The 233,301-nt window shown below is 38.1% G+C and overlaps 2 protein-coding genes and 1 non-coding gene across 4 annotated transcripts; 1 reads left to right on the forward strand and 2 right to left on the reverse strand.

Moving 5' to 3' along the window:
• Nucleotides 1-25,335: 25,335 nt before the first annotated feature.
• Nucleotides 25,336-25,471, reverse strand: LOC115030765 (small nucleolar RNA SNORA17). The gene has a single exon (XR_003836359.1). It is a non-coding gene; the product is annotated as a small nucleolar RNA SNORA17 (small nucleolar RNA).
• Nucleotides 25,472-102,907: 77,436 nt separating this feature from the next.
• Nucleotides 102,908-188,052, reverse strand: Serpini1 (serpin family I member 1). Of its 2 annotated transcripts, none has more exons than XM_029475432.2 (9): nt 187,893-188,052; nt 131,088-131,352; nt 129,754-129,984; nt 127,667-127,861; nt 125,080-125,284; nt 120,504-120,601; nt 107,540-107,626; nt 105,130-105,219; nt 102,908-104,773 (listed from the first exon to the last, which is right to left on the reverse strand). In XM_029475432.2, the coding sequence occupies exons 2-9, from the start codon at nt 131,332-131,334 to the stop codon at nt 104,697-104,699; spliced, it is 1,230 nt and encodes a 409-aa protein (XP_029331292.1). In that variant the 5' UTR covers nt 131,335-131,352; nt 187,893-188,052; the 3' UTR covers nt 102,908-104,696. The 2 variants fall into 2 exon arrangements, with proteins under 2 accessions (XP_029331292.1, XP_021014169.1); XM_021158510.3 differs by having other exon boundaries at nt 131,085-131,352.
• A 600-nt stretch (nt 188,053-188,652) lies between these two features.
• Pdcd10 (programmed cell death 10) lies at nt 188,653-232,052 on the forward strand. Its single transcript, XM_021157692.3, has 8 exons — nt 188,653-188,813; nt 205,820-206,038; nt 215,335-215,388; nt 220,416-220,533; nt 221,632-221,758; nt 227,888-227,966; nt 228,210-228,292; nt 231,393-232,052. Exons 2-8 carry the CDS (start codon nt 205,943-205,945, stop codon nt 231,472-231,474), a joined length of 639 nt encoding a protein of 212 aa, XP_021013351.1. The 5' UTR covers nt 188,653-188,813; nt 205,820-205,942; the 3' UTR covers nt 231,475-232,052.
• Nucleotides 232,053-233,301: the final 1,249 nt, after the last annotated feature.

The following is a 233,301-nucleotide window of genomic DNA, read 5'->3' on the forward strand; positions in this document are numbered from 1 at the left end:
CCATGTTTATGTGGGTGGCCTCTGCTGTCACCTGAGACCATGGTGACATCTGTGGTCTGGTCAGCTTCCAAAGGCCTTGTCTGTGTTGTGGTTCTACTGCAGCAAGGGGGGGGGGGCGTGTTTGTGGTCTGTGCTGTCACCATAAACTGTGTAGAAGCCCATTCTCCCACTGTAGATTATATGCATGAAAATAGTCTTAATATATGTTATCATCTGAACCAGAAGGACCATTTGGAAATGCATTTGATTTAAGAAAAGAGCAAGGAGGCCACTTTTGCTATAATATTCATGACTGCAGACACAGTCAGTTGAGAGGGAAGGACATGGCAATCTTCTGTGACAAACCCTAGTGCCTCCATCCACCATCTCTCCAAAAGTAACAGACTAGACAGGAAGCCACTGAAGAGAATGCTTCAAAAATATGACAGGCACTGAAAAGTAGGTCTCGGCAATTGATGGCTTCTGGTGGAGTTGTGGGAGGGGAAAGACTCAGTTCTATTTAAGGGGCAGGCCACAGAGTGTTTGACCATGCACCAGTAAGTGTAGAGATAACACAAAGGGGACTTTTCTTCTTTTTTTCTTTGCATCTTATAGTTCACTTCTTCTAGAGAGTGTTGTAGAGCAAAGGCAGATGAGAAAGGATTGGGAAGGGAGTTGTGGGGTACATGATATGAAGCTCCTAGAGAATCAGTAAAAGTGTTACGTGTATATACACGTAGCACTCAGAGGACTCAGTGGGTTTGATTTAAAGAAAAAAGCACATGAAGTTGGTGGAAAGGATTGGGAAGTGTAATACAAAAGAAACAGTGGATTTGATTGAAACACATTATATATATGCATGAAATTTCTGAAAAATAAAACTTTTAATTGGTTTTTCCCTTGGTAATATTAAGCATATAATAAATAAGCTAAAATCTGTGAACGAAATATTTTAATGAATGATAGCGTTGATACCTAGACACAAATATTCACATTGTTGTGTTTTGGGAGTTTTATTTGGTTTTATTGTTTTTTAGGGGTTTTTTGTTTGTTTGCTTTTCTTTTTTGTTTTTGTTTTTGGTTTGTTGGTTTTGGTTTGTTTTAGCTTTTAAAAGTTTATATTACCAATTGCAAATTTTCAGCATCGTTGTGAAAAGCATTAAAATTATAGCTTTGTATACAAGATGGGGAAAAAGAGTTTATATTAAAGTCCTATTCAGAAATGCTATTTTTATTTTTCCCTTTGGTGTTTTTCTCATTTTATTCAATCCCTTTCCTCTCAATTTCCATGATTTTCTCTGATATTTTCTACCTCTTCATGTATTGCTGTTTTAAAGAGCCATAAAATATAATTAAAGGATATAACATCTTAGGGACAATTTAATGACCTAATTTATTTTTTTAATATTTTTTATTACGTATTTTCCTCAATTACATTTCCAATGCTATCCCAAAAGTCCCCCATACCCTCCCCCCCCCACTCCCCTACCCACCCATTCCCACCTTTTGGCCCTGGCGTTCCCCTGTACTGGGGCAGATAAAGTTTGCATGTCCAATGGGCCTCTCTTTCCAGTGATGGCCTACTAGGCCATCTTTTGATACATATGCAGCTAGAGCAAGAGCTCCGGGGTACTGGTTAGTTCATAATGTTGTTGCACCTACAGGGTTGCAGATCTCTATAGCTCCTTGGATACTTTCTCTAGCTCCTCCATTGGGGGCCCTGTGATCCATCCAATAGCTGACTGTGAGCATCCACTTCTGTGTTTGCTAGGCCCCGGCATAGTCTCACAAGAGACAGCTATATCAGGGTCCTTTCAGCAAAATCTTGCTAGTGTATGCAATGGTGTCATCGTTTGGAGGCTAATTATGGGATGGATCCCTGGATATGGCAGTCTCTAGATGGTCCATCCTTTTGTCTTCCATGGGTGATTGTTTCCAATTCTAAGAAGGGGCAAAGTGTCCACACTTTGGTCTTCGTTCTTCTTCAGTTTCATGTGTTTTACAAATTGTCTCTTGTATCTCGGATATACTAAGTTTCTGGGCTAATATCTACTTATTAGTGAGTACATATCATTTGAGTTCTTTTGTGATTGTGTTACCTCACTCAGGATGATGCCCTCTCAAGTTCCATGAATTTCTCTGATATTTTCTACCTCTTCAGGTATTGCTGTTTTAAAGAGCCATAAAATATAATTAAGGGATATAACATCTTAGGGACAATTTAATGACCTAATTTATTTTTTAATTTAAATTAAAAATGTACACTGAACACTTACCCATAATGAATTCCCTAAAGTTAATCAGGAGTGAATTTCACTACATCAAAAACACAAACCTTTGGTTAATACTCTTTAAGTAAGCAAAGCTTCATGACTGTGGGGGGTGTCAGAGTAGATGTGGGTTATCCCCACCCCACAACAAGCAAGGAGCCGTTTTCACATTTAATAATAATGAAGGAAACTATTTCTGTAATCTCTGAATGGTTCTTTTCTCTCTCTGTTATGTAGGTAATTCGATGTTATGAGAAGACTGACTGCCAATAGTTCAATGTCAGCATTCATAAATATATAAAACACAGCATATATTAAACACACTGAGATCCATTATACATCATACCCAACGTATCTTAAAGATTCTTCAAGTAATTTACAAGTTTACAAGGCTAGCATCTTTTAAACCATGTTATTCCTGAAATATTCTCAACTCATTGCAAAGATATTTACAAGGGTTTGTTGTTGTTGTTGTTGTTGTTTTACAATCTTCCTCTGCATTTTGAGCTTTGCTCTTTCATGTTTTATTTTATTATATTTGATTTTTTTGCCTAGTTTATAAATACACGTCATTTTTCTTAGGATATGCTCTAGTCTTCCTTTCTACTCTCTGTCTTGGAACAGACCCTCATTTATAACTGCCAGTCAGTGATTCCTAGTCTGTATTGCCAAGTGAGATCTAGTGAGACCTGTTAATTTCACCTGTGTATACATACAGGGCATTTATCAAGCTGACACCTGTCATTTGGTGGCACAGCATCTCCCTGTACACCCCATAAACTTCCTCATCTATGCTGCTCATCAATCATAAGATTGAAACAATCGACTCTCATTAGATTCTCAATTTTGATTTTCTTTATTAAGATAACTTTATAGTTTCCTTATATTGAGATGCATCCAAAAAATAAACAGATGAATGGATAGAAAAGAGATCAGATAAGTGATAAAGCAAGCATAAGGATGAGGAATTCAGGTGGTAGATACCTGTATACTCACCACAAATCTTTAAACTCTTGTTTAAAGATTTTTTATTAAAAATGTTACAGGGTAGGAGAAAGTTCCTAATCTATGTTTCCCAAACATGTTCATTGCCTACCACAGCTTTCACCTGGGTCATCAACAATTTACACCTTAGATGTTACAACAATTTTTCTGGTCTGATCCTATCAGGTTCCCCCAAAAGGAAACTTCCCAAATTGTTGCTGCTCACTGTTTCTATCTCCCAGTCAATACAGCTTCATTGGGAATCTTTCCTCCAGTCAAGGCCTTCACTGGATACACTGCATCAGAATTCACAGTTTCAAAGATTCCCTGAGTAATTTACATGAAAACAGTTTGGGGAATTTCACCTCACTTGCTTCCAAGCTTTTGATGACTCCTTATTGCGGACAGGGTTTTGTTTAAATGTGATGCTTCACAGTCAATATAGCTTGGTTGTTGTCTGCATTAAGAACATCATTTCTTACCACTAATCTGTCCCTCCCAACCCTCTATAGATGCACACCTATCATAGATGCATACCTATCTTTTTGTCTACTTTCTTTAATTATTTTATATTATAATAGCATATCAATATATCAGCATATATAACATATAGTTTATGTGCATATACACACATATTCATCCAAACAAATACTCCTTGCTTGTTCTGTCTATATGAAGTTACTTGCATGCATGTTTTCAGAACATGTGTTATATCTGTTTCCCCTGTAACATTCCCCACATCTAACCCTTACATTCCTATTTGTCCAAGATACTTTACCCATATTCTTCTTTTATATTCTGTATATACTTACTGTATTATAGTTTTTGAGATACCAATTATTTACTTGTTAGTACTCACTCTAAGTTCTAAGCCTCTAAAGGCAGGAAAGGTATCTTATTTGAAATATGTCTTTGTGGAAATTAACTAAAAATGAAGAACCAACCCTAAAATGCTTAATTCAATGTGACATACTAGCTCTGAGATTGCTATATAAAAAACAAGTAAGTCGAGTGTGTCCATCTGCATTTATTTCTCATATGTGCTTCCACTCTTTAAGCGTATCTATTTCAAGAGACATTTCACTCAGTCTGTTTGTTGTCAACTACAAGTGAAATGTTCTTGCAAATTCACTCACTATATATTTACTGTGCATCTTGTAAAGTAGGGCTAGTCTTATTGAGGTACAATATTGTTTTGTTGTATTTGAAGATTACAATAATCAGATTTCACCTATTTTCATGTGTGATAGGCAAAAGACAATGTCATATTTATCAACAAAAGCAGTGACATGTCATTTGGATTTTTACACAGCAATCAGTCATCCACCAACAAAGCTTAACTGGAATAGCATTTTATTTTTCTTCTGAGTTTACTATAAGAGAGAATTAAATATATATTTACACATACACCTTTCAAGCCAAGCAGATCAAAGTTAAAGGGTAAAGAATTTGAGTGCCATACACCTGTAGCGTCACCAGAGAAACCAGTGCTCAGTGACAATGATCTTGAGGCCAGCCTGAGGTATCCTCAAAAAAAAAAAAAAAAAAAATCAGCTGGGCGTGGTGGCGCATGCCTTTAATCCCAGCACTCGGGAGGCAGAGGCAGGCGGATTTCTGAGTTCGAGGCCAGCCTGGGGTACAGAGTGAGTTCCAGGACAGCCACGACTACACAGAGAAACCCTGTCTCGAAAAGCCAAAAAACCCTGTCTCTGCCCAAATTTTAGAAAAGGGTCGAGAACAGCACCAGGGTAGCTAGGGCACAGGGTCGGCTGACACTCGCCAGCTACCCACAACACCCACCACAGGATCTTAAGACTTCTGGTGAGTGGAACACAGCTTCTGCTCCAATCCAATTGCGCGTGGGACCTGAGACTGCATTAGTTAGGGAAGCCGAAAACCGGCCTGAGTAGAGCCACAGGCCTCTTCTGGCCTGACCAGCACAGGGGTAGCTAGAGCACAAGGTCAGCTGACACCCGCCAGCTACCCACGACACCCGCCACAGGATCTTGAGACTTCTGGTGAGTGGAACACAGATTCTGCTCCAGTCCAATCGCCCAGGAACTGAGACTGCTTTGGTTGGGGAGGCAGAAATCCGGCCTGAATAGGGCCACAAGCCTCATCCAGTCGGACCAGCACCGGGGTAGCTAGAGCACAGGGTCGGCTGACACCCGCCAGCTACCCACCACACCCTCCACAGGATTTTGAGACTTCGGGTGAGAGGAACACAGAGTCTGCTCCAATCTTTAAACAGTGACAACGATAACAACTAACCCCAGAGATTACCAGATAGTGAAAGGTAAACATAATAATCTTACTAACAGAAACCAAGACCACTCACCATCATCAGAACCCAGCACTCCCACTTTGCCCAGTCCAGGGCACCCCAACACACCGGAAAAGCTAGACACGGATCTAAAAGCATATCTCATGATGATGGTAGAGGACATAAAGAAGGACTTTAATAACTCACTTAAAGAATTACAGGAGAACGTGGCTAAAGAGTTACAAGTCCTTAAAGAAAACAGGATAACACAATCAAACAGGTAAAAGTCCTTAAAGAAAAACAGGAGCACAAGCCTCTTGCGGTCAGAAAAGCACCAGGGCAGCTAGGGCGCAGGGTCGGCTGACACTCGCCAGCTACCCACAACACCCGCCACAGGATCTTAAGACTTCTGGTGAGTGGAACACAGCTTCTGCTCCAATCCAATTGCGCGCGGGACCTGAGACTGCATTAGTTAGGGAAGCAGAAACCGGCCTGAGTAGGGCCACAGGCCTCATCCGGCCGGATCAGCGCCAGGATAGCTAGAGCGCAGGGTTGCCTGACACCCGCCAGCTACCCACGACCCCCACCACAGGATTTTGGGACTGCTGGTGAGTGGAACACAGCTTCTGCTCCAGTCCAATCACGCGGGACCTGAGACTGCTCTGGTTGGGGAGAGAGAAATCCGGCCTACATAGGGCCACAAGCCTCTTCCGGTCAGAAAAGCACCAGGGCAGCTAGGGCGCAGGGTCAGCTGACACTCGCCAGCTACCCAAAACAACCGCCACAGGATCTTAAGACTTCTGGTGAGTGGAACACAGCTTCTGCTCCAATCCAATTGCGCACGGGACCTGAGACTGCATTAGTTAGGGAAGCAGAAACCGGCCTGAGTAGGGCCACAGGCCTCATCTGGCCGGATCAGCACAGGGGTAGCTTGAGCGCAGGGTCGCCTGACACCCGCCAACTACCCACGACCCCCGCCACAGGATTTTGAGACTGCTGGTGAGTGCAACACAGCTTCTGCTCCAGTCCAATCACGCGGGACCTGAGACTGCTTTGGTTGGTGAGGCAGAAATCCGGCCTACGTAGGGCCACAAGCCTCTTCCGGTCAGAAAAGCACCGGGGTAGCTAGGGCACAGGGTCGGCTGACACTCGCCAGCTACCCACAACACCTGCCACAGGATCTTAAGACTTCTGGTGAGTGGAACACAGCTTCTGCTCCAATCCAATTGCACGCGGGACCAAAGACTGCATTAGTTAGGGAAGCAGAAAACCAGCCTGAGTAGGACCACAGGCCTCTCCCGGCTGGACCAGCACCACCATCTACCCACGACCCCCGCCGCAGGATTTTGAGACTGCTGGTGAGAGGAACACAGCTTCTGCTCCAATCTTTAAACAGTGAAAACGATAACAACTAACTCCAGAGATTACCAGATGGCGAAAGGTAAACGTAATAATCTTACTAACAGAAACCAAGACCACTCACCATCATCAGAACCCAGCACCCCCACTTCGCCCAGTCCAGGGCACCCCAACACACCGGAAAAGCTAGACACGGATCTAAAAGCATATCTCATGATGATGGTAGAGGACATCAAGAAGGACTTTAATAACTCACTTAAAGAATTACAGGAGAACATGGCTAAAGAATAAACAAGTCCTTAAAGAAAAACAAGATAACACAATCAAACAGGTAGAAGTCCTTAAAGAAAATCAGGATAACACAATCAAACAGGTAGAAGTCCTTAAAGAAAAACAGGAAAACACATCCAAACAGATGATGGAAATGAATAAAACCATACTAGACCTAAAAAGGGAAGTAGACGCAATAAAGAAAACCCGAAATGAGGCAACACTGGAGATAGAAACCCTAGGAAAGAAATCTGGAACCATAGATACGAGCATCAGAAACAGAATAAAAGAGATGGAAGAGAGAATCTCAGGTGCAGAAGATTCCATAGAGAACATCGGCACAACAATCAAGGAAAATGTAAAATGCAAAAAGATCCTAACTGAAAACATCCAGGAAATACAGGACACAATGAGAAGACCAAACCTACGGATAATAGGAGTGGATGAGAATGAAGATTTTCAACTCAAAGGACCAGCAAACATCTTCAACAAAATTATAGAAGAAAACTTCCCAAATCTAAAGAAAGAGATGCCCATGAACATACAAGAAGCCTACAGAACTCCAAATAGACTGGACCAGAAAAGAAATACCTCCCTACACATAATAATCAAAACAACAAATGCTCTAAATAAAGATAGAATACTAAAAGCAGTAAGAGAAAAAGGCCAAGTAACATATAAAGGCAAGCCTATCAGAATTACACCAGATTTTTCACCAGAGACTATGAAAGCCAGAAGATCCTGGACGGATGTTATACAGACACTAAAAGAACACAAATTCCAGCCCAGGCTACTATACCCAGCCAAACTCTCAATTAACATAGATGGAGAAACCAAAGTATTCCACGACAAAACCAAATTCACACATTATCTCTCCACGAATCCAGCCCTTCAAAGGATAATAACAGAAAAAAAAACAATACAAGGACAGGAACCACGCCCTAGAAACAACAAGAAGGTAATCCCTCAACAAACCTAAAAAAAGACAGCCACAAGAACAGAATGCCAACTTTAACAACAAAAATAACAGGAAACAACAATTAATTTTCCTTAATATCTCTTAATATCAATGGAATCAACTCCCCGATAAAAAGACATAGATTAACAAACTGGCTACAGAAACAAGACCCAACATTTTGCTGCTTACAGGAAACTCATCTCAGAGAAAAAGATACACACTACCTCAGAATGAAAGGCTGGAAAACAATTTTCCAAGCAAATGGTATGAAGAAACAAGCTGGAGTAGCCATTCTAATATCTGATAAGATTGACTTCCAACCCAAAGTCATTAAAAAAGACAGGGAGGGACACTTCATACTCATCAAAGGTAAAATCCTCCAAGAGGAAATATCAATCCTGAATATCTATACTCCAAATACAAAGGCAGCCACATTCATTAAAGAAACGTTAGTAAATCTCAAAGCACACATTGTACCTCATACAATAATAGTGGGAGACTTCAACACACCACTTTCACCAATGGACAGATCATGGAAACAGAAACTAAACAGGGACACAGAGAAACTAAGAGAAATTACGAATCAAATGGATCAGGCAGATATCTACAGAACATTCTATCCTAAAACAAGAGGATATACCTTCTTCTCAGCACCTCATGGCACCTTCTCCAAAATTGACCACATAATTGGTCACAAAACAGGCCTCAACAGATACAAAAATATTGAAATTGTCCCATGCATCCTATCAGATCACCATGGACTAAAGCTGATCTTCAATAACAAAATAAATAATAGAAAGCCAACCTTCACGTGGAAACTGAACAACACTCTTCTCAATGATACTTTGGTCAAGGAAGGAATAAAGAAATAAATTAAGGACTTTTTAGAGTTCAATGAAAATGAAGCCACAACATACCCAAACTTATGGGACGTAATGAAAGCATTTCTAAGAGGAAAACTCATAGCTCTGAGGGCCTCCAAAAGGAAACTAGAGAGAGCACACATTAGCAGCTTGACAACACACCTAAAAGCACTAGAACAAAAGGAAGCAAATTCACCCAAGAGGAGTAGACAGCAGGAAATAATCAAACTCAGGGGTGAAATCAACCAAGTGGAAACAAGAAAAACTATTCAAAGAATCAACCAATCAAGGAGCTGGTTCTTTGAGAAAATCAACAAGATAGATAAACCCTTAGCCAGACTCACTAGAGGGCACAGGGAAAGCATCCTAATTAACAAAATCAGAAATGAAAAAAGAGACATAACAACAGATCCTGAAGACATCCAAAACACCATCAGATCCTTCTACCAAAGGCTATACTCAACAAAACTGGAGAACCTGGATGAAATGGAGAAGTTCCTAGACAGATACCAGGTACCAAAGTTGAATCAAGATCAGGTTAATGATCTAAACAGCCCTATATCCCCCCAAAAAATAGAAGCAGTCATTAATAGTCTCCCAACTAAAAAAAGCCCAGGACCAGATGGGTTTAGTGCAGAGTTCTATCAGACCTTCAAAGAAGATCTAATCCCAGTTCTTCACAAACTATTCCACAAAATAGAAACAGAAGGTACTCTACCCAACTCATTCTATGAAGCCACAATTACTCTGATACCTAAACCACAAAAAGACCCAACAAAGATAGAAAACTTCAGACCAATATCCCTTATGAATATTGATGCAAAAATCCTCAATAAAGTTCTTGCTAACCGAATCCAAGAACACATTAAAACAATCATCCATCCTGACCAAGTAGGTTTCATCCCAGAGATTCAGGGATGGTTCAATATAGGGAAATCCATCAATGTAATCCAGTATATAAACAAACTCAAAGACAAAAACCACATGGTCATCTCGTTAGATGCGGAAAAAGCATTTGACAAGATCCAACACCCATTCATGATAAAAGTCTTGGAATGATCAGGAATTCAAGGCCCATACCTAAACATGATAAAAGCAATCTACAGCAAACCAGTAGCCAACATCAAAGTAAATGGTGAGAAGCTTGAAGCAATCCCTCTAAAATCAGGGACTAGACAAGGCTGTCCACTTTCTCCATACCTATTCAACATTGTACTTGAAGTCCTAGCCAGAGCAATTCGACAACAAAAGGAGATCAAAGGGAAACAAATTGGAAAAGATGAAGTCAAAATATCACTTTTTGCAGATGATATGATAGTATATATAAGTGACCCTAAAAATTCCACCAGAGAACTCCTAAGCCTGATAAACAGCTTCGGTGAAGTAGCTGGATATAAAATTAACTCAAACAAATCAATGGCCTTTCTCTACACAAAGAATAAACAGGCTGAGAAAGAAATTAGGGAAACAATACCCTTCTCAATAGTCACAAATAATATAAAATATTTTGGGGTGACTCTAACTAAGGAAGTGAAAGATCTGTATAATAAAAACTTCAAGTCTCTGAAGAAAGAAATTATAGAAGATCTCAGAAGATCGAAAGATCTCCCATGCTCATGGATTGGCAGGATCAACATTGTAAAAATGGCTATCTTGCCAAAAGCAATCTACAGATTCAATGCAATCCCCATCAAAATTCCAAATCAATTCTTTAACGAATTAGAAAGTGCAATCTGCAAATTCATCTGGAATAACAAAAAACCTAGGATAGCAAAAACTCTTCTCAAGGATAAAAGAACCTCTGGTGGAATCACCATGCCGGACCTAAACCTTTACTACAGAGCAATTGTGATTAAAAACTGCATGGTACTGGTATAGTGACAGACAAATAGACCAATGGAATAGAATTGAAGACCCAGAAATGAACCCACACACCTACGGTCACTTGATCTTTGACAAGTGAGCTAAAAACATCCAGTGGAAGAAAGACAGCATTTTCAACAAATAGTGCTGGCACAACTGGTTGTTAACATGTAGAAGAATGCAAATCGATCCATTCCTATCTCCTTGTACTAAGGTCAAGTCTAAGTGGATCAAGGAACTACACATAAAACCAGAGACACTGAAACTTATAGAGGAGAAAGTGGGGAAAAGCCTTGAAGATATGGGCACAGGGGAAAAATTCCTGAATAGAACAGTAATGGCTTGTGCTGTAAGATCGAGAATTGACAAGTGGGACCTCATGAAACTGCAAAGCTTCTGCAAGACTAAAGACACCATCAATAAGACAAAAAAACCACCAACAGATTGGGAAAGGATCTTCACCTATCCTAAATCAGATAAGGGACTAATATCCAATATATATAAGGAACTCAAGAAGGTGGACTCCAGAAAGTCAAATAACCCCATTAAAAAATGGGGCTCAGAACTGAACAAAGAATTCTCACCTGAGGAATACCCAATGGCAGAGAAGCACCTGAAAAAATGTTCAACATCCTTAATCATCAGGGAAATGCAACTCAAAACAACCCTGAGATTCCACCTCACACCAGTCAGAATGGCTAAGATCAAAAATTCAGGTGACAGCAGATGCTGGTGAGGATGTGGAGAAAGAGGAACACTCCTCCATTGTTGGTGGGATTGCAAGCTTGTACAACCACTCTGGAAATCAGTCTGGCGGTTCCTCAGAAAATTGGACATAGTACTACCGGAGGATCCAGCAATACCTCTCCTGGGCATATATCCAGAAGATGTCCCAACCGGTAAAAAGGACACATGCTCCACTATGTTCATGGCAGCCCTATTTATAATAGCCAGAAGCTGGAAAGAACCCAGATGTCCCTCAACAGAGGAATGGATACAGAAATTATGGTACATTTACACAATGGAGTACTACTCAGCTATTAAAAAGAATGAATTTATGAAATTCCTAGCCAAATGGATGGACGTGGAGGACATCATCTTGAGTGAAGTAACACACTCACAAAAGAACTCACACAATATGTATTCACTGATAAGTGGATATTAGCCCAAAACTTAGGATACCCAAGATATAAGATACAATTTGCTAAACGCATGAAACTCAAGAAGAATGAAGACCAAAGTGTGGACACTGTGCCCCTTCTTAGAATTGGGAACAAAACACCCAGGGAAGGAGTTACAGAGACAAAGTTCGTAGCTGTGATGAAAGGATGGACCATTTAGAGACTGCCCTATCCAGGGATCCATCCCATAATCAGCTTCTAAACGCTGACACCATTGCATACACTAGCAAGATTTTGCTGAAAGGACCCAAATATAGCTGTCTCTTGTGAGACGATGCCGGGGCTTAGCAAACACAGGAGTGGATGTTCACAGTCAGCTATTGGATGTATCACAGGGCTCCCAATGGAGAAGCTAGAGAAAGTACCCAAGGAGCTAAAGGGATCTGCAACCCTATTGTTGGAACAACATGATGTACTAACCAGAACCCAGGAGCTCTTGTCTCTAGCTGCATATGTATCAAAAGATGGCCTAGTTGGCCATCAATGGAAAGAGAGGCCCATTGGACTTGCAAACTTTATATGCCCCAATATAGGGGAATGCCAGGGCCAAAAGAATGGGAATGGGTGGGTAGGGAAGTGGGGGGCGCTATGCGGGACTTTTGGGATAGCATTGGAAATGTAACTGAGGAAAATATGTAATAAAAATATTAAAAAAAAAAAGAAAAGAAAAACAGGAAAACACATCCAAACAGATGATGGAAATGAACAAAACCATACTAGACCTAAAAAGGGAAGTAGACATAATAAAGAAAACCCAAAATGAGGCAACACTGGAGATAGAAACCCTAGGAAAGAAATCTGGAACCATAGATACGAGCATCAGCAACAGAATACAAGAGATGGAAGAGAGAATCTCAGGTGAAGAAGATTCCATAGAGAACATCGGCACAACTATCAAGGAAAATGTAAAACGCAAAAAGATCCTAACTCAAAACATCCAAGAAATACAGGACACAATGAGAAGACCAAACCTACGGATAATAGGAGTGGATGAGAATGAAGATTTTCAACTCAAAGGACCAGCAAACATCTTCAACAAAATTATAGAAGAAAACTTCCCAAACCTAAAGAAAGAGATGCCCATGAACATACAAGAAGCCTACAGAACTCCAAATAGACTGGACCAGAAAAGAAATACCTCCCGACACATAATAATCAGAACAACAAATGCACTAAATAAAGATAGAATACTAAAAGCAGTAAGAGAAAAAGGCCAAGTAACATATAAAGGCAAGCCTATCAGAATTACACCAGATTTTTCACCAGACACTATGAAAGCCAAAAGATCCTGGACAGATGTTATAAAGACACTAAAAGAACCCAAATTCCAGCCCAGGCTAATATACCCAGCCAAACTCTCAATTAACATAGATGGAGAAACCAAAGCATTCCACGACAAAACCAAATTCACACATTATCTCTCCACGAATCCAGCCCTTCTAAGGATATTAACAGGAAAAAACCAATACAAGGACAGGAACCACGCCCTAGAAACAACAAGAAGGTAATCCCTCAACAAACCTAAAAGAAGACAGCCACAAGAACAGAATGCCAACTTTAACAACAAAAATAACAGGAAACAACCATTAATTTTCCTTAATATCTCTTAATATCAATGGACTCAACTCACCAATAAAACGACATAGACTAACAAACTGGCTACACAAACAAGACCCAACATTTTGCTGCTTACAGGAAACTCATCTCAGAGAAAAAGATAGACACTACCTCAGAATGAAAGGATGGAAAACAATTTTCCAAGCAAATGGTATGAAGAAACAAGCTGGAGTAGCCATTCTAATATCTGATAAGATTGACTTCCAACCCAAAGTCATCAAAAAAGACAGGGAGGGGCACTTCATACTCATCAAAGGTAAAATCCTCCAAGAGGAACTATCAATCCTGAATATCTATGCTCCAAAATAAAAAGGCAACCACATTCATTAAAGAAACTTTAGTAAATCTCAAAGCACACATTGCACCTCATACAATAATAGTGGGAGACATTAACATACCACTTTCACCAATGGACATATCATGGAAACAGAAACTAAACAGGGACACAGTGAAACTAACAGAAGTTATGAATCAAATGGATCTGGCAGATATCTACAGAACATTCTATCCTAAAACAAAAGGATATACCTTCTTCTCAGCACCTCATGGTACCTTCTCCAAAATTGACCACATAATTGGTCACAAAACAGGCCTCAACAGATACAAAAATATTGAAATTGTCCCATGCATCCTATCAGGTCACCATGGACTAAGGCTGATCTTCAATAACAAAATAAATAATAGAAAGCCAACATTCACCAGGAAACTGAACAACACTCTTCTCAATGATACCTTGGTCAAGGAAGGAATAAAGAAAGAAATTAAGGACTTTTTAGAGTTCAATGAAAATGAAGCCACAACATACCCAAACTTATGGGAGGCAATGAAAGCATTTCTAAGAGGAAAACTCATACCTCTGAGTGCCTCCAAAAAGAAACTAGAGAGCGCACACATTAGCAGCTTGACAACACACCTAAAAGCACTAGAACAAAAGGAAGCAAATTCACCCAAGAGGAGTAGACTGCAGGAAATAATCAAACTCAGGGGCGAAATCAACCAAGTGGAAACAAGAAGAACTATTCAAAGAATCAACCAATCAAGGAGCTGGTTCTTTGAGAAAATCAACAAGATAGATAAACCCTTAGCCAGACTCACTAGAGGGCACAGGGAAAGCATCCTAATTAACAAAATCAGAAATGAAAAAGGAGAATAACAACAGATCCTGAAGACATCCAAAACACCATCAGATCCTTCTACCAAAGGCTATACTCAACAAAACTGGAGAACCTGGATGAAATGGAGAAGTTCCTAGACAGATACCAGGTACCAAAGTTGAATCAAGATCAGGTTAATGATCTAAATAGCCCTATATCCCCCAAAGAAATAGAAGCAGTCATTAATAGTCTCCCAACTAAAAAAAGCCCAGGACCAGATGGGTTTAGTGCAGAGTTCTATCAGACCTTCAAAGAAGATCTAATCCCAGTTCTTCACAAACTATTCCACAAAATAGAAACAGAAGGTACTCTACCCAACTCATTCTATGAAGCCACAATTACTCTGATACCTAAACCACAAAAAGACCCAACAAAGATAGAAAACTTCAGACCAATATCCCTTATGAATATTGATGCAAAAATCCTCAATAAAGTTCTTGCTAACCGAATCCAAGAACACATCAAAACAATCATCCATCCTGATCAAGTAGGTTTTATCCCAGAGATTCAGGGATGGTTCAATATACGGAAATCCATCAACGTAATCCAGTATATAAACAAACTCAAAGACAAAAACCACATGGTCATCTCGTTAGATTCGGAAAAAGCATTTGACAAGATCCAAAACCCATTCATGATGAAAGTCTTGGAAAGATCAGGAATTCAAGGCCCATACCTAAACATGATAAAAGCAATCTACAGCAAACCAGTAGCCAACATCAAAGTAAATGGTGAGAAGCTTGAAGCAATCCCTCTAAAATCAGGGACTAGACAAGGCTGTCCACTTTCTCCATACCTATTCAACATTGTACTAGAAGTCCTAGCCAGAGCAATTCGACAACAAAAGGAGATCAAAGGGATACAAATTGGAAAACATGAAGTCAAAATATCACTTTTTGCAGATGATATGATAGTATATATAAGTGACCCTAAAAATTCCACCAGAGAACTCCTAAGCCTGATAAACAGCTTCGGTGAAGTAGCTGGATATAAAATTAACTCAAACAAATCAATGGCCTTTCTCTACACAAAGAATAAACAGGCTGAGAAAGAAATTAGGGAAACAACACCCTTCTCAATAGTCACAAATAATATTAAATATCTTGGCGTGACTCTAACTAAAGAAGTGAAAGATCTGTATAATAAAAACTTCAAGTCTCTGAAGAAAGAAATTATAGAAGATCTCAGAAGATGGAAAGATCTCCCATGCTCATGGATTGACAGGATCAACATTGTAAAAATGGCTATCTTGCCAAAAGCAATTTACAGATTCAATGCAATCCCCATCAAAATTCCAACTCAATTCTTCAACGAATGAGAAAGTGCAATCTGCAAATTCATCTGGAATAACAAAAAACCTAGGATAGCAAAAACTCTTCTCAAGGATAAAAGAACCTCTGGTGGAATCACCATGCCAGACCTAAAGCTTTACTACAGAGCAATTGTGATAAAAACTGCGTGGTACTGGTATAGTGACAGACAAATAGACCAATGGAATAGAATTGAAGACCCAGAAATGAACCCACACACCTATGGTCACTTGATCTTCGACAAGGGAGCTAAAAACATCCAGTGGAAGAAAGACAGCATTTTCAACAAATGGTGCTGGCACAACTGGTTGTTAACATGTAGAAGAATGCGAATCGATCCATTCCTATCTCCTTGTACTAAGGTCAAGTCTAAGTGGATCAAGGAACTTCACATAAAACCAGAGACACTGAAACTTATAGAGGAGAAAGTGGGGAAAAGCCTTGAAGATATGGGCACAGGGGAAAAATTCTTGAATAGAACAGCAATGGCTTGTGCTGTAAGATCGAGAATTGACAAGTGGGACCTCATGAAACTGCAAAGCTTCTGCATGGCAAAAGACACCATCAATAAGACAAAAAAACCACCAACAGATTGGGAAAGGATCTTTACCTATCCTAAATCAGATAAGGGACTAATATCCAATATATATAAGGAACTCAAGAAGGTGGACTCCAGAAAGTCAAATAACCCCATTAAAAAATGGGGCTCAGAACTGAACAAAGAATTCTCACCTGAAGAATACCGAATGGCAGAGAAGCACCTGAAAAAATGTTCAACATCCTTAATCATCAGGGAAATGCAACTCAAAACAACCCTGAGATTCCACCTCACACCAGTCAGAATGGCTAAGATCAAAAATTCAGGTGACAGCAGATGCTGGTGAGGATGTGGAGAAAGAGGAACACTCCTCCATTGTTGGTGGGATTGCAAGCTTGTACAACCACTCTGGAAATCAGTCTGGTGGTTCCTCAGAAAATTGGACATAGTACTACCGGAGGATCCAGCAATACCTCTCCTGGGCATATATCCAGAAGATGTCCCAACCGGTAAAAAGGACACATGCTCCACTATGTTCATAGCAGCCCTATTTATAATAGCCAGAAGCTGGAAAGAACCCAGATGTCCCTCAACAGAGGAATGGATACAGAAATTATGGTACATTTACACAATGGAGTTCTACTCAGCTATTAAAAAGAATGAATTTATGAAATTCCTAGCCAAATGGATGGACCTGAAGGGCATCATCTTGAGTGAGGTAACACAATCACAAAGGAACTCACACAATATGTATTCACTGATAAGTGGATATTAGCCCAAAACTTAGGATACCCAAGATATAAGATACAATTTGCTAAACGCATGAAACTCAAGAAGAATGAAGTCCAAAATGTGGACACTGTGCCCCTTCTTAGAATTGGGAACAAAACACCCATGGAAGGAGTTACAGAGACAAAGTTTGGAGCTGTGATGAAAGGATGGACCATCTAGAGACTTCTGGATCCAGGGATCCATCCCATAAGCAGCTTCTAAACGCTGACACCATTGCATACACTAGCAAGATTTTGCTGAAAGGACCCAAATATAGCTGTCTCTTGTGAGACGATGCCGGGGCCTAGCAAACACACGAGTGGATGTTCACAGTCAGCTATTGGATGTATCACAGGGCTCCCAATGGAGAAGCTAGAGAAAGTACCCAAGGAGCTAAAGGTATCTGCAACCCTATAGTTGGAACAACATGATGAACTAACCAGTACCCCGGAGCTCTTGTCTCTAGCTGCATATGTATCGAAAGATGGCCTAGTCGGCCATCACTAGAAAGAGAGGCCCATTGGACTTGCAAACTTTATATGCCCCAATATAGGGGAATGCCAGGGCCAAAAGAATGGGAATGGGTGGGTAAGGAAGTGGGGGGCGCTATGGGGGACTTTTGGGATAGCATTGGAAATGTAATTGAGGAAAATATGTAATAAAAAATATTAAAAATTTAAAAAAAGAAAAGCCAAAAAAAATCAACCTAGTTTTTAAAATTTCAAAAATAGCATAATAAGAATTTTTTTTATAATTTGAATTCTGTTCATTCACCATTAAAAGTGATATTCAATCACATTGGATAATGAACTATCTTTAAAATTCATGTATAGGCTACATACACTTGCATCTATCCTTAACCTAATGTTTTACATAATGATTATTAAACATAAGTAATCAGCGACAGAGAGTTCCCATCTGCTACCACTATATCCTTCCTTTCACAATACTTATTAACTAATTTCAAGCTGGGAAGCCTTGAGTGTATGTGGGAGCAGATTAAAGATGCTGTCAATCCAGACTGCAGGCAGGTTAATGCAAAGACAAGAATGAACCTGAGCTCAGAATGTTCTGGCAAAGGGTGACCAGGAGTTCAGGACACTAGCTAAAGTGTAGTATGGCCTTGTAGCAAGATGTAAGCATGATCTTATCCTCTGAAACCTTTTCAGACCATAGTAACAAGCCTAGTCTCTATTCAGTATGATCTAACAAGCCATTGAAAAGAATTACACAGAAGACTGTGACATTTTCTCATCTTTCATCAGTGTTGTGGCTAGAATGAGATTGTCCCCCAGGGGCTCATGTGTTTGACCACTTGTTTCACAGCTGGTGGTGCTGGCTGGGAAAGTTATGGAACCTTTAGGAGATGAAGCCTTGCTGGAGGAAGACTACTGTCCCTTGGGGCAAGCCTTGAGTGCTATAGCCTGATTCCATTTCTATCGCCTCTGCTTCCAAACTCCTCATGCAATGTGCTAAGTGGGCTTCACACTTCAGCTGCCACATCTCCCTGCCATGATGGATTAGTGTTCTTTGAATCTACAAGCCAATAAGCCCCTTCCTCTCTTAGTTGCTTTTCCAAGGCTATTTTATCACAGCAACAGAAAAGAAGCTAAAACAGTCACTCTAACCGCTGTGTGGAAGAAGCAGAGGGCCTGAGCAACGATCATGTTGACTTACTTTGCCATTGTGTGTGCTCAGAGAAATGGTAGAGGTTCCGGTGTGAGGTAAAGACAAAGCTGACAAGAGCTCATTGTTTATTAGATTTTGCAAGACCAACAAGGAAAAAGTGGAGACGATGCTTAAGTGATGAAGTGAGAAACTGAGACCCAGCTGATATCGAAGTTGTAAGGGTGTGCAGGAAGTCTGAGGAAGGCGGCAGTGTTCAAAGGAGAGATCAGACCAGGAATCACAAATGTATATGCAATTAGCTCACAAGTGCTGCTTAAGGTTAGAAAAGATGACCTAATAACTGACTTATTTTCCTTTCTGACTTTTCTTTCCCCCATATTGGAAGACAGCTGCTCCAAAAGGAATGAATTATTATTAGATCAAATTTGTCACTACACATAAAAACTGGTTAAATAAAAATCTATAATCCCCTGCCCACCATGTGCAGCTGCAGGAAAAAGGAAAAGAAAAAGGAGATGAGGTACAATGACTAACACTTTCCTGCTCACCTTAATTTTTTTGGACATAAAAATATTTCATTTATACCACTCCTTCAATCCCAACACTGAGGAGGCGTGGTAAACAAATCTAATCCCTGAACCCTGAGTTCAAAGCCAGCCTAATTTAGAGCAAGTCTCTGGGAGAAGAAAAAAAAAAAAAGTTTGAGTTTGCATATAGTAACCAAGTCAGCCACTAGATGGCAGAGGCTACCATATGCAAAATATCCCTTCTAAAATGAAACTGGTTCTAGGGTCATTTAGAATGAATGACAAGTTCCAGATATAACATTTTACTGATCTATCCTCTTCATCCTTCCATCTCTTGAGGGATTTGTTATTTGATGACAGGTTTTTCTGTTATGTTTCTTTGGGTTTGTCATAAAGCTGGAAGAATTAATGCAATCCTCTGTTTATAAGATGGATGAGTTTCAAAATAATCTGGAATCTTATCAACTCCATAAAATGCAAAGTGGAATCCCAACACTAGGCAACAAATTACATTAGATGACTATGAAGATGAATGGCCCTGTTGCATTCAAAATTGCTCAACAAAAGCCAAATGGCCAAGCTCCCTGATCTCAGAAGTATCTTACTCAGAAGGGAATGACGTGTCAATTACAAGAAAAGATGTTTACAGCATATTGCACTATTCGTACTAAATTCAATTGTATTACATTTGTGCTCATGTTGTGTGGGGGTGGGTAGAGGTGGGTTCACTTACTGTGGCCTACCTGTGGAACTCAGAAGATAACTTATGTGTCAGTTTTCTCCTATGATGTAGACCATGGGGATGTAATTCAAGGTGAACTTGGGTCATCTAGCTTGGCAGCAGGCACGTTTACTTGCTAAGCCATCTTACCCATCACTAATATTGTGTTTACAAAATAACTCTGACATCTTGTCCGTCCATTTGATCAGGATGCTGGTTACTTAGCCCGTGTGGACATTTAAATTAAGAGAGTAAAATAGTGAAAAAAAAAAAAAAAACCAAACTATTAAAATCACAGTTCAACTATAAAAGTTCAATTTCAGAATCTGCTAGACATTGTTATTCTTCTTTAGGTTTTTATTGATTGTTTGTGAATTTCGCTTCATCTACTCCAATCCCACTCATTTCCCCCTCCCCTTGTATCTACCCTCCACTCTTGCAACCTCCTCCCTCAACAGAGAAAAAAAAAATCTTATTATGGAAACTGTAGTGTGTCGTAGTGTGTGCTACAGTGTATGCTTTTGTCTACACTTCTTTGCTTGCAAATGTTCATTGCAATGACTCTTTGGTCTGCTATGAGGCCTCTCATTTCTACAGCTCTATTCTCTCAGTACTATCTATCTAACCTCACTGAGACTTCTCTCAGATACCCTGTTGTTGCCTGTCAAAAAGATTCTATAATTTTAGATCTGTATGTCTGGCTCCTTCATGCACTCCATCAGTTTACTGATGGTGTAGAAGTTGAGGTGAGCCAATTCAAAGCCCTGGACCTGAGCCTGTGAGGTATCTGACCTGGTAAGCCCACAGTCTCTAGCTTGAATACATTTGGGGTTGGCTCACCAGCAACCCCCACATTCAGGACCTGCTCTACTGTGCTGCCCAGGTGATGGCCAGAGCCTGATCACCTCAGTGCTGCAGCATGTGAGGAGCAGCAAGGCCAGCTCTCCAGTTCTCATGACTTCAGGGCTAGCTCTCCCACCTCCCATAGGTGGGAAGGGGTGAGGGTCAGGGAGGGCATCTCTCCCTCTCCCACACTGATGCTTAAATGCTTGGGGCCACCTCACCCACACCAGGAGAGCCTGGGGTTGTTCTAGGAGTGGTCTCAGAAATGCTATGCCACAGTCATGCATTATGACAGGGGGCATGGGTCATCCTGGACATAGTCTGCACATCCAGGCCTGTGTGGTGCCAGACTCCTGTTCATCTCAGGCTAGGTCTGTATTAGTTAGGGTTCTCTGGAGTCGCAGAACTTATGGGTAGTCTCTATATAGTAAAGGAATTTGTTGATGACTTACAGTCTGCAGTCCAACTCCCAACAATGGTCAGCAGCAGCTGTGAATACAAGTCCAAGGATATAGCAGTTGCTCAGTCCCACAAGGCAAGCAGTCAAAGGAGGGGGGGGGGTCTTCCTTCTTCTAATATCCTTATGTAGGTCTCGAGCAAGTAGCTGAGATTAAAGGTGTGTGCCACCACATCTTTAATCCCAGATGACCTTGAACAGGGAGATCTCCCTGTCTTAATCTTCTAATTATAATCTTCTAACTCATAGCCACTATGCCTCAAGATCTCCATGCCAAGATTCAGGTCAGAAACTTCTATCTCCCAGCCTCTAGATTAGGATCACAGGGGAGCCTTCCACTTCTGGATTGTAGTTCTTTCCAGATATAGTCAAGTTGACAACTAGGAATAGCCACTACAATCCACCCCTTGTCAATTTGACACAAATATCTCATGTCCACATGAAACATTAACAGGTACACCTAACATGATATAACTATTCTTCGTACAATGGCTAATGCAATTGTAAATTTACAATGGGGCAATGTCCCTTGGGAACATTCTTTTAGTATCACAAATACCAATTGATGTTAAAGAAATTGGAAGAAAGACAAATGTACTCATTATCAAAATAAGACAGAAGCTATCATATTATTTTATAATCCTCAATTCTGCAACTGGTTACATGGCCTTAGCTGATATTTGTAACTACCTTCCTCTACTACCCATTCTGTATTTCCTTCATCCTCAGCAAGCACCTCAGCCGGTCTTGGCTCTTTTCCTAGAGGACTGACCCATACCTTCATTCCTGACGGGTCTGCATCCTTTGTCATCCTGCTTGGATTAGGCTGCTGTAGTTTCCCATTGAGTTTAATCATAGGACATGGTAGTACTAAGAGATGCCCTAAGGGATCTCCTGCACTCCAGACATAATCTTGCTTACCTCCATTGTGGAGAGGTAATCCAATTTCCCCATGGTAATCTGCATCTATAACCCCTCCTAACACTGTTGTTCCTTCCTTAGCCTGTTGGTTTAGGGGCATTGGAAACCCAAAATGACCAGGGGAAAGTCTGAGCTTCCAGTTCAATGGAATATTTGTTGTGGCTCCTGATACAAACATATCTCCCTCTAGAATCAAAACTTCTAGGCCACCAAAACCTAGAGTTATGAGGACAGAAGGCAAAAATTTTCCTAGAGGGTCACTAGGAGTGATAGTTAGTGGAACTATTTCCTTTCCACCCCTTGATTCCTGGACCATGGATCCTGGCTATGGGGGAAACTGTACCATATATTGAATGCTGATTCAAAGCATGCCTTCTGAAGAACTCTGCCCCCATCATCCATGCTGTTGCCACCTAATTGGCACTGTAACTGTGTCTTCAAAAGGCCATTCCATATTTCTATCAGACTAGCTGCTTCAGAATGATGGGGAACATGGTAAGAACATGATTGTGTGCCTACTGTAGCACTTTGCTAGCTGTGAAATGAGTTCCTTGATCAGAAGCAATACTGTGTGGAATACCATGACGATAGATAAGGCATTCTGTGAGTCCATGGATAGTGGTTTTGGCAGAAGCATTACAGGCAGGAGAGGCAAATCCATAACCAGAATTAGTATCTACTCCAGTAAGAACAAAACGCTGTCCTTTCCATGGAGGAAGTGGTCCAATGTAGTCAACCTACCACCAGGTTGCTGCCTGGTCACCTCGAGGAATGGTGCCATATCTGGGGTTCCGTGTTGGGTTCTGCTGTTGGCAGATCTGGCATTCAGCAGCAGATATAGCCAAATCAGCCTTGGTGAGTGGAAGTCTGTGTTGCTGAGCCCAAGCATAACTTCCATCTGGACCACCATGGCCACTGTGTTCATGTGCCCATTGAGCAATGACATCGATGGCTGGGGAAAGAGGCTGACTCTCCACAGAATGGGTCATCTTATTCACTTGATTACTGAACTCCTCCTCAGCTAAAGTTGCCTTTTGGTGAGCATTTAATGGGACACAAATATCTTCACATCCTTTGCCCATTTGGAGAGATCTATCGTGATCTTTCCAAGTCCCTGACCAGCCAGCCAATCCATTGGCTACAGCCCATGAGTCAGTGAGTAATTGTACATCTGGCCATTTCTTCTTCCAAACAAACTGTAATACCATGTGTATTGCCCAAAGTTCTGCCCACTGTGAAGAGTTTTTCTTTGCCTGTGTCTTTCAGGGTTGTCCTGGAAAGGGGTTGTAATGCTGCAGCTGTCCACTTCTAGGCGGTGCCTGCATAACGTGCAGAAGCATCAGTAAACCAGGTCCTAGTCTTCTCTTCAGTCAGCCGATCATAGGGAATACTCCATAAGGCTATAGGTGCATGTTTGGCAGCAGATGGCATTGTAACAGGAGTAGAAACCACAGACATTTGAGCAACTTCTTCATGTAACTTGCTTGTGCCTGCAGGACCTGCTCTGGTCCAAACGCGTATATACCATTTCCATTTGTTAATAGACTTCTGCTGTGCACATTCTACTTTATGACTTGCAGAGTCTGATAGTATCCAGATCATGATTGGTATTTCAGGTCACATAGTAACTTGGTGTCCTATTGTCAAACGTTCAGTTTCCACTAAGGCCCAATAGAGGCCTAGAGCTGTTTTTCAAAAGGAGAATAGTTGTCTGCAGATGATGGTAGAGCTTTGCCCCAAAATCCCTGTATGTGATTCACATACAGGGGCCTGCCAGAGGCTCCAAACAGCATCTCTATCTGCCACAGACACCTCAAGTACCATTGGGTCTGCTAGATCAAATGGTCCAAGTGGTAGAGCAGCCTGTACAACAGCCTGTACCAGTTGAAGGGCCTTTTCCTGTTCCAGACCCCACACAAAGCTAGCAGTTTTCCGAGTCAATTAGTAAATAGGCCTAAGTTTACACACCCAAGTGAGGGATGTGCTGTCTCCAGAACCCAAATCGACCCACTAAACATTGTGCTTCTTTCTTGGTTGTAGGAGGGGCCAGGAGCAATAACTTATCTTTCACCTTAAAAGGAATATCTCTGCCTAGCCCAAACCATTGAACTCCTAAGAATTTCTGAGGTCCTTGAATTTGGTTGGATTTATTTCCCATCCTCTGATACGAATATGTGTTACCAATGAGTCCAAAGTAGTTGCTACTTCCTGCTCACTTGGTCCAATCAGCATAATGTCATCAATATAGTGTACTAATGTGGTATTTTGTGGAAGAGACAAATGATCAAGATCTCTTCTAACTGAGTTATGACACAGGGCAGGAGAGTTAATATATCCTTGAGGCAAAACTGTGAAGGTATACTGCTGACAACTGAAAGCAAATTGCTTCTGGTGGTCTTTATGGACAGGTACTGAGAAGAAGGCATTTGCCAGATCAATACCCACATACCAGGTACCAGGAGATGTGTTAATTTGCTCAAGTAACGAAACTACATCTGGTACAGCAGCTGCAACTGGAATTACTACCTGATTTAGTTTTTGATAGTTAATTGTCATTCTCCTTCTGTCTTCTGCACTGGCCAGAAAGGAAAGTCTGCTGGATCATATGGTCTAGGCTAGGATCTTGTCAGGACTCTGTGGCACCTGTCTGGTGGTTATCTCTGGCTTACTCCTCATCTGGCCTGCAGGAGTGGTGCCTTGCTAGGGTCACCTGTCTCAGCCTCAATCCTACCCCAGGCCCCGGGACCCAAGGTCCCAGACAGAGTTCTTCTTGGTTCCAGCTTGCTCCTGTCCTGGTAGCCCATGCTGACCTGCCTGACCTGAGCATGGAGATCATCTCAGGTTTGTTTTTTCAGGGATTATAAAGCCACTAATCATTCAGATGTTCTTAATAGGTCAGAGCACTAAGCTAAGACATAGCCTCTCGCCTCTCTGCCACCTACTGATAAAAATTGTGACACAGAAGCCACTCCTGCAAAGCCTTTAGAGTCAGGGAGATTATTATTCTAAGTAGCCAAACTTGTTTTCTTGAATTGCAAATTGCTTGCATTTGACCAGTTACTTTAAATATATGATAGTGACATAGGTTTATAAAAAGTGAACTTACTCCTTATAAATTTCCTTGGTCAATATATAAATACATCCTTATCCTATCGAAAGAATTCTTGTGTTTGATAAATGTTATCATCTCCTGTGCTTGCTTCAGTAGCTTATGTACTAAATATAAAATGATACAGGTAAGGTCCATCTACCCCTTACCTCCACAGAGATTACATGTTAACTTGTGAACTGCTCCATATTTTAAGAGAAAAAATATGTATGAAGACACTATCATAATGAAATGTATTTCTTTGTGTGCTAACTTAAAGTGCTAATAAAACCTTTTTTATATATACTGTGGTGTAGCTATAGGAATTCTATGATATTCTGTACCAGATAAGTTTTCTTTCCTGTCTTTCGTTCCTTCTTTCTAGGAAGGGATCTCAGAAAGGGCTAAAGGTAAGATATTTTTAAAATGGTAACTGAGAACTGACTGATAATAAGAAAAAACATGGAACTAAAACACACACTTTTAAAAATACAAAAAGCAAAATGCTAACTGAATTTCTCTAGTTGTGAGCAGCTGGCATCTGTCCCGGATGTTCTCTGCAGTTTACCCCCAGCTCTCTGCCACCTTTGCTCAGCCTCTTGCTCTTCAGGCAACCTTTTAAGATATTTTGCTTCAGTTACTTTTCATGATTGAACTCTACAGATAATAATACAAGAAGTAATTCAATACATCACAATGTTTCAACTATGATAAACCCTTTCTGGCTGCTCTCTTAATATTAGAAGTCTGTCTGGCATCACTTGGCACAGGCTTTGGCAGGAGAATACCTGAGTCTGAAGACTGGTGCCACCACTTAGAACGTAGAAAGTCTTGACATGTTACATAACATAGCCTTGCTATATTACTTAGCTCTATTGTCATTGACGTCTATCCTGTACTGGAAGAATGACAATCATCCCACTGTCTTGTTATGTGTAAGTTAGAATGACTCAGTACTTGTGATATAGCTACCATAATATCTAGAAAAAAACAAACAAAAAATGTATCTTTGGGCTCTGTCTTTGAAAACAGGTGCATGCATACCAGGTGTCTCCACTAAAATGTCTTATCGGAAACCTCAAGGGAAAATAGTCACATCGTAAATATTTGTTTTTTCTTAAATTGTCAATTTAAGTGAATGGCAGCAATCCCACCTAATTTTGACTTTCTAATCTTTTACAATTATCCATTCTCCATGCCTCCTCAATAAAGTTAACTAGGATTGTTTCTTATAATTTATTTTTATCCAGGCATTCATTCACTCATTCATTCAGATTTTATTTATCTCTTAATTGAGCAAGTAATTGTCCATTTTGATGGGACCTGGCTATATGGCCATGAAGCACCTCTGTCTGCAGATTGAGATTATCCAGGGATTTTATCATAAAGGGGAGAGATTACAAGCATTCCTACTTTAGTTTCTCAATAGAACAATCTGTCATCTAGATCGTTATAATTTGTAACAATTGTTACAAATTGGTTCAATATCAACTTTTTATACTACATTCAACTAATTACATTAACCAATGCAATTATTAGACACAAGACAATAACCCTTATCCTAGAATAATAAGAAACAATGAGATAAACTATATATAAAGAGAAAATGTGATTGCATGTGTGAAAAAGTCTAAAGAAGCTTTAAACATGTAACAAAATTACAAGATAAGATAAAATGATCAGTGTTTAAATGAGGATATAAGATCCATCATGCATGCATATATTTTATGCTTAAACAACAAAATACATATTAAAATATAGATACACATACAAAAAACTAGAGAAAATATGTAATGTAAGAATATATGACAGTTGTCACTCAAGAAGAAAACAGGAAAAAATAAGCACTTTGCAATAAACTTACCAAGAATTCTTCATTATTTACTAAGAAAGAAAGAAAGAAAGAAAGAAAGAAAGGAAGGAAGGAAGGAAGGAAGGAAGGAAGGAAGGAAGGAAGGAAGGAAGAAAGAAAGAAAGAAAGAAAGAAAGAAAGAAAGAAAGAAAGAAAGAAAGAAAGAAAGAAAGAAAGAAAGAAGAAAAAGAACAAAAAGAAAGAAATCCAGAAAATGGCTTAGAAAAAACTAGACATAAATTAATGGGAAGATGGACCATAAAGAGGGAGAGAAAAATAGCAGCATAACTACTTTAATATATTCATAAATTTATCTTGACCCTAATAAAATTCCTATAAGGCCTTTTCTTCTACTAATAAAAAGCTTGTCCAAGAAAATTCATTAGATCTTTGAAAAGTAATGAGAATACTTAAATGAACCCTGAAGAAGAAGAGCAACAGCAAAGAAAATGGAAGAAAGGCCAGGTCAAAAAATATTTGAAGCACCATAAAACATAATTCAAACACTTTGCTATTAGCATGTGGATGTTAATATAAACCAATGGAAACAGTAGAAAATAAAGAAGCAGATGCAATTGTAGGTGGAAATTCAGTGTGCAAGATGGGAGGCATTTTAAATCAGTGGGTGAAAGATGGACTTTTAAATAAACCTTATAAATGGATATCCATATGGAGAAAGATAAAACCGGCTCTGTCTCCTACATCACAAGTCACCAAACATTCCCAATGGATCAGATATTTAAATCAAGGGTTAAAAAAGGAACTGCAGATGCATCATAAAACCATTTGTAAATTCTTCTATAATCTGAATTTAGGGAAGTATTGTTCAACACGATTAAATATGTAGGTATTCAAAAGGAAAGAAAAAGGAAGAAAGAAACAAAGAAACAAAGGGAGAGAGACAGAGAGACAGAGAGAGAGAGACAGAGAGACAGAGAGAGAGAGACAGAGAGACAGAGAGAGAGAGAGACAGAGAGACTGATTGATTGATTTCAAGGGCTTGTTTCCATGGGACTCTAGTAATTCTGGAAATAACAATTGACAACTAGAGCAAAAGAAACAGTTAATAAAGTAAAAAAAAAAGTCTACAAAATGGGGAAAAAACTATGCAATCTGACTTAAAATGAGTAACCAAAATATATAAAGAACTAAAAAATCTAAACAACATGCAATCAAACAGCCTAATCAATACATGATCCAATGAACAATTCTCAAAAGATAAAATACAAGTAGTTAATAAACATAAGAAAAATTATTCAGCCTCAGTGGTTTTCAAAGAATTTTCAGTGTAGAGAACACTAGGATCCTATGTTGCCAAGTGAGAATGTCAGTGTCTACCAGTTTGTAGCTCAGGATATGGATGTAGAGAACCCTCACACACAGCAGATAGGAATGTGAGCTAGTGAAACCCTGGGGACATCAGTATGGGGGTGTCTCAAAGAACTGAAAATAGATCCACACGTGACTGAGCAATATCATAGAAAATGTATACCATTATCAAGGTTTCAAAATTATACACAATAGGTTAGGAACCAGTAGTTTTTAAATACACTACCCATGGCATGTTAATGTAAATAATACAGTTGTCTCATTTACATATACAAATATTATGCTACATAGAATGCTTCTAAAAATAAAGAGGAAAACTGGATGACTTGATCTGCCTAAAATGAGCTGATGATCTAATCTGCATAAAAAGTGCAGGAAGGTAAGTGGAGAGTGACCTTGAAGGTCTTCCGAATTGCTCCATCTTATGTATGGGCAATCAAACTTGTTCTGGGTGTTCGTGATGTACATGTAGTACATGTATGTAACACATATGCATAAATCTGACTGACTCATGGCTAAGAGCTGCAGATTTCTTCTCATAGCATACAGAATAAATTTCTAACTACTTAGCACAACATTTAAGGCTTTCAGAAGTCAGGACTCTGCCTAATGTGTCACTATTACCCAACTCCACACATGTACATTGTGATCGAAATTTGTGAAACAAATTTTACAGAAGGTTTTTTTTTTTTCCCATACACACACACATGCATGCTTTTACAAGTGTCTGTGTCTCTCATACTTACCCTCTCTTCTCTGCAAAATTATGTGCTTCTCCAAGATTCAAATTTTGAGCTCTCCTTGGGGCACTACACCTTTAAATCCCAGGCTGAAAGCGCTCAGTTAAAACATTTCTCACCCAAATATATCCTGGCCCCAAAGAAGCCTACTAAATGTGTTGAATGCTGTAATTATTATGCATTTGTCAAAACAGCTTCAGCAATTCCCTTTTCCCTTCAGGACACACGTCAAGGGGAATTGTAATAACCCTGGAAGACAGGTTATTACAGACTGTTTATTTAAAACCTACAGTTTTGGCTATTAGTCAGGATTATTCAGGTTCAATGAGAAAGCTCTACCTTCAGTCAGCTCTAAAAGCTGGCTATCTACTGGCTACTGAAAGCAAACCTTTGGAAGCAGTTGGTATCTGTATCTGTTTCTGTTTGTCTTGGTCTTGTGTGGTATATATGTGTGGGAAGTGTGTGTGTGTGTGTGTGTGTGTGTGTGTGTGTGTGTGTGTGTGTGTATGTGTGTGTGTGGTTTGTGTGTGTGTGTGTGTGTGTGTGTGTGTGTGTGTGCCTGTCCCACATATATACCTATTATTCCAGGCTGCCTTTATCATCTTAAGCCTACAGTGAATCTCAACGACATAACTACTGCCAGGCCCCAGTGTACAAATAACTTGGGTTTATGAGTAGTTACATGATCTAGCAAGAAACATAATTATTCACTTCTGATTCTAGTTAAAAAAAATTCCATGAAAGATCTCTGGTTGTTTTGAATCATAATTTGCCTATCTAGGTTAATTACAATTGTAGTATGTAATTGTTAAAAAACAAAAAAACAAAAACACAATCCATACTATTGCCGGCTGCTCTCCGGTCCGATGGTCTCCCTGCTCCCATGGCTAACCCCATGTGGCATCTGCCCAACTTCTCACAATTTGCTTGCCATGGAACCACTCACATTCCCAGTCACATAACGCTCATGCTCATGGCTGGCTGCTGCCAGACCCACTCGGCAATCCCAAATTTCCGAGGCTAGATGGGGTGCACTCTCTCAAACCCACCCTCCACTGCAGTTACCTTTCCCTTGAGCTCAGATAAGACAACCACTGGGCACGGAATCTATCATCCTAAACTCATCAACTTTTTTATATTAGAAATCTTCTGGTGGCAGATCCTGGTGAATTCTTCCTCCAGAACGATCAGTCCCCAACCTTCATCTCGTCTGCTTTACTCCACTCTGTCCAAAAGGACGTGACCCCCTCCTGCCTTTCCTCTTTCTCTCTTGGACCTGGAAGGCCCACCTCCTCATTACCCACTGTTTGGCTTCTTTTTTTTTATTATTTATTTATTTATTTATTATATGTAAGTACACTGTAGCTGCCTTCAGACACTCCAGGAGAGGGCGCCAGATCTCGTTACGGATGGTTGTGAGCCACCATGTGGTTGCTGGGATTTGAACTCTGGACCTTTGGAAGAGCAGTCGGGTGCTCTTACCCACTGAGCCATCTCACCAGCCCCTGTTTGGCTTCTTATCGTCTTTACTTTTTAATCTATTGTGGGAAAATTTCGCCATGTGCAATGACTAAGAATGTATGGTATGCAACCTATCCTGGTCTAGCACTGTAGAGGGCAAGGGGAACCCATGATCACGATAAGCACTAGGGAACCCAGGAATGCTAGACACCCAAGCTTGTCTCTGCACTAAGAGTCTGGTGACCTGTGCTGTCTGTAGGTCTGGCTACAATTGAATCCCCTGAGACTCATGTGTTTATGTTTATCTCAGACTCTTCTTCCCTAGACCTTTATCTTGAACATTCTCATTCGATAGAATCCATCCTTATTGGATATGTCACATGTACTTTAAAATAACTGGGTGAACTCTGTTATCTGTATGGCTAGGCCTTTTATGTTTACCTCAGTTATGCTTCCTAGACTCTTATCTTGATCATTGTTTTGAAGTCAATAAAACCCATCTTTATGGAAGAAGTAATACATACTTTCTAAGGAGTTTCATGTAAATTCATCTTAATCTTTGTTGTTCACACAGGATTGATTTAATTATTATCAGAAATCTTTTTTTCCCCAAATCATGTTTCACTTAAATATGCCTAAAATAAATTGCCTGGTGTCAAGATCTAGAAGTTTGAATCAACACTGGCTACCTAGTCATGTTGAACCAGATGGTAAGATGACTGATTGGAAGGTCCCATCACAATCACATGTTGAGGGTATAAGATGAATAACTTTCCAAGAAAGCAATAATTTTAGGTATGCTGCAAGGGCACTTTGTACCATTGATGTGAAGATAAGAGAAAGATCAAATATTAGCTAGGATGTGAAAGAATAATGTCCAAAACTTTCTAACAAACAAATGTTAGAGTTTAAACACATGATACCACAAGGACATGTGCTCCACCATATTCATAGCTGACTTATTTGTAATGTCCAGAATCTGGAAACAACTCAGATGTCCCTCAATTGAAGAATGGATACAGAAAATGTGGTTCACTTACACAATGAAATAGTATACAGCTATTAAAAATCAGTACGTCATGAATTTTGCAGGCAAATGAATAGAACTAAAAAATATCCTCCTATCTAAGGTAATGCAGACCCGAAAGGACATGCATGGAATGGACTCACTGATAAGTGGATATTAGCCAAAAAGTACACAATACCCATGATACAACACACAGACCCTAAGAAATTTAACAAGAAGGAAGGCCCAAATGAGAATGCTTCAATTCCAGTTAGAAGGGGAAACAAAATAATGATGAAAAGCAGATGGAGGGAGGGACATGTTTGGGAGAGGGGAGGGGAAGGGGAAAGGGGACAGGATCAAGTAGACAGGAGAGAAGACCAGAGGGCCAGGAGAATGTGTTGAAATAGCTGTGGAGCAGGGTAGGAGCGAGGGAAACCTCTAGAAAGTCCCAGAGGCCTGGGATGTGAGAGGTTCTCAGGTCTCAATGGAGATGACCTTAGCTGAGCTGCCCAACAATGAGGAGATAGAACCTGAAGAGACCACCTTCAGTAGATAGTCCTCCCAGTAGAGGGATGGAGTCACTAAACTGCCCTCAAATTTTTTGACCCAGAACTGTTCCTGTCTAAAAGAAATCCAGGGATAAAAATGGAGCAGAAATTGAAGAAAACATCATCTAATGACCAGCACAAATTGGGACCCATCCCATGGACAGGGACCAAACCTGACACTATTGCTGATGCCAGATTATGCTTGCAGACAGGAGCCTAGCATGGCTGTCCTCTGAAAGGCTCTAACAGCAGCTGACTGAGACAGATGCAGATAGAGCCATCCATTCCATAGGTCTGGGAGCCCTATGGAAGAGTTGTGGAAGGATTGAAGGAGCTGAAGGGTTTGGCAAACCCATAGGAAAACCAACAGTATCAACTAGTCCTGATTCCTGGGAGCTCCCAAAGACTAAGTAAGCTACCAACCAAAGAACACACATGGGCAGATCTGTTGCCCCCAACCCCAGGCATATATGTAGCAGAGTGCTGTCTTGTCTGACCTCAGTGGAAAGGATGTGCCTAATCCTATAGAGACTTGATACTCCAAGGAAGGGGAATGGGGTTAGTGGTGAGGTGGGTAGGTAGGTAGGTGAGGGGGATGGGTGGGTAAGTACCCTCTCAAAGGCAAATGGAGGGGGTGTGAAAAACTCTTAGAGAGTGGACTGGGAAAGGGCACAACATTTGGAGTATAAGTGAATAAAATAATTTTTAAAAAGAATAAGCAGTAATGCTTTCCTTGGTGTGAACATTACTCAACATGTACAGGAATTAATAGTGTATGGTATGCTATGAATTATACCACTTTAAAATTTTGATACTTCTGAAGGTTAAATTCAAGGTCTCTGTGTCTAGACAAGTATTTTTCCACTGAGCTGTATCTTCTGGTCCAATTTAGTATTTAATAATAAATATATAAATGAACAGAAAAAGTATATCAATGAAAAGAAACAGCTTACCAAGGATCCCATTTGGATATTTATGTCTTTACCTTCTAACTGTCTGTAGATAAGGATTACCTAAAGAATACAGTTTTCTAACCTAAATCTCACTGGTTTGATGAATTTGGAGAGAAAGAGAAAGAGGGAGAGGGAGAGGGAGAGGGAGAGGGAGAGGGAGAGGGAGAGGGAGAGGGAGAGGGAGAGGGAGAGGGAGAGGGAGAGGGAGAGGGAGAGGGAGAGGGAGAGGGAGAGGGAGAGGGAGAGGGAGAGGGAGAGGGAGAGGGAGGAGAGGGAGAGGGAGAGGGAGAGGGAGGAGAGGGAGAGGGAGAGGGAGGAGAGGGAGAGGGAGAGAATTCCTTATCTGTGAATTGCTGCTCCAGGATTTTTCTATGCGTGGGAAAGACAGGAACAAGTGCTTCTAAGATGTTCAGTCTCAACGAATTTTCTAATCACACTTTTGAAGTTGTTATGACACTGTACCCCAAAATTGGACTGGCTGGCAAATTTCTCCATCTAACTCTGGCACTGTGTGCCTGTCTTTAGGAAGCTTTTCTGGGAGGTGCCGCTACCATGCTGCTGTGGTAGCCCCAACAGGCAGCTTGCTTATAGATTCATTTGGCTTGGCTCACACACATTTGAGTGCCCAGAATGTGCAAAGAACTACCTAAGGAAAAGTGTTTGAAAAATAAAAGTTCCTTAAGAAGCTCACTCTTTATCAGAAATGTAAATTGAAAAGTATTTTAGGGGAAATTTTAAGTGAATAACCATTCTTAAACAAATTAAATTCACTAGTATAAAGATACACTTTTTTTAAAATTCAGCACTGCTTTCTGGTTTTTGGTTTTCATTAGTGTCAATAAACACTAATGAAAAGTTATTTTAAAGTATAAAAGGCTTACATTGCTGTCCCGAGCTATCGTTCTCACCAGCAAGAACACACTCAGACAACCAGATTCTTCTGCAGCAAAAGCTTTATTGCTTCTTCAAGAGGGAAGACCCAGACCCTGGAAAATGGCGTTGCTTATATAGCTCTCAGCCATGGCGTTTCAGCACCTGATGTGGCGTGTCAGCTCCTGATTTGTTGCTCGCCCATAACCCCATTACTATGCCCCGAGACAGGCAGTGACTAGGCGTGAGTTCACTCTCGCACGTGTTTACAAGGCTTGTTTACTAGTTAGGCACAGCGGAGGCCAGCGCCATCTTATAATGGCGATTGCTCGCGGCACAGCTCTCCACACATTGCATAGATTCAATCCCAATTCTTTCATGGACAAATTAATTAATCTCCCCCAGGACTAGGCTCTTAGCCTGAAAAAAAAAATGGAACTAATAATTCCATCTATTCTGTGAGACTGCTGTCAAAGGAGATAAAAATGTAAGAAAGATGTTTGTACCTTGAACATGGAAGATATGTACATATTATACTCATTGTTCTTATTACTGAATTAAAAAATAATGTTTCCGACGAAGGGTATACCCAGAGTCTGGTAACAAGTATTTCTAGACTTTGTTTAAACACTTTTTCATCTTTGCTCAAGTATGATCCTCTACATGTCCAACTTACATTGAGTCACCCAGAAGGGTGTCATTGTGTGATGTGCAGAACTTGCACTGCAATTAATCTCAGGAGCCTGCTAAGTCTTAATGCCTGTGACAACCACAACCTTGGAACACAGTAACAACATGTCTGTGAGACATGTGAGACATGTATCACCATGTCTTACTCTAGGCTTGAGATTATTGTTGTCTTCAGTTTACTTTTAATAGAATTGAAGGTGGGGACCCAATGGTAACTTTCTTCTTTACTCTTGTTCTTACAACTTTATTTTGCAGTGGAGGAGTCATGAAGAGCACAGTAAATGGTGAGAGTTTCTTACTTATGTCTTCTGTTCTCCCCATAAACCTGAAGTTCTGATCCATTCCCAATGTGTCATCCACAGTGTACTCAGGGAGTTCACAACTAACTCTCTAACTAAGCTCTCCTTAAGGTTTTCCAGCTACTAAAAGGGCGTTTCTATTAAAAGGAATCTCTGTTTTTTTTTCAGTGAGCCAAGTCAACTCATAAAAGTACAGGATTGTTTCCAAACCTACTTGCATTAAATAAGCATGAGGGACTGATCAAGGAAATGAAAGTATTTAGTCTTTAAGGGCAATCTATGTGGCTCTTGTTTGAGTTTATGGGCTTGACACAGCAGCATTTAGAACCAAAACAGGAATTCAGTATCTGTGTACTTTTCCATGTTGTCAGCAATGTTCCCAGGCTATCTGGATTTTCGGAGACTGCTCTGAATGAAGTGTGATTATCTGGTACACTGTGTGCTGTCTGACTCCAATGCATTATGTAGATCATTTTAAAGTGTAACTATTTTTTGGTAAGCTGAGTAAATCTAGTCAAGTACCCACCTAACTTAATGTCTACATGTTAAACACTTCCAAGAGTTTTAAAGACATCATGTCTTCTGTTGTTCAGTTTGAAAATAAAGAATGACACCTTGTTGGCTTATTCCTCCTTGCCAGTGGAGCAGATCAGAAACTAAGGACAGCTCTGATATTGGTGATCTGAAATTGCCATGTATGAAAATGTGAAAGATTAGACTTTTTTAAAAACTGGAAAAATTTGTATGAAGGAAATTTACATATAATGATGACAGTCTTTGTGAATTTTAAAACTTCTTAGTACCAAATTTAACTACAGTTTTTTGGCACAATTGACAATATTTTTCATCTTTTCCCCCTATAAAATTGAATTTATTTTCTTTCTTTCTTTCTTCCTCTTTCTTTCTTTCTTCCTCTTTCTTTCTCTTTTTCTTTCTTTCTTTCTTTCTTTCTTTCTTTCTTTCTTTCTTTCTTTCTTTCTTTCTTTCTTTCTCTCTTTCTTTCTTTCTTTCCAAACTAAACACTGCCCCTGTCTGCCACCTCAAAGAGTTCCTCCTTCCATCCCCCCCTTCCCTTCTCTTCTGAGAGGGTGAGCCCCCACTGTGCATCCCCCCACCCTGGCACTTCAAGTCTCTATAGGATTAGACACATCTTTTCCCACTGATGCCAGACACGACAGCCCTATTGTAATATTTTTCTTTCAGTTTCCTTATATAGTCGATTACATTGATAGATCTTCATATCTTGAACCATCCCTGCATCCTGGGATGAAGCCTCCTTGGTAATGGTGAATGATATTTTTGATAGGTTCTTGAATTCAGTTTTTGAGAATTCTATTAAGTAGTTTTGCATTGATGTTCATAAGTGAAATTATCTGAAATTATCTTTTTTCCTTGAGATTTGTCTGGTTTAGGTATCAGGATGATTGTAGCCTCATAGAATGAATTAGGTAGTGTTCCTTCTGTTTCTATTTTGTGGAATAATTTGAGGAGTATAAGTCTGGTAGAACTCTGAGCTAAAATTGTCTATCTCTAAGCTTTTTTTGGTTGGGAGACTTTAATGATTTATTCAGGGGTTATAAGGCTGTTTAAATAGTTTACTTTTTCTTGATTTAACTTTGGTAAATAGTATTTGTCTAGAAAATCATCCATTTCAGTAAGGTTTTGCAATTTTGTAAAGTATTACTTTTTGAAATAAGAATTTTGGGTTTTTTTATTAATATTTTTAATTTCCTCATTGTTCTTATGTCTCCCTTTTCATTTCTGATTTTGTTTATTTGGATACTGTCTCTACATCTTTTAGTTAGTTTGGCTAAAGGTTTATTGATCTTGTTGATTTTCTTAAAGAAACAGCTCTTTGTTTTATTGATTCTTTGTATTGTTTTATTTTATTTTTTTTAATTTTTAATATTTTTATTACATATTTTCCTCAATTACATTTCCAATGTTATCCCAAAAGTCCCCCATAGCGCCCCCCACTTCCCTACCCACCCATTCCCATTCTTTTGGCCCTGGCATTCCCCTATATTGGGGCATATAAAGTTTGCAAGTCCAATGGGCCTCTCTTTCCATTGATAACCGACTAGACCATCTATCAATACATATGCAGCTAGAGACAAGAGCTCCGGGGTTCTGGTTAGTACATCATGTTGTCCCAACAATAGGGTTGCAGATCCCTTTAGCTCCTTGGGTACTTTCTCTAGCTTCTCCATTGGGAGCCCTGTGATACATCCAATAGCTGACTGTGAACATCCACTCCTGTGTTTGCTAGGCCCCGGCATCGTCTCACAAGAGACAGCTATATTTGGGTCCTTTCAGCAAAATCTTGCTAGTGTATGCAATGGTGTCAGCGTTTAGAAGCTGCTTATGGGATGGATCCCTGGATACAGCAGTCTCTAAATGGTCCATCCTTTCATCACAGCTATGAACTTTGTCTCTGTAACTCCTTCCCTGAGTGTTTTGTTCCCAATTCTAAGAAGGGACACAGTGTCCACACTTTGGTCTTCATTCTTCTTGAGTTTCATGCGTTTAGCAAATTGTATCTCATATCTTGGGTATCCTAAGTTTTGGGCTAATATCCACTTATCAGTGAATACATATTGTGTGAGTTCTTTTGTGATTGTGTTACTTCACTCAAGATGATGCCCTCCAGGTCCATCCATTTGGCTAGGAATTTCATAAATTCATTCTTTTTATTAGCTGAGTAGTACTCCATTGTGTAAATGTACCATAGTTTCTGTATCCATTCCTCTATTGAGGGACATCTGGGTTCTTTCCAGCTTCTGGCTATTATAAATAGGGCTGCTATGAACATAGTGGAGCATGTGTCCTTTTTACCGGTTGGGACATCTTCTGGATATATGCCCAGGAGAGGTATTGCTGGATCCTCCGGTAGTACTATGTCCAATTTTCTGAGGAACCGCCAAACTGATTTCCAGAGTGGTTGTACAAGCTTGCAATCCCACCAACAATGGAGGAGTGTTCCTCTTTCTCCACATCCTCGCCAGCATCTGCTGTCACCTGAATTTTTGATCTTAGCCATTCTGACTAGTGTGAGGTGGAATCTCAGGGTTGTTTTGATTTGCATTTCCCTGATGATTAAGGATGTTGAACATTTTTTCAGGTGCTTCTCTGCCATTCGGTATTCCTCCGGTGAGAATTCTTTGTTCAGTTCTGAGCCCCATTTTTTAATGGGGTTATTTGACTTTCTGGAGTCCACCTTCTTGAGTTCTTTATATATATTGGATATTAGTCCCTTATCTGATTTAGGATAGGTGAAGATCCTTTCCCAATCTGTTGGTGGTTTTTTTGTCTTATTGATGGTGTCTTTAGCCTTGCAGAAGCTTTGCAGTTTCATGAGGTCCCACTTGTCAATTCTCGATCTTACAGCACAAGCCATTACTGTTCTATTCAGGAATTTTTCTCCTGTGCCCATATCTTCAAGGCTTTTCCCCACTTTCTCCTCTATAAATTTCAGTGTCTCTGGTTTTATGTGAAGTTCCTTGATCCACTTAGACTTGACCTTAGTACAAGGAGATAGGAATGGATCAATTCGCATTCTTCTACATGTTAACAACCAGTTGTGCCAGCACCATTTGTTGAAAATGCTGTCTTTCTTCCACTGGATGATTTTAGCTCCCTTGTCGAAGATCAAGTGACCTTAGGTGTGTGGGTTCATTTCTGGGTCTTCAATTCTATTCCATTGGTCTACTTGTCTGTCACTATACCAGTACCATGCAGTTTTTATCACAATTGCTCTGTAGTAAAGCTTTAGGTCCGGCATGGTGATTCCACCAGAGGTTCTTTTATCCTTGAGAAGAGGTTTTGCTATCCTAGGTTTTTTGTTATTCCAGATGAATTTGCAGATTGCACTTTCTAATTCGTTGAAGAATTGAGTTGGAATTTTGATGGGGATTGCATTGAATCTGTAGATTGCTTTTGGCAAGATAGCCATTTTTACAATGTTGATCCTGCTAATCCATGAGCATGGGAGATCTTTCCATCTTCTGAGATCTTCTATAATTTCTTTCTTCAGAGACTTGAGGTTTTTATTATACAGATCTTTCACTTCCTTAGTTAGAGTCACGCCAAGATATTTTATATTATTTGTGACTATTGAGAAGGGTGTTGTTTCCCTAATTTCTTTCTCAGCCTGTTTATTCTTTGTGTAGAGAAAGGCCATTGATTTGTTTGAGTTAATTTTATATCCAGCTACTTCACCGAAGCTGTTTATCAGGCTTAGGAGTTCTCTGGTGGAATTTTTAGGGTCACTTATATATACTATCATATCATCTGCAAAAAGTGATATTTTGACTTCATGTTTTCCAATTTGTATCCCTTTGATCTCCTTTTGTTGTCGAATTGCTCTGGCTAGGACTTCTACTACAATGTTGAATAGGTATGGAGAAAGTGGACAGCCTTGTCTAGTCCCTGATTTTAGAGGGATTGCTTCAAGCTTCTCACCATTTACTTTGATGTTGGCTACTGGTTTGCTGTAGATTGCTTTTATCATGTTTAGGTATGGGCCTTGAATTCCTGATCTTTCCAAGACTTTTATCATGAATGGGTGTTGGATCTTGTCAAATGCTTTTTCCGAATCTAACGAGATGACCATGTGGTTTTTGTCTTTGAGTTTGTTTATATACTGGATTACGTTGATGGATTTCCGTATATTGAACCATCCCTGCATCCCTGGGATGAAACCTACTTGGTCAGGATGGATGATTGTTTTGATGTGTTCTTGGATTCGGTTAGCAAGAACTTTATTGAGGATTTTTGCATCAATATTCATAAGGGATATTGGTCTGAAGTTTTCTATCTTTGTTGGGTCTTTTTGTGGTTTAGGTATCAGAGTAATTGTGGCTTCATAGAATGAGTTGGGTAGAGTACCTTCTGTTTCTATTTTGTGGAATAGTTTGTGAAGAACTGGGATTAGATCTTCTTTGAAGGTCTGATAGAACTCTGCACTAAACCCATCTGGTCCTGAGCTTTTTTTAGTTGGGAGACTATTAATGACTGCTTCTATTTCTTTGGGGGATATAGGGCTATTTAGATCATTAACCTGATCTTGATTCAACTTTGGTACCTGGTATCTGTCTAGGAACTTCTCCATTTCATCCAGGTTCTCCAGTTTTGTTGAGTATAGCCTTTGGTAGAAGGATCTGATGGTGTTTTGGATGTCTTCAGGATCTGTTGTTATGTCTCCTTTTTCATTTCTGATTTTGTTAATTAGGATGCTTTCCCTGTGCCCTCTAGTGAGTCTGGCTAAGGGTTTATCTATCTTGTTGATTTTCTCAAAGAACCAGCTCCTTGATTGGTTGATTCTTTGAATAGTTCTTCTTGTTTCCACTTGGTTGATTTCGCCCCTGAGTTTAATTATTTCCTGCCGTCTACTCCTCTTGGGTGAATTTGCTTCCTTTTGTTCTAGTGCTTTTAGGTATGTTGTCAAGCTGCTAATGTGTGCTCTCTCTAGTTTCCTTTTGGAGGCACTCAGAGCTATGAGTTTTCCTCTTAGAAATAATTTCATTGCGTCCCATAAGTTTGGGTATGTTGTGGCTTCATTTTCATTGAACTATAAAAAGTCCTTAATTTCTTTCTTTATTCCTTCCTTGACCAAGGTATCATTGAGAAGAGTGTTGTTCAGTTTCCACGTGAAGGTTGGCTTTCTATTTTTTATTTTGTTATTGAAGATCAGCCTTAGTCCATGGTGATCTGATAGGATGCATGGGACAATTTCAATATTTTGTATCTGTTGTGGCCTGTTTTGTGAGCAATTATGTGGTCAATTTTGGAGAAAGTACCATGAGGTGCTGAGAAGAAGGTATATCCTTTTGTTTTAGGATAGAATGTTCTGTAGATATCTGCCAGATCCATTTGATTCATAACTTCTGTTAGTTTCACTGTGTCCCTGTTTAGTTTCTGTTTCCACGATCTGTCCATTGGTGAAAGTGGTGTGTTGAAGTCTCCCACTATTATTGTATGAGGTGCAATGTGTGCTTTGAGATTTACTAAAGTTTCTTTAATGAATGTGGCTGCCTTTGTATTTGGAGCATAGATATTCAGGATTGATAGTTCCTCTTGGAGGATTTTACCTTTGATGAGTATGAAGTGTCCCTCCCTGTCTTTTTTAATGACTTTGGGTTGGAAGTCAATCTTATCAGATATTAGAATGGCTACTCCAGCTTGTTTCTTCATACCATTTGCTTGGAAAATTGTTTTCCAGCCTTTCATTCTGAGGTAGTGTCTATCTTTTTCTCTGAGATGAGTTTCCTGTAAGCAGCAAAATGTTGGGTCTTGTTTGTGTAGCCAATTTGTTAGTCTATGTCTTTTTATCGGGGAGTTGAGTCCATTGATATTAAGAGATATTAAGGAAAAGTAATTGTTGTTTCCTGTTATTTTTGTTGTTAAAGTTGGCATTCTGTTCTTGTGGCTGTCTTCTTTTAGGTTTGTTGAGGGATTACCTTCTTGTAGTTTCTAGGGCATGGTTCCTGTCCTTGTATTGGTTTTTTTCTGTTATTATCCTTTGAAGGGCTGGATTCGTGGAGAGATAATGTGTGAATTTGGTTTTGTCGTGGAATACTTTGGTTTCTCCATCTATGTTAATTGAGAGTTTGGCTGGGTATAGTAGCCTGGGCTGGAATTTGTGTTCTTTTAGTGTCTGTATAACATCCGTCCAGGATCTTCTGGCTTTCATAGTCTCTGGTGAAAAATCTGGTGTAATTCTGATAGGCTTGCCTTTATATGTTACTTGGCCTTTTTCTCTTACTGCTTTTAGTATTCTATCTTTATTTAGAGCATTTGTTGTTCTGATTATTATGTGTCGGGAGGTATTTCTTTTCTGGTCCAGTCTATTTGGAGTTCTGTAGGCTTCTTGTATGTTCATGGGCATCTCTTTCTTTAGATTTGGGAAGTTTTCTTCTATAATTTTGTTGAAGACGTTTGCTGGTCCTTTGAGTTGAAAATCTTCATTCTCATCCACTCCTATTATCTGTAGGTTTGGTCTTCTCATTGTGTCCTGTATTTCTTGGATGTTTTGAGTTAGGATCTTTTTGCATTTTACATTTTCCTTGATTGTTGTGCCGATGTTCTCTATGGAATCTTCTTCACCTGAGATTCTCTCTTCCATCTCTTGTATTCTGTTGCTGATGCTGGTATCTATGGTCCCAGATTTCTTTCCTAGGGTTTCTATCTCCAGTGTTGCCTCATTTTGGGTTTTCTTTATTGTGTCTACTTCCCTTTTTAGGTCTAGTATGGTTTTGTTCATTTCCATCATCTGTTTGGATGTGTTTTCCTGTTTTTCATTAAGGACTTCTACCTGTTTGATTAGGTTATCCTGTTTTTCTTTAAGGATTTGTAACTCTTTAGCAGTGTTCTCCTGCAATTCTTTAAGGGATTTTTGTGCCTCCTCTTTATTGTCTTCTACCTGTTTACCAGTGTTCCTTTGTATTTCTTTAAGTGTGTTATTAAAGTCCTTCTTGAAGTCCTCTACCATCATCAGGAGATATGCTTTTAGATCCGTGTCTAGTTTTCCGGTGTGTTGGGGTGCCCTGGACTGGGCGAAGTGGGAGTGCTGGGTTCTGATGATGGTGAGTGGTCTTGGTTTCTGTTAGTAAGATTATTACGTTTACCTTTCGCCATCTGGTAATCTCTGGGGTTAGTTGTTGTCGTTGTCACTGTTTAAAGATTGGAGCAGAAGCTGTGTTCCACTCACCAGCAGTCTCAAAATCCTGTGGCGGGGGTCGTGGGTAGCTGGCAGGTGTCAGCCGACCCTGTGTTCTAGCTACACTGGTGCTGTTCTGGCCGGATGAGGCCTGTGGCCCTACTCAGGCCGGTTTCTGCTTCCCTATCTAATGCAGTCTCAGGTCCCGAGCGCAATTGGATTGGAGCAGAAGCTGTGTTCCACTCACCAGAAGTCTTAAGATCCTGTGGCGGGTGTTGTGGGTAGCTGGCGAGTGTCAGCCGACTCTGCGCCCTAGCTACCCCGGTGCTTTTCTGACCGGAAGAGGCTTGTCCTTTGTATTGTTTTAATTCTTTGTAATTATAGTATATCAGAGATATAAGCATCCAATTCAAATATCATAATTACAGATCATGATTTAGTACTAAGAAGATAATAATAGTATCCTTTAGGAATAAGTGAACTTACAGTGGAGATATGGAATGATACTCAGCTGTCAGATATGCAATATATCTGCAGGTTTGTAGGATTTACATTTGGCTCTCGCTGTCACATGAAAGGACCTTGCTAGACATATCCAAAACATTGCTCTTTTCTTTCCTGTTCTCTAAATTCTACCATACCCTCTCTCCTATTGGCTCCTGAAGCTTTAGCTTTCATGTCCCTGGCCTAAACTTTGAATTTCTCTCATTACCTTGTTATAATGGCATCAGAGCATTATTAAAGAAGCATTGCTCCACTCCCAAGATGTCCAGTAAACTGCCCCTGGGATGTGGATCCTTGTTAAGAGGGAATTGTTCTCAGTATAGCATGATGCAACAGCTATGGTCTCTCTTAGCTAGTAACCCTGTATTCCTTCTCTTACTGTCTTCCTTGTGATTTTGTCCACCACCTTCCCTGCTGTCATGATGGGTCATTTAGTTTACCTTATCTGAAAGGGTAATTTTCTTACCAGGGTTTGAATTGAAAGCAGATTTCCCTCATTGAACAGAAATGAGGATACCTGACACTTAGTCTGTAATACCATTAGGTTCTCCATTTTTGGAACAGCTCAGAGTTTCACTGTTTAACTGGTTGCTGCCCAATATTATGTAGGCAACATAGCATAGTACTTAATTCTTTTGTATTGAATTTTTTTTAAATTACCTGAGGCATTTTGAATTTCCCTTGGTATATTTTCTTAAATAATAAGAATAATGATGATATTGATGAGGATGTTAATATCATATCACATCAACAATCAAGATTTCCTTGTGACCATTTGTTTACCAGATTTCCTATTTTACTCCAACCATTTCTATTTTTTAAAATAGTCAAAGTTGCCACTGTATTAATCAAAGGATTTTGTCATTATTTGGGACAATATAGATTTATAAAATATGACTTTCAGATTGAAGAGGCCTACTTTTAATCTTGACTAAACAGTCTGTTTTCAAGGTGCCTCTAATTTTTATCCATATTTCCGGAGTCAGAGACGATAGAAATTCTTCTTACTTAGAAAGAAAAGAATATTAACTGTGTTTCGCCAGCTGGTTCACTACGGAACTATTGATATTAAAAGAAAACATTAAAATAGAACAAATTAACAATTCTGGGAAGTCCAGTGGCATATCCAAATTCTATATTCCTTAGAAAAATTTTGACTCTCTTACTATTTTTAGAAATACTTTAAAGATTTTGGGATTGACTCTTTTTACCTAAATTATATAAAAACCAATCAGTCTCTAATGGAAACAATCATATTATTTTATAAATGTTAGTTTTGTTTATTATTCCATGCTTTCTAATAAACCAAAATAGATATGTTAAATATGTGTGTGCACATGTGTGTGTGTATGTGAATTATCATATACAGAAATGCCCATGGGTTAATTGACCTAGATAATCCCTAACAGTGTGCCCAGAGGGGTGACAAGTGGGTGATTATACCCTCTGTCTTAGTTAGGGTTTTACTGCTGTGAACAGACTTCATGACCATGGCAACTCTTGTAAGGACAACATTTAACTGGGACAGGATTACAGGTTCAGAGGTTCAGTCCATTATTATCAAGGCATGGCAGCATACAGGCAAGCATGGTACAGGAAGAGCTGAGAGTTCTACAACTTTATCTGAAGGCTGCTGGCTTTCAGGCTGCTAGGACTGGGGCATGAAAACCCATGCTCATAGCCCACAGTGACACATCTAATCCAACAAGGCCTAACCTCCTCCATCAAGGCCAAACCTCCTAATAGTGCCACTCCCTGGACCAAGCATATACAAACCATAATACTCTCTAAAGTTGACAATGAGTATTAATTATGCTATTTAATTCTCTACGAAGTAATGAGTATTATTAATATAACATTTTTTAAATTCTTAAACTAAATCATGGGATCACCTCAGCAGCCAAACTTTAATCATTGTACCTAATTTTAACACTGTATATTTTTAAAGATGCAAAACCCAGAGAAAAATACAAACTGAATTAATAATTACATTAAAAAGAACCTTTTCAATAATTATAACTACAGGTTCCAAGGTCTAAAAAAGCCTCCAAGATGTAAAGGCATGAGGTAGAAGGAAAAGGCCTCCAGTGTGGATAAGGAATGCGGCAGTTGTGCTTTCTGCTTTGGAAGAAGAGGTACTGTGAAAACATCTCACGTGGTAACCACCAGACTGCTAGAATATACTGTCTTTCATTTGGGATCAGTTGTTCCACTTCCAAGACAGATGATATATTATAGGTCTGGCCTTGGCTGACCAGGGAAGAGCTCTTCATCTCTGCCAGGCAAGTGAGACACCAGTGGCTGGGCAGGCCAGCAGTGACACTAATACAAAGCACAGCACTGTGGAGCTTTAAAAACATGGATCTGTTCTTTACCCAGCCTCGGCAATATCTTGATTTCTCAGGAACAGGGGAAACTCCTGGATTAAGGTTATTGCAGTTTTTTTTCTCCTGGTCCACTGGACCAATCCTTGTGGAAATGAGGCCAAAGGACTGACAGGACATGTCTGAGCAGAGTGGGGAAATTTCAAGAATCACTGCCTAGAAATCACTTTAAGAAATCCCTAATGAAACATGGGCTTACATGTTGTTTAGAAATAATTAAGAAATCTAAATGGATATTTTTAACCTAAAGTAAATAATTAGCAATTATTTTATTGATTTTACTCAAAATATAATCCATTTTTCGATAATATAATATATTATATAATCTAAATTTTCCTAAACTCTCCGTTTTAAATTTTCATCATTATTGTGGGTTCTATGCTTTCTATTGGCTCTACTGAGAGATAATGAAGAGAGCATCATTCAGAAGTCTTGCTGAAGTTTCATACAGGTTTATGCATTCATTATCTAGTCCTGAGAAGCAACATAGTATCTCTGGCTGATAGTGATGAAGATCCCCCATCAAATCTGCTTGCCTGCCTTGCTGAAATGAAATATTCCAATAATTTTGTGAGGTGCAATCTCCATAGAACTTCAACTCAACACTCAACTATGCGATTGCTGGGTAACCAGCTTGACTGGCCATGCCCTTCAGATACCAGAATTGTCTGGGAATCTTCAGAGAACCCAAGACTATTCAGAACTCAGGCATGGGTAATGCACAGGGTACAGTGGGGCAGTTACTTTCTGCTATGAAGACAGAAGCCAGGGGCCTATGTTTGAGGAGCTTTAGAGGATGCTACCCTGAAATATGTCACTGCAATAAGAATTATTTTAAGCTATAGTTATTGGAAGAAAACAGGGAGGCAAACATATGCTGTGCCAAAAGGTATATGTAAGGTTGATGTCACAGGCAGAAAAAAAGAAAAGGACGGAGGGAAAGATGGAGAGGGGGAGGGGGAGGGGGAGGGGGAGGGGGAGGGGGAGCGGGAGGGGGAGGGGGAGGGAGGACTCCAAGAACCCAGCAAGCAGTTCCCAGGAGAAGAGACTGTGCCATTGAGATAGATTTAGGAGCTTCAGGCAGTTCCACCCCACCTCAGGTTGTCCTAGAACTTGCTTTAGAGCAGCCTGGTCTCACAGAGATCCTGCTGCTCCTGCCTTCCAAAGGTTGAAATTAAAAGCTTGCACCACCTCTGCACAGCTGTGCAATCAATTGTTAGAACCAGGGACTTACAAGATAGCAATGGACAAGGGTGGCAGTTTTCCTGTAACACTTGAAGGGAAAGTCACTTGGTCTCATCATGCTGACACCTGTGCAGCCTCACAGCAGGTGAGGGGAGGTGGAGCTCCTGTTACCTTGGTTACCACATAGTGTTTTTCTTGAAGCAGACCAGTTCTATAAAGGATCGTGGGTTATTAGGAGCTAGAATTGTGACTCAGATTGTAGTTTACTGTGGTCTTATTCCTAAACGGTAGAAAGTGTCTCTAATACAGAGAAAATAAATAACTTTTGCCTTCTTACATGTTTATGTTTTTGTTATTTAATAGATTCTGATGGTGGGGGAAATAGTTCAATCAGTAAAGTGCTTGCTAAGAAGCACGAGGATCTGAATCCTATGACTTTCAGCACCACTCTCTCTCTCTCTCACACACACACACACACTCACGCACACGCACATGCAACACACATCATCCCCCACAGGCATTGTCACATAAAGCCACATGCACAAAAAATACATATATGACTATACTTAATGGATTAATACACAGACATTCAGGAAATTCTTTAAGCAGGACCTTCTAATGGATGCTAAGGGATTTTTTTCCATTTTTTGTCTATGTATGTGTTCTGGACAATGAATTGGAAATCTCTTTTGCACATAATATTTTGAAAGTCCTTACATGTTTTCTTAAGATAACTTTGTATTCTTCTATTTTAAAAAATGCATTCACTTTTCACAGACTAAGGGTACACATTCGCATTTTCTTCCAGAAAGTCTGCATAAGTATTCACCCTACCAGTAGTGAAGACATTTTACAAACCATCAACTTCACTAATATATATCTGTCTCCTCATTTCTCCTAACAAATATCTGCCAAAGTCAGGGAAAGTAGAAAGAGAATTTGAGAAATAACCTCAGAAATGTTGCAATCCTTTCATCTGCAGGAGACTGGGCTTACATCAATTTTCACTTTGTACATTTAATATATCCAGAGAAGTTCTTCAATATATTCTTCAAAATTCAATTTTAATTTCTTGCTTTCCACATTTTTTCTTGCATATGTGACTGGGACACAAGCTATTGAGTCAAATGGATGCCAGCATCTCTCTGCTTCCCTTGAGTTATTTCATAGCTCCTGCTTTAATGGGCAGAAGACAGTCAGGTAATAATGATTCAGCTCTTTTCTAAAGATTTCACAACTCCATATTCAATTTGAAAAAGAGAGTTTATGAAAGTTATGATATTTTGGAGTTTTTAATATCAGCACCTATGGAAAGTTTGGGCACAAGCCCAGCTCCTGAGCTCCCAGGATTCCGCTGTGCTAGTTAGATGAATTCCCCATGGGATTTGACCTTGTGAATTATTGTAAGATTTAACTGTTGACTAAAATGTCAGCCATGATTTTCAGTTTGAAAAAGCAGTGAAGGGTGCTTTACTGAATAAAATCTTCCTTATCTTACCACCTGGGTCATGAACATGAAGGAGATTACTAAAATTCAAAGCATATAAGGGCAATATGGTGTTCTATTTAGAATTTATTCACAATGAATCACAGTGATGGATTTGCTAATAGTGAACTATGAGATGCCATAAATTTTAAAATATAAAGATGAATGGGTGAAATTATATTACTGGAATACATTTAAATTTTAAGTACTTATTCCTAAGTAAAAGAAAATGCTGTCTTGGGAAAGCTCGCTAGGGTACAGAACATGTAAAATGTTAACTGTTACTGTACAAACTAGGCACTAGCTGTTGAGCAGAGTAGAAACATTTTCAAAAGACAGGAGTAGTAGGGCCAGTGAAATATATTCTTTTCAAGGGGGGAAGGGCAAATGTAAATACAAATTATGATAGCTAGTCATGAGTTTTTTTCCATTATAATTATTATCTTTATTATCATTATTAAGCTGTCCCATACCTGTTACCAGAATACCATAACTTTTTAAAATATTTTTATTACATATTTTCCTCAATTACATTTCCAATGCTATCCCAAAAGTCCCCCATACCCTCCCCCCCCACTTCCCTACCCACCCATTCCCATCTTTTTGGCCCTGGCGTTCCCCTGTACTGGGGCATATAAAGTTTGTGTGTCCAATAGGCCTCTCTTTCCAGTGATGGCCGACTAGGCCATCTTTTGATATATATGCATATATATATCTTGTGATATATAGTCATGAGTTTTTAAGTGTTAAAGTGTTAAAAGAGACATATACTAAACACACAGTTGCTAGACTTAGTAAGGCTGTTTAAGTGTTTAAGGCTGTTTAAGTGTTTAAGTGTTAAAAGAGACATATACTAAACACACAGTTCCTAGACTTAGTAAGGCTGTGCTTGGAGCTTATTTTATGGAAAATTAGAAAACAGTGCTGATTTAAAAGTCTAGAGGCTGTAAGGATGGCTCTGGAGTTCTCAGCACTGATCTCGCAGAGGATACTAGTTTGGTTCCCAGCACCCTTGGCAAGTGGCTCACACACAACCAACCACCTGTAACTCCAGTTCCAGAAGATTTGACTCCCTTCTTTGACCTCCAGGGGCAACAAAAATCACACATATGCGCACTCATGAGCACACACACACACACACACACTATTAGAAATAAATCTTTAAAACTAAAACTACAAATGAGAGATGGACAATAGATTGAAGGACTCGTGGAATGTTTAATGTTACTGAAAAGAATATGAGAGGTAAAAAGGAGATGTAAATTGTAAATAAGAATAAAACCACATTCATTTGATATGAAACATATCAAATATAGAAATGAAAAAATAAAAGGTGTCAACATGCCCTATCTATAAAAGAATACAGTAGGGCCAGAACAAGGGCTCAGTGGTTAATAAGGTTGTAACTTCAGAGGACCAGTGTTGGCTCCCCAGCACCTACATAGTGGCTCATAACTGCCTGAAACTCTAGTTCCAGGGGATCTCTTGCCCTATTCTTGTCTCCAAGGGCCCCTCAAGCATGTGGTGCACAGATAGACCTTCAGACAAATCATCCATAAACATAAATATTTTTTAATTGCACATGAAATAATATGAGGGCCAATATTTGGAAAGAATTATAAACATAAATGCCAATAAAAAAGCAGAGGGCTGAAAATATCAAAATAACAGATAAAGTAAAATTTATCACACAGACACTAAATGAGACAACGTTTGCACAAAAATGTGGTTAATTCTGCAATATGAAGGAAAGCCTACCTACATTTTTGTTTTCTAGGCTTAACAATCAAGTCTATAAAACATAATCCTCCAGAAATATGAAGATAATTTAATCCAAGGAGATTGTATGGCATAAAAATAATAGGATTAGTGAGCTTGTCTTCAATATGTATAAAGACATGTATTTTTCGAGTGATGTGGCTGAGGAGGTGGCTTAATTAGTAATGATGGCTCAGTTGGTAATGTGCAAGCATGAACACTAGAATTGGACTCCCAACACAGACATAAATAATTAGGGGGTGTGGATTCAGAGAAGTTGATCCCTGAGCTCTGTCAGCTAGCCAGCCTAGTTGAATCAGTAAGCTCCAGGTTCTATGGTAAAACCTGTCTGAAAAAAACAAATTGGAGATTGATTTTATGGAAGACGACACACAATGTTGACTTCTGGCTTCCACATACACAAGTGCATATATGCATGCAAATTTTCATGTATTTTGACTATATGGACAAACCCCAAAACACACATAACAATAATAATAATAATAAATAATAATAATAAATCTATGTTTTCACAGAGAATAAGCATCATTTCCTGATATTTCTGGAGCATATACATTCTCCAGTGAAGCTAATGATAAAACAATGAATCGAAACTTTTAGTCACGATTTAAAATTTTTAGATTTATTTATGTTTACTTTATGTGTATGGGTGCTTTGTCTGGATCTATGAACGGCATGCATGCAGTGCCTATGGAGATCAGAAGAGGGTGTTGGAGTTACAAGCAGCTGCAAGCTGCCATGTTGGTTCTGGGAACAGAACCCAGGTACTACATGTGCTTTTTTAACAGCTCTTAACAACATTTCTCCAGCCTCACAATCATTGTTTTAAACAATTACCAGATCCGAGTAGAAATCAGATAGTCATAAATGGGAATTACCTTGCAATTAACGTTAAGTATGCTTTAATCACAAAATCTATGAAGTTCCAACCTTTAAAGTTTTGTAAAGAAAATCTGAAAATTAGTGACTAAGGATGCAACTAAAAAAAAAACAAAAAAAAAAAAAAACAAAAAAAAACCTCAATTCTATTATTCCCACAACTGAGCTATTTTAGGATACTGGCTTATCTGGCATATTTTAAGATTATATTCCATAGACGTCACAGTGAGGCCTGGCATGGGTCCAGGTCCGTTTCTGGCAATTCCCATGTCTTGGCTGCTCTGGATCTGTGTGACCTACAGCAGATTCCCTTCCAGGGTACACTTGAGGCATCAGTCAACAATGGTCTTTCCTGCAGAACCAGGTCCTTTGGCAGCCTTAAGGTCTTCCTCAAGGTTTGCTGCAAGCTTTGCAGGTGACTAGGTAGGGATTTGAGTCAAACAGATTTACTCAAGTACATTATCAGACCAAAGGTTTTCAGCAAGCCGGGGAGGGGGTGGGGGCTGTGCTTGGGAGTAGCCTCAGGAATACAGGGCTGAGTTCTGCTAACGGGGCAGCAGGGGTTATAAAGAACTTAGATCCAGCCTCTTCCTGCATCCCACTCAGCTATTCCCACAGGAAGGGTCTCTTTTTCCGGTTTGCCTAAAGGCATAACAGAGCTGTGAATACCAGGGGTAGGAATCCTTAGCAACTACAAATAAGAGGTTACTGTTCTTTTTCTGAGCGAAGACAACTGTGTGGGCCTATTGTACATTTCAAAAAACGTGTGGGGACAGAAGGAACTGTCTTTACCTCCACACACCCCACTTTGCCTCCACCCTTAGCCCCACCCTCCCTTTATCGCCACCACTAACCCCAGTCAGAGGATAGCCTGTCATTCTGTGCTGGCAAGGTACCAAGTTACTTTCCACCAAGTGATCTGTGTTTTATGGACCCTGGTGGCCACAACCATGGAAAGACTATGAAAGGTCCCTCTGCAAATTTTGCATCTAATGGAACCTAAACATATATGTCCAGCAGTACAGTGCAAACCTCTTTCTGTCCTGAGATTTTCCTCTGCCTTCCTCCAGAAAGGGGACTGATCACTTCTCATTAGAGCCACATGTCATTGGTTTAAATGACAGTCTTGGAGGAAACTTGGGGTTCTCAGTATTTGGGATCTATTAGACTCACTAAACAGATGAGGAGACACGACTCCAAGTTGATCTGGGTCGGAGCTGCATTTTGAGGGGTACAACCCTACGCTATTACCTCACTTCTGTCCCAACTCAGACTTGATCAAGGAACACAAAGGAAGGTGTTTGGAATGCTGAACTCTTTCAAGGACTATGCTTCTTTTCTCAGATTCAAGTCCCTTGAAAGCCTTTAACGTAGCCACTGTGTCCATTACTGGGAACTGCTGTTGGAAACGTGGATTGTTCTGCTTGAAATTCAATTCTAACTTCCTATGTTCCCAGAGTTCTCTAGAGACTTGGCTCTTTTGAGGAATTGAAAGCAGAGGCCACACACCTGCTCCTGGGAGCTTGTGTGTTTAAGAATCCTGAACTGGCCAACTCTTGTTTTAGATGTCGTGTCATCATATTTAAAACTTATTAGGGACTGGCAGACACCTCGGTGGTTAAGGGTTCCCACTACTAAGGCTGAGTACCTGAGTGCTATCTCCTTAACCCAGATGTGGTGCACGGAGAGAACTGAAGCGGTCCTTACAGGTGTCAGTCAGGGAAGCAAACTAACAAAGTGATGGGAATGAAAGCCAGGTGAGACAAACTTTGTCAGTCTAGGTCAGACTTTAACGAGTCTAATGCCAGGTATTTAAAACACAGGACAGTTTGAGAAAAGGTTTCTAGACAACAGTCAATCTAATTCCTGGTTCATAATAAAGCTTAAAGTGTGACTACATAGAAACTCCTTAACAGACAGAGTACAAGTGACCATGAGGGTCAGTTCTGTACCAAAAATGCCTAAACTCTCATGTGGTCTCTGACCAAGACAGCATAGAGGTCAGAACACTATAGAATACATGTGACATCTTCCCTGAGAATGGGTATCAGTCTAGGGAGGGGATAGACTGGGATAATCAACCTGGGAGATTTGGGCAAATTCTTTCTATATAGCAAAAGGTGGGTGAGATCTGCCTCCACAGATAGCAAAAAAGTCATCAGGTATTTAACAAAATCTGTTCCCAGCCTTCTAGACAGGGAAAACAGATATTTTATCTCCTCCATTGAGGAGAGGCCCCTGTGTGTTTAAAAAGTTATCTGTGGACACAAATGTCCTGGTGCCCCCAACAGAAAACCGACTCCCACAGATTGTCCTCTGACTTCTACACACATGCTATGCCACATGTGACCAAATCTATACACACATGCATAGCTAATAAATAAATAAAGTGTAATCATGAAAACTTGTCAGACACATTAGGCAGCAGTACCTCAAACCCAATGCTTACATTTCCTGAAACACAGTGGCCTATAAGATGTTTGTCTCCTTCTTCCAAGGGAGATGGTCCTTTGTAAGCGAGGAAGGTTTACTAAACAGGCCAAAATCAATTACACCAGGAGAAACAGTTTACTTCTTATTTTCTTATGTTCCTCTGTGTCACTTAGATTACATTTTTACCATAGAATTTCAGCACTACTGAAGGTTTCCATTCATTTTGCTGATCATGAAGTATAACTGGTAATTGTTCATTACAATGAAAATTTTCCAACACCTATCAGGTGAACACGTTTTATGAGATTTCCTTTCTACTATGTCAAAAGGTGTTGTTTTGTGATCTTTTTATAAATTGCACACAACTATCATCTCTCTTTCTCTCTATTCAGTTGAGCAGGTGAGTAAGGTATTCAGTTTTATCAGGTGACATTGAATCTCTGCAGGGTACAAAAGGAAAAAGGTGGCCTCTCGCAGAGAGTTTATCATCTTAAGGGCATTCACCCCTCACAAGTAATATGACATGTCATGTACCAATGTGCTGGGTCACATTCATTGCAACGATGAGACTCCTAGGACCCGAGGACCACAGGCTGGATAAGCTCCGTAGACTAACACTCATTCAGGAAAGAAAACCCGAACGTTACACTATGTTGATACTGACAATATTGAAGATCAAAGAAGAGAGAAGCCATTGTGTTCTGTGGGAGTCAGAGAAACGTGCATGTGAGGTATGGATATTCTAGAAAAGCAGACATCAGGCTTTTCAGTGAATGTGGTAATAAAAAAAAAAATACCAACCAGGACTTTTTTTTTGTCAGGAAACTATAAAACAGGATTCCAAGCATGTCGCCTCATCTAGCTTTAAGTTTGTTATGAGAATGTCCCTTTGTTCATGACATAGGAGCTGGGCCATTGGTGAAGAAGAATTTTCAGTACACACATGGAACACAGAGAATGAGAAATTTTTAAATTCAAACCACAATAACATAAGTGATCATATAGTTCTTCTTTTCCTAAGTATTTATTCCAAAAAGTTCAACTTGCAGAAATTGATGAAAATGTATTTTAGTATATTATAAATCGGACATAACTATTATAAAAATTTGGGCCTATTTTACTATTTATTTATAGCAAGAATTAAACACATACAAATGTTTTCCAAACCAGAACCATATTGTATCCCATGTTATTCATGTTTTTTAATTAGCAAACAATCTGTGTAATTTGCTATAAGGCACTTATAGCTATATATGGCAAATTTTAATATTTACATAAATGTTTAAAGGTTGAATTAATTGTTTAAGGGTGTGTGTTTTTTATTAGAATGCCTCCATGTTGGAATACTGAATAACTTAATCCTGGGCAGGTCTATGAAGTCCACCACAGCTCTTGTGAGTTCATGTACTTAGCAGTCCTTTCATATCCATAGGACAACTTCTTCCCTGTCCTTCAAGACTTCTGCCCATTACAATTTTTCCACCCACCCCTTCCCATGATTTCCTGAGTTTTGAAGGGGAGTTTTGTGACAAAGATGTCCCATTTATGATTAAGTGCTCCACAGACAGCTATTCTGCATTCTAGCCAATTGTGCATTCCTGTTGTACGTTTGATACACTGAACAAGGAAGCTTCCCTGATGAAGACAGCAAACACACTAAACTTTGGGTATAGAGAAATACTCAGAGGAGAGTTTGATACTATGTCCATTGAGCAAATTAGTACTACTGGGTTTACCCTTGGGGCTTACAGGATCCCCAGTCATAGGTTCTTGCCTGGGCCTGCCTGAGCACACAGCAAAGCTTGGCAAGATAAGAGCTGCTCTTTGTTGGAGTAAAGCAATGACAGAAGAAAAAAAATGAAGAATACGTTAATAAATTACTTCTTATTTAAGAGCCTCTTTCATGTCTCCCACATTATCTTCCCTGTCTCCTATACTTTTAGTTAACAATATAGAAACTATCAATAATCATACACACACACACACATATATGTATATATTTTTTTCAATGTTTGTATATGTACTTGTATTGGATTCTCAGGAGCTGTATAGGGTTTTTTTTGTTGTTGTTTTGTGAGATGCTATATTATTTGTCGAAACTAAAATGTTTTTATGACTGTTATTTATAATGAAATAATCTGTTATGTTTAAGTAGGAAAGAGCATGTTTATTTAAAGTGGAGATTTTATACTCAGCCACTGTTGCTCAGGGCTGCTTATACACTGTAGAATAGACTATTCCTACATAAACATTCACATATATTTGGTAAGAAAACTTGGAGTCTCCTCTTTACATGACTTTCAGAACTCAATGCCCTGCTATTATCCCAGTCACTATGCTGTTCATGCCCTCTAGAGCTTATCATGCTTATCTAACTGAAACGTTACAGTTTTTGACCACTATTTCCTCTACAGAGCACCCACCCTAACCATGTGCCAAAACCTGGTCACCACTGTTCCAATAACAATTGGATTTTAATTACCCTGAGGAATACAGTTCAGACAAGTTCTAAAAGAAGAGGAGTTAATATATTTGAATGTACCATGGGCCATTTCCAGCTTACCATGTAATTTCTGTCATCTTAATCAAACCTAAAAGGATATGATTACACTGTATTTTTATTCTTATACTTTTCCTGGGATTCTGAAACCATTTTAGGGATGGGTAATATTTCCAGTGTTATCTTTAGCATTATCATCTTCATTTTCAAAGTTAAGCTCCGTTTTCTTGAAATTGTTTTCTGATTAGAACATTTTATTACAGAACAGAGAATGAACATATTAGGGCTGGAAAAAATAGGGTAACTTTCTTAAGCCTTTGCTGAACAAGTCTAGTAGAAAGACAAACATTTGTCACAATACCACGGGGCTAGGGGAAGCATACACTTGAGTTTTCTATGCAGCAACTTAAGCAAAAAGACAAATACTTGTCACAATACTGTGGGGGGTGGGGAAGCATACATTTGCACTCAAAAGACATGTGTTGGCATCTCAGCTCTGCATACAGCTCTCAGATATTCTCATACAGAAATTGAATTAAATGTGAACAATGGTTCAACTAAATTATAACATTGGTTACATTAAGTGTTTTAGATATTTTGAAATTAGTATTCCAAAAGAAAGACATCTCCATTGATGTCTCATAATTTTCAGAGCCTAAAACAGTGCCTGGCATATAGTAGGTGCTATCCTAAATACTTCTTAAATAATTGAATATGACAGATGACTAGGGTCGCTAAAATACAGTACATTATATTGAGTACTATAATTCAATTCAATTCAATTTTAAATAATGAATATGACATTAATGTCATTGATAACACAAAATGCTTTGATTCTAGGAGGTTCTTTTGAGCCTCTTTAATAGATATTACCCAGGGGGTCTTGTGCTTAAATCTCCGTAAAATGTCAAGGGGCTGTCAAGGTAGATTGGGGGTAAAGCAACTGACTACACAGGCATGAGGACCTGAATTCAGATTGCTAGCACCAGACAGTATGAAGACAGAGGAAAGAAAATCCCCATGCTTTGCTGGCAAGCCAGTCTAGCCACATCTGTGGGCTCCAGGATCAGTGAGAAACCTGCCTGAAATGGAGTGCCAGTGAGATGGCTCAGCAGGTAAAAGCAGTGCTGATAGTCTGAGCCAATTCCTGCAGCCAGTGGTGGAAGGAAACAACAGACTTCTGAAAATTGTCTGCTTTCTGCTTGTGCATCATGACACTGGTGTGCCTGCATTCACACACACACACACACACACACACACACACACACACACACATTATAATGCATGCATAATAGTAAATATAATAAAATTTTATTTTAAAATATGGAGAGTAACTGAGGACAATACCTGACACTGACCACATACTGATCTGCTGGCCTGTATGCATACATACATATACACATACACTCACTGACCAAAATAGATATTCAGACTACTATTTCTTTACTTTAAGTTTGGTTTGTGACTATATTGAGATTTTTTTTTCCCCTCATGGTTCATGGAACAGAACCAAGAAACATGATTTTATTATAGGTAGCAAAGTTTTGGCAGTAAACTATCAAATAAATTCATTCATTCATCTACCCAACCATCTGTCTGTTGCTAGTAGTTACACCCTAGAAGTTGGCAGGATGTATGAAGCAGGAAGTGTACAAGTGTCTGGTGGGTCAATGACTTTAATGTTTATCATGCATCCTCAAGATAGACACCAACCCACTGATAACAGACTAGAGTATCATGTTTACTTTCCAGAAGTAAGACATAAACATTTCATAAAGGCTGTGGAAAATGAGGTAAACTTGCCTAAAAAAAGCAAACACACACACACACACACATACACACACCAAACATACAAACAAACAAACAAACCACAAAATGCCAGTAAGCTAAAAAGCAATGACTGTCTTACTATATTTTTTTCTATCCTGAGTCTTGCTCAGACTGAAGGACTGAGTACATGGATCCTACCATAACCTGTGTGTAGATACCTGACCATCAAAAGCATTCACATCCATATTCAAACCACAGTATTGAACCACCTTTGCAGAAAGAACACTTCATTTTTGTTTTAACAGATAAGAAATGTCATCCACCCTAAAATGCTCTGATGCAAAATTGAAAGGAAAATTATTCTAGGAACTCACATGGGAAAATATTCTTTTTAAAGTTTTTAAAACAGCTTTCTACACTAGCACTTAGAAACTAAGGGTGTTTTAAACACGGGTCAAGTATCCTCCTAGCAATCAAGCATTTTCCTAGCTACCTTGAAGACAGCTTCTCTCTAAAGCAAAAGTATAGGGCTGAAAATATAGTTTAGGGGGAAAGCACTTACCTGGCATGCTTAAGACTCTGAGATCAAATACCTGCACTGTTTTTTAAAAGGGTTGTAAAATGCAAATTCACTTATAGTTAACATTTGATAAATGATAACAAGCCATTATGCATAGAATGGTCTGGAGTTGTGTGATCCCACACAGCCACTGGTCATGTGAAATGAGACAAGGCCACCCTGATGTGTGCTGCTGGCATGAAGTACTCATGAAGTTTTGAAGGCTCCATAAGAAGACAAGATGCGCTGGGTATTCTAAGTTTCTGGGCTAATATCCACTTATCAGTGAGTACATATCATGTGAGTTCTTTTATGATTGGGTTACCTCACTCAGGATGATGCCCTCCAGGTCCATCCATTTGCCTAGGAATTTCATAAATTCATTCTTTTTAATAGCTGAGTATTACTCCATTGTGTAAATGTACCACATTTTCTGTATCCATTCATCTGTTGAGGGGCATCTGGGTTCTTTCCAGCTTCGGGCTATTATAAACATGAAACTCAAAAAGAATGAAGACCAAAGTACTTTGCACCTTCTTAGAATTGGGAACAAAACACCCATGGAAGGAGTTACAGAGACAAAGTTTGGAGCTGATACGAAAGGATGGACCATCTAGAGACTGCCATACTCGGGGATCCATCACATAATCAGCCTTCAAACACTGACACCATTGCATACACTAGCAAGATTTTGCTGAAAAGACCCAGATATAGTTGTCTCTTGTGAGACTATGCAGGGGCCTAGCACACACAGAAGTGGATGCTCACAGTCAGCTATTGGATGGATCACAGGACTCCCAATGGAGGAGCTAGAGAAAGTACCCAAGGAGCTAAAGGGATCTGCAATCCTATAGGTGGAACAACAATATGAACTAACCAGTACCCCCCGGAGCTCGTGTCTCTAGTTGCATATGTAGCAGAAGATGGCCTAGTTGGCCATCACTGGAAAGAGAGGCCCATTGGTCCTGCAAACTTTATATGCCTCAATACAGGGGAATGCCAGGGCCAAGAAGTGGGAGTGGGTGGGTGGGGAGTGGGTGAGGGAGGGTGTGGGGGACTTCTGGGATAGCACTGGAAATGTAAATGAAATAAATACCTAATTTTAAAAAAATCACTATAAAAAAAAAGAAGACAAGATGCAAATGACCTTGCTAATATGGTTGCGTTGATCAATTATTTAAAATATATGTAGCTATGTTGTACACTGCAACATTTTTAAAACTAGTGCTACCTGTTTAATTTTACCTTTATAAAGTGGAGCTACTATAAAATTTAAAATGGCACACGTAGCTTGAATTCTGTTTTTATTAATTGTGAATGTTGAGTGTTGAATGTCATTTATCCTATGGCCTTAGAATTGCATTGGAGGACTTACAGTTGAAGAATGATGCACCAAAGGTCTGAGATAGCTGGAAAGACATCTTAGCAGGAAGGAGCTTTTTTTTTTTTTTTTTTTTGAGACAGGGTTTCTCTGTATAGCCCTGGCTGTCCTGGAGCTCACTTTGTAGACCAGGCTGGCCTCGAACTCAGAAATCAACCTGCCTCTGCCTCCCGAGTGCTGGGATTAAAGGCGTGTGCCACCATGCCCGGCTTGGGAGGAGCTTTTGATGTGAAAGCATGAGGACCTGGGCTTATATCCCTAAAACCCACACAAAAGTTTGGTCATGGCAACATAGACTTTTTACTGTGATACTTGCTGACCACCAGCCTATCCCCAAGACTACAAGCTCCAGGTTCAGTGACAGATGCTGTTTCAAGGTAATAAGGTGGAGAACAGCAAACCTGGACATTCCTGTCACACACACACACACACACACACACACACACACACACACACTTTTTTTTTTTAAAGAATCTGATCTAAAATAAAGGAACTATTTCTCCTTGGGTCTATGGAGAAAGTCATTGCTTCTTTGCTCTCCTACTTATTTCATCTTTCTTTAAGCCAAGTAATAAAAAAGGTACTAGTGGTCTAGTATTAGAGTTTAGAAATGTATAAAAGTGTCCTTGCTTGTGTCCTGTCTGGATGCTCAACTTGTTGCAGAATCACTGGACCACTTCTTTAAAAGACAATGAGGATGGGAAGATCATCACCAAGCATCATCCATAGTTATACCCTGGAGATGACATGTGAGCTGAGACTTGGAGACTGATCTCCCAGTCTATAAATGTAGAAGTCAGGAGATTTATTGTAGCAGTATGTGTAGAAAATAGACTGTGCTATAACTTGCCTATAGAGAAGTCAGAAAAATACTGGTTCATTACCTTAACTCCTGTAGCTGTCAAAGAAAACAGAATAGAATTAAATGGGGTGCTAGAGTTTGATGAAAGAAATAGGGTTGGCAGTGATTCTCTTGGCCAAATGAGGGGTCAACTCACCTTTTCAAGAAGCTATGCTAGTCTCCCAAATTTTCTCTTCTTCATTATTGATGCTGATCTCTCTCTCTCTCTCTCTCTCTCTCTCTCTCTCTCTCGCTCTCGCTCTCGCTCTCGCTCTCGCTCTCGCTCTCGCTCTTGCTCTCACTCTCACTGTGTGTGTGCGTGTGTGTGTGTGTGTGTGTGTGTGTGTAAATAGGTATTTGATTACTGAGTGTTGTCTTTGAATGGTCAGCATTGGTTCCAGTCTGTAAGGTCTAGCTTCATACATTTGGAAAGAGCAACTTAGCCTCCTAACACTCAGCTCTCCCTGCTCTGCTCATTTGCTGCTAAGGGCTTCCCATTGTCAGCAATAGAAATATCCTAATTCCTTAGATTGTATCCATAGCTTCTTTGCTGTTCTTTCTAGTTTATCTCAAGTATGAACCCTGTTCTTTATGTCTGAGAAGAATAGAACACCTTGGATCCTTTCACTATTACCTCAAGTCACCCATTCACTAGTTTAACAACTATATATTTTCTGTAGATCAACAGTTCTCAATCATCCTAATGCTATGAGTCTGCAATACAATTCCTTATGTTGTGGTGACCCCCCAACCATACATTTTTATTACTACTTTATAACTATAACTTTGTAACTCCTATGAATCATATTTACGTATCTGATATGCAGATTATCATATATGTGACACCTGTGAAAGGATTGTTCAACACCCCCTCACAAAGAGTGACAGGATGAGAACCACTGTTTTAAAATATATCACTCTCTTAGGTATTATGCATACAGTAGGTTAACCAGTCACTCTTCCTTTCAATACATAACTTGCATTCAATAAATAGGATTTACTTTCTTGGTCAAATTTGGTTAATTTTTCTTGAAGATAGTTGAAAAGACTTACCACAACAAGTTAAATATTACACTAATTATGAAGCTTTCTTTAGTTAAGATCAGTACTATTTGTGCACAAACACACACACATACACACACACACAGACACACAGACACACAGAGAGGTCAGGGATAATGTTGCATGTCTTCCTCCATTGATCTACACCCTATTTTTTGATACAGAATTTCTCAATACACCTGGAATCCAATTGTTAAGCAATACTAGAGGGCCACTAAGCTCTAGAGTTCCTTCTGTCTCTGCCTTTCCATACAAGGGTTATAGGCCCATCTTCCATTGTGCCAAGCTTTTCATACATAGTGTTGTACAGTGTTAAGGAACTCAGGTTCTCCTGCTTGTACAACAAATTATTGACTTTGTCTATATTTTTTAATTATTTTCCCACTTATGAGAGTTCAGTTACAAGAGCTATGCCCTATCATTCTTTGCATCTATATCACTGGCCACTGTGGAGACTTAAAACATGCCTAAATTTTCCAATATTGTTGTCTTTTATCTAATTCTGTCTTTATTTCTTATTTTTGTATTTTCTGTGAGGTTATATAACATCCAGAGACTTGACAAAGCCAAGTTTAGCTCAGAACAGTTACACAATCAAAATATGCTTTGAACAAGTCTATTCCAAGCAGCATTGGGTGAATGATTTAACATATTTCTTCCTGTATCTAAACAATGAAGTCATTTCTAGTTTGAGGGGAAGAAAGCAAAGTACCAACTTCTCAAAATTATTCTGAGAATTAAGGGTAAACAGCTGCTTTAATTCTGAACATTAAACGAGCTATTTTGACCACCAGAGGCTTACTTTAAGGAATACAAAAATAGAGCTATAGATAGTTACCACAGACTTGCATGATGCTAAGTTGTAATCACCAAGTCACTGATTAAGGAGTGGCTTGCATCTGGAACTTGCCTTCGGGACAAGATTTTTCAACATCAAAATGGCTATTTTCTTTTTGTTCAGTACTTGATAACAACTACAGTAGCAAAAAGTTTCAAATGGAAGTGCTTACCGCCTTCTAACTATCACTTGACATTTCTGGATATGTGCTGTTGGTTGAACTAAAATAAGTAGCTATAAAGTTGATTATAATCTTTGGAACAGCTTAGAGTTTTTAGGACACAGAAAATACTAGAATATTTCTAAGCATCTGAAGCTTATCAAATGAGTCAAGGTCTAAGCCTCCCTGCAAACTTGGCAGTTCAGTGTGGCTCTGGGGCAAAAGAAGCAGATAAGGCTGGTGGAGACAGTGTAGGACAGTCAAAAGGAAGTGAGTAATTTGTATACAAAATCCATCAAATATATTCTGAATGATGGCCAAGTCAGGGGCTGACAGCACAATGAGATTAAGCATAAAGTCAAGTATTCTTCTCATCAGCATTACTGCCCTGCACACTCTTCCTGGCTCTCTGATGCAATTCCACAAGCTATCAAGAGATGGATTCTGAAATGCATGAGGTTCTTTCTCATTGCCTGGCACAGTGGACTTGAAGTATAAATCAAGTTAACTCATTGGTGACAACAGGGCATTTTCTACATTTCTGAGTTTGGAAACTGCTGTGTTAACCCTATTGAATAGAATCCCTGACCATATATATTTCTGAAGGACACATTTCTACTACTAAAATTGCTATGTCTAAGTATATGTCTTATTCACATTGTGATAGGGTCTACTAAATTGCAGTCTAAACTACAAATATTTTTCTATTAACCGTTTACAAGTGTACTCTTCACCTGATGAGTTTGCCAAATCCTATTAGCTGCTTCTAAATCTTCATCTATCTAAAATACTTTCTTAAATTTATTTCTATAGAAATACAGTTTTGGTTTGCTTCCAGGAGACTTCCCAGAGATAATTGGATTTAGCTTATTTCTTCAAGGCCAATGCCATTGGTTCATCTCTACAATCTATTTACTTTCTTTTGATGAAAGTTTAAGAGAGGTGAAGGGCAAGTGAACTAACATTCATTAAGAGATTGCTTTGAATTTACCATTTTTCCCAGAGGGCACTACATATTTGTCCCAATAACAGTAAAATAGTCTTTTCAAAGCTTGATTTCTAGACAAGAAGTACCAGCAATTACTTGGGACCTTTCTAGAAATATAAATTATTGCCCATTATCATAGACCTACTGAATCAGAGAGTATGTAGCTCAGTCAGCTTGGCACTCTTTTGTTTTCATTTGTAGGCCATCCATAAAATTCCAATCTGCCTCAGAATTTGCTAACCATTACTTTATTGTGTTTCTCAAACAAAGAACTGAGCAGAAGAGAAATAAGCAGCTTGCTCGAGGTCTGAACCATTAAAGAGTAATATGCATTCTTCCTTTCTGTGTGGACAGAAATTTGAACTGTATGCAAAGGGTAAGGTGTGTGTGTGTGCTGATATAGGAAAACAATATTGAAAAGTGCACTATAGAACTCTGGGGAAAAGCAACTAGCAAAATATTTGTGCATAACTAGCTTTACAGGCTAAGAAAACAGAGCATCCAGATAGGCTACAGATGTAGCCAATATATAAATTGGGCCTAACGTTGACCCTGAGTGTATTACTCATTTTAGGTATATAAAGATATCAGCATAATATGAAGAATAGATCAAATGCAGATGTGGACCTGGGATTCGTGAGTATATAATCATAATTTCAGAAAATACATGATCAGACTTGGGAGAAGACAAATGTACTTCATCTAAAATAATTTTAGCTCATCTTTGTCAGGGATGACAATTAGTCACTGAAATGTTTTGCTTTTTGCTGCTTATTTTTCAGGAAAGGGAAAATAATTGCATGTTTTGTGGATTAAAATAAAGTTTGGATGTCAGGAATAGACAGGAAGCAGAGGGCAAAGAGTCTTCATCTTGGCAGAGGATAGAGTTCAGTATGACTCAGTATTAATTACAAGAAAACTAATACTATGAGATGCAGCTCTCTCTAGTTCACGTTGTGGGCTCATACATAGCTGAAGCTGGATAGAGAAAAATCTGGCCAATGGACATGAAATTCTAGAATGTAACCTTAGACATAGGGGTCAATGAGTGTGTCCTTAAAATGGAGAGCTCTTTATGTTTGGATGTAGGCAGGATTTCCCTGCCTACATCCAAACACAAGTGTATGACACTAACATTTTATGAGAGGCTTGAATGGAACGGGATTTCCTGAGGCCAGCTCCAGAAAAAGGTGGTATTTCTCTGTTAAACCATATAATATGCAGGAAAAAAATATCATCAGTTTAAGTGCAAGTCCTCTGTGTGTTGCAATGTAGCTCAGCTATTTATCCTCAAATGTCAGCATGCATCAGAATTACTTGGGAGATTTACTGAGCACAGTCTAGTGAACCACATACAAGAGTTTCTAATTCAGAACTGGTAGGCATACCCTGGGAGATGGCTTTTCTAACAAATTCCCTGGTCATGCTCTAGGATCTGGAATATAAAGAAATGTTCAGAATTGGGAAGCAGAAAATCTATGCTCTTACATAACAGCTGTATGGGGGGTGGGGGTGGGGGGTGGTATGCATGTGTTCATGTGTGCATGCATGCATGTATGTACTTCTGTGTTTGTGTATGTGAATGCATACTAGTATCGATGTATATGTGTACATGTGGATTTTGAAACTACAGGTCAACATCTAGTGTCTCTCTTAACTACTCTCCAAGTTATTTCTTGTTTTTATTTTGAGGTAGTATGTCACCCTAGCTGGTCTGAAACTAACTTTCTATACCAGGATGGCCTCAATCTCAGAGATCATCCTGGCTGTGCATCCTAAGTGATGGGATTAAGTGTAGGTAACACTATGCTGAGCCCTTTTTAAGACAAGGCCTCTCACTGAACCTGGAGCACACTGACTGGTTAGGTTTACTGGCCAGTAACCCCAGGAATTCACCCGAGTCTGCCTCACCAGCCCTGTAATTATAGGTTCCCAGTGATCTGCCTGGTTTGTTCAAGGGTGCTAGAATCAGTCTCAATCTCCATGCTTACACAACAAGCTTTTTTTTTTATTGGACATTTTACTTATTTACATTTCCAATATTATTCCCTTTCCCGGTTTCCCTTCCACAAGCCCTCTATTCTATCCCCCCTCCCCCTGCTTCTATGAGGGTGCTCCCCCACCCACCTACCCACTCCAACCTCACCACCCTGGCATTCTCCTGCACTGGGGCATAGAGCCTTCACAGGACCAAGGGCCTCTTCTCCCACTAATGCCAGATAAGGCCATTCTCTCCATATGTACTCTTTGGTTAGTGGTTTAGTCCTTGGGAGCTCTGGGAGGTATGGTTGGTTGATATTGTTGTTCTTCCTATGGGGTTGCAAACCCCTTCAGCTCTTTCAGTTTTTTCCCTAATTCCTCCACTGGGGTCCCAATGCTCAGACCAATGGTTGGCTTTGAGCATCTGCATCAGTATTTATCAGGGTCTGGTAGAGCCTTTCACAGCAAAATCTTTTTATTAGCCAAATCTTATCATCTGGTTGTTGAGTGTCCTTGCAAGAACCATTCAACTTTCCTGATCTTTGAGGTTTGTTTTGGTTTGGTTTGATTTGATTTGATTTTTTTTTTCTGTGTAGCATGTATGATCACACACCAGCTGAAGCACTCATGTAGAATTATTGGACGGTCAAATGAAATGATGTAGGAGAGTGTTTATAAATGTTGGCTAATAACATAATTTCTTCCTTCTTTACATTTAGAAAAGTAAGTAAAATCTATTCACTCACAATTTTATCCCCAAATGATTGTAACTTACCTTCTTAGGGCTGATGCATAGGTAAACAATTTATCATGATATCAGACTGGAAATTCTGGAAGACAATGCCAATGGCAGACTTTGTAGCAACTTCTTTATCTTACTAATAGAACACTAATTTTGCTCAAAATAGTCTTTTGCTTAGGGAAAAATGAATCCTTCCCATTAGTCATGTACATAAATCATGATTGGTCAAAGACCATCATTATAATCTTAGCTTCTTCTCATATAAGTTATAAGAATCAAATTTCATGTAGTAAACCAAACTAATGTTAATGGTTAATCTTGTTTATTAATTAATTGTCCCTCTCATATTAATCTGTGGGTATATCTGTAGGGCATTTTCTTGATTACTAACTTAAAATGGGGGGCCCAGCCTACTATAGACTATATCATCCATGAGCAAAATTGCTGTCTGTGAGCCAGGAAGCAAGCCAGGAAGTTACATTTTTCTGTGGTTTCAATTTCAAGACCCTGCCTTTGCTTCCCTTGATGATTTGACTTGAAATATGTCCTTCCCTCTCCAAGTTGCTTTTGGTGATGTTTATCACAGCAACAGAAAACCAAGCTAGGACAACTACTTGCTGTAAGGACATAAGGATGAAGAAGAATTACCAAGTCTTCAACTAGTGATGTTTTATGAAAGAGTGGATTCTCAAAAATCTCACTGCTGAGTTTGGTTTGAATAACTGGATTGATACATCCTTTTCTGAGATGCTGACAGATTGTTGTATGGAGAAGAGTAAGAAAGACAATACAACTCTCCAGAGCAGATCAGAACAGGACATGAAATTAAGAATTAGTAAAAGATGATTAGAAAATCCACAGAGTCATCGAGGTCAAGAGGAAATTGACAGCATGAAAAGGTAACTACTAAGGAGAAAATGTTCCCAGTGAAAAGAATGATGAAAGCCAACATGACAGACTTACCAGTAACCCCCAAATCTGATGATCACATACTACAAATTTGTATAAAATGTCACATCTTAGTTCACGAACATGCAAAATTATCCTTTCCCCCCAAGTTTCATTTGACCAACGTCTTTATCACAGCAATAGAAACACTAAGGTAGTCGATAAATATAAAAATTTAAATGTCAAGTTATTAAACATGTGGTAGTTGTTCATTACTATTCTCTCTGTGTCTATATCAGATTTTTATTCATTTTCCATTTTCTTCAATATTGATGAGAGAACCTAGAGACCCATACATGCTAGAAAAGTAGACTTCACTGAACAATATCCCCAGCTCCTTCCTTTTAATTTACATATTTACATTTTATTTAGAACAGATTCTCACTAAATTGCCCAAACTGAATTAGAAACACCCTGTATTCCTAGAAGATTTTAGACTTAGGATCCTCCTTCCTCAGTCTCCTGAGCAGCTAAAGATACAGGCTGGTACCCTCAGCCCTGGTTAAAACTTCTATAATACAAAGGTGCTATCAAGTTTTCTAAAGATTTTATTTTCTAAGTCAGGGGAATTTAAAGTTAAGGAGTAAAACATGTTATCAAACCTTCTTTTCAGAATCCAGTTGTCCACACTTGTAGCTCAATTAACCCACAAATCAGTATACTCTTTTGACATTTGAGAATGAACAATAAAGAACAAGAATTACTGTCCTGAATATACATATATAGTCCCTTGGGCTTTCATTACTTTCTACCTACACTAGGAAGAAAACAGCCTGCAGTTATAACTCTGATATTGCCATAAACTGTATGGTAGTATGCTTTATTTTACATAGAAGGAAATACAGTCTAGCCTGAGTATTTTTTATTATTACATTTCAACAATTTAAGATTGATTATTGGGTTGCTATGTTTTATTTATTTTATTATTTTGTTTGAGACAGCATCTTACTATGTATTGCTGGCTGCACTGGAAATCACTTTCTAGACCAGGCTAACCTTGAACTCCCAGAAATGGATCTGCTTCTTCTGCCAAGTGCTGAGATTAAAATTGAGCAAGCTTCCCAAAATATATACATATATGAAGGTGATCTAAAAAAAAAATCACCAAATAACACAGAAGATATAACCCAAACTAAACATCTCTTATCAACAAATTAAGCCTCCAATATGGAAACTAAGTTATATCTAATGGATTTGTTGGCCAAATGGGTGTCATGAGCTATTGCCAAGTCTGTACTGCTAAAGATAACACCTACATAACTCTTTGATCTTTCATAACCAAGAAGTAAAGCTGGGGGTTACCAAGGGCCTTCACCACTATGAGCTCTGGAAGGGACTCTTCATAGGAGAAACATAAACCTCAACCCAGCTGCTAACCCTTTAATCTACAATGGTGTCTACCTACAAGATATGGTAGTGCAACGGTGGCACAAAGTTTGTGAAAGTAAACAAAGTATGATTTGACATAAAGTCCACTCCACAAAGTGAAACCTGTATCCAACTGCTGCTTGGATGATCAAGAACCTGAAACTAGATAGCTTGTGGATCTAGGGGAAACAAAGAACAAATCTTACTTACTAAAGGAGCATAGCAATAAAATGACTCCTCATGACATTCTGCTAAACTCAGATCTGTGCTCTGCTTAGCCATCAGCAGAGCAGCTTTCTCCTGCATCAGTTGGGAATGAATAAAATGACTTAAAACGTGACAACATTCAGAAATGTCAGGAGCCAACAAGTAGAAGCTAAAAACTAGCAGGTGATCTTCCTGAGATGGGTCTATTTTGGATTAAAATCTAGTATGGATTTGTTCCGGTAGGCAAGGCTCATGAAAAATACATTTTAGGAAAGATTCCTGCTTTCAATATGCTTTTCCTGTTATTATAAAACATACATAACAATCACTCGATATTAATCCACTCTTTTGAGTAGATCTCTGCAGACCTATGAAGATGTACTATCGTTTTATAATGCTATATAGACAAATAAATAATTCTATAGAATTCCTGATTCAAATAATTTTAGGAAGAAAGTTTTTAGAAATGTCTTTAGTTGTTAGAAAGATGTAATAAAGTTAGAATAAAGAATAGAATGTGCCCACTCCTCAGAATAGTAAGTAAAGGCTGGATAATAAGAAATACAGTGAACTATCATATTCACACTAAAAAGAGAAATAAACTTGGGACAAGGTTGTGTTCAAGCAAAAACATTTAGGTTCAAGGATTAGTCACAGGTGTGCACTATGATAAAGCAAGGCCATGTAAAACTGTTACTTTGAACTTTTAATGAATATATATATTATAAAGAAACGTTGATTTGAACTTAATATCAACATCTTTCTGTAACTCAAATTTTATGTAACATTTTATCTCTGAGGTAATTTTCTGAAGAACTTTTTGTCTAAGATGATATAAAAAGACCAGAGAAAAGAAATAAAGTTGTTGGATGAATGGTTTAGCTTGGGGAGCTTTGCCTCATCTACCCATCCATTCATTCAAATTTATGTCTCTTTGTCTATGTGTTTTGTGTGTGTATGTAAGCATGCATGAATGCATATGGAGTTGATTGTGACAGACAATTGGGCCCAACAAGAGTGTGGGTGTATGAATGTTTGAATGTATATGTTTCTGTGCATATTTGCCTGTATATAGCATCTTAGTTCCTTTCCTTTCCTTTCCTTCTTCTCTAGCTCACAAGTGTTAACCAGCTTAGCCAGAGGGGTTTCTGGCTGACTCACCAAAGAAAGGAGCACTATCAATAAATCTTTTCATTTAATTCCCTGCTGTTTTGTGATGAGGTGCTAAACAGTTTCTCCCTCAGAGGAACTCACAGAAGGCAGGTTAGCTACTGAAGCATAGAAACTTCAACTTAAGATGGATAAACATTTTATTATTATAGAGCAACCCTAACTATCTTGTAAGACCAAGTCTTACACTCACTGAAGCTATTCTCCCTCCACTACCTCAAGAAGAACCAAAGAAGAAAGAATTACTGGGACTTGCCCTCAGCACAGAAAGTTAGAGACCTTGGAACACCCAGCCCTAAACAGAATGTTTCCATCTGATCTTTCTCCTCAGGGCTAAGAGAAAACTCAGAAAAGGTAGCAGAAAGACTGTAAGAGACAGAAGCAGGTAAGGACCACAAGGAAACAAGGCCTTCTTCTTCTTCTTCTTCTTCTTCTTCTTCTTCTTCTTCTTCTTCTTCTTCTTCTTCTTCTTCTTCTTCTTCTTCTTCTTCTTCTTCTTCTTCTTCTTCTTTCCCTTTTTTAAAATTTTATTTTTCATTTTTAATTTATTTTTTACACTTCATATTCCATTCCCCACCACTCCATCAAAACTCCGACTGCTCCACTTCCCACACCTCCTCCCAACCCTACCCCTTCTCCATGTGGATGGCCCCACCTCTAAACTCCCTGAGGTCTCCAGTCTCCTGAGGGTTAGGTGTATCTGAGTGAACACAGACCTGGAAGTCCTCTACTGTATGTGTGTTGGGTGCCTCATATTAGCTGGTGTATGCTGCCTGTTTGGTGTTCCAATGTTTGAGAGATTTGGGGGTCCAGATTAATTGAGACTGCTGGTCTTCCTACAGGATCACGCTTCTCAGCTTCTTTCCCCCTTCCCTAATTCAGCAACAGGGGTCAGCAGCTTCTGTCCATTGGTTGGGTGCAAATATCTGCATCTGACTCTTTCAGATGTTTGTTGGGTCTTTTGGAGGGCAGTCATGATAGATCCCTTTCTGTGAGTTCTCCATAGTCTCAGTAATAGTGTCAGGCCTTGGTATCTCCCCTTGAGCTGGATCCCACTTTAGGCCTGTCGCTGGGCCTTCTTTTCCTCAGGCTCCTCTCCATTTCCATCCCTGTAATTCTTTCAGACTGGAACAATTATGGATCAAAGTTGTGACTGTAAGATGGCAATCCCATCCCTCACTTGATATCCTGTCTCCCAGCTGGAGGTAGGCTCTACAGGTTCACTCTCTCTACTGTGGAACATTTCATCTAAGGTCATCTAAGGTCCCTCCCTTTGAGTCCTGGGAGTCTCCAAGATACAGTCCACAGAACTCAAAAAGCTCAACAAGCTGAAGTGCCCAAGTGAAGATGCCTCAGTACCACTTGGGAGAGAGAAAAAAAAGCAACCACAAGTGAAGAGGGAGGGAGAGACCTGGGAGGAAAAATGGACGGGGTGGGGGAGGAGTGTGGGAGGGAGAAGGGAACCTGATCTGGTGTTGGGTGAGGGAAAAGGTCTGAAACCCTGAGGGCCAACAGAAAGAATGTAAACAGGAAAGCTCCAGATGAAGGAGGTTGGATGCCCCACCCAGAATGCACCAGAGACCTGGGAGACTTCAGGAAACAAGGCCTTCTAAGCACAGTAGGATCAACACACAAAGGAACTTGAGAAATTGAGGCAGCTTGTGTAGGTACATGGCTCTGCACCAGATGGGGTACTAGAGCTGAAAGAAGTGGGTGCATGCTCTCATCCCTAACCCAGAAGCTATCTCTAACTGATAACCACTTCCAATTGAAAATGTAGTTTTCTCCAAGGTAATCTCATTGGGGACACAAACTACTCTTAAGGGTAGGCCACATGCCTGGAGTAGGTGGCCAAAAGAAAATGAATTCAACATCATCTTTGGAGGTTTCTAATCTCATAATGGCCGGTCTCTCTCTTCTCTCTCTCTCCTCTGTCTCTCTCTCTCTCTCTCTCTGTCTCTCTCTCTCTCTGTCTCTGTCTCTCTCTCTCTCTCCCTCTTTCTGTACTTTTTCTTGGGCTTTCCTCCTTCTCTTGGTTTATTCTTTTCTCTTCTGGTGTGTTTTTGTTTTATCTTATTTTTATTTTATTGTTAGTCATTAGATGCCTGATTGTTTTCTTTAATTTTTTCCTTTTATTTTTATTGGATATTTTCTTTATTTACAGTTCAAATGTTATCGCCTTTCCTGGTCTCCCCTCCCCTGAAAACCTCCTATCCCGTCCCCCTCCCCCTGCTTCTATGAGGGTGTTCCCCCACCCACCCACTCCTGCCTCTCTGCCCTAGCATTCCCCTACATTGGTGCATCAAGCCTTCACAGGACCAAAGACCTCTTCTTCCATTGATGGCCGACAAGGCCATCCTCTGCTACATATGCAGCTGGAGCCATGAGTCCCTCCGTGTGTATTCTGTGGTTGGTGGTTTAATCCCTACGATCTCTGGAGGGTCTGATTAGTTGATATTGTTGTTCTTCCTATGGGACTGCAAACCCCTTCAGCTCCTTCAGTCCTTTCTCTAACTCTGCCATTGGGGACCCGGTGCTCAGTCCAGTGGTTGGCTGAGAGCATCTGCTTCTGAATTTGTCAGGCTCTGGCAGAGCCTCTCGGGAAACAGCTACAAGTGCATGCTGACAGGAGCCTGTTTGTTTTCTAATAAGGGACAGAATGAGGGTGGATCTGGATAGGAGGCAAGGTGGGAAGGAACTGGAGAGAGCAAAGGGAGAGAAATAAATATATATTGTATGAAGAAAAAGCTCTCCTATTTTTGAGACAGGCTGACTCTGTATACCTTGGCTGTCCTGAAATTCATTCTGTAGAGAAGGCTGACCTAGAACACCCAGAGATTTACCTGCCTTGACTCCTGACATGAGGCAGCCATTGGTGGACTTCTTGAACCTTATCCTTAAGCTAATCTAATAAATATCCTTATCAGTTCTTTGTTTTTTTTTTTAAGGGAATTCTGAGAAATACATGAGTCCTGTAGTATTCTGATTTATATTTCTGAGTTTTAAGAGCTTGTGTCCTCCCTCTCAGAGGGAACGTTTTGATTGAAGGAAAGCAACTACATGAAAGTACATTTTATTCATTTAATAAACTCACTTTTATTTTACTAATTATTTTAAAGATTGATAATAAAAACCGAATTATATTCCTGACATAGGCTAAAACATACAAAATAAATTCCATGTGGGTTGAATATCAAAATGAAAAGTGAAGCAGAAATGCTAAAGGATACATGATAACTCTAAACATGGAGAGACAGAAACACAGAGAAAATCTGATGGATTTAGCTTGGAAATAAAATTGAACTCTAAATTGAAAGGGGAGCCACATCTGGAAGAAAAATGCATACTACATTGATAAAGTGCTGATATACACAATAGAGACGATTGGGAAGCCCAAGCAAACTATGAGCATTGCTTAAACATAAGGAAAAATAAATGAGGAAGTTCCTCAAGTGAACAGTCAAATAAAAGTTAATTTGCATGGAACTTTGGATGCCTGGAAGAACATTACCATAGATGTATGTGTTATACAACAAGGAAAGAGTTCCAAATGAAAGGATGCATTTGCCTTCTGGCTTTCATAGATTCCCATGTTCTACAGTCTTATCACGTTGTTCCTTCTCCACTATCCTGGTTTTATCTCTTATAATCCACACAGGTTTTTATGGTCACCCTGTATATATTTCTTTTCTGTGTCAGTTTGGGTTCCTGAAACAAAAATGTCATAAGTCAAATATCTATACATGCCTCATAGTTCTAGAGGCCAGACGTCAAAGATCTATGGTGAGGTCCTGGTGTGGATCTTCTTCTATGCCTTAGACTGTGATCTGCTTCTTTCACATCCATAGTAGAAAACATGCAAGGAGCTCCCTGGGGACTATTAGATAATGTAACTAGACATTATCTAATTACACCTTTAAATTCATATTCTCAATCCCATCACATTTGGGATGAATACAGTATCTTATTTTGTATACTTTGTAAATGTTTTTTAGAGACTTCATAACACCACATATTTGTTACTGAATAATTGTTTTTAGAATATCTCAAAATTGCTTTTTTCTTTTTCATTAGATATTTTCTTTATTTACACTTCAAATGTTATCCCCTTTCCTCTCCTTGTTTCCCCTCCAAAACCCTCTATCCCATTCCCCCTTCCCCTGCTCAACAATCCACCCACTCCTGTTCCCTGTCCTGGCATTCCCCTACACTGGGGCATAGTGCCTTCACAGGACCAAGGGCCTCTCCTCCTATTGATGTCCAACAAGTCCATCCTCTGCTTCAGATGCTGCTGGAGCCATGGGTTCCTCCATGTGTACTCTTTGGTAGGTTGTTTAGTCCCTGAGAGAGCTGGGAGTACTGGTTGGTTCATATTTTTGTTCCTCCTATGGTGCTACAAACCCCTTCAGCTCCTTGGGTTCTTTCTCTAGCTCCTCCATTGGGGACCCTGTGTTCAGTCCAATGGTTGGTTAAGAGCATCCACCTCTGTATTTGTTAGGCACTGGCAGAGTCTCTTAGGAGACGGCTATATTAGGCTCCTGTCAGCAAGCACTTGTTGGCATCCACAATATTGTCTGGGTTTGGTAAATGTATATGTGATAGATCCCTAGGATGGACCATCTCTAAATGGCCTTTCTTTCAGTCTCTGCTCCACTATGTTCATAGCAGTCTTATACATAATAGCCAGAAGCTGGAAACATACCAGATGTCCCTCAATAGAGGAATAGATACAGAAAATGTGCTATATTTACACAATGGAGTACTACTGAACTATTAAAAACAATGACTTCATGAAATTCTTAGGCAAATGGATGGAACTAGAAAATATCATCCTGAGTGAAGTAACCCAATCACTAAAGAACATACATGGTATGTACTCACTGATAAGTGGATATTAGCCCAGAAGCTCAGAATACCCAAGATACAATTCACAGACTACATGAAGCTCAAGAAGAAGGAAGACCAAAATTTTTGAGGTTTTTAAACATTAATAATTGTAATTTTAGTTTGTTATCTTTAAATGTGTGACTATATGAAGGTGTGATAAAGTATTCATCAATTCCTGTCTTGATGGACATTTAGCTCATATTTTATAAAAGGAGTACATATTACTTTACACAATATCAGGTTGTTGAGATTATCATGTGATGATAAAAATTTAGTGATGGGCTTTACTAAAACATGGTGACAATATCTTGTATGAATTATTAGCTTTGATACTCAAATGCAAATGCACATGAAACCTTATACTATGATGAATGTATACCTTCTATGAAGGACAGGTTACTTTCAATGTATGTGCAATTCACCATTAATTGATGTACAGCTACTTATTTCTCTCTGAATCCAAACATGGAAGTAGTGTTCATTCCTCTATCCTGTAGGCTGAACACATAGCAAATGGACAACAAATATTGAATGAATAAACTGATGTATTGATTTTGGACTTTGAGAAAATCCTTGGGTAGCATGTTCATATCAAAATAATGACATTTCAGACAGAACCTGGAGTGTTATAATGAGGAATTTGGAGCGAATGAAGACTTTAAATTACTGTGTTCTAGAAAGTCTGAGATATTATAACAATAGATTTAGTATTTGTATCTGCTTTGTTGATTTCTTCACCCAATCCCTAGATTTTAGATGGACATTGAGGCTTGTAATGAAGTGTCAGTAGTAATGCATTATTGTCTAAATTATAACCTCTGCTTAGGGAATGTGTATGCATGTATACACATGTGTGTGTGTATGTTTGTGTGTGTGTGTGTGTGTGTGTGTATAATTAGATGCTATGTAATTTTATTATGGTTTTTATTGTGGTTTTAACATGTGATATTATTAACATATTGACTTATTATTTAGATTCATTAATTATTTTTAAGATAGGATACAAACTAATTTATTTCGTTATTTCATTTTTTACAAACTTAGTTCTTACTTGTCCTATGTGATGCTTTGTGTAACTGTCAACTTGACCCAATTCATAATCACCTACGAAGAGAGTGTCAATGAAAAATTATCCAGAATAGTTTGATCTATAGGTATGTCTGTAGGGAATTGTCTTGATTCCTTAACTGATGTGAGAAGACCTAGGTCATTGTAGATAACACCATTCCCTGGGTTTGGTTCTATGTGCTCTAAGAGTAGAGAATTAGCTGAGTATACGTACATTCATTCTCTCTCTCTGCTTATCTCTGTGACTGTGCCTAGCTACAGAAAGTTCCTAATACCTTAGGTTTCTTGTAATGATAAATTATAACACGGAATTTTAAGTCTGATAAACTGCCATTTCTGAATTGCTTTTGTCAGGGTATTTTATCATAGCATCCTGAAAAGAAATGAGATGCCTCCTTTTCCATAGCCTTTTTTTTTTTCTGCCTTACATCCCTCTTTCAAGCTCCAAGATTCTTTTTTTTTTTTTTTTTTTACTGTTTATTAGGTATTTTCCTCCTTTACATTTCCAATGCTATCCCAAAAGTCCCCCATACCCTCATACAGCTCCAAGATTCTTCTGCCTTCATGTTACATGCATTTTGGTACCCCATCTTTTTCATTGCTGTATTGCCCAAATATTACCATTTCCTCCTCCCTCTCATGTTCTCCACTTCGTTGGTTATTTTTCTTGTTTCCACTTTTACTTGGGTACATTTTTGAGTCACAGTATCTTTGTAGGTACTGTATATTTTCCTGTCTCATAAGTAGCTTAACTTCTATTTTCAATTAAGAAAATTAAAATAAGGCGTAATCTATGGTTTGGGTAAGTGCCTTCAAAGGGTCATGTGTTAAAGATTTGCCACCCAGTCTTTAGTGCTATTATGAGATAGTGAAATCTCTGGTAAAAATATGTTTTATAGTAACACTGAATGGGATGGTAGGAGTATCAATTATTGCTCTCATACTTCATGGCCTTTATGAAATAGTTACTCCTCTTTCCCACTCTCCCATCATGATCTGCCAATCTTGCCACAGGCTGAAATTCCAAACAAAAATGGTCCACTGAACCACCCAAGATGGTGAACTCAAATAATTGTCTCTTCCATTAAAGTTGTTTGTCTGAGATATGTCATCACAATGATGGGAACTGACCATCACAGTAATTTTGAGAAGAACGAGAGTGATCCCCCATTATTTTGAATGTACCGGTGAAGATTTGTTGCTGACCTGCTTGTGAGATACCATTAAGGTTTGCCACTCCATTTTCACTCCTCTATTTGTACAGAAATATTTTAGAGAGTGGAAAAGGTGAACAGTGAAATGTGTTGAAAGTACCGACTGTGCTTGGTAGTTCTAAGCTCTGGATTCCAGCTGTCGAGTGACTCTATAAAGAGTGATGAGTAATTATAGTTCTGAGGAAGTGCAACCAGGGCTGGAGCTTTAGTTCTAGGATTCAGAGCATGGTATGCAACTGCTTTGGAATTCCGTTTCCTTGATAGATGGTGATTTTTAAAGTACCTGGTATGGTTAAGATGATAACACAGCAATCATCCATAGAAAAGGCACAGTAAGGACCAACATGGTAACAATGCTGGTGATAATGGCTTGATTGGTGAGAGCTGTATCTATTCTGTAAACTGAAGTGGGGTTTCTTTAAAGATGTGTTCATTAATACTTGATTAAAGGCTTGTAGGAGAACACATTATTACCTGTATTGAGATTTCTTGTGGGGGTAGGGGCAGGTGAGCATGGAGAGTCAAAACAGGGCTTCACTGTGTAGCCATGGCTGTGCTGGAACTTGTGTGTAGCGCACACTGGCCTCAAGACTCAGATACTCACTTGCTTCTGCTGAGATTGAAGGTATGCACCACCCGTGCCCTGTTAGTTCCAGGAGGTCTTTAAGGACTTGTCAAGAGTGCAAATACAGCAGTTCCTGTCCTGTGAATGCACAGATTTTCTATAGAGGTCTTTTTCCTCACTGAAAATTGTTTTTATTTTTGCTATAATGCTTAGAGTTAGATGTTTGTTTCATCTGTCATATTTGCTTGTTTGATTTGATGTTTGAGGTTTTGGGATTTATCCATTACACTTTGCTTTTGAACTTTTTTCATACCAGAGATCTTATAATAAAGTTTTCACTCAGCCTGACTCCTGGGGGAAATATGTACAAAAAATTGCTAAAATTATCACTGACTCCTTTCTTGCCTTCAATAATAAAAATTTAAATCTTCCATAGCACTTCATGTTTTTAAAATAGTTTAGCACTGTTTTAATTTCTGTTATGCTTGTGAAATGTGAAAGCCATAAATATCTCAAAAGTAGGTTTAGAATGGATCAGTAAACATTTGGAGTCTTCAAATGAACATAAAGACCCATGTTAGAAATTAGAAGTAACAGGTAAAGTCACATTTAGGTAAATGTACTAGGGTGATTGAGGGTGTAGGTCCGCTTGTGGACAAAGCCCTGAGTTTGAAGCCCAGCAAAAGATGCGGCAGGCATGGTGACATACGTCTGTCATTTCAGCATTTGTGAGGTGAAGCAGGAGGATCAGAGGTTCATGAGTATCTGTGGTGACATGCTGAGTTAGAAGCCAGCCTGTGTTACATGAGATACAGCCTTAAGAAAAGAAAACAAGAGAAGAGAAAAGAAGAGAAGAAAAAGAAAGCATATTTGGCAAAATGAAAACTTTCTTGGCATCAGAGAGGTAGAAAGCCTACATACAAATGTCATTGTTTAATAACTTGTAATTCGCTTTTTCTATTTCTAAAGTTTTTTTTTTCATTTTCAGTGTATGCATGTTTTGCCTTCATATGTGTATATATATCACATACATTTATAGTGCCCTCGGAGGCCAGAAAGGGCATAGAATCCCCTGGAACTGGATTAACAGGCTATTTTGAGCCATCATGTGGATGTTGAAAATCTAATTCCAGTCTTTTGCAAGAAGAGGAAGTACTCTTAGCTGCTAAACCATCTCTCTAGCTTGTAGATTAATTTTTGAAACAGTATTTTGCAAAATGCTTTCTGCTGCATCACTAAGACACACAGAACTGCAGCTTGCACAGCTCAATTGATTTGACAAATCCCCAGAGCATCCTCTGTCTCACACCTTGCATAATATCCTAACTGCCTATACAGATGTGTGTCTCTGCCTCCCACTGTTCTCCACTGTAATGAACTCAGTGTGGCAGCTGAGTTGGGTTCACTTACATGTTTGTGTCCCCAAAGCTCTGATGGGTAGATACTCAACACGTGATTAATAGGATAACAAACGAACAATCCTTTACTAAATTTATTGAGTGACTACCCTACTATACAACTTGCTTGGGAAAGATGCTAAGGTTAAAGGTCATCAGTACCTTTGCATCCTCGACTCCAGTGAAGATTATTAGCTGTCATTCAGTCAAGCAGGTTTATTAGCTGTCATTCTAAGCTCTTCAGCAGTAGTATTCAGGTGAAAGATGTGAATCCTGGGGCAGGCATGTACAGAAGAGCAAAAGCTGTTTCAAGTCTCAGAAGCAGAGAGGTAGCAAGAATGTAATCAATATCTGTCAAGGGACCCACTGGCCTGGGCATGGGTCTTGTGATGCTAGAGACTTGTCCTGCATTATTCAACAAGTTTTAGTATGAGCAACCTCACAAAGACGGGGCATTAATTTAAAATAAATGTGTCTTTCTGACTGGAGACCACACTGCTGTCATGAGTGGGTATATTACATAGTTTATTATTTTGGTGAAATACCAAAGCAAAGAAAAAATGAGAACAAAAGTGGAAAGGTAAAATTTTTTATGAGAATAAGTTACTCATATGTATGCTCAGTAATGCCCAGCAGGCTGGGGAATGTAAGAAAGAGCAGATGCACATTAATCTGTTTAATTATTCAAGTTTCATTTTTGGCCATTTGTGGTCCTAAGCCTGTACTGGGCATTTGTCCTTTAAATGGAAACTCAGTCCTTTCCCACTGGAACTACTTTGGCTGACACAATCAGAGTATCTCTTCAGATATACTACACCCAGCAAGTTTGCGAGAGCAGAGCAAGGGCCAGTATTCAAATCAATTCATATTGGCCAGGCCATGGTTACCCACCCAACTGCATTCAACTAAAAGGCACGGTAGAATACATTAAAGGTCACCTTTATTTATGTTGTTGCATTTCCTGTTCTGTAATTCTTTTTTTCCATGTCAAAGATTTTTTTTTTATAGGCCGAAATGAGGGTGATTGGATACCGCATCCTAGCACTTCCCCCACAGAATTGTCCAAGATTTGCTGAGCAGATAGCCTCCACAGAATGAGATGGAGGAGTGTAAGGACTGTCTATCCCAGCCAGTGCAGTTCTCTAAAGCAGCTTACATGCCTGTCTGTAGTATCTCCTCTGTAAGGGCTCCTAATCGTGATGCTCTAGGAGTTGCCATCAAAATTGGAGGATCATCAAAACTGAGTCCAGCTGGCTAATTCTAAACACACATTTTGTTAACTATAAGAAAGAACTGTGTAAACATGGTGGGATATCTGTGCTCTAACTTTAAAAATACTTTCTTTGAGAGATTGGAAAAACTTACTCTTCTTTGTCTTCATGGTTATCATCAAGTTTATGATTTATGCCCACATTTCTCTCAGACTGAACGACATGGCCTACCACATGTGAGAACTCCCCCTCCCCCTAATTACAAAGGATATATTTGAGAATCTGAATATGTCTACCACAGAGAGAACATCAAGCCCACAGGATGAACAGCAGGGATTGCTTCATCTTTATTGTGCATTAAGGTATGCCTTTTTAGTTTTTACAGACTGGTGACTCAACAGATAGACATTTTTGTAAGTGGATATGTACAGAAGCAAATAGGTATGGTGTCCAATGTGATTGTGCCAGCCAGGCCATGCTTTGAAGAACATCGTTTTAGAAATGTTTCCTATGTTTCTCATGTTTCTTCTATTTTAGCAATGCCATACATATTAAGAATAATTGGTGTTTTTCCCCACATTTATTTTATTAGATATTTTCTTCATTTACATTTCAAATGCTATCCCAAAAGCCCCCTATACCATCGTGCTCCCCTACCCACTCACTCCCACTTCTTGGCCCTGATGTTCCCCTGTACTGGGCATATAAAGTTTGCTAGACCAAGAGGTCTCTCTTCCCAGTGATGGCCAATTAGGCCATCTTCTCTATATATGCAGCTAGAGACACAAGCTCTGAAGGTACTGATTAGTTCATATTGTTGTTCCACCTATAGGGTTGCAGACCCCTTCAGCTCTTGGGTACTTTCTCTAGCTCCTATATCGGGGGACCTGTGTTCCATCCTATAGATAACTGTGAGCATCTTCTTCTATATTTGCCAGGCACTGGCAAAGCCTCACAGGAGACAGCTATATTAGGGTCCCTTCAGCAAAATCTTGCTGGCATATGCAATAGTGTCTGCGTTTGGTGGTTGAATATGGGATGGACTCCCGGGTGGGGCAGTCTCTGGATGGTCCATCCTTTCATCTTAGCTCCAAACTTTGTCTCTGCAACAACTTCTGTGGATATCTTATTGTAGGGAGGAATGAAGTATCCACGCGTTGGTCTTCCTTCTTGATTTTCTTGTGTTTTGGATGTTGCATCTTGTGTATTCTAGGTTTCTGGGCTAATATCCAATTATCAGTGAGTACATATCAAGTGACTTCTTTTTTTTTTGTATGCTAAGTTATTTTATTACTTATTTCACACATAATTTATTCTTTTTACACACTGATAGCATAAAAATTATGACATTTATTTGTAGGTAGTCTGTGAAAATCTTTTTTTTTATTTTAAATTTTTAATATTTTTATTACATATTTTCCTCAATTACATTTCCAATGCTATCCCAAAAGTCCCCCATAGCGCCCCCCACTTCCCTACCCACCTTCTTTTGTGATTGGGTTACCTCACTCAGGATGATATATTCCAGATCCATCCATTTGTCCAAGAATTTCATAAATTTATTGTTTTTAATAGCTGAGTAGTACTCCATTGTGTAAATGTACCACATTTTCTGTATCCATTCCTCTGTTGAGGGACATCTGAGTTCTTTCCAGCTTCTGGCTATTATAAATAGGGCTGCTATGAACATAGTGGAGTATTTGTCCTTATTACCAATTGGAACATCTTCTGGGTATATGCCCAGGAGAGGTATTGCTGGGTCTAGCGGTAGTATTATGTCCAGTTTTCTGAGGAACCTCCAGACTGATTTTCAGAGTGACTGTACCAGCTTGCAATCCCACCAGCAATGGAGAAGTGTTCCTCTTTCTCCACATCCTCGCTAGCATCTGCTGTCACCTGAATTTTTGATTCTAGCCATTCTGACTGGTGTGAGGTAGAATCTCAGGGTTGTTTTGAATTGCATTTCCCTGATGATTAAGGATGTTGAACATTTTTTAAGTGCTTCTCAGCTCTTTGGTATTCCTCAGTTGAGAATTCTTTGTTTAGCTCTGTACCCCATTTTTAATGGGGTTATTTGAATTTCTGGAGTTCAGCTTCTTGAGCTCTTTGTATGTATTGGATATTAGTCCCCTATCAGATTTAGTATTGGTAAAAATTCTTTCCTAATCTGTTGGTGGCTTTTTTGTCTTATTGACAGTATCTTTTGCCCTACAGAAGCTTTGCAATTTTATGAGGCACAGAGGAAAAAATTCCTAAACAGAACAGCAATGGCCTGTGCTGTAAGATCAAGAGTCGACAAATGAGACCTCATAAAATTGCAAAGAATGATTGGTCTTATCTAAATAAAGATCAAACCAAAAATGAAACTGAGACCATGCATCTGGGCAGGTTTTCTATGAGTACTGAGGAAACACATAAGCATAAATGAGCAAGAAACAAACTCAAGGACTTTCCAGCATCTTGCATTTAGATATGCTTGGGCCTCTAGCACGAGTACGTTTAGATGTGAGAATACCATCAACTGCATCTGAGACAAGCTTTTCTCTCAGCATTAATGTTAATACCCTCAACTAGATTTCAAATACACAAGTGGTTCTAGATCTCATTTATTGTGTCATTAGTGCATAGCAAATTCATAACTATTAAGTGAGTAAGTTGGAGAATTTCCAGTAACAGGAAAAGTAAAGACATGTTATGGGCAACAAAGACATATGTCAGCTAAAATAACTTTCTTCTAGAAATATTATACTAAGATTTTTCCTATTTAGAAACAAAAATGAATGACTTTTTTTTTCTTGAAAATAGATTCTTCTCTCATACACTATACCCCAACCACAGTTTCCCCTCCCTCCTCTTCTCCTAACTCCCCCACACTTCTACTGTTTCCCAGATCCACTCCTCTGTTTCTTCTTCAGAAGAGAGCAGGCTTCCAAGACAGGACAATCAAACAGGACACAACTAGATATGGTTAGACAAGACAAGAGCCTAAGGCCTATCAAGGCTAAACAAAGTAATCCAATAGGAGAAAAAAAAAAGTAGATATGAGCAGGCAAAGCAGTCAAAGAACCACTCGCCTCACTGTTAGGAATCCCACAGAACCACCAAGCTAACAACATAACATATACTCAGGGGACCTAGCACAGACCCATGCAGGCTCTGTGCTTGCCATTTCAGTTGCTATAAACCCATGTGACTCCTGCTTGGTTTATCCACAGGCCATGTATTCCTGCTGTGAAAGACATTTTTTTTTTAAATGCTTCCTCCCATTGTGTGTATAGCAACCATCCAGTCCCTAATAACTAAAATCCAAACCATTGATTGTAACTTCATTTTATACATTAAAGGAAAGAGAACTTCCTATAATCAAATGTTTTCTCTTTCAGCAATGGTAAAGGCAACCTCAGAAGAACCAACTGAACTTACTTTTACCTCAGGAGTTCCTTGTGGTTGAAAGAGGTCCATGGCTTCTCTGATCTGTGGGCTTTGACTACAGGGTGTGAGAGGAAGGGAACTTCAACAGAAGGTTAAGAAGGGTGAGGACTTCGTTTACTCTAGGCATCTTGGAGTATATGACTTGGGTGGGGGTGCTTTTCTGTGTGTGTGTGAATAATAGCCCAAGCTGTGTTTGTCTTACAATGTTATTGCCATTCTGGTTAACAATAGATAGTTTTATGGACATTGGAATCAACACAGACAGAGCTGATTCTTCAACCTTGATTTTTAATTCCAAGAGTCAAAAAAGTATTATTCCACTTCAAATCTGAAGCAGAAATAGGACATCATGAAAATATATATATTATTTTACATGAAAGGAGTGAAAGATTCTTATTCTGTCCTCTGAATTTTAGCATTGAAATCAATCATCTTATTATAATGGACACTTTTAGTATTTTGTGTCATTCTGAAACTACAGGCTAACATTGTCATTGGGGTATTTTTTTTTCACCCATCTAACTATTTAAAAATTGAAAGAAAAGCATTTACTACTCTTAACAGTGTATCAAGATTGCAAGATTGCAATGACATAGTGTGGCCCACCATCTTTCCATTAAAAAAATTTATATCGGGGGCAACAATCTCTACTTTATTCTTTTGCATTTTTGTTTTTATTTAGGTGTGTGTATGTGTGTGTGTGTGTGTGTGTATGCGTGTGTGTCTGCATGTGTGTGAATATACACATGTGGACCAGGTGCCCTAGGAGGCCTGAGGTGGTCAGATTCCCTGAAACAGGAGTTGCAGGCAGTTGTCAGTTGTCTGAAGTAGCAAGTGACTGGAAAACCAACTGGGCAGCAAGTTCTCTTAATCACCAAGTCATCTCTTTGGCCCCCTCATGCTTAATTTTATTAGGAATGGTCAATAGTTGAAGTAGAACCTAAATTACAAAAATATTCCACCTTAAGTATTTCTGAATAATTTAAATTAGGAAAATGTAGCTGGGCATGGTAGAGTATGCCTTTAATCCCAGCACTTGGGAGGCAGAGGCAGGTGAATTTCTGAGTTCAAGGCCAGCCTGGTCTACAGAGTGAGTTCCAGGGCTGCACAGAGAAACCCTGTCTCAGAAAAACCAAAAAAAAAAAAAAAAAAAAAAAAAGGAAAATGTTACCTTTCAGAAATACTAAACTATTGACTGTTTAATTGCTTTTTCTATCAGTATCATTGTGACATAGGAAAATTTCTAGGAAATTGGTTGTGATTTGAGCCATACAAAATCATTGAGTTATAAATTTCAAAATCTCTTCCTAAGAAAGAATTACTGTGATCATGATTTCTGGGACTTGTTAAATATGGCTAAATAAAATCATTTTTATTGAAAGCAAAGGAACTTCCTGGGGCAAAATTAAAGCTCTTCTCTTTGTATCTGATGATTACCAACCAACTCAAAGGCTCCCACTAATTAGTGCATATAGTAGGTCAGGTAAGAATGTGGTTAGAATGTTTGCTTTCTACAGAGGCTGTGGAACAAACCAGCATGCCTAACCTTCTTTTGCCCATCACACAAGCACATGTTCCAGTCTTTCATGTGCACTTGTAGGCCATAGGTGAACAATCGCCATGATTAATCTACTGCAGCTCTGCAGCTGAGACACAATCATCTGCAGAAAACATTCCCAGGTTCTCTCAGCCTGCAACTATTGGCTTTTCTCGTCTCTTCTTCCTTTCTTCTCACCTTTGCTTGTGTTCCTCTCGGTTTTGATCTTCTAAATAGCCCCTGTGATAGCCGATGGTAGTTATACTTATAGGAAATTACAGCTGACAACCATTCTCCTTACTCTGTGTTTCTAATAAATAAGGCCCTTATCTGCTGAGTAATATCTACTCCATTTCAATGGACTCTAGATATCTATGACAAGATTTTTTTAATGTATTGCTAAGAAAACCACTGAGATAAACTAACATCAATTATAATATTTATTATAATGTTTATTTAAAATTCATTTAAAAACAAAAGCCATTTATATTAATTAAATAAAATTTTATTATGTCTCACACATACCTCTATTTGAAATAAAAATGCAAACAATATTCAAATATTGTAGTGCAGAGTCCATCTCCACCTTCTTTCTGTGAAGTGACTGCTGCCCATATTTGTCTGCACTATTGACAAGGGCACCAGTGACTTATTGCTGGCCAAAGAGTCCCGAGGTTTTTGTCCCCAAGATTTTCTTCCAAGCTATTGACATCTATTCTTACATCTTGAAACTGGCACTTTATTTTACAGAAAAATCAATGAAAGGTTTTTTAGACAATAACCAAGATTTATGATGCTTTCTCAAATGATCATTAGAATTCTTTCTCAGCTGTTTCTTTGACTGAGTTCCCAAGGGATACCAGTTATGTGACAAGATTACAGCATGCACAGAAAGTGGTAACTTTCTTGACTGTTGCCCAGCCACAAATGATCCCCAAACACCTTTGATCCCTCTGCTGTCATAGGTATGAAATGTGAAAAAGGGGAATTTCAGGAGGATGCAGAGGGGGATGGTCAGTGCTAAGAGGTCAACTTTCTTGATATGAAGTATCACGTTCCCAGACTCTTCATTCATATGACATCAGTTAATATTTTCTTTAAGCCGGGCGTGGTGGCGCACGCCTTTAATCCCAGCACTTGGGAGGCAGAGGCAGGTGGATTTCTGAGTTCGAGGCCAGCCTGGTCTACAAAGTGAGTTCCAGGACAGCCAGGGCTATACAGAGAAACCCTGTCTCGAAAAAACCAAAAAAAAAAAAAAATTTTCTTTAATATTATAAAGGAGGATACTATTATTGATATAAATGGATAGTAGTTAAGTAAATGGCTTCAAAGACACACACCGGAGGCCTGGGGCTTCCACTCTATTCTCAAAGTCCCTATTTTTTCCATAAGTATGTGTTGATAAACACTTAAGCAAAAAAAAAAAAAAAAAAAATGCTGGGAAAGGTGGCCACTCAATCATATGGACAGGGGTATTCTCTTCATTGGCAGTTTTCCTTGGATGTCAAAGAGAAGAGCAATTTTGTGAACAAATATCAAATTTAAATACCCTTGAATTATAGCCATAGAATAGGAGGATGAACAAAACAACATCTATTTGAAGAGGAACAAAGCGGCATCAGTGAGTTTAACTGTGAAGTCTTCTAAAGAAATGTTTTCTGACTCATGCCATATGTTACAGAAAACCATTTTATTTTTCCATTATAAATTCTGAGAAATTTTTAAAAATCCATATACATCTGGTGTGATGGTTTGTATATGCTTGGCCCAGGGAGTGGCCCTATTGGGAGGTGTGGCCTTGTTGGAGTAAATGTGTCACTTCGGGCATGGGCTTAAGACCCTCACTCCAGCTGCCTGGAAATCGGTTTTCCACTCACAGCCTTCAGATGGAGAGGTAGAACTCTCAGCTCTGCCTGCATCATGCCTGCCTGGATACTGCCAAGTCTGTACCTTGATGATACTGGACTGAACCTCTGAACCTGTAAGCCAGCTCCAATTACATGTTGTCTTGTAGATTTGCATTGGTCCTGGTGTCTGTTCACAGCAGTAAAACCCTAACTAAACATCTGGACTAATAACAAAGACAAAATTTGAACAGACAGTACTCATAGTTTATCACTTCAATTTTTACAATGTTAGTATACTATTAATTCATCCTTATTTAATCAAAATAAAAACTCAGCATCATCAGTATCTACTTTAAATTTTTGGCTTATTAATGTTGAATTATCTCCTAGTCTTTGAACCAAAGGACATAATAAAAAAAAGTATACTGATTTTTCTGTGGAACTCTTTCTTTTTAGAAAATACATATTTTTTACATCATGCTCTTATGTGCTTTTCAAGGCTTCAATGTTCTTACAAGAATAACGTTGTTGGAAGACATGAAACAAAGTACATGGGCTAAAATCACATCCTCATGTTTGCATGAATCAATGAAGAAATGTAAAACATTAGGTTCTTTTAGCATTTAAGGAAGTAAAAGGTTTTAGTTTCTTATAGTTTAGTGAAAGTTTCAAGATATTATAAAGTTTAAAATGGGCATGGAAAAACTAAATCTCTTATTTCTTACAAACATTTTTAATTTAACAATGCTAAAAATATTTTTGTAGTCTACGTATAATAGTGCATGCCAGTAATGCAGTACTCATGATGCCAGGGCAGGAAGATCATGATATCTAGGCTAGTTTATATTATAGGGTGAGATCATTCCTCAACACTCTCTCTCTCTCTCTCTCTCTCTCTCTCTCTCTCTCTCTCTCTCTCTCTCTCTCTCTCACACACACACACACACACACACACACACATGCACTCACAAAAAGGAATGTCTATGTAGGTGAAAATAAAAAATTTCTCACAAATAGAGAATTTGAAAACTTTGTTCTAAAATCTCTGTTTTATAGTGATGATGGATACCATCTGAAACAAAAGGTTAGAGAACTAATAGTTTCTAAATTCTTGCTAAGAGCAAATTTCATCATGTATTGTTATCAATAGAAAATGCATCCAGAACAGTAAAAGTAGGAAAAATAAGTCTGTATAAATAAGCAACAGATTAGAAAATCCAAACATTTACAATCATCTACTTTTTTTTCCCTCAGAAATCACATAGCATTTTGGCCTAGTTACTTTTGGCTCAATATTGTTATAATGTATACATTTCTATTTCCAGGAAAGGATATATTTCTAGGTATGGTTATGAAGTGGCAGATTTTGGTGTACAGAGAGATATATTACATAAAAATAGAGAAGTGTTAAGTGAAGCAGAGGAAAACACTCTTAAAACTACAAAATAACAAAATTAAATCTATTCAGTAGAAAATAAATGGTACTTAAAAGGAAAAAAAAACAAAAAAATTAGAAATACAGTTAAAACAGTTCACTAGTTGAGAATAATAGTAGAATGTTAACAAGAGGAATGAGTTAGTGAACTTCAACATGGGTCAGGAGAAGTCAGACAATTTGGACAGGAGAACAGAACTGTCTTAAAAAGGAGTAACCTTTGGTGACCTGTGAGGTAATACGCAGAGGTGACAGGAGGCCTACCTGATGACATAATAGTGTACTGAGAAATTTCAAGCTGTCTGCTCAAACTATTATAACAGATGAGTGTAACAAAATCTATTTATAGATATTCAGTGCATAACTGCCTAATACTTGCTTATATAATCTGTAAGTAACTGGAATACTACAGTTTTTGAAGAACCACTTGCAATTGTTTCAGAAAATTAAATACTTAATCATAATGAGTTTTAGGGTTATGTAGTGTGAATATTTTTTATCTGTTTTACATCAGCTTCATTTTCTTTTGCACATTCATTTTAGAATGTGTTTTGTACATCTGCAGTATATACAAAGCATTCTACTAAGATTTGGTAGGAGACTATGTAACTAAGATTATCTATTACTGGTGAAAAGATAGATTAATAGAGGAGTCTAAAGACACCTAAATAGATTCACAGAAATACTGCCAGTGTATTTTTCACAAAGCCCCCAAACCAATTCAATGGAGTAAAACCAGTCTTCAGCAAATGGTGCTGTAATAATTGTACATCAAAAGGCCAAAGAAACATTAAATACCCCACCTGTTCACCCGTTCACAAGTTTAATCAAAATGTCTTACACACACACACACAGACATATATACCGTACACTTATGTGAAAGTAATCCATTTTTAGGCCTGGCATAATTCTTTGATCACTTGAGATGGTTATATTGTCAACTTGTTACAATCTAGAATCATAATGGAAGAGAATCTCAATCAGGTTGGTGGGTGGCTGTATCTGAGAAGCTTGGTCTTGAGGGTTAATTGAGGTGGGAGAACCTGATTGTGTGCAGCATTATTTCATGGGCTGGGCTCTCAGCTGTATCAGAGTAGGGAAAACTAGCTAGCAGGCAAGCAGCATACGTGGACTTCTCTCTCCATTCTTAGAAGTAGATGTGAGATGGTGGAGTTCCTGCCTCTGCAACTCCCCTGTTATAGTGAACTCTAACCTGGAGTTGGAAGGCACATACAACCTTTCCTCCCAGTGCTGTCTTTTGTTCAGGTATTTGTCACGACAGATAAATGAAGCTAGAATAACACCAAACCATGTTCTGAAAAACATTGACTTCTTTTAAAGTAATAACGTTTTAATATTTTTTGTATTATACTGCAAAGAAAGTGAGATAAACTGTAGATTGAGAGGAAACATTTGCAAATAACATATTTGACAAAGTCTCAAAGCATTTGAATTTTTAAAATTCAAATAAGAATGAAAAACCTAATAAAGGAAATGATCCAAAGATTAAAAAAAAATTACCAGAAAAGGTACATAGCAGTAAAAATGAAAAATATGTCTGAATATAGAAACCATGTCATTAGGGGTAAATTAATTTAAATTGTAAGTTTAATTAGACATTTCAGAATGGCCACCACCTACACAACAGACAGATATCAGCACATGCAAGTGTTTGCACAATCTGACAGTAGCAAGTGCTAACTCAAACATAGATCAACTGAATGTTCTGTGTTTTCATGTTGGAGAATAAATGATGACTAAAACTTTCTCTGCTGGTATAGCAGAGAGTGGCCACAGGATCAGGCACAGCAGGAGGGCCCCTGCTGGAAAAATTGTTTTTTTAAAAAAAAGAGAGTCTGCAGCCTCATGGTATTGGGGCAAAAAAAGCCGATAGATGTTTTTTTCCTAAGAAAATTCTCTGCACTCATGATTATTGCATTTGGCTAATGACAAAGTGCTTTTTATTTTATAATTATAGCTAGAAAAAACTAATATTCTCTGATTGGTTTAAGTGTAGCTGATTCATTTGGTTTTTTACTAGTAATGTGCTCTGTGTGTCTTCACAATCAGCTCATGAGTTATTGGTTAGGATTAAATAATTGTTACATTGGTAACAGACGGTTAGCCTTAAATTGGCAACTCAGGAGTTTTGCAAACACGTGACATAAGCAGGCAAAAATCAAACAAACAAACAAAACAACAACAACAACAAAAAAAACTGGACCTCCTAAGATACTTCTAGCTGAGATAATATTTAATGTGATTCTTATCTTAGAAAGTAAGATTAAGATAAAATATAAAGCAAGGTCTCTTTAATGAAGCATTAAAGCTTGCAGTGTCATGCATTCATAGGTATAAATTGGCAGCCAAATCTCGCAATGTAATAGTGAAGTTTTAATGTTGATTCTTAAGGTGATAAATTGTTTTGAAATAGGGTTTTGCTTTCCCAAGGTTGTAGTTATAATCTAATATTGCAAAAGAAACTTAGTAGTTCTAAAATCTGTCCTCATTACAGGAGGGCCAAAATGTTTGAGCTAGAAAAATTTTTCTTATGTTCCGAGTTAATGCAAGTTCAGAGCAGCCTCGGGGAAGTTGGTGCAAAATCTCCTTTGTTTCGCATACTGTGACTAGGGAAGTTCTGAGAACCTCTCCCCTCCCTGCCTTCAGGAGAGAATTCCTTTTAGCTGTAAGAGCACCTTTGCAGATGTTGTTCTAAATAAAGTTCAAATTCTAAGTTTATAAAAAAGGTCAATCAGGCTGTAGAATTTTTCAGGACATTGCGATTTGACTTGCCTACTTTATATAAAGTTATTATAGATTTAAAGGTTTGTTTTTTGCTTTGCATTCTGATAATTGTAAAGAGTTTTGCTTCTAGTGAGCTGTAATCAAGAAACTAAGAGTTTGAATCTTTCAGTGTATATTGTTTCCTAAGTGGAAAGTACTTTATTAGCCAATGCCTCTCAAGGGCGGGGCCGAAGTAGCATTCACCTCAAAGCAGTTTCAGCATCCTATTAAGCCACTGTGGTGCTAACAAAGAATTATAAGATAAATTCATATAGTTTGGGAAAACCTATAACAAAAATTGTGTCTTAAAAACCTGACTAAGTGTCTGTTCCTTGTTCCAAACAACAATTAATTTGGTTATTACAGAATATTAATATTTGATCTATTGCATATCATCATTTTAAATAAAATTGACAATCATTATCCCAAAGATAAGCTAAAAAATTGTTTTCATGCATGCTTTTGTATCTTCTATAAATTCATGCATGCATACATCCCAATTACTGTGTTTAAAAACAACCCCTCTATGGGAAAAAAACTAGATGTGAATTGGATCACACGCTTATTCTTTTGAGCTTCCCCCTGCTTCAGGACAGATCATTTAGTTGTGTGCTGTGGATGGTGTTTTAAAATGCTGAACAATCAAATCTTAATTTGTATATTAATAGTCAATATTATGTCTCAGAGCTCACAATTGCTTAAGATTGTATATCCCTCAGATGCTATTAATTCTCAAATTTGCAATTGCTTATACATATACAACTCATAAGAAAAAATGCTGTCCTTTTAAGAAGGCTGTTTTTGGACATTTAATAAATTGTTCTAGATTGCCTGGACATCTTAAAACAATGCCATGCTGGATTTATATCTCAGGCAATCTATAGGTCCTATATATAAGATAGATTGGATATATAATCTCATTCTTTATATATTCAAAACAGTTATGGTTTAAGATAATATTTTAGTATTCTTGGAAATTGTGCATGTAAAATTCTTTCCTCTTAGTGTCCTCAGTTACTACTTGTTTCCACATAATAGTGTTAATTCTTGAGGATTTATACTTAATAAATTGCTGCAAATAAATGCCCTTATTTTTGAGTTAATAAATAAATAAATTATACACATGTGACTATTAATAACTTTTCAAGTTTTCTAGTTACAACCTTTCTTTAAGAGAAACAATTGAAAGTGCAATTAGTCACAACCCATGTTACATTAATACTGACTATAACAGTCAAGTATTTGAGATGTTTTGTCAACAAATTATTAATTCTCAAGGACAAGGTACTGTGAAACTTTAAAACTAGCTTCTTAAAAGACAAAGAAGGGGGGAATTACATCCCTGTGTATATTATTTAGTGAATCCCCGTGAACATTATTTAAATCATACTTTTGTTTTAGAATTTTGAAATTTGGATGTCAAAGAATTTAATAAATGCCTTATAGTATCTTAAAAGGATCTACTTATTGGCATATGGCTTGATCCTGAACAGCTACTTTATTAGGAAAGGGAAAAGCATAGGTTTTCTTCACAGAACGCTGCAGAAGCATGATGGCTAATTCGTGTGACAAAACATGTGAGTTCGCTCAGTGCCCTGACTGTAGTGAGTAGGAAACTGAATTGGGTACACATATTTGACCCATCCTTGCTTGCCATTTTTCCAGTTTGGACAAGTGAAGCTGCCTTGCTTCAAGCTTTTAACCTTATGGTAAAAAGGACATGAGAGACTGTGTAATCTGACTTAGCAAGATTAGTGATTCTTCTCTTTCCCTCATGTGACCGGTTATTCTAACTCAATCTTGGACTGGTCTAGTAATGATTCCAGTATTAGAGTATCCCAGGGAAGATAGCAAAATATTCTTAATTTCTTATCAAAGTTAAATCAGAGCACAGCCTCCTCTCCCAGAAAGATTGCAGCCTTTCTGCAATTCTCAAGGTCACCTCCCCCACACCTGGAGCTCTAAGTATAGCTTGATCATTGCTAATTTGCAATTGAATGGAGTTCCTGGACTTCCCCAAAATAAGCTTTTGTACTGTTGCCTTTCACGGTCTGGACTTTATTTTTCAAGCAGGTCAGTCAACACCCTTCAGCCTGACTGCAAAAGGCATGCATCCCCACCTCCAAGCAGGTGACAGATACTAATCTTCACTCAATAACATTCTAGTACTTATTGTGGCTTTTGGTCTGATTTGGAATTAAGGTTTGCTACAGGGGCCAGACAGTCTAGACGGACACCCAGATCTTGGAATCATATTAATCTAGACAGAGGTACATGCCAAGAGACCGTGGTTTATTGATAGTATACCACAGAGCCATATAAAGAATTGGAGGCAAAGGTTAAGGTCTTAGAAGTAGTAGTCTTAACAATAGGGCAGGACATAGCATATATTAAGTCTAGAAAGGCAGACATTTCAGATATTAGCAATAGTCACTTGGACACTTGGAACATTGATGAATTGGCCAGAGATTTAAAGATAACTTAAGTACATTGAATCCTCTGGATTGGGTTCAATATATTATCGTACTTGCTATTATTATTGGCACTATTTTATTAGTAAATTGTTGTGTTTCCACTCATCTTTAGAGCACTCCTAAGATCTATAGCTACAACGAGGCGGGACATTCCGGAACTTCAGCAAAAATATAAGAATGGGAGAATGCTATGCACGCTCCAGTGAAGTTCGCTTGGCAGGTCGAGAGGCCTGGGAGCACTCATGAGGCAAAGAGTTTCACAGAAGCTCACCTCCTGGAATTTTGGCGTTCTCATAACCCGTACATTCTTACCCTATCCCCGCGTTAGTCTGGTGTATGGATCCACGTGTTCTGCTGTAGTATCATCTTATTAAAAGTGCCTTTTAAGATTGAATTCTGATATAGTTAAGCCTTCGCCAGTGTTCCAATATCCTAGAAAGACCTTGAAGCCGACAACTCGGAATTCAGTAGGAATTCAGTAAGGAAGTTACCTATTCAGTAACGAATTAAGCATTACAAAAGATGGAGCCTGCAGCTCAGGGCTGGTGTGCAGAATGTTTACTAGGACAATAAGGACAGTCTTAACCAAATAAGGATTTACCATGAGAAAAGTTAGGGAATCCCACTGAGACAGGTTTCTTCACTAGGCCCAAGGAAATCAGGCCGAACTATAGAGAAGAAATAAATTTTATGCCTCAGTCCAGCCTTTCCTTTTTATATTAATAACAGGGAGGAGATGTAACCTCCCCCCACAAGCCTGAAGCAGGCTGAGCCAGACCTTGACTTTGCTTACCACTAAGGAGATCACCTAGAGTGGAACCTGCCTCTCTGGATCACTCTATTGTTCTGCCACTGCCGCTGCTCCTACCTGCTGGGAGTCTGCCTAGCTATTCTGGAGCCTACACGTGGTCACCTGCAGCTGGGCTCCAAGGATGATTTGGTGGGAATGGGCTTCCCCTCTTCTTTATATAAAGCGTGTCTGCCATTAAAATTTTGAACCTTGAGCAGACTAGCTTATCTTGGTCCCATTATTTCTCTACCCACCTAGATTCCCTCTTCTCTTCCAGTTCCGAGATGCCTCCCAGGCTTGAACCCGGACATGAGAGCCACAGGCCAGCCCCAACAATTTCACAATTGTTAATATTCTAAAATGCATATGATTTTTTTATCATATACATGTCTAATTATGCATAGGAATAAGGATTCTCCAGAAAGGGTGATTACTATATTATTAGAGGACAGAGTTTTGATTTACTACATAGGTCACCCAAAACCAGTTCTGGCCAGACTGGAGCTTCTATTCCTCAAACTGAATAAGGAAATATAGTTGAGAAGACTTTGAACAGAAACAGTTTAAAGTTGATCATTATCAGCAGTGAGGAAACTTGTTCATATATGAGAATATGCATAGCCTGGATCCAGATATGGGTTCTGGAAGTTTTAAAGTTACTAGGTTTCTTCTTTCCTGGAGGCAGAGCAAGTGCCTGAAACTAGGCTGTAGAATGAATATTATTAGGTGTGTGTGTGTGTGTGTGTGTGTATGTGTGTATGTGTATGTATAGTCCATATTTCCAAGCAAAACTATCTCCTATGCTCACCTGCCTCATGATCATGAAAGGGGCAGTATTTTCTTCATCAAATTATGTAGCTTTACACATTTTAAAAGTCAATCCTTATTTATAATAGCCAGAAGCTAGAAGCAACCCATATGTCCCTCAATGGAAGAGTGGATACAGAAATTGTGGTACATTTACACAATGGAGTACTATTCAGCTATTAAAAACAAAGACTTCATGATTTTGTAGGCAAATGGATAGAACTAGAAATATCATCCTGGGTGAGGTAACCCAGACCCAAAAGAACACACATAGTATGTACTCACTGATAAGTGGATATTAGCCCAAAAGCTCAGAATAACCACAATAAAACTCAGTCTATAAGAAGATTATCAAGAAGGAAGACCAAAATGTGTATGCTTCAATCCTGCTTAGAATGGTGAACAAAATAATCATGGGAGGCAGAGGGAGGGAGGGACCTGAGAGGAAGAAATAAGAGGGAAGGAAAAGGGGAAGTAGGACCAAGTATGGAAAGAGACAGAAGTCCAGAGAGTCAGGAGAATGAATAGAAGTAAGTAGCAGTGGGTGTGGGGAAGGGGGAACCACCAGAAAGTCCCAGATGCCAGAGAAGTGAGAGGTTTCCAGGATCCAATGTGGTTGACATCAGTCAAAATACTTAACAGAGGGGAGATAGAACCTGAACAGACCACCTCCAATATATAGACATGGACCCCAGCTGAACGATGGGGCCACCCACCCATCTCAAAATTTTTAGCCCAGAATTTTTAACCCTGAATTGTTCCTGTCTACAGGAAACACAGGGACAAAAAATGGAGCAGACTGAAGGAAAGGCCATCCAGAGACTGTCCTACCTTGTGATTCATCCCATCTGCAGACACCAAACCCTGACACTATTGCTGATTCCAAGACGTACTCCCAGACAGGAGCCTGTCCTCTGAGAGGCTCTGCCAGCATCTGACTAAGATAGATGCAGGTACTCACAGCTAACCATTGGACTGAACCTGGCGACCCGAATGGATGAGTTAGGGAAGGACTGAAGGAGCTGAAGGGGCTTACAATCCTATAGGAAGAACAACAATATCAACTAAATGGAACCTCCAGAGCTCCCAGGACAAAACCACAATCAAAGAGTACACATGGAGGAACTCATGGCTCCATCTGCATATGTAGCAGAGAGTTGCCTTATCTAGCTTCAATGGGAGGGGAGACTCTTGGTCTTATGAAGGCTTGTTGCCTTAGCATAGGGGAATGGTAGAGGGGTGAGGTGGGAGTGGGTGGGTAGGTTGGGGAACACACTCATAGAGGCAGGGGGTGGGATGAGGTAGTTTGTAGAGGGAAGACTGGGGAGGAGGGACAACATTTGAAATGTAAATAAATAAAGTAACCAATTAATTAAAAGGCAGGGGCTATTAGACATTCTTATATCATCTAAAGGCCACCTGGAGCTCTGGGTTATGTAAATCCAAAGAGAGCAGGTGCTTAGTCAAGAAAACAGGAATTCTTTGTTCAGGGAACAGCTTCAAAAAGAATGGTGATTTATAGAGGTAGAGGATATATGTTGATAGAGGACAGTTGGCATCCTCTGGGCTACTCTACATGCCCTGGGCACATGCAACGGCACATACCCACTCACAGACATATTCACATACATGTAAAGAAGTAACTAAGTAGATCCTTTAAACTAAAACAAAGAGTTGAATTACAGGCTCTGTCAACTCATTTACTGAAGGTCTTCTAAGAAAAGCACCATTCTCATATAGATAATAAAGCCTCATTTCTCTACCCCAAGGTGGTCTCCATTCTTTTTTTTTTTTTTGCTCCTGGATTCTATGATGTTCTTTAGAAGTATGTAGCTGCCTCTTGTGGAAGATAGACATGCATGTTCTGAGAGCTCAAAGAAAAAATTATTTATGGAGAATTATTGCCAAACAGCCTGCTGTGACTCTTAGAGCATTTCTGTGTATCTGTTGAGCCAGGCAGCTGCTCTGTCTTGCAGACTGAATGTTTAAGTGCATTGTGGTTGGCTTTGGTGGTTTGTATGAAAATGGCCTTTGTAGGCTCATTTGGTGTGGTCATGCTGGAGGAAGTGTGTCACTACTGGGGGTGGGCTTTGAGGTTGCAAATGCTCAAGCCAACCCAAGCCAAGTGTCACTCTTTCTTCCTGCTGCCTGTCAATCCAAATGTAGAAGTCTTAGCTACCTCTCCAGCATCGTGTCTGCCTTCATGCTGCCATGCTTCCTACCATGGTAAGAATGGACTAAACCTCTGAAATGTTAAGCCAGCCCAAATAAAATGTTTTCCTTTTTAACTGTTCTCATGGTCATGGTGTTTCTTCACAATAATGAAACCCTAACTAAGACAATGGCCTTGAAAGAACTAATCCTTTTCTCATGGGAAAGGCCCATATTCGCTATCCAGTGCAATGTAGAAAATATTTCTGGACTGAGTACAAAACAAGAAATTTTTCCAGGGACTGTCTGTCTCTTTCCCCCCTCTGTCTCTCTCTCTCTGTCCCTCTCTGTCCCTCTCTGTGTCTCTGTCTGTCTGTCTCTCTCTGTCTGTCTTAGTGTGTGTGGGTATTTTGCCTGCAAGTCTATGCATCACCTGTCAGTAGAGCCTAGAAGAAAGTGTTAGATTTTGCAGGAACTGGAGTCCCTGATAGTTTGGACCCATTGTATGGTTGATTTAGAAATAGGACCTAGGTTCCCTGCAAGAGTGCCCAAGGCTCTTAAGCGCTGAGCCATCTCTTTACTCCCAAGGGTTCTGCTCTTATGCACTCAATAAGTCTAATGTGCTTTATAGCTCTCCCTTCTCATCTCTCTGCTGCAGTGGTTCTCAGCATTCCTGTTGCATTTGATTCTTTAATACAGTCCCTCACGTTGGAGTGACTGCCAACTGTAAAGTTATTTTCATTGCTACTTCATAACTGTAATTTTACTACTGTTATGAATCATAATGTAAATATATGTGTTTTCTGATGGTCTTAGATGATTCCTGTGACAGGGCTGTTAGATGCCCAAAGGAGATGCAACCCACAGGTTGAGAAGCACTGTTCTGGGGCCTCAGGAGCCAAGAGAAATAGGCCAGCCAGTTCCTTGGGTGCTGCAATTGCTGCCAATAGGGACATTTCTTTTCACTTCGACTCAGGATTCTCCTGCTTTCTACAGCATCCAAGAGAGTGTGCCAGACAGTTCCCACCTTGCAAGGCCAGTGGAATCTCAGGCCCTTCACATTTTGACAGTACCTATGTTCCTCCGGAGGGGCTGGGCACTGGCAGGGTGCCTGAACTTTCCCAACTTAACCCTCTCTAGCCATTTATGCCACACATATCCTCTCTTATAGATGCTTTTCTAGGCCAGCTGCTTCATCTGCAGCCCCCCATCCTTGTTTCTGGGGAAGATTTAGTAGGGAGCTATTGGAAATGAAGGATTCTGATCATAAGATTTGAAGGAAAAGCCACCAAGTCTGCCCTAGTGGCAGAGCATTGAGACAAGTTAAGGCTGGCCTGGGTTGCCGAGTGAGTTCTAGGTTAGCCTGGGCAGCTTACTGCAACCTTACTCACGATAAGAAGGAAGAAGATCAAAGATGGCTTCAAGGATAAGGGCCCTTGCTGCTCTTGCCAAGGTCCATGTTTCGGTTTCCAACCCCAACATGATGCTTCATAATGAACTTAAGGGGTCTAGTTTCAGGGATGCGATGCCTTCTCTTCTGGCCTCTGTGGGCCTTAGGTGTGCAAGTGGTACACAGACAAGCACTTAGGCACATACACAGAAAAAATTAGGATGTAAATGTAGCTTATTTGTGGTTATTAATAATATAGTAATACAGTATATCAGTGGTACGGTATGTGCCTAGAGCATTCAAGACTCTAATTAATCTCCAGTACCATATAGACAAAAATGCCAAAAGACACAACAAAGCCCCAGGTAGGTACCGTGAATTTATATCCAGAATGACAGTTTAAAATGTTAATTCTAATAAAAACAACGTACAGTTAACATTTTAAAAAAAAAGTCAAAAAACCATGCATAAACTGACTAATTTTCAGTGTAACAATGTTTTAAGCCACAGCAATTCAAAATATTTTAGAGAGATTAAAATCTTATTAATAGCTTAGTAGCATTATTTATTCTTATTAAAAATAGATCAACGCATGGTAAAAAGAAATCGCAGAGTCACATATACTAGCATTGAATTCTAGCTTTTTTTTTTTTCTGAACAAGTCTGCCTCTTTCAGGGATTCTTTCCTCTGATGTTATATGTATTTATGATGAGAACCTCTCTGTTAAATATCACTGAGCTTCAAAGAGTGAGCATTGCTTTAATTAGCATGAGGTCATCTGGGGTTTCTTTCATGATTCTTCTCATTTGTGGTCCCACAAAGCCAGGAATTACTGATGGGAATCTGAGCTAGTCAGGCTTAGGAGAGAAGTCACTCTTAAATAACTGTCACCTTCATGTAGTCACAGGTAAACCAGTCACCTGTTTGTTAAACAGTGCAATACAGTTAGACTATCACTTAATCCTTTTCAGTTATGTAGTTGCCTATTACATATGCAACTAATTGTTCTAAATCTTGCTTTACACTCTTTCAAAACTGGCAATATTTCTTGTTAAAATGTTAAAAAGGTTAAAAATTTGGATGAGAAAGGACTTTCCGAGCACAATCTACATTTAGATGAGTTTCATGTCATAAAAATATCTTTTCTCTAATGGGGTTTCCTCTAGCTCTGGAGTAAATACCATCAGTGCCCTGATGGAATAGCAAATGGCTCCCCAGTGAAGAATACGGATGGACTCCCATTTACAGACTCGTTGAGGAGACAAATATCCAGTGCAGAAGAGTAAGCTCTTAAAACAAACATGAACCGAAAAAGAAAAATGAAATCCAGATGCCCACAAAACAAATCCACCATGCACACAATGAGACACATACAGAGACACACAGAGATACAGATAAACACACAGACACACACATACACAGAGACATCCTCACACTGAGAAACCTATATCGAGACACATATGAGTAACATAAAGACACATCCGGGCACACACTCACTGAGACAGACAGTGATAAACACCAATCTACAGGCACATGAAGACACATAACATGAAGAGAATGGAATGGAATGATTTACCAGTTCAATTTGAAAGTAGGAAAATTACTAAATGCTGTGAATAATAATGTGATTTGTCAGTGGGCCACTTATCAAACACTCCTTTTTATTCTTTAATCCTTTGTTTACAGTCCAGTATTCATCCCCTTCCTAGTCTGCCCTCTCCTGACTGCTCCCCATCCCATACCTCACCCCCTGTCTCGAAGAGGATGTACCTCCCATCCCCCAACCCTCCCCCACCCCCAGACCTCCCTACTCCCTAGGGTTTCAAGTCTCTCCAGGGTTAGGTGCATCTTCTCTCACTGAGGCCAGACCAGGTAGTCCTCTGCTGTATATGTATCGGGGGCTTCATATCAGCTGGTGTATGCTCCCTGATTGGTGGCTCAGTATCTGATCTGGTTGGGATCAGAATCTCTCTCTCTCTCTCTCTCTCTCTCTCTCTCTCTCTCTATATATATATATATATATATATATATATATATATATATATATATATAATGTATTTTATTTACATTTCAAATGTTATCCCCTTTCCTAGTTTCCCCTCTGTCACACACGCTTAATGATTCAATCAGTGTTCATAGATGAAGAACTGAGTTGGACTATTTGGACCCATGGTCACTCAAGCCTGGAAATTCTTTTTAATTGTTGCTTTAGTCAACTGGAGATTTGTTTTAAGTTTATTTCAAGAATTTCTTTGAGATTATAATGCAATTACCACATTTCTTTCCCCTCAAATTCTTAGCCTCTTTTTTCAATTAATTCTTATTGAGCAAATACATACATATGTATATACATATATATTTCCAAGTACAACTTGCTCAGTTAGTATAATATTACTTCTATTTATGTAACTTGTTAATGTGCTCCAGAACATTAACAGACCATTTAGCCTTCCCTGAAGCTACTGGCAGCCTTGGGACTTACAAAGAGTGTTTCCTCTACCTTAGCGAATTCTGCAGATTAATCATTTAACTAAAGAATCTTGCATTGGGTCTGCTTTAGAAGATGGACCATGACCACGAGGCTCTGAGCTTAAGGCAAAGTTGCAGAGTTTTCACCAATATTTTTCCTTTTCTTTCTTTTCTTTTTTTTTTTTTTTTTATTTATTATATGCAAGTACACTGTAGCTGTCTTCAGACACTCCAGAAGAGGGCGCCAGATCTCTTTACGGATGGTTGTGAGCCACCATGTGGTTGCTGGGATTTGAACTCTGGACCTTTGGAAGAGCAGTCGGGTGCTCTTACCCACTGAGCCATCTCACCAGCCCCCTTTTCTTTCTTTTCTTGTTTTTTTTTTTTTTAATTGTATTTTATCTTTGCTCAAGATTGCAGAAAAGATCTTTACTTCAAAAAGACAAGTTTCAACTGGTTTAACTTGCCTGAAGCTATTAAATAAAATGGTGCTATTACTCTTGTTTTAGAGAAAAACCAAGATAGATTTTCAGATAAGAAAAAAAAATGACTATCATTATAAATTCAAGAAACTGACTATATATAAAAAAATCACTGAATTGTGTTCTGTATAAGATGCATATTTAATGAGAAGGAAGTATGTTCTTTACTGTATTTTCTTCTGATTTTCACTGTTCCTATAAAATGAATGTCTTGAGTATTTAAGTAAACACATAAATGATACTTTTAGTATTTGTTTGGACTTGATGGTGATATTAAAATAGATCAGAGTCTATAATTATTCATTCCAGTCTGTTGCATACAGATGAATAACTAAATTCAGTTACTATCAAAAACTTCAGAATGGTTGTTGATTTCCTCCCAAACATAAGTTTGTAGAATAAAAGTCCTTTCTATGCACAATGTGTGTGTGTGTGTGCACATGTGTATGTGTACTTATAGTAATGATTCATTGTAAAGAGAATAAAACAATTGGGAAATATGAAATGCTAGTTTTTCAAGAGAAAGAAAACTATTGAAATTAAAAGCCAAGTCCAAACAAAAGAAAAACTTGAAGGTCAGGGAAATGGCCCCATAGGTCCAAGTCCTTGATGTATGACCTTGATAACTCAAGTGAGATTCTGGGATTCCAAGTTGGAAAGAGGCAATCAATCTCTGGCATTTGTCCTCTGCCTTCACATACATCCTGTGGCATATGAATGTCTGTGTTCCGGTATATACACACACACACACACACACACACACACACACAGAGAGAGAGAGAGAGAGAGAGAGAGAGAGAGAAATACTAAATTAATACAAAGAAAAGCTTGGTATTGTAAATTATTATTTCTAGCTTTTCTGCCAGTACAAGAACATCCATTTTCAACTAAGTAACACCTAACTTATACGCATATTGAAATATTTTAAGATTAAAAGTTCCAAGAATTAATTCTTATATCTATTTTTAATAAAAATTAACATTTGGGACATCACATAATCACATGATTGCATAATGATGTTTATTCTTCCTTACAGGCCATACATTTGTTTAACTAATGAACATATAGATATAGCTATAGATGTCATATTAACAAGAAGGATACAGAGATAAAGACTGTTCTTAGCAGAGAATGTGAACACTGAATTAACACCAGGCATCCCAGCTTCATAAATTATAAATGAAAACAAAAGCACTATTGTACAATAACATGAAGATTTATGAATAAACTACAAGTCCTCTGAAAATATAAGCTGTAAAAGATTCATTGTTAAGTACTGTGTCCTCGGATAGTCATAAATTCTTTCATGGGTATTGCCTATAAATGTCTCCATATTTTTAACAACTGTATTTCAAGTGTTGTAATGTACAGAAGAATCTTACATTTATCCATAGTATGTACTAGAAATACTTCGAGATCACACCAGTGCTTGACAAAGGCATTGGATTATTAGTGTAGATTATCTCCTCCCTTCACCCTCATCTCTCTAATCTCAGTCTGTGAAAATGTGAGGCTGACTTCAAGTAAGACTTTGCAACCCAAGTGACTATCAGCAAAGGCAATGGTCAAATATCTGTGGCATCATTTGGATGTCAGCAATGATAGAAAGCTGTGGTTCCCACTCTACCTTAGACATCCTGGATAAGAACCTATATTTGTAATAAGTGAACAGGTGTCAGCAGGAGATACTAAGTTTAAGAAGCACGGATTCCATATGATGCACAATACCAGGAACGTTTTTTATAAAGTCATTACACTTATTTTCCTGGTACACCAATGTACCACTTGATGCCTTTCTTGGGCATAGTCTAGAGAGTGTTCAACAGTGTGATTTTATCTTTGTGTGAACATCACAAAAAAAAAAAAAATCACTAAAATGTAAATGGTACACGGGATTCCCTCCATGGGGCCTCTTGATGTCATCCAGAATAGCTAATGAAATATCTGAGCTTGCTAGTAGAGTCATGTGGCATACTGGTTCACAGGAAACTTTTAAAAATAAATAAAAGAGTTATACTTTAATAAATTAAAAGTATAATACTACAGTATATACAAAATATACATCTATGGGCCTTACATATCCCACATTTCCTCCTAAATCTTTTGTCATGGAATGCCACACTAAATAACAATCTCAATTTCTCTGGCCTTTTGGCCTCCCCTTCACAGTATTGCTTATTATATATATATGTATGTTGCTTACTTTGGTGTTTGATTCTGCATGATTATGAAGAAACTCAGAAACAACAGTTTCTATATTTTTGCCTTGTAGAATCATTTTACTACAATTCCTAAAGAAACAGCATAGGTTTCAAATCTCAGACACAGTATTGTGTAGACTACAACTACTTTCAAAATGAAAAAAAGTGGTTCACATTTTCAATATGTACTTTTATTTTAAACAGCAGCACACCAGACACAATGACACAATGGGACCATACTCTTTATACTGATAACATTTTTGGACAGGCTAACTTATAGGTCACATGGATTACTACTATCCAGAACTATTTAAATATTTTCTTAAGTAACACTATAAAACAGAAATCCTAAATATATACCACTTGCAAACATAATGTGCTTTGTTCCTGCTTTCTTTGTACTCAAACGTCGTTATTTAAAGTTCCTCAAAATCATGGCCACTTGTATTCATTGTTTCAGGGTTCATGACTCGTCCCATGAATAAGATTATGCCTGGATTGGTTTGGGAATGAACAGAAGAGGAAAGAAAACCATGAGACCTATATTTCCTGGAAGCAATGTTTGGAAAAGTAGAAATACACATTATTTTGATTTTTTAAAAGCATAAGAACATTGAATATAATCTTAAATATACATATTTAAGATATATATATATGTCTATATATGTCTCTCTCTCTCTCTCTCTATATATATATATATATATATATATATATATATATATACACACACATATATAGAGACACATATATAGACATATATATCTTAAATATAATATATATATATAATTTAAAAATAGACAGCTTCTTTGTGCCTTGGGAAATAATGTTGTATGCACATAAAACACTTACCAGATTTCCGGTTCCTGATAAGATAGAGAAATGGATGGTCGACAATAACCTGAGGGTACAGCACAGCCATCCTACTAATCGCAATCATTCCTATGGTGCAGAGAGAAAGTAATTACATGTCTATGGATGTGCAGAGACTCACGAGAACTTTAAAAAAAAAACAAAAAAACTTAAGTCTATCCAATTAATGAAAAGGCAACAATCTACAGAAAGCAGGGGTTTTAAGGAAGAAATGTCTTAAAGGCATTAACATTTTTCCCATTAATTTATTGACTCACTTTATATCCCGATTGAAGACCCTCTTCTTTCCAGTCCCTGCTCACACGGTCCTACCCTCTACCACCCTCCTCTTCACTTTTGAGTACTTGGAGGCCTCCCTGGGTCCCAACCTACCCTGGCATGTCAAGTCACTGCAGGACTAGGCATATCTTCTCTGACTGAGAAGCAGACAAGGCAGCCCATAATGTTAGAAACAGGACAGGCAGGTCATAGAGTCAAAGACAGGCCCCCACTCTTCTTGTTGGGAGAACCACATGAAGACCAAGCTTCACGTCTGCTACGTGTGTGTGTGTGTGTGTGTGTGTGAAGTTGGTACCTTGGCCCAGCCCTTGTATGCTCTATGATTTGTTTTTCAGTGTCTGGGAGCCCCCTAGGGTCCAGGTGAGTTGACTCTGTTGGTCTTGCTGTGGAGTTCTTATGCCCTTCAGGTTCCTCAATCTTTCCCCCATTTCTTCCACGTGGCATTAACATTTATACTTGATATATTAAAGAAAAAACCCAACCCTATACAAGTCATTTCTTCCATCTACACCAACCAAGATAATGGCATGCTTTACTCTTCCTGTTGTAAAACTGTTAGTCTAGGACACATGTTTGTATTTTAATCAAAATGTCTTTTCAATTAAGGGGAAGAAGAAAGAAAGGGTTGCCAAATTTAAGGGAGTCGTTCATATTTTAAACGTATTTGTGTTGTTTGTCGAAAGTGTACACTGACGTTCTATAGGATAATAAAAGAAAACTCAGCAGCCAGAGAAGCGGGTTACTCACGGTCCTACTTATTTGCTATGGTCTGCTTAGTTGTCAGATAATTTTAATAGTTTTTTCTTTTCTATAAACTAATGTCTGCTTCCTTATCCTCTTGAAAGCATTGTTAGCACTGATGGGGGTTATAAATAATACATGCCAGTAAGCTAACATACCACCATGCAGCAGAAAGCTTTAGTAAATTTGATTGTATCTGTTTAACACTTAATGGAAGTAATCCTAAAGTCAGTAAGGGGAAGCAGGGAATGGAAGGGTGAATCATTCCTGGTTATCTAGGGAAATCACAACCATTAGAATGATCAAGGGTGAAGCTGGGTAAAGGTTCCATCAATAAAGTTTCTGCCCCACCAATATGAAGACCTGAGCATCCACGTAAAGATGCAGAAGATCCTTTGCATCATGTAAAAAGCAAGGCATGGTAGGCTGGGGTACATTTTAACTCAGTGCTGGGGAAGTAGAAAGACTCTTGAGGCTGGTTGGTCCGCTAGTCTAACAGAATTGGTAAGCGCTAGATTCAGAGAAAATATTGTCACAAGAAAATAAGATGGATAGTTACTGAGAAAGCCACTTGATGTCCACCTCTGCCTCACCCTCTGACACACATAAATACCAATGTGTGCACACATGAATATGTATTCATCACATACAAAAATGATGAAGGACAATCAGCTATTACAATCTGGAAATGGAATATATGTCCATTTAAAAATTGATAATTTGAAATTATTTTCTTAGCCGGGCAGTGGTGGTACATGCCTTTAATCCTAGCACTCTTGGTAGGTCAGGTTGATTTCTGAGTTCCAGGCCAATCTGCTCTATAGAGGGCATTTCAGGGAAGTGTGGGCAACACCAAAATTCTGTCTCAAAAAAACCCCAAAACAAACAAACAAAAAACAAACAAAAAACCAAAATTATTTTCTTATGAGTATTATTATTATTTAAAAGTACTTAAAAGTATATTTATATCTATCAATTCTTATTTGTATGCTTAATTTTCAAAACCAACTTTCCACAGACAAAAATTAAGAACTAACTCCCATGAGTAAGTAGGAAGGAAAACAATGCTTGAATATATATTAGGAGAATATTAAAAAATGGTTTATGGAAACATTTCTGCAGGAGGATCTTTTCTTAGAACTGCCACTGTGTGGTGCCTCATTGGAAAGCTAGGCATGGATCTATCATACATTTCACATTCTATTGAGAACATTCTGGCTGCTTTAAAATCTGCTTGACTTCTGACTTGGAATACAGTGGCCTCTTTAGTATGGTTTCAGACAGGGATCTCCATTTCCACCTAAGAATGTTTAAAAATATAAATTTTTAGAAGGAGTCAGAAGCATTCAGAAAATGACTTGGTATCTACCAGAGGCGGCAGCGGCTTCTGACCCTTCTTCATTAACCTCAATGCAGGACTTGTGAACAGCTTTGGAGAGGAACAGCTCTTTCTTATCTGAAAAGAAGAAATTAGGTCATTAGTGACAGACACAAAGAAATATTTGACACTGAGCGTTAGTAAGTTTGAGAGCTCTGAGAAACCAAGATACTGATATAAAAACCAAGATGATGACAGATTTTACTTAAGGCACAGGAGAACTAGCAATGGTGTGGTTTCAAATTTGCTCTCATTTTATAACTATTTATTAATTTACCCCTTTCTTTCCTTCAGTAATTTCCCAGTGTTTATTTCTCTTTTCCTTTATTTCTGGGAGTAGGGGAGCAGAAACTCGGCCTTTAATATTGAACTCAAATGATTTCATAATTAAAAATAAAAATACATTATTTATTGCTCTCTAAGTTGAAATAAGAAGTATACAATGGAAACTCGTGAAGATCCAGAAATAAGGTTATTCACTTCTCAAACAATAATTTTTATAATAACATAGATGCCATTAACAAGAAAAACTAAAACTGACATCTGGACTATAGAAATGTGAAAAAGAAAAAATATAAAATAGCATTCAAGTTTGGTTTATTGTCTTATCTGAACACGTGAAAATACATTACCCCAGGATCATATTAAAAATACACATTTTTAATAAAAGGAAGAACATTTTGTGCATTGAATTTTCTTTCTGCTTACTTTGAAATTCATGCCAGTTGAGGTATATTTATGATCCCTAAACTTTCATATGCTCAGATCCCACAGAAATCAATACATGACCATATTGAAAATCAGATCTTAAAATGAAGTCATTAGAAAGGACTCTGATCAAGTATGAACAGTCTCCACTCAGCAAGGGGACTTGGAACTAAGATCGCTCCAGAGGACAGTGGAGGTGCGGTGTTTAGTTCCATGTGTCGGTTTCTCCAAGCTTCCATGCTTAGATACTGGAACTGGATCTGGATGTTTCTGGGAGCCCATTTTTGTATGCAAGTTAATGCTTAAATTGGTGGATTTTTGATAAAGTAGTTTGCTTTCCCACTGTGGGTGGGCCTCAGCCAATCAGCTGAAGAAGTAGTATCAGAACAAAGACATCTCTTATAAGCAAGAAAGAATTCAGCCAGCAGATAGCTTTGCCCTCAACTATAACTCACAATACCTGGGTCAATTGCTAGAAATAAACCTATTATCTATCTATCTACCATCTACCTTCACCACCCCCTCTTCTCTTGATTTAGCCATATAACTATCCATCTCCCATAAAACGGAAAATTATCTATCTATAAACACACACCTAAAACATATATTGTTTAGGCACATTTATACACACATATATGCACACACATGTCTTGAGTCTCTGGAGAAACATAACTAATGTATGTGTGAAGATAAGTAGAGAAGCTGTCATCTATAAGCCAAGGAAGGAGGCCTCAGAATATGACAATCCTCCAATCCTTTTGTGAAGGAAAACGGAGGAGGAATGAATGTAAGGGAGTGAGGAAGAAGGTGGGAAGAGAAAGGAGAAGAGATATATAAATATACACACACACATAGACACACAATATACAAATAATTTCCCCCTTTCATTTTCCTTATCTAATCCTCCCATATACCTCCCTTGGTCTTTCAAATTCACATTTTAAAACTTTTGTTATACATATAACATATACATTATATGTCATATAATTATAATTATATAACTATATAATTATATATATATATTCTTAAATACATAAATAGCATCTACTAAGACTATATAATGTTACTCATATAGATGTGAGTTCAAGGCTGACCATTAGTTATTTGAAAACTAACTTGGAAGTTCTTCCTTGGAAAGACTAAGTTGCACAAGCTGTGACATTTTGTTGTGAAGAACCTAGGAAACTCCAAAACTTCTTCCAGCTTCGAGTTGTCAACTCTTCTCCAAGATGAAAACAAGAAGAACCATAAAACACCTGCCAAGTACTGCTGAACAAGGAGAATGCCAGACAGCAGGACAAAGGATTATTCAAGTGTGTTCTGCTCTACACAGGTCTTCCCATTTCTTCAATTCTAGGAGGTCTGAGCTAAAGTGCAGATAAATAACTGGGTTGTTGCTATCCAGCACCATTTGTAGAAGGTACAAATATGCAAAGGGTTGGGCAGATGGCTAGGCTGGCAAACTGCCTGCCACAAACACTTGACCTCAATTCAGATCCCAAGCACCCATTGAGAAGGCAAGCATGGTGGGACACAGTGCAGGAGGAGCAATGCGCCTCCCTGGCCAGCCACACTGGCCCAGCTAAGGAGACCCTGTCTCAAAAGGATAATGTGGAGAAGAGCTGAGGAAGAAACCTGATGTTGACCTCTGGCCTCTGCATACACTAGTACAAATGTGTACATAAACACACATGTACACCTGAATACACACAGAAACACACACACACACACACACATGCAAAGGCATACAGAAACAAAACACACACACACACACAAAAAAAAACACAGTTGATTTACCATTAGACTGAAGAACTGATAATTAACTCTAACCTGTTTTCCATTTTCCTTCAAGTTTTCAAAAACATAATTATCTTCTATAGATGGAGAACAATGATAACTACCTTGTTTTGGTGTGTCTGGTAAACATCACCTGGTTATTCTGAATAATCATCAAGGAATCTAACAATGGCATCTATGAATATACACCTAATAGGTATTCATTTCCTTAGATTATAGTTAGAAATAATTATCACATTATTAAATACCCTATTTCATATATTACATTGTCCTCCAAAACACATTTGATGATTGTAAGAAATATAAAAATGCAACCAAATTTTATGTGAATTATCAAGTATAATTAGCTCTCTTAAATCCCTTTTGCTTTTATTTAACAAAAGGGGAAATATAAACCATTTGATTAATCAGATATCTTAGTTGGTAAACCAAACACATGAAACCAAAGGACATGAAATGGATAAACAATCTAGCAGTTAGCTGATAACTATTTTCAAATTCCGATTTTTTTCATTCCGTTAGACAATGGAAGGTCATAAATCAAGACAATTATGGCCCTGCATGCAAGAGCAATAGAACCCAGGTCCTGGGGCAATGCATGCCCACCCTAACAGCCGAGCCCCACTCAAATACTTTAATGGGGAGTTTACAAAGACACAGAATGATAGTTCAGCCATATCATCATGCAGAGTGAAAACTGCCTGCAGTAACTCTTAGATCCATCCTAATGTACGCAATTAGACACTTGGAAATAAGGAAAACATGACCCCTTTTCACGTGGCCTGCGTCTAAGTGCCTGGAGAGATAGGGAAAGGTTGATTGGTGGACAGGAACTGATAGTTAAATAGGAGTCAGGGTTGTTAACTGTAGGTGATACCATGCTGTACATTTCAAAAGACGACACCGACACATTTCCAAAGGTTTGTTGTAGTAGTTGTTGTTTTGTATTTTTACCAAAAAATGAATAAATGTTTAAAGAGATAGATGTGTTTAGCCTGATTTCATCATTAATCAAGGGCCAACCAAATGGCCCGGATAAGCCTAATGACTTGAGTTTACTTCCTGGAACTCGCACAAAAGTGGAAGAAGAGAAGTTGTTCCACAACGTCTTCATCACCATGCTCTCTAGATTCATATTCCTTCCATACTTACATACACCCTGAACTAGCATACATATATGCACAAATAATAATAAATGACTAATTTTTAAAAAGATTTTAGCGTTGGCAAGACTGCAAAGTAGATAAAGGTGCTTGCCCCCTAAGCCTAATGACCGAAGTTCAATCCCCAGGACACACAGGATGGAAGGAGAACCCTGACTCACAGGTTGTCCCTGTCTTTCTCCTGTGCACGGTGGCACGTGCATGTCCTCCTCAAATAAGTAAATGAATGTAATTGAGAATTTAAATTTTTTTAAATACTAAAAGGTCCATATGTGTATTTGAAATTTTACATGGTACATGATGAAAATGCATTTTTTTTCTATTATTTATATCAGCTAAAAATCCGAGTTTTAAATTAAACCCAGGAGTGACATATACAAATCACCATTTCCTAGGTTGCAGGGGCTGTCACAATGTATCAGAGCAAGGGGAGGGGAAGGCTGCACGGCTTGCACTGCTCACAGGAAATCTTTCTGCACTGGAGCATCCCATTCAAATGCAAACCGATTTACAGCAGGACTCTTCTACCATCTCCTCCTCCCCTCTGCCCTTCTGCCTACTGCCTCACCCTCCGGGCTATTTCCCATTTGCCTATGTCCCAGCACTGCCACAGGCAGTCTCTAGATTCATATTCATTCCATATTTTGTCCTGTGCTCTGAGCTGCACATCATCTGGTTAAAAACTGGCCTCATCTTCACTCCTGCTTCGCTTTCCCACATCCTCCTTGGCCTTTGCCCCCCTAAGGCTCAGATACTACCCCCTGGGGAGACTTCTCTTGGTTTCCTCTGATTCCGGTATCTTTAAATTAGACCTGACCATTCTTTTCCCATGGACTCAGAAACTGATTCTATGAAGCCTTTTCATGTATTATACTTGCATTAATGTCTGTCTCCTCCTGGACTGCCTGCCACCTTCCTTAAGGCAATGGCTATGCTATTCAGCTGAGCACTTCTAGCATCTGGCATACAGATGGGTCTAAAAAGTGAACTCCTGAATAGGGAGTATTTCTGCTGATGGGTTATTTTCTAGCATTAACCCAACACACTATGCTGCACAAGATTCAGCCATTGTTTGAGAGGTCCTAGTTCTCTCATAATATAAGACTGTCTGGGTGTTACCCTTTTGTGACAACACATGGACACCATGGCCACAGTTTCACTCACAATTATGCCTATAAGGTTTATTTTTATTATGAAAATGTATCATATTAATATAAACTAAAAGTTCCAAGAGAAGAGCAATAAGAGAGAGGGAAAAAGCAGAGAAGTCACAGGCTTTAAAAGACCTAAAAATTGGATCAAATTTAAAAATAATGGTGAGATGCAACCTAGGGGGTAGGAGGTGGGGGAACCTCTAGAAAGTACCAGAGACCTGGGACATGAGAGACTCTCAGGACTCAAAGGGAGGGACCTCAGATGAAATGCCCAGTGGTTGGGAGAAGGGACTTTTAGAGTCCTCCTCCAGTAGAAAGACAGCACATTAAGTGGAGAAATGGGGTTGCCATCTCATAGTCAAAATCTCTGACCAAGAATTGTTTCTGTCTAAAAGAACTGAAGGGACAAAAATGGAGAAGAGACTTAGGGAAAGGAGGTACAGTAACAGACCCAACTCTCAAGGGGAGGCTCCAAGGCCTGACACTATTACTGATGCTATGATGTGCTTACAGATAGGAGCCTAGCATAGCTGTTCTCTGAGAGGCCCAATAAGAAGCTGACTGAGGCAGAAACAGATACTTACACACACCCAATGCACTGAAGTCAGGGACCCCTGTGGTTGAATTAGGGAAAAGCTGGAAGAAGCTGAGAACGAGGGTGGCCCTATAGGAGGACCAACAGTTTCAACTAACCTGGAACCCCGAGATCTCTCAGACACTGAGACGCCAACCAGGCAGCATACACCAGCTGATATGAGGCCCTGGACATATTTACAGCAGAGGACTGCCTGGTTTGGCCTCAGTGAGAGAAGATGTGCCTAACCCTCGAGAGACTTGAGGCCCCAAGGACTGGGGAGGCCTTGAAGGGGTGGGAGTAGGTGGCATCCTCTTGGAGACAGGGGGAGGAAGAATGGGATGAGAAACTGTGGGAAGGCAGATTGGGTGGGTGGGGGTAACATCTTGGACTTCATCCTGTGATATTGTATGACAATAAGGAGCCCTCTGTCCTGCCAGGACATATGGCACCCAAGGGACTGCATCTCTCCTGTTGTATTCATCTCAACTCCATCTAGCACATTGCCCTATACCAATAATACACTCAGGTATGAAATGCATTCAATTAGAATACAAGGAGTACTGAAGAATTACTTTTTACTGTGAATTTTTTTCAGCAAGCAAAGCAAAGCAAAGGGATACTATTTTGTAGGAATGTATGTTTGAGTACATGTATGTATGCATTCATGTGGGTGTAAGTTTTTGTATAGATGTATATGTATACACATAAAAGACATCAGGGCTCAATCATGGGTGTTGACCCTCCCCCTCCCCCCGAGAGCTATATACCTTATTTTATGAGACAAAGTCTCTCAGTGGTTTGGAGCTCACTAATTAGTCTAGTGTGGCTCTACCCCTCCCCCACTTAGCACTGCCAGCCTGGCTTTTTAATGTACATTCTAGGGATTGAACTTAGGTTTTCATACGTATGTGTCAAAGACTTATCTCCCAAGTCTACAAATTTTGGTTTCTTTTCTTTTCTTTTCTTTCTTTTTTTCTAAAGGAATTTCTTTTTAATATCAGTACATGGGCCCCAAACAGCCTTCTCTCCTGACCACTGCAGGTACTGCTGTTCAAAGGTTTGGTTGGTTCTACTTTCCTCTAGGCTGCCAGGACCCAGACATTTTTGCAATGGATAAGTGGGAAAAGCCAGCAAACCCCAAGTTCTCCAGAGAGGAGCTGGGCAGAAAACCAAACCCTCGTGAAGAAAGCAGGACAAAGCACTAAGGCATCCATTCAATAACTGAGCTAATATTTATTGAGCAAGCACTTCATTTGACTTGTTGTGTAGGGCACCAAGACTCTGAGGATCTGAGGATCCTATCCTGCTGGCAGGGTGGCCATCAGACAAGTGTTGGCCTCTACTTCCTTTGTGGCACTGTTTCTGAATACAGCCCAATTTAAATAGACTTCTGCGTCACCAAGGGCAGACTTAAAATAACAAATGAAGGGAGTATCATAGCAGAACTTTAGAAAAAAGTGCCTCTAGGCACTCCTATTTTTAGCTTCAGCACCACCCATAAAACTTTAGAAACATTTCCCAGTCTGACTTCTAGATTAGAACAATGTTTGTTTTCATTCAGATTTTGTGCCAGAAGCAGAAAGTATTCACTATTTGTTCATTCATATACTGAGTAGCTACTATATACGCTAGCATACTAAAAACACTTAGCAGCCCCTTCCCTATGAAGGCAGGTGGGCATTAATAAAAGAACACTAATAAAGAAAATCCATAAATTACCATGATTTCCAGACGTGGTTCATATACCTGAGCAGACAACGTAAGAAAGCATGTTGGTAGGTGACAGGGGCAGTGGGGAGCATCTACTTGGAAGAGTGTTAGGTAAGAAAAGATGGAACGGTACATAGGACCTGAGACCCAGAAAATATAAAGGAACCAGCCAGGTGAAGACCTAACGGTGCCGGTGAAACCACTGCAAAGACAATCAAACAGAGCATGTTTAGGCTTGAGTATGGGAAGCAGACCGAGTGGGGAGCAGGGTGAAGCAGCCTCACATAAATCCAGGCAGCATCCATTGGGAGGCTCCCTACACCTCTTTACCCATCTTCCATGCTATGCCAGCACCATGCTGATCTCTGAAGAAAGAATGACCTTCTCACAGTCACAAGTTTTGAAACAGCTTGTAGCTCTGGGGCAAGTGTATAAACAAGACAGTCCAAGCGAAAGGTGAAGAAACAAGGTGACAGATTTAGGTGTGAAGCCCTACCAGGTTCCAGGTGAAGAGAAGGAAACTGCCTAGAAAGAGAGAGGGATGCCAGGCAAAGGGTGACAGCTGGGCTGGTTCTGGAAGAATAAGCAGAGGAGTCAAAGAGAAGGAGGCAAGGTCATTCGACACAGTACTGCAGTTACAAAGTGAAAAAACTAGCAGGAATGACTTGAAGGTCTCCCAGGAGTGTGGATTAGGAGGAAGTGGGTGAGCAGCTGACAAACCATCTCATGTGAAGAGTTTTGACCATGACGTCGGAGAGCCACGACCCTGTCCAGAAATAATGGCATATATTCGCTTTGCGTTTAGATGACACTAGTGAAGAGATAATTAAAACGAGCAAATGCATTTGGGCAGGTAGATCATATTCACTTTTACAATGGTCAGGTAAAAATGTAGGAATAGAAGAAGTTGAGCTGTGGCAGCAAAAGAGAAACAAGCCCTCTGGCTTACAATGCAAGGAGAAAGAAGAAGGGATAAGGATACAGGAGCTGGGCCAGCATCAATCTACAGTGCTTGCTTTTGACCTGAATATGCCTTTCACTGTGTCTTTTTAAGTCCTTTATTTTATTGGCTTCTTTATTAAAGCTTGTACTTTATGCTGAAGGATTTAGTAGTCTCTTTTTTCTGGCCCCTTATGCCATCCAAGAAGATTACCTATTAATCCAAATGTCATTCATTTCTATTATAAAAATAGCCCTCCTCTATACAAGGATCCTGGCTGCAACTGTCTAAGCATTTTAAATGGAACCTGAGAAGAAAATGATTCTTAGTACATTCCATGTTTATTGTATGAGTCTTTACTGTGCTTTATGTTAATGGAATTTAGCATTGGAAGCAATGGCTATCAAATTGAGATGAAGTCAACATAATGAATATTGAACAGCCTACCTCATTCACATTTGCATCCATTGAATACTGAGCAAGTTAAATTGATGGGCACTGAGGAAACATGTGTCACAACCAAACTTTGGGGCATTTATATTCTACCTGGGATACTAGATGCATAAGTAACATACATATGAAATCAGATGTGTGATGCACAGCAAAGGGGAACATAAAATACCGGGCTTAATGAGTGACTGTGCCTAGCTGATGTAATCTCTGTGGCTTGATGATGTTTGGGATATCTGGAGGTGATGTTCAATTCAAATGGAAGAGATTTCCCAGATGGGAGGACCTGGGGAGAGAGGAGGTGCAGAGCAAATGTTCAGAGTCACGAGAACATAGGCTAAGTAGAACTTGAGAGAGGAGTGTGAGATTATTTTTGCGGAACAGGCAATACTAACCACAAAGGAAAGGTTTTGAGCGGGTGCCGCAGTGACCTGAGAGTGAGTGCTAAGGTGATTAATCTTGGCAATGGAAGATTGGAGAGAGATTGGAAACCATTTAGCAGGTTACTGAAGTAGCCTAAGGCGGCAGTTATAAGCATCTAAACAAGAGTGGATTCAAAGGTATAGAAATGAAGGCGCCTCCGCCAGGAGCTTAGCAAGAGATTTCCAGTCACTTGTTTCTCCTGATGCAAAAGGAGTTTGTTTTCCTTTTCATCCATCACTTAAGTATCTCACATTTTACAGCAACGATGGACAGTTCTTTGAATGCTTTCAAATTTACAGGTTGACTATACTATTATTAAGTGGTTGTTTAAATAGATTTTTTAATATTAAAATATTTTGTTGACAAGGTAACACATGCACAAGGTAATATTACAAACGGTATTAAGATCTGTAAGAAATAAAAATTTCAGCCAAGTTAGATGGTTCTATGGGTAAAGTGCACCCATAGAATCATGAGGACCTAAGTTCTGATCCCTAGTTCCCATGTGAAAAAGGCAATTGTGGCACAATACACGACCATCCCAGCTCTAAGAAGAGACAGATGGATCCCTGAGGCACACTGGGCAGCCAGTCTAGCCCAAATGACAATGGCTAAATTCAGTGAGAGATCCTTTCTTAAAAGAACATGGAAAGGAAAAGAGAAAGACACACAGGGTTCATATTTGCATGAGAATGCTTACCAACACACACATACATACACACACTATCACACACATACACTATCACACACACACACACACCATACACACACAAACACACACACACACACATAAAACACACACACACACAAACACACACACACACACACCCATCACACATATATGTAGTTAAAAATAACAATGAAATGAACATTCCTCTCTCACCTGGTGTGATAGTTTGTATATCCTTGGACCAGGGAGTGGCACCATCTGAAGGTGTGGCCTTGTTGGAATAGGTGTGACCTGGTTGGAATGGGTGTGTCACTGTGGGTGTGGGCATAAGATCCTCACCCTAGTTGCCTGGAAGTCAGTCTTCCACTAGCAGCCTTTGGATGAAGACATAGAACTCTCAGCTCTACCTGTGCCATGCCTGCCTGGATACTGCCATGCACCACCTTGATGATAATGGACTAAACCTCTGAATCTGTAAGCCAGCCCCAATTAAATGTTCTTTTATTAAGACTTGCCTTGGTCATGGTGTCCGTTCACAGCAGTAAAACCCTAACTAGTATACCTGGGAACATATATCCCTATTCTAGAGCCAAGAGATGCTGTTACTTTCTAAGTTGCTCAAATATTCTCAGCATTCAAATACTTCTTTCTATTCAGACTTAAAGATGTCGATACTTATTCTTTTCAGTCTTTTGCAAGGGGTCTTAATTGGCTTTTGATTTATTTTCTTCTTTCTTCCCATTATGATTTCTCGACTCCGTGACTTTCCATACTCTGATTAAAAATTAAAAATGGGGTACAAAGAAGTTTCAAGAGGAATCTCGAATATCTGAGAAGCACATAAAGAACTGTTGAACATCCCTTGTCATCAGGGAAATGCAAATCAAAATGACCATGGGATACCATCTCACACCAGTCAAAATGGCAATGGTCAAAACTCAAGTGATAGCACAAGCTGTGGAGGATGTGGAACAAGGGAACACGCTTTCATTGCTGGTGGGAATGCAAATTTGTACAACCACTGGGCAATTAACCTGGTGGTTTGTCAGAAAATTGGGAATAGTTCTATCTGAAGACCCAGCCATACCACTCCTGGGAATATACCCAAAAGATGTCCCACCATGCCACAAGGACACGTGCTCCACCATGTTTACAGCAAGTTACCCAAGTTAAGGGATAAGGACACAACACTACTCACAAAATGTTGATCCAAAATTTATTTTGTCTACAAGAAATACAGGAACAAAGTCATAACAGAGAGTATCCAATGAATAACTTCCCTAACTTGAGACCCATCCCATGGACAAGCACCAATGCCTGACTACTCACTTAACAATCAAAGAATTCTCATTTTGCATAGAGGTTTGCTTCAGAGGGTGGTATTCAGGATGACTAGTGCTGGTTTGGTTGATAACTGACTTCCCAAGAACTGTAGTGTATAAGATGCACCCTAACAACCTGGATCCCTTCTTCCCTCAACCCATTTTAGTCTCAGCACACACTTACTGTGTTCCAGTTCTCTCTGATAGGTTTGATCAAATGACTAGACACTTTGCATATCCATGATTAGAAACTCACTGGAAGATAATAGTTTTATTCTAAATCTACAAGCTATCCTAACAAACATTTATGGTTTACACCTCTGTCATAGTAAAAGCATTGAAATATTACCTTATGAACCTAAATATGTCTAAAATTATGTCACACTGACCACAGTGATTGACTTGCCTTAGCAGAGCTAACCTCTCAGTGGTAAAAGGTGTTATATTTAGGTAATATATCTGCCTGAATGCTTGGAAGACAGTGAGGAATCATGGTAAAGAAAGCAGAATGTAATTATCCAGTGGGAACTCAGCCAGTAGAGTAAGATAAATGTTCTAAATTTACAAGGAAGGCAGCATTAGGATTTTATGCTATGCTTCAGCTATGAATATGTTCCTGACTCAGGTACAAAGATACCATGCAATTGTTTCTATCTCCACAAGTCTGACCCTCCTAACTATGCCAACGAGATGCTTACATCTCTAGGAACTGGGACATGAACCCTGATAACATTTACTAAAGGAAAACAGATTTGTCTTGTGTAGACATGTATCTATACTGTATAAATAGTAATCTATACAGTAGGCTCTTAGAGAATGCCTGTTGTTGCTCAGGGTGTCAAGCTTCCTGAATGAGAAGTAGAAGTTACATTGCCAAATATATCAGAAATAGATGAGCTCATTGTGAGAGGCTGAGTGATGCTTAAAGAAAATTTTTGGAGGGAAAGTGTTAGGATTTTTGAACTCTATGATTCATCCTCCCTCTCTGTCTTCCTGTCTCTCCTGGTCCTCCCTGTGTCTCTCTGTCTTTGTCTCCCCCTCTCTCTGTCTCTGTCTCTCTGTCTCCCTCCTTCCCCCAAACAGTAACCACTGTAAGCAATTTCCAAAGTGGAGAATATATTTCCAGAATCCAGCAGAGGCACAGAAGCTCCGATCTCATGCAGATGGCTTAGTTAGGAGAGTAAAATTAAATTATTTCCTTAACACAGGAATGGATGAGGAGGATCCCACAGCCTCACACTCCAGTTGGAGTACTGGGTTTAACTACACTGACTGTAAAGAAGCCTTACAAGTTTATTTTCTTTCATTTAAATATATATTTGTCTTCTCTTATAAAAAAAAAAACCCGGATTTTGTACTTCTATTGTAAGAAAAAAATAGAAAATCATAATTATATAACCTTACTTATTTAGGCCTAAGCTTATTGTTGCCTTTATCAATGGAAACTTTATATTAATCACTTAAAACTATATTCAAAGCTATTTAATGATCTTAAATGCTTTAATGTCACCAACAACTTAGCTTCGTCCTCCAATAATTAACAAGGTTTTTGTTTGTTTGTTTGTTTGTTTGTTTGTTTTCTAGTATACTTTACAGTTACTTTTTAAAAACATTAATTTTTACTGAAGACTTAAGAAAAGTTTTACATCTCACTGGGTAGTTTTTCTTCTGTTTAAAAGAATCTTTGGTTTGTTTCTCACAACAAGAGGTATTAATTCATCTTTCCCATATAACTTATTCTAGTAAGATATATGCTCTATTAAATTAGCATATTCATTGATTATGTATTCTATACGATTAGAGGGAGAATATGAACATGTATAAACAAGGCATTCTGGAAAGCAACCTACTAAAATGGCTCACACCAGGATATATTCATATTATAGCTGTATCTACAGCTTGTATAAGTAAAGATGCCTTTTGCTTCATTTATTTGATAAGTAATACTTATGTATAAAAATTCATGAGAAGTGATTGACAGACCATCATTATCTTGAGGAGCTTTTTATGAATAACATTTTAATTGATATTTATTACTAACCTGACATGGCAGTCAAATTTGCATCTTTGATGAAAATTTCAGTGACCCCAAGGGCTTTCAGGATGTCTTTTAAATCAATTTCCTGTTCCACAGTGAACCTGGAGAAGATATTGGAAGAAAATATGTAGTTACAGCAGCATCTTACCTGGAACAAGGATATATGTTTAGCATGTTGATGACAAAAGTGTATCTTGTAGTGCATAAATTATGCTAAAACTGACTTTTGAGTGAAAGAAGCATGTGATTGTGCTTAAAAAAAAAAAAACAAAAACAACTGTGAGTCACAACTGGAAAAGATTTGTTCTTCCTTTGCAAGGAGGTACCAATTACACAGATAGCTTGTTGGTCAGATGTGGGACCCTGGGCCTACTCTCCCTCTCAACTATGAGACTCCATCTGGATTGAACATATGCAGGTCATGGTCAACACTAAAGAAACTTGAATTCAATGGTATTTTTGTCTCATTTTTGTTGTTTGAAAGGTTTTTGGGGTTTTTTTTTGTCTTATTAGTCTCTGGCTTGTATATTTTAATTTTTCTGGTTTCTGGGGAGAGGTGAGAGAGAAAGGAATAAGAGATTCTTGGTTTTATTTGTGTGAGTTTTAGAGAGAGGGTGGAGTTGTGTGGCTAGAGGGATGAGGAGAGTCTAGGAAGAATTGAGGGTAGGAGAATATATTGTAAAAACTATTATTTTCAATAAAAAAGAGGAGTGATCAAAGAGCGTGAGATAACACAATAGGATTTATATTTGCTATGGACACAGAACTATAATGCATGAGAGCTTAAAGGAATGTTGAGGTTAGTATCATTAAGTCCTATGTAAAACTCATAAATGAGAACTGGTGAGGTGGCTCAGTGGGTAAAGGCACTTGCCACCCCTTACCCCTCTCTAAATATAAAAACATTTTAAAAATCCTTGAATCAATAATTTTAAAATATTGTGACACAGTAAGTAGTAATCATGATTTTTCAAACTGATAACAATTAACTGCAAATTTTGTCACCCCTACCCATCTACCTGGCCTATTGATGCTGCCCCTCCATCCCTCACCTAACATGGACAGTTTTTAAAAAGTGTACAAACTAATAAGGTAAGCATTTCAAATCCATGAAACTTCTTACTATAAAAAAAATCATCATTGTGGTTATACTTAACTCTGGCACATAAATAAGCATATTTTCATGATGTCATCACAAAAAATATTTATCAATAGAAATTAGGTAAATATCGTGTGTTCAAAGCTGTAAGTTTGTACAATTACAGATGATCTTTTGAAAAAAAATGATTTTTTATTTTTCAAATGATTCAAATTATCATGCACAATTTTGTAAAAAAGAAATAAAACAATTATCATAGCCATAAATAAAATCTTAACTTTACATAAATTGTTTCTTTGGTTAAAATACAATCTCTCCCTAAATCAACGAGTCATATTACTAGTCACTCTAGTAAGAGAAATGGAATGAACATACTTGCACTTTTTAATTTAATAAATGAAAACATTTTTAATACTTTAAAAACAAAAACACACGAATATGTCAGGAAGAAATGTTTTTCTTCTTCTGATGCTGCCTTTTGCTGAATATACATGGTATGCATAAATTTTTAGGCAACAATTTATGTCTTAAATGAGACAAGTAAAACCGCCCATTATTTTAGTCTCATTTCTGGCATTGTAAGAACTAGAAGGAAATAACTATTGAAATAGCACTCAGATATGAAGAGGAATTACTGGGAAAAATAATTTTGGCAGGTTAATGTTTCCAAAAAAAAAAAAAAAAAAGAATAAAAGACAAGTATCTATATATCAAACATACTAATCCAAATACTGAAATTTACTATAATTTTACTTTAAATTATACTTCTATTGGTTATTTATACCATAATATGAATATTTGTTGTGAACATAGAATTGTTCAGATCTACTTTATTTTAATGTTTGAAATATCCTGAATACAAAAGCCTATATCAACGCAAAAGTATCTAATATGTAGCTTTTTCTATGATTTTTGTTCAATGTTAATAAAAAAGCTGTCAATAATCTTCAGTTGTTTGTTCCTGTTTTTTTTTTCCCTTACAAGCAACTGAAAATAGTGTTCACCTCTCTCCTCTTGGTAAAAACTATTAGACTATGTATTACTATCACCCCCTTAAACACATCTTACATATCATGCCCTATTTTGTATCATGATGTCATACAACCCTAGAGCAAAGGATTGTTTTCTATAGGCTACAAAAAACAAACAAAAACCAAAACAAAACAAAGTATAAAAGAAACCTAAGTCACTTGCCCTAAATTAATGGTGGAAAAATGAGGATAGTAACCGAGGTCTTTCTGACTACAGTTTTCTAAATTCCCTATAGATCTCTGGCTTCGAACTCAATATGTCTCTGAAGATGACTTGGAACTTCTGATCCCCTAGCTCCATCTCTGGAATTCTGGGTTTGAAAGTGTGTGCCACCATGCCCAGCCTATGCAGTGCTAGGAAGAGATTGCAAAGCACCAGGAATGCTAAGCAAGCACTCTGTCAGCTAAGCCACAGCCTCAGCCTTCTTCTCTACAACCTTTACGGACGGTTGGTATTTCATAACGTCCATAGAAACTCTAGTATAAATGAAATTAAAAGTACTTACCTGGTAGGACAGAAGCATCGTTATGAAAATGAAGCTTACATTGTTAGAATAATATCTCCACATGAAAACATGAAACATGAAACCCATCCTCGCGTAATCGGAGAACCTAGCTGTTTGAAGCAGTTTTACCTTTGCTCACTTAGGGGCTCAGAAGCCACCGCCTTCATCAAATGCTCACTCTACAGAATGTGGAGGATCTTTGCCACTGATTACTAGAACATGTACCTGTTTCAACACAGTCACTCTGTTACAAGAGAAAACCTAAATGTATCTTATGTAGCTATTTCCACTTCTAATCCCAGCATCATCCATAGAGAGGGAAAAGTTTATAAAATTCCTGAAGAAACGGACACATGGTAATTAGCTGAGCCTAATTTAGTAACAGGCAAGTGAGCTAAACTGCTTCATAATTGAAGAATAACTCTTAGAAAATGAAATGTTAATTTTCTTCTGCTGCCATATTCTATTTCTCAGTGGACATAACCTGGAGGACCCATTTTCTAGGGAATATGGATGAGTTAGAATATATAATATTTCTTAAGCACTCATTTAGAATTCTGCTAAAATACCCCTAAGTGACTTTATATCTTCATAGAACTTATGAAAACACTGAGCTTATGGAATTTAATAATGGCAGCACTAACACTGTATTGAATTTGTTGTATTATTTATGAATTTCCTACGGGAAAAACATTTAAATTCATGAAAAAAAATTACTGGATGAGTTTTAACGTGAGTTACATTGTTTACAACTTTATGCCTTAGGTAATATTTTGATTCAATTATTAATATTTGTAATTAAATATTACAGTTTTAAATATCCTACTTTACAAGTATATAAAATCAAATTTTATATTTTAATAAAGTATAAAAATTTTATATGTGTGTATATATAGTCTTCACATTCAGTCTTCATATATGTATATATATATATTTATATATCCACATATATATTTCATTCACAAAGGCAAACCATCAACTATGTTTTTTGACAAAGTATGCATTTACATAAAATGCAACCTTTAAATATTAACTCCTAAAATTGGAATGCATATGAATTAATAAAATTTAATAATCTAGATGTATTAATTTATTCATCATCATTTAGTATATATACAAACTTGTATTTGAATAATTTTTAATATGAGTCCTAGAACTGTACTGTTGTAAACACACAAACACACACATATATATTATTAATGAATATATCTTTCTCTCTAGCTTAAATTATTCATCATGCTTGTGAGCCCATAGCCAATGGAAGGCTGGGAGGTCTAATGGCACGGCTGACCATCATGTCTGTGCAAACAATACCTGGAGAAGAGCACTGTAAGTCAATGCAGCATAGCTACCAGGAAATGGAAACAGCATGCTGTTAAATTTGGATGCACTGAGAGGCCTGAGTTGGAGTCAAGAAGAGAACAATAGTCACAGTAGTAAACCCATGTATGTATCTTACTCTTTTGCCACAGGGAGGTTTTCTAGTAGATTTGTTCCTTTTTATACATGAGTGTATATCAGTACCTACTACAGTGGCTTGTTTGGAAGTACTTCCAATAATGGCAGAGGTTTTCCTTTCCAGCTATAATCACTTTCATCAATATACAGCATTTAGTGCTGAACACATCAGAGAGTAGATGGACATCTCTGGGTAGGGTCATGTCTGTGTTAATGAATATTAAGGAGGAGGAGGGGGAGGAGGAAGAGTGAAGGAAGAAAGAGAAGATGGAGGAGATGGGGGGAAGAAGAGATGGAAGAGGAAGATGTGGAGGACAGGGAGGATGGAGAAGGGGAAGAAAGGAAGAAAAGTGTGAAAGTCGGATGAAGAAGGAGAAATAGGAGGAGGAGAAAAGAAGAGAACACTTAAAATTCAAAAACATCTGCAGGAGACTTTTCTGGATCCCAGCAGTGTGCTATGCTGAGGGCCACACAGGACCTCTCACCTGGGCAAGTACACTTCCACCTTTTGTTTCTTCACAGAGTTTGCCCATTCTTCGATCAGCTGTGCTTTGAGCAGAGGCTCCAGTGTGGCCAGTGGGACTTCCTGTCTGGACAGTGCCAGCATCATGCTGATCTCATCTCCCTCATAGGGTATCTCAAGGACTTGGTAGATACCGCCAGCCTCATTGGATCCATCACTAAATTCCCCTAAAAAATAAAAATTAAAAAAAAAAAAGCTTTACTACTCCTGTCAAAATATTCAGAAAATGATTTCAGTTTTTAAAGTCTTCACTTAAGAAGAATGTTGGGTTCTGGAGAAACACCCAGTAGTTAAGACTCTTGCAGAGGACCTGGGTCCCAGTACCCATACAGTAGCTCATATCCATATGTAACTTCATATGCAGGATATACAGGTCTCTCTTCTGGCTGCTTCCACCACCAGCCACAAGTGCTACACATGCATACATGTAAGAAAATCAATGGTACAAGTAATTAATTCCTTTTAAAAAATATTTAGAAAATAAGAAATTTAGACGTCCAAAGCAAAATTATGGTTATTTGAAAATAGGCCTTCAAAGTAAATTAATCCTCACCTCCAAAAAAATGTATTTAAATTGAATTCCCAGAATTATCTCATGTTTTTCTGTTCTCTAGGCTGGTTTTTATTTTTAAGTAAGATAGTTCAATTTAGCACAGTGAAAACTCTGATTCTAAAATAAATCTCAGGCTTCATGTTGGATGCATCCAGGGAGGTGCATGGACATTTACCTGTATTCTCTTGATTTTTAAGAAGACACACATAGTGCTGCACTGCCCTGTCACTACAACTGCAAGATTCAAGGTTGACATTGCCAGCTAAAACAAAATCTAAACACTACACATGCACACCAAGTATATTCGTGATAAAACAACACTCAAAGTCAGCAGTTAAGTAAGTGGGGTAATTTATTTTGTGTCCCATAAATTTAGCAGAATTTCTCATGAATGTATGCATATACACACAAACACACACAGGGATAGTCTTTAGATCACAACCTTCTGTCATTACTTTAAATTTTCTCTATCATCAAAGCTTAGAATAATATTTCTGTAATGACTGTGTCCCTAAGTATCCTAGTAGAGAACAATCTTGGTATTCATATAAATAGATATTATCGTTCCTATTTTGAGTACTAGTTAGAACTGTTAGTTCTAACACATATTCAGTTACAAGTACGTTTCAGTTAATGACTTAACTAATTACTATAACTCAAGAGGAAATGATACCTTAAATTTTTGAAGAGTCCAAAGAAATTCAATGAAACTGTCAAAGACAATGACTTGCATCATGAAGTATAGTTTCCTCAGTCCAAAAAAAACATTAAAAAAAAACCCAAATCAAACAAACAACCCTATAAATCTGATATTTAAAGTGTTTTAAGATTAATTTATAAATTTTGTGTTTATGTATATGAGCCTGGTTGTATATGAGTGAACTTCAGGTGTACAGATGCTCATGAAAATGAGAAGGCAGCAGACCCCTGGAACTGGAGTCTCAGGAAGGGTGACTGTACAGTAGGACCAGCAGTTTCAACTAATTTGGACCCTTGGGGATCTCTCAAACACTGGACCACCAACCAGGCAGCATACACCAGCTGAAATAAGCCCCCAACACATATACAGTAGAGGAATGCCAGGTCTGTGTTCATTCAGAGAAAATGTACCTAACCCTCAAGGGACTGGAGGCCCCAGGGAGTTTAGAGGTCAGATGGGGTGGTGGGGTGGTGGGACATTCTCATGGAGACAGGGGTGTAGGGAGGAGGTATGGAATGTGGGACAGTCAGAGGGTGAATGGTGTTTGGGGGCTAATAATATAATGAGTGTAAATAAATACATTTTAAAACAAAAATAAAATAAAATAAAACTAAAACTAAATCAGGTTCTGAATGGACCAGATGACCAAAGCTCATTCAAAAGCTTATGGTTATGTGTAGTAAACTAGGATGTGGTCATTCAAGATTAGAACATTTTACATATATGTGCACTTGCGTGTATGTGTGTGTGTGTGTGTGTGTGTGTAGGTGCAGACATGCCTTGAAGCATGCACTTGCCTTCTTCATTTGATACAACATCTCAAATAGTTTTACTATTCTGTATGCCAGACTACCTGTACCATGAATTTCCAGGGAGCCTCCTAGGTCTTTCTCCTATGTTAAGGTATACACACTGGGATTAGAGATATACAATATAGGGTGCAGGTTTGTTTGGGTTCTGAAGATCCAAATGCCCATCCTCATGCTTGCATTTCAAATGCTTTACCCATGGACACATCATGTCAACCCAGTATCAGATAACTGTTGATGAGTAAAGCCACTTGGAAGGTGTCATGAAATTTATAAATTAAAGAAATGTGTTGGAAAAAAATGTCAATACCAATAATATTCGGTCATGATCTAGTGACAAGCCTCTGGAAATACAGCCAAGCAAATCAAACTAGAGCCCAAATTATATCCACAAGGATTTGAAGCCAGAAATATTTTACATTTCTAAAAGATTTGTTGATATATGACAAGAACACCAAATACATGTAAAAAACACCAACTGTCTTACCATAATAAAATTCTCCTTGTTGGTACATCATTGGAATCTGCACTTCACTTTCATCATCTTTCGTGAAGGAGAAAGTTCTGGTATTTTCAGGTCTAAACTGAGACTTCCAGTTTCCTTTGAAATATACAGCATTGATGAGGGCCAAATTAGTGACAGCATCAAAGTCCTCCGGAGACACCAGATCTTTCAACAGACCTTTTTAGGTGAAATAGATGAAAATTCCCATTAAACTGAAAAGTGGAAAGGCTAACAAAAGAGTTATCAATACCACCATCTCATAGAGTAGTCCCTAAGGATGTAAGATGAATATATAATAGAAATAGAAGTGTCTTACTCCTAAAGGAAGTGCTAGGCATACACACATAATTACATCAATAGCAACAAAGACATCTAAAACGAGAATATGCCTATTAGCATTCTGACACAAAAATGACCAAGCCACATCTAAAATCATATTAGCCTTCACAAGTTACTTGGCAAATTGAGTTATTTATATAAAACTATGAATACAGTCAAAGTTCAAAGTTCATTTTTAAAGATTAGCTTATTTTTATTTTATCTGTATGGGTGTTTCCCTGGATGTATGTCTGTGTGACAGGTGCCCCTAGGAGTCAGAATAGGGTATCATCATACACATGGAATTATTGGAATTAATTGGAATTATGGATGGGTGTGAGACACCACAGGTTGCTGTGAACTCGGCTCTTCTGGAAGAGCATCAAGTGCTCTTAACTGCTGAGCCAATTCACCAGACCTCAATTTTTATTCTTAAACAAGGCATATAAGCATCATTCAGTTCAAACTTCACCCCCTTGAATATTGATGATCTTCCTATTGTTTTGAAGAGATACAAACAGATGATTAAAGGCAAACTTAGCTCATGATAAAATATTTTCTATCATTTGAAATCTTCTTTTCAAGTCTAATTCGAAAGATAACAGGTTGCTGTTATTTGCTAAGAGTGACCAAAAGAATTTGAAACTTAGCATATTTTAATTGAAAGTTAGCATGTGTTAACAATGCATTATCTTTCAGGTACATAATTATACTTTTTGAATGCTTAAAAATGTTAAAATGTCTCTTTACATGACAAATTAATCTCATAGTTGAAAAAAGTAAGATCAAATGTATTTAACGTTTACTTATTTGATCAACCATATCACTTCTTAAGCAATATTGCAATGTTGTATAAATTGTAGGATTTAGGGTGTTTGTTCTCATAGAAGATTTCAGGATAAAATTATTTGGGAAATTTTGACTTAGAATTTCATAAAACGAAGAGTTATACCAATCTACCTAAAATATTAGTGTATTTTAATTAATTTGTTTTTAAGTTTTCATATACCATATATACTGTCTATTGTATAAATTATCCACATATTCTCCTACATTAATTTTCTCCCGCTTTCTCTTCCATTAAGCTACTTTAAATTTGTTTCACTTTTTTATTGATTATTATTTTAATTATCTTCCTGGCTAATTGGAAAATAAATGATGAATTTTTAACCACCTAGAAGTCTTTAAAAATATTTGAAATATGAATGAGAGGGGCTGGAGCAATGTCTTGACAGTTAAGCACATTTACTGCTCTAACACAGGGCCCAGGATTGCTTCCCAGCGCCCACAGTCTCACATGCCAGTTGTGGGGGATCTGAGACCCTCTTTGGGCCTCCATGAGTATGTATACATACACTGTAGCCTAAAAGGTACACATAAAATAAAAATAAATCTTAAAAGAATAACAAATTAGAAATAGAATGAAAATTGTGTGCACCCAGTTTCAAATTCCTCTTTCCTCTCTACTAGTTTGGGCTACAATAGAGTACTTATTAGAGTGACTACTATCTACTTTTTAAAATTACCTACTCCCTTTGTGGCTCTAAAACCAAGGCATATCTTCAAACTTTAATTTTCTTTCTTTCTGGTTGAGGGCTTTCCACAACCAGAGAACCCAAATGGCAGATCATTAGAGCTAATATTCCACTCATGGCCACATATCTAACCTATTTCATAGAAGTGAGGGCACACATACATCCCAAAGTAAAAGGTGGTTCAACATGAGCTAAATGGAGAAAGAAAGAACATACTGTTTGTATAATTCTCCACCCATTTATTGATGGAGTTAGCCACAGCCACATTTTGACTGAAGTCCACATGATTGACTTCTGCATTAAAGTACATTTTCAACATTTGCAAGAATTCCTCATTGACATGAAATCCATTTTGTACAAAGAGCGAATTGGCAATTTTCATCACATATTGGTTTTCTTCGGCAGAGGCCATATTAGAAAAATCCCTCAGGAAAGAAAATTCTTCACCTGCAAGATGACAAAGGTTGGCAAGTTTATCAACAGAACAGACATGGTGAAAGATCACTACCACACAGTGAGGGACATTCGGAGAGCAGTGACCAGGGAAAAGCAGCAGGTTTGCTCCTCAGGGAGACATGGCAGGAATCCCCCTGTGCTATTTCTAGGTGCTCAAATTATCTTGGTGCACTTTACCAAGTGATACCCTTTGCTCTTTTTTGTTAGTTTTGCAGTCAGAGATCAAGCCAGACACCTCACATTCCAAGGAGGCTGAACTCCAGCCTGAGACTCTGCTTTGCCTTTCACTGTGACTGTGATAAAGTCTACAAAAAAGAAACACATTTAAGATCGTTTCTTTCAAAGCATTTGACTTAACTGCATTCAGTTGGTTTGTGTGTGTGTGTGTGTGTGGGGGTGGTCTGGGTGAGGGCTACCAAGAAAATTTTACCTAAAATTATCTAGAAAATATTCCTTTGTATTTTACTCCTGTATATTTTATTATTATCAGATTATTTAAATATCATAAGTAGAAAATTCACTATTTTTCTTAACTTTCTAATGAATTTGTTCAAGTGTACATTAAACAGAAAGAAACATTAAAGCAGAACTCATACTCCATTACAAAATTATATATACTATATATGTATATATATAGTATATATAATTTTTATAATAATAAAATATTTCAAGGAACTTGGATATTATGCAAACAATGAGAATATCATTGATTCTAAGCAAAATGTAATATTTCACAGGAATCATGATGTCTTTCTTTTATAATCCACCACAGTTACCTTTTCATGATAATTTACAGGGTAAATTACAGAACTACATTTTGTTTTTTTAGCATTCATTTATTTTAATAATGTGTTTTATGTAAATAATGTTTATTTAAATAATGTTTTTTGAGAAGATATACTTTCCTTAGATTCACTTCAGCTATGGCTGGAGACAGAAATGAACGTTTTATTATATCCTTTCTCATTAGGTTCTTGCAAAAACATTATTTCTTACCTCCAGTTAATATTGTTTTCTCTGGCATAAGGCAATTATGAATGAATTCACAGATAAACTCAAATAATTTTAAGAAATCAAAGCCAAGAACTCACCACCTTTCAGACCCTCATATCCCATTGAATGGCGGATTTCTTTCCTAGTAGATCCTTGAGCCCCAAGCTCCATCATTCCCATCGCAAGGGCAATGCTTAGTGGAGAGAAGAGAATGTTTTCATCTTCCCCGGTGCCTCGAAGGTGGTTATACATGTTCACTGACCACTCAGTTATGGTTTCATCTGGGAACGTTGCCCCTGTCACCACACTTTGCAAGGCCAGCAAAGAAAGCAGTCCAAGGTAAGTCATGATGGAATGGTTTCAAGTCTGGGAGACAATAATTAATGGATTAACAGTTTATTAATATTTATATTAATTTATATTACAAATTATATTAATATGTACATATTAAGCATCTCTGACATATAAGTTAAAAAAGAAAAAATAGTACTTTGTAGAGATATACAATGATTTTTTAAAGAATATGCTGAGCTTTTAAAAACAATTCAATATTAACTTATCTGTAAAAAAAAAAAAAAACAACAACAACAAGGCCTATTAAGGATTTAAGGATATGTTTCTTCCCCCTCCCCTCTGATGTATGTGTGTTGTGTGTGTGTGTGCTTGTAATTGAAGGCAAGCACACTAAACATTTACTCTAAATCTGAGTTAAACCCTTGTCCTAGTTTGCTTTATGTTGCTATGATAAAACATTGGCCAAAAACAATTTGTGGAGAAAATAGTCCATTTGTCTTTCTTATACTTCTTTTTACTATTGATTGGTTATTTTATTTATTTACATTTCAAATGTTGTCCCCTTCCAGGTTTCCCCTCCACAAATTTGTCATCTCATCTTCCTCCCCTCTGCCTCAGTAGGGTGTTCCCCACTCACAGACTCACCCATCCATCCACCCACTTCCGCCTCAGCACCCCAGCATTCATTCCCCTATGCTGGGGCACCAAGCCTCCACAGGACCAAGGGCCTCTGCTCCCATTGATTTTATGCCTCTTATATATCTTCCTTATACACTTCAGGCCCACCTGCCTAATGAAGGCGTTAAATTGAGCACAGTGGATTGGCTCTCCGGCAGCAATTAGAAATCAAGAATATGGAAGATAGACAATGCCCATGGGTGAGTTCAGTAGACAAAATTCTTCAACTGAGCCTTCTTGCCACATATATCTATACAGATATCTACATATCTATAGATATACATATACATATATTCCGTGGACTCTATTCCTTTAGCAAATCCTGACTGAAAACAAAGCCTAACATTATCCAAATAATATTTCTGTCTATTGCCTGCCAGTGCCAGTTTCTAGAGTTCTCCTGCAGAATGTACAGTGATGAAAGATCTGGCGCTCTTGTGCTCTCTTTGTCTCTTGATCTCTGTCTCTGTGTCTTTCTCTCTCTCTCTCTCTCTCTCTCTCTCTCTCACACACACACACACACACACATACACACACCTCCCCCTAAGTCACTATAGGCATCTAGAAGGCAAAACAGTTTATTCAAACAATTAAACAACTTATTTGTTCTTGATCATTTTTTAAATTCACCATTAAAACACCACATAGAGTGATATTGAACAAACACATTTGGAAAATTGTATTTTAATTAGAGTTGATAGTCTCAATTAATCAAGGAACAGTGAGCACAGGGATTTGACTTAGGAAGAGAGCACTTCCCACAGGCTTTCATCCAAAAGACTCTAACTGCTCTGAATTGTTATCATGGTATCAGAGGATGCTTTGGTCACTTTCTATAAATCTTTCACAGTTGAGAGATGGATACATGTTTACTTTTTTCCTCAGGAGTCCCAAGGTCCTCTGCATAACCCTCATCTCCCTGCTTTTGTAATACGGCTTAAGAAATTCTGGCTCCTGTAGGAAGGCAGACTCAATAGGGTCTCTCACAATATATGTTTTAATGAAATGGTATGACTACTGGGAGGTAAGCAGCGGCACAGGCCATGCTCTGTGATTCAGGCATCACTGAAGTAGACCCAGCAGGCGAGCATCCAGTCCTGAGGAGCTACAGCTGCTGGTCTTTGTTACTTCCTTGGATTCCTCCCAGAGAACAGCTGGAGCTTCCTCTTTCTGAATTCGAAAAGAAAATTTAGAAGAATCTCTTCTAAAAAGAATTGAAGATTTTTTATTGTTTAATTAATTGGGTATAATAATCTTTAGTGGATCATAAATCCAAGTCTGATTCAAGAGTTCATGTTGTTTTTACTTTTTTACATTTATTTACTTACTTATTTGGTATGTTTGTGTGTAGTAGGAGGCAGGAGGCATGGGCATGCTAAAGAGAACAACGTGAGGAGAAAGTTTCTCTCCTTCCACTATATGGGTTCTCGGCACAGAACTGAGGTCATCAGATCAGAGGTCAAATTAAGAACCTTAATTTGATGAGTCATCTCATAACCCCAAAGTCCATCTTTTTAGTCAGTATACTCAACTCTCTGGAATGCCATTTTAATTTCTTCCTTCTGAGGGGAGGGATTAAACCTGGGACCCATGACTTTCATAATATTAAGTATTATTGTAAGAAGGATCCAAACTGAAGTCATTTTGAGTGAAACTTCCATTTTGAATAGAGATCAAATAAAGTTTAAGTTCCCACAACCTCCCTAGGTAACTGACATCCTGCTTTGCAGAAAGACATGGGTTATTGACATTCTGGTTAGCAAGTTGAGACATGAATGCTAGGCAACTTGCCTCACCACAGTTGAATAAGCCAACAAACGAGAACAGGATAAGTGTACCATAAAGACATATTCCTAAGGAATTCTCCTATCATTAAATCCCAACTAGTGGAAAAATGTCACTGTATCCTAGCACAGATGTTTGTGATCGTCAAGCTTATAGGATCTGTAACGTTCTCAGCTCATGAATCTGTTCTGTGGCCCTGATTGATCAGTAGGAACTTAATTACAATAAATCTTTATTGTCTGCATTAACCTGGTATTTGAATTGTGTTGGATCTACGCAGACAACAAAACACTATGGAGCTTGGGGAGATGGCTCAGTGGTTAAGAGCTTGCTACTCTTTCCTTGAACCCAACCTTCTATCAAGCAGCTCATGGCTGCTCAGTAACTCTAGTTCTAGGAGATTTGACAACCCATTCTAGCTCCCGCAAGCACTGGAACACATGCCGCCTTCCTACACACATCTGCAAAAAATAAAAATGAAATTAAATCTTAACAAATGATGTGGCGAGAATGTTCAGTGGGTAAAAGCACATGTCACCAAATCTAAAGGCCTGAGCTCTATTCCAAGGGCCTACATGGTGGAGAGAGGGAACTACCTTGTGACAGTTGTTCTCTAACCCCAGAAGCACATTAACTACCTCCAAAAATAAACCAATGTAGTCATTTAAAAGTTTCACACGTCAACATAGTATGAAAATAAGAAAGATAGTTTTATCTGTGTGAGTAAACAATGCAGTTCTTAAATACAAAACTATTCTTGGCACAAGTATCAAATTTGAAGGTAAAACTAATATATTTTATTCATATGAATCAAAACCATATTATCAATATAGCCCCCAAGCTAATAATAAGTCTACTAAATGTAGTCATAGCATTACAAGTATCTCACAAGATTACACCTTGCTTAAATTTTGTGGTTCCCTTATAAGTAGAGCTCCCGTTTTATCAGTGAAAATACTGTAATATTGTAAGAGGTTCTGAACTTTCCCATTATTATAGGAATTCTGGACTTAGAACTAGGGCTAAAATCATCCTTACATGGCCTGGACTATGTAACTTTCTTTCTGGTTTTGAATAAACAAAGATACGAGTCTTAAAAAAACAGGATTTACTGTATACTGAATGGCCTTAACAAGTAAGATGCATTCTCTCAGCCTTAGTCCCCATCTGGAAATGAAAATGCTAACCTTATGATACAAAATTATGAAAGATATAAGTGAAAAATGTTATGTGAAGTACTCATATTTTAACATACCAGTTACAATAACAGGGGCATTACCATGAGGAAAAAATGTTTCTATGTTTCTATCTCTTAAATAAGAAGCTATAAAAATGAGAATTTATCATTCCTCCTGGCCTAGCTAATATATCTTTGTGCATTCATTTAGCCAGGAGTGTAGAGGTTTATGAAGATATAAAAATATTTCAGAACAGGCTCTTGTCCTTAGGCACTTCACACATCATGGTGTGAGAATATACATTTGAATATATGGTCTTACCTTTTAGAGAATATCAATCCTTTAAAGTCAGGACAAAGTCAACTGAACCACCAGGAAAATAAGTCACATTGATGACAGCAAATGATATTCTTTGTGCAGGATAATCAGACCCCTCTGATGGCACTGCCCTGGACTAGAGCAGATAGTTCAGATATAGAACCTGTGTTTACCAACCCTGAATTCTGAAAATCTCCCTGTCTTTAGAAAGCCATTGTCAAATTTATTAACATATCCTCCAGTAGCCAGAGGGCTCTGGTAATCCTCAGCAGGTATGTTTGTGGGAGGAGGTTTCTGGTAAGGCCATGAGCGGCCAACTATTGACAGCAAATTATACTAGGAAATTAGGGGCCTGTGGCTTGGACCATGGTAGCAGGTCAGATCATGAAACATTTTTCAAAAATATAGGAAGACCTGCATTTGAGAAGTTTACATACCTAGCCTCTAAAAGAGAGCTTCCCGTTTACAGGCCAAATTTCCTTTGTTCTCCTAGTTATGTATTTCCGGTGGTAATTATACCCATCTTGGGTTATTTAACTTTTGGCTGGGGCATGATCTTATTTCCCTAATGTACCTTGTAAGTGTGTGTGTGTGTTCCCCATGTCTCATCAGGCCTTGGTTTCTTCTCTTGGAAACACTTCTCTTAACATCCTACAAAATACTAGGGCCTCATGATTAATCATAATAACTAATATAATCTCAAAGCTGTTCAAGCCTACTGCTCCAGTGTGCATTGCTAAGTGCTCCTGTGGGTTTTTAAAACTCTTCAACTTGCATGAACACTTTGAATAACTTCTGTCTCAAACAAGGCCTCTCACTCTATCAAGGACTTTTTCTTACAATATCAATATTGGGTTCTGGTTTAACTGTTTTCCCTCATATTCAGTGGGTTTTCAACATGTCCATATTGTATCCCATGCATCTCTTGCTATGCTTGCTCAAAGGCCACACATGCAGTTACTATCTTTTGATCCATGCCCCAGAACTAAAGCAATGAGTACATGATTCTCTATTTACTACCCTATTCAATCTAACCGGCTGGCAGTCTGCAAACAGCTGTCTCATCAAATTATTTTCTTGCTTTTACAAAACCTCAGAAGCCCTCTCAGGCCTGTAGAGCAATACCTCGAGTCTTGTATGTTATCTGTTGCACTGTGACCTTATATATATAAATTTGTACACAATAACCTCCTTCATGCTCCCTGCTGATTTGCCAGATTCCCTTTGGAAATCCAAATCCCAGAAGTACCTCCCTTTTTTTCTGGCTTGGGCAGCCCTTTCTGGAACTACCTTAGTAGAGTTCCCCAGGCTGCAATTCTAACCACGACTCAGCCTCTGACCTGAAGCTACACCCTCATGCATAGCTTCTTGGCTTTTCAGTTAGAATTTCAGCAATTTCCTTCTCTGCTTGCATCTATTAAAGGTGATTCCATAGATGCAGCATCTTGTTTAGGGTTTTGAGAGCATCAGTGGAGAGCATTCTTCTTTGTGTTCACTAGCCTAATGAGAAGAAGCATTAAATGCCTTACACGAAGGAAGTGACAAAGCAACGTTTACTGAATTAGTATGGTTATAATACATGAAGGTACACAGTGCTGTAGCAGAAGAAACAGCCAGAGAAGCTGGGGTTTCTAAACGCTAAGCATTAACTCAATCTGAGCCAAAGGATAGTAGCTCATTTTCATTTTTTTATTCTTTTTGATAAAGTGTTTCCTCATTGAATGTGACGCCACCTTTCCAGTCTGATAAAGTGGTACTGTCACTAACACTGGTATAATGTGACAGCTGGCCACTGGAAGCAGTCAGAACAAGGGTAGCTCCTTGAGAAATCACATGGGGCCACCCAAATGCTACTGTGATAACATTACTCTACAAAAGATCAGGGCCACTAGTGTTAACAACCAACATCTCAAGCCAGTAGCTCTCACATGGAACCTTACTTGGTTTGGCGATTTATTATTTACAACAGACAGAATTAAATGCTCTGATGCAAAAGCTACAAGGGGCTACAGTACTGGAGTAATAGTATATAGATGTTATAGTGGTAGAAAAGGTGGAAGAATTCAGCTTTGAATACTCTATTGTTAATTTTGCATTTCTCCTCATTACCAGTGGTAAGGTAGGTTATGTCTGTATGTGACTGTATGTGGACACTATATTAAAAACCCAGCATAAAGCACATTAGGGAACAACATTCTTATAACTGACATATGGAAATCATATAACTAAATGCCAGCACAATCAAGTAGACAGTTTATTTTTAAAACAAATATTCTCAAGTGGCTAAAAAGATAGCTAGAGAGTAAAGGGCCCTTGTTACACTTGCAGAAGACAGGAGTGCCAGTCCTCGGACCCATCTAGTGGACCTCACAACTACCTTCAACTCCAGCCCCAGGCCATCTGACACCCTGTTATGGCCTTGAATGTCACTCATATGTGCATGGTACACATACAAAGACACACACACATATACACATGAATAACCTCAGGCTTCTGAGGATGGCTTAGCAGGTAACAGAGTTTGCTGGAAGCCTGACAACCCCAAAACTCACATTGTAGAAGAACAGAACAAACTCTAAAGCTGTCCTCTGTCCTCCACAAACATACTGTGACACATCCACGCCCTACACAATACACTCCCTACTACGGGCACAAGTAAATAAGTAAATGATTAAAAAACAAAAAACCTTTTCTGGTACCTAACCTAATTAGTGAACAATTCAAATTATGCATCTTATTGGAGTTTTAATAACACAACTATTTCACATTTTAAAAATGTTTTCATTATTGGACATTGAGAAAAATGGCTAGAGTTACTTTCTCCAGAAAAAAAAAAAAAAGCCAGGTATAAATAACTAAAGATAAATTACCAATAGAAAGAGAGAAGAGAGGAGAGGCATTGGAGGGAGAAATTTCTCTTTCTTAACCTTTTTTTGTGTTCATGAAGTAGCACATCTTTTTTATTTTGCTTTAAGTTTTAAAAACTTTACGATGAGCACTTGGAAGAGTGTTTGAAAATGTTGCAATTTTGGTTAGTATTTACTTTCTTGATAAAACTTGAGATGAGTTGAAAAATCCAGATTTTTGTTTTTCTGTTTTACTATGAGAAAGGCATGTATCAGATCAGCAATGATGATGGAAAAATGTATTGAATAACTGATCCAAGACAGAAAAACATCACTACTTGTTAAAATAAAAAACATACTGTTCCTTAGCAGAACTGTAGTTCAGAAAAATTTCGATATGTAACATGAACCATCTTCCTCCTCTTCCATAGTTTTAAGTTTCCTGAAATAGGAATAATGTACTAATTCAAAGAAACTAGCCAGTCTCCAGGCAAAGAGGCAAGTTTTGACATGGTTGCTCTTTCTGGCTATGCTGAGACTCAGAAAACAATACCCATAAAGGCAGCCCCTTGTAGGCTGACTGTCTTAAAGGTCTTTAGAGATTAGCAGCTCTAGAAGCAGCTATGGTCTGATAACTCCTATCTACCTTAAGCTCAGTCTGGCTAACAGTAAGGCATGCCTTCTACCTCTTCCTGCAATCTCCTATGCCAGTAAAGAAGATGGAAGAATATTTGGATGGACTTTTGTCACAAGGTATTTTTTTTTTCTCACGTTCATTCAGCTTTTAAAGGCAAAGCTAATTTTTGGTAATTTATTACTACTCCAAATTGCCTATATTTCCTACCTATCTCATGTTGTGAATAGGGTTTAAGCTTTCACCATCTTGCCCTTCCTTGGGGTCTCGTTTTGTATGATTTCCAGGCTATGCACATCAAAAGTAGTTATGGATTTTCACCCTTTAAATTCTCCACTGTTTCAGAAAAACTGAATTGTTAAATCTGTAGAGAGAAAGTCAGAACTTTCCTACAAAGCAACAACTTGGTCCATTCCTCTTTCTTTTATCCAAACCAAGCAACTCAGCATATCTTGCCATGTGTTCTTAACTTGCAGTTTTCAGTATTATAAATTCTTGTGTTCCCCTTTCCTCTTAGGATTAAATCAGGCACAAAGTAAAGCTCTTTCAGGCTTATCTCAAAAAAGTTGAGCTTGGGAAAATGCCCCATAAATAAAAAGGGCAGAACTGAGGACAGAGTAAGCTGTAAAGATTCAATTTATCAGAATAAACTGTGAAAGAAATGGGCCAAGATGCTGACAAGGTGTCTTGAATGAAGAAATATATATTTATCTAAAACATATATTTATATTTTCAGTTCACATGACTCTATAAGTTGGGAACCTTTGTTCTGAACAGCTTTATAGCTTCTTAAATTTTGCAAGACTGACACTGATGCAAATATTCTTGTCCATAAATATGCATATTACATTTTGGCAGCTGATGACTGCCCTGCAGTAAAGACCACTTTTGCATCTGTTAAGTAATGATATTCTAATTAACTTTCGTTGGTGCTGAGGAACTCAGACAATATACAATACATAGTATATACATTATTAATGTAATAAAAAATTTCTTATAGACATATTATTGTACTTTGTGAATTCTCCACTGAATTAACCATCCCTTACTAGCTCTCTCATAATGATCTAAATAAATCATCTAATATATCTTTAGTTAATATTTGTATGTTGTAAGATTATAACCTTTAAATATAATTAATTGATTCAAAAAATTATAAAACTGGAACTTTTTCTGTCAAGTACATTTTGTCTATGGTACAATCCAGGAATCTGAGTGTAAAAGAAGTAGAATAAACATCCTCTAAATTTTTACCAAACATCATTTAGTTACTGATTGAATGGGTACTATATCCATGATGCCTCATAATGATTTTGTAGCACTCTGCACCTGGAAACTGTTGATGATATGACAAGTAGCAGTAGCTTAACTCACAGGGCATTTTGATGATATCCAGGAGGAATGTGGGTCCTGGGGCCCAGTCACTTAGGCCCTAACAAGTCTAGACCTATCAACAGTGGAAGTCAGAGAGGGAGTTTACATGATGCCAAAGCTCCCCAGACATTGGCTGGCATACACTTTAGATCTTTTCTGAATTGCTCCGTATGAACACAAAGCTAAATGGAATGAGGGTGAACTTTGACTTAGAAGACTGACTTAGAAGATTGTGGCTTCCAAAAGGATTTAGTTTCCCAGGAGTTTTGCTTGGTTATAGCATTATCTGTACAATAACTTTTGGGGAAATTATTCTTATCTCGAGCAGCTGGTGAATGAATATATAGTTGATTCCTCTTTCTCTTTATAAGAACTTTAAAAAAACCTAAAAGCTAAAATACTTAGTTGTTTTGTTTTGTTTTTTAATTAAGAGTAATCCTATCACTCATTGGCACATGGAGAAATTTCCAAAACAGAACTCCAATGGCTCATGCTCTAAGATCAAGAATTAACAAATGGGAGCCGGGCGTGGTGGCGCACGCCTTTAATCCCAGCACTCGGGAGGCAGAGGCAGGCGGATATCTGAGTTCGAGGCCAGCCTGGTCTACAAAGTGAGTTCCAGGACAGCCAGGGCTACACAGAGAAACCCTGTCTCGAAAAACCAAAAAAAAAAAAAAAAAAAAAAAAAAGAATTAACAAATGGGACCTCATGAAACTGGGAAGCTTCTGTAAGGTAAAGGACATAGTCAATAAGACAAATTGGCAACCTACAGATTGGGAAAAAATTGTCACTAACACCACATCCAATAGAGGGATAATACCCAAAGTATATAAAGAACTCAAGAAGTTAATCACAAAAAAAACCAAACAACCCAAACAAAAATATGGGGTATAGAACTAAACCGAGAATTCACAACTGAGGATTCTGGAATGGTTGAGAAGCACCTAAAGAAATGTTCAAAGTCCTTAGTGATCAGATAAATGCAAATCAAAATAACCCAGAGATTCCACCTTACACCATTTAGAATGGCTAAGATCAAATCCTCAGGTGACAATACATGTTAGAGAGGATCTTGAAAAAAAAGAACACTCCTCCATTTTTGGTGGGATTGCAAACTGGTACAACCACTCTGGAAATCAATCAGGAGGTTCCTCAGAAAATTGGAAATAGATCTACCTGAGGACCCAGCAATACCACTTTTGGGAATAAACCAAAATGATGCCTCACCAAGCCACAAGGGCACATATTCCACTATGTTCATAGAGGCCTTGTTTGTGATAGGCAGAAGCTAGAAACAACCCAGATGTCCCACGAGAGAAGAATGGATACAAAAAATGTGGTTCATTCATACAATGGAACACTAGTGAGATATTAAGAACAAGGACATCCTGAATTTTGCAGGCAAATGGATTGAACTAGAAAATATAACCCTGAGTGAGGTAACTTAGACCCAAAAGGATATGCATGGTACGTACTCACTAATAAGTGGGTATTAGCAACCCCCCCCCCCCCAAAGTACAAAATACCCAAGATATTTCACAGAACTCAAAAAGGTCAACACTCTAAAGTGTCTATGTGAGGACTCCTAAGTCCCACTTGGGAGAAAGAAGAAAGCAATCACAAGTAGGGAGGGAGGGAGCTGGGAGGGAAAGTGGATAGAAGAGGGGGATTAGGGGGGAGAGGGAGCCTGATCTGATATTGGGTTAGATTGCCTGTTTCCATTCTTTCTGCTGGCCCTCAAGGCTTCAGTCCTTTTCCCTCACCCAACAGAATGCACCAGAGACCTGGGAGACAAGAGACTTTCAGGAATCAAAGGGAGGGGCCTTACATGAAATGCCCAATAGTAGGGAGAGGGAACTTATAGAGTCCACCTCCAGCAGGAAGATAGGGCATTAAGTGAGGGATGGGATTGCCATCATACAGTCACAACTTTGATCCATAACTGTTCCTGTCTGAAAGAATTACAGGGATGAAAATGGAGAGGAGTCTGAGGAAAAGAAAGTACAGTGACAGGCCCAAAGTGAGATCCAGCTCAAGGGAAGGTCCCAAGGTCTGGTACTATTACTGGGGCCATGGAATGCTCACAAAAAGAGACCTATCATGACTGCCCTCTGAAAGACCCAACAAGCAGCTGAAAGAGTCAAATGCAGATATTTGCACCCAACCATTGGACAGAAGCAGCTGACCGACCCCTGTTGTTGAATTAGGGAAGGATGAAAGAAACTGAGAAGGGTGATCCTGTAGGAGGACCAGCAGTCTCAATTAATCTGGACCACTGAGATTTCTCAAACACTGGACCACCAAACAGGCAGCATACACCAGCTGATATGAGGCCCCCAACACATATACTGTAGAGGACTTCCAGGTCTGTGTTCATTCAGAAATGATGTCCCTAACCCTCAAGAAACTGGAGGTCCTAGGGATTTTAGCAGTGAGGTGGGGTGGGGGGTGGAGACATCCATGTGGAGACAGGTAGGTGGGGAGGAGGTATGGGATGTGGAACAGTCAGAGGGTGGATTGTGGGGGTAATAAAATATGGAGTGTAAAAATAATAAATTAACTTAAAAAGGGAGAAATTAAAAACAAAACAAAAATAAAAGCAACAACAAAAACAACAACAACAACAAAAGAGTAATCCTATCAAAATGTGTGTGATGCTTGTTAAAGATAAGGAAGACTTTATTAAAGAGAATATATTGTATTGGGTACTTTGAAATAGTAAAGGGAGAGAAGAATAAGTAGATATATACTAAGAATGTGTGTGCATGCATGTGTGTGTGCATGAGTGTATATGTGTGTGTGGTGTATGTGTAGGTAAGTCTATTGCACAGGAGTGTGTGTAAGTGGGTGTGTGAGTGTGCCTGTGTGCATTTGTGTGTGTGTCTGTGTGTGTGTACCGAATAAGAGACAGATGATTAGAAAATTACTAAGAGAAACTCCAGGAAGAATGGGTAATTTGCCCAAACTGACTGACTTGACAAGATTCTTGTGAAAGACAAACCAGGACGATAAAGTATCAAAGACAGTGAATGAGAAATTTGGTCAGATACCAAGTGAAGTGGGTAATTGCAGAGCTGATCCAGCAGGATTCCTACTAACACTACAGTTTTAATCAGATCCAGGAAAGTATCCAATATCTACTTGAGAAAATGGTTCTGCAAAACTTGACTGAAATTGGGCGAGCAGTAAGGTTTTTGATAATACAATTTCATTAAATTTATGAGAATTTCATACATGCATACAATGTCTTTTGATCGTAATCATCCCCATTATTCTGTAACTCTTCTTAGATCAATGCATATTCCTATCATCTTTCCAACTTCACATCAATAAAATAAAAAAAATTAAAAACTCACTGTGTTCAACTTTTGGCACGCATACACTCATGGGTGTGGAACTATCTACCTACAAGGGCCACACTGCCCTTCCCCTACAAAAGCGATCACATTTCAATAGCTCATCTAGGGACTGGGGGCTCATGAGCTCCTCCTAACTCTATGCTGAATGTTGACTGGCTTGGCCATGGGCAGTCACAGAAGCTGTGAGCTCGTGAGTTCAGCACCTTTGTTATGTACACAAGAAACATTTTCCATTTCTCTCCAACCTCTGTCTCTTACCATGCTTCTGCCCATTTTTTCTTGATGTTCTCTGAATTGTGGGGCATGAGTATGTATAGCTTCCCTATTGGTAAGTTAACAATACCTGCTACGCCCCGGTCGAGTCAACTGGACAAGCCGAGAGGCTTAAAAGTCACTCATGAGGCAAAAGAGTTTCAAAGAAGCTCTCCTCCTGGAGTCTAGCGTTCCCTACCCATACAGTAATTTTTCATTCCCGAGTTCCATTCCCGCGTTAGTCTAGTGTATGGATCCACGTGCTCTCTTCCAGTATTTTCCTATTATAAGTGCCTTTTAAAATAGAATTCTGACATGGCCTAAGCCTTCCACCAGTGTTCCAACAGTCCTAGAAATGTCCTTGAGCAAGATCATGGGCTTAGAATTCAGCAAGATTGTAAAAGCTAAGTCACTCCCTTACACAGGAATTTACCATCACTAAGGAAGAAGGAAGTTTCAGACCAAAGGAGAAACCAGAATAGATACTATAGCAGAGTTACACCCATACACACGTATTTACAATGGCCTAAGGGGAAGGTGGACTATACAAGAGACTAAAATAGGAACTATGGCAAGGATGCAAAGCCCTTGACCCTGGCTTCTAAGATTAGTGGAGCTTCTAATCTTAGGTGGAGCCCTTGTTGATCCCAGCTGTTATCAATGAATTCTATCCCAGGTGGTTCCTGTTAGACCTTTTGTGTTTGCATTCCTCTGTTTTATATAAGATTCCAGTTACCTCAATTGTACCTTGTGAATATGTCACCCAACTTCCTTATTGTCCTCTGCATAATAACTCTGATGCTCGAGTTGCAAAATTACATTCAGATTCTACACACGAACTCTCCTGTGTGTGTCTGTTTGTCACTCATTCATCCACGTTTTGCCCACCCGCATCGAGAGACCCCGTTCTACGCAGACACAGGGACCCAGAGGGTCTGCGGCAACTACCGGCAATTATTCTAGCAGAGAGATTTTTATTCAATACTGTTAATATTTTCTCTACTGCCAGATATATGAGCTACATATGCTTATCCAATTATGTAGTCACTAGGAACTTGTAGGTTTTGTGCAATGTGGTTAGTGTAGCTAAAAATTATATTTTAATGTTGTTTAAACTTAAGGAACTTAAATAGCCTATGTTTTTAGTGGCCATACCATGGAGCTAGCAGTATGAAAATGTTTCATAACATTGGTTCTTAATCAAACAGACCAGAAAAGAAATATTTAAAGGAACAGAGAGCCAGCCGTGGTGACGCACGCCTTTAATCCCAGCACTCGGGAGGCAGAGGCAGGCAGATTTCTGAGTTCGAGGCCAGCCTGGTCTACAAAGTGAGTTCCAGGACAGCCAGGGCTATACAGAGAAACCATGTCTCGAACCCTCCACCCCCCACAAAAAAAAAAAAAAAAAAGAAACAGAGAAAAAATAGTATTGAGAACTATACAACACATGCTTTTATGCCTAACACACTTTGATTTAAAAACAAACTTTATTTCTTCAGGGATATCGAATAATAGAGTTCCATTTTAAATTCTGAAGTGTTTTCCTTACAACTGGTGAGTCCTGGGAAAAAGCAAATAAGTACCTACACAATTTCAGGTAAGGGGAAACTCCCCAACAATTCTGAAACGTGATTGGGCTTTCCATATAATGATAACAAATTATTCTTTTTAGCTCAGCTTGGGAAAAACCATACTCATCAATGAGTAATTGTGTGTGTGTGTGTGTGTGTGTGTTTATGTGTAGAGTAAACTAGGAGGCATGAAAACTGAAGTAAAGATTTAGTGAGTCACTTCAGGAAGATAGATTAAAATCTCATCCTTAATCAAAGTAACATGCTACCCATGTCCACCTAAGAGCTAGGCTACTCATTAATGGTCTCAACTTCCCAGTTAATGCTTTATGAAATCTCTAGAGACATTGGCCTTGGATTATTATAAAACTATATATTCATGCTAAAAAATACCTTCTCAGGGCACCATTGTGTACTTAAGATGCAGTCTGTTACATCAACCAATATCCTTGGAATGCAAGATATTTCATGAACTAAAGAAACACTCATCTGTGGATGTAATTCTCAGATTTTACTAATCACATCTGTGTACACAATAAATACTTGCCTATTTCATGCGAGGTCCTATTCAAGATGCTAGGGACATAGAAGAAAACAGCACGACATAAGGGGCCTGTCACCGTGGCACTTTCTTCCATATAATAGTGCTAAGTTGCTCAAATTAAAAATCAGCTTTTCAAATCAAACTTTTAAAAATGAGGTTTTCTGATTTTCCATTATAAAATTGTTGTCTATCTCATAAAGTTTTAAGATGTTCTCTCTCTCTCTCTGTCTCTCTGTCTCTCTCTCTCTCTCTCACGCACACACACACACACATACTAAAAAAATCTAAAACTAATTCTACTTTTGTTGAGAAAAGAATTGTGGTCTGACTCAATTTTTAGACAGATGTTAAAGTGACACATAGGTATGTTCTGACAAGCTGGGAAAATGAAGAAAAAACTTAAGAGAACTCATTTACCACATAAAGACAAAATGGAAAGTCTTGCTGAAACTTTCATAATTTTCTGGGTCAGTTTTAGAATTGTCTTGATCGCATAACTTTTGAGATTGCAAATACATTATTGTCATATGATGATGTCCCAGCAGAGAAGAGCCATGGGCAGGAATAGAAGCATGCAACAAAGAATCCAAATTAGATGATGTGCAACTCTGCCCCTCACTCTCTGTGCTATTATCCTCAGCCTTTGTGTTCTGTCTGCTTCCTTAGCTGTAGCCTGGAACATCACACATGATGATTTGAAGACAACATACACTTTCCTAAGGCGAATCCCCTAAGTTTACTTCACTCTAGTCTATATTGATGCCACGCAAAGCTATTTTCGTGTGTGGCTAACAAGCATAGCATTTTCAAGAGTAGAGAGGCCTTTCAGTGAGGCAGTTTGGCTAATGAGATTTGGACAGTAAATAAGAAAGAACTTTTAAATTAACTTCAAATTTAATGAGGTCATAATTTTCATATGTCAAAACACTAAGTATTAAGAACTTCATATGCTTCAACCTGCTTTACACAAACACTCACTGTATGCCATCATGAAGACAAGCTAGTTAATATGCTATTTTGCTACCTTATACAAGACCAGAGTTGTGATGTTTTTAAAAACTTTCTAACTCATGAGTCGGGACCTAATTCTCCATTGTCAATTCCTCTAAAACCCTGTTCTCTGTCAGCTGCACAGGAGGAGTGGGGGACAAAAGGATTTCTTGCTGAGACAAGAGGACTTCAGTTAAGTGCTTCCTTGAGGTTTGGTTTTCTTGCTTGCTTCCTTTCTCTCCTTTCCTTTCCTTCCTTTCCCTTCCCTTTCTTTTCCTTTCTTCGTCCTTCCCTTCCCTTCTTTTTTCAGATTACTTGTTTTTAATTCTTCTTTTAAAATGATTTCTTTTATTTATTGAGATAATGATGTTATTACAGTATTTCCCTCTATGCTTTTCTGCCTCCAAACCTTCTCTTACACACTATTGCTCACCTGAAATTCATGATATCTTTTTTCAATTGCTGTTTTATACACAAACACACACAGACACACATGTATATATGCATATATATTCATATGTATACATATGTACATATATGTACATATATATGTATAGACACACATATATTGCTAAAGTTTTCATGGCTCATGGTAGTTTTACCATGGAGAAATGAAGTTGTAGACATTACTTTTCAACATTCCTGTTTAGGACTATGTCAAGAGAGAATCAAGAATTCAAAAATAGTTTTATTTCTTTATTATGAATTTCTCTGACATTCTCTAGTGTTAAATGAATGCTACCTAAACACCTGATTAACTGCTAAGAAGCCTAAGGTTCTTCATCCTGCTCATTGTTGTGAACAGCTGAAAGGATAACCTATTATTTGCAGTGTGGGCAACTGAGTAAAACCTAAGCTGATATAAAAAGGTTCCATGGAAGGATTCTGGTTTCATTCCTCTCTCATATGCAGAGCAGCATTTATAATATAGTAACAGCTTTAAGTAAGTATGTAGGAAGATGTGCCAGGGAAGTCAGCCAATGTGAAAGTTTGTTAAAGGAAGGGGGGGGGGAAGCTGGGATGTATTGTATTTCTCTAGAAGGACCTCAATACAGTATTTTCTTATTTTAAGATACCAGGAGAGAAATGGATTTAATTATTTCCTTCTGAATTGAATCCAAGTTTGATAGCCCCCACTGACTGGAAATTATCTCTTATTAAGCTCCTCTTATAACATCTTAGAGATTTTCCCATTATTGACAGGAGAATGGGGGGAGGGGAACCGTTTATACTATGAGTCCCAAGTGTCTGTCTTCTCCTGTATACCTGAGGCACATCATCACTTTCTCTCTAATTTAGCAACTGGGAGAGCTCAGTAAGCACCATGGTAAAATGCAAGCAAGTGTGCATGTATGTGTGCCTGTCCATGTGCATGTACATATGTGTGCCTATGAGTGTATTTTTGTAATATTCAGGTTTAAACTTGTGTATGTGTGTGCATACATCCGTATGGAAGCCATAAAGCAATGTTTGTTTGTTTGTTTGTCTGTTTGGTTTTTATGACTCTCTACCTTAGAACCTGGAGATTACAGATTACGTTAGATTGGCTGACTAATAAATTCCAGGGATCTTTCTTTCTCTGCTTCTCCAGTGCTAGGATTACTACTGTGTACCACTACCCCTAGAATTGTACATAGGTGCTCTGGATTAAAGTTGGGGATCTTCATTCCTGTGCAGCAAGCATTTCATCCTTCATCAGAGCCCAATTTTTCTTTTTTAAAAGAAATTCAGTACATCTTAAGTGTTATCAAAATCTTAGTACATGTGTTAAGGCTCCCAATCTTTTATTAATTGGTCATGTGAAAATTACTTTTGTTCTTTCTACAGTATTTAATTCAAGTTGTATTGATTCTACTCTTTCCACTTGTGCTAATGTATTAAAAACTGGCATGCCTGTTATGGTGGTCTATCTTTTGTTTTATTGCCTATGAGTGTTACAGGACCTTGTATTCTGAAAAAGACTTGCAAATACTGGAAGAAGTGAGTCAGGCTTCAAGCCGAAGCAAGAGGATAGTGGGCTTGATCAGTGCTGGTATAGCAGCTTTAATTATTAATAGCTAGCACCACTGCTTCTGCAATTGCCTTGACAGAAAAAGTTAAGATAGCTACTTTGTCAGTAATTTAGCAAAAAAAAAAAAAGTTACTAATGTTCTGAGTATTCAAGAGGATTTAGATAGGCATTTGGAACAATGGATTGATGGTCTTTATTGATACAATTCAAATAATTACAGGAGGTTCAGAGTTTGAGTAAGAAGCCATTTCTAATGTCATGCTAAATACCAATGGATTTGTGTTACTTCTAAAATTTACAATGATAGTCACTATAATTGGGAAAAAGTTCAAAGACACTTGCAGTGTATTTGGCATAATTCTAATACCTTTCTGAATATTATAACTTCACATAGTGAGGTTATGAATTTAAAGAATGCTGCTCTGCTGAGCTTTGATGCTGCAGATATTGCTGAGATATTATTCATGGCCTGAGGTCAATATTTCCATCTTGGTCAAGCTTCAAGAATGACATATATAGTTTGGTCATGGTAGCCCTTCTTGTCCTGAGAATACTTTTATTCCTGTCCATCATGTTAAAACTTGTCTTTAACAACATTTACATGTTGGTGGCCAAAATACATGGTTTCAAACCAAAAATGAACCCCCAAACAGAGTTATTAACAGGTAGGCAGCCCATGACAGGTAAATTCTGCACAGAGCCTTACCAACCTAAAACAGAATATCATTGCTTTTGATAATGCATACTCCATGACAGGTAAGGAAGGCATTCTTGTCAGAACCCCTAAGACAGGTACACAAAAAAGGAGGAAATGTGGAGAGCTTTGGGATCTTCTTGATAGGAATCTGACATTGGCCAAGGACAAGGAAATGGGCTTCAGGCCGGAATTAGGAATCTTATTTTAGGCTAGAACAGGAGGTAAGTTTAGGCAGGATTTTTGTTTGTTTGTTTGGTTGGTTGGTTTTTTGGTTTTTCTAGATAGGGTTTCTCTGTGTAGTCCTGGCTGTCCTGGAACTCACTCTGTAGACCAGGCTGGCCTCACACTCAGAAATCCACCTGCCTCTGCCTCCCAAGTACTGGGATTAAAGGCATGCACCATCACTGCCCGGCTCAGGCAGGAATTTTAATTTTAGGGTAGAACAAAAGAAGTAGGTTTCAGGCAAGAATCTGATTTTCGGCTTGGACAAGGAAGTGGCCTCAGATATTTTGGCCATTCTAAAAAGCCTTTAGAAACAACTATCATGAAAGTAATCACAGAACTTTGCTTATTGTCTTGATTGTCCCTTATTATACTATTAGTCCTTATTACTTGCATGTAATTAAAATGGTATAAAAGCAGATTGGGGAAAAAATAAACCTGCCTCAGCCTCAGAACTGGCTGGGGTCATCAAATAAATCTAAATCTACTTATGTTCCAGGGACTTCAGTAAATATTTTAATGATCACAAAATATGCGCCAGAACCTATATACATATGGAATTTATATGTGAATTCAAACAAAATGCAATTGTCCTCCTGATTTACCTTTAACACACACACACACGAAAGAGAGAGAGAGAGAAAGAGAGAGAGAGAGAGAGAGAGAGAGAGAGAGAGAGAGAGAGAGAGAGAGAATAGGCATCATGTTAGCATGAGCATCATCCATTCTTTACTATAACAGATCTATAGTTATATGCTGTTTAATAAGATCAGCAAGAAAATGACAATAGTTAAAGCTCAACTGGACTTAAATATAAGGCAGGCAATCCTAATAGAGAGACTGTATGTTCTAATGCATGCTATCACATCTATCATTGCTTATACAGTGTATTTGGGTGGCTGGGACCTACACTACCTATAGAGGAAAATTCTAGGGATGTGAAATTATCAATTTGTGAGAAAATATGCTGATAAAGTTAATCCCTAGACCTTCTATCTGACTTTCCATGAGCCAGCTGATTCACTGAAGTTGGCTGGAATAGTAATAATACAACGGACAGGCATTGAGGAACAATTACAGATACACAGTATAAATTGAAATCAAACATTGGGGTGTCTCCAGAAGTATTACTTTTTCTAGGGTTTGTTTGATTATCTTTGGTCCTTTTTTTTGCTTCCCAATACATGCAGCAGTTGGATCCATTTTCGTTATTAAGATGACCTATTTCACAATATTGATATTTCCTATCCATTAGTATGAGTGATATTTTCATCTTCTAGTGTCTTTTTCAATCTCTGTCTTCATTACTAATTATCATAAAAAGCCTAATTATGCAAAGTTGGAGGGGAAATATTGTCTAGATTAAGAATTTGAAATCTAGTAAGTTTGGGGGACCTAAATATTTGTCAGAAGTTTTCATAGCCTTTGCTGTTTCACTGTGTCCCCCCATTGTATGAAATTTAAGATCAGTGTGCATTTCTGTTCACTTGATACATAAATTACCTATACAAAATTGACTCTGCTAAAACACAAATAGCTGTGTGTGTCTTAGGGCATCTTGCTTTCTGATGAAGTGCCTGTCTTGTTTCTTTTTTTTTTTTTTTTTTTTTTTTTTTTTTTGGTTTTTCGAGACAGGGTTTCTCTGTGTAGTCCTGGCTGTCCTGGCACTCACTTTGTAGACCAGGCTGGCCTCGAACTCAGAAATCCGCCTGCCTCTGCCTCCCGAGTGCTGGGATTAAAGGCGTGCGCCACCACACCCGGCTGCCTGTCTTGTTTCAAGCAAACTTACTCTTTTGAACAAATTGATCTTACCTGTGTCAAATAATATTATGATAATCAATAACCATAAAATATTTTAATTCAGATGTTAACCTCCATTTGTATATCATAATCATTACATTTTTAACTAAACAACTGAACTGGGTAAAGCAACCACAGAGTAGAAAAATTTTAACTTTATGAGACACCATATTAAGATAGCATCGAATTTAGAACAGGCTAGACTCAAACTAAGTATGCAGCCATGATAACCTTGAACCCCTGGGTTTCTATCTTTTTTTCTAACTTCTGGGCTTATAGGCTTGTGACACCATCTCCAATTTTATATGGTTGGGGGAGCTCAAACCTATAGCATCTTGCATGTTAAATACACACTCAATCAAAAGAACTGCACCCAAAGTAGACATAAATGTAAAGGTTTTATTTCTCACACTCCTTTTCCTCCTATCAGTTCATTTACCTCAGTAGAACCAATTAAAATCCTCTCACACATGCTAATACTGTGTGTGAATTATCATTCTCCTTATAATAAAGATAATCATAATGTAATAGATACTCTCTATATTTTTACCTACCAATTTACATTGGTGACTTTTTTCTATGATTTTACAAAGAATATCTTACTTTTTAAAATTGGTTTTTAGTATTTTACTTGTAAAGATGTATTCCATTTATTTAATTAGTCTCCTACCAATAGGAACTTAGATCATGCAATCTTTTCTGTTACAAATAATGCTGCAATGAGTAATTGCATCAATTCACAGGTATGCAATTATCTCTACAGGATACATTCCTAGAAGTTAAATTACTAGGTCAAAAGACACAAGTACTTGTAATTTTCATAAATACTGCCAAATTACCTCCACAGAGGTGATGTCATTATAAACTGTAGGAAACACTCAAATGAAATAAAGAAGATTTATACAGAAGAACAGCAGAAATACTGCTAAGAATAGACTAAAACCAAGTAGATTACTTAATGCACCATGTAGTGTTCTTGCCAAAACAATGACAATTACACTTATTAAGCATCATTAGGCTATAAAAATAGAGGAAAAACTCACAGGACAAGTGGTCCAATTCCAGCAAATAACATGTAGAAGTAACTAGTTGTGGAAAAAGAAAGATTAATTTGAACATATCAGAGAGACTTCAACAAAGCTCAATGCCCAGACTTTATTTGGAATCTTCTAAAAAATAAACTCTAAAAACCATATGTGATTTTGAGAAAGCTGAAGAAGATTGGGGAGTTTGGAAGCTGACATTGTATTTTGAGGCCACATAGTTAACACTATGAAGATGTCAACTCTCCCTATAGTTTGATAAAGTTAACGCAATTACAGTAAAATAGAAACAAATTACAGACATTAACTCTTAAAATTGTAAAAATCAATTAAAATATAAGCATAAGAAGAATATTCTGAAGAAAGAAAGAAATATCAGAAAATAAGGTGCCAGAAAGTTATAATTAAAACAAGGTGGCTTAAAATACAACTTAGTACATGACAGAAGTTGGTATTTAAAACTAGTGGGTTAAGATAGATTATTTACTTAGTGATAATTGTTATTTAAATAACAGACTCTCCAGCTGGGGCATGGTTAAATTGACAGAGTGTTTGCTCAGCACAAAAGATGTCCTAGGTTTGTGGCCCTGCAACACATAAAATCAGGCATGGTTGCATATGCCTATAGCCTGAAAGTTGTGAAGTAGATAACAGAAGACCAAGTGCTCAAGGTTATTCTCAGCTATATTGGTAGTTTGAGACTACTCTGGGGCTATGCAAGATCATGTTTAAAAAACCAACCAACCAACCAACCAACCAACAAACCAAAAATTACCTTTAAAGAGGTATAACAGGATGAGTATGTATATAAAGAATTTCAAGTAATGTATGCATTGTATCACAATCAAAATAAATTCTACATAGACCAGATTTTATTTTATTTTATTTTATTTTATTTTATTTTATTTTATTTTTACGGTTTTTCTGCAACTACAAAAACACTTTCTGCATTTTCCTGAACAGTGTGCTTTCTGGTCGGCGCCATAATGCTATAGTTTCTTTGTTCTAAATGTTGTCCATTCCCTGTCTGGCTGTGTGAAGAGTTATCTTTACAGACCTACCAAACACTTCTCAAGGTGGAAGACCATATTTTGTTTTGTTGATGTAATTAAAAAAAATGTTTGCTTTTATTTTATGTGTTTGGGTGGGTTTTTTTGGGGGGGTATTTATTTCAATTACATTTCCATTGCTATCCCAAAAGTCCCCCACATGCTCCCCCACCCACTCCCCTACCCACCCACTCCCACTTCTTGGCCCTGGCGTTCCCATGTACTGAGGCACATAAAGTTTGCACGACCAATGGGCCTATTTTTCCACTGATGGCCGACCAGATTTTAATAGCAAATACATACATACATACATACATATATACATACATACATACATATATACATACATGCATACAATCATACATTCTAGGGAGATATCATGGGAATGTCTCAAAATGCATGATAACTATTCCACTTAATGATATATTTGTATTTATATTCTCATTTACACATGCATGTATATATATGTGTGTGTGTGTGTGTACACCATGTCTATTCTCATTTACACATGCACATATATAATATATATATATATATATACATACACACACACACACACACACACACACATATATATATATATATATATATATATATAGATGTCTGTTGTATATAAACTCAAAGGTATTAAGGTATAGTCAGTGTTGAAATAGAGAAGATTTAACAATGACAAGGATTTGAAAAGCATTTAAAAAGATTAATGAATATAACTGAGCTATAATAAAAATATCTGCATGGTACAAAGCCCCAAATAAGAATGAAAGAAAAAAGAAAAAAATAGAAATATCTGGTGTTGGAGAAATGGTTTAGTTGTTAGGGCTCTTGAAGAGGACCTGACCTCACATCCCAGAAGCCATATCAAGTCTAAATGCCTCTGGCCTCCAAGGAAACCTGCATTCCTGTGCACATACCCTCATGGAGACGTGCATGCAAATGCATACTCTGCTTAGGGTTGTGTCAACCTGACACAAGCTAGAATTATCTGAGAAGCAGTACCTCAAATGGGATCAGCTGCCACAGATGCAGGAAAATCTGTAGGGCATTTTCTGGATCAATGATTGACCTGAGAGTCCCAGTCCATTGGGGACAATGCCATCTTTGAGCAGGTAGTTTGGGGTGGTATAAGAAAGCAGGCTGAGCAAGTCATGAGAACCAAGCCAATAAGCAGTATCTGTCCATGATCTCTACATTAATTTGAGCCTACAGGCTCCTCGATGGAGATCCTAACCTGATTTCACTCAGTGATGGATTGTGACCTGGGAGTTATAACATGAAACACACCTTTTCCTCCTCAACATGAATTTGCTCATGGTATTTCATTATAACATAGAACCTAAGACAAGGTATACAGGATTAAAATTAGAAAATAGATTTTAAAAACTTAAAGTTTAGAATAGAAGGTAGAGGTACATACCCCTATAAAACAATAAAACCAACACAAATACAACTATAAAAATGTTTATATAAAGAATGAGGCCGGGCGTGGTGGCGCACGCCTTTAATCCCAGCACTCGGGAGGCAGAGGCAGGCGGATTTCTGAGTTCGAGGCCAGCCTGGTCTACAAAGTGAGTGCCAGGACAGCCAGGGCTACACAGAGAAACCCTGTCTCGAAAAACCAAAAAAAAAAAAAAAAAAAAAAAAAAAATAGCAAACACAGGAGTGGATGCTCACAGTCAGCTATTGGATGGATCACAGGGCTCCCAATGGAGAAGCTAGAGAAAGTACCCAAGGAGCTAAAGGGATCTGCAACCCTATAGTTGGAACAACATGATGAACTAACCAGTACCCCGGAGCTCTTGTCTCTAGCTGCATATGTATCGAAAGATGGCCTAGTCGGCCATCACTGGAAAGAGAGGCCCATTGGACTTGCAAACTTTATATGCCCCAATATAGGGGAATGCCAGGGCCAAAAGAATGGGAATGGGAGGGTAGGGAAGTGGGGGGCGGTATGGGGGACTTTTGGGATAGCATTGGAAATGTAATTGAGGAAAATATGTAATAAAAAAAAATCAGTGGAAAAAAAAAAAAAGAATGAGTAGGCACTTCACCAATTAGTTACTAAAAATGGTTAAGTTCATAAAATGTTTTGTTTGTAATTTATAAATATAATATCTATGAGACTTAACTACAATAGAAATACTCGGAAGTATTGTTAGTCATTTTAGTCATTTATTAGTTTGTAAGCCCTCAATATTGGAGTATAACCCAAAGACTAAATTACTTGTGGGAAAAAAACAGGTATAGGCAAAAGACAGTTACTCCCTTAAAATTATAATGCAGTTCTGTAAATTCCAGGACCAAGTGTAATACACTGTTATACAAAGGCCATAATATTAGATGAGCTCTCAGATGAAGAATGCAACTATCAGAATAAAAAAAGTAAAACCTAAACGGTTTTTAGACAGTCAAAAATAAAGATCCACAAGGGCAATTTGAATTTTATAGAATAAATTCAGAAAGCAGTCCTCAAAGCCTAGAATAGATTATATGTTTTCATTTTAAATATTAGAAATTTAAGTTATTATTAATATTAATATGCATGCTTGTTTTGTATATGCTCTGTATCTCTAAACAGTCAACACCAAAAATTAGAAGATGGGGCTCTGAGGACAGGGTCAGTGTATCTAGGAGGAAAATAAAAGACGTTGGTCTGCAGGTGATGAAAAGCCACACACACCGGATAGAAAGTTGTGGGTCTATGTTCTGTCCTGCCGTGAGGAGTTTGGCTATGTTTACTGATGCAACCACCAAGCAGGTGCTGGGCTTCAGGGAAGCGCTGAGACACTCACTGTTCCATGGGTAGGAAAATGCAGTCTGAGATGTGGGAAAGACAAAGCTGGTATTCCCTGACTCCTGGACATTTACTCACTGCTGGAGTGCCACAGAGAGGGGTCCAGAATGAAGTGTCAGGCATTCATGGGTCACAACAAGGCGGGGACCATTCATGGTGTGCCAGCAGGCTAAGGACGGTGTCTACCGTGGAGCCAGGGTTGGGAGCTCTGGCTTAGGTCATTAGTGATTGTCCTTAGCTTGGTGGTGCTTAGCTGGAGGTACAGAGAGGCCTTCTACAGGAGACTTAAACATCAGCTCTGTAGGTAAAGGCCTTCTCCATAATCCCCATGGTAGATGAAAGAGACAGTTCTTGGTTTCAAAATGTTTATTGGTTGTTCATCAAGGAAAATGGATGTGTGCCAACTTCTCAGGGTGGACCCAAGATTAAGTACCTTTTGCACGGAGGTAGGTCTGGGAAGGGAAACTTATTGGCTAAGTCCTCAGGGCCTCTAGGTACCTCATTAGCATAGTGAACTCTGTTCTGGACCTAGTTGATCATAGGTCACATTTCCTTATATGGAAAGTGTAGCATGTATTCCAGGCCAGGAATCTGGCAGGGAACAGGAAGCCAGCTTGTGTCTCAGGTATGTACCCCAAGTTCGTGGGGACTCAGACTTGCTCGACCTATTAGGCTTCCTGGCACAGTTTACCATTCCACAGAAAGCCTTAGAATCTAGGTCATTTCCATAAGTATATTCCTCATGATGCTCCTAGCATTACTACCATGCCCAGTACTGGGAGTAAATGATAGTGCCCATGGGCTAATACTAAGAATCTTAACTTACTCTAGCCAATAGATTCTGAGAGGATGGACATAACTCTGAGAGGGATCTGAAATGAAGCACTGAATATATTTGATTGGACGTCACAGTTGTATAGAAAATGTGAATATATGAAAAGAAGAATCTTTCGGGTGTGGCTAGCTATGATATTTTGTGATTTTAAAGTTATTAAAGTAATATTTAATACATTAGCTACTATTATTAAAGCCTGCCTTTTAATAATAGTAGCTAATGTATTAAATATTAATTAATGCATTAACACCTAAATTGGGAAATATCAAACTTTGTGACTGCTAAGAAACACTTTTAAAGGGTTTAGGACCTTAGGAAGAGGTTAGCGATAGGCCATATTTCAAAATTCTTTGACTTTGCCATAATTACATTAAGAGAGTTAAATTACATTCCTATTTGCAATTGCATGGCTTAACAATCACAACCATTGGCACCATCTGTTCAGTTGATCACTGTCCTCTGTGGATGCAGATGTAAGACTCTCCCAGGTCAGGTTTCTTTTTGGTTGTGGCTAGTTTTTTGTTCCCCTGTTCTTTACTTCATAATCCCTTAAAATGGACGGCATTTTAGCTCTTCATGTGTAGTTTTTTTTTTTTTTCCCCAATAAAGCTACAGGCAACAAAAACCCCTTGGGAGTGAGGTAGGAAGAGTTATTTTAAGATTTAAATCCTACTATGATTAGATAGTGAGTGTGTGATCTCTATGGGTCATTAACATCACGAATGTGAGGCAAAAGTGTTGGATTAAATGGCTTCTGGGAGAGTGTAACTTACTCAGAATGGCATGCTCTAAAATGTTTTTATAAGCTATTATTAAAAAGGGAGAGAGTAAAGCTATTTCTCTAGATCAGCGTTTTTCAGTGGTCTGGCAATTTCTATGTCGGGATATTATTAAGAGGTATTAAAATGCATTTTTAGGGACCGCACCCTCAATGTTTTAAATCAGAAATTCTACACACTGGATTCATTGCTCTCTTGTTTTATTGGTTATTTTATTTATTTACATTTTAAATGTTATCCCCTACCTGGTTTCTCCTTCACAAACCACTTATCATATCCTCCCTCCCTGCTGCATCTATGAGGGTGCTTCCCTACCCTGCCACCCACTCCTGCCTCATTTTACTAGCATTCCCCTACACTGGGGCATCGAGCCTCCACAGGAACAAGGTCCTCCCCTCCCACTGATGTCAGATAAGGCAATCCTCTGCCACTTATGCAGCTGGATCCATGGGTTCCACCATGTGTACTCTTTGGTTGATGGTTTAGTCCCTGGGGACTCTGGGGCAGTCAGGTTAGTTAATATTGTTGTTTTACCTATGGGATTACAAACCCCTTCAGCTTCTTCAGTCCTTCCCCTAATGCCTCCATTGGGGTCCCTGTGCATATTCCAATAGTTGACTGGGAGCATCCACATTTGTATTGGTCAGGCTCTGGCAGAGCCTCTTAGGGGATAGCTATACCAGGCTCCTGTCAGCCAGCACTTATTAAAATCAGCAATAGTGTCTTGGTTTGGTGTCTACAGATAGGATTGATCACTAGGTGGGGCAGTCTCTGGATGGCCTTTCCTTCAGTCTCTGCTCCACTCTTTGTCCCCACATTTCCTTTAGACAGGAGCAATTCTGGGTTATTCTCTATATTGTTAAGGGTTATTTAAAGGGACATATAAACTGTAAGGCAAGCTGGTAGGATAGTAAGTAGACTATGCCTGGCTATACAACTTTCAGAGAAGACTAGGGGAGGACACACCTGACCTCTACTTACAAGCAAGACACTTTTAAAGGCAGCTCATCTGTTCCTTCACCGTCTCACACATTTGCTTTTCACACATGTTCCTGGGCTGTTGATTTCTATTGCTGTGTGGAGTGCAACTTCCATGAGGACAGTAACTAGCCTGCCTCTCTCAGGGCTGTCTGGGTATAACCACTTATGGATCTGAGCCTAGTATTTGCTGAGAAAGTGACGTGGATACAAAATTTCTTAGCCAGTGGCTATTCAGAGACTTGGAATAGACTGTCTGGAACTACACGGCTTCTTGAAATCAGGAAATAGTCAATCAGATCTGGTTCTCAAGCATGGGTCACCTCAACATCCTCTCATTTTTTTATGGACATTAACTTGTCTGTAAACAGACTTCTATTCATGCTGCTTGGTAAACCCCCACACTATAGAAAGCTCTACAATGAACCTTATTTTAAAAGTACAGGAGAAATGTGATAAATATCCCAAGAAGGGGAACCAATGGGAGAAGACAGTGAATAAGTAGAGGAGTGTTGGAATTTTACACACAAAGATGAGGATGATTTCACCAAATCGAGTTTTAAGGGAGTGCTCCATGCCTGAGGAAGATAAGGAAGCAAGCTTCAGAATCCTGGGATTCCAGTACGGGATTCACAGGCACAACGGCCAAGGAAACTGTGGGTCAGTTGGTTCAAAAGCGGAGAGGCCAACACGGATTAAATGAGGGAAGTGGGCAGAGAAGGAGTGGACACCTAAGTGGAGTATTCAGATACTTGGGCAGGGAAGATTCATAAGTTAGGCAAAGGCAGCTCTTTTGAACAGAGAAAAGATGGCTCTAGCTGAATGAAAGAAAAGGTAAGACAGGTAAGAGGAGGAATTCATTGTATGTACATAAGACAGGAAAAAAATAGCATTCTGATTTCTACTAGTGATAGCCCAGGAAGGGGGCGGGTGTTAGTATATGCATTTCAGGAGGACTATCAAGTGCAGAAGACAGGAGATGAGCTAGACATAACAGACACATTAGCTCTACATAGAAATACAGATGCTGTGCTGGTAAAACTGGAACAAAAGTGAAGTTTATGTGTGCAGAGACATTTGGGTGGATGCATGCAGTAGCAAGGGACCATGGTTTCCCAATGGATCCCCCAAGGCCAAGTCTTGGAGGAGGTGCTGCAAAATCTGCCTTAAGAACATTTTTCCCCTTCAACATTTTCTTCACACATAAGTATGAAACTTCGTATTTTTCCTTAACCATATGGGATATGTAAAGCACGGATTCTTGCCAAGGCACTGTTACTCATCTTTGGTTAGAATAAGATTGGAAAACATATTGTCTAAGTAATGGTTTTTTGCAAAATAAATTAATACAGATTGAAAACCTTCTTCTGTGTTCCCACTTGTATTGCAAAATTTAGTCCCTTAAAATCATTTCGTGTTCTGAATGTCACTGAGAAACTTAGTAGACTGCTGAGCTCTACCCCAGAAGTGGGTTTTCAACCATAATTTAATTGGAAAGGTCGTATCTTAGTTTCACCATATGGGACTGCCAGATGTAATCAATGCAATATAAGTTTGAAGAAGACATTATTGAGTATGTCATTGCATTTTATAAGCAATGAAAGCTATCATTTATGCAACAGAAATCACTTTAATGTCTTAGAAAATTAGCACATTGATAGAGCATGCAAGTATTAGAGGTTACTGTAGAATGAGTAACTATGACTGAGTGTTAGCATACTAAATAAAAACACACCAAATTCAGGTAATAATGCTGTTGTCTGCAAGCTCTCCCTGTCTCACAAACATCAAATTTGTAAGCCTGATAAGGTTGAAAGTTTTTACAATACATTTGATGGCACAAATATTACCTGACATAATTGGGAACCCAGTTTTATTAACAATGACTATCAAGGCATAAAACAGAAGACAACTGAAATTGCCGCCACTGGATGCTTCAAGTTTCTAAGCTTTTTAAATCCAGTTTCTAATGTGGCAATGAAACTTAGAACAAAGAAACTTACAACAAAGTCAGTGATCCTAAATACATGATATCTATTTATTCAAAACCTGGAAGTAAAATTTGGCAGGTAAATGTCACACACTACAGTAAAGCATATGAAACTCAGTTTTCTGTCACCCAGGTTATGTTGTAGAGGGTACAATCAAGGACTCACATGTTTTAACTGTGCCCGAGGAACAGTTGTTATGTGGTATTAAATCGTGTTCAAATACAGCTGTAAATGATATATATGTATATACCACAAAGCAATAATATCCCAAAGCAGATGCAAAACCACCCCTCATGTGAGGCATAATTATCTGTACTTAACGTCCTCGAACATGACTAAACTGAAATATGTCAAAGTGGAATAGAGAACAGATCCTAAATATCATAGCTTCAAGTGCCCATGATGTTGAACTCATCCTCATTCAAGGCAGATCTCCATGTGAAAACCACAAAGGAAAAGCCATTCAGATCATTTGTATAATATGATCACATGATCTTTGGAACCATCGCTTCCGTCTGGAGGGCGTTCCAATGAGAGGATCTTTAGAGATAAACAAGACTGCTGTCTCTCCCTCTCCTTTAAGGTGAAACTCATATAAAGTTGTGGAAACCCCTGTCATAGGCTCTTCCTTTAAAACCAAGACAGCATGCTTTGAATGTTTAGAAGCTACACCTTTCCCGTGCTGGTGCCAGAACAGAATGACGGTTAGCGTTCCAAAATCAGACTGACACATTTTCTCCTGACAATGATCCAGCTGGCAGCTTTCCTTGTCTTACCAGAGTCATTACAATCTTGGCCAGACCCAATTGATGGCACCACACGGGGGGGATGAGTTTACCCAGTTGGACCACAGAGATGTGTGGGCAGCAAGGCTAATTGAAGACTTTCAGTGAAGCGAGAATTTTGCTAATCCTTAGACAACTTCCATTGTAAAGTAAGTTTGAAGAAAATAATGATTATTTCCCAACTGTAGTCTGTAACTGTCCCTTTCTTGGGGGAAGGGCACTAAATATTTACAGAGAATTCCAAGAAGAAGGCAGTGGGGATTAGATACTTCAAGGTCAGGTCTGTAACAGTTGCACATTTGCTATCTCTGGAGGCAGAGCTACCATATTTGCTTCAAATAATATTCATTGCCCTTTCTACCTGGCCCACTTTTTAAAAATTTTTTTCCTTAAAAATTTACCTTATTAAAGGTGACCCTTAGTAAGTCATATCCTTTTGATATGTATCATGCTTGGTGCAGTGTTTTGACTAGTACATTCTAAACGAATGTTTGTCAAACAAAGGGGAGGAGTAATGGCATTTTGGAATATGAATAATTTGAGAGTATGAATGAGGAAACTGTATTAAGAATGAGGAAATCTGGACTTGAATGCTAACTCCACTGTGTTAACTTGAAAATCTTCTATGCTTACAGTAAACTCCACCTACTTAGTAGTTATGAGAATGAAACAGTTAAATTGTAGATGTTTGTAAAGTGGTAAAAATGGGATCTAAGAGCTGACCATCAATGGCTGGCCTTTGGCAAATCACTGAAAGAGTTGCCATTTATATCCAGTGTCAGGTCTGAGCCATAAATGTGGCTGATAATTTCTCCCACAACTTTCCTCATCTTTGACATTGCTTCTTTTGGATGCTGGGGACTGAACTCAGGGCATCATGTGGATGTTACCCTTGGCCCTTGACTCTAACCCTTAACCTTCTTTTATAAATCATCATAAGACTATAAAAACTTGCCATGCCTTTCTTATTATTTGAATCTGGTTACGAATAACTAGCTTACAAAGTAGTTGAAAGATATACAGAGTTTCCATGTGGCCTTCTCTGCTTCTCCAAATATTAAAGTCTTATAACTAATGCAAAATTATCAGAACCAGGGACCTTCACTTTGGTATGATACAGCTAATTAATCTAACCACTTTGTTCTAATTTTATGATTTTATATTAATGCCTTTTTTTTTTCCTGGTTCTGGATTCTGTCCAGAATCCAACACCATATTTAGCTCATGCTCCTTAGTATCTTCCAATCTATGGAAAGGTTATCTTGTGAAAGGATAGTTTAATATCATACAAATATCCTTTCTTATCTCAATTTTGGCCAATAATTCAGATACACACTTATAGCTCATTTCCAAAAATAGCAACATGGTATTTTTTCAAACTGTGATGTTTCTAGTTTTGTGGCTATTTCTATTTTTACAAATTCCTATTCTATTGTAAGAAATAGGTTATCTTTACATGTTTATAATTACATTAGTTTAGATGCTCTTTATTTTATTGCTTATGTAATAAGACAAGTTATTCTAAAGGTCATTTTTATTTCAATACCTTGCAAGAAATCAATCTATCCAAAGAAAAGCTTATTTAAAACATGTAGTAAGGCACAGATCCTGGGAATCAAAGGCAGCAGAATGTAAGTCCAGCCTGAGCTACATGAGAGCCTGATGTTATAAGTAACAATTAAAAAAAAAAAAAGATGACATGGAATGGGTGAAAAATTAAACATATGCTCTAGCAGAAACTGTGCATTCAGGGAACTCTGGGGATACAATACACTAAATCTAGACACCTGTAAGTTCAAAATTGGAGACAAACGGCCTTCAGGGACACAGTTAAGAAGAGTGAGCATCACCAACATTTATCCTCCGATTAGAGATTTAGCTATTTAGATTTGGCAAGAGGACATTTAGGAATATTTATATTGTTTCATATTCATATGAATGGACAGAGGGCAGAAAGAAATGTGTAATGACAACATTAATGAGAGAGGTGGAAGAAGGTATAGAAGTGGGGGGAGGGGCAGAGGTGGGGGAGGGGCAGAGGTGGGGAGGGAGAGCAGAAGTGTGGGGCAAAGAGAATGAAAACCAACTGATCAATTCAGGTTATTTGCAATATGAGCAAACTTAGACAAACAAAACCCCCAAACAGACAAAACCAATGTTAGTGGGAATTACATAATGTAACCCTTGGCGCAATGGCAGAGCTAGAAAAGCTCCCATTACCTCTTCTTGTGCTTCAGTGCTTGTCCATAGTCTCGTCTATTATCTCAGCATACTGTCTCATGTTGTCGAGGTTTAATAGACCCCCAAATACCTTGTGAAAACCATTCACAGAAGCAACAATTACATATCTTGCAGTGATCTCACAATTGTGTGAGACTGGGCTCCTTGCTAAAAGTCAGTCCTAGAAAAAGCCTTGGTTCTATGGGTAAAATGTAAGGTTCATCTTTAATTTTTAATATTCTTATCTACTACTGAAGGCATTTTATATAGTGGTTAACTGACTCGATAATGGAAGGGATGCTGTTAAAGATGTTCCTTTCTCTCCTTAATAAACTCTCTGTAGCTGATTAAATATTGTCTCACAAAGTTGATTCCTCAAGGATAGAAAGTATAATTTACATAAACTCAGCATCTCTTGCAACCACTGCTGCAGCTGCTGCATAGTAAAAGGTCGCTGAGATTCAAAATACATTAGTTGGTTTTTTTGTTGTTGTTTTTTGCTTGTTTGTTTTTTAAATATGAGGAGTAAAGCTGGTTGCATATTGTATTTTTAATTGACTTTTTGGTTGCATTTTTTTGTTGGTACAAATCAAATACCTAATCTAAATAAATGTAGTGGTACATGATTCAAGGGGCATAGACTTATTCACACCTTCTAAAATAAAATATTTTACCTCTTAACCTATTGCCAGATGCTCTAGAATTTCTGCTTAATTAAGAAAACACTTTTATAAAATCAGAGGCATGTAGTTATGAATTAATTAATAATATAGGGTTTTGGTTTATTAAATAAAACATACCTAGGAGTCCTACATTCTCAAAGATGACAAACAAGTAAAAGAAACATAAAAATTTTTTAAAAGAGGCCGGGTAGTGGTGGCACACACCTTTAATCCCAGCACTATTTCTGACTTCGAGGCCAGCCTGGTCTACAAAGTGAGTTCCAGGACAGCTGGGATTATACAGAGAAACCCTGTCTTGAAAAAGTGACCAAAAAATTAAAAAGAATATGAACAGATAATATTAAAAGACTACTTATCAAATTCTCATTTTAACTTTACTTTAATTCCACATGAGAACCATTAAGGAATTGGTCTACACTCTACAAAGCTGCAATACAAACTATAGGTCATTCATGATCACCTTTCTTCTAATGTTTTGCCTGAAACAACACATCTTACAAAGTATGGCTAGCTCCAAATGACCTCTGCCAATGAAGTCTAAGATTATTTTAAGATTAAAAAAAAAAAAAAAAAAAACAAGAACTGACATATATCTGTATACATATACATGTAATATACATATTGTAAATTGAGCCAAGGTCTCAACTGTGGGGCCTAGACCTGGATTAGCCTGGCACTATGTAATCCAGGCTGGTCTTGAATCAACAGCAATCCTCCTGCCTTAGTCTCCTGAGTGCTAGAATTACAGGCATGAATTTGTAAGTAGATTTTTAAAAAGATACTGATGCTTAGAGGCACTTAGAATGTTCCAGTCTTTGACTCAACTGGCCTGAGCTTTCCTACCACATACCCTCTAACAAAACTCGGCTGTCTCAAACCTCAGGTAATAGGACTGCTTGCTTACCTTTATGTTAAGAAAGTGAGGGAAGTACCAAAATCCACATGTGATGTGTGCCAGACAGACATTGGGGTGGGGGTCATGCTATAAGATGTAAATCATTATGAGATCATCTAAAAAAAAAAAATACATGGTTCCACAGGCCCCCAATGGAGGAGCTACAGAAAGTACCCAAGAGCTGAAGGGGTCTGCAACCCTATAGATGGAACAACAATATGAACTAATCAGTACCCCCAGAGCTCGTGTCTCTAGCTGCATATGTAGCAGAAGATGGCCTAGTCGGCCATCATTGGGAAGAGAGGCCCCTTGGTCTAGAAAACTTTATATGCCCCAGTACAGGGGAATGCCAGGGCCAAGAAGTGGGAGTGGGTGGGTAGGGGAGCAGGGACGGGGGAGGGTATAGGGGACTTTTGGGATAGCATTCGAAAAGTAAATGAAGAAAATATCTAATAAAAATTTAAAAAAAAAGAACAGCACTGATGTACTTAAAAATAAAAAAATAAAAATTAAATAAATAAATATTTTTCTATAGCAAAGGAAAAAATAGCCAATTGCCTGTTTAATCATAATAAGCTTGTATTAATTCCCTATTGTTGTTATAATAAATTATTACAACTGAAAAAAAACTTAAAAAAATATGGTTCCACATGTGCTAAATGAGTCTATGACAGGAACGTATGTGCTTTCCTTATTGAGGAGCAAGCAACAGTAACAACAACAAAAATCACTGTGAAAATGTTGAAGGTACAAGCACAGAATTACAGAGCAAAATTAATGTGATTTTTAAAAAATTAATAAAAATCAGGGCTTTCTCTATGATTAAAATAATCAGTGTTCTCAATATCTTGCCTATTTCAGGTAGGAGAGGCTACTGATAAAAATAAATTTGAAATTACTCTGAGAGGAGATTCAATTACAGTGATCACAGTTCTGGAAGTTTCTCATGGAATTTCCTTTCTTTCAAGGACTTTTGTTCAAGCTATCACCCTTGAAACCTATTGTGCACTACAATGTATCATTTTTATGTACAGATAACCTTATGCAATGCAGACTTGCAGTTATGGGTTCATGTTTGCAATAAGAACTATGTCCTATGACTTGCAGAGATTTTTGAAAGACTAGGCATGGTCAAGAAAAAAACTGAGTTTGTTGGATGACTGGTTTAGAAATTACAGATTAGAGTGTAGTATGTCTCTTTTACTGTCTGAGACAACTGAGAGGTGTTACCAAACATGCCTGTGGGCTCTGGGAAAGGAAGAAATGAAGTAACTTAGGAGGTAAGGAAGACGGCTAGCAGGATTGTTGTTTTTGGTTGCCAACTTGACACACTTAGGAAGAGGGAGCCTCAACTAAGGAACTGCCTCTATCAGTCTGGTCTGTGTGTATGTCTGTGGGGTGCTCTATAATTGATGTAGGACAGCCCAGCCCACTGTGGATGCCATCATCTCTAGGCACAAGGGCTTGGGCTGTATAAAAGGCAGCTTAGCTTGTGCCAGGGAGCAAACCAGTATGCAACATTCCTCCACCATCTTTGCTTCAGCTCCTGCTTGAGTTCCTGCCTTAGCTTCCAACAATGATGGCTGTGATTGGGAACTGTAATTTGAAATAAACCCTTTTCTCCCCAAGTTGCAATTGGTCATGGTGTTGATCACATCAACAGAAAGCAAAATAGGAAGGCTAGGTGATAGGGAGAAGAAATGTTCTACTAGGCAATAGAGAACTGTATTCTGGGGTGGGAAGAACTCAGGCAAGTACTGAATCCCATGACTCGACATTGGACACATACTTTCCATGGTGAGCTCTAGAAAACAAGAAGGGATATTTATTTAGTGAAATCTAGGAGTGGAGGCCCATAGAGTGGCAGCCAACATGTGAATTATGTCATAACTAAATACACAATGGGTGTGCGTTCAGTGAACATCCATTATTTTAATGTACCATAAACGGGTTCTGCCTCTATGAATTTACCTGATTAGTGATCTCCTGGCATGTATCAGATGTGTAAACACAGGTTCTTCATAGTAGATACTTTAAAGGCCAGTCATGACCCTTAAGTTTTATGTTGACATTGAAAACGTTCAAGTTTGAACAGCCTCTGTACACTTCAGAAAGCATAGCTTTATGGTAGAATCTGTAGCTGATGAAAAGATATGTCCCAGAGAAGGAAGCAGAGCATTTATTTTTAATTGCATAAACAACCAAAATGCCTCTGAGCATTTTACAATTATGGACCAGTAGAGGTCTTTAAGAGGCACTTCCATCTATTTCAGTAGCTGGAGTTGCATCTTTATAGTCCAGGGTCTGGCTATAATGCTTGGTTCAGTTGATGGATAAATTCCCATTTCATCCATTTGGGGGATCTGTGGTATCCCACAGTAACTCTAAATCCTTCTTCTGTTTTTCCTCCTGCATTGCATGCCTAATTAACTCATATAAAAATGATAGTTGAGATCACAAATTCTTAAAATGAATTAAAAGAGAGGTAAATGTGATGTTGAAGTCTTGGTCTCTAACTAGAATTATTGGAAGTGTATATTTTGAAAGGGGAGCTTGAAGTAAAAATTTTATATGACATCAACGAAGAAACAAATTTACCCTTCCTCTTTAAAAAGTTATGATTTATTAAATATTTTATGTCCTTAGGATTAAATTCAAATATTATATAGCTCATTCATTTAAACATACACTATTTCTTAGCAGAAGACAGTAGCATCACATATAAAATATTTTCAGCTTTTCCCATATCCATACTTTAGCTGAACACTGAATTTTCTGATATACAGTCCTCATTACATTTTAATGTAGTGATATTGATTCTTGGCAAGATATAGACGCATGTTTTTCAATCTTTGCCTCACACTCAAGGAATATGATCTACTCTTCACTATACGCAGTCTGTAGTAGGCGACAGAGATGAGGTAAACTAAAACAGAGCCCGGAGGCTCTTCTAATGTCCAGATCTCTGTACATGCCTACATCCCCTCCAATTGCAGGAGAGAGAGAGGGAGACAGAGGGGGTTAGCACCACATTCTGAACTTCTGATAAAACCAACAACAAATTGCTTGTGCTTGAAATTTCACAAATCTCCAATTTCCCATCCTGCTTAATAGAAATCTCTAATTTCCTACTTCTTTTCACAGTGAGAAAATATTTGAAAAAAAATGCATAGGATTGGTTGTTCCATAGTTTAATCTCAGTTGTGGAGAATAAGCTTTGGGAACTTTATTTGATACAGTTTGAATCTATCTGTATAATAACAAGCCTACCTCAATTTACCCAAACACAGACATTCAAAACACTTGTAAGTAATTCAATAGCACTGCTGTGCTTTGAATATAAAATATCCCTTAAATTTATGTGTTTTGGATTTGGTCTTTACTGGGGATGTGAAATTGGGAGGGGAATGGGTTATATATTAGTCCCTCCTCCAAACTTCCAGTTCCTATGACAAAATACTTTTGCAAGATCAACTTAAGGGAGAGTTTATTCTGGCTCACAGGTCAAGTTTATAGTTTATCATGGTGAAGAAGTAAAAGCGGCACAAGCTTGAAGCCAGTGATCACATTATTATGGATACACAGGAAGAGAGAATAATGGATGCATGCTGCTGCTCAGCTTCCACTTTCACTTATATAGTTCAGCATCCCACCCAGGGAATGTTGCCATCCATAGTGGGCAGGCCTTCCTACCTCAATTAACTCAGTCAAGATAACCCATCAAGACATGTCCAGTAGCTATCTTCTAACTAGTTCTCTATTCTGTCAAGTTAGCAATCCAACTGTAACCATTTTATTGTCTCTGTGAGGTAAGCATCCACTGTCACTATCTCCTTCAGTCATTAATTCTGCTTTGACTCAGTCCCAAAACTATGAAGCCAGCTGACTTTAGACCTCTGAAACCTTTAAAACCGTAAGTTAAACCTTTCCTCCTTTAAATGATTTCTTTTATATGTTGCTCATTGCAACAAAACACTGATGAATGCAAGAATATATTAAATGTCTGAATGGGCTCATAAAACTGAAAAAAAAAAAAAAACCTCAGAAGCTTGCAGTGTCATAGGATCAATATAGACACACAAAGGATCTGGGGCAGTGAAGAGGCTATATTTTACCTAGAGACATTGTTTTCCCTAAAATAGAAATTCTGCTAGGCATATTTATTTAATAATGTAAGGCAGGTTTCAGTTACAATGTTGCCAGTTTTGATATCTGACTTAAAATAACCATGCTGTGTTTTAGAAGAGTCTTGATTTTTCTGAAATTAGAACTATATATGTGCACATGTTCATGTGTACATAAGTGCATGCATGCAGAGGTTCACATGCATGTGTACTTGTGTGCTAGTACATCAGGAGGCCAAACATCAGCAGGAGGTATTTTCCTCAACCAGCCTTACCATTTGCAACAGTGTCTCTGAATGAATCTGGCATTCATTGATTCAACCAGATTAGCTAGTGGACAAGCCTCGGGTCTTCCTTCCTGTCTTTGCTTCACCAGATGACAGGCCCATGCTCCCAGGCTTGGCTTTTATGTGGTTTTGGAACTGAGTTCATGTCCTCATGCTTGTAAAACAAAAAGGGGACTTTAGAAACCTTTGCCCTGACATCATTGTTCATATCATGGCTTTCATTAATATTTTAATTGGCTTCCAAATATAATGAGCTCACATAATTTTCTACTTGTAGGAATTCATAGTTGCAGAATGTAAGCAAACACTGAAGTAATTTACAGAAATTCACCAACGACTTTAGTTACTTTTGAAATCATGGTCAGCTTGCAGGAGCACGTCTTAGGGAGAAACAATCATAAAATCGATATGATAGGGTGATCCCAGGGGAAATCTAAGGATTTTTTTTCTGTCACTTTCCTCATTATAGTAATGGGAATTAAATCAATAATTGACTCATAGGACAGTCATAAAAATCAAGGGGATAACATATATGTAGACATTGGCACAGTGCTTTAAGTCATAGTAAAAGTGTCTCGAAAAACAATACCATTTTCTAAATTTTCCCCTACAAGACATGCACTGACTCCTTAAAAGTATCCACTGTCTGTTCACATACCAAGAACTGCTTCTGTCTAGCATACAGATACCAGAAAAACATGAATATAGCTCTATAGTTCTGTGTCATCTCTTTGCTTCATTAATTTTCCTTGTATTCATTTTGTTCTTACTTACTATTTCATGGCTGAAAAACAACTTTTCATACAGCTTTATGAGCTTAACTGCAAAGAGAGAAAGCTTATGCAACATATAATGTATTCCTCTGCCCATCTCAAGCATTTCTGCATGAACAGTTCCCATAGATAGGAAAAGAGTCAATGCAGCTGTGTGGAGGAAGCAGAAGTTTAGTTTTACTTTCCTTTCTCTGAAAATAAGTCACTCTCTTTACCAATATCTATAATTTTGCTTCTATATATATATATATATATATATATATATATATATATATATATGTGTGTGTGTGTGTGTGTGTGTGTGTGTGTGTGTGTGTGTGTGTGTGTGTGGTGTATTCAAAACAAGTTGTATGGAAGGTTAAGGGAGAGTGTTACCATCCTGTCTCAATGGAAATGCAAGAATTTGTGCTCTTCGTCATACATGCTGATCATCATTTGAAGTCTCCAGGCTGGTCCTTCATTCACTCAGCTAACTCACTGAGCACCACCCTAACCTCATGCCTCTCTGGGGATTACTACCAGAATACTTCAATCAATATTTGGTTTTCCTAATTCCATACGGCTCTTCATTCCTGTCTCTCTTGCTTTCTATTACTGAATCATTGTCAATTTGTCTGAACACTGAACACACATATAAAGTAGCAATGTACAGAAATGTAAGCACATTGCTTAAACAAAACTGCTTTTGAACCAGGCTGAAGGCATGAACAGATGAATACAGTGACTTTTCCATCCAGGGAGCTGGGTGGATTTGGGAGCTTAGTTCCTGTGCCACAGGGTAAACTCCCCTGTGGGAATTCCCTATCCATTTGACTGATAAGACCTTGTTACAGGATTTTGTTACATGGCCATTCTGAAGAGAAGGAGAGAGGTAAATACTTAAGATGTTGAATGTACTTTTTGATGTTCTTGCTGGGGATTGAACCTTGGGCTTTGTGTATACTGGGCATGTTCTCTACCTCTGAGCTATAGCCTGAGCAAAGGACTAATGTATATTTTAAGAAAAATGCTGTCTAGGTACCGAGAGCAATTACTGTGGCACATTCCATATGATAGATGATTTTCAGTGATGGATTATTTATGCCAGCTAGCTAGCTGGATTTATGACTCTGAGCATGAAAAGCCCAGGTGTCTTAATATGCTTTGTGGCCATGGAGGCATACAAAATCAAAATGAGAAAATTTCCAAACAGGGTAAATTAGAGTACTGAATACACACAAACACAATGAGAGGAAATGAAGCTGGGTATTTTAATCAAAGGTGACATCTTTAATCAAAAAGCAAGTGGTGATTTTAAAACAGTGATTTAAAAATGTCCAAGGCGGCATTGTTTTGTAACACAAAGCCAAGTGAATGCGGATGCACTGTCCTTTAGGAGACACAAAGATCTCCATGCTTCAGAGTTTCAGCCTTAGAACTATCTCCTTCTTCATCTAAATTTACAGGCAAAAATTTATGGTAAAAGATGATCAACTAGCACATTTGCCATCTTTATCACTTTGAGTTATGTATAATTGTTCTATATTATTCTTATTGCTCACTCATAATTTCCATTGTTGCGAATTCCATTCCTTGGGACTTATATTTCCCTATCCCCTGGGTGATAAAGGTCACAGGCAAGAAATTAGCTAAGTGTAAAACAACTGGGCATAGTGGAGATGGTGGCACACTGGCATTTTGATTCAGTAATCAGACACACTTCCCTGTGGGCTGACTGCTAACCTGTAGTAATTTAAAGACAATAGTTGCTAAATCCATATTCCACATTTCACTTGGATCTACGTTATTTTAACCAAAGCAGTGAGGCCAATGTTACCTTCTCTGCTTTATCATGAGTTTGTTTTATCTTAACTATATTCACTGCTATAAGTGACTTTGTATAAAATTCAACCTCTTTGTCTTCAATTGTGCCTTGTCTGATATAAACATGGCTACCTACATTTTCAAATTAGCATTTATATATTATTCCTTTCCATTCTTTTTCTTTACCCCAGTACAGCTTTATTTCACTTCATTTTTTAAACTCTGCATAAGAGGATGATAGGATGTAGCTCATTTGGTAGGATGTGAGCCTACTCTACATGAAGCCCTGGGTTGAATACCTAGCATCCATAGGAAAGACACAGTATTATCGATTTGAAATTCTAGCACTCAGGAAGCAGAGGCAGGAAGACAAGGAGTTCAAGGTCATCCTCATTCAGACAGACCATCCTGGGAGATGGGACTCTGTCTCATAAGAAAAACGTTGTGTATGGCTGTAATCACAGCACTCCAGAGGCTGAGACAGAAGACTCTCACATTCAATTATAGCCCATACTAAAAATGAATACCTTACCTCTAAACTTAGGAACTACAACTATGTATGGTTGGAATAATTTGTTTGATATGCAGACACCCTATTTTAAAGCTTTTCACTCTGCTTTGAGCTTAAGAGTGTGTCTTCTACAAATGTGAAAAAGCATTTACTGACTTCATCATTGGTAGAAAAACAGTTTATTATGGGGGCTGTAGAGATGACTCAGAGGCTAAGATTGTTTGCTGCTCTTCTAGAGTACCCATGTTCTGTTTCTAGCACATATGTCCAGTGCTCAGCAGACTTTTAATTGTAACTGATGTTGCAGCATCTACAAACCATTCATTCTTATGGTCAAATAATACTTTGCCATATAGAAATTCTATCAACTTTTATGTAGATTTGTTTCCCAAATTCTCTTGGGCATACTGCTAGAATGCTATTGCTGAGATCATAGGCTAATTTTATGGCAAGCCTTTTGAGGAATGGCCAAAGGGTTTTTCAAAGTGGATGTGTGAATGCCTAGTATGCTCAGAGGTCAGAATAGAAAGTTCAGTTTTCGGGGCCTAGCAAACACAGAAGTGGATACTCACAGTCAGCTATTGGATGGATCACAGGGCCCCCAATGGAGGAGCTAGAGAAAGGACCCAAGGAGCTAAAGCGAACTGCAACCCCATAGGTGGATCATTATTATGAACTAACCAGTACCCCAGAGCTCTTGTCTCTAGCTGCATTAGTATCAAAAGATGGCCTAGTAGGCCATCACTGGAAAGGGAGGCTCATTGGACTTGCCAACTTTATATGCCCCAGTACAGGGGAATGCCAGGGCCAAGGGGTGGGGGTGGGTGGGTGGGGGACTGGGGGGGGGGAGTGTATTGGGGACTTTTTGGATAGCATTGGAAATGTAATTGAGGAAATTACCTAATTAAAAAAAAAAGAAATTCAAAAAAAAAAAAAAGAAAGTTCAGTTTTGTCAAAACCTTTGCCAATAACTATTACTGCCCCTTTTTACTTCAATCAATTCTATAGGTGTCAGCTTCTCATTTTGATTCTGAATTGAATTTCCCAAATTTCTAATGATGTTACCACTTCCAATTTATTTAAAATAGATTTCCTCATACAATACATCCTGATTAATTTCCCCTCACTTTAGTCCTCTGGGTTGCTCTCCAGCTCCTCTGCCATAGAGGCCCACTCCCTTTTCTTTCACTAAGGGATAACATAAGAAATAAAATATAATAAGATAAAAAAAACCCACCATATTGAAGTTAGACAAGGCAAACCAATAGAAGGAAAGGAGCCTAAAAGCAGGCACAAGATCAGAGGCTCACTGGTACACAAACACTGAAGCTCCATGAAAATGCTAAATGGAGAAACAATATACATGCAGAGGACCCAGTGTGGATCCACGCAGGACCTGCGTTTCCTGCTTCAGTCCCTGTGACTTCATATATGACTTGCTTAGTTGATTTAAGAGGGCACTGTTCCCTTGATGTCCAACATCTCCTGCGGATTACACTCATTGCCTCCTCTTCCTGGCAGTTTCCTGAGTTCTGAGTGGATGGATTTGATGGAAACATCCCATTTAGAGCTGTGTTCCAAAGTTTTTGCTTCTGTCTGTCTGTCTGTCTGTCTCCCTCCCTCTTCGTGTGTGTGTGTGTGTGTGTGTGTGTGTATGTGTGTGTGTTTGTGTGTCTGTGTGTGTGTGTGTGTTTGTGTGCACCCATACTATTTGGGACTTGGGTCTCTGTATCTTTTCCCATCTCTAGTAGGAGGAAGCATCTCTGATGATGGCTGAATATGGCACTAGTCTATCTTTTTGTGTGCTTACTAACTGTTTTAGTATCCTGTTTGGGCTAAGAAATATTTTTTAAATCTTTTCACCACTTTTATTCATCTCTTTTTTAAATATTTTAGATACAAATTCTTCCTTAAATATTTGATTTGGGAAGCATTTCTCAATTTTTGGTATCTCTTCAGATCTTACTTTTGTTCTCTGAAGCATATACATTTAGGTTTAATGAAATCCAGTTTATTTACATATTTTCCCATATGCTTTGCTGACCCTAGAAACCTCCATCTAATCCAATCTAACCTCCTCTATGAGTTCCACAGAGTAAGATGCCATACACAGGCTCATGGTCCATTTAAAGTTACATTTTTGTATACAGTATGCGGTAGGGCTCAATTTTATGCTTTCGCATATACATATCTATCTAGTTGTCCTGATATTTTATTTGAAGACTATCCTTTCTGTATTGCATTTTCCATCTTACCATCACTCTCAAAACCAAATGAACCCCTCTGTAAGGACTATTTTTCTGTACACTAAATTTTATTGCAGTGAAACCTATATGTCTGGCTTCCTTCCAACTTCCCACTTATATCTTTTTAGAAAAATATTTATTTTTATTTCATGTGTAGTATGTGTGAATGCCTAGCACCCTCAGATGTGAGGTGACAGATCCCTTGGACCTGGAACTACAGTTGTAGGCTGCCCAATGCTGGTGTAAGGAACCAGGCCAGACCTACTGCAAGAGTAGCAAGTACTAGCACTAGCAATTGCTGAGGCATCTCTCTAGCTCTGCAACTTAAGTTCCATGTCCAAGCTGCCAATATCTACAAACAAAACCAATGAATAAACAAAAAAACCCAAGACAACAAAACACCAGCAGCTAATATCATGATACACTGAATATGAATATTATTTTGGAGAATATGACCATCTTAACAATTTCAGTCTTCCATCTTTAACTTTCTTTCAATGATGTTTTATACATTAACTGATGATTTTGGTGCCCAAGTCATGCACTTCCTTTTTTAAATGTATTACGAAGTATTTATATTCTATTTATATTTCTTATAAATGAATGTTTTAGATTTTGTTTGTAGCATATAAAATATATTTTTGGCATGTGTGTTGAATATGTGTATATATATATATGTATATATATATATATATATATATATATATATATATATATATATTCTTGCTGAACCTAGCTACACGGCTAGTCATTACCATCTAGTTTAGGTACCCAGTTACCCTAGGGATCCATTGATCTATTTTACCTCTAAACCCTGGAATTCTAGATAGCCACTATCCATCCTTAGGTTTTAAGTGAGTTCTGGAAACTGGAGCACCAGTCCAAAGTGCTTTGCATCAAGCACTTTATCTCCGTAGCAGTCTCCTCATTCCACCTCATTTTATACTGGTCTTGTATCTTGAATTCTTTCTGCATTTGTTTATTCTAATAGTTGTGGTGTGTGTGTGTGTGTGTTCATGTTCATTAGCGTTTCCTATATACAAAATTCATTTCAACTGCTTGTATAAAATTTATTATTTGTTTCTAATCAAGAAATTTTCTATTTGCACTTTTGAGCAGATTCTTTAATTCAATAAACAGGCGACCAAATTGAGAGAGGTTCTATATTCTTGTTCATGCCAGATAAATATGAAACTGCATTTAATCCTTCATCATTAATATAGTTTTAGCACTGGCATTTATATAAATTTGTTCTTTTAAAAACTTGACATTTTCTGTCTCATGTAGAATCTAGTCAGTAATATATATGTAAACAGATGCACATTATATATACAGTATAACATGAAGAAATACAAATATAAGAGAATGAGGGAAAAGTGGATACAAGCAATGGAAAAGGGTTTTTTCTTTTAGTGGTGGGTAAGTACATAAAATTAACGTGGAGCTTCACAGCTTCCTTTTAAAATGCCAGTTCTAACTGCAGTAAGTTCATCAACTTGTATAGTATTTGGGTCTGGCTAATTATGTGTGTGTGTGTGTGTTTGTGTGTTTTAATTTATTTCAAAAATATTTTTAATAATAAAGTAAAAATAAAATTAAGAAGTTGAGAAAATTATCACCCTAGCATGCTAAAATTATGATTATGAAAGTATTATGGCTATTTTTTATTGTTTTGTTTCTTATTGCTTGAGACAGCCTCAGTATGGAGCCAAGAGTAATCTTGGGTAAATTCTACTTGGTTGTGATAAGATAGTTTGTTTATATGTCTTTGCTTTTCCAGTTTGTCTTCAGATTTTCTAGTTCTAACTTAATTTTCATTGTTTCTCTTTTTTTGTTTTTTGTTTGTTTGTTTGTTTGTTTTGTTTTGTTTTGTTTTGAGACAGGGTTTCTCTGTATAGCCCTGGCTGTCCTGGAATTCACTCTATAGACTAGGCTGGCCTTGAACTCAGTAATCCACCTGCCTCTGCCTCCCATGTACTGGGATTAAAGGCGTGTGCCACCATTGTCCGGCCATGGTTTCTCTTTTTGCTATTTGCCTATCCCATTAAAGTTATCTAATCTGCTGCCTTAAAGTCATGGTACTTCATGCCAACCTTTATATTTGTAATACTGTTATCAATATAATTTCTTTTAAATACCATTTTCCTCTTGGTTCTAAGAAAGAAGCCTTTTTACCGTTTAAATTTTTTATTCTCGTGGTTTCCTAAAATAATACATTATATAACCTTAACTGTATTCCAAGTATATAATGACTTCATATACACTCAAATGGTGAGTCTTAAATAAACCTTATTATTTCTATACTATACTTAATGCAGCTCTTCACATTTCTTACAGATAAATTATACTATTTCTAGTTGCCTGGACATAGAAGGAAATAATTTTAGAGCTTTGAATTTTCATTTGAACCAAAGCCACAGTTCACTGTAACATTTAATGAGCATAAACTTCTGTTAGGTATAGCAAAATATTATATTAATATAAACAGATTGATTTGTTATACATCATATACTAAGATTTAGAGAAGTTGAGTAAGATATTCATTATCATATTGTAGAAAGAATCCCCCATATCTTTTTTTTTTCTTTTTTGGAATAAAAAACTGATATCAGTTTCATCTGACTATACAGCTAATATACTAAGATGAAAGCAGATTTGTTAATGCTTGCAGAAAATCCCTTATTCAACTCTGATATTCATATTAAGAAAGCATTATGCAAATTAGGCAGGACAGCTGTGTTCTAATAAAACTTTATTTACAAAGGAAATCATATGCCTGGAGGGTTAGCTTGTCAAACCTGCAATTAAGAAATACATTTTAATGCCTAAATTCTTCTTTACAACCGTACTTCACCCTTTTAAGGTTTCTCAAATACTATTATAATATTAAGCTGTAATGTGCCTCATGTTGCCTTTTTTCTGTTAACTATGTTGACTGAAGATTATGGCATACACACACACACACACACACACACACACACACACACTTAAACTTTCTATAGTACGCAATCCCATGTCATAGAATGCATAAAAGTTTAGAAACTTATAAGATTATACCTGGGACTCTTGCCTCCCACCTCCCCAAAATACAGAGAGAAAGAGAGAGAGAGAGAGAGAGAGAGAGAGAGAGAGAGAGAGAGAGAGAGAGAGAGAGAGGAAGATGAGAGAGAGAGAGAGAGAGAGGGAGAGAGGGAGAGGGAGAGAGAGACTCTCATAAGAGAACCTGACAGATAAGCAAAAGGGTTAAAATGTTGATACCAGGAGTACAAAGACAACAATGGTATAGCCAAGATTGTTTGGTAACATCAGTGAAATTAAGTCTTTATACTCATGTGGAAATTTCAATAAGACTTATTGTCATTCCTGACTCTGGAATTCTTCTTGGGCTTTTCCATCTGAAAGAATAATTCATCACAAATTCTAAGGCCAAGATGTGTCACTGTACAGATGAGTCATCCTGCAGGTACTAGTAATCACTCTATAGATGTTGCCAACACTTTGTATTTTAGAAATGGACAATAACATCACCTTCTACAGTGACAAATCTTACAGGGTTTCCCTCTAAGGAGCAACTGATTATTTTGTTTTGTCAGGCAGCTTAGCAAACCTTCAACTCTTCCTTAAAACATGCAATATTGAGAACGATTTCTTTCTTTCTTTCTTTCTTTCTTTCTTTCTTTCTTTCTTTCTTTCTTTCTTTCTTTCTTTCTTTCTTTCGTGAGTTAATGTCCTGCCATGCAGCCCAGACAGGCTTCAAACTCACAACCCTTCTAGCTAGGCCTCCTAAATACTGGGATTATAGTTGAAGCATCACCATGCCCTATAGACCCAAATTACTGAATGCAGGCCATACAGACAGACTCTTGAATATTTTCAGAATTGAGGCAGATTATGATAATATAATGAACAAATTTTATGGAAAATGGTCCAGTGAAACTTGCAAGAAAAGCAGTAGGTTGTTGGCTAGGTAGCTTTCTGGAAAGAGATGCCATTAGCCTCTTAATTTTTTTTTTTAAGATTTATTTATTTATGTATATGAGTACACCATTGCTCTCATCAGACACACCAGAAGAGGGCATCAGATCCCATTACAGGTGGTTGTGAGCCACCATGTGGTTGCTGGGAATTGAACTCAGGACCTCTGGAAGAACATTCGGTGCTCTTAACCTCTGAGTCATCTCTCTAGCCCCACTGTCAGCCTCTGAAGTCCCACTTTGCCCAGGGACTTGCAATTTGCTAACTACCCAGATAAAAAGTTGGCGTGAAAGGTTAAACTTTGCTAAGGTACCAAGTAGAGGTGGGGGAAAGCACCAATTTTCTAAGAATCAGAATAAAATTTGAAGTTAATATGGCTTTAATAGCCAGCCTGGTTGATACTACTTAGTTACCCCCAAGCCATTATCTGACCTCTGCTGAGTTGCTTCATACACCTGAAGTCTCGGATACCCCATCTTCCCTTGAGGCTGCAGCCCCAACAGGCTATAGGCCAGTGAGTGCACAGTGGATATATGCTGGAGGCCTTTAGGAAAGCTTTTACTGTTTGGTTTAAAGCTTCATTCCTCACTCTTTCATCCCGCTACTGGAGCATGACGCCTGCCCAAATGGGCAAAAGGATTTTTTGTTTGTTTGTTTGTTTTGTTTTTTTTGCTTCACAGCAAAAGTTTAAGAAAATTGTCATTGTTGAGCCTCCACAGAAAAAGCACAGTCTACTCACCTCTAGATGGCTTGTTTTTCAAACAAGCAAAGACAATGTATATATGTTTTGTATTATTTTGCCTAAAACCAGCTGCTGAAAGCATTTCTAATTGAGGCATTTGCTTGGGGTAACATATTGGGAATACTGTTGGTTTTTTGTTTGTTTGTTTTGAAAACAAGGTTTCACTATGCAGCTCTGGATGTTCTGGAACATTATGTAAACCAGGATGGTCTCCGTATCACAGAGATCTGCTTGTATCTGCCTCCCCAGTATTAAAGGCATATCCACCAAGCCTGGCGAAATATTTGGCTTACATGCCTATTAATTAATTTGCCTTCTTTTAAATGATATTCATGGTGGTGGTGGCATGGGAGGCAGGGGGCATACAGGCCCTGTGTGCCAGTGTGTGGAAGTCATTGGACAGATACATAATCTTGGATTGTTTAAGCCAGGGCTTCTTATTCTTGTTCCTTGCACTGTACTGCAAGTGGGCTAGCCTATGAACTCCTGGTGGTTAGTCTTCAGCCTCTACCTCCATTCTTATAGGAGCAGCCCCGAGATTATAGATCTGTAAGGTTTCAGCATGATGTGGGTGCTGGGGATAGGAAATCCAGTCCTTAAGCTTGCACAGTAAGTCCTTTACCCACTAAATCATCTCCCTACTCCAACCATGGTTTTGTTGTTAATTTAAATGTACTTTACTTCTAAATAATACGCCCAACATGCCCCCGCCCCAGAACAACTGATCCACCTTAAAAAATAAGGATCTAAGTAACAGAGTTCAAGGTGACATGAATCCCATCTGTTATAGGACTTTCTCTGTCCAATCACATTAGGGTAGTGGGAGGTTTGTGATTAGACAGGAGAAGGGAGGCAGAGCAATGAGTTGAGATGGAGGGGTCTCAGGAGGAGAGAGAGAACCAGAATGGAGGCATATGTGGTGTTATCAAGAGGTTAGAATAATCAGGTTAAAGCTTTATCATTATCATTTGGCTCTGAAATTATTGTATTGGCATCCTGTAAATTGTGTTATTATTTATACATAAATCTGATTGCCTAATTAAGCATTAAGAGTCTTGATTCTACCCAGTAATTAGATGTTGAGATGGCTAACCAGGGGTGTGTGGGACATTGCATGTAAGCGAGAGTTGTTGGCGGTGAGTAGAGTGACAGAGCGTGGCTTGGACCCAATGAGAGTTGGCAGGTTCATTTTTTAATATTTCCCACAACACTCATCCCTCCTGAGTCCTACTGTATCACAGATGACAAATAGCAGCTACATAGATGACAGATTCCAATTGTTGAAGTTGTTAATATGTCTGTATTCACTTATTTATTTTTATTTTTTATCTTCTGGTTCTTTTGAGACAGGGTTTCTCTGTGTAGCCCTGGCTGTCTTGGAACTCATTCTGTAGACCAGGCTGGCCTTGAACTCAGAGATCCACTTGTCTGCCTCCTAAGTCTGGCTGTTTCTTGGCAGTATTTCTCCATTTCTCAATCGTCTCATCTGCTTTTATCTTTTGTGGAACATGTTTCCAGATGGAACAAGCGTATAGTGCTAGCTCTGGGAAGTGGAGGAGGAGGAGAAGGAAGAGGAGGGATAGTAGAAGCAGGAGCAGGACCTGGAGCTGGAGCAGGAGAGGAAGGCAGAGGGGGAAGAGGAGAGGTAGGAGGAGGAGAAAGAGCTGCTCAAGGTCAGCTCTGGCTCCACAGCTAGTTACATACATGAGTGTGGTGTATAGACAGATCAGAAGGCAGCTTTCAGGAGTCAGTTCTCCTTCTACCCTGTGAATTCCAGAAGCCCAACCTAGGTCATGTGGGTTAGCAACACAACCACCTCAGTGGCTCTAGTTCTTTATAGGAACACAGAAACTTTAAACACATACAGAAAATTAAAGCAAATGCCTTTTCTGACAGATTTCATGTATGCACCTTTTGTGTAAAACACCACTGTTTTTTAAGTTGTCTTGAGTTACCTGGAACAAAAAAATACAACACTGTTATGCAGCTGCAAGACTATTTCATACAACTTTGGTGTGGTAGTACATATCATATATGATTTAAACTGCTTCACAGATAAAGCCAGCTAAAATATGTAAACAGTTAAAGACTCTATGTAGGTAAATAGAGGCTTCTTAACCAGAAGGCTGAATATATGACATATACATTGTTTGCTTCAAAGATTTTCAACGGCTCTGTGAGGAGGACAATAATTAAATGCTTCAATAGCTAGCTTAATTCAAGTGAGTGGCAAATATTATAATTTATAACAGCATAATACCTCATATAATGTTTCATAATAGCATCCTACTAAGAGATGATAAAATAAAATAAAACCAATTATTTCTTCAATCCAAACACAGTTAAGATACCTATAACCTAACAAAGTTTAAGTTATCAAACAAAGGACATCTGTGTGCTATCCCATGCTTATAAATCCATCACTCGGGAGATAGAGGCAGGAGGATCATGGGTTTAAGGTAATCTCCGACACACACTGAGTACTAGGCCAGCATTGAGAACATGAAATGCTATCTTAAAATAAAGGACAAAAGAAATGAAATACAGAAACATATCAATCATTTATTATGCTTTTAACTAAGGTCACGTGGAGAAAAATAGGAAGCTTTGCAGTGATCTCTGCTCATTTCAGAAAAGAAAAACAACAGTAGAAACAAGATGCTCAGAGAAAAATGGGCGACAGCTGAGAGGTGCTCACTGACCTCTTAGCCTGGTAACTCTGGGTTGAGATATGTCTGAGAAAAACAATAAGTACACTTTTAAAAATGAGCTTATTAAGCCAGAGTCAATTCTCTGTCTGCCTTACCACATTAAGTACAAGCCAAGAGGGGAGTAGGCTAAATCAGAGGGGGGCTCAAATGGTACTGAGTTAACATATCATACAAGCTTCCTCAGCCAAATGAAATGTTACTGGCCAGATCTGAGCAAGGTCTCAAAGCTTGTCCCTGCTTCATGATAACTCCAAGGCTAGAAACACAGGTGTTATTCAGGTTAAATTAGTCTTACGATGGCCTTCTTAATGTGACCATTTTGGTAAAATAGAACAAATGTTCTATTTTAGAGAGTAAATTCTAGTCACGATGAAGCCTTATACTATATATATCTAATTTTCAGTAAGTATTTCCACAGGTAAGAAAAAAAGAAACACAAACACATAGACATGAACACACATGCATTTATTTGGGGGTAGGATTGGGTAAAGACATCTTTAAAACAGCAGAATCTAGAGGCAAAGAGTGGAATATCTTCAAATGGCACCCCATGAATAAAATCTGAATGAAAGCATATACTATGTTAGGCTGAAGTTAGTGAAAATATTTTCTCTCTTCATTTAGAAATCCAAAAATGAACAACAATGATTATTCTGAACACAGAGTAGACAAATCAGTGGGCTGAGTCCAGTGTTACATCAGAAATTTAAGAAAAGAGAATTTTCTAGTTGAACTTGTTCATAAAATGATACAATACCTTGTCAAAAACCTGAACACATTATTACTATTAAATATGAATTATGTATAGGGCCCTAGACATACATATAAAAAACAATGAAACTCAGTATTAGTCCTAAAGATCTTGAATGTCTGATGAGTGAGACATTTATGAACTCAGCTAACAATATAAATCACAGTGCTAAGCATGTGAATGTCACAGGAACAAGGAGGATTAGTCATCACTTATATCCATCAGTTTGTTAGTAAGCATTGGCTATAAGGAAACAAAAGCCAGCTAAATAGCTGCTGTTGTTAATTTTATTATCAAATGGCAGTTTATAATTAATGAGCATTTACCAAGTGACTAATAATAAGAGATACAAATCTTACTAAATTAATTCTGACACGAACCAGAGTAATTTTTTTGGTAAAATGCCAAGTTAAAAGTATCGAAGGCCCGATGCTATGACTCTACAAATGGTTAAATAATGAGGGAGGATCTCTTTCTTATTTTTTTGGAGGGGGGAAAATAACTAGAGAAACTGGAGAATAAATTCAGACATTTACACAATGGAATTTGGTTTTAAAGGGAAGACATTAGCAAAGCTATTCCTCAGAGGTTTAATGGCAAATGGAGGTGCCACAGGCTTCCCTGGCTGGGAAACCTCTTCTACCTTTGCAGCATCTCCTGGCAGAGCCATGTTCCTCAACTAAACTCCCTTCCTCTGGAATGAATTTACAAATTGTACACAAAATCTTGCAGCCTTCAAAGTCTGAATAAAATCTGGTTCCAATAACTGCTTCTGAATAGTTAATCAGATCAAAGCCATTTTCAAAATAACTGACTTGTACAGTAACCATTTGGTGGGATCAACTGTCTGATTTATGAAACTACAAATATCTCACTGTATAGATTACAGTACTGGGCAACATTTCTAATGGAGCCAATAGTCACAGTGCGTCTTCTGTCCACTGACCTTGATAGAATCTGCTCAAGATCAACATGAGATGAAAGCTAAGCCCCCCTGGTCTGGGGAGTCTAATGATCTCCCTTCTAAGATGGAAGCCTAGGTATGAGTGTGGGAGCCAAAACTCAACTCCTGGAGAAGTTAAACAGCTTAAGTAATTAGTAACACCTTAAGAAACAAAAACAAACAAAAGACTGAGAAGATTTCAAATTCCAAGTCTAGCAAGTTAACAGTTCATAGTTCATAGTTAATAGTTAATAGTTAATAGTGGTAAGTGCTTGTCTATCATGCATGTGTGGGCCTAGCCTTGAACACCAGTGCTGACCATGACAATAAAAATATACTGCTCCACATTTATGAAAAACAATTATTTGTACAACCTAAAATAAATAAAAAAATAAATAAAACCACAATTACCCAAATTTTAAGGATGGAATACTGAAAATGTTAGCTGGAAAAGTAAAAAAGCAAAACAAATCCTTATTTGAATAAATAATTGTTCCAGATTCCCAAACCAGTATTTAATCTTAGAAAAATTTGATAAATCTAAATAAATTGGTTGTTGTTTAAATTGATTGTCTGTTTAAGTAAGGGAATACATATCACTTTAGTTATGACTTCCCTTAAAATTTTTCTCCAAATAATACCATAAATGTATTAGTTCTGTCTTTATAACCTATAACTGTTTAAAATTTAATGTATTAATGACTTCAGTGACTCACAAGTGCAAAAAATGTCATGTTCGCATTTTGAATATAGGTCTGTAGAAATTAGTGGTTGAAAAAGGAAGGCTGTACTCTGTATTACATGAATTTAACACAAAATATTAAGTATCTTTTCTCTGATGTCTAGGGTATGTTTCTCAATCATTTTTATAAATATCTATTTCCCTGTTTCCAGTTCACTCCCAAACCATTTGATCTGGAACCTGTGAGTGGTTTCTCTGTTGTGTCAAGGACAGCCTCCAAACCTCCTGCTAGAAATGCATTCAAGTCAATTTACTTTCACTCCATAGACTTAGAATCAGAATTTTAAATTTAAAGAGAGGTCCAAAAGACAATGCCATTTGAAATCAACCAAGTCTTTTGACTAAAAGGGAGTCATCCCCTGAGCAGTTTCTACTGGATAGACCAGCAGGATAAATAATCTGCTTTATTTCATATATCATACTGTATATAAATTGAATGACCTTTCTCAACACTAACCAAGGGGAAAAACAGGTTATTTGAAATTGATATAAATGTCAATTAAACTAGATCAAGAGTTCAAGGTGAAAATAACTGTCCAAGTATGATATACTAACAATTTGCTCTCATATAGAAACACAAGTCTTCTTATTCCCAAATCAACACAAGAACTCGGTCCACTGACTTTCCTAAATGGATCTGATCTCACAAACAGGGGAATATTAGGCATTTTAAAATTGAAATCTCCTTCATTCTTAATGAGTCTGTAGTCTTAGGACATCTCAGAGCCTACTATTTATGTAGTTAGATGAGATTTAAAAATCATCTTCATTTCAGCTGTTTTCATGTAAATTGTTTTCTATCCATTTATTTTCTTTGTTATTTACTGATTTCCATCAAATTCTTTCAAAGGCTCTAAAAGACCTTCATTGCCAGTCACATAATTAACTATTATCTTTTTTGTGGAGGGAATAACCAGAGACAACAGGTAATCAGTTTCCAAGTGAATCAGCAAAGAGCCTGAGCATCTAAGACTGACTCAGGACCATGCACCTACAGTCACACATAACAAGGGCAAGGACAATCTTTTCCAAGTTTTATTAAACCACCAGATCACATTTTCTCTCCCAAAAGCATTATTTGGAGATCACATCAGCCAGATGGCTATGCCGATTAATAGGCTTCTAGTAGTACCAAAGATAACATCCATCCTTACTGTCACTGCTAAGTTTAGTGGCTTCTGTAGCTTTTTCGCATACTTACATGATCTGCTTAATCTAAGCCTAGATATTTCTTGGTTTTGTTTATTTATTTATTTTTTTAAGATTTCTCTGTCTGCCCAGTTCTTTGGTGTATGAGAATGTGGGAGAAAAGGACTTAATTAATTTAGTAGTGGGCATCGCTCATCAGTATCTGCACTTAGTAGGACTGAACCTTAAGTAATGGAGAGAATACCTTTGAGCCACTTTAGTTTTAGAAGGCATCTTGTGTCACTGCAAAAACAAAATTCAAAATCTTGCAGTAAACCAGAATAGTATGACAAAAGAAGAAAATAGAAGGTGATTTCTGGATCTTATTGACCCCTCTTTAAATAATCTCAAGTATTCTGGCACCCTATGGAATAGTCAACTGCCACAAGAAAGCCATTTCAGAGCAGAGTATGCTGCAATATGCTACATGACTAACAGGCATATAATCTGGGACACTATTTCACAACAAAAAAATGAACTAAGCACGTAGAATTTTAGTACTTTTCCAACCCAAAAGGCTGTAATCTGTCATAGGTGCAAAGGTAGGATTGACTACCTAACATAACAAGTATTACAACATAATTCCACCCGTATGTTTTACTAGCATTCAAAAGAGTATACACACAATGAGAATGAACTATTATTGTGTGATACTATATACCTCTAAAATGAGAGCCCATTATAAAATACTAAAGGTTATCATTTCACACATACTCTCTTCAATAGAGGAAAGCTCCTCCACACAGTTCCCTTGTACTCCTGTTTTTAAAACACGAGCAAACGTTACCGGACACAAATGAGAGAATAAGAAGCAGCGAGGAAGTACACCATATGTTCCTGTTGTAGGCTAAACCCAGGTCTTTGTTTCAATATTCCAGCGCCAGCAGGAAGGAAAAGCCAAATACCCACCCGTTTCAATTTATTTTCTCATTAATGCTGGTAAAAGTTATACTTAGGATAGGTTTAGCCGGAACCCATCCTATCTTATTATTTGCTTCTTTAACCCATATCCTTTGCAATCCAAAGACCCTGCAATACAATCGGTTGTCTTGGATAGCAGGTCCGTGGCAGGACAATCTGATAAACCAACACAAGTGGCAGGCACTGAAGAGGACAAAGTTATTTTCTTAGTGAAACAGTTACAAAGTGATTCTCTATCAATGCCATTTTTGCCTTTTTACCAGCTACGCATCTAGCTTGACACCATCCACCTGGTACTCAATTAGCAGGGCTTTCTTCAATCTTGCGATCTCCCAGACCAGTTTTAATGGTGCAACTCAAAACAAAATCCTTAACCACGCCCTTAATATCCCAGGCAGCGTTACCTTTTTTTTTTTTTTCTCTCTCTACCAAAGTCCGTAATTGTACGTAATTGTACTGAAAAGGTTTGCACCGCGATCCTAAGTCAACATAGCACTCTTTCCTCCAGTATCCAGGCGTTCCTATTGTCAGATGCCTTCCTCCCCAGGTCGCTGTGCTGTAGCCCGCAAGTGGCACCCACGCTTACCTCCTTCACACCTGCAATCCCAGCTCGGGATGCTGGAGAGGATGCTGGGCAGGCTGAGACTGCTCGGGATGCTGCTCTAGCCTCTCTCCAGGGAAACTACAGACTAGGCTGATCTGAGGCTTCTTCTGAGATTCAAGCTCCGCCTTCCCCACCTCTAATTGGCCGAAGCTCGGGCTGCGGCTCCTCCCTCTGCCATCTGCGCAGCCTAGGCGCAGAGAGGTACCCTAGGTCTATTAGTTCCTGGTGCTCTGACCCCTTCATTTCAGACTTTCTCCCCTCTGGCATCGCACCTGGCCCTTCCTCAGGTCCCGCTTAGCTCTCTTAGCGGGCTGGTCCAGTGAACACGGGAGTGGGTTGTCCTTTGGGGGTGTGGGGGTACTGTTGCTTCGGAGTAGGCGGATCCCACCGGTCTAGCCCCTAGAGGCTTCCTCCCCGCCTACCCATGGATTCAGCCCAGCCTCCTGTCGCTTGCTACCTCTGGCCCCCCTCCCTTTTCTTTACACCCTTCCGAGGGCACCGCCCATCGGTAGGCGTGGCGTTGTGGGCTACCTTCTCATTCTGATTGGTGCAGGTGAGACTCGGCCCCGCCCTCCCTCGCTTCTGGGCCCTCTCTCTCTTCATCTCCTCCCCTCCCTCAAAGACAGGGAACTCTCTTCTGATTTGCTAGAAGTGTCCCCACCTATTGCTTAAGGCGTTCTCGCACAGCCTTCTGGGAAATGTAGTCTTACTATTGCAGGAAGTGCTAACGGAAATGGAGGGCGGAACTACAAATCCCCATCGGGCCTTGCGCGACTCCTGCTGGGCAGGATTCCGGACAACGCCTGGTTCCTCTCGGGTCCTTCCGGCGTCGCCGGAGTGAATTGATCCGGGAGTTGAAGAGGGCTCCAAAGGTGGGAAGTGAAGTCCGTGCCTCAGTTGCCGGTAAGGCGAGGTTTCTCGATTCGGGTCCGCACGGCTCCGTGGGCAGCCAGAGCGGCCTGGGGTCAGGCGGGGACCGAGGCGGAGGTGCTGAGGCTGGGCTCTGGCTGGCGGGGCGGACGGGTGGGGAGCGGGGCCCTGTGGGCGTCAGCGAGGTCTCTAAGCGAGCTGCGGAAAGCTGGGTTTGTAAATGCCGCCTGCCCAGCCCGGCCCGGCGCCTCCAGGAAGTCCGCTGTGGGTTTGGGTGGAGGGGAAGGGTGAGGTCGGCCTCCCGGGTCTCCACCGACATAGGGGGCGGATGTGGTGGGGTGAGGTCCGGGGCAGGTGAGGCTAGAGCTTGGCTAGGCCTGGAGGGAGCGTGGGTGCCCGGGAGTCGACTCCCGGTGTGACTGGGGTTATGCCCTTTGAGGGAAGAAGAGAGACAGTGTTGACAGTTCCGACTCAGTTCCAATTTCCTCTCTGAGGAGGTGATTCTAACTAGGAAGGTTTGTGCCTCTTGACTGGAATACGTCAGATGGATGTATACTTCTCTAGTGCCCTCGAAGCGCTTTCACTTTGGGATGCTAATGAGACTACTGAGGAAACAAATGACGTGCCCAAGGTCACACAGATCTTCAGAGTCTAGTCCTCCGAAAGTCCAGTTTCTGACCAGAGTTGTCGGTTTAGGAAGAAAGAGTGGGGAGGTGGGTGGTAGAACTGGAAGCAGATAGAAGAAGTTGCAAAGTAGTGTGCCTGTTTGTCAGAAACGGTTGTGAGGTGCAGAGAGTTGGTTTGTTGACATGGAGTGAAAGCTTTGCCAAAGCATTCTCTCTGATGTTCTGTAAAACAGGAAGGATCGCTTTAGCTTAGATATTTACCCCCTCTTCTGGGGTCTACTGAATGATAACACTCACTTTCCACGCGCCATTTTTAAAGGATAGATAATATTTAGGAATAGCTCAGTGTTGCCGTTAAGAGAATAGTCCTTTTCCTTTCTATTTTCTTACCGTTTTCAAAAACTATGGGTGAAACTTTCACACAACTTACTTTACAGATATTAATGCTTTCATTAAGTGAAAATTAAGTGCAGAATCTTGGAGAAATTGTACCATGTTCATTACAAGAAGTGACCCTTTTTTGGGGGTGGGGGGGTCAGGTTTTTACTTTTCTCTCACTTTCTTCATGTGTAGACAGTAAAACATACACTTGTATATTTTCTTTTCTTGGCATCATCGGTGAGTTTTAATTCATTCTTATTTAATGAATGATAAAAATGGTGCTTCTGTATTGAATGGAAAGAAATGCAGGCTTACTATGTAAATTAAAATATAAATACATAGTATGTATTGTAAGTATATATGCTATATATTGAATGTGCTTTGCTTGCCATGATTAATATTAATTTTTTTTAAATGCAAAGCTGTTTCTGGGATCAGAAGAACCAGTTAAAATGGTCTTGTTTGAAAGGGACTTTTAAAGAAAATGGAGAGTTGTAGTTCCATAAAATGAAGCAAAATCAGGAATAATGTAACACCACACGTAGAGTAGTTCACAGTAAGGGAAAAGTCACTAACAAAAGGGAAATTATCTGGGATTAATTGGTTTTGAAGTGGGCCATATGTAAGCCAGTGCTGGTAAAGCAAGAATGCGAATATATTTTCTAGATGACAGTGTGGACATTTGCTGTTTGCTGAGAAAGGTATGAAATAAGGTGGCATGCAGTTGTGTTGGTTATGGAAGGGCTTTTTTAAAAACAAAAAAGGTTTTGTCTTTGATTTAGTCCTACTCCAACTCTGTCTGTATCTCTGAGGCCCATCATACTGTCCCGTGTCATCGTCACTACAGTGGAATTGCTGAGATGAACAGTGTTACTGCTCCATTTGAACATCCTTCAGGCTCTAGCTAGAGCTCACAGATCGGGTGTTTGCCTGTAGTGTGCAGCTCTCTTTGCCCACATTTGTTCCCTTAAAGAGCTTTGCATCAACTCTCAGACACTAACCATTGCAGGACTTTGGAGGCTTTCCTTACAGAGCCATCTCTCTCTTATAGAGTAGTCTGTAAGAACAGGGTCTATATATTATTTATCTCTTTAGTCTTGGTAGAATAATTGAGTGGCTAAGGGGAATGGAAAAGGAATGGATTGGTTAGGTGACTTTCCCAAGGTCATATGACCTGGAACAGATCAGCTTATAATTAATCCATGTATTTTCACTATAGGTTTTAATATTGTGTCCAAACTTCGATTCTTTTATGTAAGAAAAACACTGACCACTACAAATGTCACTATCTTCTTATTCTGTTTAATGCTACTAATTTGTTCTCAATTTTCTGAATGTCTCCAAACTTATTCTCAGCTATCACCTTTTTTCCTCAGATAAGTTTCTTCCTGATTTGGGGACAATTTTACAAATTCCAACTCTCCACATGTCTAGTTTCATCTTCACTTTCTGAATGTGGCCAATCCCTTCAAAGCCTGGCTTTCTTTGAACCTTTCTTTCCTAATCCAGAGTAGATTCCCACTCTTCCCCATATTTTTTTTTTTTTTGGTTTTTCGAGACAGGGTTTCTCTGTGTAGTCCTGGCTGTCCTGGAACTCACTCTGTAGACCAGGCTGGCCTTCAGAAATCCGCCTGCCTCTGCCTCCCAAGTGCTGGGATTAAAGGCGTGCGCCACCACGCCCGGCTCACTCTTCCCCATATTATTGACACTTTCACAGTAGGAACTTATTATTTCTATACTGATTTAACAATATTTTAACATCTCACTAAAAGTTATCTGAGCAAGGCCTTCTCATTTGTTATGTCTTAGCCTGCCTCTTACACTAATTAGCAAAAAGTGAGTGTAACTATTTGCAGAGTGAATGAATAAATGCATATGTTCAAGCACAGTGCCAGCACACAGGGGCAGAAATATAGAAATGAATGAAGCATCTTCTTCCTTACAGCTGAGGAATTCCGGACAGATATAAAGGAGTCACTGCCAGAACTTTAATGTCAGTTGTACAAAGGCACTGTTTCTTGGAGATCTCTAAAATCTAAATAAGTAATTTTGTGGAAATATAAGGGAGTTTTATTTTCTTTTACAGCAAAATTTCTGTGTAACTTAGCATTTTAGAAACCTTGCTACTGCCTTTTTAAAAAGCAAATAAGATTCATTATAACAAAATATAGATATGGAAGAAGGTTTTTATGGACTCTATTCTTCCCTTAGATTTTAACTTCAAAACAATTATTTCACTTGCCTTGTAGCTAAGGACACCAAAAACTAGAAGTAAATTTACTCCTTGGGACTCAGAAGAATACAATGCATTGCTAAAGTCTTGGAAGGTCTAGAGCCAAGATTTGAGTATAAACCTCTCCTATGTTTGTTTGTTTTAGTTGGTTGGTTGGTTGTGGTTATACCCAGGATTTAATACAACCTTGAGAGAAGATGATTTTGGGAAACTAACTTTCTAAATTCAGAGGAACTTATATTTTGCACTTCTTGTAAGTTATATTTGAAGCAGGGCAGTGGTAGGGTATGCCTTCAATTCTAGCACTTCCAAGGCATAAGCAAGTAGATCTCTGAGTTCGAGACCAGCCTGGTGTATATAGAGTGAGTTCCAGGACAGCCAGGGCTACACAGAGAAACACTGTCTTGAAAAACCTTATAAAATTGAGGGATTTAAGGTAATATTTTACTTTTTTGAACATATGACACTTCGAAGATTAAAAATGTTTTTAAGTTTGTAAATAAAATTTTAAGGATCTAATAGGCTAGATTTTCTCTAGAAGACAAAATTCTGTAATTTTTCTCAGCAGCATACTAATACAATAAACCAGAGTAGATTTCCACTCTTTCCCCATATTATTGACAGTTACATACTATTGACACTTTCACAGCAGGAGCTTATTATTTCTGTACTGATTTAACAATGTTTTAATGTCTCACTAAACGTTATCCGAGCAAGGCCTTCTCACTTCTGTCTTAGCTCTGAGCTATGTATGTAGCCTTTACTCATCTGTGTCCGTACCAGTACACTTCCCAGTAGAGGATTGTGTTTGCTTTCAGTTTTGATGATGTGGTAAGGTTTATTATTAACCATGGTTTTTGCTAAGTTGTAAGCTTACTTGGTACTTTTTGAATGATAGTCTGAATATTATTTGAATCTTCAATAAAAACTTAATATTTACCTTGCATAATGCAGTTTGCAGGAGATTAAGCAATTATTTATGTGTTGATAGAGTGTTAGGGTTATTACAATAGGTGGTATTACTAAGAATTTTAAGCCACTATATAAATTTTCTTCTGAAATATATAGAAGATGGTGTAATTTTATACTTCATTGCATTTAAAATGCTGTGTGTTTCAGATTTAGGGCAGTAGAATATTTATACACATTCATAAAAATAAAATTTAAAGTACTTCTATTAAGGCAATTAAAATGAATTTATTTGCTGCAATTGAAATGAATTTCATAATTCAATTTTATATAAACATAGGCATTTTATTTAAGCTACAAAACACACCTTGGCTGGCATCACAATATTAGCCCTATTTTTCAAGGCCACCTTTACATTTGGTATGGGAAGCCATTTTTTTTTAACTACCCAAAAGTGATTTGAACTTAATCTCCTATTACAGTTGCTAAGAATCTGGTGTTACTATAGGAATGAAAGAGAGCACAAGGATTTTTATAATCCTTAGTTTATACTGAAATATTGGGCATGCACTGGAAATTAACCTGCCTTTCCTCAGTCAGAATGGCCCCTTGAAAACCCATAGTAATGGTCCTTTGATTCATCCACCTATGAAGTAGTTGAGTGTGTTTTATGTGTGAGATTGTGTACTTTGGAATGATCTAGAATGGCCATTGTATAGACCAAGCATTTCACATGCTCACCTACAGTCCTTGCAACCACCATAGGAGGTTCTTTTATCCCTAATTTGTGAACAAGGAAGATAAGATGTAGAGAGATTAAGCTACTTGCTCAAGATTACAGAACTCATACTTGCTTGGAATTAGCAGTTTAGTTCAGGCTGGCTCCCTGGAGATAGCAGGCTTTTAGTCATTTCAATAAAATGGTGTTCATGGTCAAAAACCGGCTTGTAGCATTAGAGTTGCAGTTACAGACAATTTTTCCCCCAAATGTCAAGGTCATTGGGGCACAATTATTGTTATTTAATAAGAGGGTTAAACTTAAAATCTATTGGGAAGTTCACACAGCAGAAATGACAGGCCACTTCTATGTTATGAGCAAATTTTCTGGATCAGTGAAATAGATTATTTTCAATTGGTGGTTTAAGTGTTCCATTTCCTCTTCAGATACTGTTGGAAATTACCTATAACCTGGTATTATATGTCATAATTCCTCACTCAAAATTAGTACTGGGAGCTGTTCAAATTGAGGATCTATGACTGAATTTGACAGGGGAATAGCAGGCCATTTTCTTATCACAGTCTGGTACACAGACTTGTATACTAGGAAACTTGTGACCACTGGTCTTTTAAAGTAGGTGTGGCTTACTGGAAGCAGGAGTGCTCCTGTCTGATCTTCAGTGACTGTTCCTGCAGTTCCATTCACTTTCAAAGGCTTGGATTGACTGACTTAGCTACACTATTGCTGACTTAGACTATGGAGAGTTCAGTGACAGGTACTAAAAATCGGAAAATGGATAAATCTTTTAGGGAATTTAAACTTCAGGAGGTAGAGGGAAAGGGGGATATGAAGACCATTTCTTTGGTACTTAGACATTTTATATCCAGCACTTTGTACAAATTTTTGTTGGATAATTAGAACCCATAGATGATATAGAGGTAGAAAACATGGTTTCTCTAACTTGCCATCTGACTCTTGGCACTTAAATGGCTCTTTCTTGTCTTATTCAGCCATTCCGTCTTAATTTGGATGACCTGGAATCCAGCTGTTATTGGATTGAAGGAATGACAAAACCCTAAAATGTTCCACCCTTGCTGCTCTCTCATACTTATGTAAGGTTATACAGCAAAAAGTTCTTGAAAATGTTAAATGAGTCAGACCTGGCCTCTAGGCAGCAGTGGCTCTCTTTGGCAGTTTAAATTGCTGCAAGATTTTCTTAATTTAATTCCAAAAATTTTTGAGTAATACTGTGCCTTTTATATTAAAAAATACACATGCTTTGAAGGATGCCTTTTTTCATGCTAAAATTAACACTTTGATAGTATTGAGATTTTGTAGGTGTTCTTAGAAATGAATTAACAGTTTTACGAAGTGAAGGTTACAGAAGGGACTCTAAATACTATATAGATAGCCATTCCGTTACCTTCTTACAACTAAGACCATTTGTATTTGTGATCAGTTAGGAGTAAAAGGTAAAGTTTAATAGCATCATTGAGTGAGAAATTTAGGATCATTTAGCACCTGGTGTTTAATAAGAGAGCCAGGGGCAATTTGTTATTTGCTACTACAAATTCTATCAACATTTAGAGTACACACAACATTGCTGTGATGTAAAAACATCAAGTAAGGAACAATGTTTTTGTTTTGAACCTTACCTATTCTGGAGGTTTTAAGTGAAAGGGTATAGGATGAGGGATTTGGAACACACCAAGTAGACATAGTCCAGAGTGGTCTTGTAAGTTTAGAGAACAGAAGCGTGTTCTGAAGAGCTTATTTACTTGAACTTCTAAGATAATTAAAAAGAAAAAAGTCTTACTTTTATATTGATGAAATTAAAAGGAGAGTTCACAGATGCTAATCAAAAAGAAAACTGCCATGTTCTTCAATTAAACACTAAGTGAATATTGAGTTAGGCACTTAATTTATGTGAACTTTATAGCCAGAAGAAGAGCATGTTCAAGAGGTCGTTATTTATTTTTGTTTATATTTGAGTTCTGTTTAGTCAGGGTAAGAAATAAAAAGAATTGCCATAAGAAATTTGCATTATTCCCTAAACCAGGGATTTTTTTTTTCAAATACTGTAGAAGCTATTTGCTATTTTTCCTTATTCCCATTTCCCATTACCAGCTGATACCGAGTTCTGTGTGTCAGCTTCGGATCACTCTAGAGTTTTACCTTTTCTATATTGTTACTCAGTCTTTGATTATGTCTTGATTTTCTAGTGCTACCCAACCTGCTTATAGGACACAGCTTCCTTTATTAAGCTGACCAGTGTTTATTAAGAAAATAAATGTAGGTTGTGTAAATTTTATTTATTTTCGTTTATGTACATGGGTATTTTCCCTGTGTATATCTGTGCCGTGTGTTTTCAGTGCCCAGAGAGGCCAGAAGAAGTCATTGTTTGTTAGCCACCGTGTAGGTTGAATTGAACCCATGTTCTTCAGAAGAGCAGCCAGTGCTCTTAAACAGTGAGCTATCTGTTCAGCCCTGAAAATAATACTTTTAATGATTTGCTTTAAATAGTCTTAAAGTTCATTTGATGACCAAACTCTTTGTATCTCCAAACTGAGAGTAATTACCTGTAAATAACATGAATTTTGATGGCCAAAGTAACTTTGGCCTTTCTTTTGGCAAGAAAGTTTTGAAAATGGTGTGTGTGACTACTATGACATTGTGATAATCAGCATTCGATCCTTGCTGTGCTATGTATAGACAGAATGAAGATGAGGCAAGAAAGGCTTCTGCAGGTGGCAGAATTGAAGGAGACACTAATTCAACATGTCCTGCAAGTCAGAGTTTGTACTCTCCTCTGATTTGACTCACCCTCCTTTCAACCTCAAGCCACGCCAGGCTCACAGAGCTCTGCTGAAATAGCTCTAACCGTGTGAATTAGATGCTTATTGAAGGTCGGCTACTTCATTAAGTATTTTAAATATACTTAGTACTCCTAACAACCCTGTAAGGTGAAAATTTCAATCAGCATTCATTCATTCTCAAATGAATTTGGAAAGTTATCAAATAATTTAAACCATATAACCCAGCTGTGCAAAAAAATAAAAATAAAACTACATCTTTCTACCAAATATAAGGGTTTATCTCCTATATATTGTAGAAAAAATACTTCCTGTCACTTCATAGATTTGTAATTTCCCCAAAATATGTATACATTTGACATAGTAATTGTCTCTAAGGTGAGTCAGATGTACCAAATTAAAAACCCACAAAGTCAAATCTACCTACGTTCCTGCCTTCTTGGGTCTTCTAACAGTTTTATAGGAGGTCACAGCAGCTCTTGCCTGTGTTCACAATGAGACGGCACAAAGGCTGAGGCAGGTTAACATAGCATTTCAGTTTGTAAACACTAAATACAGTAAGCCTTGGAAGCACTATATTTGGCTCACACATCAGCTACCATTCTGTTTCAGAATTGTGAAAGTTAATGACTGGACTTGATATCTATAATGGCAAGTTTTCAATTTCAAGTCTCAGCATTTTAGCAGTTAACTTTATTTTTTTTTCATACAAACTTTTTTTTTATTAGATATTTTCTTTATTTACATTTCAAATGTTATTCCCTTTTCCTGGTTTCCACTCTGAAAACCCCCATTTCCTCCCCTCTTTCCCTGCTCACCAGCCCAGCCACTCCTGCTTCCTGGCCCTGGCCCTACATTGGGGCATAGAACCTTCACAGTACCAAAGGCCTCTCCTCCCGTTGATGATCAACAAGGCCATCCTCTGCTACATATGCAGCTGGAGCCATGTCCCACCATGTGTACTCTTGGTTGTTGGTTTAGTCCCTGGGAGCTCTGGGGGTACTGGTTGGTTCATATTTTGTTCCTCCAATGGGGTTGCAAACCCCTTTAGCCCCTTGGGTCCTAGCAGTTAACTTTCTTAAGTGCATTACATCTATAGCAAGGAGAGATACTACCTAGAGATTGAAATCTGGTATTGAGTTACAGAAAAGTTTGTGTCTGAATATCCTATGTTTTCTTAACCTATTAGGCTGCTCATTTATGTTTTGTTTATAATGCTATGTTAGTGACTGTTCAAGAAGAGATCTAGTTGTGTCAGGGCTTTTGTGAGAGAGAAGGACTACAGGTTTTAAATGCTTAATTTATTAAAGGAAAGAATAGTTTAATATTTTATTTCTCACACACACTGTCTCTGTCCCTCTCTCTCTCAAACACACACACACACACACAGGGAGAGAGAGGTAGGGAGGTTTTATTTGGAAAAGGAAGTTCTGCTCTCCTAAATAGGTTTCAAACCATTATTTTTACCAGCTTTCCATTTCTCAGGGTCCTTGATACCCTGGAGAGTTGGCTGTGGAGGCTGCCCAACTTCAGCCCAAATTGGATGCACATTTCTCCACTTGACCATAATAGTCAATATTAATTACTATGCCCCATATGCTGTCCTATCAGTAATAATAAACTGTATTTTCACAGCAAACCTAGAAGTTGGTTGCTGTTAGCATTTATAGAGATAACCATTGTTCTTGAGTGTCGATGCTCAGAATGTTCCCAAGAATATCTGCGGAACTCCTGGCACTGTTGTCCTGCAGACAGTATTTATTTGGATATCTGATAACTTTCCTTTTCTATAGCAAAATACCTGAGAAAAACAACTTGGCTGTAGTCCATGGTCACTTGACCCCAGTGCTTTGGAAGTAGAACCCATCAGGGTAGAAATAAAATCACTCACCACAAAAGGAAAAGGCTTAAGATTTTAAAATATTGAAGGCTATAATACCTTTCATCAAAGGTTTTGGGACCAGTTCTACTTATTAAAGTTTCTACCTACTCCTAAGATAACTTCTTTGGAAACAAAACCTTCAACATATGAGGGTCTGGAACACAGAGAAGTTCCAAATGACAGGATTTAGCTTCTATCCTTCAAGGTTTATCTCTATGTCATGATGTAAAATGCATTTAGTGAGTTTCTAAGGGTTGCAGAGCCTTAGCTGTTCTTATGTTTCTCTACAGTTCAAGTACAAAGTCCTGAGTGATTCAATATAACTTAGCTTCAAACCCCTGTAAAAATCCAAAAGAAAGCCATTCTAAAAGTATCCTGAGCTTTTGTCCCCACCGGCAAGAACACGCTCAGGACAACCGGAATCTTCTGCAGCAAAAGCTTTATTGCTCACTTCTTCAGGAGCCAGTGGAGAAGAGAGGAAAATGGCGGAGCCCCATCCCTTTTATGGAGGATTGTCCTCTGCCTCGGATGTGTCGCTCCCTGATTGGCTGCAGCCCATCGACCGGAGTTGTCGTCACGGGGAAGGCAGAGCACATGGTGTGGAAAGCTACCCCGGCACATGCGCAGCTTGCTTGTTTACTACTTAGAATATGGGTGTCAGCGCCATCTTATAATGGCGAATGTGAGGGCGGCTCCTCACATAAAAGTAGTGGAGCAAGGAAAAGGTACCCACTTCTGTTCCAAAGAGGAGAAATTAGGAGTCTGAAAGGAGTGATCAGCCCTAAGCACCTGGGAAACTTAGCAAGGTAGACACCAAATTCTAAAGCTTTACATCTGTGTTTAGGGCACCCTGGCAGAATACAAGCTTCTGAGGGTTTGGGCAGTTCTACTCTTAACTCCTTGTAAGTTACTGCCCACATGGCTACTTTCTTGGAATGACTTTCATGCTTCCTTTAGTTTTACCTGATGAGCCCTGCAGTCAGTTCTTCCTTACCATGCTCTCCATTGTAAACTTCAGTTTCAGTCCTACAGCTTCACATTTTGTTCATTTGGAGTGAACTTCCAACCCTACTGTGTACTAGCTGTCCTACCAGGCATCTTCTGAAATGTGAGTGAAAACCTATGTGACTTACACCTTCACTCTGCATTCCTGAAAAATCAGCATCAGATGGAAGATTGCAAGGTCTGCCACCAGCCCAGGCTATACCTGCTGGAAACAGGGAAGCTGCCTTTGTGTTTCTGCCTGACTAAAATCGGAAATGAATCTTAGGAAAACCATTCCCTACCTTGGACAGTCAAGGGATGGCAGGATTCTCTTCTCTCAAGATTTGATCTGCATTGCCTAAAATGTTTGCTGTTCTAAGCCTTTGAGCCCTTGATGGGTGTAGTGGTTTTGCAGATTTACAAGGTACCCTGAGACATCATTCTATTCTCCTGGTACAAACTATCACTTTTTTTTCTTTTTCTTTCTTTTTTTTTTTTTTTTTTGAGTAAATTCCTGCTATCCTAGCTAACACCCTCTGGCATGTTTACACATGCTCCTTTTGAGGGGCTAGGCTAGAAAATTTTCAAGTTTTCATTCTGTTCCTTTTGCTTATGATTGTCATTCTAAAGTTTTCCCATCTGGTAATATCTATTATATTATTACATCACTTTTGAACTTGCACTGCTGCCCTGAGATTTTTTTTCTTTCCAGATAAGCTTGCCCATTCATACTTAAAACTTGGTTCTCCTCAAAGTACCAGAGAATAGACAAATGAATTGCCTGCCATCCCCCAATTCTGTGACAATTGCCAGTATAGTCTTCATTTCCATTGTGACCCTCAGCCTGACTTCCTTGTGTGCGTCCTTGTTTTCAGGGGTGACATAATCATCCCTTACTTTACATTACTTACATTCTTCCACTTTATGTAACACCTGCTTCTGAATTTTCCCAAGCTCTTCTTGCAAAACCCATCCCCAAATCCCAAAGAGTCCTCCACATTGTCTCATAAGTAGTTATCGTCAACAACTCCATGTCTGGGTACTAATTCTCCATGGTAGCTTTGTTTTACTATAACACTGTATTTGAGAGACTCAATTTGCAAAGAGAAAATGGGTTATTTGGCACACCAGTGTCAGTAAATGTGGTTCAACCCAGGAATGCTCTTCAGATTTTGATTAAATAGACTGGACTTTCCAGTGAAATGAGATGCCATTATGACATGCCTGGTTTTCTGGAAAAGATATCTAAAGTTCAATGCTTAATACAGAACTGTTAGAGTTTTGTTTATAAACTACCTTATTTTTAACTCACTCTCTTTATAGTGCCTACTTATCTAACTTAAAGAAGAATCTAATTGATAGAGGTGAGATGACTTGTTCACACACAACATGATTTAACATATAACAGAATTGAGGCCCATGTTGCAGACTTTATTTCACTTTCTCCCATAGCTTTCTATGCAAACTATTTGATCTTATTAAGGATATATGTATGCACATACATAAACACACATTACAGTGTAGGACCAAGGGGCTATATATTCCTTGCTACTAGCAAGGTACTTGCTTGTTTCTAAATGCAGCATTCCATAAGCTTGGTAATATGAGTATATTTTGAAGATTTGAAGCTTGTTTTTTTATCTAAGAAGAATTTCCTGCTTACAGTATTCCTCAAGTCTTCCCTTTTTCTCAAACCTTTTAGGAAATTTTAGCTCTTTAGTGGCTGTATCATTTTGATAAACCCTAAAAGGTGTAAGGATCTTGGAACAAATTAGAGCATTCTCCCTTATGAAATGGCTGTATTGTGGTCTGGACAGTTTTGGGTATGAGGCTAGGGAGCAAGTTTTTCTATAGGTGTAACTAGTGAGATCCTTGATAATTATGAAGAGAAAACAAAATGGCCATTCAAAACTTTCAGACAAGCAGCTCTTGGGGAAAACCTCTATGCTAGAGTTGTAAATAATTTTCATGATCTGTTGAGGGTTTTTATTTTCTGAACCTGTAGTAGATATCGTAATGGAAATGTTAGAATTGTAGAATACTAAGAACTTAGAAAGGATATAGTATCACCTCCTGTCTGTTTCTGATGGGAAAAATGTGATAACTAGAACTCCATAAAGCATGCTACACACTCTTTCCAAATACTTCATCTGACATCATTTTGCCTGTATCCTGGCCATAAGCGGCTGGATCTTCTCTTCTCTCCTCCTCCTCCTCCTCTTCTTCTTTTTGATCTTCTCTTTCTTCTTCTTCTTCTTCTTCCTCCTCCTCCTCCCCCTCCTTCTCCTCCCTCCCCCCCCCCCCCCTTTCTCTCTTTCATCATAGCAGTGATTCATATGCTCCCGTCTTCATGAGACTCATCTGAGTTATCTGTTAAGAATATGTACCTGGATTTTGAATGAGTAGTCTTAGGAATCAATGTTGCTAATAAGCTCTGAAATAGTTAGTGATGGTTCAGATCTCCCACCTCAAAGAGAAAGATTTACTGCCTGCTAAAAGTATATTGGCCCCCTTTTTCTTTGAATGTAAAGCAAAATTAGACAGTGTTGGAAATTCTTGTGCTTGGAGAATCTTGTTAAGCATGAAATGTTTCTGGATATAGAGGTGCTTACCTTACCCTCAAGAGGCATAGGTAGGCAAATCTCTGTGAGCTAGTGATAAGACTGGTGTACATAGTGAGTCCCAGGACAACCAAGGGTACTTAATGAGACCTGTCTTAAGGAAATGAAATAAAATATACACAGAGTGTATCCTCAGATTCTCAGCAAACATTCTAGTGGTTTACCATTTAGTATTTAATTTTTCTTTTGTGTAAATAACTATTGAAATTTTGGTTTTGCTTGCATTTTTTTGTTTTTTGCTTTTATTTTATGAGAAATAAGCAGAAGAATTTATAGGGTTACTATCTTAATGTAATAGGAAGAACTTGGGATAACTAAAATGAAAGTTAGAAACTGGTAAATAGGACTAAGAATACAATGTAATTGGATTAAGTATTATGTTTGCTTTTATTTTACTAAGCTTGGTACTTAAAAAATTATTAGCAAGGCTGAACTTAAAAAAAATGTCTACTTACATTCTTTATTATGGGGAAAAGAAATGCACATGAATTGGAACATAACACATGGACTCTGTACCATGCTAGAGTAAAATGTATTTTGTTTGTTTGTTTGTTTGGTCTGGTTTGGTTTGGATTTTACTAAATAATGAAAATGTAGAAGTTACTTAGGAATCCCTTTTCACCAAAGAACCACATTTAGTCCAGTTCCAAGAATTTGTGCTGTCTTTTCCCTTTGTTCATTGTTAATACTAGTGACTCTAGTTATCCCTTAGGTCCCAGATGGAGTAAAGTGAGCCAGTTTCAGGAAACTCTGAGATACTGTAGCTTTTTACATGAAAAGACTGGAGTTGGTCATGTAGGGCAGGAACCCTAAAGACTGAATTTGATAGTAGAAGTGGCCCACAATCTATTTTATGCCTATTCATTATAAACAAGTGGTAATTATTTTAAACTCATATTTCATATTTCAAGCTAGTTTTTCTTACATCAGAATCAATGGTACTATTTTGATTATTCAGGGAAATAAGGGGAACATTTATGAGACGGTTCCATTTGTATTGGTATCTTACTGCATAACATTTGCTTATTTCTAAACAAAAAGTTAAGATTATCATTTGAAAACTATCTTAACATTTACAGCCCTCGGCAGTTATTGTTGTTCTTGTTATTTATTTATTCTGTGGATGTAGAGCAATGCACCTACAAAGCTCACCTTGAACTGAAGAGTTTCCTCTGAAGCAGCACAATAAACAGAAAAACATAAACCATTCCTGATACGTTCATACTGTATCAACATTAATGTTGTGTGTGTGTGTGTGTGTGTGTGTGTGTGTCTGTCTGTCCTGAGGTCAGGTTTGGATGTTTTTCTTCTGGAGCATCCATCCACAGTGCTTTTTAAACAGTGTCTCTTGGTAGGTGGTGGAGTTTGGTTACTAACTGGGCTAGGATAGACTGGGCTGGCCAGTGAACCTCAGGGAACTGGCAGTCTGCATTTTCCCCTCTCTAGAATCACACATGTACATGTACTTTGACCCTCATGTCTACCTTTTATATTGGTGGTGGGAATTGAAGTCAAGTACATGGTGGCAAGTACTTTCCTGACTAAGCTAGGTTGTATTTAACAATGATCCTCTCTGTTACTAAATTCAATTGGTCTTCAAGTTCTGTCTCTGGTCCTATTTTGCTGTTGGATCATGGATTCTTACTATTTAGTCTAATCTTTGCCCAAATTCTGTAGTTTGCATTTTCACTATTATTGCTTATCAGCCTTCTTGGTTTCAAGTTTGCTTTGTATAGTTGTTGTTGGGCTTTTTGTTTGTTTTTTGGTTTTGTTTTTGTTTTTTTTGGGACAGGGTTGCAACTAAGTAATACTAGCTTTGTAGCACAGATGGCCCTCTAACTGGCAAACTTGCCTTTCTTTCCTTAGTTCTGGGATTAGAAGTGTGTGCCAGCATAAAAGTAGATCACCTAGAAGCATATTAAATACTTACATTGGAACAGGAAAACAATAAAGTGCTTTTATTGACAAAGCAATATTTGTAATTCTACCATAGAATGTTATGTTAGTGGTTTTCTCTTGCTTTGTATTATAAAGTTTAAGGATTGGTTTTGGTGGTCCTCTGTAAAGGTGGGGAGCAAAATTTAGCTCAGAAAAAGGAAGGATTTTTCTTTCTTTTCTATTTTTAAAAATCACCCAAACCAGGACTCAGCTGTTGGCAGATACTGAGCCGCTGTCAATCAGAAGGGTGCACTAGAACACTGAGCAGTCAGCCTTGACAGGGAGGTGGAGCTTTTGAAGCAGCCCTCTAGCTCTGTGTGGTTCTCACAATATAGTTCTTCAAGTGAAGTTTACTTCTTCAAAACAATCTTGTATAGATACCTGCTAAATGACTGTTGGACATCTTGTTTCTATAGCTACTAAATGTTCATTTGTCCAGGGAACGTGAAGCTCGTGGGCTCCTTGAGTAGGTGGGGATAGAAAGGGTGTTCCTTAGTTTTCTATTCAAGAGGTATGTGCTGTGTAAATATTAGGCCTGGAGTCTGCATCTGAAATCAAATCTTGGGCCTCTGCACGAATTCTTTCAGACCTTCTGTATTTGTAAAATTGAAATGGTAGCTACTATATGAAAAATGTTTTATAATGCAGAAATCCTTTCTTCAGTAAGAATTGTTCAGAGTTAAAAGCTTTTTCTTAAATACATTTGTAATTACTAGCAGTTTACGATTAAATTTATTGTTCAGCCTTCTTTAAGTATACATTCCTTTTTAAAACTTTTTATTGTTTTCCACAGGCCTTATTATACTTAGCATCTCCTTAACTCACTTTCAAGTACTGGAGTGTATTGTTGAATTCTTGATTTTTAATTCCTAACTACGTTCAAAGAAAGAGTACAATGTATGCTATTTCCATACAAATTGCATTTCCTATTATTTTATCAATGTTAAGATTTGCCTCAAATCTCTGGTGCTGCTGTTTTGTTGTTATTTTCAGGTGCTAAAAACCAGTGGAAAAGTAGCCAAAAAAGTTTTACAAAACAAGGCAATACTTTTAAAAAATTTTTTTTTATTAGATATTTTCTTCATTTACATTTCAAATGCTATCCTGAAAGTCCCCTATACCCTCCCTCCACCCTGCTCCCCAACCCACCCACCCCAGCTTCCTGGCCCTGGCATTCTCCTATACTGGGGCATATAATCTTCACAAGACCAAGGGCCTTTCCTCCCAATGATGGCCGACTAAGCCATCTTCTGCTACATATGCAGCTAGAGACATGAGCTCTGGGGTACTGGTTAGTTCATATTGCTGTTCCTCCTATAGGGTTACAGACCTCTTCAGCTCCTTGGGTACTTTCTCTAGCTCCTCCATTGGGAGCCATGTGTTCCATCCAGTAGATGACTGTGAGCCACTTACGTATTTGCCAGGCACTGGCATAGCCTCACAAGAGACAGCTATATCAGGGACCTGTCAGCAAAATCTTGCTGGCATGTGCAGTAGTACAATGCAACACTTAATTCTTTGTTTTACCCTTTTAATTTAGCTGTCCATATTCCATTAATATTATTTTACATATGAGTTACTCATGAATATAACCATGGCTCTTGTTGGTAGATTTCATAATTGTACATCATGCAAGTGAGTACATACTTTTTCATGGTGTTTTATGGAAAACTCACTGCATCCACGTGAAGTAGGTTTTGGATACACTGCCTTGGAAATAGGACTTATTAGCTGGGTTAAAATGAGGTTTTTCTTTGGTCTAACAGAGGAGGAAAATAATCTCCCTGACTAGGGTTGTTTTCAAATGGAAAGTGTGGTATCAAATTAGCTTCTAGGTATAATAGCTAGCAATTCTCTAATTTTGATAAGAAAGTTTCTAGAATTTGTGGTTTCCCTTTAGTGTAAGTTACTTTTTCTCCTTTCCCTTCCACCAGATTGCTGTTCTTCTTTGTGTACCAGTCTTTATCACATACACATACAAAAGGGAAGAAATTCGGCAGTGAATGAAGATTCCTCTGCATTTTAGCATTGCTTTTTCTACTGTAGTTGGCTTTTGAATGAGGATGACAATGGAAGAGATGAAGAATGAAGCTGAGACCACTTCCATGGTTTCTATGCCTCTCTATGCAGTCATGTATCCTGTGTTTAATGAGGTGAGTGTACATTTAAGATTGCTGCAATTCCTTATTGTCTGCCACTGTTCTTCCACATGGCAGACATATATATGAACTGAAACCCCTGTGTTGGCTTTTGGGTCTAATCCATCCATGGAGTTGAAGAAATAAAAGTAAATAGATGTGTTAGTCTTAGTGGAAGAGATAGATGGTACCTATAAGTTTCTAAGTCCAACATTTCTAGTAAGTACTATCAAGCAAGAAAAAAAGAGAGAGAAAGCGGTAGATGGTCTCTATTTTAGGGTTCAGAAAAGGCCTCACTAAACGAGATATGTAGAAGTCCAAAAGGACAAATGAGAGTAGAAACAAGTACATGATAGGTAGAATGGCAGGCACAAAGGTCATAGTGACAAAGTCCTGTTTAAAAATGGATTTCTGGGATGCTGTTGCATTGTGTCTAAAGAAGTCATGGAAGCTTTTTTATTGAAGGAATTGTCTTGAACATCGCACAGTTATATTTCTGGTTTAAATTAATATACTAATATCTGAAGAAAATTTTAGATCTGTAAGTCCCTTAGTTAATTAATTCCTTCCCTGTAGTCATGAATGGAAACCTTGAATAGTGAAATAATTTTACTAACAGAAAGAAGACTAACATTTACAGTTTGTGTTCTGTCTCTAAAGTCATTCATTGGTTTTACCTAAAAAAAAGAAAAAGAAAAAAAAAGTAATTATTTATTTATTGCTACGTGACAATTTTTTTTTAAATGACCAATCTTATTGTTTCTAAGATAGCTGGAAGCTGCAACAAAAATGCCAGTGCATTTTTAGAGTGTTATTTTTAGACTCAAATCCATTTTCCCTCACATTATTGGGGTTGATGCACTTGATATCTTACGAGCCTAAACTTGGAGTCAGTAGAGAATGATTTCTTTATCCTTTTTGATATACCATGCATATATTAGAGTTATAAACACTACAAAATACTGACAGGTTCAGAGTCCTTGTGGGAGAATTCAAAATGGTAGTATAAGTAAAAGTTTTTGTCTCCATTACATAAAAGATTCTGGAGGCAGGGGATTTAAGGCTAGTAATATTATGAGTTAGTATCATCAGAAATTCATCTTTTGTTTTAACATGTCACAGTCTATTTAGTATGTACAACTACAACCAAATTCCATCATGTACTAAAGGATGAAAAATGCAATAAGGTGTGAAATCTTGTTTCATCATGTCCAGAAGGAAAAAAAAAATGAAGTAAGTTGTGGAGTCTTGTTTTCAACGGAGTCTAATTACTTAATGTAACCTTTACCCCTTTACCAAAAAAAAAAAAAAAAAAAGCCCTACACAGGACATCCATGTGCACTATTTTTAAGAACTTAAACTTATGACCAAACCTAACTGCACAAGAGGTTAGAAAATTCAGGAATGTTCTCTTACCGAGGAGAAAGCCTCTCTTGTAAAACTTGTCCCTGTGGTCGTCTCCTCTGGGGCAGCTCTCAACAAGCTGATGATTAGATCCACCTTGTTGTGATACTTCATTTCAAGTAGCTATTATTAGAAGGAAGGACTTCCTTGTGGTAAATACCAAGTGTTTATTTGCTTAGTACTCAGCTAGGCCATGAGTTTAAGAGAAAACAAGCAATGGACCTGTTCTCAAGAATCCACTAGGAACAGAGCTATTTAAAGATATGTAATTAACTTTGTGCCAGGAGTGAGAAAAGAAGACATCCCTTAGATGAGTAACTTGAGTTTGCAGTAGTTAGAATTTGAACTTCTTACGTAGTCCATAAATCATTTTCATAATTTCGCCCACGGGTACTCTGTTTTTTAGGTCCGTGCATCCAGCTTAGTATCACTACACAGAGTGTTGGGTTGGGGAGAAATTTCAGATTAGTCTGCTAGGTTGAGTCTTGATTTGAGAAGAGGCAAATTCATTTATACAGCATTAGTTTTATCTTCCAGTTAGTAAAGAGAAATGAGCGAAGGCTAGCAACACAGGCCAACTTATTTCTGTGTATGAAGGATCACTATTTGCATCTAGACTTTGCTGTGAAAATAAGGGGTTTGTATTAAATGAAATATTGGGATTAATTTTGATGAAAATTTTCTCATTGAGGAAAATTACTTATTTTACTCATACGTAAGAGAAATTTACTTCCAAAAAAAGAAGAGGCTGTGAATAGGCTGATAAATCTTTACATAAGTAAAGATGGTGCTCCTTTCCCAGTTAGATCTGAACACACATGTGGCTTCATGGGCATAGACATGTGACTCAGCATTATCTAGGAGCTAATTTTTAAGAGTAAGGTTTGAAAACGAAGGGGCTGACTGGCAAATGGGACATTGCTACAGCACATTAGTGAGGTCTATCTAGGGGTCAGTTTGCTGGCCTAATCTTGTAGGGTACTTTTTTAAAACGTACTTTTGAATACAAGATAGTATTCAAAAACATGCTCTAAACTCTTATTTTAGAAATGGCAATGATACTTAAATTCCCTCTTAATAGATGACATCTAGAATTGGATGGAGGAATACAATAGAAGTGTTGGCCCTTCATGTATAAAGTTTTAGGTTAAAGATGATATATTGACTGCTATTTTAGCAATATGCCTGTTAAAAAAATATTCACATTATCTTTTAGCATTTTGGTATGCTAATGTAATTAAATTAAAGTTAACTATAATTAAATAATGAATTAAATTCATAGTTAACTATAGTTCAACTAAGAATTTTCCTTATGGGTACTAGTGAGAAAATTATAATTTATCTTTATTAATCTATACTGTACAGATTTGGATAAAAGTAGTCAATCAGGGACAAGGCAAGACTACCCACTCTCATTCTATTTATTGAATATAGTACTCAAAGTTCTAACTAGAGCAATTACACAACAAAAGATGGTCAAAGGGATACAAATCGGAAAGTAGGAAGGGAAGGGTATCACTATTTGCACATGATAATGTAGTATATTTAAGCGACCCCAAAAAATTCCACCAGGGAACTCCTACAGCTGATAAACAACTTCAGCAAAGTGACTGGATATAAAATTAACTCAAATCCTCCACCCAAAAAAACTGAGAAAGAAATTAGGGAAGCGAAACCTTCACAATAGTCATAAATAATATAAAATATCTAACCAAGCAAGTCATATATCTATATAACAAGAACTTCAAGTCTCTGAAGAAAGAAATTAAAGAACACCTCAGAAGATTGAAAAATCTCCTATGCTCATGGATTGGCAGGATTAATATAGTAAAAATGGCCATCTTACCAAAAGCAATCTACAGATTCATTCCAATCCCCATTAAAATTCCAACTGAATTTTGACAGAGATAGAAAAAGCAATTCTCAAATTGATTTGGAATAACAGAACATCTAGGATACCTAAACTATTCTCAATAATAAAAGAACTTCTGGGGGAATCACCATCCCTGATAAAAACTACATGATATTAGTATAGAGAAGATAGATAGATCAGTGGAATAGAATTGAAGACCCAGAGATAATTCCACACACGTATGGCCACCTTTTCATTGACAAAGAAGCCAAAACCATCCAGTGGAAAATGACAGCATATTCAACAAATGGTGCTGGTTCAAGTGGTGGTCAGCATGTAGAAGAATGCAAATTGATCCATTCTTATCTATTTGTACAAAGCTCAAGTCCAAGTGGATCAAGAACCTCCACAGAAAACCAGATACATTGAATCTAATAGAAGAGAAAGTGGGAAAGAGCCTAGAACACTTCAGCATGGGGGGGGGGGGGAGTTTCCTGAACAGAATACCAATGGCTTAGGCTCTAAGATCAACAATTGATAAATCGGGCCTCATAAAATTGCTAAGCTTCTTCCTGAAGACCCAGCCAAACCACTACTGGTCATATACCCAAAAGACGATCCAACATATAACAAGGACACATGCTCCACTATGCTTATAGCAGCCTTATTTATAATACATAGCCAGAAGCTGGAAACAACCCAGATGTCCTTCGAAGGAAGAATGGATACAGAAAATGTGGTGCATTTACACAATGGAGTACTACTCAGCTATTAAAAACAATGACTTCATGAAATTCTTAGGCAAATGGATGGAACTAGAAAATATCCTGAGTGAGGTAACCCAGACACAAAAGAACTCATCACTGATGAGTGGATATTAGCCCAAAAGCTCAGAATATCCATGATACAACCCACAGATCATATGAAGCTTAAGAAGAAGGAAGACAAAAGTGTGGATACTTCAGTTTTATTTAGAAGGGGAAACAAAATAATCACAGAAGGTAGACAGAGGGAAGGACCTGAGAAGGAGAGAGGAAGGGGAGGGAAAGGGGGGGGGGCAAGATCAGGTATGGAAGGGACAGGAAAAAATATCAGAGGGTCAGGAAATTGATAGAAATATGTACCAGTGAGTGGTGGGGAACTGGGAACCTAGCTAGAAAGCCCCAGGTGCCAGGGAAGAGAAAGGCTCCCAGGACCCAATGGGGATGACATTAGCCAAAATACCCAGGAAGGGGAGATAGAATCTATAGAGGCCACCGCCAATAGATAGGCACAGCCCCCAGATGGATGGAGCTACCCACCCATCTCAAAAATTTTAACCCAGAATTGTTCCTGTCTAAAGGAAATGCATGGACAAAAAAATGGATCAGAGACTGAATGAAAGGCCAATCAGAGACCGTGCCACCATCAGCAGACACCAAATCCCAACACTATTGCTGATGCCAAGAAGCACTTGCTGACAGGAGCCCCAAATGGCTGTCACCTGACAGGCTCTGCCAGCACCTTACTAATAGAGATGTAAATACTCACAGTCAACTATCAGACTGAGCCCAGGGACCCCAATGGAAGAGCTAGGGAAAGGACAATAGGAGCTGACAGGGATTGCAACCCAACAGCAAGAACCAGTATCAACTAACCAGACCTCCCAGAGACTAAACCACCAAACAAAGAGTATACATGGAGAGATCCATGGCTCCAGCTACATATGTAGCAGAGGATGGCCTTATCTGGCATCAGTGAGAGGAGAGGGAGGGGAGGTCCTTGATGCCCCAGAGTACAGGGATGCTAGAGTGGTGGGGCAGGAATGGGTGAATGGGTGGAAGAGTATCCTAATAGAGGCAAAGGGGATGGAGAATGGGATGGGAGATTTGCAAAGTGTAAATGTCCTCGAAGGAGGACATTTGAAATATAAGTAAATAAAATAACCAGTAAAAATAAATAATAATAAAGATAGTCTCAAATTAATGTTCCAGAAAATAGTTCTACATTAAGGATGGTGAAAATGTATGTGACCCTCCAGATCTTCCCCATAGTAAATCATGAGCATTAGGATATCTGCTCATCACTCCTTAACATTCTATTCATAGTAGCTACAGTTTAGATATTATTTATCCAGAGGGATAAGCTTCATGTTAGAAGTTTGTAGATATTCAAGGTTACAGACTATTTATTTACGGCACTCTGGGACTAATTGTACATAGTAAAGCAGATTCAAGATATCTTAAGAAGAGCATACTTCTTGTTCAGCCAGCTGCCACTGAGTTCAGAGTCCAAGTATACTGTACACAATGTTATTTCACAATACATGGCACAAAATGCTTCATAAAATGTACTCTGTTTTAAAATATGTCCCTCCACACGAACATGGCTTATATTTCCTAGAAGAAATAAATTCTCTCTCTTCGCCATTTACAAAGTATCAGTTAAGAAACATAGCTACAGGAGAACCTGCCCTCAGGCCTGGCATGAGGATTATAGAAACCAAGTTTTCCATTATCTGTAAGACAGACTATTTCTGATATGTAGTTCTAACAAGCAGATATGGCCTGAGAATTATTCTAGCTTAATTTCTTTCAGATTTCTCCTTTGTTGGAAGGGGAAGAATTCAGACAAACTAAACACAAGTCCTCAACAATTAGTAGATAGAATTCTACCTGAAGTTTATTTATTCTGACATGATCAGTTTGGAGTATGATTTAGTTAATGCTATGCTGCAAAACAGACATATTTTTTCCTCGGTTTTCATTGCTAAAATTGGAATAAATAATATTTCATTTAATTAAACAACCAATGTAATGTATTTAGAATAATCCTAGGTATATGTTGCTATAATTATGGAAATCTTACCCAATATTTTTGAGAAAAATGTGGTCACCATAAGAATATTTGCGTACTTGCCAACAGTGTTTTAGCAGATGATTTTACAATGCTTAGGTGGCCCTTCTTACCTGCTTTGTCATAGCGTTTAAAAAACACAGGAACTTTTCTGAAAGGAGCATAGCTTTTTCTGTATAGAGCATAGGTTATGGCATTGTCCTTTTTGTGGCTGCTAACGTGCCAACTTTTAAATCTGATTCACCATATTCTTAGACAATACACCTTGAGATTTTAGTGTTGTGATATGGCCCAGTTTAGTAGGATGAATAAGTAGGATCAATAAGTTTGGAGGAGGTGTAAGGATGGTTTCACTCTGGGAAAACCTAATCTTGTCTTATGTTGAGGAGGCCAGTAGATTTGTATGCAATTTAGAACTAATTAACCTAATTCTTTGGACCTTAAGAAAAAAACCTTTCACAAGAATGTATGCAAGACTGTTGAAAATGTGAACAAAGGCTGAATTGATTTCTTTTTTTCTACTAATCATGAGTTTGACAACTCATGTGATGTTGAAAAATATGGGAATGAACTGATGTCTCTAAAGGGATCGATGCAATAAGTGAGCTACTGAGAACTAGAAGTGCATTTAAACTCTAAATGTATTTTATTAGTGAACCTGAATTATAAATTTGGCATTTCAGTTGATAATAGTAAGTATTCAAGATCTGTCCTCAAAGTTGTAGCAGAAGGAGCTATAGATCCTGTTGGTTGATTGTGGGACTGAATTGAGAGACTGATGCTGCCTTCCTTAGGGATCCTTCAGCTGGCAATGTTGCTTTGCCTCGTAGTGAAGATATCTTAAGCACTCTTTTCTCTCATTTGGAGTTTTCCCCTTCCTTTCAGTAGTGACATGAAATGTGGCTAAGACAAAGCAATGCCAATTTTTGCTTATCTAGTGATGCAAAATGTAGCTCTAATCTTCCCTCTTTAGAATGAACCATGTGGTGTATATGCTATCAATTGCTAGTAATCTAATAATTTTGAAACAGACCAGGGTTCTAGCCAACAATTATAAACCCAACAGTTCACATGATTTTACTCAGTAATAAGTATTGGAAACAAAATGCAGTTTTTTCTTCTGTTTTAGACTGACATGCAATTCTGTGCCACGTGTTACCAACTCTGAAGAAACTAAGTGGTAGAACTTGTAAAGATAGTTTTAAGAAGCCGGGCCACTTCAAGATCAGTTTAGATACTTTCTCCTAAAAGTAAACTGATGATAGTCCCACTTTTCACCTTTTCAAAGTCTTACTAAGGACTGAATAATTTTTCAACATTGACTTCTTGCACATGGTAGAACTCAGAAGTCCATTAATTCTTATAGATATTCAACTCCAGTGTGGAAAGTGATAAAGGCTGCTTGTGTATAGGCCACAGAGCCAAGATGATGGCATGAACTCTGTCTCAGGACAAAGTTGGAAATTTCTATCAGCCAGTTTTCTGTATGTAAAATTATGAAAGGTATAGTATGAAAATTAGAGACTATTCTGTAGAAAAACACTCGGCAAGCACTTAGTTGATGATTAATGAAATGGCTGCTGTTGTTAGAATGTTCTCAGAACTTCTGTCAGGAGAGAGATGATGTAGTGAATACAGTTTTGTTATATCTTCGTTACAACTGAGAGGCATAAAAGAAGTACTTTTGTTGGGTAGGTAAAAGTCTTTGCTGCCTAAGTGCAGCAAAGTGCCTCTAGATATTTGAGACAAGTTTTGATGAGTTCATTGAGATGATAAATTACTTCTCTGCAAACAAGAGGTCTGGGCTTGTGTGTGCCTGGCTACTTTTGGGTATTGGGAACCAGATGAATAAGGAAATATATTAAGTTCATTGCAGATAATATGGTGTACAGTATACTCCAAAATTACTCGTAACAGAGCTCTGCTGAAGGTTACAGACTTCTGATCTACTGAGACTTGTCTAACTGACCTTCCTGTGGCTACTTTCTTAGTAAGATAGAAATACTCAAATATAGTCTAGAACTTGGATACTTCTGTACCAGCTCTTCCCTTGCTGTTCTCGTCTCCTTTTACTTGCATTTCAGTGAGGGTGATTGATACTCAATCATTTATTAATGCCAGAGCTAGAAGGGACATATCTGACTCAGACCTTTAGCTGATGAAAAGCAGGCAGTAGGGTGTAAACCCAAATATCATGGGCAGTCAGTACGGCAATATTCATCCTATTGGTCTAGCCCGACTTTCATACATACCTGAGATCTGATGAACTGTGCTATTCCTTTAAACAGCATTCACTGTAATTACTTGAACTGTGTTGTTCACTATTAATGTAAATTGGCTTTACTAGCCTCACATATAAAATTAAACTCATTATATTTAATCTTTTAAAATATTGTACTTTTACATATATGAGTGTTTTGGGTGCTGCATGTATGTAAGTGTACTATGTATGTGTGCAGTTTCTGCAGAGGTCAGAATGAAGTATTAAATCCTCTGGAACTAGAGTTAGAGGTAGGTATGAGTCCTATGGGTGCTGGTAATCGAAACAGGGTCCTGTGGAGAGGAGGGTGGGTGCTGTTATCTACTCTGCTATCCCTGCAGCACCTACGGTTAATGTTCGGTTACTTAGGAGCAGATGACAGACAGAAACAGCACTGAAGTTCACATGACCTAGGCTTTAGTTTAAGGGTGCTTTGTTTTGTTTTGTTTTGTTTTGTCAGCACTGTTTGCTGATTGGCAAGAAATTTTTGCCAAAGCTTAATCCTTGACTGAGAAATTAGAGTAATTAAAAACGTAAGTAAATATGAGCAGAATCCAAATACATGTTTCCCTTTACCCTTTCATCATTACTTATATTCACAAAGAGAACTATAACTAGGGAATCAGAGCTGTAAGTTGATTCTTAGTCCTCATTATTTTTACGAATTCAAGTTGATGTGTTTATTGTTTCTTAGCACTTAGAATTCCTTATCACATATTTATATCATGTATTCTGTATCGTAAATCTTACTTTCGGGTAATGTACATCTTATTTTTTTAAAAAAATTTTTTTACAGGGTTGAGTAAGAATTTTAATTTTTTGAAGAGTTCTGACTTATAACTATTGAGACATTTTTGCTTATTGTTTGATGGATTTATCATTAATAGAGAACAGAACATCAGAAATGTTTTTCCCCAAAAACCACTTATACTAATCATAACTTTAAACTTCTCATTGTAGCTAGAACGAGTAAATTTGTCTGCAGCTCAGACTCTGAGAGCCGCTTTCATTAAGGTGAGGTACATTCACTTCTTGCATTTATTAAACTGTTATACGTAAATCTAAATACCAGGTGATTGTTGTTAGTTTTAGACTACTTAGATATTTCTTATGCTTTGGTCTATTACATAAAGCTTTGAATACTTATAAAAGGCAAACAACAGCAAATGGTGTATCAGATGGTCTCTCTTAGATGTGCATTTTTACATTCTTTTTTTATTACTTCTTAAGAATGTGTTTTAAAGTATAAATTAGTTATACTTCAAATAGTTTAATATTGAGATATAAAAATCTACCTCATATATGACAGACTAAGGTTACTTTGAGAATGTAGTTAAGACATTTCAGGTGCATTCCTTCATTGTCCTTAGACCAGAGCTGTTGAGTTGTTCATTACTGGTAACTTGTTGAGCTCTAGGAAGTATGACTTGTTCAAACAGTCCTGTCCTGAGGATACAGGTTTGGTGACATTGTTTTAAAGTTAGCAGAAGCTAGCTTAGTATTATTTCTTAGACACTATAAAAACAATTTCTCTGTGCACAACCACTAGAGAAAAATTAACAATGCTTACTTGATTTCATATTTGTTCTCAGGGTATATTTCTGTTGTTTAGCTCTACTCTAGAGACTCAATGTACATTTTGAGCATATTGTTTTAAAATGTTACCTGCTTTCTCAACTAACATATATGTTTCTGTGGCCCCAAATTAATTTTTATGTACTTGGAAATTCCCATCATTAATTAAAATATCTTATTTTTAAGTCAAAATATGTTAATGTTTAAGTTAAGAATACGCTTAAATTTTTTGTAGCTGTTCCTTTTAGTGATATTCAAAAAACTGGTAAAACAATGTATCCTTGAGGAATTTTCTTATGACATTGACAAAAATAGAGTTGTGTGGCTAAGACAGACCTGCATATCTGGGTTTGCCCATGGATACAGTTAATATTCACAGCACTGGAGTTTTAGTGTTTTGCTTTATTTGTTTATTCACTAGTGAGTCTAAGTTACACAGGTCTGGCCTTGAACCTCTACCTCACATGACACTTTGGTCTCAGCCTTCCAAGTACTGGAAACTGTAGGCATATACTATTCTGCTTCAAGTTCACAATATTTCTTAATTCAAAAAATGGTGACAATTATTTAAGAGGAGCATGAATCTCATATTAAGTAGTGATTTATTGTTAACTATCAAAGCTAGGTAGATCTCAAGTAAAACTAATGAAAGCTATGCAGGAAAGGTGATTCTGTGTTTTTAAATTTATTTTTGAGAACCTGGAGAGAGAGCTCAAAGGTTAAAAGAACTTAATGCTCTTCTAGAGAACCTAAATTCAGTTCCTGGCACCACCCCAGGAAGCTTACAACTTCCATAACTGCAGCTCTAGGAGACTCTATACCTCTAGCCTACTCGAGTACCTTCACTCACATGCACATACCTACCTGCAACCACAGAATTAAAGAAAATGAAAAGGAATTTTTAAAACTTTCTTTTTGAAAATGACAAAGAACTATTGCCGAACTACTTTTTTATACCCATATTTCCAGTTCTTTTCCTATACAGTGGTTTTTAGTCACATCGTATATTATTTGCAGAAAAAGAGGATTAATAATTTTCCCAAAATAAATATATATCACAATTTTTATTAAGATATACATTCTTGATTAGAAGTACCTTGTCCGTCTTGTCCGCTGCAGACAGGTTGTGCTATCTCCTACATTGATAATCATTGGCTATGAAACTGCTTTTATGCTGTGGGATGTTTTTCTCTTGCATTAGAGTCTTCACAAAGGTTGAGTACCCATCAAGTTCCTGGTTGAAATCTTTCAAGTGCAGATAGCATCTCTGATCTAAGAGCAGAAGGTTCAGACATATCGATTGAATTTGAGCTTTTGAAGATTTAGCCAGGACTTTAGCTAGAAGACACTAGGACAGTGGTTTTCAACCTGTAGGTTGTGACCCTTTTGAATGCCCTTCAAAAGGTAACCTAAGAGTATATTGATATTACGATTCATAACAGTAGCAAAATTACAGTTGTGAAGTAGCAACGAAAATGATTTCATGATTGGGGTCACCACAACATGAGGAACTATATTAAAGGGTCGCAGCATTAGGAAGGTTGAGAACTGCACTAAGACATAATAACCAAATATTGTACCCAGCCGCCCTGCAAACCTAGTGGGCTGTGTGAAGTGTTTTAGAAAAGTGAGTGTTGTGATATTTAACATCTGTTTACACTATGAACTTCTTTTGAAGTAGTTTGTGATTTCAACATACTAGATTGATCTCCATTCCTTTAAATGATGTCATATCTTTGTGGAACTACTAAAAGCAATTACCACAAAGAGAAAAAAATCAATGTGCAGAAAGAAATGAGAATTGTGCCAATCTACGTCCAGTGTTTGAGAAACTACAGTGCTCAGGAAGTGCAGACATCCCATTAATACATAGCCTTCACTAGCAGTGAGATAAAATGCTGTCTATCTTGTGTACAAAGTTTTGGAGGTAACTGAGTTAGCAGGGTGTACCACTTTCCTAAGATATTTGTACTACCTAAAGTACTTAATAAGCTTCATTTGGCTCTCTGAGCTCTGAGAACTGGCAAAGTTCAGGGCCTCTGTGAGACTTCTGCATTTTCCAGTGCTGACCTTTTGCTGTGCCAAATCAAACTAGTATTAAAAACTTTGTGTGCAGACTTTGATTTAATTCTTTCAGCACTTTAACTTAATTAGCAAGCTGTTTCTTTGCAGTTATTTCCTGTAAACACCATGCCCCCAAGATAATTCATTATGTAGGTGGACTTAATGCTTCTTGGACAAGGAAGATAAACAAGTGTTATGAAATAAGCATCAAGTAAAATTTTTGGCAGTTCAGGAAACTAAGACTATAATAGTGCATTTAGCCATATTTGAATCGTTTTTCTTTTGAGAGTTGCCTTGGCAAACAGAATTTAGATGCTTCATTAATCATTTATCAAAGTGATCAGCATAGCAAGTACAGTGATCCCAACATTCACTGAGGTACTGTGTGTGTTTTGTGTCTTTCCCCACTTCAGTTCACAACCTCTGAGGTTTTCTTACTTGATACCTCATACAAACAAGAGTGTTTTAAGAGAGTGATGAAACAGAAAAGAAAAACAAACAAAAAACAAAAAGGATCCCAGTGACATTAGAATGAAACTGCAAAGACAGATTAATTGTGTTTGAAACTAAGGAAGCAGAGTGTCATTGAATCATGATTGGAAATTACATGATTATTGGGATAAAAGAAAAGCATTATATAGATTTAATTGGCAGGCATCCTAAAAGAGACACACTTTCAATGTGATTAAAATTCCTTTTTTTTGTGACATCAGCTGACACAAGTCTAAAGAATCTGGCTGAGACAATAGGGCAGGGATTAGAAAGGCACAGCTAAGGGTCAATTGAAGGGATTGCCTGGGTAGAAAGCAGCCGCTGGTGCTGCGCCTCACAGCTGGCCACCGTGTGTGATGTAATCATCGAACACAATAGCAAATAAATTCTGCACCCTCATGTCTGCTGCTTTGGCTAACTTGCTGTGGACTTCCAGGTTTCCTTAATCATAACCGTCAAGTCATAATACATTATTATCAGTCCAATGAAGGCTGCCCTTCTTCCTTTATATTACTTTTTCCTATTATTCCCATTTTCTTGATCATGTTAGTGAGTCTCTCTAGTAGCTTAATTGTTCTTTTCTCTTCTGTTTATTTGGATACATGCATACATTGTACCTACACAAATTTATGGATATTATATATGTATAAATCTCAAAAAAAAAATTCTTTTTTTTTGTAATGAAAAAAGCTAAATTACTATGAAAATGAAAATGTAAAATTTGCCTTTATAATTAATCTTGGTATGGCTAGGTTTTAATGCCTTAAAATTCAAGAACCCTAAGAAATGTACATTTATTTATCATGCTCCATATTACTGATCATGCTCTGTATATAGCTTTCCAGGGTACTATAGAGGGCCTGAGGGAAGGTTCCATGCATCAATGCAATTATCAAATAAACCTGATGTGCAAAATGTAATCCCCTGAGCCCACGCTAAGATGGAGGGAGAGAACTGACTCCCCAGAGCTGCCTACTCACTTACACTTCCACATGTGTGCTTGCCTATGGCTAAGCAACCCATTTTACATACATACATACATACATACACACACACACACACACACCCCAATAATAATAAATGAAAATCAGTTTTCAATGAGTGATACTTTAAAATCCATTGAACAAAATATTTTGCTATAAAACTAAAATAGGCAGTGGGAATTATTCTATAGAAAAGGGAATAAATCAATTTTATTTAAAAGTGCAAAAGCTACCCTAGTGTTTTATTTTGCATTTCCTGGCATTTAATTCTAATACAGCACATCTTCCAAAAATATTTGATAGGAATTATTACTGCCCATCCTTAAGATGAAATGTTACATATGCTAAAAATTCTCAGTGTAGTCATGAAAAGAGTAATATATATATAATAAAGACATTTTGTCATAGTTGTTAGGTTGATTGAAAGAGGACATACTGGAGAGACAAGGAATGCTGGGTGCTTCTGTGAGTTTGCACATAATAAAAACTTCTGATGCATAAGCTAAACAAAGCTGATGGCGCCTTTCTTAGCACCTGTGTCACCAGTGTTTTCTTGTCCTTATAAGTGAATAAATTCAGAACAATTAAATTTTAGCTTTAAAATGTTGATCACATTTCTATGTATCAAAACTAGCGATTTTTTTTCTTCACAGAAAAAGATTAGAAATGTAAGGGTTTTTTTTTTTAACCTTTTATTGATTCTTTGTGGGTTTTGCATCATGTGTGCCAGTCTCATCTATGTCATATCTGTCCTTTGTCCTTAAAACCTCACCCCAAAATAAAAAACAGACAAAAAACAAAGCATAGAAAATATGTCATTGTGGAAGCTGTAGTATGTCACAATGCTTTCCACGGTATATCCCTCCCTCTGTCAGAAGCCAGAGATCCTGAACCAGACCTATGACTCATTGCATGTTCTTCTTCCAGGCTGAAAAGGAAAATCCAGGCCTCACACAAGACATCATTATGAAAATATTAGAGAAAAAAAGTGTAGAAGTTAACTTCACCGAGTCCCTCCTTCGTATGGCAGCTGATGACGTAGAAGGTATCAGAAAGAAGACTTGTGTGTAGTTCTCCGTTCTTGAGAAGCCCTTCCTTCAGACCATTCCCATTTGACCAGACAGTCCTCCTCATTCCCTCATGCTTCTTGTGACGGTGATGGCTATTATCTGTACAAAGTAGACAAGGAGACCCTTTAACTTTTCTGTATTTGCCAGAATACATCACAGTTATGTGATGTATTTGATACTATATGCTTTTATCTTTTTACCCATTAATATAATGTTTAACACATTTCAATTTCACTGGAAGTTCTGAGAAATATTCTCTGTTGCATTTGAAAGAAGTGAGCCGTTTGTAAGTTGATGAGCTTCCCATTAGTTGGCCTGGTGGTAAGCCTTCTTATCTACCAGGTCTGATTGAAACTTCTTTTTAAAAAGCCATTCTGTGATCCCTACCTATATGTTGGGCTTATATTGGTCTTTGTTTTAAAATGAAATGTTAAGAATATACTGAAAATTGTAGTAAGTTTGTGGTTATAATATAGTGAACCACAGTATATTTTACATTGTAGACATTTTAATATAATGAGCCATATTATATTCAACACTATACAACTTTTAGTATGATGAACCATAAAATATTCTACACTATAGGGGTTTAATATAATGAACTATAGTGCATTCAGTACTGTAGGAGTTTTAATATAATGATCCATGTATAGTCAATACTAAAGTTAATAAAATAGACTTAATATATTCCACATTATAGGGGTCTTAAGTTTCTGAACTCAAATTTCCCTTTTACAGATATATAAGTGACCTCCTTCATGAATTTTGTTATTTAAGGTTTCATGGGACATGAATATAGAGTATTAGGACTGATGAGTTAATGAAGCCTCCTCTTTTTTTGATCAATGGATGGGTGGATTTTATTAGGCTTAACCACATATCTCAAAGATGTGTAGTCTTATTCTGTTTTACTTCAGAGATTATTTTTGCACTGGACCAAGTTGAACTTCGTTTCTCTTTTTGGGCTCAGTGACTTTTCCCCCTCTCTCCTTCCTTTGATCAGCATTGAGAGCTCTTAGATTTGAATTTGTCAGAGTTACATGATACTTTTTATTGTGTTTCCATTTTATCAGAGTACATGATTGAGCGGCCAGAGCCAGAATTCCAGGACCTAAATGAAAAGGCACGGGCACTTAAACAGATTCTCAGTAAGATTCCCGATGAGATCAATGACAGAGTGAGGTTTCTGCAGACAATCAAGTAAGTGAAGTTTTCTGATTTGTTTAAAAACAAGAATCATTAATTAATTCAAGTAAAATATTAGTTTGGAATAAAATCTGAAAATTTGAAATGCCATGGACTTTGAATATAATGACCTCAGAGTACCCTGTCTTTAGGATGTTTAAGTGGCAGCAATGAAATAGTGGACTAAACATAGTGATGTAAATAATATAATAAATTAAACTTTATGTGGTGGTTTGAAAAGGTCTGGCCCCCATAGACTCATTTTTTGAATGGTTGGCCCATGTGGAGTGTAGGAAGTGGCACTTTTAGGAGATATGGCCTTGTTAGAGTAAGTAAGGCCTTGGAGGAAGATTGTCATTGTTGGGGTGGGCTATGACGGTTCTATGCTTAAGCTCCGCCCAGTTTGGAAAGAAAGCCTCTTCCTGGCTGCCTGTGGAAGACATAGTCTCCTGTCTGTGTTCTCAGATCAGGATATAGAATTCTTGGGTCCTCCAATACCAAGTCTGCCTGCATAATGCCATACTTCCCGCCATGATGATAATAAACTGAACCTCTGAACCTGTAAGCCAGCCCCAACTAAAGGTTTGCCTTTATGACCTTGGTATTGTGTCCTCTCACAGCAACAAAACCCTAAGACACTATATAAACAGATTCTGTAAATAACCTGTATAGTTCAGATAAAAATAAGTGTAGGCACTATGTTGGTAGCAAGAAAGTTCCAATGTTGTTTTTATTTCAAAAATGGCATAAATCACTTTTGTATAGATGTGAATGGCATTTTTTGATATTTACCGAACTGAACTCTAAATCCCTGCTTTTGGGTTATAGATTACTAAATAAGGGCTAAGAAGCTGACTGGTAGCCAAACAGCAAAAGTTCTAGAGAACCTAGGTAGCAGACTTGTGGCCCATCTGTCTTAGTTAGGTTTCTAATGCTATGATAAAGACCATGACCAAAAATGCAACTTGGGGGAAGGCTTATGTATCCTAAGTCACAGTCTATTTAGGAAAGCCAAGGCAGGAACCTGGAGTCAGGCTCTGAAGCAGAGGCAATGGAAAAATGCTGCTTACTGACTGGCTCAAGCTTACTGTTAGATACTTCATGACTACCTCTCCAGGAGGAGTCCCTCCAACATCAATCATCCAAGAAGAAAATGCCCCACAGCCAATCCTATGGCTCATTTGCCATTTTCTCAATTGAGAGACCCTAGCTTATGTCAGGTTGATAAAATCACCAGCCTTTGACGTTTGTACTAGTGGTGGAGAAAATACTTTCTCGCTAAGTTTCTATGGTAATTCTCTTCAGCCTTCATAGATAGAAAGCAGTACAAGCTGGAATAATAATATCTCTATTTAATGCAGTGTCTTGGGGAAACCATAGGTAAAGATTTCTGGGAAGCATAGTTTTATTGGCATGTTTCTGTGGCATAGGCTAAATTGTGCTACCTTGAAACCATACCTTGAATCCTTGAAACCTTGAAACAGGTTTCTGCTATTTGAATGAAATGTGATAATGGATATCATCTATTGAATGTGAGTAGATTAGACAGGAATATTACAGTGAACACCAAGGCAAAAAAGGATAGAAGCAGAGCTGGAATCCTCATGACAGTTTCTGTCCTCCTAGAGCAGTGGTTCTCACTCTGTGGGTGGTGACCTCTCTGGGTCACATATCAGATATTCTGTATCTCACAGATTTACATTAGGGTTCACTACAGTAGTAAAATTATAGTTATGAAGTAGTAACAATATAATTTTATGATTGGGATTAATTCAACATAAGGGTTGCACTGTTAGAAAGATTAAGAACTTTAGGGAGTCTCTTTAACCTGCTGTGGCTGAAGGGAAATAGTGTGCAAGCTACATATGGAAGAGTTTGCCCATAGTTTTTAACAAAGGCTTAGACATTGCAGTTTTACTTCCACTTTTTGAATGTACTAATAAGCACAATTGAATTAAAAAGTAATGGCAGTAGAAATGAAGTTTGTATACATTTCAGGATTCACTTGTCTTAAGTTTTGGGGTATTCAAATTATTTGGAAAGGAGAAGTCAATCTTGTGTGAACAGTGCAGATGGCTACAGTTGAGCTTTTTTTTAACATACTGTACTTTTCATATTTAAATTAGTAATCATACCTTCCCATATTGTACCAACATTAAGCGAGTATGACCTACTGTACCAAATTTTATGAGAATATAAATCTTGCTGTCAGTTATGACAGATTTCATCTGCTGTAAATTATTCAAAACTGAGAGTTATATTACCTCAATTCTTTATCTGGCTCACTGGTACAGTATTCCTTTGTGCTGTAATGTTCTTTTGTAATTTGCTAATTCTCAGGTGATTACTAATATAATTCAATGTCCCTAGTACAAACCTTGGTGCTATAAGTAAGAATGTTTTACTATCTATGGATAATGTATGCAATGTAAGTTATTTCAGGATATTTTTCAAGAACGTTTTTCAACGACTGGGTAAGTCACTGTGGTTTACCAGATCTCCTAGTAGTCCAGGCTTAGGGATAATGTTGGTCAAAACAGTTTATAAGAGTGCTCTATACCACTAAGTTAGAAGATCTTGACCACATATTCCCAAATACTTAAAATGTGGCTCATCAACAGAGTACCTGGGGAGGATTCTTTCTACTCCAACCCCATCCAAACTTATACAGGCGCTTAATTGTATTATAACAGATATACAAGAGTACAGAGGTTGTATGTAACAGTGGGGTGCCATGTGCTGTCCAGTGCATGTTTCCCTTAGGTCAACTTTAAAAATCCTAGGTGGTTTTTGAAAAAATGGTATGTAATTTTTATGTATTAAAAAGTAATGGCTTACTACTTACTATGCAGGACCAGGCCATAATATGCTCCTATCTGTGACTTAGTTCTCAGTGATCATACTTAATCTGTACTCCTCGCTCCATTCCGCAGCATCTCCTAACAACCATTTACTTTCACCTTTTATCAAATCAACTTTTTTAGACTCTATTTACAAGTGAAATTATGTGTTTTTTTTTTCTGTATGTGTTATTTCACCTAATAATAGAGTCTAATTCCACTCACATTATCATAAATTACAGGATCCCACTGTTTCTCACTGTTAACTAGTATCCAGTGTATCTGTACTGTGTTTATCCATTGAGCCAGCAATTGATAAATATCAGACTTGTTTACTATTTTGACTATTTTGTGAACAGCTCTTTAGTGAACATGGGAGTATAGAACATCTGTTTGATAGACTTATTTCATCTGTGTTAGCTATGTACCCAAGCAGTGAAATTACTAGTACTGTTCTCTACAATAACATACTAATAATGCACACCCCCACCCTCAGTGTTTGTGGCTCTGCTTTTCTCTATCTACAGCCTTGCCAGCATTTGTTACTTTGTGTTGATATCACTGTCACTCATCCTAGGGTAAAATGATGGCTTATTTATTATGCTTTCGATTTATGTTTCTTTGTTACTTAGCGGTGTTGTCTTTTCACCTACTTTTAGTATTATTAGTTGGACCCTGATGTTTTAAAAAATGTCTATTCAAGTTTCTTGTCCATTTCTTAGTCTGTTTTATTATTTTGCTACAGTGATATATGTTTCTTTTTCTGGTGTTGGGATAATATTGTCTCCTAGAATTTCTTGGGAGGTTGGAATAAAGGCAAATTTGGTATATTGTTAAGATGTATTATTCAGAAATTGAAGAGTAAAGATTTTCTTATGCTTAAGCCTTCTTCTGTGGCCCACATAAGGTAAAGGCCCTTTTCACAGTACCTGTCCTAAGGTCTGACATTACAAAGTTGTCTTTGCCTTCAGAGAGAGTCACTGGGTGGAGCAGTCCTAGAGTACTATCATGTAGTTGTGGCCATCATTCCACCAATCTCTGCCATGCTCCAAGCCCATGGGCAATGAAGACCAGCACATTGGAGGATTAGGACCAAGGCCAATTCTTGGCAAAGGCTCCTGGTTTTCAGTATACATACAATCATGGAAAAATACTAGCTACCAGTGATGCTCCTAGATTAGAAGTTTATGTTCCCAGGTTATCTAGAGCTGTTCAGGAAGCTCTGCTAACAGCACAGTCTGGGAAATTTCCCAGTATCATGCATCCTATCAATGCATGGTCTGTCACTATGCTGTACTGCTTTAGATTGAGAACTTCTGCCAGGTTTTGTTGTACATTAGTCTCAGGTATACCTCACCCCTTGTGGTAGCCAGCAGTGTTGGAAGCCAGACTAGTTAGATGCTGAGACAGTGCTAGAATCCCATTATGAGCACAGGCCTAATTTTATGTGCTACTTGGGTGGAGAAGGGAGCCACAAGGTTAATAATGCAAAATTGAGTTGTACCTCAGAGATCTGTATAAGTCTTAGGAGGAAGGGACATACTCCTCAGGTAACATAAATATGAGTTGTAGATGTACAGACTTCTGCCTAAGGTCAGAGCTGGTGCTAGGCCGTTTGAGCACTTTCTCTCATACAAAGCCTCAGTGTCTCTTATCTCTTAGGTGCTTTGCCTCGTTGTGGATTTAGACCTGAATAATGAGACAAAGCTGTGCGAACTTTCCTGTTCTGTTCTTCCTCCCAGCTTATTCTATAGGGCAGAGCTTATTGAGGCTATCAGCCTCCTGGCCTGATGCTCTTCTAGAAGCTAAGTTCCTGGCCCTACAATCAAGTTAAGTTACTGGGACTTTGTCTAGCCCTGGGTTCCACTGTGACTTTGCTAAGGCTGCTGCATCCCTGGGGCATGAACAATTTCCTTTTCCTCTAACTGTAAGGTACCTTGCTCTGTACTGGGCTTCTTGAAGCTGAAAGACAAGGATGATGGAAATTCTTTCCTTCCAACCTCTTTAAGTGTAACTAAAACCAGACTCTCTAGTCACTCACCTGATTACCCTAGCTTTGTGCAGATATTTTGTTATTTGTGATAGCTCTTTAATTTGCTGTATCTGAGGAAAGCCTCACTAGAGACTAATTCAGCAGCCTGTCATCATGCTCACCTTTCAGATTCCCAGTTCTTACAAGCAGATATAGATAGACTCTAGCAAAGCCCTTTTTCTTCTTCTTGTCTTGCTTTTCTTTGCAGTTAAGCAGTCTGTTTCTGGGCTGCTCGCTTGACCTGCCCTGTCCAAAAATTTCTGTTGGATTCACATCTTTCGCATTAGCCATGACAACAAGTTAATAATTACTTTTTGATAGAATACTAAAATATGCTAAAATGATATGCAATTGCATATCTATGTGATCACTGTTACCTTCTTTATATTTATTTTAGTTAGCTCCAATATGAATTTATTGAAACTTTCATATGTAGAGATTTAACATTTTATATTGGTTACAACTATAGTTTTTCTCAAAAACATAGCAAGTTCTGGTGACACTACTTTACTGAATATGATTGACTATGCCCTTCACAGCAGTGTAAAATATTGAAATTGCTTGAAAATAGAGAGGCCCGTACATGATTTAGGCTGCTACTCTTAAATATGGAGCAGCGATGCTAGCAAGTGGCCAGGTGACATTTCTGTGTGAAAATAATTGTACTTCAGTAAGGAACGTTTTTTGTTCTAGCCTAGTGTCAATGGTTTACATATAAAAGGTGGTATGTATTCATCATAATACTTAGGGAAAAAGGGCATTACTATGGCAGGTGAGCTGAAGTACCTCATGATCCCAGAGAATTAAGTATGCAAATGAGCACTTTGAGGGTCTGGCAAGGCATGGGGCTCAGTTGGAAGAGCGCAGTGTGCCTTGCATGCATGAAGAGCAGGATTCAATCCCCAACAGCGCACTAACCTTGGGATGATTTCACTCTGGATGTGGATCCAAGAGGATCATAAAGTTCAGTGTTTTTGGTTACGTGTAGAGTTCAAAGCTAGCCTGGTTACTTGAGAACATATCTCAAAAACAAAACAAAAAGATATATGGATATAGATATATGAATAGCCAACCATGTGGTGCATACCTTTAATCCCAGCACTGAGGCAGAGGCAGGATAGGTAATCTATGACAGTTTCTGAGGTACAGGCCACTCTGGCATATATCAGTGGGGGAAGTGGAGTGGTATATCATGATTCATAATTATAAATATATATTTCTTAATGTAGATGATTTTAAAGATTTTTGTTGTTGCTGTTCCTTTCCAAACAGGGATATAGCTAGTGCAATAAAAGAACTACTTGATACAGTGAATAATGTCTTCAAAAAATATCAGTACCAGAACCGCAGGGTAAGTTGCTTGTTGCCATTGTAGTTATGGGCAGTTGTTTTATGACCTGTGCACTAAAGGGTTTGGCTTGTGGAAATTGTCTCATTACATTTGTCCTCAGATGTAAATGTTGTGTGGTTATGTGAGTAAACACTCCTCAGACCTACAGACTATAAATCATGTATTCATTGTCGCCATTGCCCTTTGACTTGGCCTTGTGTGCTCTTCTTCTGTCTTAGCCTGTTTTTCTTTTTATAAACATAGGCACTTGAACACCAAAAGAAAGAATTTGTAAAATACTCCAAAAGTTTCAGTGACACGCTGAAGACTTATTTTAAAGATGGCAAGTAAGTATTGTCATTTATACTTTTCTGCTCTAATTAAATGAATGTTTTTGTGGGATATTGGAACCAGTTTATTTGGGCCAGTGAGAGGTCTCCATGGGTAAAGGCTTTCACAGCCTGGCCTCAGCCTAAATTTAATTCCACACACCCACTTGGTGAAAGGAGCCAGGAGATGGAGAAAATTGAATGTAAAAATTAAAATGGAAAAGCTATGTCAGCTAAGATCTATCTTCCATTGTTAAGAGTCAAGCCATCTGATTTAACAAAGGCAGAGGATTGGAGAGTGGCTACTGTTCTGACCACAACTTAAAAATTACAGTAAGGATTTTTGATACTTTCTGAAAAGGACCTGATACTGAAATTTAAATTGTACAGTCTTCACCTGAATGTGGTTTGTTTGTTTTGTTTGTTCTTGGGGGGGATTTTGGTGTTTTCCTTTTTTAATATTAAAAGATAAAAAGTAAATCTTAACTTACTGGCTTGTACCAACCCTAATTTTTTTTTTTCTTAAACTTTAGTAGCATCTGATGGTATGGGTCTACTATTGGGGTCCAATAATTGAACATTATTTTTAAGATTGTTCAGTTGCTGTCAAAGGTGCCAGCCCCTTGAAAAAATAATACACAGAGGATAGAGGTTAATAACAATAATTCTCAATCCTCTCTCCATATTAAAACCATCCTGTGTCAGTTTTTAAAAAGCTCATTGCCACAATTCCACTTTGAGAGATTTCTACCTTGACTTGAATAGGAACATGGTCTAGATGTTTTGTAAATGTGTCCAGGTGGCTTTAGAGTGATCCCAGGCTAGAGATCCACTATGCTAAAGGGAAGATAAAATAGCTAAATAAGAGAACACTAAAAAGATTGGAAAGAAGACAAAAGCAAATTACTATTTAAGAAAATGATATGGAAATTGTAAGTGGAACATTAGGGGGTTTTTTGTTTTGTTTTGTTTTTTAATTAGGTATTTTCTTACTTTACATTTCAAATGCTATCCCAAAAGTCCCTCATACCCGCCCCCACTTTTTGGCCCTGGTGTTCCCCTGTACTGAGGCATATAAAGTTTGCAAGAGCTAGAGAAAGTATCCAAGAAGCTGAAGGGGTCTATTATCCTATTGGTGGAATAACAATATGAACTAACCAGTACCCCCAGAGCTCGTGTCTCTAGCTGCATATGTAGCAGAAGATGGCCTAGTTGGCCATCATTGGGAACATTAGTTTTAAGTTTATGCAGAACTTCCTATAGAGCCCTGTGTAGATCTAGGGATTGTGTTTTGTATATGTACTCAGTATTTAAACAGATAGTCTGGGTTATGACATCTGCAATATGGTTTCATACAGGTTGTTGACTGTACTTTAGTTAAGATGCTAGAAATTATATTGAAAAAGACATATACTTATGTATATGTATAAAGCTAGAAAATATTCCAAACAGGTACAGCAAACCTTGAAGTTTTAAGATCCTATATAGAACCACACATTTATGATATTAGTATAAAATATTTTAAAAGTACATGGATATAAAACTTTTACAATCAGTTTTAATGTTCAGGCAGATATAAATATTTTCATTTATATTACAAATTAAAGATAGTTGCATTAATAGTTTTATATCCCATATGCAAATTCAAATCGTTTAGGGAAAATGTTTTGTGACACAGTTTAATAAACTAAGCCCAAATAACCAAAGGTATGATTTACATAAGGGTATAATAATTTCTAACTTTAATTAATCATGTACAATGAATGTTGAAAGGCAGGAGTTTATAGTTCACTAATCTAAAATTTGTATATATTGATTATTCAAGCTTGCTATTGTTTTTCCAATCTCTACAGCTCTAAATTCAATTTTGTTTTGTTTAAATGTTGTGAATTTTGTACTTGCTTACTCCAAATGGAAAATTGTTAGTGGAGCAAAATCTTTGAAGACATCTTGTACTAGGGAGACAAATTCTCATTGACTCAACTGGGTCATCCCTAAGTCCTCCTAGGTTGAAAACATCTAAGATGAAAATCCAACCTTCATCCCTGGTACAATGAGGTACTGATAAGGCTGTACAATGAGGGAACCGTGAACCTCTGAAGAACATCCTGGCTCTTAAAGTAGCTTTGTCCCCTTCTCTCATACATTACATCTTCTCACAGTTTTCTCTCCTTCCACTCCTCCTGTCCCTCCCCCAACCTCTCCCCTCCCCCAGATCAACTACTCCTCTGCTTCCCTTCCAAAGGGGAAAGAGAGAGAGTCAGAGAAAGAGCACAAGAGTGCAGGACTTCTCTGGCCTCTCAGGGGATATCTACCAAACTAACAAGATAGAGAAGACTGAGATGGACCCTCATATCATGGCTGGACATGACAACTCAGTAGGAGGAAAAGGATCCCATGTGCAGGCAAAAGAATCACATTGTTGGGAGCCCCACAAGAACAAGCTATACCACCATAAAGTATATGCCTGTGACCTAGCTCAAACCCTTACAGGCTCCATGTTTGTAATTAAAGCATCGGTTAAAATCACACTTTTGTATTTGTTGGACCCCAGATACTAAATCACATGTTTTTAGGCAAGGATTAGATTAGGGTAGGTTAGAAGTAGTTAACATTTCTTTATCATGCTCATTGATGCCAGATGTCACTGTGCCATTATAGATCTCAAGGCTTAGTGTCTTGCATGCTTCAGCAGATCAGGTTAACTGGGAACCTCAACTTAGTCATCATTTGAGCATATCAGGTTTTATTTTGTTAACAAAATTTTTAAAAATTGTATTTATTTTGTACTTGAAATCACAGCTGAAAACCAGTCTGAATCCTCTGTTTGATCAGTAATCTGTTTAGCCTGTAAATGGTTGTTGGGGTAGCAACCCTACAACCCCTTATTGCCAGTCAGAACCACCAGGGGGCAGTGATTCCTAGACACTATAGTTTATAACCCACATTAAATTCTCAACTGGAATGAAAGTTTGGAATACTCAGAACTTACTTGCCTCCCCCCTCCCCCCCTTTCATTTTATTGCTATCATTAATATAACATTAACTATAAATATTTTAGTTTAAATAGTGAATTTGGGAAATGAAATTAATGATTGTTCTTTTTCTTTTTAAACAGGGCAATAAATGTGTTCATAAGTGCCAACCGGCTAATTCATCAAACCAACTTGATACTTCAGACCTTCAAAACTGTGGCCTGAAAGTTGTATATGTTAAGAGATGTACTTCTCAGTGGCAGTATTAAACTGCATTTATCTGTAAATTTTAAAGTTTGACTGTATAAATTATCAGTCCCTCCTGAAGGGATCTAATCCAGGATGTTGAATGGGATTATTGCCATCTTACACCATATTTTTGTAAAATGTAGCTTAATCATAATCTCACACTGAAGATTTTGCATCACTTTTGCTATTATCATTCTTTTAAGAATTATAAGCCAAAAGAATTTACGCCTTAATGTGTCATTATATAACATTCCTTACAAGAACTGTAAATATTGGTGTTTGTTTCTGACATTTTAACTTGAAAGCGATATGCTGCAAGATAATGTATTTAACAATATTTGGTGGCAAATATTCAATAAATAGTTTACATCTGTTAAACATTTCTTTACTTGAAAAAAGATGCATATATATATGTGTGTGTGTATATATGATCAGAAAACCAAGACAACTTGGTATAATGTTAAAGATCTTCTAATGGGAGCTTACTAGCAGTTTATCAAATAATAAAGCAACGAGAATTCCTATTTTTTGTCCTTAATCACTTTGAGCAAAAATGTAGTCAGTGAAAATACTTTTGTTAGTTGTTACATATAAAGAACTGGATATTTTTTCACTATTTCCAATCTTTAGAGACCTGAGAAGAGAGATGGAGCCACGGTGTCTTTGTACTGTAGTAACACTTCAAGTTAATGACACTTTCTGAGTTGTAGATTATGGCTCTACGAAATTACTTCTGGTATACTAGGCCCTAATAAGCTTTGCACATTGTCCCCAGAGTAATCACAATTAAAAAAAACTTCTAATAGTTGTATTGAGATTTTTATCAGTGTTAATATAATATATACTCTTTAAATATGTATAGTTTGTTTCACACTAGAGAAGTTATAAGAAAACTATGTATCGGTATTCATGTTGAGTGATTTGAGTTTTTAATTATAAAATAAAGGGAAAATCAGGTTTTGTTCATGTTTTATAAAGAAATGAAATATTAAAATCTGTTGGTAGATCTTTGCTATAAGACAATTTAGTTATTTATGTTATTTAGTTGTTTTTAGAAAGTGAATTTTTTTAGATTGCTGTCATTGACAGCATAAAAACGCCCTGGTAAATATAAGTCAGTGTATGAAAGGAAGCGAAGCAGAAAAGACAAAACTTACAACCTATGAGTGTGTCCCTAATTTGATTTGTCTTTATTGAAAAGACCATTGCAGAACCATTAATAGAAGCATAGGTGGTAACCTTTGGCAGTTTCATCAAAACTCAGCATTTATTGTTGGAAAATGTAAGGAAGACAAGTGTATGACTGGTAGAGGACTTCTAACTAAGTCTCAACTGCCTTTCTTGTATTTTCATTTCCTCTTAGAAGGTGCCAGCCTCAAGTCTTCTCTTAATTCTGTCATCGGCTGCATTGGCTTCCATTGTAGTGAAACAAACATGTGTTCATAAAGAGGGCGGATTCTGAGTGTCAGTTATTTCTACAAGTCCTAAAAGATCTAAGGTGAATCAGTGGAGAGGGATACGGTTTGCTTCCAGTGGCTTCTGAGGAGGAGAATGGAAGGAAACACATGATTCTGGTGCTTTCTATGTTGAGTACTATTGAAAATGCATTTATTACATTTGATCTGTTCAGAGTCAACCTATAACTTAATCATCTTCATTATACTTGAAGAAACAGAAATGAGATTAGAGCTTAGCTGTCAGCTGAGGGCTGAGCTTTTGGTTCACCTCTTCTGTGTTTTTGCTCCACTTATTTTTGCTCCATTGCCAGAAACAGAATGTAAGAGGCTGCTTCACCAAACCCCT

The sequence above is a fragment of the Mus caroli genome, unplaced genomic scaffold (assembly GCF_978045245.1).
Source record: "Mus caroli unplaced genomic scaffold, Mus_caroli_1 scaffold_3, whole genome shotgun sequence".
In the NCBI taxonomy this organism is placed as follows: domain Eukaryota; kingdom Metazoa; phylum Chordata; class Mammalia; order Rodentia; family Muridae; genus Mus; species Mus caroli.

Coding starts and splice junctions, on each gene's coding strand:
- Pdcd10 (XM_021157692.3), top strand. CDS start 205,943: ATGAGGATGACAATGGAAGAGATGAAGAATGAAGCTGAGACCACTTCC. Junction 220,534..221,631: donor GGCAGCTGATGACGTAGAAG/GTATCAGAAAGA, acceptor CCATTTTATCAG/AGTACATGATTGAGCGGCCA. Junction 228,293..231,392: donor ACTTATTTTAAAGATGGCAA/GTAAGTATTGTC, acceptor CTTTTTAAACAG/GGCAATAAATGTGTTCATAA.
- Serpini1 (XM_021158510.3), bottom strand. CDS start 131,334: ATGACTTACCTTGGACTGCTTTCTTTGCTGGCCTTGCAAAGTGTGGTG. Junction 105,220..107,539: donor AGAAGCCGCTGCCGCCTCTG/GTAGATACCAAG, acceptor TCTGCACCATAG/GAATGATTGCGATTAGTAGG. Junction 104,774..105,129: donor TATCAGGAACCGGAAATCTG/GTAAGTGTTTTA, acceptor AAACCAATCCAG/GCATAATCTTATTCATGGGA.